At 49.3% G+C, this 263,758-nt stretch overlaps 5 protein-coding genes and 1 long non-coding RNA gene across 17 annotated transcripts; 2 read left to right on the forward strand and 4 right to left on the reverse strand.

Moving 5' to 3' along the window:
- Positions 1-12,828: 12,828 nt before the first annotated feature.
- MTMR4 (myotubularin related protein 4) lies at positions 12,829-146,462 on the reverse strand. 9 transcript variants are annotated; one of them, XM_048823877.2, is made up of 21 exons: positions 146,375-146,449; positions 140,287-140,389; positions 126,597-126,665; positions 97,707-97,784; positions 57,535-57,624; positions 53,002-53,118; positions 52,503-52,585; positions 52,039-52,205; positions 44,246-44,342; positions 31,966-32,079; positions 25,801-25,997; positions 25,342-25,470; positions 24,829-24,940; positions 24,176-24,371; positions 22,528-22,713; positions 19,338-19,508; positions 19,027-19,181; positions 16,786-18,028; positions 16,180-16,290; positions 15,639-15,727; positions 12,829-15,203 (listed from the first exon to the last, which is right to left on the reverse strand). In XM_048823877.2, the coding sequence occupies exons 4-21, from the start codon at positions 97,710-97,712 to the stop codon at positions 15,026-15,028; spliced, it is 3,441 nt and encodes a 1,146-aa protein (XP_048679834.2). In that variant the 5' UTR covers positions 97,713-97,784; positions 126,597-126,665; positions 140,287-140,389; positions 146,375-146,449; the 3' UTR covers positions 12,829-15,025. The 9 variants fall into 9 exon arrangements, with proteins under 9 accessions (XP_048679834.2, XP_048679837.2, XP_048679839.2 ...); XM_048823880.2 differs by lacking the exon at positions 140,287-140,389 and having other exon boundaries at positions 146,375-146,462; XM_048823882.2 differs by lacking the exons at positions 140,287-140,389; positions 146,375-146,449 and adding an exon at positions 132,649-132,777.
- A 103-nt stretch (positions 146,463-146,565) lies between these two features.
- On the forward strand, positions 146,566-155,007 carry LOC125623902 (uncharacterized). Of its 3 annotated transcripts, none has more exons than XR_007353152.2 (4): positions 146,615-146,699; positions 149,824-150,030; positions 151,981-152,035; positions 154,323-155,007. It is a non-coding gene; the product is annotated as an uncharacterized LOC125623902 (long non-coding RNA). The 3 variants fall into 3 exon arrangements; XR_007353151.2 differs by lacking the exon at positions 146,615-146,699 and adding an exon at positions 147,158-149,680; XR_012665327.1 differs by lacking the exon at positions 149,824-150,030 and having other exon boundaries at positions 146,566-146,699.
- Positions 153,183-181,018, reverse strand: LOC125623888 (caspase-1). The gene is made up of 9 exons (XM_048823941.2): positions 180,931-181,018; positions 177,250-177,522; positions 176,180-176,277; positions 174,984-175,157; positions 174,420-174,654; positions 174,141-174,293; positions 166,086-166,195; positions 163,432-163,537; positions 153,183-161,306 (listed from the first exon to the last, which is right to left on the reverse strand). The coding sequence occupies exons 1-8, from the start codon at positions 180,935-180,937 to the stop codon at positions 163,445-163,447; spliced, it is 1,143 nt and encodes a 380-aa protein (XP_048679898.2). The 5' UTR covers positions 180,938-181,018; the 3' UTR covers positions 153,183-161,306; positions 163,432-163,444.
- Positions 181,019-199,151: 18,133 nt separating this feature from the next.
- ABHD11 (abhydrolase domain containing 11) lies at positions 199,152-204,312 on the reverse strand. Of its 2 annotated transcripts, XM_048823948.2 has the most exons (6): positions 204,161-204,308; positions 202,566-202,701; positions 202,297-202,470; positions 201,040-201,210; positions 200,536-200,717; positions 199,152-200,349 (listed from the first exon to the last, which is right to left on the reverse strand). In XM_048823948.2, the coding sequence occupies exons 1-6, from the start codon at positions 204,289-204,291 to the stop codon at positions 200,211-200,213; spliced, it is 933 nt and encodes a 310-aa protein (XP_048679905.2). In that variant the 5' UTR covers positions 204,292-204,308; the 3' UTR covers positions 199,152-200,210. The 2 variants fall into 2 exon arrangements, with proteins under 2 accessions (XP_048679905.2, XP_048679907.2); XM_048823950.2 differs by lacking the exon at positions 201,040-201,210 and having other exon boundaries at positions 204,161-204,312.
- Positions 204,313-221,662: 17,350 nt separating this feature from the next.
- CLDN3 (claudin 3) lies at positions 221,663-231,287 on the reverse strand. Its single transcript, XM_048823955.2, has 2 exons — positions 231,190-231,287; positions 221,663-223,698 (listed from the first exon to the last, which is right to left on the reverse strand). The coding sequence occupies exon 2, from the start codon at positions 223,163-223,165 to the stop codon at positions 222,521-222,523; it is 645 nt and encodes a 214-aa protein (XP_048679912.1). The 5' UTR covers positions 223,166-223,698; positions 231,190-231,287; the 3' UTR covers positions 221,663-222,520.
- Positions 231,288-249,554: 18,267 nt separating this feature from the next.
- LOC125623895 (claudin-3-like) lies at positions 249,555-252,531 on the forward strand. The gene has a single exon (XM_048823954.2). The coding sequence runs from the start codon at positions 249,899-249,901 to the stop codon at positions 250,541-250,543; it is 645 nt and encodes a 214-aa protein (XP_048679911.1). The 5' UTR covers positions 249,555-249,898; the 3' UTR covers positions 250,544-252,531.
- The last annotated feature ends 11,227 nt before the right edge of the window (positions 252,532-263,758 follow it).

The following is a 263,758-nucleotide window of genomic DNA, read 5'->3' on the forward strand; positions in this document are numbered from 1 at the left end:
TGTCTGAATGTGCAGGGGGGTGGGACGTGCAGGGAGAGAAGAACAGAACCCCTCTGCTTCCCCACAGGTAACAGGGGACAGGGAGAGCATGACGGCTCTGGGCTGGGTGCAGGGCCAAGGGGAGTCACTGGGCAGGGAAAACACATGGGGTGGTCACATGTCCTCCCCTTTAAATTGCATTCCTTCCATGTGGACCAAAGCTTTTTACTTAACCAGACTGTCCTTACACTGGGTCCCCTGCACACCCAGCTGTGCAAAGCACTAAGAGCTAGATTTGTCTAGCAGCTGAGGCAAGGGCTGCACGAGGAACAAAGGGGGTAATCTTGGGTTTAAGGTGTTGGGTCCAGAGCAGAGTTCTACTCCCTGCTTAGTAATGTTGAAAAGGTCACTTAACGGAGAACTTCTGGAGGCGCGGTCCAAGGCTGTGAGGGAGGCAAACTGTATGGGGTCTTAGAGAGTACAGAGGAGGAGTGGAGGAGCTGTTTGATCATATTATGGGCCTAGTGGCCTGTATTATGTAAGGTTCTTTAGTTACCCACATGGTCTTTCTGAGCTGGGGTGGTACCAGGTTAATAGCATTCCCATCCCAGCCATCTATAAAAAACTCACAATAAGCACCTCGAGCTGGAGCCAGAATGCCGACATTTACATACTACTGAGAGCCTCAAACCCCTACTCTGCTGTTGCCTAACTCTGTAGCCACCTAAGTCCCCGAAATGCTCAGTGCCCTCACTCCCATCTAAGCCCTGGTGGGATTTTCCAGCTAAGCATTCCCCCACTGATCTTTCTGGATCTGGTAGACATGCTCCGATCATGCCTCTTAGTTTGGGTGTCACAGATGAGATTGGGAGAGTGTGCATCCTAGAATAGCCAATAACCCAGTGATTTGGGGCACTCACCTGGGATGTGAGTGACCCTTTTTCAAATCCTCACTCTGGCTGATATGGAACAGGGACTTGAAACCCAGGTTTCCCACATCCCAGTTGAGCCCTAACCCCTAGATGGTATGGGGATGGGTATGCATCTCTGTCGCCTGTGGAAGCTGTTCCACTTTGTCTAAATAACTAAATATTCAGTGGGCTAGTGAGATATGGACTCTATAGCCCCAGGGCTAGGGCATACACCCGGCAGGTAGCAGACCTAAGTTCAAGTCCCTTTTCCAGAGTAGAGATTTAAAATCAGTTCTTCCAGATGAATGCTCTAACCCAGGGGTAGGCAATAATTTTCGCGGGGGGCCACTCCATGATTTTCGGTAAGTCGTCACGGGCCGCACATTTCTACTATATTAATGGAGGGAGCTCCAGGCTGGTGCAGAGTGTTGGGGTGCAAGAGAGGGTGAGGGGTGTGGGCTCTGGGATGGGGTTCTGACCTGGGGCAGGGGGTTGGGGTGAGAGAGGGGGTGCAAGGTTCAGGCTCGGGCTGGGAGGCCCTTACCATAGGTGGCTCCTGGCCGGCAGTGCAGCAGGGCTCAGGCAGGCTGCCTACATGCCGTGGCCCTATGCTGCTCCCAGAAGTGGCTGGCACGTCTCTGTGCGCCCCTTGGGGGAAGGGAGTCAGCGGGTCTCAGTGCGCTGCCCATGCCCACAAGCACTGCCCCTGCAGCTCCCATTGGCTGGTTTCTGGGCAATGGGAACTGTGAGGATGGTGCTGGGGCAGCACACGGAGCCGTCTCCCACCCGCCAGGGGCGCGCAGAGACGTGCTAGCAGCAGCCAGCTGCTTCTGGGAGCAGCGTGGGGCCACGGCAGGCAGGCAGCCTGCCTGCGCGCTCTGCTGCGGCTCGGAGTCAGAGCTTGCGGTGGGGCAGAGGAGGCCAGACAGAAATGTTATATGGGCCGGATGTGGGTGTGTCTGCCCCGTGAGAAAGGGCTGACCTGGCTTAGGCACCTAAACCCAGGAGAGGGTAGTTCCTGACTGGAGAAAGGGGCTCCTCTCATCAGCATTTCCTACGAGCTAGCTTAGGCTGCTTCCTGCTCATTTTATTGGCTTGTGATAATCCAGTTCTTAGGTACCTAACTCTCCCTGTGCACTGTATAGGGAGCTTGGGTACCTAACTCAGGGTTGTGAATTCCACTGGGCAGCAGGGCCCCTAAGTCACGTTTTGCAAAGTTTAAGGCTCAGATCCACCAGTGAACTTAGGTATTGTGATGTTCAGTGTTAACACCTAACCCCGGGAATCCACAAAGCCTATGTTAGGTACCTAGGCTCCCTGGACAGTGCCTGAGGGTGAGAGAGGCATCTGAGGAAGGGATCCACAAAAGCCAGCCTACTAGTTGGGAAGCCATCTAAGCTCACCCATGGGAGATGCTGCCAAGAGGGGTGTGTCCTAAGCCCCACCCCCTCTCACAGTTCAGCTCTTCACTTCAGGCTGCCAAGAAGCACCGATCTCTGATTGAGCCCCACACCCAGGATCCCCTCTCCTGGAGTCAGGCAGATGGGGTGTCTCTTCTTGAGAGAATAGCTTAAGCATTTGCTTAACTCCACCCACTAGCTGGGGATGGGGAGATGAGCCCTTGAGCCCAGTGGTTAGGTACCCCACTTCCATTGCCCCCTCTGTCTGATGAGAAGGGATTTGAACAGGGGTTCCCCACCTCTCAGACGAGTGCCCTAACCCCCAGCCTATAGAGTCAGTCTCATTCTTTCTCTAGCCCAATTATTATTTAATAAAAAGTAGAACAGCTTCAACAAAAATGATGGAGACACCCCCACATCAGACTGTCCCATAGTCCAGTGGCTCGGAGTCCCCAACTCTGAGAGACATCGAATGCTGTCTGCAATGTTTGGAGAGGCTAGCCTGGAGAGCGTGAAACCACTCTTCTGTTAGAGAGATGCCAGAAGCTCCTGGCGGCCAGGCTCTATTATATGTTAAAAAGAAAGGAAATTGACCCAGAAAATTTTGTTATAATAGTGCTAAATTGCTGCTGCCCTACAGGGCTGCTGCTCCCTGTATGTTCCAGGAATTCGGGATTTCAAAACCCTAAAGGGTTAGAAAGCATGATAAACAATGTTTAATATTGTGCTAGTTAAAACACAGGTTTGTCCTGAGTACAGAGGTCTGTCACATTTGAAAATGTTACAGTTAACCACGTCACGCTAACATGTTCCAAACATGAGTGTCCCTGTCAGCACTTAGGGCACAATCCTCTTTAACATGGTGCTTCTTTATAGATTATAAGGCCACGAGTGCCCATTCAGATCCCCGGAGTCTAGTCTCACCTCCTACATAACGAAGGCCATCGTTTTTCTTTCAGTGAGTACTGTATCCATCCCATAATCCCAGTTTAACTGGAAGTTATTTAAAGACTCCAAGTGATGGAGAATCCACCACATCTCTAGCTCAGTTGTTCCAATGGTTCATTGACAAATTGTACCTTATTTTTAGATTGAATTTGTCTAACTTCAGCTTCTAGCCCTTGGACCTTGTTCTGCCTTTGTCTGCTAGATTACAGAGCTCTCCCACTACCCACATCTTCTTATGTAGTTACTTATCAGCTATGATCAAGTCACTTAACTATCTCTTTCATAAGCTAAATAGATTGTGCTTCTTTAGTCTCTCACATAACACAGATTTTCCAGACTTCAAATCCTTTTCATAGAATCATAGAATATCAGGGTTGGAAGGGACCTCAGGAGGTCAACTAGTCCAACCCCTGCTCAAAGCAGGACCAATCACCAGCTAAATCATCCCAGCCAGGGCTTTGTCAAGCCTGACCTTAAAAACCTCTAGGGAAGGAGATTCCACCACTTCCCTAAGTAACGCATTCCAGTGTTTCACCACCCTCCTAGTGAAATAGTTTTTCCTAATATCCAATCTAAACCTCCCCCACTGCAACTTGAGACCATTACTCCTCGTTCTGTCATCAGCTACCACGGAGAACAGTCTAGATCCATCCTCTTTGGAACCCGCCTTCAGATAGTTGAAGGCTGCTATCAAATCCCCCCTCACTCTTCTCTTCTGCAGGCTAAACAATCCCAGCTCCCTCAGCCTCTCCTCATAACTCATGTGTTCCAGACCCCTAATCATTTTTGTTGCCCTTCGCTGGACTCTCTCCAATTTATCCACATCCTTCTTGAAGTGTGGGGCCCAAAACTGGACACAGTACTCCAGATGAGGCCTCACCAATGTCGAATAGAGGGGAACGATCACGTCCCTCGATCTGCTGGCAATGCCCCTACTTCTACAGCCCAAAATGTCACTGGCCTGCTTGGCAACAAGGGCACACTGTTGACTCATATCCAGCTTCTCGTCCACTGTAACCCCTTTTAACTCAGTTCTTGCCACAGTATCTATAGGATTGGCAGAATTTGATTTTTTTGTTGAAATTTCAATATAGATTTTATTTTTTTAATTTTTAACAATTTTAATTTGTACAGTTGTGGGAAATGAAGGGCAGGTAAGGTCGGGGTTAGGACAGCCCTGAGAGCTGGGCTCCCTGCGTGGCCATGGGGTCCAAGACACCTGGACACAAGGTGCAGAGGAGGCTGTGGTCCTGCTCTCGCAGAGTAGACACCCCCAGTCAACGCTGCAAGGAAGAGGATGAGCCCCTGGCCGTGGGGGAAGCCACCCCACAGCTAAGCAGTTTCTGCTCAGGGATACCCCGCTGCACTGTGGCGGGTGAGTGAGTGAGCTCGGCCTTGGCAGCAGGGCTGCAGAGGGCTCTTCGCATGGACTCAGAGCCAGTGATGCTACATCCTGGCAGACACAAGATGAGGGCAAAGGCTGCAGTCCTGGGAGGGCACAACAGAGATGCCTGGCCAGAATGAGGATAGTGACCTGTTCTTGGCCAAATGCTATGCAATATCTTTATCAATGATAGGGAAGAAAAAAATCATTATTGGTAAAGTTTGCAGCAGACACAAACATTGCTGGAGTGGTAAACACCTTTTAAGGCTAGGGCTGTTACAAAGTCCAGTCTGGATTGTTTGGTATACTGGGCTCCCTTAAAGAATACGCATTTTAATGCAGCTAAATCGAGTCGTGCATCTAGGAATTAAGAATGGAATCATAGAATCATAGAATATAAGGGTTGGAAGGGACCCCAGAAGGTCATCTAGTCCAACCCCCTGCTCGAAGCAGGACCAATTCCCAGTTAAATCATCCCAGCCAGGGCTTTGTCAAGCCTGACCTTAAAAACCTCTAAGGAAGGAGATTCTACCACCTCCCTAGGTAACGCATTCCAGTGTTTCACCACCCTCTTAGTGAAAAAGTTTTTCCTAATATCCAATCTAAACCTCCCCCACTGCAACTTGAGACCATTACTCCTCGTTCTGTCATCTGCTACCATTGAGAACAGTCTAGAGCCATCCTCTTTGGAACCCCCTTTCAGGTAGTTGAAAGCAGCTATCAAATCCCCCCTCATTCTTCTCTTCTGCAGGCTAAACAATCCCAGCTCCCTCAGCCTCTCCTCATAACTCATGTGTTCCAGTCCCCTAATCATTTTTGTTGCCCTTCGCTGGACTCTCTCCAATTTATCCACATCCTTCTTGTAGTGTGGGACCCAAAACTGGACACAGTACTCCAGATGAGGCCTCACCAATGTCGAATAGAGGGGAACGATCACGTCCCTCGATCTGCTCGCTATGCCCCTACTTATACATCCCAAAATGCCATTGGCCTTCTTGGCAACAAGGGCACACTGCTGACTCATATCCAGCTTCTCGTCCACTGTCACCCCTAGGTCCTTTTCCGCAGAACTGCTGCCTAGCCATTCGGTCCCTAGTCTGTAGCTGTGCATTGGGTTCTTCCGTCCTAAGTGCAGGACCCTGCACTTATCCTTATTGAACCTCATCAGATTTCTTTTGGCCCAATCCTCCAATTTGTCTAGGTCTTTCTGTATCCTATCCCTCCCCCCAAGCTTATCTACCACTCCTCCCAGTTTAGTATCATCCGCAAATTTGATGAGAGTGCAATCTACACCATCCTCCAGATCATTTATGAAGATATTGAACAAAACCGGCCCCAGGACCGACCCTTGGGGCACTCCACTTGACACCGGCTGCCAACTAGACATGGAGCCATTGATCACTACCCGTTGAGCCCGACAATCTAGCCAGCTTTCTACCCACCTTATAGTGCATTCATCCAGCCCATACTTCCTTAACTTGCTGACAAGAATACTGTGGGAGACCGTGTCAAAAGCTTTGCTAAAGTCAAGAAACAATACATCCACTGCTTTCCCTTCATCCACAGAACCAGTAATCTCATCATAAAAGGCAATTAGATTAGTCAGGCATGACCTTCCCTTGGTGAATCCATGCTGGCTGTTCCTGATCACTTTCCTCTCATGCAAGTGCTTCAGGATTGATTCTTTGAGGACCTGCTCCATGATTTTTCCAGGGACTGAGGTGAGGCTGACTGGCCTGTAGTTCCCAGGATCCTCCTTCTTCCCTTTTTTAAAGATTGGCACTACATTAGCCTTTTTCCAGTCATCCAGGACTTCCCCCGTTCGCCACGAGTTTTCAAAGATAATGGCCAATGGCTCTGCAATCACAGCCGCCAATTCCTTCAGCACTCTCGGATGCAACTCGTCCGGCCCCATGGACTTGTGCACGTCCAGCTTTTCTAAATAGTCCCTAACCACCTCTATCTCCACAGAGGGCTGGCCATCTCTTCCCCATTTTGCGATGCCCAGCGCAGCAGTCTGGGAGCTGACCTTGTTAGTGAAAACAGAGGCAAAAAAAGCATTGAGTACATTAGCTTTTTCCACATCCTCTGTCACTAGGTTGCCTCCCTCATTCAGTAAGAATCATATGCGAGGAGACTGCATTTTGGAAAGTAGAGACTGTGAAAGGACAAGGACTGTGAGGATAAGCCCCTGGCTGTGGAGGCCACCTGCCTATTAAATGGCTCCAGCCCTCCATGGCCAGGGGCTCATCACTGCAGGTGTGTGTGTGTGTGGGGGGGTGTGCGCGCGTGTCGCATGCCGTCCATCCGTACCACCAGGACTGCACCCTGCCCTGCACCTTCCACCTGCAGGCATTCAGTGTCACCGGCCTTGTGGCCATGCCAGACAGCCCTCTGCAGCTCCACGGTCACTCCCCTGACAGCAGGGCTGTAGCCAGCTCTCCGCAGGGCTGGTGATACCCAAGACCTGCACATGCCAGGTGCGCTGGATTCTTTTTGGGGGGTAGGGGTGGTGGGGGGGTTCAGTGTGTCAGCTGAAATTGACATTTATGATACCTGCAATTTAAATCAAATTCTGTCAAGCCTAAGGTCCAGTAATGCTGTATAAAGAGATAATACCACCTCTCATACATATTCAAGGATTTAATTTTCTCTGCCAGCCATATCACACCATCACTCTTAAAGTCCTTTCAGTGTCTCTACTTTCCAAAATGGAGTCTCCTCGCATATGATTCCATTCTTAATTCCTAGATGCACGACTCGATTTAGCTGCATTAAAATGCGTATTCTTTAAGGGAGCCCAGTATACCAAACAATCCAGACTGGACTTTGTAACAGCCCTAGCCTTAAAAGGTGTTTACCACTCCAGCAATGTTTGTGTCTGCTGCAAACTTTACCAATAATGATTTTTTTCTTCCCTATCATTGATAAAGATATTGCATAGCATTTGGCCAAGAACAGGTCACTAGAAAGACCCCAACTGGGTAACGATTCCCCATGTACAAAGCTTATGCTCAAATAAATTGGTTAGTCTAAGGTGCTACAAGTACTCCTTTTCTTTTTGCATGTACAATTAGTTTTTGAGATCAGCTAGCTAGTTTTTAATCCATTTCATATATCTACACTGATTTTGTGTAATGCTAATTTTTAGTCAGAATATCGTGCAGTACTAAGTCAAATGCCTTAGAGATGATTAAGTGCATCATGTCGACACTGTTACCTTTGTCAATCAAATTTGCAATCTCAAAAAAAATCAAGCTTGTTTGGCAAGATCTGCTTCTCATAAAAGCATGTCGATTGGCATTATTTACGCTGCCATCCTTTAATTCTTTACTGATTGTATCCCATTTCAGCCTTTCCATGATTTTGCCTGGGATCAGTGTCGGGCTTCCTGTTCTATAGTTAGGTTTCAGAGTAACAGCCGTGTTAGTCTGTATTCGCAAAAAGAAAAGGAGGACTTGTGGCACCTTAGAGACTAACCAATTTATTTGAGCATGAGCTTTCGTGAGCTACAGCTCACTTCATCGGATGCATTCAGTTGAAAATACAGAAGATGTTTTTATACACACAGACCATGAAAAAATGGGTGTTTATCACTACAAAAGGTTTTCTCTCCCTCTCCCCCCCCACTCTCCTGCTGGTAATAGCTTATCTAAAGTGATCACTCTCCTTACAATGTGTATGATAATCAAGGTGGGCCATTGAGAAAACCTGGATTTGTGCTGGAAAGGGGTGGGGGTGGGGAGAAAACCTGGATTTGTGCTGGAAAAGGGGGGGTGGGGAGAAAACCTGGATTTGTGCTGGAAATGGCCCACCTTGATTATCATACGCATTGTAAGGAGAGTGATCACTTTAGATAAGCTATTACCAGCGGGGGGGGGGGGAAGAGAAAACCTTTTGTAGTGATAAACACCCATTTTTTCATGGTCTGTGTGTATAAAAACATCTTCTGTATTTTCCACAGTGTGCATCCGATGAAGTGAGCCGTAGCTCACGAAAGCTTATGCTCAAATAAATTGGTTAGTCTCTAAGGTGCCACAAGTCCTCCTTTTCTTTTTGTCCTATAGTTAGTTACCCAGGTCATCCCATCAGTACTAACTGAGCTTTTTTCCAGATCTCTGGAGATGCCCCAATTTCCAAGGTTTGTTAAATATCAACATCATTCGTACAGAGGGCTCATCAGCTAAGTTTTTTAAAACTCTTGGGAGTGCGCTATCTAGCCCTACACTTCTAAAATGTTTAACAGCCTCCCTAGTTATTATTGGAATAGAAAGTATTTCATTATCACTATGAATATATCAACCAGGCTCTTTCCTAATATGTTAGTTAACAGGTTTTCTAACACAATGCATTTTTCTATTGTAGATAAAGCCAAACATGAGAAAAAACAAAAGAACTGTTCAGTTAAGATCTTTCTCTATAATGCCAAAAAGAATATGAGTGTGATAAGAAAAAACAAACCACAAGCTTACGAAAACCAGGAAATGCACAGGCAAGGTGCTGCTTCACAGACCTGAACTCTACCTTTTTAGGGATGGCAAGAAGAATTGGAAACATCACAGTATCTTTCTCCCCTAACATTTCTCTGGCCCTATCTCTAGTCGGACTCCTATTCATGAAGTCCGACAGCCTTTGGACCTCAATGTGACCTGTGTAACAGCACTGACGGATTACACTGGCAATCATGCTGCCTCTCCTTATTTCCAACCTCACTATCACAACACTGCATTAGGGAATTTCCTGCAATTTAGGTAAATATTCCCCACTCGCAAAAGAACGATAAGGGGTACTGCCATCACCGTGGGGGTCGGGTTAAGGATGGGTGGTTATAGTGTGTGAGAAGTAGAACTCTAACTGCACTTCTTAGTTTTCATAAGTTTGTGGTGTATTTTTTTTCTGGTAACTAAGATTCTTTTGGGGATTTGTAAAGAGACCTTAACTGAGTGTTTCCTGGTTTTTTAATGCTGCGCGTTTGACGTCTCACATTCAGGAAGGGCCAAAATGTGCTACAGCATTACTGGCTTAAAACAGACACCACTATTGGACCTGATCCTGCTGAGAGGTTCTTCAACGCCCCCATGCTGCACTTTGCAGGGTTAGACACTGCCTGGGTTTCAGAAGCATTTGATCTCTAAGAAACTTTGCCAGTGTAAATGGAACTGTACCTGCTCAATGATTGCTACTGTAGAGCAAGCATCTGCATGATGCTGAACTAGACTAGGATAACACTACATTAGTGTTGATTTCCTGGGACCCTTCTAAGGAGGAATTGTGTCTTGAGGCTATCCCAGGGTATGTCTACGCTGTAGTTAAAAACCTAAGGGTGGCCTGTGCCAGCTGTTTCACACGCGGTTTAATTACATAGAATCATAGAATATAAGGGTTGGAAGGGACCCCAGAAGGTCATCTAGTCCAACCCCCTGCTCGAAGCAGGACCAATTCCCAGTTAAATCATCCCAGTCAGGGCTTTGTCAAGCCTGACCTTAAAAACCTCTAAGGAAGGAGATTCTATCACCTCCCTAGGTAACGCATTCCAGTGTTTCACCACCCTCTTAGTGAAAAAGTTTTTCCTAATATCCAATCTAAACCTCCCCCACATTTGAGCTCAGGCTACAACCTGGGCTCCAGGATCTGTGGTGGGAAGGGCCTGGGCCTGAAGGTCTATACCACAATTAAAACAACCCCTTGGCCCAAGCCAGAGTTAGCCGTGGGTGTCTAATTACAGTGTAGGCGTAACCTCCCTGGGTACAATGGTAAAAAAAAAAAAACAAAAAACAAACCATCTGTAGGTGGGTTTCTTCAGCACAGACACACTGCAGATCTTTCCCATTACAGAGTCAGTGAGCGAGCATGAGGCTGGCTCTCCTGCTAGTGTTCTCCTCATTCAGAGGGGACAAAACGAAGATACCCACTAGTTAGTAAAATTCCACGGCCCTGTTCATGAGAGGAAGGGACTCCTGTGTTCTGGCTAAATTCCAAGTCCCTAGTTACGTTCTGTATCCCTCAATTCCTCCTGCATTTTCAATAGGATACAGACGTTTTCACTTCCAGTCCTAACTTCTTGTATAACGCTGCCGTGCACATTTAAACGAATTCTGTGGAACTGCAGGAAGAAGTAAGGTAGGCACAATGCGATTTGTGAGTTGGAGTTTAGCTGTGTTTTGCTCAGAGGGGACCACAGCAATTCCAGTGTGTTCTCTTTGTTTGCAGGGGTCAGACAATGATTATAGTGATCCCTCACTTTATAATCTGTTACATTTATATGAAGTGCTCCGAGATACTGCGAACAGAAAAGGAGGACTTGTGGCACCTTAGAGACTAACTAGCTCACGAAAGCTCATGCTCAAATAAATTGGTTAGTCTCTAAGGTGCCACAAGTCCTCCTTTTCTTTTTGCGAATACAGACTAACACGGCTGCTACTCTGAAACCTGAGATACTGTGGGCGCTGTGGGAATACAAAGAGCTCACTACTAGCACTCCTGAGAAGATTTCTGATACTAGAGGGCTCTCTCATCTAGCAAAGTCATAACAAGACCCAGTGGCTGGAATCTGAAGCTAGACAAATTCAAACTGGCAATCAGGTGCAAACTTGTAATAAGAAGGGTCAGGGTACAGTTTACCTGGGACAGGGTGGATCCTCAACGACTCCATGAATCTTGACATTGAGGCTAGGCTGAAGGGCCAAATCCATTTGCTGTGGATGTGGATCTTAACTACAGTTTCTGCTAAGAATTTTTCATACCAGCCTGGAGCCCACAGCTTGGCCTGGGCCATGGGGGCTGGCTAACAGAGAACAATACATGGCTAAGAGAAAGCTGCGGTAAACAGATAACCTTGTGTGTTTCAAGTCAGTAAACAGAGTCAGCATAACTCCGGATGTAATTGGGCATCCTTATTGTGAGTTATAGACACATGAAGCGCTGAGAAGGGCCTCACGGTTACTCCCTAATGCAGGGAGGAGATAGTGGTACAATACCCCTCAGATCCCAGACAGAGTTCGGGGAGAGGCCTAATATGATTGACATGAGTTATGACACCCTCCCCTCACAGATGTATGCAAATCCTAGCCCACAGAAATGCAAGGGTAAACTTATAAACAATTGTTAATGTTAAATACTAATTACTGCTCTTTTGCTTTAAATCTCCAGGAATGTATCTGTTGGTCAACTGGGAAAGCTGCTGCCTCATCCCCCTGGACCCCAAAATTAGGATTTAACCTATACACTTTAATAGACATAGTTTGGGGGTAATTACCTCTGTGTCAGCAATATATTAATTTGGGCCATGGGCAGAACCATTATGTAATCTTTTAGACCACTGGCTTATTGTGCTTATCTTGTCTTGCTGCTAGAACCTATCCAGGGGCTTGGGAAAACCCATCCCCGTCGCTTCTCTCCACCCAGTGAGCACCAAATCTATTGTAATTAATTGTTCTGCAGTGTCTCTGAGCCTAATAAGCAAAGTGACACTCCGCCAGTGCTGTGCGTAATAAACTCCTGTGCTTGACTCTACACGGTGTGAATTACTGTTCTTTCCCAACCAGAAGTAAAGGGTTTGATGCAGGAATTGCTGGGTGACATTCTCTCACTTGTGTTATACAGGAGGTCAGACTAGATCATCAAAACAATCCCTTCTTGCCTTAACAACTGTGACTCTGCCATAGAGGAGCACTGCTGACTCCCAGGTGTTTGAGGGAAGTGCACTGGGTTGCCACCTTGCTCACTCAGCGACTCACGAGTCACAGGCAAGTGGAGCGCTGAATGTAGTTCTTTCTGTTCTGCCCAATACGCTGGGTGTCAGGCTAAGGGAAGATCCAGGCACTGATCTGGTTATGTGGGAGCCAGAGGAACCACCCCTGCCTGGGGGAGGTGGGGAGAGATAAGCTAATGGGACTCGCTTCCAGGCAGAAGTGTAGCAAGCATGCTGGTCAGGAGCAGGTGAACTCTCCATACTAGCACTGGGATGAAGGGAATCTCCTCACCCAGCCACTAAGGGGATACACAGGAGAGGGCGCCTATGCATTCCTGGGGGCAGAAAGACAGGATCTTAGTGGGTCTGACAGGAGAGAGGCAGTGTGGCTTGGTGGAAGTGCAAGAGCATGGCCTTAGTTTGACTTTTTGCCCTACCGCAGCTGTCTCGGGAGATTTTTATCTAAAATGAAAAAAGAGCAGAATCCAGACTAAAGAACGGGGCCAAACACAGCGGCACTAATATAGAGATTTTATTTCAAATGTATTGAGTCTTACAGCACATTGTTCGTCACAACGCTACTGAACTGACTTGGAGGTTTTGGCCAGCATATTGTGACACTGACACCCGCAAGAGCTGAAAGCAGTTTAGATTAACCACGTCTGAATCCAAATGTCCAGGAATATGGGCCCTGACTCTCTGCTGCCTTATTGCTTGCAGTCACTTCCACTTGTGGAAAGTGAGGCCAAATCGGAATTGTGCCCTCACCAGGGGATCAGTGCCTTACACCCACTCTCCTCCACAGGGGGAAATAATGCAAGGTACAAGGCAGGGGAGAATCAGAAGTATGACATCTCTCTCTCTCCCCCTTGTTGTTTGCTCCCAGTATGGAACAGCAAAACAGTCTGAGCAGATACAGTCTCTTAAGATGATGCTAGCTTTGTTTTCACTATTGGAAACCAGAGAGGCTGAAATGTAAAAGTGCAGAAAATGAATTTGTTTTTTTTACTCCTTCCACTGAAATTTGAAAACCACTGGGTTTTGCAAATAGAACTGGGAGGTCAGAATATGGTTTGAATAGCCTAGTGTTTGTCTGGTTATTTACTAGATAGGGAGGACTCATATCCCCCCAGCCTCCCAATGTGGAGTCTTAAGTAGGGTATCTGTGGTCTATTTATTTGGAGAAAAAAAAATTTACCCAGCTATAAAAAATGCCCATGGTTCCACACTCTTTCCTTTGCACCCACCAGCTCTCCAGATTTCTCAGGAACCAAGTATCAAACACGGCTCACAAGGATCCAAGAAAACAGCAGAAGCTTAATCTTGTAACTCACGTCTTCCTAAGCTTGTACCCTAGTGAGCGCTCCTTAAAATGAGCTGGGATGCTTGGTATGTAGCATATGGAAGCAATAGAGAGGCAATAACTACAGATTTCAAAATGGGTGACTCTAGAAGTTATGGCTTCTGTACGGCAGACAGGAAAGGAAGTCAAGTCCAAGAGGAACTTTTAAGTGGTGTTGGAATGAACCAGAGACTGTTTCTGTCGTGTAGTAGGGGCAGATGTTGCACGTCATGCCCATCACTGTATCTTTTGGTTAAGTGCCACATTAGAGTGAAAAAAACAGACTGTAGAGTCTCTGTTGGCCAGCTTTCTCCCCACCCCCAATTTGGTATCTCTGCTTCATTCTCCCTTCTTCGGGTTACATTAAGTGCACAGAAATATATATAGCAGCATTTGGACTGAAACCTTCACGCACAGCAGACAGCATGTTCCAGGAGGTCAAATGACACCCTGCGGCCGACCCTCAAGGTGCCCAGTTCTCAGGATAAAGAGCAACAGGAAAAGGAGGAGATGGAAGCAGCAAGGGGGAGAAGGAGCAGCACAGGAACACGAGTTACGTTTCCATCCCGGGGCAGAATCAGGGCCATTCCTGTGCTAGCACCAGGCTGTGACACTGCGAGAAACTAGAAGTAGACAGGCAGAGCAAGAAGAGAACAAACCATTCTCCCCTCTCCCCACACAGTACTGCAGGCGATAGTCTAGTCTAGTGCATTCACCACTCTCTGCAGGACCTGGACATTGGCAGAGATCTGCTTGGCCTTGCAGAGAAGCCCCATCTTGTCTTCAGAGAGAAGGAATTCCTTTTCCGCATCCAAGAGAAGGTTAACCCAGGGATTGCTAATAAGGTCAGACCCCTCATCCACAAAGCCAGCCTGCATATCAAACTCCATGGAGAGAGAAGCAGCGGCACCTCTAGGCTGAGCCTTTCCGAAGGGACACAGAGGACAGAGGTACCATTCAGAATCCACCCTCTTCATTCTTGTATAATGCAAACTGCCTTTCGAAGGGTGGAAAGAAGAGCTTGATTCTAAACATACCTTTCTATTGCTTTGGGGGTACTTGTACAGGCAGTCTCTGTGAAAGCATCACTTTCCAATCCACAGGAGAAAGAGATTGTAGTCTCCTATTTAGCCCTAGGTTGTCAGACCAGCATATAAGTACACTGGTACCAAGATGGGCCCACTGTATTGTCTTATCTCAATTCCTCTGCTTCAGACGGATATGGGATCAAGGAGGATTGCTGAAGACACTGCATTTGAGTTTGGTGTTCAAATGCTGCACCAAAGACCTTCACGATTCCAGTGGAGGCAGAGCTGTCCTTCAAATCTGTGAGCAAAAAGGCTTGGCATGGACAGCGTCCCTGTCTGGCATTCAACTGGAAGCTGTGGCGATGGGTTTCTTCAGGTGTTGGCTCATGAGCTCCCTAGCACGAGACACCTGGATGTGATCGTAACACGAGTTGCAGACAAGGACTGGGTCGTAGAGCTGCTGATCAGGAATGGGCAGCTTCAGATGGCAGCAGCCAGCACAGAACACATTCCCACAATTCCTGTTAAGGGGTAATAAAAACAGAGAGCAGTGACACAGTGACAACTCCATAAAGAAGGCGGCCTTGTCTAGACTGGGGGAGTCTAGGGCCAAACACAACCAGCGTGTTCTTGAAGACGTTCAGTCCTGTCTGCACTGATGTTCGACTACGTGGGAGTTGAGATGTTAGCTGACATGTTTTTAAACATCATCTGCATTTCTAATGTTGACACGGCCAGAGGGAGGGTCAGAGACCCCAGGACAACAGCAATAACAAAGACAGAGGGTCAGGGACTCCAGAGGGAGCGTGTGCAAGGGTGGCTGGATGGAGAAAGGGAGGCTCAGTGATCCTGCGCTGGGGGCCTACGGAGACGGAGCAGGAAGAGCAGAGACTCGGCTGGTGGGGGAGGAGATGGGAAAGAACAGGGGAGATGTGCAGGAGGCGGCTGAGTTTTACCTGCAGTGGTGCCTCCGCTTGGCTATCCAGAATTCACAGTCACAGTGAAAGCAGTGGGAGGCCATGTGGTCTGGAACCCAGCGTGTGACCTGCGGAAAATAAGAGTCTTCATCAGCACCTCACCCCAGGAGCCTGTAACAGCTTGCGAAGCAATACCATTGAGACTGGACCGTGGGTCCCAGTGCGAAACTGGGCCGTAAAACACTGACCCATGCGGTTGGTCTGCAGAGCAGCTGGCCGCTTTGCTTCCCGGCCACCAGGTCAACCGGCTGCCTGTATGGGGTTGACAAGGCATGGAGCCACAGCCTAGCGAGCCCGCACCTCACCTAGCACCAACGGACACGGAACTGCTCCCAGGAAAGCCTGCAGCCCATCCTGAGACAGCCTCCCTCGCAAAGAAAGCACAGAGCCAATCCTGCCATGTGTCACCACCTTGCACAACCGGAACGGCTGCTCTGAGCCTAGATCCCACCCTGCCTGGTAGCATCTATCAGACAGACAAAGCCCACCTTGCTACATATGTAGCTGTACACGGATGTACCTCAGTCTCCTTCTTATCAACAGGCTCCCAGCTTGCTTCAGACAGGCAGTCCTCACTGTGATCAGAGTAGAAGTCCTCAGTGTCACTGCTGTCCGATTCCTTTAGACAGGTCTGCAGAGAGAAAGCCAAAGTCACAAAAGTCATCAGCTCCTTCCAGCACAGACTCAACGTGGAGTCCCCTCCCACCCCACTCAGAATGGCTCCTGAAGGAGCAAGTGGCACTGGTGCTCCCCAGCTCAGGAAGCAAAGGGCAGGGAAATAAAGGAAGATTGGATGAAGGAATCCTTGGGTACTAGGAGAGTGAAGGCCAGGAGGAGGCGGTGTCTAGATGAGAGAAGGAACTCTGTTGCCTCCTGGGAAGCACAGGCTAGGAGAACCTAGAACCCCTGGGTGGGGGAGAGGAGCAGGGGAGGGGAGGAATGAACCATTATCCTAATGAGCATCAAACTTGCACCAACAGGAAGTGAGGGGTAAGAGAACATGTGAGCCTGGCATCACATGCTCACCCTGGAGTCAGGGGAGAGCAGGGACATGAAGGACAGGATGTCACGGTTCATGGCTGGGTCAGACACTGTGGGAGATGGCACTTTATAGGCCATTACTTACAAAGTCATCTTCATAGTCCACCTGTGGCTCAGCCGGGGGGGTGCAGCAGTGACGTGTATCCAGCCTTAGCTGGAGCTCTCGCACCTGCCTGCGCAGCTGCTCCACTTCCTGCTTGTAGCTGGCTTCGATCTGCCGCAGCCTGTGCTGAATCACATCCGTGGGGAAGGGGAGCCCGTCATCATCCAGGTAAAGAGGAGGCAGAGGGGAAGAGCAGCTTGGTGGCACATGCTTGCAGCCAGACACCTGCCTCAGGTGGCAGGGTAGCCATGGCCGGCTAGGCTTCCCTTCAGGGCCTGCACAATGTGCATTGGGATGGCCAGCGCATACTGGTGGTTTCACACCTTCTCTTGGAGGCCACTGGCTACTGAGGTAGAGCCCTGGCACCCACAACTGTTTGCTGCTCAATCTCTTCTTACAGCACCCATAGGAAAGTAGCCGCCTGGTTATTGCCTCGCCACCGGGAAGCGACGTCACCATCCCCTGGAAACTGTCCCAGTTGGAACCCAGGAGGGAGAACTCGCTGGTCTGGCTCTGGAAAACGGGCCTTTGCCACAGCTCCAGTGGCACCATCCCCACCTGGACCATTTCCTCACAGTGCCCGCTCCTGCTGCTCCCACTTTTGCCAGTGTCTTTATGTTGATGAGGGATGCCTGGGATGGGGCATGGGTTGTTCTGAGGAGAGACACTTGGTGCAGGGGTGTCCTGGCTGGGAATGCCCACTGCAGGATTTAGGCTGTCTTGCTTGGGGGGTTTCACAAGATTCCAGTTTCCATCAGATTCCAGGCCAGTTGCTTTTGGAGGATTATAGGGACATGTTTCAAGCTGCTCCACAGCTCTGACACAAGTCCTGCAGACGTTCTCCTGTCCAGGATGGTTTGGGGCGGGGCCAATGCCATCTACACCCTCCAGATTCACCCTGTGACCCATTTCTGTCTCTGGAAAGATGATGCTTGCTGGTGGAGGCACCCAGCCACTAACCAGCTTGTCGTGCGCTTGGTGATTAGTGTGGCTGCTGACGTTGTGGCTGGTTTGCAGGGGGTGAGTTTTCTCCTGCTCCACTGGCACCACGCTGCCTTCCTCAGGGTGCAGCTCGGTGCCCTCTGTGCTGGCATGTCTGGGCTCCAAGCCCATCCTGACCTCCTGACAGTGGCTGTTCAGATTGGGATCACTAGAAGTACGGGTCAGTGGGCTGCTGGAGTCACCGGCTGAAAGCAAGTCATCCATAGATCTTGTCTTTGGTAACCTGGAACCAAGAAACACAGCCTGAATCTCTGGAGAAGGAACTTTTACTACAAAAATCCCAGTACCTGCTGCTCTGTGCCACAGGGGCCCTTGCAGGAGGGGAAGGGAACTGCCCAGCACACAGGACTAGGTCTCTGAATAGCGGTAGGATGCTTCGAAGTGCGACGAGAGAGCATAGTTAATAGGGTTGCATCATTACATCACCTTGGGATTTAGACTTACAGCCAACAAGTTAAAAGTGGGTACTGATTCTGGGTTCCTCGCCAGCCATTTCTTGGTTTACTCACTTCACAGCTGGGATATCACCTCAGAGGCCTAACCAGCCAACAAGAACCTCCGCTAATCTCTAGATTCCTCATCAGGCTGGGGTGGGGGTGGAAGTAGGGGTGGGGTCTACGTAGCACCAGGCAGCTGGAGGAGCTTCCCTTTGGATCCCCCAAGGTGTTACTCTCCACTGACCAGGAGGAGATGGAAGTGCCCAGGGCACTGTGGTGAACTGCCTGCGTGTGAAGGTGAAGGCAGTATCAGCGTTAGGCTGAGAATGCACAAGGCAGCTAGTTGGGAGAGGCATGGACAAGTGTCACACAAACTTCCTCTTTCACACACTGCTTCCTAGGGCGAGACATAGACACTCCCAGTGCAGCCAGCACCACATCTGGGCACCAGTCTCCCTCCCCCTAGGCCTCACTTCTATTGCTCCCTAGGACACGTTGCTGCTCGCACCACTAGAAGGTGGCCTCAGGGCAGCTCCATGAAATCTCCCCATATGGTGCTCCTAGAATGGCGGGGAGCTGTGTACTCTCTCTTCCAGGTGTCCCGAGGCTACCCTCTAGAGAGGGTGACAGGCATGTTCAGGACACTCCTGTCTTTTCAGGACAATGGTGCTGGTGCATCTCATGGCAGATGTGCATGTGTAATGTCAGCCAGAGGGGAGAGAGCAAGTGAGCAGGAAAGAAACCCAGGGAAAGGGAACCCAAATTGGTACTCCTTTCTCCCTACCTATCCAGAGATCTGCCACTGAACTCCTGGCTTTGGGATCCTGGGGGCAGGTAGCGGTCCATACCCTCCTCCCCTAGAGGACAGGGGGATGATGCTGGAAGGTACACGGCTGTCCAAAGATGTAGCGCTCGTACGTGGCACACTGGGTGCAGCACCTGCAGGAGGAATTATACTGAGGGACTGGACAAAAGGGAAACCCCTCCCCATCCACGGCAAACCAGCCTCCCTTCCCGCCAACCCAATTACCCTTCCCAGAGAGTTTTGGCTGCTAGCCACAAGCCCATACAGCTGGGTTGTGGGCTGCCACTCACCTGCTCGGTGCCAGGCATGTAGAGGAGATTGTGGAAGTTCTTGTTGCCAGCTCTTAGGAGGGACCACACTGAGCAGGTGCGTTTGTAAATGTTGTGCATCTCTCGCTCATATGGATTGTTGCCCAGGAAGGTCCCATACAGGCAGGAGTATGTGTGCTGCACCAGCTTCACCTGCACCGCCAACAGAAAAGAGCAATTGCCAGGGCCCTTGGAAAGCAACTCTCCCTCTCACCCACCCCACCTAAAACAGCTCCCCCCAAAGCACACACTCCAGCTCCCTGCCACAGCTCTCCTTCCATTCTGTAGGAGAGTGTTACCCAAGGATCCCTTGATGTCAACTGGCAGAGGCTACAGGGTTTTACAGGAATCCCCTGGGTTGGATATTTGCATAATAGTTCATCGAAGAGGGGCGTATGAGATCTCTACTGAGAGCCAGCAACCTACTGGTTGTTATAACCATTGCAAAAAGGTATGTGTGGATAATATTTAAAGGAGTTATGTACTATATTAAAAATCATGTTTTTAAGGTCTTGGAGTTAAGGCAGGTCATCAGGAGGTGCCATACCTTGGAAATGTTCCTTCAGGCAGGAGATAACTGACACTTATCTCCCTGTCTGGCCATTTGTGCATTGCATGCCTCGCAACATATGCCTATTTGCATACTGAGCCAAGTGCACGCTGAGAGATTGCAAAATCTACAAGAGAGGAAATCTTCAAGAATAAACAAACAGCCGGAGGTGTCCAGTTTATTAATACAAACACAGAATTGGTGTGGGATATCTTGGAGAGCTAAGAAACACACTGAAGTCTTCACCAAAGAGGCAAACTGACAGCGTACATGTCTCATGAAAGGAGGGTCATAACCAGCCTGGCTGTTAAGCTGCAAGGATTTTGGTTGAGCAACATTCTGCAAGACATGAAGGTATCTTCTTAATTAAGTCTAGGTTCTAGAATGTAAGTTATGATTTTATTTTATATGAAACCATTTGTTTCCAATACTTCTACTTGCTACTACTTGAATCTCTGGGCTTTGTTAAATAAACTTATACTTGATTTCACTATAAACATATCTAAGTGCTGTATGTTAAGCAGAGTGGTGATCAGAGGTGAAACTGGTAAACTGGGGTACACTGTTTCTTTCAAAGCAGCAAATCTGTAAATACTGCGAGTGTCCAGTGGACCAGGGCCTGGACACTCCCAGGAGACATTTGGAGGGCTTGAGAGTTGGAAAGCAGCAATCGCTGACCTGTAGAAGGACAGTGGGGGCTATGTAGGCGTAGAGAGCAGCGCTTGTGTTGTCCGCGGCGGTAGAGTTGGAAACTAACCCACAGCAGCACAGACAAGGCTTCCTCACAGAAAAGGCAGGTAGTAGTGAGGTGCCTCGCAGCTCTGGGTACCCCCGGAAGCGTCAAAGAGAGTGTTGAGATGGGGGTTGGAGATGGCTACTGATCCTGCCATATAACAGGGGGTCAACCTTTTAAAACCCTGACCTATGTCATGTGACTGGCCAGAAAACAACAACATTTAGTTTTTTCCTAGTATTCCCTGTGCCTCAGACCCTTATTATCTGGTGTCCGAAATAAATTAAGTCTTTGGCATACATGGAACAAATGAAGCCACCTGAATCCCTCAGTCTGGAAGGGAATCTGGCAGAGAATTGGAGGAGGCAGCTGCAGTGCTTCCAAGTTCTCTTGGAAACAAGTGGGATTACAGAGAAACTGGGGAGGAGGAGATCCTTCTCTCTGCTCCACGTGGCAGGCACAGAGGCCCTGGAGATCTACAGTACATCCCAGTGGGACCATGAGGAGAACTGCAAACTGCTAGACAAAATCATTCAGCAGTGTTAAGTATACTGTGATTTAGGTCAGAATGTCACTGGGAAAAGGCACATTCTTCACAAAAACTAGCACTTTCAGACCTATGTAATTCAGTCTCGTCAATTTGAGCAATTAACAGATGGACTAACTAGAGACCACTTTATGAAGTAACTGATGAAAAGGTTAAAGTAAGGATATTGCAAGAAGCAGACTTGACTTTGCATGGGACAGCAGACATTTGCAGGGCTAGTTAAAGCTGTGCTGCCCAAAGGAAAGTGTTAACAAGCTGTGAAGAACTGAAACGAATCTACTCAAAAAGAAGCATCAGTACAAGTGTCAATCAAGTACAGAGACCAGATTTGTTTTTAACATGGTGGAAACTGAACACAACCGAAGGGTGTCCAAGCACAAGGGGGACAATGTCGTGCAATCAAATCAACCATTTTTCAAAAGTATGTCACTTTCAGCACAAAATACAAACAAAAAAGCAAATGACATTAATTAATTCATAGCTAGAGGACAAAATGTCAAGAGAGCACTTTGTTGGGTCTTTTATTAAGTTTGCCGCTATTCTTCACCACGATGTGGGACATTGGAAATAAATGAACAAAACATTACTTTTAAAACTGATGTTGGGAATTGTGTGAAACTTATTCACAGAAAATATATACAGAGTAACCATCCATTACAATAAAAAAAATGAAGCTCTTTTCATATAGAAGGCAGAAAATGAGCCCACGCAAAACTGAACTATTCTATTCTATTCTGTCTATAGCACAGATACCAACCAAAGTTTGAAATAGGAAGGTGTGTGTGTATTTGGGTCGAAGAGAAGTCTGCAAACACAGATGATCAAATGTGTAACAGGATGGAAAACATTTAAAAATATGATGAGGTGTTTAACAGTCTGGAATGCATTAGAGGGTTAAAATTCCCAGTGACAGAGATTTAAGTGTGTGAACAAGAGCACAGGCACCATGTAAAGTTCCTTTAGCACTGGGAAATAAGTAAAAACTGAACTAGATTGGACAGTGCATGTAAGCAAATAGCGACATCAACTGACAGCATTAACAGTGCAGTCACCATAATCAAACTAAATAGGAAAGGATTTGTACTGATACAAAAGCTTTGAATGAGGCCAAATATGAGTGCTCCCCACTCCAGCCTCACTGGCTGAATTATATGCATTTTCACTCGCCTTCTCCCTCAGCCACATCATTAGAAAACCCAATCCATAATAAAACATCTTTCACTTTTACCCAAGTCCACTTTGCTTTTCCTCAAATACAACTGCTCTGAAACGCTCAGCTGTCCTTCTGCCCTAGCTCATATTTAGCAAGAAATAAAGACGCATTTGCTTGCACAGCTCTTACCAGGAAAGCTTCGTTAAATTCAAACAGGCAGGGGAACTGCTTGAGCAGCTGGTGAACAGAATCTAGCCACTGAAGAAACACAGGACACTGCTCATTCTGGTCTTCCACATTCTCATGGTGCCCACAGCGATCACCAAATTTGTGACCAAAATCCAGCCAGTCTGATTCAATTAGCACCTGAAACCCCTGTTAAAAAAAGAAGAATGTTACCTGCAGCGCCAGGTACCCAAGCAGGGCAAGGCAGCTCCAGTGAGCTTCTTGGAGGGCTAGAGAGAAGCTTGCACTTGTGCTAGGGTTAGAAGCAAAGCATAATGAAAGCTGGTGTTACTCTGGCTTCATGCAAGGACAAGGCCTTTTCCATAGCACTGAACTGAGACTTTCAGAACCTATAATCCACATATGAAGCAGCGGCTACTAAATCCACATAACAAATCCCTTTGGGTGCCATGCAGAGACTACAGTGGGAAAGCTGTAAGCCCTGAACACAAGTGGTCATTCCTGAAGCAGAGGCTCATGAGAGCCTGATGCATCACAATTCAGTGGCATACAGATCCCTGAAGAATATGCGGGAAAACCCCTCCCCAGCACAGCAGCGCTTGAAAATGTTGTGAGACAGATATGGCAATTTCCTACAATATCACTGGGAGACCTTCCGGAATTAAGTTAAAATATCTTTGGGATCCACTGCCTTAAATGAATGGTCTATGTATTATTATGGACCAGCAACTTTTCAGGAGGAGAAGGAAGGTGGGGAGATGTGACAGATGTGAGACCTGGAGGTTCAAAGGACTTTGTTTAACAATGTGCCAGACAAGAATGGACTTTTGGAACAAAAAGTGGTGAGTGGTTTTCCTGGGAAATATCTAGCGGGGACTGAATGCAAATTCCCCACCTCTGATTATGCAAAAACCCAGCCTTTTGAAGCTATGCCCCGAAGAGTGAGCCATTGTCTGCTGATCAATTGTTATAAGAGGCCAAGATCAAAGGTCCAAGCTATATAAAGGAAAGACTGAACTATTCATGGTGGGTCTGAATCTGAGACAGATAAGAACTGGTAACCACGATGAAAATCCAGTTGTGGGTTTTGAAGGACTGCAACCTACCAGAGCCCAGGTTGGAGTTGGGGTGACCTCTGGTAAGTTTTTTGGCATGCATGTAGTTTCTCTTATTGTTTTTAATATATTTTTTCCTGTAATGCTTTCACCTTAAGAATAAATATGCTTGCTTATAAAGAGCTGCATAGTAACTTATAACTGCAACCCATTACATTGGTCATAGACTCTAGAAAAAAAGCGAAGTGCAGAAGCTGTCCTTTTAGAAGGCATGGCTTTCTAGAGATATCACAGTTTATGCAGGGAACTGAGCAGCCTGGACAATCCCAATCAGGAGGGAGACAGACCAAAGTCTCTGCCCAAGAGAGGTGACTGCTGAGGAGCCGGGTCCCTAGCATGGGTCTCCTTGAAGGATCACAGAGGGGGAATATATGCAGGGTACAGTTACCCTGCATCGTGACATTTTGCAAAGCAGCTTTACTGTGTAATACAATTCCACTCCACGTTCTTTTTTCTACTTCTGTCTGGTGCTCATCCAGGCACAAGCAACTTCTTAACAGAAGCTGAACTAACAGAGCAGCACTACTGTATGGTACCTCCACGGTCCTGTAATAGGGATCCAGAAGAATCTTTGCCAGTGCTACAATCTGCGGGGTTCTGTCCCAGCCATCCGAGCAGTGAACCAGCACTGGGCGCCCCTCTCGGTCAACTGCATTTGAGACCAGAACTGCTGTCTTCAACATGACTGAGAGGTGCTGCAGCCACTTGGTGCTCTCCAGGGCTGAAAGCCAGCTAGAGTGCACGTAAAAGGAAAGAAAATGGCTTGTTAGATCTCTGTTAGAGGACACATCTATCCCAAGACTCTTTGGAGCCCTCAGTAAATGCTGCTGCCTTTCCCCCACCAGCTCCCACAGAGGGGAACCAGCCAACTCAGGAAGAAGAACAGAATCCAGCCCCCAAATCCTACTTTTTCTGGACACAAAAGCCACAAGGTCTCTTCTGAAGCCCACAGGAGAGTGGTGTGTTCACGGTATCCCCAAGTACAGGGAAACAATGTCCCAATAGTAAAAACGGATCACAGGAAACACAATGCTCAAGCTCTGTAAACACGCCCAGGAGAAAACCTCTCCGATTCCTGAGCTGGCAACCTGGCTCAGGGGATTGGATGGGAATGAGGAGATAAGAATTTCCAGAGGGTGAGGAAGACAAAAAGGCAGGGAGAGTGGTATTAGAGCAAGCTGGCACTTACTTGCTGGGATCTGGCATCTGGCTGCAGACAGCACGCAGGTACTGGAAGCTGTTCCTGATGGAGTGGATATTGGCCATGCCCATGAACACTACCTCGCAGTTGGGGTAATACTCTAAACACAACAGACAGAAAAGGTTGGATGGGATCTGCTGCAATCAGAGCATCTCACTGCAGGTGCTCTGATCCAGCCCACAGAACAGAAGCTGCTGCCCCTCACTCCCACACTGCATTCCTGATCCCTGGGAGCTATATGTGCAGCAGGTGGGCAGCCTGTCCTAGCAAAGTGAAGCAGGCAGCCTTGCAGTAATCAAGGAGCTGGCCCTCAACATTAGCAAGAAGAAGAAGGGGCAGTACGAATCTTGCCACTGCTCCCCAGAGAGACCTGTGTACTGGAAACACTACACAAAGACAGCCCCAGTCCAAACTGTGTGTTCAAGGGGTCCAACAAGAAAGAGTCCAAGCAGGGAGATGCCATGAGACCAGCTATTAAGCAGCCTGTGTGCAGTTTTATACCTTCACATTCACAGCCCCCTCCCTTTGCCCTGTTGGCTACAGCCGCAGTGTAGGATCTGGCATCCAAGATCAGCAGCTTCTGAGGAGCTCCTGCATTCTCCACACTCGAACATGCCGTCAGCGAGGAATCTGCAGACACAGGACAGACTGAACTTCCCCACATCCAGACAACTCCTCCCATCTGGGCCTTGGCCTTTCACAGGTGGTGCTAGGCCAGTGCAGCCAGACACTGACAAAACACATGTTTAAAGCCCTGCCCAGCATAGTGCAGTCAGGGCCTGAAAGGGCCTAAACAGTTAATCTGGGTGTCATTTAAATCTCACCCCACAACACCAACTTCCCCAGCCACCAGGAAACAGCTGCCAAGCATTTGAGTGCATCCCTGGGGTGGGACCCAGCTCTGGAGAGCCTTACCCAGACCAATTTGGGAAGCAAGCAAAAGGGAGAGACCCATCTTACCAAAGTCTGTCTCGCAGGCCTCAGTGCCTTCGCTGGTGCTGTTGTGGGGAGTTCCACTGGCTGTCTTTGCTCCAGGGTTCAAGGCACAGGCCTTGGCGATGGAGGTGACAAGATACTCGTCATCAGCGTTGCGCCAGCCCCACCAGCTGATTTCCGGCTGGCTGCAGCGTGCGATTGCAGCTCCGTTGGGCTGGTGCCTGAGGAAGAGGAGAGTTTCACTTGCTATCCCATTGCAGACACACCACACAGCGTGCCAGCAAAAGACGAGGTTCCCCTCCTCAGAGGCAAGCGTCCTGCTTTGAGGACCCAGCGTTGTTCAAAGCAGATTCATTGTGAGGGGCCAATGTCTCAACTCATGCATTATGTGCGCCGAGATCATGCCTACAAAAGAAAGTATGATGGCCCTGACTTCCTCAGCTCCGACCTCTGACAGCAAAGAGGAGCACAGCTTCTATGAAGCACACAGCAAATAGCTAATAGGTATAATGGGGTGCGAACTTGGCAGTCAGATGGCCTAAGGCCCTGGAGTTCACTCAAAGGCCTTGTCTACACTACCAAGTTTTGTTGCCAAAACTGCCATTTTTCAACCCAAACAGTGAGTGCGTACACACTGCGAGGCGACTTCTGTTGGGCAGAATGCCTGGTTTTGGCGACAAAATACACTCACCCGCACGAGAGATTGACGTCTTTTTTCCCCTCTACATTTGTTAACAAAGTGCAAGTGTAGACACCATGCTTAATGTCATCGCTTTAATTGGCCTCCAGTTGTCCCACAATGCCCATCCTGACTGCCCTGGTCAGCGGTTTGAACTCCACTGCCCTGCAGTCAGGTAAACAACCATCTGCCCCTCCCCCTTAGAAGCCCTGGGAATTTTTGAAATTCCATTTCCTGTTTGCTCAGTGTGGAGAGGTCTCATCGCATCTTCCCAGGTGACCATGGTGGGTTATTGCAGCAAACGCTCTCCTGCTTTGACCTCTGCAGAGCTGTTGGATCTGCTCAGTATATGGGGAGAGGAGGCTGTGCAGTCCCAGATGTGCTTGAGCATAGGAACTGGGATACCTACAGGACACATTTCTCGAGGCTTGTGTGAAAAGGGCTGTGATTGGCACATGGTGCAGTGCAGAGCGAAGATAAAGGAGCTGAGGCAGGGTACCATAAGGCGACGGAGGCAAACAGTCGCTCTTGTGCTTCATCTAAGACCTGCTGGTTCTGTAAGGAGCTGGACGCTATCTTTGGTGCGACCCATCGCCAAGAGCTCCATGGATACCTTGGAGGGAATGGAGGCGGCGGAAAGAGGACTTAACTCAGAGGTGGAGTTAGATGAGGATGTGCAGCTCCCAGCAGGGTCGCTCGATGGGGCAGGCAGCCAGGAACTGTTCTCCGCTCCTGAGGTGTCTAGCCAGTCTCAGCAGTCGCTCTCTGGGAGCAAGCAGCAGGAGGTGAGACTCCTGGTAAGTGGCTGTGGCTTGTGTGGCGCGGAGGTGGGTTCAGGGCATAGAAACATGGGAGGCTGGCTGTGTCTCGTCTGTGAGCTGGACATTTCCCTGTGTAGCTAATCATTACAGTGGAACAGGGTGTTGATGCACATCGAGATCTCACGGGAATCCTCCAAATTCAGGAATTTCCCGGAGGTACTCGACAATCCTCTGCCGAGGGTTCCATGGCAGAGCAGCTCTGTTCCTTCCCCCATTGTAGGAAACTTTCCCGCGCCATTAGGCAATCACTTGTGCAGGGACCAAAGTGGCACATCAGCGAGCAGCACAGGGAGCAGGGTGGAAGCCACAAGCATGGGGTAGATGTACCCTCATTTCCCTGCTTACCCCTAGCAGTGAGATGTCTACTAGAATTACCCACGCCTATGGAAAAGTGTGAGAGAATTTTAGAATTTGTTCCCTAGAATGCTGCACCACGACCCTTGCAAAGAGTGTATGCTCTTTTCCCCATGTGGAGCTCCCCCCCTCCACCAGCCAACACTCACCATGCTTTGGGTGTTTGCAGAGATGTGTGCCTGGCTAGGGTCAGTGAGAAAGTGATGGCAATGTTGCAAAAGGTGTGTTTAATAGAAATGTTTCAATGCTGTGCATGAATTTAACAATCCCGCTTCTGTGCATTGTCCTCTGTGCTTCACCAGATGTGGCCTTCATGAACACTCCATGCACCCCGTCCGAGTGTCTCCACCAGATAAGAAAGCGCTCACGATGCAGCAAAGACGCCATGTTTCGGAAGGTCCTGCAGTGCTCCAATGCAGAAAAAAGGGAACGAAAGGAGTGCCCGAACAGCAGGACAGAAAAGAGAACTAGGAGTTTGTTAAGGACACTACTGAATAGATGCTTAAAGTAATGGAGGAGCAAACGCAGACACTGAAGTCCTTAATAATGCTGCAGACTGAGCAGATCAGTGCTCGACCTCCCCTGCATCTCATTCAGAACTCTTTTCCATGGCCCCCCCAACTCCACCCGCACATTCCTTTCCACCTTCTGGGACTTCTCGGTTTCCCCTTTACTCCACCCCCTTGGACAACTTTCACAATGATAGCTGGACCTAACACAGCTGTGAGAGTCTGCCCTTCCCTGCCAAGCATCTGTGTGTTTGCATGTGCTGTTTCTTGTGCAATAAAAGCAAAACTTTTATACTGATAAATCATCTTTTTTTCCTACAAGGTGAGATTGCAGGCACTGCCAATACATGCACAGGCATTTTAATCACTTTATTACAGGAATTTAAGGCCGCAAATGTCACCATTGCCCCTTAGGAAAACTACATGTCATGCAACATTGAAGCAACTCAGACAGAGATATGTTACTGGTGGTCATTGTCAATGTGCTGCCTCAAAGCCTCCCTGATTCGAATAGACCCCCTGTGGGCTCCTCTGACAGCCCTGGTATCTAGGTGCTCAAAATCAGTGGCCAAGCAGTCTGCCTCAGCACTCTGCCCGAGAAAACCTTTCACCCTTAGCTTCACAGAGATTATGCAACATATAGCATGCAGCTATGACCATAGGAATATTATCCTCAGTGAGGTCCAACCTGCCATAAAGGCATCACCAAAGGCATATTCAACTGTCATCCAGCACCTACCTAGCCTGTTGTTGAATCGCTCCTTAATGCTGTCCAGGTGTCCCGTGTAAGGTTTCATGAGCCACGGCTACAAAGAGGTACGCAGGGTCCCCCAGGATCACTATGGGCATTTCAACACCCCCCACTATAATCTTCTGGTTAGGAAAGGAAGTCCCCGCTTGCAGCTTTATGTACAGGCTGGTGTTCCAGAAGATGCCTGCATCATGCACCCTCCTAGAGCACCATGCAATGATGTCAGTGAAATGCCCACGATGATCCACAAGCACCTACAGCACCATGGAGAAGTTCCCCTTCCTATTGATGTACTCCACTGCAAGGTGGTCTGGTGCCAAAATTGGAATGTGTGTGCCATCTATTGCCCCTCCACAGTTAGGGAAACCCATTTCTGCAAAGCCGTCAACTATTTCACGCACATTTCCCAGAGTCACGGTCCTTTGTAGCAGGATCTGATATATTGCCCTGCACACTTGCATTAACGCAGTTGACTTCCCCACTCCAAATTGATTTGCCACCGACCCGTAGCAGTCTGGAGTTGCCAGCTTCCACTCAGCGATTGCCATGCGCTTTTCTACCGAGAGGGCAGCTTTCATTCTGGTGTCTTTGTACTGCAGGTCTGGGGAGAGCTCTGCACACAGTTCCAGGAAGGGGCTTTCTGCATCCGAAAGTTCTGTAGCCACTGCTACATCCCACACCTGCATGACGATATGATCCCACCATTCAGTGTTTGTTTCCTGAACTCAAAAGCGACGGTCTACCCTATGCACCTGTTCTGTGAATGCTAAAAACAATCTGAAGTTGTTCCTATCCATATCATGCAGAATGTTGGGCGACTGCGAGTCTTCTTCCGTTAGGAACTTCATGATTAACTGCACTGCCATCTGTGATGTCCTCATGAGAGTTAACAGAGCATAGGAGAGCAGTGTGGGATCCATCCCTTCTCACAAAGATGCCGGGGTGCACAGCAAACAAGGGCCGTTGAAAAAATGACACGAAAGAAAGCCCATGGATTGCCGGGACAGAAAGCAATGCATCACAGGACATTTAGCACTGTCCCAAGATGAGCCGCGATCCGCTCCATCGTCCCACAAAACCTAGTGACAGAAGGACTGTGGGATAGGTACCCACAGTGCATTGCTCACACTGTCGATGATGGTACCCCCACTGTGGATGTGACCTGGCAACAGAGGGAGCAAGTGTGAACACGAAACTGCGATTTTTATTATGTCGACTTTTGGGTGTTGACATCACTTTTGTTGACACACATTGGTAGTGTAGACATGGCCAAATGCTTGGCCAGTAAGATCACCACAGGAAATGCAACTTTCGTGAATGTCACCACAGACTTCTGTGCAAGAAGCTGTAGGAAAAAGGCATAGGGGCCAAATACTCTGACTTCATGCCTACCAGGGATTCCCCCCCACTGCCTCCAGGGGAATTCCAGCAGGGGACTTGCGGGTTGTTTCACTCCCTTTGGTGTGAAGGGAGCAGAACAGAGCAGAGAAGCTGCCCTGAACTACTGATTGGGATCCTTTGATCTTTCTGAAATAATAGGCTTGGCCTTCAGGAGACAGAAGTCAGACAATAGTGCCCTAGAAAATGAAGCCAGCACCTACAGATATTACATGTTGGCTACTGTCCAAGGCAACAGTGGTAAAGAATGTTCACAAAGAGAACCTGATCACGTGGCAACGAACAGTGAAAAAATCTGTGCGCACACAAATGGGGTAAGTGGAGGGAGAAACACCTGCTCTCAGCACCAACTGAAGATATGCCCAAATCTCAGTAAGCTTCAGCTACACTGGGTACTGCTCAAGACAGGAAAGCTTGGTAGTCACCAGGGCCCTACTAGTGAGGAATAGGACAGATCTCGTCTCAGTGCTGAGAACATGGGATTTGGGGGTACTCTCCAGTATATGTAGGGTCTTGGTGCCAAGTCCAATAGGCTGCTGGAGCTGCAGCTATCAGCACTGATGTGATTGAGGCCAGAGCTGGTTCAATTGGTGCCAAAGCAGACTGCCACAGAATGATTCTGAGACATCTCTGTCCCAAGGGAGATGAGCATGAATAAGATCCATAAGCCTGCATCAAATGGCTCTGTACCAAACACAGGAGGCACAGCGGAGGTTAAGCTATGACGGCCATTTGTATCAACAATGTAAACCCTGGTCAGGAGATCCTCAGTTAGACACATTAAAGAAACGTTAAGGGCTAGGAAAATGCATAACAAGCATCTCATTTTCAAACCTTGATACAAACCTGCAAAGAGTCACAACTATGGGCTGTAAATTACTAGCAACTAAGGGGAGGCATAGAATTCTACACAAAAACTGTTATAACAATGGCAAGGTTGCACAGCTGAACACTCAGTCAAAAAAGGCAAAAGTTCAGGTCATATCCCTGCCTTAGCTCTGTTCTCTGGTGCGGGTGTATGGTTAGAACAGTCTTCGGGTCACATACCATTTTTCAAATAAAACATGCACCAAGGTAGCATAGGTGTGCTCAGCTGCATGGTGCTGCTTTTCTTCAATGCAGGAAGCTCTGCAGGGTGCCGGGGCTCTGGGCTTTGGCTGCTGGGCGAGAGGACCCTCAGGCACAGGCGTAGTTTGACTTCTATTTGGGGGGGAGAGGGGGGAGGATGCAGGGCCCAGGCTAGCTTCACACTTTCAGGCAGGGAGCACCACACTGACCCTCTATATAGTATCCGTATAGTATAGCGTGTAGCTGCACACCCCAGAACGGCACTATTTCTGCATAACAGACTTATAACAGCTATATGAGCCAGTAGCACTGGGGCTTCGCCTATGTAGGCTTCTATAGGGATCTCAAATTGCCTTCAAGCTCTAACAGCACCAATGAGGAGCAAGGTGGTACACACAACCTGATTTATAAGTGCTTCAGTACAGTTAAACCAGGCACGTGCAGAGTTCAGCTTGCTGCCCTCCCCAGGGAGTTGCCATGATTGCTCACTGGAACATGGACATCACACTCATCCTCTCTAATTCCTCAGCTAGCACCACGGGTTGGGTTCATGATATTGTGTACAATGGACTATGAGCAACAGGGCAGCTATTGTAGATTTTTTTTTACCTGTACACAACTACAGGAATCCTTTTCCAAGACCTGAAGGAAGCCACATTCTCCAGCTCCTTGTCAGTGATCCAGACAGGAACTAGCAGCTTCTGAGGGTAACTGGTACAGAGTCTAGAAATAAAGTGACAAGGTGTCAATCAGAGCCCAGCCATGGGAATATGCACCTCACTATATTTATGAGGCAAGAACAGAGGAGACCTTCAGGTTTGTCTGAACTTGACTAACAAGAACACAGGCTATGGGTGGTTCTTCCCATCCAGAATTAGGGGTGCCTGGGAGAAAGAGACAAAGGTGGCCCTTAAAACTGGGCTGTGTACAGGGTCTAAACCGTGGAACATGGAACCCCCATACAAGGGATTGTAAGCTAATTTACTATCCAAAAGAGGTACATCTGAACAGGCAAAAGCATATTTTACTCTACATAACATTATAATATCTGAATGTTGCAAATTCAGGGAGAATGCAGAAGGCTAGTCAATCCAATGACTCATGTAAACATGCTAAGGATATTAACCAAGTCTTGCGATTTTGGTACATCGGAATCAGACATGACTAGAAATCAACTCACGCAGAAGGGTGTATGCGATGGCCATCATCTCGGCCAAACCACCAGGGACTGAAGCTCCAGAGCTAAAAGCATGAGCTGCTACAGTTTGAGCTAGAGCTCCCTCACTGGGGCTGTTACAGGCTCTCACTCTCTGTAGCCAAGACACACAGCAGGACCTGTAATTAACTAGTGGGTTACATGTGCACAAAACAGTGCATGAAAGATTCTTTCAACAAGCGGGTTTAATCCTAAAAAAGGCAGTTCCAATAGCACAACTATTAGCACAGGCAAAACTCAGAACTCTTTGTAATAGCAGCCGTGTTAGTCTGTATTCACAAAAAGAAAAAAAGGCCAATGGCATTTTGGGCTGTATAAGTAGGGGCATTGCCAGCAGATGGAGGGACATGATCGTTCCCCTCTATTAGACATTAGTGAGGCCTCATCTGGAGTACAATGTCCAGTTTTGGGCCCCACACTACAAGAAGGATGTGAAAAAGTTGGAAAGCATCCAGCAGAGGGCAACAAAAATGATTAGGGGACTGGAACACATGTCTTATGAGAAGAGGCTGAGGGAACTGGGATTGTTTAGTCTGTAGAAGAGAAGAATGAGGGGGGATTTGATAGCTGCTTTCAACTACCTGAAAGGGGGTTCCAAAGAGGATGGATCTAGACTGTTCTCAGTGGTGGCAGATGACAGAACAAGGAGTTATGATCTCAAGTTGCAGTGGGGTAGGTTTACGTTGGATATTAGGAAAAACTTTTTCACTAGGAGGGTGGTGAAGCACTGGAATGCGTTACCTACGGAGGTGGTGGAATCTCCTTCCTTTGAGGTTTTTAAGGTCAGGCTTGACAAAGCCCTGGCTGGGATGATTTCGTTGGGGATTGGTTCTGCTTTGAGCAGGGGGTTGGACTAGATGACCTCCTGAGGTCCCTTCCAACCCTGATATTCTATGACACATATTGTAAATGGCCTGAAGATCCAACACTTCGATATGCAGTGAGGACTGCTACTCCAACCACTGACCTTGAACTTTCAGCGATCTCAGTCCATTAGGGATGTGTTGGTGACAACAGACCTGGTTGGTAAGGACCAGACGAAGGGAACACCCTGACAAACATTCTCCAGAAGTTTCCACCACTGCAAGGATTCCAAAACCAGTGGAGGGAGATGGACCAATCTGTCCAAGGAGTAAAGAGTTGGACACTAAAGCTTGCTGAGCCACATTTGAAGGGAGCAAAGATGCAACCTTGCAAACTGGACCACCTGTGTGCAAGCGGATGTGTGGCCGAAAAGCCTAAGGCACATCAGAACTGTCATGGAGGGCTGAGATTGCAGACTGAAACAGAGGTGGTGAATTGCCTGAAAATGGTTTGTTGGCAAAAACGCTCTTAAACTCAGAGTCTGTTAGGGCCCCAATGAACTTGATTTTCTGATTAGGAACAAAAACGTCTAGCGTTTAGGATGAGACCCGGATGGTTGAGCAAGCATAGTATAGTGTCAACGTTGGAAAGGACTTCATCTCTGGACCTGGCCCTCACTAATCAGTCATCTAGGTATGGGAAGATGTGGATCCCTTTCTTCTTGAGGTATGTCATCACCACAAGCATGCATTTGTTAAAAACCCGAGGAGCAGAAGAGAGGCCATACGGAAGCACTGCATACTGGAAATGGCACTCCGCTACGACAATTCTAAGGCATTTTCTGTGGCTCAGCAAAACTGCCACGTGAAAGTAGTAGGCATCCTGATGGTCCAGGGCAGCAAATAAGTTGTTCTGAGAGAATGCAGGGAGGATTGTTGATCAAGTGACCATTCAGAACCTCATGTACCCGATATAGGTGTTGAGGCTGCGAAGGTTGAGAATGGGTTTTAGTCTTCCACCCCCCCCTGATTTGGGCAGCAGAAAGTAGCAGGAATTGAAACCCTGACCCTGGTGTTCTGGTGGATCCACCTCCACCGCCCCCAGCACCATCAGAGAGCACACCTGCTTGAGGAGCAGTATCTTGCGAGAGGGGTCCCTGAAGGAGGATGGGGAGGGATGGAGAAGAACTGGATGGCACTGCTCGATCAGATGGTGCTTAGGACCCAGCTGTTGGTGGTGATTGAGCCCCAAGCCTTGTAAAAGCAAGCCAACCTGTCCCTAAACAGGGACAGGGAAAAGAGAGAGACAAATGGAACACTCCTCCAGGTCAAGGAGTCAAAATGAGTGCTGGGACATGTGGGAGAGGTTTCAAAGTAGCAGACGTGTTAGTCTGTATCCGCAAAAAGAACAGGAGTACTTGTGGCACCGTAGAGACTAACATTTATTACAGCCCACTTCATTGGATGCATAGAATGGAACATATAGTAAGAAGATATATATATACGCATACAGAGAAGGTGAAAGTTGCCATACAAACTGTAAGAGGCTAATTAATTAAGATGAGCTATTATCAGCAGGAGAAAAAAAACTTTTGTAATGATAATCAAGATGGCCCAAACCGGACAGTCTCTACACAAAAGAATAAATGGACACAAATCTGACATCGGGAATCGTAACATTCAAAAACCAGTTGGAGAACTTCAACCAACACTTTGGTCAATGTACATTGACCAAACAGTTTTCCTATCCCTTGAAACTTTGAGATTTCAAGATTTCTCCCTTTCGAAGGAGAAAGAGCCCAGAATAGCCAGTAGCCTAGTAGTCAGGGCACTCACCTGGAATGCGGGAGACTACAACCTAGGGGAGCGTCCTGACCACCAGACTGCTTGTTATTCTGGGCACTTGCTCTCCCTCCCTCCCCATTCCCATAAAAAAAAACCTTTGTTTTGATTAACTGACATTTTCCCTTTTTAACATTGTATTTATTAACAGATCCATTCTTTTATAACAAATCATATTTAATTTGCTTTACATATTAAACAGCGATAAGCTTAGTATAAACACAGATATCAACTGGCCCATGGGAAGTCCCTGAAGCCGTACTGATGAGACCTGCTACTAGTCACTTTCTTCTACTTTATGGTATTGATCACATATTGTGACTGATGCTTTTCTATTCTGTCTTCCTCTTCTGCCATGTCAGTTGACTGTGTTGGTTCAAGTCTTTCATTATCTCATGTTTAGGTCCAAATTTCTGATTTTCTTACATTTAGATGCGTAACCTGTTTGTTAGTTGTCCTATCATAACTTTTACACAATATTTAGCTTTGTTCCTATTTTGTTATCTATTTTCCTTATTTTAATATCTTAATTCTAAGTTTAATTGTGACTGTTGTTGAAGGGGTTTCTCCCTTTCTCAGTATTCAAACAGAAGTTCTCAAACTCCTGGTTTGGTGGCCAGTGATGACCCTCTTCCAGCAAACTCCAAAAACTTCCACCATCCTTCTTAGTCCTTATCTTTTTGTTTTCTCCCCGGAAGAACTTTGACTTAATCAGTTAGCTTTTCTAGTATCAGAATTTCCCCCACCTTTTGATACCAGCCAATAGTTTTAAGAGAATCACTCCTCTTCTATCACCTTGCTATGGTAATTCCAGCAGCAACTACAAAAATAATGATCAATTCTTTATGGCTTTCATAAGACAGAGTTTTCAGGACAAAGCTGACACCCTGTTATTTCCCTTATGGAGCCTCCAAGGGCTTTCCAAAAGGTCTTAATTTTGGAGCACATCCACCATATATGGAGAAATCCTCCTGTTTCATATGTTCTCCCATTCCTCAATTTTTGTGCCTATGCCTACTTCAATTTTCCAATTTCTCATGAAATATAGTTATTTCCTCCAAGTAAGTTAGAAATTACTTTGTAGTGGAAAGTAAGCATTTATGTTTCATGGATGTAGTGAGTAGTTTTTCAAATTCTGTCAATTTTCTGCATAGGTTTTCTTTTTTGTGGGGACTGAAAAATCTCAGTTGTAGTTCATAGAATATAAGGGTTGGAAGGGACCCCAGAAGGTCATCTAGTCCAACCCCCTGCTCGAAGCAGGACCAATTCCCAGTTAAATCATCCCAGCCAGGGCTTTGTCAAGCCTGACCTTAAAAACTATGTTTTTAAAAACTATGCAGTTACTGATGTACTGCAATTTTGGGGTCTTTTGAGAGTTGTTTTATTTCATCAAGTGATCTAAATGTATTGTCTCTGAACAGTTGGCTGAATTCTGATATACCTGTAAGTTCCCAAATGTCAAAACTTTCCAGGATGTTATTGGGGTTAAATTCTATATTATCTACTATGGACACTGGATGTGATGGGTATGGGTTCTGCTTTCTAAATAAATTATCCCAAATTTCTACTGTTGCTGTCATAAAAAAAAAAGAGTGGTTATATATTGATTTTGACCTACAGGTTTTCTTTATCCAGGGGATCACGTGGCGTTTGACTGCACAACAAGAAACTTGTTCTATCTCTACCCAGTGTCTATTAGGGTTTGGTGTTATCCAGTGCATCAGGTTTCTGATCTGACTAGCTTGGTAATAGTGCTTGATGTTTGGTAAAGCCAAGCCTCCATTTTGCGATGGCCTTTGTAAAGTAGGTTGCTTAACGCTGGATTTCTTATCTTCCCAAATGAACTTATTTATCATAAGTTGCCACTGACCTATGAGGCTTCCTGGAACTCAAATGGGAAGTGTTTGGAAGTTAATTCACTGCAAGACATTAATTTACCTGTTACAATTTTGACTAACATGAAATTTCATATTTTGACCAATTTCCAGATGTTTTGATTTTCTTAACGAAAGGACTATAATTAATATTACATAACTTACAATCTTTTAGAAATGTGTATTCCCAGGCATCTAACTGAAGTCATTACCCATTTATATTTAGTTTTTATTTCTTTCTGTAGATCTGAGCTCACACATACATCCAGAAGTGCTGACGTGTGGCCGTTTATTTTAAATTCTGACTCTTCACCAAATTTTAAGATTTCTATTTGCAATTCTAGTAGTGTGTGAGCTGGATTCGTAACAAACGCCATGACGTTGTCCACATATAAGGCTAATTTGTGGTCCTTGTTTCCTACTGTAACTCCATTTATATTAAGATTATTTCTGACCGACTGAAAAAATGACCCCATTACTATGTCCAAAAGGAAGCATTTTTCTAATAGATACCCATTTGCATTTATAGTACCATATAGGTTGGAAGAGAAAACAAAAATCCAACTTTGAAATTTAGGGCCTAAAGAATTGACATTTTCCAACAAAAACATTTTGTAGTAAAATTCCCAATCAGGTTTAGTGTTGGGGTGTCTATAAGAAGCTTAGACTTACCAGGATCTCATGGGGAAGATGGATAGACACCTGGTAAGCTCGACATGCACACAGTCTGCTTATTGTTTTAAGACCTCTTTTCTCTTAAATGCTTTGGATTTAAATAAATGATACTTGGCTTTAAGGAGGCCATCTGGTCAGTGTGCACCCTGTCATCTCCCGGAGGGAACGGAACGGCAGGTACTGAACCCAAGTCAGGCCTGTGAGGTGATCAAAGTTAGTGACAGGGCACTGCAGCCCCACAGCCTGGTCTTAGAGCAGGAGACGTGCGATTCCACCCTAGAGAGGTGATAGCCTCAGACCTGAGGGGTGTGCTCACAGAGACCGGGGTGGGGCCAGAGAGTCTTTTAGAACAGTTATTGTGACAGAAGGGAGCACTAAAGCCCTGCAAAGCAATTCTGATTTACACATGCACCAGTGAGGAGATGGGTGAAACAAACAGTAAATTCCAGAGAATGATGCCATACAAATTGTATTCCTGTACTAATCTAATTCAAAGGTCTTGGGCAAAGTCATGGATATTGTCACAAGGTGACAGCAGACGACAAAGTCACACCAGTAGTCCACAAGCTATGGCACTGTCCATACCCAGGACACAAGTTGTGAACCAGGGACTGGTGAAGATGCTGGCTGACAAAATTACTGAGAAGTAAATAAAGGTGTGAGTAGAGTGCCTCACCCTGTACCTAGTGTGGATTAATAGTCTCAAAAGTTTTTGCCAAACTCGATGCTAAGAAAGACTTCTGGCATTATCCCCTGAATTCACAAAGCTGCACTGTGGTGGTTACACATACTGTAGACAGGTTTCAGAGTAACAGCTGTGTTAGCCTGTATTCGCAAAAAGAAAAGGAGTACTTGTGGCACCTTAGAGACTAACCAATTTATTTGAGCATAAGCTTTCGTGAGCTACAGCTCGCTTCACTGGATGCATACTGTATGCATCTGATGAAGTGAGCTGTAGCTCACGAAAGCTTATGCTCAAATAAAATGGTTAGTCTCTAAGGTGCCAAAAGTACTCCTTTTCTTTTTGCATATACTGTAGAGTTCCTCTGGGACTTCCCAAGGCTCTGGGCTTACCAAAAGGCCATGGATTCAGTATTGGGTCATTTACCTGGAGGTGTTTGGTCCATGGATGAGGAGGATATCTTTACTGACCATGAGAAACAGCTGGAGGGAAGTGTGTGTTTGGTTTCAAGAAAGGGGACTTTGGCTCACTAGAAATACATGTTGGTTTGAGTTTAAGGAAATACAGCTGTTAGTTGCAGCAGATGGCATGAAGCCTGGCACAAAGAAAGCAGAAGTTCTTCTTAAAGCTCCAAGACTATTATTATGGTTATTTATTATTTGTATTATGGGAGCGCTCCAGAGCCCTAGCCATGGACTGGACCCTATTCTGCTAGGCACTGTACAAATACAGAACAAAGACAATCTGTGACACCCTGACCAGGGGGGCTGGAACAATTTGTACAGTGGGGGTGCTGAGAGCCGTTGAACCAAACTGTAAACCCTGCATATAATGGAAACCACTTCAAGCCAGGGGGTGTGGCAGCAACCCCAGCACACCGAGTTGCAGCACCTATGACCCTGATACCCCAATATTCACCACTGTCATATAATTAGGATATGTCTTATACAAAGTAAGCCTTGTGAGGTGTCATTCTGAAAGTCTTGATCTGCTAAACAGTAATATCTTGTTGGATTGTATGTGCTATTGTCATATGTGAAGTTTTGAAGTTTGGCTACGTATGTGTTACTGAAACATGTCCTGAGGTAGAAAACACCCACAAATAGCCTTTCAGGTACAACAGTAAAAAGGCCAAACAATGTTAATGGTTTATTGCTGAAATGCACACAATCACAAGGATTACCTGAGGAACTGTGTACAACAGAAACCTCTCAGAGATAGCACTACACAATGGGAACTGTTTGACCCATGGCTAACTGTTTGATGAATGGCTACGCAGGTGGTGTCGGAGAGAAGGCTTTGGATTCTTCGACCATGGGATGGTGTTCCAAGAAGGAGTGCTAGGCAGGGACGGGCTCCACTTAACGAAGAGAGGGAAGAGCATCTTCGCGAGCAGGCTGGCTAACCTAGTGAGGAGGGCTTTAAACTAGGTTCACCGGGGGAAGGAGACCAAAGCCCTGAGGTAAGTGGGAAAGCAGGATACCGGGAGGAAGCACAGGCAGGAATGTCTGTGAGGGGAGGGCTCCTGCCTCATACTGGGAATGAGGGGCGATCAACAGGTTATCTCAAGTGCTTATATACAAATGCACAAAGCCTTGGAAACAAGCAGGGAGAACTGGAGGTCCTGGTGATGTCAAAGAACTATGACGTGATCGGAATAACAGAGACTTGGTGGGATAACTCACATGACTGGAGTACTGTCATGGATGGATATAAACTGTTCAGGAAGGACAGGCAGGGCAGAAAAGGTGGGGGAGTTGCACTGTATGTAAGGGAGCAGTATGACTGCTCAGAGCTCTGGTATGAAACTGCAGAAAAACCTGAGAGTCTCTGGATTAAGTTTAGAAGTGTGTGCAACAAGAGTGATGTAGTGGTGGGAGTCTGCTATAGACCACCGGACCAGGGGGATGAGGTAGATGAGGCTTTCTTCCGGCAGCTCACGGAAGCTACTGGATCGCATGCCCTGATTCTCATGGGTGACTTTAATTTTCCTGATATCTGCTGGGAGAGCAATACAGCGGTGCATAGACAATCCAGGAAGTTTTTGGAAAGCATAGGGGACAATTTCCTGGCCCAAGTGCTAGAGGAGCCAACTAGGGGGGGCGCTTTTCTTGACCTGCTGCTCACATACCGGGTAGAATTAGTGGGGGAAGCAAAAGTGGATGGGAATCTGGGAGGCAGTGACCATGAGTTGGTTGAGTTCAGGATCCTGACACAGGGAAGAAAGGTAAGCAGCACGATACGGACCCTGGACTTCAGGAAAGCAGACTTCGACACCCTCAGGGAACGGATGGCCAGGATCCCCTGGGGGACTAACTTGAAGGGGAAAGGAGTCCAGGAGAGCTGGCTGTATTTCAAGGAATCCCTGTTGAGGTTACAGGGACAAACCATCCCAATGAGTCGAAAGAATAGTAAATATGGCAGGCGACCAGCTTGGCTTAATGGTGAAATCTTAGCGGATCTTAAACATAAAAAAGAAGCTTACAAGAAGTGGAAGGTTGGACATATGACCAGGGAAGAGTATAAAAATATTGCACGGGCATGTAGGAATGTTATCAGGAGGGCCAAATCGCACCTGGAGCTACAGCTAGCCAGAGATGTCAAGAGTAACAAGAAGGGTTTCTTCAGGTATGTTGGCAACAAGAAGAAAGCCAAGGAATGTGTGGGCCCCTTACTGAATGAGGGAGGCAACCTAGTGACAGAGGATGTGGAAAAAGCTAATGTACTCAATGCTTTTTTTGCCTCTGTTTTCACTAACAAGGTCAGCTCCCAGACTGCTGCGCTGGGCATCGCAAAATGGGGAAGAGATGGCCAGCCCTCTGTGGAGATAGAGGTGGTTAGGGACTATTTAGAAAAGCTGGACGTGCACAAGTCCATGGGGCCGGACGAGTTGCATCCGAGAGTGCTGAAGGAACTGGCGGCTGTGATTGCAGAGCCATTGGCCATTATCTTTGAAAACTCGTGGCGAACGGGGGAAGTCCCGGATGACTGGAAAAAGGCTAATGTAGTGCCAATCTCTAAAAAAGGGAAGAAGGAGGATCCTGGGAACTACAGGCCAGTCAGCCTCACTTCAGTCCCTGGAAAAATCATGGAGCAGGTCCTCAAAGAATCAATCCTGAAGCACTTGCATGAGAGGAAAGTGATCAGGAACAGCCAGCATGGATTCACCAAGGGAAGGTCATGCCTGACTAATCTAATCGCCTTCTATGATGAGATGACTGGTTCTGTGGATGAAGGGAAAGCAGTGGATGTATTGTTTCTTGACTTTAGCAAAGCTTTTGACACGGTCTCCCACAGTATTCTTGTCAGCAAGTTAAGGAAGTATGGGCTGGAAGAATGCACTATAAGGTGGGTAGAAAGCTGGCTAGATTGTCGGGCTCAACGGGTAGTTATCAATGGCTCCATGTCTAGTTGGCAGCCGGTATCAAGTGGAGTGCCCCAAGGGTCGGTCCTGGGGCCGGTTTTGTTCAATATCTTCATAAATGATCTGGAGGATGGTGTGGATTGCACTCTCAGCAAATTTGCGGATGATACTAAACTGGGAGGAGTGGTAGATACGCTGGAGGGGAGGGATAGGATACAGAAGGACCTAGACAAATTGGAGGATTGGGTCAAAAGAAATCTGATGAGGTTCAATAAGGATAAGTGCAGGGTCCTGCACTTAGGACGGAAGAACCCAATGCACAGCTACAGACTAGGGACCGAATGGCTAGGCAGCAGTTCTGTGGAAAAGGACCTAGGGGTGACAGTGGACGAGAAGCTGGATATGAGTCAGCAGTGTGCCCTTGTTGCCAAGAAGGCCAATGGCATTTTGGGATGTATAAGTAGGGGCATAGCGAGCAGATCGAGGGACGTGATCGTTCCCCTCTATTCGACATTGGTGAGGCCTCATCTGGAGTACTGTGTCCAGTTTTGGGCCCCACACTTCAAGAAGGATGTGGATAAATTGGAGAGAGTCCAGCGAAGGGCAACAAAAATGATTAGGGGTCTGGAACACATGAGTTATGAGGAGAGGCTGAGGGAGCTGGGATTGTTTAGCCTGCAGAAGAGAAGAATGAGGGGGGATTTGATAGCTGCTTTCAACTACCTGAAAGGGGGTTCCAAAGAGGATGGCTCTAGACTGTTCTCAATGGTATCAGATGACAGAACGAGGAGTAATGGTCTCAAGCTGCAGTGGGGGAGGTTTAGATTGGATATAGGAAAAACTTTTTCACTAAGAGGGTGGTGAAACACTGGAATGCGTTACCTAGGGAGGTGGTAGAATCTCCTTCCTTAGAGGTTTTTAAGGTCAGGCTTGACAAAGCCCTGGCTGGGATGATTTAACTGGGAATTGGTCCTGCTTCGAGCAGGGGGTTGGACTAGATGACCTTCTGGGGTCCCTTCCAACCCTTATATTCTATGATTCTATGACCCACGTCACAGCAAAAGAGCTTTCCAGAAAGTGGGGAGAAGATATAAAAGGGGGGAAATGACATTATGGGGAACCTCACTCTCCCTACAACATAATGCCTGGAAACACCTGAGGGTTCAAGGACTGAACTATGGGAAGTGACGGTCCTAGGCTAGAAAGATCTTTAGCCTGTGTATGAAAACCTGGGGAAGCCAAGGCAACTTGTGCCTTAAGAGTCTGCCAGCCTGTTTATCACTCAGGGTGAGAATCTGCTAATTTATATCCTATGTATCTAGTGTGTTAAGATCAGTTTGCATTTTTTGTTTACTAAGGTAATCTGCTTTGATCTGTTTGCTATCACTTACAGTCACTTAAAATAATACTTAATAAACTTGTTTTTGTTTTAAACCCAGTTTGTGGAATTCATAACTGGGGAGGGAGGGAGGGAGGGGAAGAGAAAAAAGCTGTGCATATCACTCTCCATATTGAGGGAGAATTTCAATTAGCTTATGCTGGAAGTTCTCTGTGCAGCGCAAGACAATACAATTTTGGGTTTACTCTCCAGAGGGGGAGTGCACTTGAATGCTGGGCAATTCCTTAGCTGAAAGTCTTCCCATGTAGAGCTGATTTCAGTGTCAGTGTCTTTCTGCAGCTGCGTGTGTCCCTACCTGTGTGTGTGCTAGAGGAGGTTTGAGGGCCTGGCTTAGCAGGACAGGGTAAGGGAGCCCAGGCTGGTGGAACAGGCGGGCGCAGTGGTACCCCAGTACAACAGGTGGCACCTCGGAAGGGGGAGCAACCCACCACACAATCTCTGCCCCAAAAGGGGGACAATCTAAGCATAAGACATGAGACACCAGATGGATGATTTAGTTGGGGATTGGTCCTGCTTTGAGGAGGGGGTTGGACTAGATGACCTCCTGAGGTCCCTTCCAACCCTGATATTCTATGATACAGACAGACTGATGGGGGAATACAAAGAAACTGTGAGACATAGAAAATGAGACTAAAGAATGCAGGAGAGTTGTGCATTCTTTTATGGGAATCTGGGACTTTTTTATTCCAAATGATCTGAACACTTCAGAGCCAATGACTGATCAAAAAAGGAGCAGTATGGATGGGGAATTCTCAAACAGAAACAGCTTTGCAAGACTCCAAAATGCTTTAATGGAAGAACCATGCCTACCACCTTTTAAACTGAATACATCAGCATTTGCTGCAACTTACGCTACCCCTGTTAGCTTAGGTGCAGTGCCGCTCCAATTCCATAACCCAGGGTGAAGAGTGACATATGGCTGATACGCTGTGGGTTATTAGCCAGGGTGAGGAAAGGGGTGGGGAGATGTCTGGCTGTTACACTGCCCTGCCAGGGAGTTATATGGGGTGAGGTCTGACTGGTATGTTACTCACTTGTAATTGCTGTTGATGTCAGAAACTCTCCAGACATTCTGCAAGTCAAAGTCCATCCTCACAACTTCCATCTCAAACCGGTACTTCACGTGGTCTCCTGGAACAGCACAGGCAGAGCAGTTACTGGCAGCTGGACACAGCCAAGGGAAACCTAAACCTGGCAGCTGCAACATTACAGGACTGGATGAGCAAGAGGCCAGATGGTGTCTGAACACTGTGGGATGGGTGCTTTTCCAAATGTCATACTCACTTGCTTAGGATATAAATCTCCTCACTGTATTTTCCACTGAATGCATCCGATGAAGTGAGCTGTAGCTCACGAAAGCTTATGCTCAAATAAATTGGTTAGTCTCCAAGATGCCACTAGTACTCCTTTTCTTTTTAGGATAAGGGGTGACTTGATTACAGTCTATAAATACCTACACATGGGGAACAAATATCTGATAATGAGCTCCTCAATCGAGCAGACAGAGCTATAACATGATCAAATGGCTGGAAGTTGAAAGTAGACAAATTCAGACTGGAAATAAGGCGCACATTTTTAGCGATGAGATAATAATTAACCATTGGAACAATTTACCAAGGGTCATGGTGGATTGGATGTTTTTCTAGAAGATGTGCTCAGGGAATTATTATGGGGAAGTTCTCTGTCCTGCATTATACAGGAGGTGAGACTAGATCACAGTGGTCCCTTCCGGTTTGGAATCTATGAATACCTGGTAAACAAAAAAGCAAGGGACTGGATGTTAATGAATCAAACTTGACAAATCGGAAGTTAGGCCTAAATGGCGAACACAGTAATGAGAGGATGGACTATTCCAACCAACAGCCACTTTGGGGGCTAGGACGTGTGGCCTCATGGAGGAATTTCTGGAGGAGGGGGAATGCCAGTCAGGACTCCACTCCACTTGAGGGACTCTGTACTTCGCCCATGGACCCCAAAGGTCTAATCATCATCATCATGCAGTTCAGACCTCAGAACATCAGCAGGGACACCCTGTCAACAGTGCCGCACCAGCAAAGACACCAGCCGGAGACATGTGAGATCCTGCTGTCTCCCCTTCCCTTGTGTGTTCCTTTCTGCACTGCTATTTTTTCTCCTGTTCTACCTCCCTGTCTCTCTTGGTTTTCATCTGATCCTGAGGTCAATTGTACCACACAAGATCAGCACAATGAGACAAGACAGCCCATCCAGCTTTACCCAGCCTGAGAGAGATTGTTAAAGGAGAGGGTCCAGCCAGACGATCTCAGATGGGAAAATAAGCCAGAGCTCAGTGCAACTACTGTAGTGGCTAATCTGCCAACCCATAGCATCTGTCTGAGACTGACCTGACACCCAAAGTCCTGAAAACATTAACCATATTAAAAAGCCATATTTCCCCCACCGGTATTATACTCTCTCTTCTCCCCCTTGGGTCTGCCTGTTAAAAGCAGGAAAGCGACTATCCTTCATATCTTAGAGCTGAGCAACAAAACTCTTTCCCTGCTACCAAGAAAAGTTATCCCACAAAATGAGAGAGCACCTGATCCATCAATTTTAAAGACAGGTTTCAGAGTAGCAGCCGTGTTAGTCTGTATTCGCAAAAAGAACAGGAGGACTTGTGGCACCTTAGAGACTAACAAATTTATTTGAGCATAAGTTTTCGTGAGCTACAGCATCATCAGTTGCATCCGATGAAGTGAGCTGTAGCTCACGAAAGCTTATGCTCAAATAAATTTGTTAGTCTCTAAGGTGCCACAAGTACTCCTTTTCTTTTTATCAATTTTAAAGGGGTTCTGATTACTTTTTTATCATATAATACAACTGCTGTTTTAAAGTGCTATATAAATTGTTTGACTTATTTTTCTCTTGTGTATTCTAATTAATAAATCTCTAAACTACAGCGTGAATTTCCTAGCATGTTTGCCATGGTACGAAGTAGGCTGAAGTCTCTGTATGGCAAACCCCAAATCTTATTTCATAGAATTATAGAATCATAGAATATCAGGGTTGGAAGGGACCTCAGGAGGTCATCTAGTCCAACCCCCTGCTCAAAAGCAGGACCAATCCCCAATTAAATCATCCCAGCCAGGGCTTTGTCAAGCCTGACCTTAAAAACTTCTAAGGAAGGAGATTCTACCACCTCCCTAGGTAACGCATTCCAGAGTTTCACCACCCTCCTAGTGAAAAAGTTTTTCCTAATATTCAACCTAAACCTCCCCCACTGCAACTTGAGACCATTACTCCTTGTCCTGCCCTCTTCTACCACTGAGAATAGTCTAGAACCATCCTCTCTGGAACCACCTCTCAGGTAGTTGAAAGCAGCTATCAAATCCCCCCTCATTCTTCTCTTCTGCAGACTAAACAATCCCAGTTCCCTCAGCCTCTCCTCATAAGTCATGTGTTCCAGACCCCTAATCATTTTTGTTGCCCTTCGCTGGACTCTTTCCAATTTATCCACATCCTTCTTGTAGTGTGGGGCCCAAAACTGGACATAGTACTCCAGATGAGGCCTCACCAATGTCGAATAGAGGGGGACGATCACGTCCCTCGATCTGCTCGCTATGCCCCTACTTATACAGCCCAAAATGCCATTGGCCTTATTGGCAACAAGGGCACACTGCTGACTCATATCCAGCTTCTCGTCCACTGTCACCCCTAGGTCCTTTTCCGCAGAACTGCTGCCTAGCCATTCGGTCCCTAGTCTGTAGCTGTGCATTGGGTTCTTCCGTCCTAAGTGCAGGACCCTGCACTTATCCTTATTGAACCTCATCAGATTTCTTTTGGCCCAATCCTCCAATTTGTCTAGGTCCCTCTGTATCCTATCCCTGCCCTCTAGCGTATCTACCACTCCTCTCAGTTTAGTATCATCCGCAAATTTGCTGAGAGTGCAATCCACACCATCCTCCAGATCATTTATGAAAATATTGAACAAAACCGGCCCCAGGACCGACCCTTGGGGCACTCCACTTGACACCGGCTGCCAACTAGACATGGAGCCATTGATCACTACCTGTTGAGCCCGACCATCTAGCCAACTTTCTACCCACCCTATACTGCATTCATCCAGCCCATACTTCTTTAACTTGCTGACAAGAATATTGTGGGAGACCGTGTCAAAAGCTTTGCTAAAGTCAAGAAACAATACATCTACTGTTTTCCCTTCATCCACAGAACCAGTAATCTCATCATAGAAGGCGATTAGATTGGTCAGGCATGACTTGCCCTTGGTGAATCCATGCTGACTGTTCCTGATCACTTTCCTCTCATGTAAGTGCTTCAGGATTCATTCTTTGAGGACCTGCTCCATGATTTTTCCAGGGACTGAGGTGAGGCTGACTGGCCTGTAGTTCCCAGGATCCTCCTTCTTCCCTTTTTTAAAGATTGGCACTACATTAGCCTTTTTCCAGTCATCCGGGACTTCCCCCATTCGCCACGAGTTTTCAAAGATAATGGCCAATGGCTCTGCAATCACAGCCGCCAATTCCTTTAGCACTCTCGGATACAACTCGTCCGGCCCCATGGATTGTGCACGTCCAGCTTTTCTAAATAGTCCCTAACCACCTCTTTCTCCACAGAGGGCTGGCCATCTATTCCCCATGTTGTGATGCCCAGCGCAGCAGTCTGGGAGCTGACCTTGTTAGTGAAGACAGAGGCAAAAAAAGCATTGAGTACATTAGCTTTTTCCACATCCTCTGTCACTAGGTTGCCTCCCTCATTCAGTAAGGGGCCCACACTTTCCTTGGCTTTCTTCTTGTTCCCAACATACCTGAAGAAACCCTTCTTGTTATTCTTAACATCTCTTGCTAGCTGCAGCTCCAGGTGCGATTTGGCCCTCCTGATTTCATTCCTACATGCCCGAGCAATATTTTTATACTCTTCCCTGGTCATATGTCCAACCTTCCACTTCTTGTAAGCTTCTTTTTTATGTTTAAGATCCGCTAGGATTTCACCGTTAAGCCAAGCTGGTCGCCTGCCATATTTACTATTCTTTCGACACATTGGGATGGTTTGTCCCTGTAACCTCAACAGGGATTCCTTGAAATTTAAAACTGTTTAATGTTGGAAGTAATAAGGTCATGGTAAAACCTTTCACTCTTTGGGCCCATTTATTTCATCTAAATTAATACAGCAATTCCTCCAGGCCCCAAACTCCTCTAATCAGCCCCTGAGGCCGAATCAATTGGGTAGACATATTCTAGAATCGAGGGCCTGGCACTGGGAACATCCTATCCTCAGCCTAGATTTGGGATTGTCAGCTCAAGTGCCTCCAGTCCTGGAATAGAAGGAAGCACAATCCAGAAAGAAAAGGAGTACTTGTGGCACCTTAGAGACTAACCAATTTATTTGAGCATGAGCTTTCGTGAGCTACAGCTCACTTCATCAGATGTATACCGTGGAAACTGCAGCAGACTTTATATATACACAGAGAATATGAAACAATACCTCCTCCCACCCCACTGTCCTGCTGGTAATAGCTTATCTAAAGTGATCATCAGGTGGGCCATTTCCAGCACAAATCCAGGTTTTCTCACCCTCCACCCCCCCCCACAAATTCACTCTCCTGCTGGTGCTAGCTCATCCAAAGTGACAACTCTTTACATAATCAAGTCCGGCTATTTCCTGCACCAATCCAGGTTTTCTCACATCCCCCCCACCCCCATACACACACAAACTCACTCTCCTGCTGGTAATAGCTCATCTAAACTGACCACTCTCCAAGTTTAAATCCAAGTTAAACCAGAACATCTGGGGGGGGGTAGGAAAAAACAAGAGGAAACAGGCTACCTTGCATAATGACTTAGCCACTCCCAGTCTCTATTTAAGTCTAAATTAATAGTATCCAATTTGCAAATGAATTCCAATTCAGCAGTTTCTCGCTGGAGTCTGGATTTGAAGTTTTTTTGTTTTAAGATAGCGACCTTCATGTCTGTGATTGCGTGACCAGAGAGATTGAAGTGTTCTCCGACTGGTTTATGAATGTTATAATTCTTGACATCTGATTTGTGTCCATTTATTCTTTTACGTAGAGACTGTCCAGTTTGACCAATGTACATGGCAGAGGGGCATTGCTGGCACATGATGGCATATATCACATTGGTGGATGTGCAGGTGAACGAGCCTCTGATAGTGTGGCTGATGGGATTAGGCCCTGTGATGGTGTCCCCTGAATAGATATGTGGGCACAATTGGCAACGGGCTTTGTTGCAAGGATAAGTTCCTGGGTTAGTGGTTCTGTTGTGTGGTATGTGGTTGTTGGTGAGTATTTGCTTCAGGTTGCGGGGCTGTCTGTAGGCAAGGACTGGCCTGTCTCCCAAGACTTGTGAGAGTGTTGGGTCATCCTTCAGGATAGGTTGTAGATCCTTAATAATGCGTTGGAGGGGTTTTAGTTGGGGGCTGAAGGTGACCGCTAGTGGCGTTCTGTTATTTTCTTTGTTAGGCCTGTCCTGTAGTAGGTAACTTCTGGGAACTCTTCTGGCTCTATCAATCTGTTTCTTTACTTCTGCAGGTGGGTATTGAAACAGATTGATAGAGCCAGAAGAGTTCCCAGAAGTTACCTACTACAGGACAGGCCTAACAAAGAAAATAACAGAACGCCACTAGCGAAACAGATTGATAGAGCCAGAAGAGTTCCCAGAAGTTACCTACTACAGGACAGGCCTAACAAAGAAAATAACAGAACGCCACTAGCGGTCACCTTCAGCCCCCAACTAAAACCCCTCCAACGCATTATTAAGGATCTACAACCTATCCTGAAGGATGACCCAACACTCTCACAAGTCTTGGGAGACAGGCCAGTCCTTGCCTACAGACAGCCCCGCAACCTGAAGCAAATACTCACCAACAACCACATACCACACAACAGAACCACTAACCCAGGAACTTATCCTTGCAACAAAGCCCGTTGCCAATTGTGCCCACATATCTATTCAGGGGACACCATCACAGGGCCTAATAACATCAGCCACACTATCAGAGGCTTGTTCACCTGCACATCCACCAATGTGATATATGCCATCATGTGCCAGCAATGCCCCTCTGCCATGTACATTGGTCAAACTGGACAGTCTCTACGTAAAAGAATAAATGGACACAAATCAGATGTCAAGAATTATAACATTCATAAACCAGTCGGAGAACACTTCAATCTCTCTGGTCACGCAATCACAGACATGAAGGTCGCTATCTTAAAACAAAAAAACTTCAAATCCAGACTCCAGCGAGAAACTGCTGAATTGGAATTCATTTGCAAATTGGATACTATTAATTTAGGCTTAAATAGAGACTGGGAGTGGCTAAGTCATTATGCAAGGTAGCCTGTTTCCTCTTGTTTTTTCCTACCCCCCCCCAGATGTTCTGGTTTAACTTGGATTTAAACTTGGAGAGTGGTCAGTTTAGATGAGCTATTACCAGCAGGAGAGTGAGTTTGTGTGTGTATGGGGGTGGGGGGGATGTGAGAAAACCTGGATTGGTGCAGGAAATAGCCCGACTTGATTATGTAAAGAGTTGTCACTTTGGATGAGCTAGCACCAGCAGGAGAGTGAATTTGTGGGGGGGGTGGAGGGTGAGAAAACCTGGATTTGTGCTGGAAATGGCCCACCTGATGATCACTTTAGATAAGCTATTACCAGCAGGACAGTGGGGTGGGAGGAGGTATTGTTTCATATTCTCTGTGTATATATAAAGTCTGCTGCAGTTTCCACGGTATACATCTGATGAAGTGAGCTGTAGCTCACGAAAGCTCATGCTCAAATAAATTGGTTAGTCTCTAAGGTGCCACAAGTACTCCTTTTCTTTTTGCGAATACAGACTAACACGGCTGTTCCTCTGAAACAATCCAGAAAGAGGGTTTTATCCCCACTGTTGGGTGCTGCATGTGTCTGTCTGTGAGAGGTTAAGAATTTAGGTTTAATCACCCTGCCATATTTGTTGCTCAGTGGCCTGAACACTTTTGGGAGAGGAGATGCAAACAGAATTATTAATGACATACAACCTTTCAAGAAAGCCATGAACATTTACCAGTCCAGAGACAAGATCTATTCATCCTCTGTCAGAACCCAAGGCTGAAGTTTGGGTGACCTCTGGTGAGCTTTTTAGCATGTATGTAAGTTTTTCTATTGCTTAAATGTTTTCTCTGCAATGCTTTTACCTTAAGAATAAATTTGCTTGCTTAGAAAGAGCTGGGTGGTAACTTATAACTGTGGGCAATATGAAGGTCACAGCCCTAGGAGAGAAAGCAAAGCATAGAGGCTGGCCTGTTAGACAGTCTGGTTCACTGGGGAGGGAGGGAAGGGAACTGTGCAGCCTTAAAAATCCCCCGGTCAGTAAGGAATGAGACAGGAGTCTCAGCCCAAGAGAGGTGATGGCTAGGAGCCGGGAACCTGAAGTGTGTGCCCTTGGTGGACCATGGAGGGGGAATACAAGTGCAGTTGCCCTGAAACTGTGAAGCCAGGTAGGAGATATTTCCTGAGTGACATGCTGCTAGCCAAGCGGTGAGCCCGCTCTGCACCAGCTAAAGCTTCCAGGGGATGGCCAGGTGCAGCACCTGGATCTCCAGGTTAGGTCTGGTTGTGGCCCTGGACACAGCAATCGACCAGGAGACAATGCCACTCTCTAGCCAGAGGAAGATGGACAAAGCACACCTGGCTATAGCTACTCTTTGTGCAGCAAAGGACTTAACAGGACCATCCAGAGGGATTTAGGAGATGGCTGCAGCAGAACACAGAAACACAGCATGATATGGGTGTGTGGTTTCCCTCCTCCTGACATACCATGAGGGCTGCACTAAGAAAGGGGCTGGTTGGGAGCTCACCTGGGTGACACAGATGTGCATGCTGATCTTCCTCATCGGCACAGACCCCCAAGCACCAAGCATGGTAGGCGAATGCAAACAGGTCTTCAGGCTTTGCAGGGCGGGCAATAGCTCGGCTCAGCCTCTTCAGCCACTCCTGGCACTGCTTAAAGGTGGAGAAATGGCACCTGCAGGATACACAGACTCAGTAGGGCCAGTCAGGATTGACTGACAGGGAATTCCACAGCCTTGCAGTTCAACCAGGGGAGGAGAGGGAGATCCAACCTCCCTGGGAGGAACGAGGGGCTCTGAACTTCCCAGGGGAAGGCTGGGCCACACCCACCCACATACGTGAGAGCACCCTCCCGGATAGCAGGGCTTGACTCAGCAGCACAGACTAGGGCAGGGATTCCACAAGGCTGCTGGCCACACCCGTGGCTGGAGAAACCTTAAACTGTGGCAATAGGAGGGAACTATGCAGCTACCTGACCACTTTGGAGTCCTTGCAAATGATGTGAAGCTGGAACATGTCCCGACTCTCCACACTTTCCATCATCCTCAAAGGCACCTGAAACAGAAAGACGCAGAGTATCACTTGACAGCCTGGGATGTCCCACACTAGCAGGGACCCCAGCCTGACACTCTCTCATTGTGCATCCCACCTGAGGCTCTCTGAGCAGCAAAGAGGATCCCACATTTACATAGCTTCATGATCCACAATTTAGAGTTTCCCCTTCAACTCCCACCCTGTCCTCCTCTCTCATTGTCAGGGAGGAACTGACTAGGGAGGGCAGAACAACAGGGGTACCTGGAACCACTGGATACAGCCTAGCGAGCAACAGGGGATCACAGATGCAGAAGAGACAAGGGCACCACGAAAACAGGGGACTGAAGAAACTTGAGAGTAAGGCACTGTGGGAGGAGGCCTCACACTTCAGCGGCATGGGCCATAGGTCCTGGCACCAGTGACAGAGCTGCACTTACATTGACCACGGAGTCTTTCAATTTGATATGAAGTCGGTAGTTGGAAATGGCGATCACGGCATCATTAGCATGGCCCAAATACTCCACACCCTCACCCTGCAGCACAGTGAATGGGACCTGCAAGGGGGGAGAGACAGTCAGAGCAGCTGTCAGACAAACACACCCAGAACTCCTTGTGCAACGGGGAGTGAGAAGAGCCAGCTCTGCTAGTGCCTTCTCCATGCGATTTCCACATGAAATCAGTAGGACACAGCAATCCCAGTGGGACCTGAGTGCAGGCAGCAGGGCCCAGTGCACCCCTCCTACCCCCCATGAATTCACCTCCGAAAGCTCTTCAGTGTGAAACGTGGGGCTGACTCAGCAATGCTTGGGCCCTCAAATTCACCTTTCCAGGAACATTTGGTTGTGTTCATACAACTGCAGGGGGAGCTATTTGTACCACAAGCCCTGGTGCTCCTGCCCTGTGCACACTGTGGGTGGCAAGGAGAGGGATTTAAAGTCACTGGCTTTCTCACAGTGATACAACACTAGCATAAGCAGCAGGTGGAAGGGGAGGGATCTCAAAGAAGGATCACTTGTTTGGAGGCACTTTGCATGTGTCCTAGAACAGAGAGCAAGGTACCTGTGTTTCCCAAATTGAACCACCTGCCCAGACAGCACCGAGCCATGTATATGGTCCTGCAGTGTCGTGTATATGTAACTGCAACAATTAGCTGCAGCGTGAGACCCACTGGCCACAGCCCAAGCAACTAGAAGAGCAAGACAAGGAATCTGGCCACAATCTCTGCAGACGGGACTGTACACGAACCACACAATCACTTCTGTGGCCGACAATAGAAATGAAAGTGCAAAATTGATGGACAGGCCATATACTAGGCTTCTCTCTCTCTCTTCCTCAGTCAGGAAGTGACCTAGCTATTTTAAAACCTGGAGGCCATGTACACAGACAGGAATAATGTTCATCTTGTGCAAAAGAGGGGAGGAAAAGATCCAGAATAACCTAAAATTGGCCAAGGTTGTGCTCTCTCTGCGATTCAAAGCCCATAGGTTTGTTAAGGGAGGCTCTCTCTTTATAAAGCTAGGACATCCAATCATAGAACAGATGCCACAACATGAGATTTAGACGAGCAAATCTCACAAAAATATCAAGTAGCCATAATGGCCAAATCACAGGCTGTAATGTGTCCACACAAGGATTTGATTACATTATTCCTTACAAAAAGAAAAGGAGTATTGTGGCACCTTAGAGACTAACAAGTACTCCTTTTCTTTTTGCAAAGACAGACTAACACGGCTGTTACTCTGAAACCTGTCATTATTCCTTACAAATATTTTAATCAGCTCCAATTCCCATGTTTTAAAACGAACAGTCTATACTGTTTAATTTCATATACTTTTGTGGCCTAAACACTGAATTTCCTGGCTCTCCAAATTTTTTTAAGTTATCAAGGATTTCTCCCCTCAAGTTATTTATAGGGCAGTCAATTAATTGCAGTTAACTCACACAATTAACTCAAAAAAATTAATCACGATTAATCACATTGTTAAACAACAGAATACCAATTGAAATTTATTCAATATTTTGGATGTTTTTCTACATTTTCAAATATATTGATTTCAATTACAACACAAAATACAAAGTGTAGAGTGCTCACTTGATATTTTTTATTACAAATATTTGCACTGTAAAAATTAAAACAAAAGAAACAGTATTTTTCAATTCACCTCATACAAGTACTGTAGTGCAATTTCTTTATGGTAAAAGTGCAACTTACAAATGTAGATTTTTTTTTTGTTACATAACTGCACTCAAAAACAAAACAATGCAAAACTTTAGAGCCTACAAGTGCACTCAGTCCTACTTCTCATTCAGCCAATCGCTAAGACAAACAAGTTTGTTTACATTTACGGGAGATAATGCTGACCACTTCTTATTTATGTTACCAGAAAGTGAGAACAGGCATTCAACATGGGACTTTTGTAGCCAGCATTGCAAGGTATTTACTTGCCAGATATGCTAAACATGCCCCTTCATTCTTTGGACACCATTCCAGAGGACATGCTTCCACACTTATGACACTCGTTAAAAAAATAATCCGTTAATTAAATTTGTGACTGAACTCCTTGGGGGATAATTGTATGTCCCCTGCTCCATTTTACCTGCATTCTGCCATATATTTCATGTTATAGTAGTCTTGGATGATGGTCACTGCAGATTTGACAAAACGCAAAGCAAGTACCAATGTGAGATTTCTAAAGTTAGCTACAGCACTCAACCCATGGTTTAAGAATCTGAAGTGCCTTCCAAAATCTGAGAGGGACGAGCTGTGGAGCATGCTTTCAGACGTCTTAAAAGAGCAACACTCCAATGTGGAAACTACACAACCCGAACAATCAAAAAAGAAAATCAACCTTCTGCTGGTGGCATCTGACTTAGATGATGAAAATGAACATGCATCCATCAGTCCACACTGCTTTGGACAGTTATCAAGCAGAATCCATCATGAGCATGGACGCATGTCCTCTAGAATGGTGGTTGAAGCATGAAGGGACATATGAATCTTTAGTGCATCTAGCATGTAAATATCTTGTAACGCTGGCTACAACATTGCCATGAGAACACCTGTTCTCACTTTCAGGTGACATTGTGAACAAGAAGCGGGCAGCATTATCTCCTGCAAATGTAAACAAACTTGTTTGTCTGAGTGATTGGCTGAACAAGAAGTAGGACTGAGTGGACTTGTAGGCTCTGAAGTTTTACATTGTTTTACTTTTGAATGCAGTTATTTTTTGTACATAATTCAACATTTGTAAGTTCAACTTTCATGATAAAGAGATTGCATGACAGTACTTGTATTGAATTGAAAAATACTATTTCTTTTGTTTTTTACAGTGCAAATATTTGTAATAAAAAATATAAAGTGAGCACTGTACACTTTGTATTCTGTTATAATTGAAATCAATATACTTGAAAATGTAGAAAACATCCAAAAATATTTAAATAAATGGTATTCTATTATTGTATAACAGAGCAATTAATTTTTTTAATCACACAATTAATTTTTTTAAATCACTTGACAGCCCTAGTTATTTATAAATGTTAACAACCTTAAAGGGCACCATCAACTTAAAAACCACTTCTGCCTGAAATTTGTGTTCTTAAGAGTTTTATGCAATACCGAAGCTTTTACCTGACAGAGATTGGGGAAAACTATTCTTTTTTTGCAGTTTATGTCTGCTTTTGGCAGCACTTTCTGTCTAGTCAGTCGCTGCTTCCCAGGTTAGTGTGGCTCTTTCACATGGCAAATAAGCAGCAAGAACCTTTTTAACAATAGGTTTGTAAAGTTATAACAATTGGAAGGGGGTAATCATGGAACAAACTGACAGGTGGAGCAAGTGTCACAATTTCTAACTCATTGTTCAAAGTCAACTTGATCTCAAATTGATGGTGCCCTTTGAATCATACTTTAACTTAAGAGAACAGTATGAATTTGTGCATGTGAATTACTCCTTTGATGCTGAACTGTAAGGTCTGTCAGCAGAAAGCTACTGTTGCAGTGCGCCCGGCTATATACAGTTCTGTTCAGGATTTGGTTTAGAGGATGTCTCTCACAGAATGGTGACATGACAGATCAGTCATCCTACGCCAATTCTTCGGTGAACTTCCTTGTAATCTGACCCCATGCCGTCCCTCTCACAACCTAGGGTCTTCCGCTTCCCATGACCCTCAATTTTCAACCCCTTATTCATTCCTCAGCCTAGGGCCTATGAATGTAGCTCAGCACAGCCCTGCCATCTGGACCAATGACCTTGGGAACAGTAGAGCACCAAGTGCAAGTCTGGAGCCAGAGCCTGGCTCCAGGTACAGGAGGAGATGTAAGGGAGACATGTAAGGGAGTGGTCTGCGCTGAGGCAGCAGGAGAATCAAGCAGCTTTGGTCAAAGCATCAATCTGTGACACTCTCCTTGCTCGCATAGGTGCTTCCATAGCATCTATCTATCTATCTATCTATCTATGTCATCCCAAAGCCCCTTCAGGGATCTCTCTCCTTCCAGCCGCTCTGGTCTGTGCCTCCACAGTACGACAAAGCCACATCACCACACAATGGACCAGATTTGTTGCCGGATGCTTAGTGCCACACTATGAGACAGTCTGGCCCTACAACCAGCCTAAGTGGCCCAGGAAGGTCTTCCATCAGCAGAGAGTCAGCGTAGAGCCTGTTGCAACACTCACCCCCCTCTTGCTGACAGCACAGCAGGAGAAGGGAGCACGCCCAGGACAACTCTGCACTATGTCATTCCTCAGTTACGTTCCCATCCCCTTGTGGCTACGGCAGCACAGTGTAAATCAGAACATCTTGGTGTGGAGGAAGAGGAGGGTCAGGAGGAGCACACAGCAGCTGCAAGTCAGCAGCCTGCAAGCTCAGGGAAGAAGCCTGTTCTCTGAAGGTAACCTCTACCACTCATGAGCATGTGGCCTGCGATTTACACAGTGTTCTTCAGTGGATGGTTTCCTGGGTTCTTACATCCTTACCTGTAGAGACTCTTCCTCCTTAACCAGCTCTTTTGGGGGGAACAAGTCCTTGGCCTGGATGTACTCCAAACTGGGAGGGCCTTCTTCACCCTGCATTCCAAACAAAACACACACTCAGGCAAGAAAAGTCTGGGAGCAGTTTGAGGTTAATTGGACAAGGTACTCCCAGGTTACGGATTTGGAAAAACAGTTTGTTTTTTCACTTTTGAAAAGTAACTTTTTTAACCTAAATTATCTCACAGACATCATGGATTAATTCCCACTTTGCTACAGGCATTACTGCTCAATCAGAATACAGCACTAGATCATTTTTATTAAGTCGAGTGGAAACCTAGGGAATTAGATGATAAAAGATGGACACTTTGAAGCTCCATGAAAGTCTCTGAACATTTAAACTCCATCAGTGGTCTTGTGGCGCTTATAAACATGAAGTCCCATAAAACAAATATCGAGGATAAGACCGTGAGAATTTCCATTATGAGTCTAAAACAAGATTTTCAGAAGTGACTAGAGATTTTGGGGACCTCCATTTTTGGTGCCCACTTGAGACTCTGTAAAGAGATCTAATTCTCAGAGGCCCTGTTAGGATACCTCAAACCGGGAACCCAAAATCACTAGCACGTATGGAAATCTAACCTTAATTTTCACCCACTTCTAAATTGTGCAAAAAGGCAATTTTTTCCTCTCTCATTTAAGGACTTGTTTCCTTTCTTAGAAGAAGATTTTTTAAAAGTGGATATTAACTGGACAGGGTAAGACTTTGGGAGAAAAGCAGTTTAGAAGTCTAACTTTCATTGAAAGATCTCTTAAACTAATTTTCTTCTAGAGTTTCTCAAACTGGTTTTATTCACTGGTCACGAGTGAGGTCTAGGCTTGGAGAAAACACACACACTTTCACAATCATCAAAAAAACAAAAGCTTGTGATTTTAAAATAAAAAAACCTTTGTGCCCGAGCCTTTTGGGGAAGAAACTTGAAATCTGACACAAGGCTAGTCTCCATAACAGACCATGGTGGCCTAGTTATTTGGCTAAGTTATAAGGGTTTAAATATACACATCACACCAGCACAGTAATTTCATACCAGACTTTTAAAATGAAGATGTCAGCATTCTCTAGCATTGAATATAAAACTCAGAGGCAAAGTGCACACGGACTCATCCTCATTACTCCTGGGGGAATTCTGTGCTACTGCGCAATGCAAAATGTTGCAGAAACTGCTGGTTTTTGCACAGAATTTCCTTTCTCCCACAGAAATGGGCTGCAATGCTGCTAGCCACCATTAGGGGCCACAGGACCTGGCAAAGCCCAGCTCACTCATAGAACACACTGCCAGGGGGAGTGGGAGAGAGTTAGAGGGTTCCCAGCAGCTGCCGTTCCCGGCATGCCCTGAGGGAAGCTCCACACACGGGTGCACGGGAAACTCCACACAAGCTTGGGACCGAGCATCAGATGGCTTCTCCCACTGGATCCCTGGGCTCTGAGTGGGAGGTGGAGCATGGTTGGGCTCTGGGAGGTAAGGCAGCAGGTGTCTGGGCCGGGGGGGCCCCGCAGCTGGACTTTGAGGGGAGAGGGTGCGGGTGTCTGGCTGGGGGGTGGGGGAGGACACAGCTGGGCTCTGGGTGTCTGGTCCCCCAGCTGGGCTCAGGGGCGGGGGCAGGGGGAGATGGAGAAACAGGATCAGAGAAACAGGCACTGGACTGACATAGGGGTTTCTTTAACACTCTGCTCCTGGGGGAATTTGTGTATGTGTCTATATTGTTACAGACATACTTGCTGATAGGTATTTTGAAATAAATTATCAAAATAATTGAAACTGGTGTGATTATGTAGTGTTATTTTGACAAATAAAATGTGCAGATTTTTAATTTTTTGGCGCAGAATTCCCCCAAGAGTATCCCATGGAGCACAGAGTGCAGGCCCAGCCCCCTCCACACAAATATCGTGGGTCTAATACTTCTCTCATTCCCCCCCACCACCGTGTGCCTCTCCACAGTACACAGAACATAGGGCTAACACTTCACACACCTCCCTCCGCAGGGCACAATGTATCAGCTAGCACCTCACACATACACATGTGCTAGGGTGACCAGATGTCCTGATTTTATAGGGACAGTCCCAATATTTGGGGCTGTCTCACATATAGGTTCCTATTATCCCCCACCAGATTTTCCACACTTGCTCTCTGGTCACCCTCATATACACACAATGCACACACGCCCATGCCCTATCCCTCTGCCTGGTGCTAGAACAGTGTACAATCAACTCACACACACAGGCCTTGAGGTTCTCCCGAGGGCAGCCTAAAGACACACCCACCTGGCATGGAGTGAATAGTACTTCTATCACTATGCGTTCTAGCTTATGTCTAAATAATCTATGGCCATAGGGTCATCAGACCTCCATCCTGGCTTTCACTAAGTCCCAGAACTGCTAGCCACAAAGGTAGCAAGGAGCTCAACTAGTATCTGGGTAGCACAATAGGGATGTGAAGCAAGCTACAGCCTACCGCACAAGGGGCTCTCCTAAGGAGCCGGCTCAGTATAGGTATGATGCCAGTTCTGAGAACCATCTTCTTTCCATCACTTACAGGAGATGCTTTAATCCAACTTCAAGAAGTTCTGTAGCCTGTGTGCATAGGGGTTGGGCTGAGCAGTTATTGTGGCCCCTGCTGGGCCTTGCAATGTGTGGATCTGCGGGTCCCCCTGCTCATCCCCTTTCTTCCCGGGCCTTGGGGCGAATGGGATTGCCTGCTTTGTCCTCAATATGCTCATAACACTACAGCTCCGCATTAAGATAATGACTAATCCAGTGTCATGCTTCAAGGTTTCAGCCAGCCACTTGCCTGCAGGGATCAGGAAGGCATTGTTTTTCCAATGCATAACTGGCTACATATAATCTGGGATTTTTTTTGCCTTCCTCTGAAGCATCAGTGATTCTCCACAGCTGGAGACGGGACACCGAGCAGGCTAGACCAGTGCTCTGAGGTGATACAGGAAATCCTTTCTAGCTGCCTGGCTAGTGTGTCTTGGTCACGTGCCGAGAGTCCAACTGATCGCCAGACTTGGGGTTGGAAAGTCCCTTACGTCCCACATCAGATTAGCAGGGATCTTGAGGGGTTTTTCACCTTCTTCTGCAGCATGGGGTCAGCTCACCTTCTGGGATCAGCTAGGCACGTCTCACCTAATCAGCTCTCTGTCATTGCAGGGGTTGTGGCCATCAGTGGCAACTCAGTCTCTCCTGTTCTCCACCTGTGTGCACAGTTTAATCTCCTGGGGACTGAAATGCTTTGGTCTATTTTAAGACTTTGGGCTCCATACAGAGGTCACTAGATGAAACTTCATGGCCTACTAGATGATACAATTGCCCCCTCTGGTCTTAAAGTTTATGAAACTTCCCTTTCAGTCACTATAAAAACATGGCACCACTCCCAGCTGGAAGCCAACTCACTGTAATTCCCTAGTGACCAGCCACGTTGCAGGTGCGTGCGTGTAGACATCAGGGAGACATCCACATGCTTCTGCCCCTACTGGTCACCAGTAATGAAGAGGGGCAGGCTCCCTGGAGAGTCTCCAGGGGAACAGCAATGGCTTGGAGCAAGAGCCCTGCAAGCCAGCAGTCAGCTCCCACCCAGCTTCGCTCACTGCTAGCCAAGTAGTGATGAAGCAGGAAAGCACGAAGGCAAGGAAGTAGCAGTGTCTCTCCAGGGGAGACAGTGAGCAAGGCCTGTGGCCAGGTGGCTGCAGCGTACCAACCCCCAGAAGTGTACCTGCCACACCAGACATCACTATGCAGCCACTCAGTAACGCGGCGGGGGGGTGTGTGTGTGTGAGAGAAGCAGCCCCGGGAACAGAACTAAACAGGACTTCAGCCAGCCGTGTCTCCTCATTTCCTTCCTAGCCAGCATCATGCAATGGGGCCAGGGCTCCTCTGGCCCCATGTCCTCTTTGCAGGGCATGTCAATGGGGTGGGAGCTCTGGGATCCCCTCCCTATTTGTCCCCTTCCCAGGCAGCATCAGGCAGGGTGGGTACTCAGGGATTCCCCCTAGGTGCCTGCTGCTGTCATACTGTAATTTTGCAGCTGCAGACAGGGGCTGGGTAGGATTCTGCGCAGCACACCACACTCACTCTGGCCTCTCTGGCCAATTCACAGCCATGGGCTAGTTAGAACTGTGGCCCCGGGAAACTGTAGGCAACCGCTGCAGGACGAGTAGGGTACAGGGCTTCTCCCAGGACCACGTGGAATCAGTGGGATGGAAGTCGGGGGAGGGAAGATTCCTTTCCACAAGAAAAAGCAGCTGGGGCAGAGCAAGAGCAGCATGTCGAGCCCAGGCAGGTCCAGAGCAGGGAGGGGAGCGAGGATCTGCAGGATGCCCAACTCAAGGACAGGCTGAATCTGGGATGGCTGCCCCTTCCCTGCCTCAGGACAGGAGACGGAGAGGGAACCTGGCCTGCAGCCCTGCATGCAGAGACTCAGACAGCAGGGAGGAGAAGAGAAGCACTTACAAAGCAGTTGAGCATGGAGCAGGAACTACGGCCCGGCAGACTCATGTTCATTTCCAGAGGTGGAGGCTGGGCTGGGCACACACAAGCAGCATCGCCCTTCTCTGGTCCTTTGCTGCTGCCGGCAGCGACGCTCTCACAATCACACCCGATTAATGCAGCCTTCCCATCCCTCAAAGGCGGGCAGGAGCATTCCTGCTGCAAGCAACTACAGCAGGTGTGTCTGCTGGTGCCGCCGCTGACAATGGAGGCGAGGGAGGGAGGATGGAGAGACTCCACCTATCTCCTAAGGAAGCCATCTGAGTGCCTCCTTGACAGACTGCATGGAAAATGGAGACACCAGCAAACCGGCCATAAGGATTCACCCCCTCCCCACCCCCACACGCAGAGCCGGGATTCTGCTGACACATCCCCCCTTCAAACTAAGCTGCAAGCTGAGTGAGAGGAGCCTGCTGGGAAATGCAGTCCTGGCCTGCAGCACGCCCCCAGAGGCACCTGCCACACAGCCTTCACTACCCAGACAGCATGTGCAGGAATGTGCAGGAACAATAGCAAGCAGCTCGCTTTGTGCGCTCACCCTGAGCCCCTCCTCCTGCTCCCACAGGGGCTCCCGCTCCAAGCTTGCTGCTTTGGGATACTCAGTTCCACAGAACCACAGCAATGAGGTCCCAAACCTCCCTGGACTGCAACTCACCCGTGCTCACAGCCTTCACCACCCAGCAGATAAACACTGCCTGATCAGGTGGAGGGGACAAGGGGGCTGTCCTCTCCCACCCTACAGCTTCCTCTTGCTAGGGAGCTCACAAGTACACACCTCTATGTCCACTGCCCTGCCCAGGCAGAGCACTGATCACTTAGGGGGCACTGCCCCATGGGCATTATCGAAATATTTCCAAATGTAGCTAACCCAGGGGCAACTGCCCTGGTGTTAGCACAGCTGGAAGCCCTAGTGCAGACAAGGCTCCCGTGGCTGCCAGCACTTTTCATAGAATCATAGAATATCAGGGTTGGAAGGGACCTCAAGAGGTCATCTAGTCCAACCCCCTGCTTAAAGCAGGACCAATCCACAAGTTTTTGCCCCAGATCCCTAAATGGCCCCCTCAAGGATTGAACTCACAACCCTGGGTCACTTTTCACGCTGTATCCATCAGTCTGAACAGTTTTAAACTGACTGTTTAAAATGGCTATAGGAGCCCTGTGTATGCCAGGGCTCCTAGTGCTGCCAACTCCAATGCAGCTGCACTGGGTAAGTAATAGCAACAGTGGGAACTGTTCAGAAAATATCGCCAGTGCAGACATGCCTGCAGAACAGAAGTCTCTTTACCCTCTCAGGCCCGAGCATCACCTCAAGAGCTAAAGAAAGGCAGGAATCTTCCCGAAGTCCAAATTAAAGATCCAGAGTTAGTGCCTGCCAAAAGCCACACTGAGAACATTTACAAGATAAAAGGAAAGGAGGACTTGTGGCACCTTAGAGACTAACCAATTTATTTGAGCATAAACTTTTTTATTTGAGCATAAGCTTTCGTGAGCTACAGCTCACTTCATCGGATGCATACTGTTTTCCACAGTATGCATCCGATAAAGTGAGCTATAGCTCACGAAAGCTTATGCTCAAATAAATTGGTTAGTCTCTAAGGAGCTACAAGTACTCCTTTTCTTTTTGCGAATACAGACTAACACGGCTGTTAACTCTGAAACCATTTACAAGATAAACTCTCAACTGGATTTCCATCACCAGCTGCTCTCCACTGCCCAGACAACAGCCTGACCTTTTCAACACCTTGTTCTGTTCAGGTATCAACAGCTCCCTAACACGCTAGAGAACATCCAGGGCTTTGGACCAGCAGGAATGAAGTAGCAGGCTAAGGCCCTCAGACCTTCTCTGTTCAAGGCAAACATGCTTATGGCTGCACCCTGAGCTAATGGTCAGGGACCATTCCTCCGAGGTAACTGGCATATGGCGAGATGAATGATGGGGTATAGAAACCCAGACACATCTGAAGAAGGAATCCCTCTGTTCAGAGAGAAAAAGTGGAAACCTAGTCAACCAAGAGGTGGTGTTTGAATGACACGCCACGAGCCCAAGCCAATCACACTATACTACCTCAGGCAAACTTCCAGCACAGAAGAGCCCTTTCACTGTCAGGATTAGACACTTGGGTCTATCTGTACTACAAACATGTCCACAGCAGTGCATCTGCTTACACTTCACAGCTGTTCATTCCCAAGGCTATTACAAAACACTTCCAACTGGTAACAGAGAGAGACTCAATGGTTTTCTGTAGCCAGACTAAAGTCTTGGGCGTGTTTCCATGGAGGTTTAAGGGCCACACTACACTAGACTGTAACCGGATCAAGGGGCAGCTGTTTTGGGACCAGATTTGCGAACTCCGTTGTAACTGTGCTACAGGCCTTACCCTAACGTTACTAAATGAGCCACCTGTCAAGAGTTTTTAAAAAAGACTATGTCCAAAAGTGTGCACATCATTCAGGAGGTTTACATGCAGATGTTAGAGGGATGAAACTTTTAGAAAGTAATGACAGGTTTCAGAGTAACAGCCGTGTTAGTCTGTATTCGCAAAAAGAAAAGGAGTACTTGTGGCACCTTAGAGACTAACCAATTGATTTGAGCATAAGCTTTCGTGAGCTACAGCTCACTTCATCGGATGCATACTGTGGAAAGTGTAGAAGATCTTTTTATACACACAAAGCATGAAAAAATACCTTCCCCCACCCCACTCTCCTGCTGGTAATAGCTTATCTAAAGTGATCACTCTCCTTACAATGTGTATGATAATCAAGGTGGGCCATTTCCAGCACAAATCCAGGGTTTAACAAGAACATCTGAGGGGGGGGTGGGTAGGAAAAAATAAGGGGAAATAGGTTACCTTGCATAATGACTTAGCCACTCCCAGTCTCTATTCAAGCCTAAGTTAATTGTATCCAATTTGCAAATTAATTCCAATTCAGCACTCTCTCGCTGGAGTCTGGATTTGAAGTTTTTTTGTTGTAATATCACAACTTTCATGTCTGTAATCGTGTGACCAGAGAGAGTGAAGTGTTCTCCGACTGGTTTATGAATGTTATAATTCTTGACATCTGATTTGTGTCCATTTATTCTTTTACGTAGAGACTGCACAGTTTGACCAATATACATGGCAGAGGGGCATTGTTGGCACATGATGGCATATATCACATTGGTGGATGTGCAGGTGAACAAGCCTCTGATAGTGTGGCTGATGTTATTAGGCCCTGTGATGGTGTCCCCCGAATAGATATGTGGGCACAGTTGGCAACGGGCTTTGTTGCAAGGATAGGTTCCTGGGTTAGTGGTTCTGTTGTGTGGTATGTGGTTGCTGGTGAGTATTTGCTTCAGGTTGGGGGGCTGTCTGTAGGCAAGGACAGGCCTGTCTCCCAAGATTTGTGAGAGTGTTGGGTCATCCTTCAGGATAGGTTGTAGATCCTTAATAATGCGTTGGAGAGGTTTTCGTTGGGGGCTGAAGGTGACGGCTAGTGGTGTTCTGTTATTTTCTTTGTTAGGCCTGTCCTGTAGTAGGTGACTTCTGGGTACTCTTCTGGCTCTATCAATCTGTTTCTTCACTTCCGCAGGTGGGTACTGTAGTTGTAAGAATGCTTGATAGAGATCTTGTAGGTGTTTGTCTGTGTCTGAGGGGTTGGAGCAAATGCGGTTGTATCGCAGAGATTGGCTGTAGACAATGGATCGTGTGGTGTGGTCAGGGTGAAAGCTGGAGGCATGTAGGTAGGAATAGCAGTCAGTAGGTTTCCGGTATAGGGTGGTGTTTGTGTGACCATCGTTTATTAGCACTCTAGTGTCCTTACCCATAACTATTTTACATTTGGGGACAATGTATACCTTCAAATCAGCGGCACTGCTATGGGTACCCGCCTGGCCCCACAGTATGCCAACACTTTTATGGCTGACTTAGAACAACACTTCCTCAGCTCTCGTCCCCTAACGCCCCTACTCTACTTGCGCTATATTGATCACCTACTGACTGCTATTCCTACCTACATGCCTCCAGCTTTCACCCTGAGCACACCACACGATCCATCGTCTACAGCCAAGCTCTGCGATACAACCGCATTTGCTCCAATCCCTCAGACACAGACAAACACCTACAAGATCTCTATCAAGCATTCTTACAACTACAATACCCACCTGCGGAAGTGAAGAAACAGATTGATAGAGCCAGAAGAGTACCCAGAAGTCACCTACTACAGGACAGGCCTAACAAAGAAAATAACAGAACGCCACTAGCCTTTACCTTCAGCCCCCAGCTAAAACCCCTCCAACGCATTATTAAGGATCTACAACCTATACACACTGTAAGGAGAGTGATCACTTAAGATGAGCTATTACCAGTAGGAGAGCGGGGGAGAAAACCTTTTGTAGTGATAATCAAGGTGGGCCATTTCCAGCAGTTAGCAGGACCGTCCGAGGAGCAGTGGGGGGTGGGGGTGGGGAAATAAATATGGGGAAACGTTTATTTCCCCTCCCCACCGCTCCTCGGACATTCCTGTTAACTGCTGGAAATGGCCCACCTTGATTATCACTACAAAAAGGTCCCCCTCACCCCGCTCTCCTGCTGGTAATAGCTCATCTTAAGTGATCACTCTCCTTACAATGTGTATAACACCCATTTTTTCATGTTGTGCGTGTATATAAATCTCCTCACTGTATTTTCCACTTAATGCATCCGATGAAGTGAGCTATAGCTCACGAAAGCTTATGCTCAAATAAATTGGTTAGTCTCTAAGGTGCCACTAGTACTCCTTTTCTTTTTACTCACTTAACTCACTCTCACAGATCTTGGGAGACACACCAGTCCTTGCCTACAGACAGCCCCCGAACCTGAAGCAAATACTGACATCAGAAATCATAACATTCAAAAACCGGTAGGAGAACACTTCAACCTCTCTGGCCACTCAGTAAAAGATTTAAGGGTGGCAATTTTGCAACAGAAAAGCTTCAAAAACAGACTCCAACGAGAAACTGCTGAGCTTAAATTAATATGCAAACTAGATACCATTAACTTGGGTTTGAATGGAGACTGGGAGTGGCTGGGTCATTACACATATTGAATCTATTTCCCAATGTTACCTACCATCCTCACACCTTCTTTGTCAACTGTCTAAATGGACTATCTTGATCATCACTACAAAAGTTTTTTTTCTCCTGCTGATAATAGCTCATCTTAATTAGCCTCTTATCGTTTGCATGGCAACTTCCACCTTCTCTGTATGTATATATATATCTTCTTACTATATGTTCCATTCTATGCATCCGATGAAGTGGGCTGTAGCCCATGAAAGCTTATGCTCTAATAAATTTGTTAGTCTCTAAGGTGCCACAAATACTCCCGTTCTTTTTGTGGATACAGACTGTCACGGAGTCCCCGGGTGATGCTCTGGAACTGCTCCCTATGAAGCCAGGAAGGACTCTGGTGAAGTCACCTCTCTGTGAGCAACCTGTCTGCAGGGCAAAAAGCTCACACGGCTTCCACCTTCCTGGGTCTGACCTCGGAGCATTCAGCATCCTCTGCCCCTCCGTGCGCTTCCCACAGCGAGTCTGCCCAGGCGGGGTCCTGGGGAAGCCAGAGGGCCCTGCACCCCAACTTCACAGTCAGACGTGACTCTTAGCCAGCCAGTAAAACAGAGGTTTATTAGATGACAGGAACATGGTCTAAAACAGAGCTTGTACGTACAGAGAACAGGACCCCTCAGCTGGGTCCATTTTGGGGAGCAGTGAGCCAGACAACCACGTCTGCACTTCACTCCTCGTTCCCAGCCAGCCCCAAAATGACCCCCCCTCAAGCCCCTCCTCCTCTGGGCTTTGTCCCTTTCCCAGGCCAGGAGGACACCTGATTCTTTTGTTCTCCAACCCTTTAGCTCTCACCGTGCAGCGGGGAAGGGCCCAGGCCATCAGACCCCTGAACATGAGTCTCCAGGAGCCTTGCCTACCTAGCTAACTGGAGATGTTTTCTAAATGCTCTCAAGTCAGGACAGTTCTTGGCTGGCAGTGTCAAGGAGCATTCTCCCCACCACCACTGCCTGGAGGGAGTAAAGAGTGGTGGAACATTACAATGCCGTTATCCACATGCCTCCCACAACTTCAGCCAATGCTGCTTATTACTGTCCTTTGTTTAGTGCCCGAGTGTTAACTGTACACTTTGCAAGTCAGATCCAGCTTCCAGCTCCCCCCACTGCAACTTCCCAAGGCACTGTGCCAGCCACAGCTCAGAGGGCCAAGGAGGGAGACGCAGCCAGAGACAGGGAGAAAAGACTCTCCCCTGGGGGTTAGGGGAAGGAAAGTACTGGAGGGGAAAGGATGCAGAAGAGAAAGAGTTATGGGGAAAGGATTCCACTATGGGTGTGGGGGAAGAGAACAGGGGAAATTCACAGAAATGTGGCAATGTAGGTACATGACTGGCCATGGCTGGGGGGCACACAAAGGAGCGTTTCAGGGATGGACGGGGATGGTTGGTCATGGGCAAGAGGCATGAAGTTAGCAGAGGATGGGAGGTTTCACAAAGATATTTACTTTAATTCTGTCAATGGGACATTTAACTTGAGTAGCTGAACAGTCACGACTGCAAAATGAGCCTCATGTCAGTGACCTTTTACACCTGACCCACAGACTGGAACTGACCACTGTACTGCATGTGGTGTAGCTGCTCTGTGCCGACAGAAGAGAGCTCTTCCATCGGCATAATAAAACCGCCTCTGCCAGAGGCAGTAGCTGTGTTGGCTGGAGAAGCTCTCTTGACAACAAAGCGCTGTGCACACCAGAACTTAGGTCGATGTAACTTATGTCGCTCGGGGCGGGGCGCTTATTCACACCCCAAGCGATGTCAGTTATACCAAAGTAAGTGGCAGTGTAGCCCTATTAGTCAAATTTCAGACTCAGCAATTTCTGAAAGTGCCTCCTTTCCTATGCTCAACCCCACCAGTCGAGGTTGGAGTAAATTAACCATATCTTAAAATTTACAAAAAAACAAAAAACAACAACCCACAAAAAATTATTTGGTCACTTCATTTAGGGATCTGAAATGTCCCCAGGGATGACAAATGACCACTGACGTTTTTGGCTGCAGTGTGCACCCGATGTCACTCCTCCCAGCTTCTGGCTCAAGAGTGAGGCAGGTATACGTCTGTATCTGAGGAAGGGTGTTTTCAGTACTTATCTGAATGAGTTTACCACGAAAGACTCAACACGTGTCCCTAACATTTACTCCGAGCAGCACCACCGCTCTGGTAGTGACTGTGCTCATTCACTGCAGATACTGGTCAGCACCATGAACGCTGGGTTCCACTCGACTTTTTCCTGTAATTTACATTGCTCTAATTCTACCACTTTCTGTAGTTAGAAAAAACACAAACATTTTGACTGATGAAAGGAAAGAACAGGCCATGTCAGGTGTCCCACTAAAAGTTCTCAAGGCACCAGGACATCATATGAAACCAAGACTATCCTATTAAAAGTGGGACGTATGGTCTCCAGGCCTAGAGGCACTGCATCTATCTGGATGTTCCCCACAACTGGCCAAAAAGGCCCACACTTGGCAGGCTCTGGGCCACACTACCAGCCTTTAGGTTCAGTCAGGCTTTTCAATGAATATATGACATTTGCTTACTGGATGCTTTGGGTCAGGGAAGCTTTGTGAAAAGCAGGTTCTTTTACAGGAGTTACCGAAGACAAATGAAACACAAGGCGCCCAGACAACGTCCCAAGCCTTTTCATGCTCCCTGCGGCATCTCCAAGCCATGTGGGATGCTATCCAGAGTGATGATAATGCTGTATGAGCATCGGAGAAAGGAACCAAGATTCACTCCAACCCCCTCCCCAATATACTGAGCATTGCCCCAGGACATTGAGAACATTCATTCATGCCATGCACTCCAGCAGGAAAAGCTTCTCTTCATGCAGAATCAATTAGTAACTTTGAGAAAATGGCGCATATTTATTCAAGCTTCAATTATTTTTGCCTCAATCTCATCTCTGCCCTAGTTTACAAAGCATGTTGGGTCTTTAGAGTTTGCAGCCTTGAAATCAGGCTGTTTCCCAGAAACGGGTACAAAAAAGTGTAAAATATTTATGAGTTTCTAACAAAGGTGTATTTTTACTTCTCTAGCTCCAAAATGCCTGGGTTCATTTTCTTCAACCTTGGTAAGAAATTCTCTGGCCTCACAAAGTGCACCGGTTTTCAGACCAGGGGAGGGTGCTTGGTAATGTTACAGCAGAGCACAATATAGGGTTTCTAATAGGACAATGGTTGCATGCATGACTATCAGAGCTACTAGCTAATTCAGCTCCATAATCAGAGTGATTACAGGCAGCAGACTTCTTAGATCCTTCTGTCTCTCAGGGCCAATGAAGGAGCATGCTCTATGTATGCTCTCCAAGCACCTGAGCCTGCAAGGCACTGAAATCATTGCCAATTTTGCGAGAGTACAGGCTACAGGATTGAGCCACTACTATCACTTCAATTTCAGGGTTTAATAGACCAACCAGGGGGGGCTTCCTCCAATTTCCTTGGGAGAGTCTGCCATTTCTTTGATCTCATGGGTAGGAAAAAAGAAAAGGAGTACTTGTGGCACCTTAGAGACTAACCAATTGATTTGAGCATAAGCTTTCGAGAGCTACAGCTCACTTCATCGGATGCATACTGTGGAAAATACAGAAGATATTTTTATACACACAAACCATGAAAAAATGGGTGTTTATCACTAGAAAAGGTTTTCTCTCCCCACACCCCACTCTCCTGCTGGTAATAGCTTATCTAAAGTGATCTCTCTCCTTACAATGTGTATGATAATCAAGGTGGGCCATTTCCAGCACAAATCCAGGTTTTCTTCCCCCCTCTCCCCCCCCCAAACCCACAAACCCTCAGACAGAGACAAACATCTACAAGATCTCTATCGAGCATTCTTACAACTACAATACCCACCTGCAGAAGTGAAGAAACAGACTGATAGAGCCAGAAGAGTACACAGAAGTCACCTACTACAGGAAAGGCCCAGCAAAGAAAATAACAGAATGCCACTAGCCGTCACCTTCAGCCCCCAACGAAAACCCCTCCAACGCATTATCAAGGATCTACAACCTATCCTGAAGGATGACCCAACACTCTCACAAATCTTGGGAGACAGGCCTGTCCTTGCCTACAGACAGCCCCCCAACCTGAAGCAAATACTCACCAGCAACCACATACCACACAACAGAACCACTAACCCAGGAACCTATCCTTGCAACAAAGCCCGTTGCCAACTGTGCCCACATATCTATTCAGGGGACACTATCATAGGGCCTAATAACATCAGCCACACTATCAAAGGCTCGTTCACCTGCACATCTACCAATGTGATATTCCCATCATGTGCCAGCAATGCCCCTCTGCCATGTACATTGGTCAAACTGGACAGTCTCTACGTAAAAGAATAAATGGACACAAATCAGATGTCAAGAATTATAACATTCATAAACCAGTCGGAGAACACTTCAATCTCTCTGGTCACGTGATTTCTGATCTCAAAGTGACTATCCTTCAACAAAAAAACTTCGAAAACAGACTCCAACGAGAGACTGCTGAATTGGAATTAATTTGCAAATTGGATACAATTAACTTAGGCTTGAATAGAGACTGGGAATGGTTCAGTCATTATAAAAAGTAACCTATTTCCCCTTGTTTATTCCTCCCCCCCCCCACTGTTCCTCAGACGTTCTTGTTAAACCCTGGATTTGTGCTAGAAATGGCCCATCTTGATTATCATATACATTGTAAGGAGAGTGATCACTTTAGATAAGCTATTACCAGCAGGAGAGTGGGGTAGGGGGAGAGAAAACCTTTTGTAGTGATAAACACCCATTTTTTCATGGTTTGTGTGTATAAAAACATCTTCTGTATTTTCCACAGTATGCACCCGATGAAGTGAGCTGTAGCTCACAAAAGCTTATGCTCAAATCAATTGGTTAGTCTCTAAGGTGCCACAAGTACTCCTTTTCTTTTTGCGAATACAGACTAACATGGCTGTTACTCTGAAACATGGGTAGGAAAGTTTTCCTGGTGTTCAACCAAAACTGTCCCTTTCTTAATTTCATCCCATTACTCCCATTGGACTAAATAATAATTCTCTCTCCCATTTCACAGACTTTAGATATTTGTAAACTTGTGTCCTACTTCCTAATGGCTGCTTGGTTAAAACAGATAAAGTTAGCACTTTGAATTTGAAAGAGATTAAAACTCTCCAGCCCCTTGATCATTTTTGCTGCTCCTCTCTGAGCTCTCCTCATCATGTTAATACCCTTCTAGTAAAAATGAGCACAAAACTAAATACAATTGAATATAATGCTCCTGGTCCAGTGTCATTAGAACCATGCAAAGAGGGATTTGCCATCTACCTGCTCTGAGACATAATCACTCTGCAGGTACTCATAGAATATCAGGGTTGGAAAGGACCTCAGGAGGACATCTAGTCCAACCCCCTTCTCAAAGCAGGACCAATCCCCAACTAAAATCATCCCAGCAAGGGCTTTGTCAAGCCTGACTTTGAAAACCTCAAAGGAAGGAGATTCTACCACCTCCCTAAGTAACCCATTCCAGTGCTTCACCACCCTCCTAGTGAAAAAAATCCATCCTAAACCTCCCCCACTGCAACTTGAGACCATTACTCCTTGTTCTGTCATCTGCCACCACTGAGAACAGTCTAGAGCCATCCTCTTTGGAACCCCCTTTCAGGTAGCTGAAAGCAGCTATCAAATCCCCCCTCATTCTTCTCTTCTGCAGATTAAACAATCCCAGTTCCCTCAGCCTCTCCTCATAAGTCATGTGTTCCAGTCCCCTAATCATTTTTGTTGCCCTCCACTGGACGCTTTTCAATTTTTCCACATCCTTCTTGTAGTGTGGGGCAACTCCAGGTGTGATTTGGCCTTCCTGATTTCACTCCTGCATGCCCGAGCAATATTTTTAAACTCTTCCCTGGTCATTTGTCCAATCTTCCACTTCTTGTAAGCTTCTTTTTTGTGTTTAAGATCAGCAAGGATTTCACTGTGAAGCCAAGCTGGTCGCCTGCCATATTTACTATTCTTTCTACACATCAGGATGGCTTGTTCCTACAACCTCAGTAAGGATTCTTTAAAATACAGCCAGCTCTCCTGGACTCCTTTCCCCCTCATGTTATTCTCCCAGGGGATCCTGCCCATCAGTTCCCTGAGGGAGTCAAAGTCTGCTTTTCTGAAGTCCCGGGTCCATATTCTGCTGCTTTCCTTTCTTCCTTGTGTCAGGATCCTGAACTCGACCATCTCATGGTCACTGCCTCCCAGATTCCCATCCATTTTTGCTTCCCCTACTAATTCTTCTTGGTTTGTGAGCAGCGGGTCAAGAAGAGCTCCTCCCCTAGTTGGTTCCTCCAGCACTTGCACCAGGAAATTGTCCCCTTCACTTTCCAAAAACTTCCTGGATTCTCTGTGCACTGCTGTATTGCTCTCCCAGCAGATATTAGGGCGATTGAAGTCTCCCATGAGAACCAGGGTGTGCGATCTAGTAACTTCCATGAGTTGCCGGAAGAAAGCTTCGTCCACCTCATCCCCCTGGTCTGGTGGTCTATAGCAGACTCCCACCACGACATCACCCTTTTTGCTCACGCTTCTAAGCTTAATCCAGAGACTCAGGTTTTTCTGCAGTTTCATACCGGAGCTCTGAGCAGTCATACTGCTCCCTTACATACAATGCAACTCCCCCACCTTTTCTGCCCTGCCTGTCCTTCCTGAACAGGTTTATATCCATCCATGACAGTTCTCCAGTCATGTCAGTTATCCCACCAAGTCTCTCTTATTTCAATCACATCATAATTCCTTGACTGTGCCAGGACTTCCAGTTCTCCCTGCTTGTTTCCCAGGCTTCTTGCATTTGTGTATAGGCACCTAAGATAACTCGCTGATCGTCCTGCTTTCTCAGTATGAGGCAGGAGTCCTCCACTCTTCCGCTCTCCTATTCATGCTTCCTCCTGGTATCCCACTTCCACACTGACCCCAGGGCTTTGTTCTCCTTCCCCCAGTTAACCTAGTTTAAAGCTCTCCTCACTAGGTTAGCCAGTCTGCTTACATTCAAACTCCTATCTGATTTACTATCCCTAATACCTCTACAGCTGGTTTCTTTCAGCATTACTGCTTTCTATCTTATTTCCCTCCCATTGATTTTGTATGGTTTGGATTATTTTCCCTTAAAATTTTTTTTCCAATCTCATTTTGTTACTTTGTGGCCACATTCCTACTCCCTCCACATCCATTTGTATTTTTCTGTCCTCACTGCTGTTTGAAATTCCTCCCAATTTAGTCTCATCTGAGGATTCAAGAACATGCTTGAATCCAGGAAGTTTTTGGAAAGCGTAGGGGACAATTTCCTGGCGCAAGTGCTAGAGGAGCCAACTGGGGGGGGCGCTTTTCTTGACCTGCTGCTCACAAACCGGGTAGAATTAGTGGGGGAAGCAAAAGTGGATGGGAATCTGGGAGGCAGTGACCATGAGTTGGCTGAGTTCAGGATCCTGACGCAGGGAAGAAAGGTAAGCAGCACGATACGGACCCTGGACTTCAGGAAAGCAGACTTCGACTTCCTCAGGGAACGGATGGCCAGGATCCCCTGGGGGACTAACTTGAAGGGGAAAGGAGTCCAGGAGAGCTGGCTGTATTTCAAGGAATCCCTGTTGAGGTTACAGGGACAAACCATCCCAATGAGTCGAAAGAATAGTAAATATGGCAGGCGACCAGCTTGGCTTAATGGTGAAATCCTAGCGGATCTTAAACATAAAAAAGAAGCTTACAAGAAGTGGAAGGTTGGACATATGACCAGGGAAGAGTATAAAAATATTGCTCGGGCATGTAGGAATGATATCAGGAGGGCCAAATCGCACCTGGAGCTGCAGCTAGCAAGAGATGTCAAGAGTAACAAGAAGGGTTTCTTCAGGTATGTTGGCAACAAGAAGAAAGCCAAGGAAAGTGTGGGCCCCTTACTGAATGAGGGAGGCAACCTAGTGACAGAGGATGTGGAAAAAGCTAATGTACTCAATGCTTTTTTTGCCTCTGTCTTCACGAACAAGGTCAGCTCCCAGACTGCTGCGCTGGGCATCACAAAATGGGGAAGAGATGGCCAGCCCTCTGTGGAGATAGAGGTGGTTAGGGACTATTTAGAAAAGCTGGACGTGCACAAGTCCATGGGGCTGGACGAGTTGCATCCGAGAGTGCTGAAGGAATTGGCGGCTGTGATTGCAGAGCCATTGGCCATTATCTTTGAAAACTCGTGGCGAACGGGGGAAGTCCCGGATGACTGGAAAAAGGCTAATGTAGTGCCAATCTTTAAAAAAGGGAAGAAGGAGGATCCTGGGAACTACAGGCCAGTCAGCCTCACCTCAGTCCCTGGAAAAATCATGGAGCAGGTCCTCAAAGAATCAATCCTGAAGCACTTGCATGAGAGGAAAGTGATCAGGAACAGTCAGCATGGATTCACCAAGGGAAGGTCATGCCTGACTAATCTAATCGCCTTTTATGATGAGATTACTGGTTCTGTGGATGAAGGGAAAGCAGTGGATGTATTGTTTCTTGACTTTAGCAAAGCTTTTGACACGGTCTCCCACAGTATTCTTGTCAGCAAGTTAAGGAAGTATGGGCTGGATGAATGCACTATAAGGTGGCTAGAAAGCTGGCTAGATTGTCGGGCTCAACGGGTAGTGATCAATGGCTCCATGTCTAGTTGGCAGCTGGTATCAAGTGGAGTGCCCCAAGGGTCGGTCCTGGGGCCGGTTTTGTTCAATATCTTCATAAATGATCTGGAGGATGGTGTGGATTGCACTCTCAGCAAATTTGCGGATGATACTAAACTGGGAGGAGTGGTAGATACACTGGAGGGCAGGGATAGGATACAGAAGGACCTAGACAAATTGGAGGATTGGGCCAAAAGAAATCTGATGAGGTTCAATAAGGATAAGTGCAGGGTCCTGCACTTAGGATGGAAGAATCCAATGCACCGCTACAGACTAGGGACCGAATGGCTAGGCAGCAGTTCTGCGGAAAAGGACCTAGGGGTGACAGTGGACGAGAAGCTGGATATGAGTCAGCAGTGTGCCCTTGTTGCCAAGAAGGCCAATGGCATTTTGGGATGTATAAGTAGGGGCATAGCGAGCAGATCGAGGGACGTGATCGTTCCCCTCTATTCGACATTGGTGAGGCCTCATCTGGAGTACTGTGTCCAGTTTTGGGCCCCACACTTCAAGAAGGATGTGGATAAATTGGAGAGAGTCCAGCGAAGGGCAACAAAAATGATTAGGGGTCTGGAACACATGAGTTATGAGGAGAGGCTGAGGGAGCTGGGATTGTTTAGCCTGCAGAAGAGAAGAATGAGGGGGGATTTGATAGCTGCTTTCAACTACCTGAAAGGGGGTTCCAAAGAGGATGGCTCTAGACTGTTCTCAATGGTAGCAGATGACAGAACGAGGAGTAATGGTCTCAAGTTGCAGTGGGGGAGGTTTAGATTGGATATTAGGAAAAACTTTTTCACTAAGAGGGTGGTGAAACACTGGAATGCGTTACCTAGGGAGGTGGTAGAATCTCCTTCCTTAGAGGTTTTTAAGGTCAGGCTTGACAAAGCCCTGGCTGGGATGATTTAACTGGGAATTGGTCCTGCTTCGAGCAGGGGGTTGGACTAGATGACCTTCTGGGGTCCCTTCCAACCCTGATATTCTATGATTCTATGCTGTTTACACTAGCCTAGATTGTTAAAGGAAGACTCTTTCATTCTTGCTATTCTAATGCTGACTTCAATATCCAATCTGCCATCTCCTCTAATGAGGTTTACCTTTACTATTATAATTTGTAAAAAGAAAAGGAGTACTTGTGGCACCTTAGAGACTAACCAATTTATTTGAGCATGAGCTTTCGTGAGCTACAGCTCACTTCATCGGATGCATACCGTGGAAACTGCAGCAGACTTTATATACACACAGAGAATATGAAACAATACCTCCTCCCACCCCACTGTCCTGCTGGTAATAGCTTATCTAAAGTCATCATCAAGTTGGGCCATTTCCAGCACAAATCCAGGTTTGTGCTGGAAATGGCCCAACTTGATGATGACTTTAGATAAGCTATTACCAGCAGGACAGTGGGGTGGGAGGAGGTATTGTTTCATATTCTCTGTGTGTATATAAAGTCTGCTGCAGTTTCCACGGTATGCATCCGATGAAGTGAGCTGTAGCTCACGAAAGCTCATGCTCAAATAAATTGGTTAGTCTCTAAGGTGCCACAAGTACTCCTTTTCTTTTTGCGAATACAGACTAACACGGCTGTTACTCTGAAACCTGTCATTATAATTTGTGTTGCTGCTAGCACTGTATGGGTCCAGGCATTTTCATTATAACCCACTTTCACCTGCTCATAATCTCCTTTTTTACTGAAACTCACCATGTGCAGGCACAGGACAAATGCCGAGTTTTAAAGTTAGAGATAAACCTATTCAGCTATTTTTCCAGTGATGAGAGTATACACAAAAATTTAGAGCAGGAAAAGCATGAGGGCCAGTGTTTGCACTTTAACAGGTCACAGTTCTTTGTTGGGGCCAGAACCTTCAACAGGAAAAGTCACCAGGCAGATTCAAAAATAGATTTAATCTTCCAAAGTTTTAAGGGATGAAAATTCGATGCCCAGCTCTTGCAGATACGTAGCTGGCTGTCTGAAGTGCATAACCCTCTGGGCCCACACCAATATGTCTGCCACAGCCTTGTGGGGCTGTGACAGTATCATGTTAGGCTGTGTGGGTTGGTCATTGACCTGTGGAGTTCAGCACAGCCTCCTTGTGCAACAGGATTTATTTTCTGTGAAAAAGAAGAAAATTCACTGCAGAAACCTGAACTGATGCTACACTAACGCTGCAAATTAAAAATATGTAGAAATCAAAACATGATAAAGTTATCACAATTAAAATGCTCCTTAAATCTTAAGTGTTTTACTACACTGCAATGTAAAACTCCTAGCCAGGCTTCAGTCTCATGAGACAATGTCAGACCCTTTGGGTCTTGAACCCAGGTCTGTGAGGTTTCTGGGAGCCACCTCACTCCAATTCTCCACCTGGCGGCTCACAATCAGCAGCTGGGACCAGGGTCCATGAAATCCAACTGGGGCACAAGCCCTGGCCCATACACTCTGACTGGGAGAGCTCCATGGCTAATTGGGCCACAGCTCCTATTTAAGCCAGTGGAGGAAACAGGAAGTTGACCATACAACTCACCCTGCCTCGGACTACTGGTGTGGTGTTTACCTATTCTTGACTTTTGATCCTGACCTCCTGTTATCTTGACTCAGCCTGACTCTTGATCCCTGCCCTCCAATTTGTGTCTCTGTTCTGATCTCATGAAGTTCCAAGCCAGCCTGATTCCCAGTCATTTGTTCCTGGCTCCAGCCCACACCAAATGCTAATCCCTTGGCCAGGTTGCCCACACTCTGGACCTGACAGCTAGTTACGGAGGGCCTGTGTGGCAAAGAGGACAGTAGGACTGGCACCAGGATTTTGGCAAAGACTCCATGCCCCCATTCCCATGCTGCTGGTCAAGGTTCCATAGGTCTGGTGGAACAAGCAGCGGAGAGCAAGGGAGAGAGGAACAGGGATTGAGCCTGCTGCACAAATGAGGTGTGGAAATGTAGTCCACAGTTCAGGGAACTGGGCAGAGGTACAGAGCCTCTTTCAGTAGTCAAGTGGAAAGACTAAGCCCTGGGAAGTTCTTCAGCTGTCCCACACTCCCACCCACCAGACCAGCTTCCCCCAGGTGACCAGGCGAACAGGAAGCCCATGTTCCTGCATTTGTGCAAGCCCGGGGGCCAATGGCAAGTCATTTTTTACCTTTCTCTGAAAGCTTTTGGGGGCCCTGCTGGTTGCACTAATGGAGGAGGAAGTTTCTTTATCGGCAAGTTGCATGGGTGTAGGAGACCCTTCTGGTAAGCGGCAATATTCACAAAGATTTACCATTGATGCCTGAGTTGAGACTGGGGAAGAGATTGTAAAAAAAATTTCTAAATTAGCTGAGGTTCAAGGAAAAACTGAATTCTCTTCAGTCCTGCATGAAGGTCAAGGATGACATGAGGATTCAGCAGAAAACTTGGATATGATGAGCCAAAAAAAAAAAAACCAAAAAAACAAAAAAAACACAAAACCCCACAACCGATATAGAAAGTGAAAAACCTTTTAAGAAGCCTCCCCTCTCATATTGTTTAGAGCAGGGGTCGGCAACCTATGGCACGCATGCCAAACACGGCAGGTGAGCCAATTTTTAATGGCATGCTGCTGTCTTTACGGACCAGGGCAGATAGCAGCATGCCACTAAATCACAGAATATCAGGGTTGGAAGGGACCTCAGAAGGTCATCTAGTCCAACCTCCTGCTCAAAGCAGGACCAATCCCCAACTAAATCCTGCCTGGCCCGGCCTGATCTTTTCTACCCCCCCGCTCTCTCCTTGCACGGCAGGCAAGCTTCCCCCTCCCGCCGCCTCTTCCCCCAGCTTGCTGGGTTCCTGCCCCTCCTTCTCTCCCTCCCTGCGGCCGATCAGCTGACGGCTCTTGCTACAAGTGGGAGAGGTAAAAGTGGAGTCGCAGCGCGCTCTCTGCTCCGGGGACCTTGGGGAAGGGGGTGGAATCAGGGCATATCCCCTCCAGCCCCCTGCTGTGAGCCACTCAGGGCAGAGGACTGGGAGCACCCCCACGTCCATAGCCCACACCCCCAACCCTCTGCCCTGACCCCTGCACCCCCCACACATACTCAGCCCCCCCACACCTCATGCCCTCACTCTTGCACCCCCCACATCCCAATTCCCACCCTCAGCACCAAACAGGAGCTCCTGCACACACACCCCACATTAGCACCTGCACCTCTCACACCAAATGGGAGCTGCCCAGGTAACTGCTCCACACTCAAACCTCCTGCCCCAACCCTGAGCCCCCTCCCTCATTCTAGCTCCCGGCCAGACCCTGCACCCCAACCTGCTCCCTCACCCCACCCCCAGCCCTGTGCTCAGCACACTCCCACCCTCATCTCAGTGCAGAGAGAGGAAGAGAATGGGCTAAAACCAGGCATAAGGTAGGTACCCTACTCTATGTGGACAGGGCGGAGACTCCAGACCGGCAGCGGGCTGAGCGGGGCCAGCAGCCGGGACCTTGGCTGGCTGGAGCCGGCAGACAGAACCCCAGACCAGCAGCGGGCTGAGTGGCAGCGGGCTGAGCCGCTCAGCCCACTGCCAGTCTGGGGTCCCGGCCACCAGCCCGGCTCAACCTGCTGCCAGCCTAGGTGAACGGAACCCCAGGCTGGCAACGGGCTGAGCGGACCGGCGGCGTAAGATCAGCATTTTAATTTAAATTTTAAATGAAGCTTCTTAAACATTCTGAAAACCTTGTTTACATACAATAGTTTAGTTATATAATATATAGACTTAGAGAGAGACCTTCTAAAAAACGTTAAAATGTATTATTGGCACGCAAAACCTTAAAGGGAATAAATGAAGACTCCGCACGCCACTTCTAAAAGGTTGCTGACTCCTGGTTTAGAGTCAAATTTTCCAGAAAAAATCCACCCTAACCTAAGATGACTTGTGAAAATTGAAGTGGCTTGGTTTAGTTTTGCTGATATTCGGAACAATATAGATGCAAGTGTAAAAATCATACTTCTAATAGAAAGCTAGTGTCAATCTTATCGATGGAGAAACTAGGTTCCCTGCAAGACCGTGGAATACACTTAACAGCCACATTAGGAACCCAAACTATTGCATAAGTGTAAAGCAGCAGAGTTACCACTGCTCCAAGAGAGCTTTACATTTTTCATTTCCTGACTTTAGTGACTTCAAATTTACAGCTCCTTTGTTGGCATCCTTTCGTCTGCAAGAGATGGTGGGCACTGCAGCCTATGATGTACCTGACTAGTCCAATCAGAGATTTGCATGATCTTTGGCAGTTATTGCAAATGTCTGTATTTTGGTTAGGAGCTGCTTGCTTCCTACGGGCTCCTCTTCAAGCTGTAGGAGCCAGCTTCTGCCATGGACTTTGATACCCTGATGGAGAGGATTGCGCCACTTGCCACGATCACTTGCCAAGTTTTCCCGTCAGTCAGGATCAATTCCAAATTCCTTCATATCTCGCTTGTATCTGTCTTTATAGTGAAGCTTGGGACGACCTGTTGTTCTTGTTCCCTCTGATAGCTCCCCTTATAGCATGCCCTTAGGTATGCATCCGTCTTCCAACCTACTCAGATGGCCTAGCCAGCGCAGTTGTCTTCGCTTGAGCAGGGCTGTCACACTTGGTAAATCTGCCCTTCAAAGAACCTCTGCATTGGTGACTTTATCCTGCCATTTGGTGTTGAGTATGTGGCATAAACAAAGTAGGTGGAAACTGTTTAACCTTTTCTCCTGAAGAGCATAAGTTGTCCATGTTTCCCAACCATACATGAGAGTGCTGGGGACTCAAGCTTGGTATACTAACATTTTGGTCTTGATGGTAAGCTTTGAATTGCTTGAGTTAGTTAATGTGATAAACGTGGTGGCAGCCTTTCCAATGCAAACATTTAGTTCTTCATCCAGTGAGAGGTTGATGGTCACTGTAGAACCTAAATAACAATGTTTGGACTATGTCTAACTGGTTTGCATTTAAGGTAATTGAAAGATCTTGTGGAATCCCCTGTCCTAATACAACCGTTTTCTTGATACTATGGTGACAGCAAATGCCTGACAGGCATTGAAAGGCAGTACATGAGTTCTTGTAGTAGATCTTCATTGTGAGCTACGTGGGCAGCATCATCAGCGAATAGAAGTTCCCTGATTAGCACCTGTTTTACTTTGGTCTTTGACTTAAGTCGGACAGGTTGAAGAATTTCCCCATCGGATATTGTGTGGAGATGGGCTCCATCTTTCATGTCCTTAAATGCACAGCTCAAGAGTACTGAGAAGAAGATTCCAAAAGTGTAGGGGCAAGAACACATCCATGCTTCACTCCACTTTTCATCTCAAATCTGTTCGAAGTGGACCCGTCAAACTGGACAGTTGCTCTCATGTTGTGGAATGAATGTATAAGACTTAACAGGGTTGGTGGGCATCCTATCTTTTCTAGTATTGCAAATAGACCTGCTCTGCTGACTGTGTCGAATGCTTTGGCTAGGTCCACAAAGGTGATGTACAATAGTTGGTTTTGCTCTCTGCACTTTTCTTGGAGTTGACGCAGAGAAATATCATGTTTATAGTTGCTCTTCTAGCCCTGAATCAGCACTGTGATTCAGGGTAGACACAATCTGCCAGCTGTTGTAGGTGCACTAAGATGACTTTTCTGAAACCTTTTCCTGCTACACTGAGTAACAAGATACCCTGTAGTTGTTGCAGTGGCAGTTTTCGCCTTTATTTTTATACAAAGTCATCACTTTGCATCATGTTTGCATCGTGCATCTCTCGTGGTACCTCTCTCTTTCCAGCATTTAAGTAACAGCTGATGAACATATAGTAATAGGCTGTCTTTCCCGCTGTTGCGGGGTTTGTACCTCATTCACCCCTTTGATCTGGGGGGGCAGGGAAGTGCGAGGGGGTAAACCCACCTTTCTGCGCCTACGTCTGTTCTACTACCCCTCCAGTAGTCTGTACGGTGTGTCTCAATGGCCAGAGTCCCCCTAAACTGACTGACTGAGCAGCTCTGCAGCCTTTTATACCTGACTTCCAGTTGGAGCATGCCCAGCAGAGCCTCAGGGGCGTGTCTTCCTTTGCTAGGACAGAAGGGTTAACCCTCTCAGTACCAGTGCGGGGACGGTCCGCCCCCTCAAACACCCTCCCCCTTAGAACGGTGGTCAGGGTTTCCCCCTCCCAGTCTTCCTCTTTGCCCGCCCGGGAGAAAAAGTCTGCATTATCTGCCTTATCTGGCCTATTCAGCACTTGAAAGGAATATGGCTGGAGGCACAAATACCACCGCATGATCCAGTCATTCATCTCTTTCATGCTGTTGATCCAGCGAAGGGGGGGCGTGATCACTCACTAAGGAGGAGTTGGCCAACAAGTAATACCGCAGCGTGTCGACTGCACACTTAACTGCGAGGGCCTCCCATTCTATGGTAGAGTAGTGCGTCTCACGTGGGGTGGTCTTCCCTCTCTACCTCTTGTGACAATACAGCTCCTATACCACTCCTGATGCGTCCGTCTGGAGAATGAAGAGCTTCGTAAAGTTGGGTTGGGTTAACACGGGCTCCTGGGTCAGCTGGTGTCAGAGTGCATGAAAAGCGTTCTCACATTCTTCCGTCCATTGGACCTTCTGGGGCTGTGTTTTCTTCGTTAGGTCTGTCAAGGGGGCGGCCAGTGTCGAGAAATTAGGGACAAACCGCCTATTATATCCTGCCAGCCATAAGAACTGCCATACTTGTTTTTTTGGACTTAGGGGTGGGGTAGTCCCTCAAAGCCTGTACCTTATCTACCATGGGGTGTAATTTTCCTCGCCCTACCATACAGCCTAAATAAGTCACTTCCCGTTGTTCTCCCTGGCCAGGGTGCCCAGTTCCCGAAGCCGCTCCCTCAAATGGAAGATATACTGGACTGAACCTCTGACGCGGGTCTCTTGCTCCTTCCAGGTTTCTTTCAGGAGGTCTAAGATCCCCCAGGGTTGTCTCCCGTAGAGGAGCTCGAATGGGGAGAACCCGGTGGAAGCTTGTGGCACCTCATGTATGGTGAAGACGAGCACTGGCAGGAACTTGTCCCACTGGCGGGGGTCGTCCCCCACGAATTTCTGTAGCATCTCTTCAGGGTCCCATTAAAGTGTTCCAACAACCCGTCCATTTGGGGATGGTAGACGGAGGTCTTAAGGGCACGGATGTTCAATAATCGGTAGAGTTCTGCCATCAACTTGGAGGTTCCATTGGTGCCCTGGTCTGTCAATCTCTCTCATGGCAACCCCAAGTGGGAAAATATCTGCAATAGCTCGTTGATGATGATGGGGACCATGGCTGTTTGTGTAATGGTACTGCCTCAGGATACCGAGTCGCATAGTCTACTACAGCCAAGATGTATCTATGGCCTGAGCTACTTTTCTCCAGGGGCTCCACCAGGTTGAGGCCAATCCGCTCAAAAGGAGTGCCAATCACTGGTAAAGGTACAAGGGGGGCCCTTGGTACCCCTTCGGGCTGGCCTTCTGGCATTCCAGGAAAGAGGGACAGTAATCCCAGACCTCTTGGTGTATGCCTGGCCATAAAAATCATTGGGCTACTATTAGTAAGGTCTTTTCTCGCCCCAAATGTCCTGCCCAGGGGACTGAGTGAGCCAGACGGAGTAGTCCTCTTTGGAACCTCCGTGGGACCAACAATTGGCACACCTTGACTTGTGTTTCTCGCTCCTGGGCCACCCGATAAAGTAAGTCTTTGTGGATTTCAAAATGGGGGCCTTGGGGCTGACACTGCCAAGGACGGGCCTCTCCAGCCCGGCTGGCTGCCTGCTCCCAGGTTTGGCTAAGGCTCGGGTCCCCTCTCTGTTCCTCCAGGAAATCTCCATCAATATCCAGCCAACTCATCCCTTCCCGTCGGACCGTCGGTCGGGGCCTGACTCCCTTCGTCTACTTTGGGACCTCTCGACGTCCCCTCTAAGGGGTCCTATGGCCCGGGTTGGCCTAATAAACCCTGCCTCCCATAGCGGGCTCTCTTCCTCTTCTCAGGCTTTCCGCTCCACCCCCATATAAGGTCAGCAAAACCCAACCAGTCGTGCCCCAACACCACGGGATACGCTAATCTAGGAGCCACCCCCACTAAGCAACGTGCCTCCTGTTGGGCGGCCTCCGGTTGCACCCAAATGGTGGGGTAAGACGTCACGTCCCCATGTATACATTGTAACTGTATCGGTGCCCTGAGGGGATGGGAGTACTCTACCAGTCCCATGCGGATGACGGTCTGACTGTACCCCGATTTCACCAGTGCTAAGGTTGGGGTTCCCTCTACTCGCACCAAGATCACAATCTTTGGTGGCCCATCCTTCCGGGCTCGTTGGTCCGCTGTCAGGACCTGTCCATAATTACAGTCCATGTAGGGGCACTCTCTCCTGAAGTGCCCCATTTGTCCGCACTGGTAGAATCTATTCTGATTCCCCTCCGTGGGTAGGGTGCCTTGCGGGAGACTTGATGCACCTGATGGTTCCTCTTGGCCCTGGGACAGGCGCACCCCCAAGGGACCTTGGGCCTTGAGGGTTGTCGGAGAGCCCATCTGTTGGGAGGACAAAGAGGGACTTCCCTTGCTAGTCTTATGCACCGCCCCTTCTGGGGGTCAGTATCCCCCTCCTGAAGTCCTTGTCTTACGATCTGCTCACTCCTCTGGCTCTGCCGCCATGTAGTCTTCGGCAAGGGATGTAGCCTCCGCGAGGGCCCTCGGCCGGTGTCGCTGCACCCACTCCTTCCTCCCCAATGGGAAGGATCCGGAGGAACTGCTCCAACGCTACAGCCTCAGCCATCTGGCAACTAGTACGGCGCTCAGGCCCTAGCCACCTCCAACAGAGGTCGTGGACCTTCTGGCCTACTGCCCGCAGCCTGGCTCCTGGTGGATATTTCTCCCGACGTAGCCTCTGCCGGTACATCTCTGGATTGATGCCTGCCTGGTCTAGGATGGCGGCCTTAACCGTCTCATATTGCAGCGCCTCTGTGGGTCGAGATTGCGGTAAGCGGCCTGCACTGGTCCTGTTCAATACGGGGCTATAATAGTGGCCCAATGCTCAGGGGGCCATTGAGTGGCAGTAGCTACCCATTCAAAAGTCACTAAGGCAGCCTCGGGGTCGTCCCCTGGCCCCATCTTTGTCAGCCGCACTGACAGTCCCCCAAAGCCATCCCCAGGTGCTCCTCCGTCTGGGCTGTGGGGGGACTAGATGCCGTATTCAACAAGGTCGCCACCTGTTGACAGAGTCGATCTTGACTCACTTGCTGTTGGGCAGCCAACTTCTGCACCAGCTGTTGCTGTGATTCTTGTTGCTTTGTTGCCTACAGTTGTGGTTGGGTACCCAGTTGCTGTAACAACTGCGTCTGCTGTTGCTGTTGTTGTACAGCCTGTTGCTGCAGGTTTTCCAGCAGCCATTTCAGGAGCTTGTCAGTCTCCATTCTGTATATGTGGGTCCTTCTATCAGGCCCTGGTCGATGCCCACATTCTCCACCACATGTGGCGAGTTTTGTACATCATCCACCCCTTTGATCTGGGAGGGGGCGAGGGGTAACCCCACCTTTCTGCGCCTACGTCTGTTCTACTACCCCTCCGGTAGTCCGTACAGTGTCTCTCAATGGCCAGAGTCCCCCTAAACTCTCTCCCCCTAGTGGGATAGCGCGGCCCAGCAGCTGGAGTCCATATAGTACACTCCTAGAGCAGTATGGCCCAATGGCCTGGGTCCCTCTAAATCCTGAGGCAAGCAAGGGGTCAGGAAATTATGTCGTCTCAAGAAAAAAAAAAGAGGGGGGGCAGTGACTCCTGGTAGGGGAGCCCGGGCCCACCTGCCTTCACTGGGCTCCAACCCAGGGCCCTGTTGGGGCAGAGTGATCCACCACAGGGTCAGCGGGGAATCCGACCGAAACACGTTGACCTCATAGTAGTGGGAGGTACCACTCTTCTACCTTTCCTGGGTCTCTTCCTACCAGTCCTCCGGTCGCCGTAGTCCCTGTGGCATCAGGGTCTCCAGGGCTCTCAGCACTAGACGCTTCCTGGGGTTCCGATAGCTGCGAGCCTCCGGTCCAGGTTCTTGGCTCTTCAGCTCTCCCCGGTAAGGGCTGTAACGCTCCTGGGCTGGAGCCTCCGCTGAGCGTCCTTCTTCCTCGGCCGCCAGCCCTGACTGAGCAGCTCTGCAGGCTTTTATACCTGACCTCCAGTCGGAGCACGCCCAGCAGAGCCTCAGGGGGCGTGGCTTCCTCTGCTAGGAGGGAAGGGTTAACCCTCTTAGTCCCAGTGCGGGGACAGTCCATCCCGTCGCACCTGCACTTGAGAATTTCCACTGGGATGCCATCTTTTCCAGGGGCCTTGCCTCTTGATAGCAAATCAATTGTCTTGCTTAGCTCTTTTACAGTGGGCACCACATCTAGCTCTGGTATGACCTGTAGAATTGGTATTTGGTCCATTGATTTGCTGGCGATGTTTCTTGAGAGTATAGCTCTGAATAGTGTTCAGCCCAACAAGACAGCTCACTCTTGCATTAATGTAACATTTTATATTTATTTTTTGCAGTTCATACTTAAGGAGAGAGGATAATAGATTAAGACACATGTATAATAAGAAAAATAGGGAAAAAAACACTACATATGTCAAGTGCAATTTGCTGGAAATGTAATTTTGCATTTCCCGATTTCTTGCAATTGTGGAATCTTAGCACTGCAGTTTTTGCAGATTTTTCTAAAAAGATTTTTAAAGGAGTAGAAATATCTGGTGTTATTCAGAACTCACTGCCACAGGTTTTGCCAACAAAGCTCATAAGCTAGTAGGTCTGCAGTTACTTGGGTTTTATTAACAACAAGGTCTACCTGCAAAGTTCAATCACCTTGATAGAAAGGTGATTCAGCTTTTGATTAACAAACTCTGCCGGATTCATCACCAGGAGTCAAACAATCAGTGGTAGTGCTCTGGAGCCTTACGGCTTGTGGAGTTTACCAGCACAACTTGTCAACTGCATTAAAAAGCAATTCGCTACTGCATTAAATAGCTATAGGTGCACACATATCCACAGCCTCTATAGTTCCATGAACACCTTACATGTTACTGACAACATTCCCTATGGTGTGGGCGTAGAGTCACATGTTCAAATGTTAACCTTGATTTTAAAAAAGTTTTTTGAAATTTCAAAAGTTCAGTCATTTTGTAACTAACTCCTCAAAATAATGGAATCCAATTTTCTTATGCAGGAAAAGTATTTGATACCTTGAAAATGACTGAGGGGATTTGGTGCAAACCTTCTTAAAATAAACCAAAGCAAAATAAATTAGACAATCTGGCTTTTGACAGAGACCAATCATTTTAGCACAAAAGCTACAGGTCTTGGAAAACATAAGGTCCATCTAGCCCAGTATCCTGTCTTCCAACAGTGCCTGATGCCAGTTGCTTCAGAGGGAATGAACAGAACAGGCAATCGAGTGATCCATTCCCTGTCGTCCATTCCCAGCTTCTGGCGAACAGAGACTACATACACTCAGAGCACAGAGATGCATCCCTGATCATCTTAGCTAATAGTCATTGATGGACTTATCCTCCAGGAACTTACCTAATTCTACAGTATTTTGAATCCAATATTACTTTTGGCCTTCACAACATGCCCAGCAATGAGTTCCACAGGTTGACTGTGTGTTGTGTGAAGAAGTGCTTCCTTTTGTTTGTTTTAAACTTGTTGCCTGCTAGTTTCATTGGGTGACCCCTGGTTCTTCTGTGAAGCGGTAAACAACACTTCCTGATTCACTTTCTCCACACCAGTCATGATTGTATAGACTTCTGTCGTATCCCCATTCAGTGATGTTTTTTCCAAGCTTCAATGTCCCAGTCTTTTTAATCTCACCTTGTTTGGAAACTGTTCCATACCCAAAATCATTTTTGTTGCCCTTTTGTGTATCTTTTCCAATATCTTTTTTCAGATAGGGTGACCAGAACTGTACACAGTATTCAAGGTGTGGGCATATTATGGATTTAGATCAGTGTTTCCCAAACTTTTGTATTGGTGACCCCTTTCACACGGCAAACCTATGAGTGTGACACCCCCCCCCCATAAATTATAAACACTTTTTTTTTTATTTAACACTATTATAAATTTTGGAGGCAAAGCAGGGTTTCAGGGTGGAAGTTGATAGCTTGTGACCCCCTTGTAATAACCTTTTGACCCCCAGTTTAAGAACCCCTGATTTATATAGAGGCATTATGATTTTTTCAGTCTTATTTATCTCTTTCCTAACTTTGCTAGCTTTTTTGACTGCCACTCCACATTGAGCGGATGTTTTCAGAGAACTATCCACAGTGACTCCAAGATCTCTTTCTTGAATGGTAACAGCTCATTTAGACCCCATCATTTTGTAAATATAGTTGGGATTATCTTTTCCAATGTGCATTACTTTGCATTTATCAACAATGATTTTCATGTGCCATTTTGTTGCCCAGTCACCCAGTTGAATGAGGTCCCTTTGTAACACTTGGCAGTCTGCTTTGGACTTAATTACCTTGAGTAGTTCTGTATCATCTGCAAATTTTGACATCTCACTGTTTACCCCTTTTTCCAGATCATGTATGAATATGTTGAACATCACTGGTCCCAGGACAGACCCCTGGGGGACACCACTATTTTGTAGAATCATAGAATCTCAGGGTTGGAAGGGACCTCAGGAGGTCATCTAGTCCACCCCCCTGCTCAAAGCAGGACCAATCCCCAATTTTTGCCCCAGATCCCTAAATGGACCCCTCAAGGATTGAACTCACAACCCTGGGTTTAGCAGGCCAATGCTCAAACCACTGAGCTATCCCTCCCCCCTACTTACCACTCTCCATTCTGAAAACTGACTATGATTCTATGATCATTTATTTCTACCCTTTGTTTCCTATCTTTCAACCAGTTAGCAATCCAGGAGAGGACCTTCCCTCTTATGCCATGACAACTTACTTTGCTTAAGAGCCTTTGGTGAGGGACCTTGTCAAAGACTTTCTGAAAGTCTAAAGTACACTATATCCACTGGATCACCCTTGTCCACATGTATGTTGACCCCCCCCCCTCAAAGAATTCTAATAGACTGGTGAGGCACGATTTCCCTTTACAAAAGCCATGTTGACTCTTCCCTAACAAATTGTGTTCATCTATGTGTCTGGTAATTCTATTCTTTACTCTAGTTTCAAACTGTTTGCCTGGTACTGAAGTTAGGCTTACTGGCCTGTAATTGCCGGGATCGCCTCTGGAGCCCGTTTTAAAAATTGGTGACATATTAGCTATCCTCCAATCATCTGGTACAGAAGCTGATTTAAATAATAGGTTGCACACCACACTTCCTTATGATCACGTGAAAACTGGGAGCTCCAAAAGAAATCTTTTTCTGTTTTAACTACAGCAGAAAATTCAGGTTCCACTGTTAGAATCCCTACCTAGAGCAGTGGTTCTCAAACTTTTGTACTGGTGACCCCTTTCACACAGCAAGCCTCTGAGTGCGACCCACCCCCTTATAAATGAACAACACTTAATATATTTAACACCATTATAAATGCTGGAGGCAAAAGCGGGGTTTAGGGTAGAATTCGTAGGGGAAGTAGAAGTGGGTGGCAACCTAGGCAGCAGTGAACATGAAATGGTTGAGTTCAGGATCCTCACAAAAGGAAGAAAGGAGAGTTGGAAAATACAGGCCCTGGACTTCAGAAAAGCAGACTTAGACTCCCTTAGGGAACTGATGGGCAGGATCCCTTGGGAAGTTAATATGAGGGGGCAAGGAGTCCAGGAGAGCTGGCTGTATTTTAAAGAAGCCTTACTGAGGGCACAGGAACAAACCATTCCGAAGTGCAGAAAGATAGCAAATATGGCAGGCGACAGCCTGGCTTAACAGTGAAATCTTCGGTGAGCTTAAACTCAAGAAGGAAGCTTACAAGAAGTAGAAATTTGGACAGGTGCCTAGGGAGGAGTATAAAAATATTGTTAGAGCATGCAGGGGTGTAATCAGGAAGGCCAAGGCACAATTGGAGTTGCAGCTAGAAAGGGATGTGAAGGGTAACAAGAAGGGTTTCTACAAGTATGTTAGCAACAAGGTGGTGGACAGAGAAAGTGTGTGACCCTTACTGAATGGGGGAGGCAACATAGTGACAGATGATGTGGAAAAAGCTGAAGTACTCAATGCTTTTTTTGCCTCGGTCTTCACAGACAAGGTCAGCTCCTAGATTGCTTGACTTGGCAGCACAGTATGGGGAGGAGGTGAGCAGCCCTTAGTGGTGTAAGAACAGGTTAAGGACTGTTTAGAAAAGCTGGGCATGCACAAGACCATGGGTCCAGATCTAACGCATCCAAGCATCCGGAGGGAGTTGGCTGATGTGATTGCAGAGCCACTGGCCATTATCTTTGAAAATTTGTGGCGATCGGGGGAGGTGCCAGACGATTGGAAAAAGGCAAATATAGTTCCCATATTTAAAAAAGGGACGAAAGAGAACCCGGGGAACCACAGACCGGTCAGCCTCACTTCAGTCCCTGGCAAAATCAGGGAGCAGGTCCCCAAGGAATCCATTTTGAAGCACTTGGAGGAGAGGAAGGTGATCAGGAACAGTCAACATAGATTCAACAAGAGCAAATCATGCCTGGCCAACCTGATTGCCATCTATGATGAGATAACTGGCTCTGTGGCTATGGGGAAAGTGGAGGATGTGATATCTCTTGACTTTAGCAAAGCTTTTAATACGGTCTCCCACAGTACTCTTGCCAGCAAGTTATAAAGTATGGATTGCATGAATGGACTATAAGGTGGATAGAAAGCTGGCTAGATTGTCGGGCTCAATGGGCAGTGATCAACAGCTTGATGTCTAGTTGGCAGCTGGTATCAAGTAGCGTGCCCCAGGCATTGATGTTGAAAAAAACCAGCTCCAAGACCTTTATCAATGATCTGGATGATGGGATTAACTGCACCCTCAGCAAGTTCGCAGATGACACTAAGCTGTGGGGAAAAGTAGATACGCTGGAGAGTAGGGATAGGGTCCAGAGTAACCTAGAGAAATTGGAGGATTGGGCCAAAAGAAATCTGATGAGGTTCAACAAGGACAAGTGCAGAGCCCTGCACTTTGGAAGGAAGAATCCCATGCACTGCTACAGGCTGGGGACCAACTGGCTAAGCAGCAGTTCTGCAGGAAAGAACCTGAGGTTTACAGTGAACGAGAAGCTGAATATGAGTCAGCAGTGTTCCCTCGTTGCCAAGAAGGCCAACGGCATATTGGGCTGTATTAATAGAGGCATTGCTAGTAGATCGAGGGAAATGATTATTCCCCTCTATTCGGCACTGGTGAGGCCACATCTGGAGTATTGCGTCCAGTTTTGGGCCCCCCACTACAGCAAGGACGTGTACAAATTGGAGAGCGTCCAGCAGAGGGCAACAAAAATGATCAGGGGGCTGGGGCAGATGACTTACGAGGAGAGGTTGAGGGAACTGGGGTTGAGGAAACCGGGGTTGGGGGAACCAGCTGAGCAGCGAACAGCGGAGAGGCTAACAGGGAGTTTGCCCGGGAGTTTGCCCGGGGAGAGCCCACTGACGCTTACATCTTGCCGGCTTCTCTGAGTAGTTACTACAACTCCTGAGGAAGCTCGTAGAAGGAAAGTAATATGGATGGGGAGTGTTCCACTGTTGTGACCTGCACTGGATGTGCCATGTTTGTCTTTCTTCCACAGGACAGAAGCGACTTTGTCTGTACAAAGTGCAAGCTGGTCTCCATATTGGAAGAGAAGGTTCAAGGTCTGGAGCAACAGGTATTTGCGTTGCGTAAGAGAAACTGAAGATTTCCTGGACAGACGTCAGGATATGCTTCTACAGACAACATTCTGAAGATTCAGAGCAGGCTGCACTGCGGGGATAGGAGGACGGTGAAGAAATCTGGCAGCATGTGACCTCCAGAAGAAGAAAGGGGAGCGTTCATGCACCGGCGCAGATACAGGTAAGCAACCGTTTTCATGTCCTCTCCATAGGTACTAATGAGGAGAGTGGACTAGATGATACATCTGAGGGAAGGGAAGGGAACAGAAGGAGACTCCGCCGATTGGAAGGCATGAGATGCACTGTCCGAGGGTTGGGGGTTCCACGACCACCGCTCCCAAGAGAAGGAGGTGGGTGGTGGTGGTCGGGGACTCTCTCCTCAGGGGGACTGAGTCATCTATCTGCCTCCCTGACTGGGAAAACCGAGAAGTCTGCTGCTTGCCAGGAGCTAGGATTCACGATGTGATGGAGAGACTGCCGAGACTCATCAAGGCCTCGGATCGCTACCCCTTCCTGCTTCTCCACATAGGCACCAATGATACTGCCAAGAATGACCTTGAGCGGATCACTGCAGACTCTGGGAAGAAGGATAAAGGAGTTTGAGGTGCAAGTGGTCTTCTCGTCCATCCTCCCCGTGGAAGGAAAAGGCCTGCGTAGAGACCATCGAATCGTGGAAGTCAACGAATGGCTACGCAGGTGGTGTCGGAGAGAAGGCTTTGGATTCCTTGACCATGGGACGGTGTTCCAAGAAGGAGAAGTGCTAGGCAGAGACGGACTCCACCTAACGAAGAGAAGGAAGAGCATCTTTGCAAGCAGGCTAGCTAACCTAGTGAGGAGGGCTTTAAACTAGGTTCACCGGAGGGAGGAGACCAAAGCCCTGAGGTAAGTGGGTACGTGGGATACCGGGAGGAAGCACGAGCAGGAGTGCGCGAGAGGGCAGGGCTCCTGCCTCATACTGAGAAAGAGGGATGATCAGGGAGTTCTCAAGTTCCTCTATACAAATGGAAGAAGCCTGGGAAACAAGCAGGGAGAACTGGACGTCCTGGCACAGTCAAGGAATTGTGATGTGATTGGAATAACAGAGACTTGGTGGGATAACTCACATGACTGGAGTACTGTCATGGATGGATATAAACTGTTCAGGAAGGACAGGCAGGGCAGAAAAGGTGGGGGAGTTGCACTGTATGTAAGGGAGCAGTATGACTGCTCAGAGCTCTGGTATGAAACTGCAGAAAAACCTGAGAGTCTCTGGATTAAGTTTAGAAGTGTGAGCAACAAGGGTGATGTCGTGATGGGAGTCTGCTACAGACCACCGGACCAGGGGGATGAGGTGGACGAGGCTTTCTTCCGGCAACTCACAGAAGTTACTAGATCGCAGGCCCTGGTTCTCATGGGAGACTTCAATCACCCTGATATCTGCTGGGAGAGCAATACAGCGTTGCACAGACAATCCAGGAAGTTTTTGGAAAGTGAAGGGGACAATTTCCTGGTGCAAGTGCTGGAGGAACCAACTAGGGGAGGAGCTCTTCTTGACCTGCTGCTCACAAACCAAGAAGAATTAGTAGGGGAAGCAAAAATGGATGGGAATCTGGGAGGCAGTGACCATGAGATGGTCGAGTTCACGATCCTGACACAAGGAAGAAAGGAAAGCAGCAGAATATGGACCCGGGACTTCAGAAAAGCAGACTTTGACTCCCTCAGGGAACTGATGGGCAGGATCCCCTGGGAGAAAAACATGAGGGTGAAAGAAGTGGTTCGGGACTATTTAGAAAAGCTGGAGGAGCACAAGTCCATGGGGCCGGATGCGCTGCACCCAAGAGTGCTAAAGGAGTTGGCGGATGTGATTGCAGAGCCATTGGCCATTATCTTTGAAAACTCATGGCAATCGGGGGAAGTCCCGGACAACTGGAAAAAGGCTACTGTAGTGCCCATCTTTAAAAGAGGGAAGAAGGAGGATCCTGGGAACAGGCCAGTCAGCCTCACCTCAGTCCCCGGAAAAATCATGGAGCAGGTCCTCAAGGAATCAATTCTGAAGCACTTAGAGGAGAGGAAAGCGATCAGGAACAGTCAGCATGGATTCACCAAGGGCAAGTCATGCCTGACTAATCCAATTGCCTTCTATGACGAGATAACTGGCTCTGTGGATGAGGGGAAAGCAGTGGACGTGCTGTTCCTTAACTTTCGCAAAGCTTTTGACATGGTCTCCCACAGTATTCTTGCCAGCAAGTTAAAGAAGTATGGGCTGGATGAATGGACTATAAGGTGGATAGAAAGTTGGCTAGATCGTCGGGCTCAACGGGTAGTGATCAATGGCTCCATGTCTAGTTGGCAGCTGGTATCAAGTGGAGTGCCCCAAGGGTCAGTCCTGGGGCCGGTTTTCTTCAATATCTTCATAAATGATCTGGAGGATGGCGTGGATTGCACCCTCAGCAAGTTTGCAGATGACACTAAACTGGGAGGAGTGGTAGATATGCTGGAGGGTAGGGATAGGGTCCAGAGTAACCTAGAGAAATTGAGGATTGGGCCAAAAGAAATCTGATGAGGTTCAACAAGGACAAGTGCAGAGTCTGCACTTAGGATGGAAGAATCCCATGCACCGCTACAGACTAGGGACCGACTCGCTAAGCAGCAGTTCTGCAGAACAGGACCTAGGGGTTACAGTGGGTGAGAAGCTGGATATGAGTCAACAGTGTGCCCTTGTTGCCAAGAAGGCCAATGGCATTTTGGGCTGTATAAGTAGGGGCATTGCCAGCAGGTCGAGGGACGTGATCGTTCCCCTCTATTTGACATTGGTGAGGCCTCATCTGGAGTACTGTGTCCAGTTTTGGGCCCCACACTACAAGAATCGGTTTCAGAGTGGCAGCCATGTTAGTCTGTATTCGCAAAAAGAAAAGGAGTAGTTGTGGCACCTTAGAGACTAACAAATTTATTTGAGCATAAGCTTTCGTGAGCTGCAGCTCACTTCATCGGATGCATTCAGTGGAAAAGGCTACTACACTACAAGAAGGATGTGGAAAAACTGGAAAGAGTCCAGCGTAGGGCAACAAAAATGATTCGGGGACTGGAACACATGACTTATGAGGAGAGGCTGAGGGAACTGGGATTGTTTAATCTGCGGAAGAGAAGAATGAGCAGGGATTTGATAGCTGCTTTCAACTACCTGAAAGGGGGTTCCAAAGAGGATGGCTCTAGACTGTTCTCAGTGGTAGCAGATGACAGAACAAGGAGTAATGGTCTCAAGTTGCATTGAGGGAGGTTTAGATTGGATATTAGGAAAAACTTTTTTACTAGGAGGGTGGTGAAGTACTGGAATGGGTTACCTACGGAGGTGGTGGAATCTCCATCCTTAGAGGTTTTTAAGGCCTGGCTTGACAAAGCCATAGCTGGGATGATTTAGTTGGTGTTGGTCCCGCTTTAAGCAGGGGATTGGACTAGGTGACCTCCTGAGGTCTCTTCCAACCCTAATAGTCTATGATTCTATGATTGGGGTGGAGGCTGACAGCTCACGACCCCCCATGTAATAACCTCGTGATCCTCTGCAGGGTCCCGACCCCCAGTTTGAGGACTCCTGACCTAGAGTAATGTTTTCAAAAGCGACATTGGAGTCTCATTGAAAGTCAATGGGACTTAGGCGCCTTAGTGTCAAAGTTGCTTTTGAAAATGTTACCCCTACTAAAATAGTTCCTTACCTAGATAAGGGCCAGACTGAACAACCTTATTCATATTTTGAGCAGTTACTCAGACAAGCAATCCCGTTGACTTCAGTGGGGCAACTCATGTGAGTAACTGCTCACCAGCTTGAGCAAGAGATCCCTAACCACGCCCTAAACTGCTGGAATTAAAACTACATATTTCTTTTCATGAAAATTTTAACCGGACTAGACTGAAGAACAACTACCATGGTGCCCACAGGGCATTGTTTACTTCCATGAGTCAGTTTTCAACACATGTGATGGTGCAAATTTCTAAGCAAACCAATCAGTGAGGTTTCCAAGAGGTGCTGTGCCATATACTCTCCTAAAATCAATCTTATTATCTGCCCTTGAATAATTATTTTTCTCATTGATCAAAAACTGATCCGGTTCATCTGGAATGATATTTTCCTTTAAAATCAATATGCTGTCTCAAACACGGAGTATGGTTACTCAGCCCATGGCAAGAAACCTCCCAGACCAGGCTGACAGACTTGGGCTAGCAGGGCTCACGTTAGCTCTCTAAAAGTAGCTTTACAGACGGTGCTTTGTGCTGCAGCTTGGGCTCAGAATCCCACCTCTCTCCCTAGGCTATGAAGCCCAAGCCCCAGCCGAACCACAACTTCAAAGCACTGTCTACGCAGCTAGTTTTAGGGCACTAGTGTGAGCCCCGCAATCCCAAGTCTTTCAACCAAGGCTGGGAGGCTCGCTGTTGCAGGCTGTGTAGACATAGTCTGAGAGCTCTCAGACTGCCTCCCTACAGACACTTCTGCTCTGATACATGTCCAGCCTCTCTCACGGATGGGAGTGTACACACATACACACCCCTCTTTTTCCATATAAGCTTCCCTACAGTCTTGGTTTAGAGTTTGGATGCTCATTCATCTTTTTTTTAGTTCAAAAAGAAAAAAAAAAAATCTAATCAACTCCTCCTTTGTTAGGGCTAACATCCTTCTTCGACCTGGAATCATATGGCAGGGAAGTCCTCCCACCATGATACAATCTCAAAATGATAAGGAAACCAACTTTTACCTTTTCTGGAGTAACATCATCACTCCTCAAAGCAACACAGCAACCTAAGCATCCACTCCCAGGTCTGTAATAAAAGCCAAGGGGCCTCTTGCATAATTCTTGGATCCCAGAGCCCTCCAGTGTCGAAGGTGGGAAAATTCTAGTGGCCAGAGGCCAGGGCTAGCACACAACTGCTGCCAGACAACACTATCTTCTCACTTAGATGCCACCAAGCAATGGCACATACTTGTTCTGATCCCTTTCTTCTACTTAATTCATTCTCCATTCCCCAGCAGTTTGGGTTCTACTTCAGATGCTATTGCCACAGCTTGGAACATCTCAGATGCAACCACACTGGCTGTATCTAAGATGCAGAAGGTAGGTGCATGGACTCTGGAGTTTCCACCTACTGCAGGGAGAGAGGGTAAAGCTCTGAAGAGAGCAGAGAGAGATGAACAAAAGGCACAGAGAGAGAGAGAGACTAGAGAAAGTACTCACCATCATCACAAGGCTTGGGTCCAGATCTCTCAATTCAAATCCAAACTGTTTTCTCCCTCTATCTTCCTCCAGACTCACCTATGGCAAAGAGAAAAACCAGTAGAGAGGCTGTAGGCAGACAGTAATGGTACTGCAGGGTGTGCACAACTCATGCCCAGAAAAGAATTAGCACATGTAAGGTTAACAAGAGCACAGCAACCTACACACCTGTGACCATTAACCTCGTTATCTGGCTTCATCTTCATCTCCGCAGGGTCACCACTAACACAAGTGCCCTCTGTCAGGGCAACCAGTCTCTCACTGTGGCACCCATCTCAAGGGCAAACTGCTTCTCCTGGGAACACTGGGAATGAATGGTCTCTCCCCGACACATTGGGCAGAAGAACTCTGTCCGTTCCCCAATGGAGAGATGGGCGGAGCAGGTCCCTACCTACTCCCTTTCTTTTCACTGAGGGCTGCTCCAACTTCTGGGCACCCAGCAGGAAAGAGGAGCAGACTTGGTAGACAGGTTTATGAGCAGAAAATAATCAAAAGAACACTGAAATGTCCCAGCACGAACATCTTAAACACCCAGGCTATGATTTTCAAGAGTGATGTGTGATTTTTGGGTGCCAAACTTAAGATACCATAAAAGGGGCCTGAACTCTGGAAAGTGCCGAGCACCAGCATCTGAACACCAGGCCTCCTGGAGGTGTCTCGTTAGGCAAGCAAAGTCCCCAGTCACTTAAAAGACTTGGCCTCTCTAACTTCAGGAACAGCAATAAACACTGAGGCCAGTGCTCAGTGCCTGAGGCTTTATTACTGAGACACTTTAATGCTGGCTTTCCAAAACCTTGAATGGAGAGAGAGCATTATCCAGATAAATGGAAAGTCACCTTGGATCTGGAAAGGATGTTTTACTCTTCAAAGATTGGTTCAAGATCAGAGACCTAACTGAGCATGCAAGGTGACATGAGCAAGCACAAGCTAGTACTCAAGGGGTATGTCATCTCTGGTTGCCCAAGATGCCCAAAGGGAAGGCTCCAGACTTGGCAGAGCCTTTGCAGTGCAAGAGAAGTCATGAGAACAGTCCCAGCATAAAAACAGAGGGTCAAGCCTGCCTAGTCAGCCTGCAGACTCAGACTTTTTCCACCTGGCAGGGAGAACACGGGAAACAGTCTGCCAGGTATCACATGGAGAAATAAGAGCAAGCCAAATGGAGGGGGCATCCTGGAAGGGAAATAAAATGGTGATGGGCGTGGGGGGAGGGGGGGCAGCAAATCGACAGAACAGGACTACTCCAGTAGTCTTCCTGGTCCTCCCTAGGGAATCTGATTTCTTGGCCAGCCCATGAGAATGAGGACTGGCTGGGCAAGGAGACTGGGAGCTGCAGGGGAGGAGAGACCGATCTGATAAGGAGACAGAGTGTGCAAGGAGAACTGGGAAAAGGGGCAGGGCAGGGCAAGAGACTGGGAGCCAGTGAGAAAAGGGAACAGGGGCAGGGTGAATGAGAGATCGGCTGTACAGAGGAGGGGAGAATCCAGAGGGAAAAAATAGGATGTGATCAAGTAGTTAAAAGGCTGTATCATACAAAGGAGCTCAATTAAAGTCACAAAGGGAACCTTAATTCTAGCATTTCTTAACTTGTGAGCCTTAACTTCACAACTTTAAAATGTTCTATTAACAGAGTTTTCTTGTGTGTAATATAGAATGAAAACAGCATACTGCATCATTTGAAGTCAGAGGACTTTTAGGAAAGGGTAACTGGAACTGGTGAGACAATGGGACTAACACTCATGGGGAAGTGACATGGCAGTGGTCACAATTCTCGGGTAACTGACCGACACCTCCTGCTGTCTGACCACCGCTAAACCAGGCCACACAAATAGGAGTCCCCTCAATACTACATTAAGCTAAACACTCTGAGTTTAGGGGCAGGGGAAGGCCATGGCTCCCAATCTCCAAGTCCTTTTTAGCATAGTCCCGGATGCACCAAGCCTCTCCTGCTGTTGGTATATCATAGCATGCTGTCCCCTTGTAGGCACAGGGAATCAGTGAGTGGCCTTTTGGAGGGCTACTTCTCTGCAGCTCTCCTGGGGTTCCTCTTGGGAGCTGTAGCGCTAGCCTCTGTTTGCCCGAAGCTGGGAATGGGCGATGGGGGATGGATCACTTGATGATGACCTGTTCTGTTCATTCCCTCTGGGGCACCTGGCATTGGCCACTGTCGGAAGACAGGATACTGGGCTAGATGGACCTTTGGTCTGACCCAGTATGGCCGTTCTTATGTCTGCTCTCCCGCAGGGCTGCCCACCAACTACCTGGAATTTCCTGATTTTCAAACCTTATTCCACCCCGAGATGACTAACAGGGATGGGGGGGGGGGGGCAGCCCTCCCCACAGTAGCTCTAGGTCACCAGTGCAGGTTTATATACCTGTCACACACCCTCTCCCTCAGGATTGGGGTAGGGGGTATCAGAGTACCCCATCATGGGGGGAAAAACTGGCACTATGCTAAGCTTTTCCGGCTCAGTGGTTGAGCTGGAACTTATAGGGAGATAGTTACACGTGCCAATGCATTATTCGAGTGCATTCAACTAGAGTGCTAAGTAGTCAGTAATTAACTAAAAGGCATTTCCCAATGGATAGTAGTGTAAAGAATCCACGGCCTGTCCCACAATCAAGATGAGCTGGTACAATTGGACTTTCCACCCAGTCTAGACGCCTTGATTGACCTTGCATAAAGACTGACAAATGCCTGATGGAATGCTGCCAAGAAAGGTGGTCAGTTTCCTGACTCCCCCAGTCCTGTCATCTCTGGCCCACCAACCCTCACTGCCTTCCCCACAGCCTGACCCCCTGCAGCTTGACTTCTCCAATGCAGAGAGAAAGCTGCATTGGGGCTATGTCTATTACTGTGGAAGACCATGACATTCCACATTGCACTGCCCTGCTAAGGTCCAATCTGCACCGTTATCAGAGAATGGCAAACACCAGCCCCTGATAAGGGGGCCCGGGCTGGGGTGGTACTCTCCACCTCTCCCAAGTACCCAGCATCAGCACCTGTCTGCTGGCAACAACCGAGCAGGTCCCGACATCTCCAACTCCCCCTGCAAGTCCAACAGCTCTCCATCTCAGAGGTCCATCTGGAGGTATTGGTGGATTCAGGTACCTCAGACAATTTCATGAATCAGCACTTTGCACAAGTACATCAGATCCCCACCCAATGCAAGAACTCTTTGGTCTTGGTGGAGTCTATTGACAGCTTGTACCTTTCATCAAGCCCGGGTATCCATTAGATCGCACCACTGCTTAATTTGTAATGCAAGAGGTGCTGGGGCTCAAGCAAAGTTGCCCGGCAAATTAAGCACTGGATCGCATCCCTGAAGGTTGTGACTCTCCAGGATCACCAAGACACTCTCCAGCATGGATTTATTTGAGCACCACACCTTTCCAGTTGTTCTCAGCATGCTCTGGACTCACTACCTCTACATTTGTTGGTGGGCAGGCACAATACATTTTAGCTTCCCACATTGCTGACAATTCTGTCTCCTGAAAACCAACTGTAGGGACCTTAGACTGGGAACCCCTTATAGTTCAGCTTACCTCAGACTAGAGATTCTAAATCTGTCATTTAATCCCCAGGGCGTCTCGCTACCCTCTGTGACCCCATCCATTGCCTCTATGTTACTGATTAAATACAAGAATTTGCTGTGTTCAGCAAAAGGAACACAAACATTTTGCCCTTCACAACTACGACTGTCCCATCAAGCTCCAGCCAGAGCAGAAGTCCCTTTTGGTTGCATCTACTCCCTTTCAGGGTCAGAACGTCAGGCTCTCCATGACTACTTCCAGGAAAATCTACAAAAGGAGTTTATCCATCCTTCTATGCCTCCGGCTGGGTACCAATTTTCTTGGTGGAAAAAAAAAAACCCCCACCACAGGTTGTTAGGGCCTTGTGTTGACTATTGGGTGTGAAACAGCATCACAATTCCAATTAACAAATTTATTTGGGCATAAGCTTTTGTTGGCTAAAACCCACTTCATCGGATGCATGCAGTGGAAAATACAGTAGGAAGATATATATGCACAGAGAACATGAAACAATGGGTGTTGCCATACCAACTATAACGAGACTAATCAATTCAGGTGGGCTATTATTAGCAGGAGAAAAAAAACCTTTTGTAGTGATCGCAAAAAGAAAAGGAGTACTTGTGGCACCTTAGAGACTAACCAATTTATTTGAGCATGAGCTTTCGTGAGCTACAGCTCACTTCATCGGATGCATACCGTGGAAACTGCAGCAGACTTTATATACATACAGAGATCATAAAACAATGATCTCTGTATGTATATAAAGTCTGCTGCAGTTTCCACGGTATGCATCCGATGAAGTGGGTTTTAGCCCACGAAAGCTTATGTCCGAATAAATGTGTTAGTCTCTAAGGTGCCACAAGTACTCCTCGTTCTTTTTGCTGATACAGACTAATATGGCTACCACTCTGAAACCATTCAAATCGATACCCTTTCCTCCTCAATAAGCTTTTTGAATGGCTCCACTCCACAAAGGTTTTTACTAAACTGGACCTTTGTGGGGCCTGCAATTTGGTCTGGATTAGAGAAGAAGATTAGTGGCAGACCACCTTCCGTACACAGTATGGACACTGAGTACCTGGCCTGTGCAATGCCCCAGCAACATTCCAGCACTTCATAAACAATATCTTCAGGGATGTATTAGATCACCATGGAGTCATTTATCTGAACGACATCCTCATCTTTTCTGACAATCGAGCGTCTCATGATCCGCATTTACACAGCCCTAAAGACTTTGTCAACTCCATAAGAATGGCCATATTGTGTCAGATCAAAGGTCCATCCAGCCCAATATCCGGTCTACCAACAGTGGCCAATGCCAGTGGGAGTGAACCTAACAGGTAATGATCAAGTGATCTCGCTCCTGCCATCCACCTCCACCCTCTGACAAACAGAGGCTAGGGACACCATTCCTTACGCATCCTGGCTAATAGCCATTACTGGACTTAACCTCCATGAATTTATCCAGTTCTCTTTTAAACCCTGTTATAGTCTTAGCCTTCACAACCTCCTCAGGGAAGGAGTTCCACAGGTTGGCTGTGCACTGAGTGAAGAAGAACTTCCTTTTATTTGTTTTAAACCTGCTGCCCATTAATTTCATTTGGTGGCCCCTAGTTCGTATATTATGGGAACAAGTAAATAACTTTTCCTTATTCACTTTCTCCACACCACTCATGATTTTATAGACCTCGACCATATCCCCCCTTAGTCTCCTCTTTTCCAAGCTGAAAAGTCCTAGCCTCTTTAATCTCTCCTCATATGGGACCGTTCCAAACCCCTAATCATTTTAGTTGCTCTTCTCTGAACCTTTTCTAATGCCAGTATATCTTTTTTGAGATGAGGAGACCACATCTGTACGCAGTATTCAAGATGTGGGCACACCATGGATTTATATAAGGGCAATAAGATATTCTCCATCTTATTCTATATCCCTTTTTTAATGATTCCTAACATCCCGTTTGCTTTTTTGACTGCCACTGCACACTGCCTGGAGAAGTCTATAATGAGAAGTCCAAAAAGTGTGAATTTGACCAGGATACAATAGAAGTTCTTAGTTAAATTATCTTCCCTACGGGACTAACAATGCACCCACATAAGGTGGTGACCATCTCTGACTGGGCCACACCAACGGACAGCCACAGGGGCCAATGGTTCCTAGCTATTAATTTCTAGTCAGTTCACTGAGGGATTTTCCAGCCTTGTTGCTCCTGACTGCACTTCTGTGAAAAGGAGATCAGTTCACCTGGTCGTTGGAAGCCCAAACTTCCTTCCATCAGCTAAAAAAGAAGTTCACCACAGCACCCATCTTGGTTCATCCTGCAAAACCACTCATGGTGGAGGCCACCACATCTCATTTCATCCTGTGTGCAGCACTGTCCCAGCTGGCGGGTCCGTTGGTCAACTTCACCCATGTGTCTGTTATTCTTGCAAGCTAGCCCCACAGAGAAGAAATATGATATATGGGATAAGGAACATTTAGCTATCAAGGCAGCATTTGAGGAATGGTGTCATCTACTGGAGGGGACCAAGTTCCCTGATCAAGTGTTCACAGATCACAAGAACCTGGAATATCTTTGAATGGCCAGACACATCAATGAACAAAAGGTCTGTTGGTCCCCCTTCTTTGCCCAGTTTGACTTCATAGTCATTTATCACCCAGGAACAAGAAATGGGAAAGCTGTCCGATAAGGCCGAGTACCTGGAGCCGGGTAAGAACATTCCCTCTATGATTTTAAAGGCATCCAACTTCATAAATGGCACAGCAGACAACAGCCTAATTGTGTCAATTTGTGCCTTGTTACCCAATGACCCCTTCCCTGCTCAGATCTACCAGACTCTGGAGAACATCAATGTCTCTCCAGCCTCCAGGTTCAGGTTCCAAGGTGGGGTCCTCTACCATAAAGACCATATCTACGTCCTGAATGGGCAACCTATTGATTCGGTCACTAAAAGGTCCAAGAGCTTCCCTATTTTAGGTTGATAGTTGAGCAGCACCAACCACAGGGGTCATCTTTCCAGGGACTTGCAGGTAGCTATTCACCTTTGTTAATGGGAGAAGGCTTGGGGGTCTTACATGGTGCTATGAAGGGGGCTAGCTTCTGGCTCTTCTTGATTTCCAGTTATAGGAAATGTTATGGCTAAGGGCCTCCTGAGATACCTGCTGCAAGGCCCCACACGTTTTACCTGGGAGACTTCCAAATTCAGCATTCCTTCCCTGTTGAGTACAGCTGCTGCAATGGTGTAGAGAGAGAAAGCCTGTTCATTACTATCCCATTAAAGGCCTCAAAGACAAGCACCCAGATTGGGTTCAAGTCCTGAAGTAGATAGGGAGCACTCAGCACTAGGGTATGTACTTATATCAGCCTGTCCCTCTTACATGGGCTGCTGCATTCTGAACTAGCTTCCAGACCCAATTCTCAGTTACAGTGAGGCCCATTACACCGCACTAGCTGTACAAAGGGACTTTATACTCACTCTAAGTCTCCTTTGCACAGCCAGAGTAGCATAAAGGGGTTTAACTGAGAACTGGAAACTCCAGGTGGCCAGTTGACAAGGGAGCAGCAGTCCTGCCTAGAGGTTATAAAGTTGCATGTGTGACTATCCAAGAGGAAAGGGCATAGTTTCCTTCGTGCTTAGCCAGAATCCGAAGGTGGCATTTCTTCCTGCTGCTGCAATGACCTCAAGTAATTTATAACTACTTTGTAGTTACCTCCCTGCCTGAAAGCAGACCACCACCACACAATCTGCACCAGTGGTAACCAAATCAGATATCCTACTGTGATTATAAAGAGGAGATTCAATGGGAGCCTGGAATAACTCCAAAAGAAGCCAGAAACCCCACACAGCAGGTCAGATGGTATGTACCAGGTATGGGTACATGCTGTGTTAGATTTAGGCTTGGAAGGATTAAATATTTATCACTTAATGTTGATAAATATCGATTTCACTGTACACACACAAACCATCAATTTACAGACAGGCAAAAACGCTGATTGAGAAATTGGACTGATTTAAGTCTATTCACTTTGCACATTTTGACATGTGATGTTGACAATTTGTGCTTTAGCTGCTATAAAGCTTCAGCTTTCTGAATCTCAACATCATTAAATTATTGTCTGACCCCCCCATATTGTGAATAACTACTTTCTAATACTCCCTGTAATTTCCCACAATTGTAAAAATTTACATTGCTAAAAAATAAAAAAAAGCTTAAAACCCCTAATTTTGTGCAACTGTGAAAATTTACAATCAATAAACACTGATATTATCCAAAAAATCATCAAAAATAGATATCAAATTATGCCAATCCTAATTACAGTTACAAGGGACTGTATTGCCTACAAGGGAGCATGCCTAACTGATGGGTCTCAAAATGTAATGATCAACAGGGAAATAATTGAGTAGGTGTGTTTCTAGTCAGGTCTCCCAGGGATAAGGTCTTAGCCCCACACTATTTAATATTTTTTATCAATGACCTGAAAAAAAACAGAAGTCATCATCACTGATAAAGCATGCAGATAACACAAAGACTGGGGGAGTTGTAAATAATGAACAGGAAAGGTTGCTGACAAAAAGCAATCTGGATCGCTTACAGGATGGGGGTCTCTATCCTGGGAAGCAGGGACTCAATTTTAGAGGTCTTGGTGAATAATCAGCTGAACATGAGATCCCAGTGTCACGCTGTGGCCAAAAGGGTTAATACGACCCTTGGATGCATAAACAGGAGAATCTTAACTAGGAGCAGAGAGGTTATTTGACAGTGGTGCGTTGCTGCTGGAATAGTGTGTCCAGTTCTGGTGTCCATAGTCAAGGATATTGATAAACTGGAGAGCGTTCAGAGAAGAGCCACGAGAATGATTAAAAGATTGGAAAACCTGCCTTATAGCAATAGACTCAAGGAGCTCCATCTATTTAGCTTAAAAAAAAAAAAAAAAAAAAAAAAAAGAGAAGTTTAAGGGGTGACTTGATCACAGTCTATAAATACCTACATGGGGAACAAATATTTGGTATTGGACTCTTCAGTCTAGCAGAGACAGGTCTAACACGCTCCAATGGCTGGAAGTTATACTGGAGATAAGATGTATATTTTTAACAGTGAGGAGAATTAACCATTGGGACTATAGGTGGATTCTCTATCGCTGGCAATTTTTAAATCAAGATTGGATTTTTTTTTTTTAAAGAAATGTTTTAGCCCAAAAGGAACTGTTGGGGACATTCTCTGCCCTGTGTTATGCAGGGGGTCAGACCAGATGATTACAGTGGTTCTTTTTGGCCTTGGAATTTATAAATCTATTAATCTAATTTACAGGCCAGGCCAGACACGTGACTGTTGCACACCAGGTGGCATCAAGGATGGACTCCTTGTTCAGCTTTGCTTTTTAGAATCATAGAAGATTAGGGTTGGAAGAGACCTCAGGAGGTCTTTTTGACTAACTCCTACTGTTCTAGTCATTAGAAACGGGCTTGGGAATAGAGTCTGCTGCCTACTGCATGCTCTGTAACACTGCCAAGCTTGCTGTCAGTGCAGTACAAATTACAGCATAGTCATGGCTTGGCAGTAACTGTGTCCTCTCAATCACAAGCAAGTCAGAGAGCTAAGACTTGAAGGAGACTCCTGCTCACTTCTACAGAGTAAGAAGGAAGCTCCAGCAACAGGCCACTCATGCAGTCAGACAGTATACACTGCCATATGCTGCTACAGATTCTGAATATGCAATACAACCCCTTGGTGCCATCACTCTCTGCTCTCCCATCACCACCAGGCTCGCAACTAGGGATTTACCCCATTTAACTCACCATCAAATCAGCAGCCATGGAAACGCCAGAGGATAACAGGAGTTCAAAACAGAGAGCAGCTTTAGAGTTACCAGCTTTGCAGGATTCTAGCCCTTCTGGCTGAGATCTGAACTGAGCTGGAACAGTGAAGAGCACGGGTGGGCAAACTTTTTGGCCTGAGGGCCACATCTGGGTGGGGAAATTGCATGCAGGGCCACGAATGTAGGGCTGGGGTGCGGGAGAGAGTGCAGGGTGTGGGAACGGGTGCGGTGTGCGGGAAGGGGCTCAGGGCAAGGGATTGGGGTGCAGGAGGGGTCTCAGGGCAGGGGGTTGGGGTGCAGAAGGGGTGCGGCAGGGGCTTAGGGGGCTCAGGGCAGGGGGTTGGGTGCAGGAGGGGTGCGGCAGGGGCTCAGGGCAGGGGGTTGGGGTGCGGGCTCCAGACCAGCGCCGCTTACCTCAAGCATCTCCAGGGTGGCAGTGGTGCACGGCGGGGCTAAGCTCCCTGCCTGCCCTGGCCCTGCGCCGCTCCCAGAAGTGGCCAGCATGACCGGCAGTGGCTCCTGGCGGTGGGGTGGGGTAGGGTGGGCCAGGTGGTTCCGCCACGCGCTGCCCTCGCCTGTGGGTACCACTTCCGGAGCTCCCATTGGCCACGGTTCCCCATTCCTGGCCAATGGGAGCTGCGAGGGGCAGTGCCTGCAGGTGAGGGCAGCAAACTGAGCCCTCTGCGCCCCCCCCCCCCATCCTTGGGGCCACAGGGACATGATGCCAGTCGCGACAAGGGAGCCTACCTTAGTGCCGCTGCGCCGCAGGGCTGGCAATCCGGCGGGCCAGATTGAAAGCTTTGACAGGCTAGATCTGGCCTGCAGGCCATAGTTTTCGCTCCCCTGGTCCATAAAATCATAGAATATCAGGGCTGGAAAGGACCTCAGGAGGTCATCTAGTCCAACCCCCTGCTCAAAGCAGGACCAATCCCCAACTAAATCATCCCAGCCAAGGCTTTGTCAAGCCTGACCTCGAAAACTTCTAAGAAGATTCCACCACTTCCCAAGGTAACCCATTCCAGTGCTTCACCACCCTCCTAGTGAAAAAGATTTTCCTAACATCCAACCTAAACCTTCCCCACTGCAACTTGAGACCATTATTCCTTGTTCTGTCATCTGCTACCACTGAGAACAGTGTAGAGCCATCCTCTTTGGAACCCCCACTCAGGTAGTTGAAAGCAGCTATCAAATCCCCCCACATTCTTCTCTTCTGCAGACTAAACAATCCCAGTTCCCTCAGCCTCTCCTCATAAGTCATGTGTTCCAGTCCCCTAATCATTTTTGTTGCCCTATGCTGGACTCTTTCCAAATTTTTTCCACATCCATCTTGTAGTGTGGGGCCCAACGCTGGACACAGTACTCCAGGTGAGGCCTGACCAATGCCGAATAGAGGGGAATGATCACGTCCCTCAATCCGCTGGCAATGCCCCTACTTATACAGCCCAAAATGCTGTTTGCCTTCTTGACAACAAGTGCACAACGTTGACTCATATCCAGTTTCTCGTTCACTGTAACCCCTGGTCCTTTTCTGCAGAACTGCAGCCTAGCCACTCGGTCCCTAGTCTGTAGCAGTGCATGGGATTCTTCCGTCCTAAGTGCAGGACTCTGCACTTGTCCTTGTTGAACCTCATCAGATTTGTTTTGGCCCAATCCTTCAATTTGTCTAGGTTACTCTGGACCCTATCCCTACCCTCCAGCATATCTACCTCTCCCCCCAGCTTAGTGTCGTCTGCGAACTTGCTGAGGGTGCAATTAATCCCATCATCCAGATCATTGATAAAGATGTTGAACAAAAACAGCTCCAAGACCGACGCCTGGGGCATTCTACTTGATACCAGCTGCCAACTAGACATCAAGCTGTTGATCACTGCCCGTTGAGCCCGACAATCTAGCCAGCTTTCTATCTACCTTATAGTCCATTCATCCAATCCATACTTTATAACTTGCTGGCAAGAGTACTGTGGGAGACCGTATCAAAAGCTTTGCTAAAGTCAAGAGAGATATCACATCCACCGCTTTCCCCATAGCCATAGAGCCAGTTATCTCATCATAGAAGGCAATCAGGTTGGTGAGGCAAGATTTGCCCTTGTTGAATCCATGTTGACTGTTCCTGATCACCTTCCTCTCCTCCAAGTGCTTCAGAATGGATTCCTTGGGGACTTGCTCCATGATTTTGCCAGGGACTGAGGTGAGGCTGACTGGTCTGTAGTTTCCCAGGTTCTCTTTCTTCCCTTTTTTAAACATGGACACTATATTTGCCTTTTTCCAGTCTGGGACCTCCCCCGATCGCCCTGAGTTTTCAAAGATAATGGCCAGTGACTCTGGAATCACATCCGCCAACTCCTTTAGCACCCTTGGATGCAGTGCATCTGGCCCCATGGACTTGTGCTTGTCCAGCTTTTTTAAATAGTCCTGAACCACTTCTTTCTTCAGAGGGCTGGTGACCTCCTCCCCATGCTGTGCTGCCCAGTGCAGCAGTCTGGGAACTGACCTTGTTCATGAAGACAAAGGCAAAAAAAACCAAAAACCCATTGAGTACATTAGCTTTTTCCACATCCTCTATCACCAGGTTGCCTCTCCCATTCAGTAAGGGGCTCACACTTTCCCTGGCCACCTTCTTGTTAACATACCTGTAGAAACCCTTCTTAACATCCCTTGCTAGTTGCAACTCCAATTGTGATTTGGCCTTCCTGATTTCACTCCTGCATGCCTGAGCAATATTTTTATACTCCTCCCTAGTCAGCTGTCCAAGTTTCCACTTCTTGCAAGCTTCTTTTTTGTGTTTAAGATCTGCAAGGATTTCACTGTTAAGCCAAGCTCATCGCCTGCCATATTTACTATTCTTTCTACACATCAGGATGGTTTGTTCCTGCAACCTCAATAAGGATTCTTTAAAATGCAGCCAGCTCTCCTGGACTCCTTTCCCCCTCATGTTATTCTCCCAGGGGATCCTGGCCATCAGTTCTCTGAGGGAGTCAAAATCTGCTTTTCTGAAGTCCAGGGTCCAGAGCCACAGAAACCAAGGACAGATGCTGGATGTTTGAAAAGCAGGGAAAGGGTCCTCACATCAGGCTCATCCAACAGCCAAAACTTCCATCCTCCAGTAAAAAAAGGCCTAGCCATTCAGACTGCCCGCTCCTTGATGGAGGAACTGCATATATCTGGTATAGCACTAAGCCGCCATCATCATCTGCACCTCAACAGGAAGACATGAAAGTGTCCAGGACAATAAAAAGCAATATCATGGATTTAGGTCTACTTGGTTTCAGAGGAAGAACAATACTCCTTGCAAAGAACTTGTTTTCTCAGCCAGGCACTCCTGATACTTGATTTCTAGACAATCCTAGGTCTCCAGAGAGCTCTACCCATGAAACGTTTCTAACGCTGTACTGACAAGCACTGAAATCCACTTTTCAGACCTACAGAAACTAAGAGGCAGATCCTCTTGGCACTGTAATAATTTACTTACACAGTAGCCTTGGGTGTAAACACTCATGATTTATTATGAGTGTTGCAATATTTGGTGTTTTAATACAAACCCCGGTTCTTGACTTCCCGTGATGATGTGAGAATCGCAAGTTTTATTAAGTAGTACTGGTCCTTGCGGTTGCAGTAAAAAAAGCCTAAAAATGTGACCTGAGTGACCCTAAAGGTCCAGAAACCAGAAGGTAAAGAAAAAAAACCCTAAAAACAAAAAAAATAGTTTTTAAAATGTAATGATTTTTAGGGCCTGACTCATGAATTTTGGCTGGTAATACTGTGTAAAGCAGCGATACTGGATTCTTGGAAAAAATGTCTGTAAAACAAAAACAGTGGTGCAGTATCAGACCAGATTTTATGAGATTCTGTTAAGGTAATGTTGCATGGAAAGTTAATCCAACTTGTCTGAAAGAAAAATTACATCTCTACAATTTGTTCTGTGCTATAGCGTCCCTTAAACATTACTAGGTTTGGCTAACCTCAGAGAATCATAGAATCATAGAATATAAGGGTTGGAAGGGACCCCAGAAGGTCATCTAGTCCAACCCCCTGCTCGAAGCAGGACCAATTCCCAGTTAAATCATCCCAGCCAGGGCTTTGTCAAGCCTGACCTTAAAAACTTCTAAGGAAGGAGATTCTACCACCTCCCTAGGTAACGCATTCCAGTGTTTCACCACCCTCCTAGTGAAATAGTTTTTCCTAATATCCAATCTAAACCTCCCCCACTGCAGCTTGAGACCATTACTCCTCGTTCTGTCATCTGATACCATTGAGAACAGTCTAGAGCCATCCTCTTTGGAACCCCCACTCAGGTAGTTGAAAGCAGCTATCAAATCCCCCCTCATTCTTCTCTTCTGCAGGCTAAACAATCCCAGCTCCCTCAGCCTCTCCTCATAACTCATGTGTTCCAGACCCCTAATCATTTTTGTTGCCCTTCGCTGGACTCTCTCCAATTTATCCACATCCTTCTTGTAGTGTGGGGCCCAAAACTGGACACAGTACTCCAGATGAGGCCTCACCAATGTCGAATAGAGGGGAACGATCACGTCCCTCGATCTGCTCGCTATGCCCCTACTTATACATCCCAAAATGCCATTGGCCTTCTTGGCAACAAGGGCACACTGCTGACTCATATCCAGCTTCTCGTCCACTGTCACCCCTAGGTCCTTTTCCGCAGAACTGCTGCCTAGCCATTCGGTCCCTAGTCTGTAGCTGTGCATTGGGTTCTTCCGTCCTAAGTGCAGGACCCTGCACTTATCCTTATTGAACCTCATCAGATTTCTTTTGGCCCAATCCTCCAATTTGTCTAGGTCCTTCTGTATCCTATCCCTCCCCTCCAGCGTATCTACCACTCCTCCCAGTTTAGTATCATCCGCAAATTTGCTGAGAGTGCAATCCACACCATCCTCCAGATCATTTATGAAGATATTGAACAAAAACCGGCCCCAGGACTGACCCTTGGGGCACTCCACTTGATACCGGCTGCCAACTAGACATGGAGCCATTGATAACTACCCGTTGAGCCCGAAGAGAGGTACAGACTGAAAGCTGTTTGGGGCTGGGACCATCTTTTTGTTGTGTTTGTCGCAGGGGTGCTGGAACAATTTGTATAGTGGGGGTGCTGAGAGCCACTGAACCAAACCCTATGTTTTATGGAAACCACTTCAAGCCAGGGGGTGAGGGAGCACCCCCAGCACCCTTAGTTTCAGCACCTATGGTTTCTGGAGTGCCCAGCACAACAGGGCCCTAGTCGAGGACTGGAGCTCTGGTGCTACCACAAGTACAAAGGAATCTTAAATGAACAAATTCACTCAAAAATTTCTAAGAGCTATTTTTCTTTTGCAGCAACAAAGTGAACACACTGTTAGTTAATGGTGTAAATGTGCACAAAATGTGCAATTAATGCATGGCCGAAAGTACCCAAAGACCCCCAGAAGAGTTTTCACATATGATGGGTGGGTGTGTATGTATTTTACATATACAGATAGTTTTTTAAAAGGAGGTTTTAACTTCTTAACTTTGTGTTACTCTGACATACCAAGTCCTGAAAAATATAATCGCTTTCGTGGCCAAAATTAATATACCCAGATGTACTGATGAGGAAAGAGGTTCTGGAGTCACCTACTCCATTCTCTGAAATGCTGACACTGAAATCAAACAACCACAATTAATCCAGTGAGTAAGTCACAAATTTTTATAAAATCTTTGAACCCTGGCTTCCCTTATTACTATGGAGGTTCTAAGGAAGAGACTACATTACTCCCTGACACTACAGCAGTACAGTCACACCAGCGTTAGCCAAGTTGACACAGCTGACCGTTCCGATGGCTACACCTGGAAACTGGTTTTGGGATCAACCTCTCAGGATAGGAACAGGCACGATGTGATAAATCACAAGCCTTGGTACTGTTCTCTTGCTCTGTGACTTTTCATGGCATCACACTGTTGCCATTGCTGTCCATGCTAGCCACTGACCCAGACTGTAATGGATAACAGCCACATTAGAGTCTGAGAATTTATCCTAGTGTTCTTCTCTAACCCTAACCAATACTTGAAGAAAGCTCTGGGTATAAGGGGAACCTGTTAAGACACTCAGGTCACCCCCATTTCTGTATCTGAACCTCCAAGCCAGTTTTAACTAGCATCCGTTTGGAACGATTTCCATTGCTGTCTCCGCACACAGGTTTAATTTCATTAATAAACTCACTACTAATTTTATCTGAGCAAGGAAGGGGATTCAGATGAGCTTAAATTTGTTGCCTAAATGTTTTGAACGTTGTGGATTTTCTTTGCCAGATCTAAAAGTGTACTATCATGCTGCCCCTTAAAAAACAGGATCCTACTACGGCAATGTTACATCGAAAGTCCATACAAATTGTTTCTGAAAGAACATACACTCAGACAGAAAAAGTAAAAAGAAAAAATAAAGTCTCTACAAGTGGATCATGTGCCCTATAGTGATCCCAAAACATTACTAGGTTTGGCTAACCTAAGAAGGGCATAGATTGTAAGCTAAAGACAGCAGGGACTATCTTTTTGTTCTGTGTTTTTACAGCGCCTTAGAAATCAGCCTGTTGTGGAGTGGAAACAGAATAAGTTTGGTTGATGCAGACCAGCAAGCAAGTTTGTATCAAGTGCCTGCTCCCTATCCACACCAGTGGTGTGACACAGGTTTAACCAGGATGGATGTGTGCCAAATTTAATGCTATAGGTAATCCATCCTCTTCATACTCGTCTGGTCTAATTCACATGTTGTCCTTTTTAACTTGGGTGATGGGAACAGAGGTGGAGTTTAATTTTTTTTTTTTAATATGCTTGGCTGTTTTTGTAATAAAGACAAAAATCCATGTCTCTCCTAGAGCTAACACACCAATGAAACATGCCAGATCTTCTTTTGTTGTCAGATGAGGAGCTTCCTTACTCCACCTGAAGTTAAAGTTACAAGTTTGACAGAGTTCTCTCTCTCTGAGCAAACCCTCTTTAAGAAACAAACCTCAGAACAGTGCAATTTCTCCATCTTCTTTGTCTGATAAAGAAAACTTTATGATTAAATGGGAAAAGGAACTGTCACACCTTCTCCAATCAGAGGCACTGATCTCCAGGGTTGAAATCCCAGGGCTCCTGAAGTTAATGTACTTTTCATCAACTTCAACAGGACAAGGATTTCTCCTTAAGTCTTTTATACAGTTTATTTCATTTTAACACATTCATTAAGGCTTAACATAAGATAATGACACCAGGTACTAGTACTAGTGAAAATAAGTAAGATGCAAGTTACATCTCTGACAGATATTAGAGTCACTTCATTCAATAGGACACCCTGCTTCACAAACTCTGTTATCTCAGCACTGATCACTTCTTCTGTGTTACGCTGGGGCAGAAAAGATAATTGTCTTTTTAGTACCAAGTACTTTGGAGTCTTGTATCTTGGGTATTTGAACTCTGAGGAACATAACAGATAATCAGATGCTCGTTCAGTTTTTGGGCCAGCTGCTCAATCAGTTATTTGAAGGAGAGGGTAAAATCTCCACTCTCCTTTGTTGTCCGAATGGGTTCAACAGGCCTGGAACCTTGCATCTCTGTACAAGACAAGGAAGGCACACTCTGATAAGGGATACAAACTCACAGCATGCACTGTGCTTCTGCAGATTCCTTTAGCAAAAAGGTGAAGATAGTGAAATTTAATCCTCTACTCTCCTTTCTGCTTATTTTATTTCCATTTTTCTCCACTTCCTCCTGTCTCTCTCGTTATGTCTCTTCCTCTTCTCTAAATTCTGTGTTAGATTTAACAAATATGAAGTTCTGATCTAATTAAACAGATAAAAACCTTCTGCTGTATTTCACGTCTGACTTAGCAATGCAGGCCAGAACCCTGTGCAGTGTATTTGTAATGGGACTGACTTTGGGATCTGTGGATTGGATCATTTTATAACATTAAAAATATATTTAAAAATTAACCACCCTCCAGCCAGCTCCTACCATTCACTCTCCTCACCCAGGAAACAGCCACGCCCAGGATCACGCTTCAATGCTTTGCTCTTTCTGTATTCAGGGGCTCCTGAAATTACAGGCTAGAGCAGTGGTTTTAACACTGCGATACACAAGCTCTTGTCAGGGGTACGCAAGAAAAATCCTGTAATGCCAGACAACACATTTTATTTAGTAAGACTTGGAAATCTAACCACAGGTATATTATGACCCCATCTCAGATGGGGGTACATGGTAGACTACATTACTTGGAAAGGGGTACGTAGCTTAAAAAGTTTGAAAACCACTGGGCTAGAGCAAGAAGAGGGTCGTGCTGGGTAGCATTTCGGGGGCAGGCAGGTGGGGAGGAAACTTTCAACCCTTAAGCAGGGAGCAAAGTTGGCATCCCTATAACTTACACCTTCTGTTTTTAAAAGGAAGATGAGGAACTGGAGAAAGAGGATGAAGGGGGGAAAAACAGGGAACTGAGAGGGTGAGAAAACTGCTCATCCTCTCAGTTCCCTGTTTTTTGTTTTACTGGTGCCAACAGTCAACCTAGAGGAGAGGGAAAGAGTGATGGAAGAAGCAGCCTAAGGACACCAGCAAGGTAACCAGACCCCTAACAGCAAAGGGTAGGGAACAGAGGTCATTTGCATGCTGGCACATGTCTGTCTTTGGAAGCTAGTGCCTCTGGGTCCTTGTGTTTGGGTTGTGCTGCATTCTGGATAACATGGTGCTCCCCTCAGCAGCTGCCTGCCGATTTCCCTTCATATTCCTCAAGTCACCCTTGTAACATGCACAGTCCCATGTAAGTTGGGAGCCTCTGTCTCTCTGGGCAGTGAGACTGCCCTCTATTGTCAATGGGACAACAATAATCCTCCCAAGGGGAGACTAGGACAAGTACCAACTCTTCAGACAAAGGAGCAGATTAAATTCAACTCAGCGCACAACCCCTCAGCATTTATTCACTCATCCCCAATGACTGCAGGAAATCTCAGGAGTGCTTGCTCCCAATTCCAAACACCAGGTCCCTGTGCTCCCAAACACACCCTGCACTCTGTCCCCTCAGCCACGCAATCAGCGATCCTCCCTCCCATAACACTCAACCCTACAACTTGCTGACCAGCCCTCCTCTCTCTTCTACAGCAGAGAGTCATCAACATAACTCCTCTGGAGCTCACCCTGACATCCAGCTGGTCACAAGGTTACCTGCATCGTCCATCGAGATTTATGGAATATATCAACCAATCCAGTTCGAATTCCCACCTGCTTCCTCCCAGTGACCCAGTGCACACCATCTGCCTCCATGCATTCTCACCCCAACGCTGGACACTGCGAACATCAGTTCAAATTAGTCACCAATGTCCAGGTGCTGACCAAGACTGAAGATGCCACAAATGGCTGGGCTGACTTCACCTGTAGGACTGGAGCTTGCTGGAGTGAAGCTGTCACAGCGAGCAACTGCTGCTCAGGAACTCTGCTTCCACCTTGCCCTAAGGAACCGCCGGGGCTCACACTCGACAGAGCCTCTGTTGGGACGTGCAATTTGGGCACTGCCAGGGCACAGGGAAACACCGGGCTTTCCACTAGACCCAATCCAGAATTTCTGCCTCCAACTCCTATGATTCTCCTATCAGAGCAAAGCAGTCAGAACTGCTGCATTACCACTTCCCTTGTCAGAGGGAATCCATCCAGAAGAAAAGCATCTCCAATGGCAGAGGGAAAGTTTCTCTCTGGCTAGGCTCTTCAATGACCGCCATTGCAATGATGATGCATAACAAAAGGTGCAAAACCCCCAGAAAACAGGGACTTCACAGCTTAACAGATACTTCTGCTTTCAGGGCCAAGGGACTTTCCCTTCCCATGGGTGGCAACAAGCTGTTTTAGGCCTTGTCTACACTCCATACACTGCAGGTCCACGTGAGTTATTTTGCCTTACAGTGCCTGGCCTCCACACAATGTTTTTGTCGGGAACCATCTGGTATTTTAACCCCACTTTGGAAGTGGGTTCACTGAGCTGTGGGATGAGTTTACCCGCAGCAGAGTAGATGTGGATGCATCCCCATCCTGAACCCACTTGCCAAGTCCTCTTACTGCTATCCCTTGCTGCTTAGCTGGCTACTGGAGGTATCCTGTCTGTTTACCTCTGTGCCCTGTACTGCTCTGGAGCTATCCTGACCAAATGTCACCTCCCCATCCCACTGAAATGCTGGCAGGCAGACTGGTTCTAACTTTTGAGACTCCAGCTTTTGTGGAGTTCACACATCCCTGTCATCCTCTTGACTACTGAGCAGTCCAGTCTCGTTCTTCACCCTGGTACCATACTGAGATCCAGGACTTCACGCCCCTCTTCCCAGAAGGCAGTGATCAGGCATATCTGAATGGCAGTCACTTAGCTCAGGGGTACAAGCTGCTATCGTAACAAATGCAGGCTAGGTGGCATGTCCAGGACAGCCTCTAGTACCATGGTAAGGCAAAGGCACTCTGGCTGGAGTACAGACCTGGTAAATACTACAGAAAGTCTGGGAGAGCCAGAACATCCTGCTCGTACTGTGAAGAGCTGGACTGTGTGTTTGTGGGCTCCCTGATTGATCCTCCAGACTAGGATCTTGTCATCTCTTGATCCCTGGGGCAGAGACAATCGCAGAGATCCAGAACCCTCCAATCACAGCCAGAGAATCAACCCGAACCACGTGCAGAGACCCAAACTGTGGCAGGGACCAAGTCCAGTAAATATGAAATTACATGTTACATCAGAACTGAATGGGGAAAGGGGTAAGCAACTTAGTTCTGGGCACCATGAGAGCACTACCATATTGGTCTACCTTCTCTCTGCCTCCTGGGCTTTTAATCATAGAATATCAGAGTTGGAAGGGACCTCAGGAGGTCATCTAGTCCAACCCCCTGCTCAAAGCAGGACCAATCCCCAATTAAATCATCCCAGCCAGGGCTTTGTCAAGCCACTGCCTCATACCCCTGCTACCCAAACTGACAGCCATGCCAGACACTGTAAATTCTATTCCTTTATTTCTATAAATATGCAAACATAAAAACACCACTTAAGCTTGCTGTATACTGCCGAACTCCCCCTACTGAGGCACTTGCTAGTCTTCACCCACCCGATTGACCCCACCATCCCCATGCAAAATGGCAGTACTGTATGGACTAACCTGAAGAAAGGCACTTTTATTGCTGCAGAATATACAGAAAAGTATAAAAATCATGTTTCTGGCTCCTAGTTTCATGAATGTCCTCAACTTAGCACAACCATGAGTTGTTACGCGTTAAATCACTCAAATCATGCTACAGCCATTTCCCAAAAGAAAACTATTTTAAGGAACTTAAAGGAATTCAACCCTCTGAATTACTGCAGAATTCTATTAATTTGGCAGTGCACTTTCTGCTGATCTGCGAGTTAAAAAGGAGAACTTTCTGCACAAGCGGTGCTCTGATTCAGCAGAGAGCTGGGCAGCGCTGAGCGCTGTGGTTCCCCTTACACTCCTGCACCAGCTCTGCACCAAAAAGCAGCAGAGCACAACTTGCCCATTGGCGCAATGCCTTTTTGAACAGAAGGAACACACCTCAGGGTAATAGCCTCCATAGTAATGGCAGCCTGCAGAGGTGCCCGTAAAATTACTAGCCTGCCTCTACTGCACCCTCTTTAGGTAGCTGCCAGTCATGCTGACAAATGCCAAAAAACACACTCACTCTTACAAGTGACACCTAGATTTGAGGTCTGAGCAAAATGCATCCCCCACTCTATGCCCCTGAGCAGCTATATTGTTTTGTAGTGGCCTCCCAACCTGGCCCCATCCATTAGCAAGGCCCTTCCCCTTGATCTCAAATAGGTTGTGCAAAACGAAGCACAGGGTGGCTAAAAATCAATTGGGGGGGGGGGGGAGAGAGATAGATTTTTTTTTTAATTTAAATTGAATTTTTTTATTTTGCTCTTTAAGTTATAATACATTTTTCTTTCTAAAGATAAGCTATTTTGAGAAAAAAACAAACAAAATAAAGTCTAATTTAAATAAAAAAAATCCTTTGTTTAAAAAAAATCACATAGCTGTAAATGTGAAACATTTTGATAAGACAAGTTTGTGTCCAAAACACTTATAGGTGCTTTAATAAAAATACTTTTACATGCTGTTTTGTGTTTTAATTAAATGCCAGTTACCATCTTAATGCAGCTTGACCCAAGTCATGAGCAAAAAGTTAATTATCTAGTAAATAAGCAATATCATTCACCACTTTCTAACATGCTAAAAATGTATGATTAATAAGGATCTGAAAATATTAAGCTACATAATTGCTTAAACAAACATATATCATTATAGTGTACCCCCAGACACCAAAAAGATGTACCAAATCTAGCATAAAGGCCTTATTTAGTTGTAAATCAACATGTTTTAATGGTTACATGATCAACCAATGAGAACAAACCTCTCTTTAGAAAATAACTGAAGTCCAAATGAAAAAACTGATTAAAATTTGTGATTAACTGATTTCAATCAACCCAGCCTGACACAGCAAGCATCTATCCTAAGACAAAGATGCTCGTCATCAGCCTCAGTCCCAGGATCCTCCATCTACCTTTCAGCCTTCCAAATGCACATTCCACATTCATTCTACACCTACTCAGGGAATGGTTAAACAGTTCCTTTCTCCCTCCAAGCGTCCAGTAAAAGGCTTCATAAGCCAGGGCAGCAGAGGGTAAGCTAAATGACTGATGGATGGTGATACCAACAATGTCCATCAATACCACTGGTGCAGAAGTTCCATTTGTCATTGCAAAACACCAGTCCAGGCTTTATAAAGATCCTAGTATCATGAACCTTTCCAGACCATCCTGCATAAATAAGGCTACGATTTAGTCATGGGTATTTTTAATAAAAGTCATGGACAGGTCATGGGCAATAAACAAAAATTCACGGCCTGTGACCCGACCATGATTTATACCGCTGACTAAATTTTGCAGGGGAGGGAGGGACGCACTGCTGGGGGGCACCTCTGGGACCAGCAGCACCAGGTACCGGGGGCCGCTGAGCAGCAGCTGCTCTGGCCATTCCGGGATCAGCTGCTCAGGCAGTCCCTGGCACCAGCCACAGTGGCCGCTGCTCAGGTGCTCCCCGGGGCCAGTTGCCTCAGCAGCTGACTGCAGAGCCACTCCAGCAGTGGCCAGTGGGGCTGACCCCAGGGCCGCATAAGCAGAAGTCCCGGAAAGTCATGGAATCTGTGACTTCCGCAACCTCTGTGACAGACACGGAGCCCTACCCATAAATATTGGTGAACTTTCCATGGTGATCAACCAGGCCTTGCAGCACCATGGAGAAATATCCTTTCCTATTGAACTCCAAGGCCTGGGGCCAGAGGTAAAAAATAGGCAGGTGGCCCCAATTTGGGAACTGTATCTGTGCAGACCTGTTAATAACCACCTGTGCAGTGCCCAGTCTTGTGACCTTGGGGTCAGAGTTTAGGACAGAAGGGACCACTAGATCATCTAGTCTGACCCTCTAGGCGAACACCCCCACCTGTCACCCGCACAGTGAACCCAACCACCAAAATAAGAGCAGAGTATTACCACTCACAGGAGACTGAACTGTTATTATGTGCCACAGGCAAAGCATAGACAGGACTGAGGCATACCATCACTGGAGCCTCCCCTAATGGCAGGGAAACGATTGAGTGAAATATACCCAGAGAATCCTGCCAAGTGACCCACACCAACAAGCAGCAGACGAAGGTAAAAAATCCCTAAGGTCACTGTCAATCTGACCTGGGAAAATTCCTTTCCAACCCCACATAAGGTGATCAGTTAGATCCTGAGCCTATAATCAAGCCCAGGCAGCAGAGCCTTCTTGATAGTAGCACACATTTCCATGACAAAAGCTCCACCAGTTGATCTACCAACATCAAACTGGTTAGTTACTGATCAGTAACAATCATGGGTGATAAGCTTCCAGATGGCAATAGTCACATGCTTCTCCACGCTGTGGGCAGCTCTCATATAGGTGTTCTGCTGCGGTAGTTCCAGGAAGAGCTCTGCACAGATCACTGGGAAAGTGGCTTTTGACATCTTGATATTCTGCCACCACGGCTGGTCATCCCAGTCTGCAGCACTGTCCTTTCCTACCAGCCAGTGCCAGTGGACTAAGTCCAAAAGTGGCGCTCCATGGAGTCAAACTGCTGCAAGAAAAGACTGAGATAGTTCCACTTGATTTCAGCATCCACCTTCTCAGATGCCCTTATCACTCTGGTTCTAAATTTGTGCAATGATTTCAGACATGCTTGCAGCAGCCTGTTTATATTCATCACCATGAGGATTGCAGCAATCGCAAATATTTCCTCCATGCTGCCTGACAATGCTTTGAAAATGGCACTGGCTTGCAAACCCCAGACGGAGGACGGAATGAAAGAAGAAGAATCATGGAAATTATTTAACCTCAAGTCCCAGAATTCCATTGTCTTCTGGTAGGTGTCCCACAATGCGCAGCACAAAAGTGCACATAACAGAACACACACAGCACAACAGCCGAGCAATGCACCATGGGCTGTCTGACCAGAATGCTGAGCACTTGTTTCAAAACATCACAGTGCTGTCTGGCTGCAACGATACCAGACTAAAGTATCTCAGTTGTGGGATACAGTTGTGCGCTGCTCTCACAACACTTGTTGCAGTTCACTAAATGTGGATACACAACCCCCCCCGCCATGTTTCCAGAGTAGACGTGCCCTTATTCTATAGAGCTAATCCTTGCAGATGAAAAAGCACAGAGCGTCCCAGTAAGGTTAGACAACTCAGCATGCCTTCACCTTCAGCTAAGAAGCTGCTCTTGCCCACCCCTACAGCTAACTGACTGAGCTTGAGAGGGTTAAGTTCTTGTCTACATGGTGTGTTAAGCTGCACCTGAGGGTTGTAAATTCTAGTCCACACCAGCAACTCTCACACAGGAACTGGCCCTTGGGGACCCTGCTGGTGCACACTAGAAGTTCGCTAGTGCACATTAACGTAACCCCAGAACTACACTAAAGCACACTAAGGAATTTATAGTGCATGTCAGCAAGGTCCACATAGGCCACTTAGTGTGTGACAGTCACTGGTGCACAGTAATGCAGTGCAGACAAGCTCTAACACTCAATCTGCTGCCTTTTCTCCATTTGTCAGTAATGCAGTAACTTTTAAATGCTACATCAGATCAATTCCAAAGTTTCAGGAAATGTTCTAGGCACCAATGGACAGAATGCTAGTGATTTTGGTGAAAGTCGGCAAATCGGAAGGGAGGCACGGGAGACCCATGGAGCTTCCAGCATTTCATCAGGAGAGCCAACAGCTTCATCTGGGTTTTTAAGTATCTATAGAACAAAGATCCAGTTGATAGCAGCCGTTTTCCAGCATAACAACACCCCCAGCTCAACTCTGCCCATAGTCCCAATATGGTTTAAAATGGGGGGGGGGGGGGGCGCACAGCTTACAGAGACACTGGCATGTCTGCTCAGCGGGGAAAGGGAGCAGGAGCGGCGGCAATGAGGGACCACAGAGTCCCTGGCACGGGGAGAGGACAATGGGGCAATGGTATAGAGGGAGGAGGGCATGGGAAACATAGAATTCTTTGCATTCACAGAGCCCGTGGCAAGCAGAGGAAAGAAGCACTCTGGTATAGGAGATAGGGAAATGGGGGGGCACAGAGATGCTGATGGAAGGTGGGCTTGCAGGGAGTCCCTGAAATATAGAGGAATGGAGGGCACTTGTGGGGGAGAATGAAAAGATGCAGGGAGCCCCCTGGTGAGCGCAGGGAGCTTGCCAAAGAAGTCTATGACACCCTAGTTTGAATAATGATTGTATCCCAGTTATTTAAGAGCTCTAGATAGCGAATACCTTCTCTGCACAACCCTCCCCTAGAGCACAGGGACTTCAGCGCTAGTGGCAGAGAAGCATACAGCACTTCCACTTCCTTTTTCCCCTGACAAGGGAGTGGGGAACGAGAGAAAGAAAGACCCTCTAGAAGCACAGTGCTGAGACACTGGTGAACGACGCCTCTGGGAAAGGCACCGCTTACTGAGCTTCCACATCTCTGCTTGCAGACAGGTATCCCCAGGCTGAGGGTACATCTACACTGCAAAAAAACGCAGCAGCAAGTCTCAGAGCCCAGGTCAATTGACTCAGGCTCGCGCTATGGGGCTAAAAATAGTAATGTAGACATTTCCGCTGGGGCTGGAGCCTGGGATCCAAGACCCTTGCTGGGTTTCAGAGCCTAGGTGCTAGCCAACGTGGGTATGTCTACACTGCTATTTTTAGCCCCACAGCATACATCAGTTTACCCAGGCTCTGGGAATTGCTGCTGCTGGGTTTTGTTTTGTTTTTTGCAGTGCAGACATACCCTAAGAGAAACCTAGATTTGCAAGGGAGGATCTGCTTGTATAAGCAGAGGATTTGAAAAGCCTCAGCAGGGCAGACTCAACCCTTCCTCCTTCTCTGGTATGGACCACAAATCCTATGTAGTTTCCTTGGTAGTGGTAAGATGAGACTTTAAAAACCACAGTCCCACCCACTCTGCATGAACATAAATCCCCACACCACTGGGTGCAAGAGAAAGATTTGCCCATGAGTCCTTGGTCGAATTGTCTCTTCCTGGCATGAGCGTGCAGAGATGTCGTGCATTGGCAGTTACTCTCCAACTCACAAGTGGCTGACTTTGTCTGGGAGTGGATGTGTCATTACACAAAGTAAAACTATTTCCGCATGATTATTTCCTCCCCCTCCCCCCCCCTCCACGTTTCCTCACACGTTCTTGTCAACTGCTGGAAATGGCCCACCTTGACACCGGGAAAAAGTTATTAAAACAACAATAAGGCTTTTAAAAGCATTTTTAGAAAACCTCTGCCAAACTTTCCATCACTCCCAGTTAGAGAGCAGAGTGGTGCTGAAAAGGTCCAGCACTTTTAAAAGATAATGATAGCAAAAGCATTAAGTCACTGAATCATTTTTGCTTAAACTGTCCAAACACAAAACAAAAGTAAGACTAACAAAGCCCCAAACCCTTGGCCAGAAAATTTTCAGCTCAAAAAGAGAAAGATTAACAACTGAACAAGAGCTTTAAAATGGAATGCTTAGGGTACTTTAACTGCAGCTGTCACTAAGTACTCTGATAACAATGAGTGAGTAACAGGTATACATCAGTTTTGCTAGACTGACCAAGACAATTTCATCTTAGAATGCAGAAATGTACGCACTCAAAAGGGAATAATGATTCTACTTCTGACTGAGCCAATTGCTCTCTACTATCTCCCAACTCACTTAACACCAGAGAACTGTGTGATTTGGAGCTTCTGATCAATTGTTTCACTCAGAGCTTGGATGCTTTTGGGGTAAAAAGGCTTAGAAGAGATTCTCAGACCCATCTTCATACCCAAAAAAAGTCATTAAGATGTAGTTAAGGTTGATGAGTATTCCATCATTTAAAGAAGATGCACAAGGAAACTATCAGAGTTTTAAAAAAAAAATCCAAAGTTTGGAAATTACTTAAGGGTGTATAGATCATAGTAAGAGATAATTACTTACCTTGTAACTCTGGTAGGGTTCTCACCGCATAGCATAGGACTGGCACAATTCCCCTACTTTGGAAGTTTGTTTTGTTTTAACACAGAGGACAGCAGGAGCAGGGTAGAGTGTAAGCCAGGCCTGCAGTAGTGATCCGTGCCACACCTGATGAAAACACACACTGCCCTCCAAACAACCCAAACAGTTCCTCAGTCCCATGGGAGGAGACATTCCCAGCAAGAAGAGTTAATTCTAGAGAATCAGAACCGTGTTTTGGGAGAAAACTGAACAACAAGGTACCCAGGAACAAGCACCTTAGAAAAAGGACATCTCTAAGGGAGTGGCGAGTAACTTGACACCTTCAAAAATATAAATATACAGGTAAATAACTTTCTCACCTCTACAGATATGACCCCCTGCAGAGCAAGAAGCTTAAGGAATGTCCCCGAAGAAAAAGGAGAGAAAAGCTGCAGAAGAAAGCAATAACAAGGCCTATGACAACGATACGAGCAGGGAGGAATTGGTTTGGTTCTGCTTTTTCTGTATCACATTAACACCATTATCTCCCTTAAGAGGAGCCAGGTACCACTTTCAAGTCCAACACCAGACAAAACATTCAAGTCTGTAGAAAAAGATAATGAACAGCAAGAAAATCCCATGTAAAAAACAGTGCCCTGACAGTCAAATCCCAAAATAAAGCATAGCTTTTGCGGGGAATGGGAGAGATTTTCCAACCCTACCTGGAAACAATCTCAGGAGCAGAGTACAAAGCGGGATTCCCTGCTTGAGACTGAATTCAAAGAATAACTATTGGAAAGACATGGGGAGGGGATCATTCATCTGCTTTGCAAATGTCTAAGATGGAAACAGCTCCAAGGCAGGCCGTGGTGCAATCTTGTCTCCAGTCAAGGCACCCTTCATCTGGCTTTTAGTTTCAAGCCAGCCAGGTAACATGGTCCTCTCAATAACAGCATGAGCCAGCAAACTAGTGTCAGATGAAAAAGAGCAGAGTGGACTTTCCTGGGGACTTAGTCCTCTCCAAACAGGGCTCCAAGAACCGTTGGACTCTGGGCGTATAGAGAAGAGCCTCCCTGGAATGGGCATGCAGTTGTGGGAAGAACATAGGCAGGACAATAGGCTCCAACATTGCCTTGGAAAGTAACCTCACATGAACCCACACTAACATCATGTTCTTGTAAAACCTGGTATAAGGCAGGTCAGTGTCTTGGGCCTGAAGCTCATGCTGTGAGGTAAAAATCACTGGCATCAGGACAGTAACCTTCCATATAGGAAATGTAAGCTCTCTGAAACCAAACAGTTCAGATGGAAAGTACACATTTCCCTCCTCGTTTCTGGTATCAAACATCAGTATTATACAGCCCAGCTGGGGCCAAGCAGTAGTACAAGAAAGGCTATAACAAGTAACAAGCAATCTAAGTAGCCCCGGACAGGCATCAAAATGCATTACTATTTATAAATCACTCATCTGATCCTCCTAAGAGAAATCCTATCCCTTTAGACTCTCCTGCAGAGGACTGGGAGGGGTGGGGAATGTTTCTCTAGATACATGTTATTTATTAACTCAGTAGAAGCCAAATCCAATCTTGCAAAAGATAACATACTTCAGCTATCAATGGACAGTCATGATAGCTCTCCCCCATATGGGGGAAAAGTGATTATTAGTTTAGCTCCTGGAGACGTTAAGTTGGAAAGCATAGGAAATAGGAAAGTCTGTCAACATACTGAAGGCTAGATTGTGCATTTGCTCCTAGCCCCTAATATGAAGCAGTGCATAGCAGTGCTGTTCCAGGAATCTCTGAGAAAGAACTGTAAAGGAATAGGTGACGTCAGAGGGGAACAAATGAAAAACCTGCATAGATTTGTTTCTTGTTTGGTAATAGGGTGGGCTTCTTTCTGAAGCAAGTGTCAGGGGTCATAGGTATCTTTATTTATTAGGTTCATCTATTAGTGGAAAAGTAATAATATATAAAACAAATATTACTTTTAACTAATTAACACTACCTTTTGAGACTTTGATTCTTCTGTGGTTGTAGATGTCTCTAAGCTTATTCTACGGAGGCTGACATTTTCCTGCAAAGAGAAATAAAAATCTCATAGTGAAAAACTATGCATTGAAATCCAGAGAAGCACTTTCAAAAAACACAATACCCATCCCTTTGACTTAGTGCATGGCTACACTTGCAAGTTAGAGCACATTAAAGCAGCCCCGGGTGCCCTAACTCATGACACATCCACACTAGCAAGGCACGTAGAGCGCCCGGACTCCGCAGCTGGAGCGCTCCTGGTAATCCACCTCGAGGAGAAGCAGAATGCTTGCTACACCCCCGCTGGAGCACCATGGTGCCAGTGTGGATGCCCTGGTCTATTAATGCACTCTGATTGGTCTCCAGAAGTGTCCCACAATGCCTGTTCTAGCCACTCTGGTCATCACTTTGAACTCTACTGCCCTGCCCTCAGGTGACCAGCCATCAGACCCACCCTTTAAATTCTCTGGGAATTTTGAAAATCTCTTTCCTGTTTGCTCAGCAAGGCATGGAGTGCTCTCAGTGAATCTTTCCAGGTGACCATGGCTCCACGCACCAGGCGATCCCCAGTATGGAGCAACAGCGAGGTGCGGGACCTCATCAGTGTTGGGGGCGGGGGAGGAAGCTGTCCAGTCCCAGCTGCGCTCCAGCCAAAGGAATTATGATACCTTTGGGCAGTTTTCAAGGGACATGATGGAAAGGGGCCATGACAGGGATGCACTGCAGTGCAGGATTAAAGTGAAGGAGCTGTGGAATGCCTACCTCAAAGCCCGAGAGGCAAACAGCCGCTCCAGTGCTGCCCCCGTGACCTGCCGTTTTTACAAAGAGCTGGATGTAATGCTTGGGGGCGACCCAACCTCCACTCCGAGGACCACCATGGACACTTCAGAGCCCAGTTCAACAAGGCAGGAGGAGGAGGAGGAAAATGGGAGCAAGGGTGCTGAGGAGGAGGAAGACAGCCCAGCATCCCTAGATGCACGCAGCCAGGAGCTGTTCTCAAGCCAGGAGGAAGGTAGCCAGCCGCCGCGGCCGATGCTTGGGGAAGAACAAACACCAGAGGAGGTGCCCAGTAAGTGGCTTTTATTTTGGGAAGGAAGTTGTTCGGTGCGGGGTCTTGGGGGTGAGGAGCACAGCATTCCAGACAGGAAGGCTGAGTATGATAACAGGACGTACGCAAATCTGTGATTGAACCATTCTCCACCCCACCCCCTTGCCCTTTCTGTTTCCCAAGGAGTTGTGTTTCTTTTCAATAAATGCATTTTTTGGCTTTGAAAACATTCTTTATTATTGCATTAAGTAAAAGATACCTTAGTCCAGGAAAGCAACAGGCACTGCAAGTCACTGTAGCAAACACAGATTCCTACTAACAGTGGAATCACTGCACTTCACTCCTGTGCAGGGCACCAAACATTACTGGTGGCTTTCAGCCTCAAATTGCTCCCTCAAGGCATCCCTAATCCTTGCAGCCCTGCACTGGGCCCCTCTAACAGCCCTGCTCTCTGATTGATCAAATTCAGCCTCCAGGTGTTGAACCATGAAGTTCCATGCCTGAGTGAATCTTTCACCCTTCCCTTCAAATATGTTATGGAGGGTACAGCACGTGGATATAACCGTGGGGATGTTGTCATCGGCCAGGTCCAGCTTCCCATACAGATGGCGCCAGTGGCCCTTTAAAAGGCCAAAAGCACACTCCAGTCATTCTGCACCGACTCAGCCTGTTGTTGAACCGCTCCTTCCTGCTGTCAAGGCTCCCTGTGTAGGGTTTCATGAGCCAGGGCATTAAAGGGTAAGCGGGGTCTCCAAGGATCACAATGGGCATTTCTATTTCCCCTACAGTGATCATCTGGTCTAGGAAGAAAGACCTGGCTTGCAGCTTCCTGAACAAGCCTGTGTTCCAAAAGATGCGTGCATCATGCACCTTTCCGGACCAGCCTGCGTTCATGTCAATGAAACGGTGATCCACAAGCACCTGGAGAACCAAAGAGAAATACCCCTTCTGATTAACGTACTCGGAGGCTAGATGGGCTGGTGCCAGAATTGGAATATGCGTCCCATCCATCACCCCTCCGCAGTTAGAGAATTTGTGCAAAGCCAGACACAATGTCATGCACGTTACCCAGAGTCATGGTTCTTCTGAGCAGGATGCAATTAATGGCCCTGGAAACTTCCATCAACACGATTCCAACAAGAAAAGGAGTACTTGTGGCACCTTAGAGACTAACCAATTTATTTGAGCATGAGCTTTCGTGAGCCACATTGTGCCCACATATCTATTCAGGGGACACCATCACAGGGCCTAATAACATCAGCCACACTATCAGAGGCTCCTTCACCTGCACATCCACCAATGTGATATATGCCATCATGTGCCAGCAATGCCCCTCTGCCATGTACATTGGTCAAACTGGACAGTCTCTACGTAAAAGAATAAATGGACACAAATCAGATGTCAAGAATTATAACATTCATAAACCAGTCGGAGAACACTTCAATCTCTCTGGTCACGCAATCACAGACATGAAGGTCGCTATCTTAAAACAAAAAAACTTCAAATCCAGACTCCAGCGAGAAACTGCTGAATTGGAATTCATTTGCAAATTGGATACTATTAATTTAGGCTTAAATAGAGACTGGGAGTGGCTAAGTCATTATGCAAGGTAGCCTGTTTCCTCTTGTTTTTTCCTAACCCCCTCCTCCCCCCAGATATTCTGGTTTAACTTGGATTTAAACTTGGAGAGTGGTCAGTTTAGATGAGCTATTACCAGCAGGAGAGTGAATTTGTGTGTGTATGGGGGTGGGGGGGAAGTGAGAAAACCTGGATCTATGCAGGAAATAGCCCGACTTGATTATGTAAAGAGTTGTCACTTTGGATGGGCTAGCACCAGCAGGAGAGTGAATTTGTGTGGGGGGGTGGAGGGTGAGAAAACCTGGATTTGTGCTGGAAATGGCCCACCTGTTGATCACTTTAGATAAGCTATTACCAGCAGGACAGTGGGGTGGGAGGAGGTATTGTTTCATATTCTCTGTGTGTATATAAAGTCTGCTGCAGTTTCCACGGTACACATCTGATGAAGTGAGCTGTGGCTCACGAAAGCTCATGCTCAAATAAATTGGTTAGTCTCTAAGGTGCCACAAGTACTCCTTTTCTTTTTGCGAATACAGACTAACACGGCTGTTCCTCTGAAACGATTCCAACAGTCGACTTTCCCACTCCAAACTGGTTAGCGACCAATCGGTAGCTGTCTGGAGTTGCCAGCTTCAAAACTGCAATAGCCACCCGCTTCTCCACAGGCAGGGAAGCTCTCAATCTTGTATCCTTGCGCCGCAGTGTGGGGGTGAGCTCAGCACACAGTCCCATGAAAGTGGATTTTCTCATCTGAAAGTTCTTCAGCCACTGCTTGTCATCCCAGACTTGCATGACGATGTGATCCCACCACTCAATGCTTGTTTCCCGAGCTCAAAAGTGGCGTTCCACTGCGGTGAGCATGACCATGAATGCCACAAGCAATCTCGTGTCGTATGCATTATGCGAGTCGACATCATCGTCTGGCTCCTCACTGTCAGTTTGTAGCTTAAGGAGTAACTCGACTGCCATTTGTGACATGCTAGCGAGACCCATCAGCATATTCCTCAGCACTTCAGGATCCATTCCCACAGACTGAAAGGGAAGACAGCGCACGCAGTACAAAAAGCACTGAAAGATGGCGCCAAATGTGGACAGAAGAACAGGGATTGCTGGGATGCGAAGTGATGCATCATGGGATGTTAGGACAGGACCCAGAATGCCCTGCACCCCCTTCCCCCCTTCCCACAAGCCACAGCACCAGAATGGGAAGAGGTGCTCTGTGGGATAGCTGCCCATAATGCACCACTCTCAATACCGCTGCAAGTACTGCAAACGTGGCCACTCCAGTGCATTTGCAGCTGACAGTGTAAACACACTGCAGCGCTTTCCCTACTGAGTTCTCCGACGGCAGCTTTAACTCACAGCACTCTACATCTGCAAGTGTAGCCATGCCCTTAGCTTCCCTCAATAACTACAAGCAGGGAAGGGAGAGAAGATTTTTGAAGATTTTTTTGTAATTATTTGTTACTTTTTAATTACCTGAGAGACACTCAGATACTACCAAGGTGAGCATCACATATGATTAGATAGAACAAAAATTTCATTTCCACTTGGTGCTGTAATTTTTTCCAGTTAAAAGTAATTGTGTGTTAACTTTCATTTCTCTACTTTCATGCAAGGAAGTGTCCATGAATTTCTAATGGAGACAAACTGCACACTCCCCTGAGAAATGGTGCCTCTGAGCTCTGGCATCTTTTTTCTGTATCTTCAGCCCAGTACTTGCAAGTGCTTTAGAGGATAGGATTAAAATTCAAAATGATCTGGACAAACTGGAGAAATGGTCTGAAGTAAATAGGATGAAATTCAATAAGGACAAATGCAAAGTACTCCACTTAGGAAGGAACAATCAGTTGCACACTTATAAAATGGGAAATGACTGTCTAGGAACGAGTACTGTGGAAAGAGATATGGGGGTCATAGTGGATCACAAGCTAAATATGAGTCAACAGTGTAACGCTGTTGCAAAAAAAGCAAACATCATTCTGGGATGTATTAGCAGGAGTATTGTAAGCAAGACACGAGAAGTAATTCTTCCACTCTACTCTGCGCTGATGAGGCCTCAACTGGAGTATTTGGTGCCACATTTCTGGAAAGATGTGGACAAACTGGAGAAAGTCCAGAGAAGAGCAACAAAAATGATTAAAGGTCTAGAAAACATGACCTATGAGGGAAGATTGAAAAAATTGGGTTTGTTTAGTCTGGAGAAGAGAAGACAGAGAGGACATGATAATTTTCAAGGACATAAAAGGTTGTTACAAGAAGGAGGGAAAAAAATTATTCTTATTAACCTCTGATCAGGGGGCTGGTGCACATGACTTACGAGGAGAGGCTGAGGGAACTGGGCTTGTTTAGTCTGCAGAAGAGAAAAGTCAGAGGTATTTGATAGCAGCCTTCAATAACTTGAAGGGGGTTCCAAAGAGGGTGGAGCTCGGCTGTTCTCAGCAGTGGCAGATGACAGAACAAGGAGCAATGGTCTCAAGTTGCAGTGGGGGAGGTCTAGGTTGGATATTAGGAAACATTATTTCACTAGGAGGGTAGGGAAGCAGTGGAATGGGTTACCTGGGGAGGTGGTGGAATCTCCATCCTTAGAGGTTTTTAAGGCCCGGCTTGACAAAGCCCTGGCTGGGATGATTTAGTTGGTGCTGGTCCTGCTTTGAGCAGGGGGTTGGACTAGATGATCTCCCGAGGTGTCTTCCAACCCTGATATTCTATGGTTCTAAGAAGCAATGGGCTTAAACTGCAGCAAGAGCGGTTTAGGTTGGAAATTAGAAAAAACCTCCTAATTGTCAGAGCGGTTAAGCACTGGAATAAATTGCCTAGGGAGGCTGTGGGATCGCCATCATTGGGGCTTTTTAAGAGCAGGTTGGACAAACACCTGTCAGGGATGGTCTAGATCAGTGCTACTCACAGTGGTGGTCTGTGGAACGTTATCGGCTGCCAGTCTGCGCGCACATTGGAAAAAAAAAATTGCCGGTCCCCCACATCAGATAGCTTGAGAAGCACTGGTCTAGAAAATACTTAGTCCTGCCTTGAGTGCAGGGGACTGGACTAGATGACCTCTTGAGTTCCCTTCCAGTTCTATGATTCTACTCCACTCCCCTGTAGGGCATGGGAATATAAAGTTGAGGTCAGGATGGTCTTGCCTTAAGGGGGAGAGACCAGAGACACACTCAGGAAGAAGCTGTCCCAAGAAGAGAGACTCATTGTGCTCATAATAATGGAGACAGTGTTATAACCTACATGATCACTCCGTGCATGGGATACACACACAATGGGTCTGGATGCTAGCCCAGTGAATCACAAACCATTTTGTTGGAAGTCCCTGAACGCAGCCATACCAATCCACCCTCCACAAAAGCCGGGGATAAGGAGACATTCTCTGAAGAGCCCCACAGGTACTAACCTTCACCCGGGCACTACCACCTGCTGCAGCTGTGATGCAACAGCACAGAATGCTGTCCTGGGGAGAGAGACAGCCAACGAGAGGGCAGCTTGAGCTGGGGAGGGGCCTCGGGATCCACCCGAAGGGGCAGTTGGGGAAAAACAGCTGTTAGAAAAGGAGAAGAATCTCAATGCTGAGCTAGCAGATGAACGGGAGCCTGGGCAGGAGGTGAGGTGATGAGAGAACAGGACAATAAAAGCAGGAGATTGGGAAGGGAGAAAGAGGAAAATAGGAATGGTTTCAGGTCAGGAGAAGCAGGTACTACTGGCGAAAGGCAGCAGAGGGAAATAAAATCTACAGACTTACCAGAGACAGAGAGTCAGGGGGAAAAACTGAAAGGAAATATCATTGGTGAAAAAGGGAATTGAACAAAAAGCTGTGTTAGATGAAAACAGATCCTGAAAACAGTAAATGAACAGCCCACCCACAAAGGACCTAAAGTGAGTGAGCAGAGAAAATGACTGTTCAAACACCTGCTGAAGGAATACAGTTCAAAGGTGCCTAATGGACAAGTGAGGGCCCACAAGGCAAAGAAACCCCACTTGTGGATAAACTCGGTAGAAAGAGGTACAGCCACAGGAACATAGAATCCAAGGAGCACTTCAAGCCAAAGAGAGGAAAAAAACAGGACAGCAAGCGTGGAGCTGGACTGAGAGTCAAGGAGAGGAAGAGTTTCTTCTCTGAAGTGACAGTCTATTGTAATCTCTTGTTCTTGTTAACAACAATGCATTTGGTACTAACTGCACAGCATGTCCAATCACACAAAAGGTTAACGAGTTGGTAACCTATAGTTTAATATCATAAATAGTAAGCCTTTGGTAATGTTCTATATTATCTATCTCCTGATACAAGTTTGGGGTCTTGCCTTAGAAAGTTATAAAAATTTCAAGTTATCCCTTTTGTTGTGGTTTGCCTCTCCTCACAGTTAACATAGCCTAGCCAAGCTGGGTCACCACACACACATTTATTAGTTCTACAAAATGCACCTGGGGGGAAACAAAACGAGGGGAGTGTTTTGGGGGACAGAGGCAACAATGTAAGTTGGAGTCCCTTTGACCTCAGAAGCAACATTCTGAGGTCTGAACACCATCCCGACAGACTCCTGTCTGGTACCGGCTGGAGTTGCTGCTCCTAACATATTGCTCAAATTCCGCCCTGAGAGATGGGCCAGAGACTTCAGCTTGATGGAGGGTTTCACTACACATGCTAACAAAAAGACCTCCTCCCAGCTAGGGTACAAAGCTGCAGGAAAACATGAGATTTGGAAGATGTGGCTAAACACCACCAGCAACGGGGTGACACAGCTCTGGAAACTTACTTGCCCACCCTGCCCTCCTCAGAACATTAAATAAATTTTCATTTTTATCAGTGAAAGTTACAGTGCCCATTACTGCAAACTAACACTGATTTACAAACCCCTTTAATTAGATGTATCGAACTAGTGCCTGAACAAGTTAGTTTTCAGATAGCTCCCTAACTTTATACAAACCTCCTTACTCTCTCCCATGAATGCCCTGAAAGCTATCTGAACAATGAGAAGACTAGTAATTAAGCAGACTTCAAATCAGAATGACCAAAAAGCACCCTTACCACTTAGGGCTTCACATGCCTCGATATAAACCAAGCAAATACATTATAAGGTAATAAACTAGGAAGCCACACCAACTCAAAACACCCAACAGCCATTCATGAACACCTGAAGTATCAGATAAACTGGCAAAAAAGGTGTCTTCAAAACAAATCCCCAGCCTCGGATGTTAGCCACATGCTACTCCAAACCATCCCCCCATGTAGGGGAGTTTGTGGCCAGGCATCCCCAGCAGCCATATACTTCTAGTCAAGAGGGAGAATGACCTCAGATACTTAGTCAATTAAACAGATGGACTCAGGCCAATGATGGCATAGGGAATCCACTAACACCTTGACAAACCCATGAGGTCAACAGATGTCACTGCCAGAATCATCTACTGCAGCAGGTTGGTACAGCAAGTGCACATCATGGACCTCCCCAGAGAGGCAGAAGCAAGTGGCTTCCAAGAGGGGCTTGCACACAAGAGATGGTAACCAGCCAGTACACTTAAAGAAACTTCCCAATAGAGGTAGGAAGAGGAGGGACGTTTTACCCATTGTATTACTTTGGGAAGGAAGGAGGTAAGGGAAGAGACAAATATGTCCCTGCTATAAGATTCTTCAAACACCACAGGAGTATGTAAAGAGAGAGCAACAGTGCCAAAGTCAACCAGGCCTTTACAGCAACTGTGCAATGGCCAACATGCTGCTTTCCTTAAACTGGGCTGACTACATTAGATTGATCAAACCTGTCATTGTCAAAGAACAGCATCCCAAGGGGTCTGAAAGGCTGCCAATCAATATAAATGACAGTCACCTGCACCGGTTCAGATCATCATTTCAATTTAGAAATCCTACACAACTGAAATGAAAGAGAAGTTACCTTATTAGCATGACAAACTCTACAGATGGTTTCAGAGTGGTTGCCATGTTAGTCTGTATCAGCAAAAACAATGAGGAGTACTTGTGGCACCTTAGAGACTAACAAATTTATTTGGCCATAAGCTTTCATGGGCTAAAACCCACTTCATCAGATGCATGGAGTGGAAAATACAGTAGGCAGGTATAAATACACAGCATATGAAAAGATGGGAGTTGCCTTATCAAGTGGGGGGTCAGTTCTAATGAGACAATTCAATTAAAGTGGAAGAGGGCAATTATCAACAGGAGGAAAAATCACTTCTGTAGTGGTAATCAGGGTGGCCCATTTCAAACAGTTGACAAGAAGGTGTGAGTAATAGTAGAGGGTTCCTACTGACCCCACACTTGGTAAGGAAACTCCCATCTTTTCATATGCTGTTTATTTAGACCTGCCTACTGTGTTTTCCACTCCATGCATCTGATGAAGTAGGTTTTAGCTCACGAAAGCTTATGCCCAAATACATCTGTTAGTCTCTAAGGTCCCACAAGTACTCCTCGTTGTTTCTACAGATGGTGGTGCCCAGACACTATATAAAACAGGAGTGGCCAAAATTACTGAATCTCCTACCCGCATACAATAATCTTCAGAAGGTCGAAAGCCGCAAGACACACACAACCTGCCCTGCGGAGCAGTACCTGCTGGAGTGCGGGGCTTCTGCCTTGATGCTCCCCCCCAGGGCAAAAGTCCTTAAACCCCCCCTTCCTGCAGAGTAGAAGCCTCTAGTCTCCCACCACGCCGCCGCAGGGCAGAAGCCCTGAGCTCCCCCCTGCCCAGTCTTGTAGACAGAGAATGGGTGGGGTGCTTTGGAGGCTCCAGGAGCTGCACTTTTAACTATAAAAGAGCTGCATGTGGCTCACAAGCCACAGTTGGCCACACCTGACATATAAGAACGACGCCCATATTGGGTCAGATCAAAGGTCCATCTAGCCCAGTAACTGGTCTTCTGATAGGGGCCAATGCCAGGTGCTTCAGAGGGAATGGAAGGATGTGGAAAAACTGGAGAGAGTCCAGCGAAGGGCAACAAAAATGATTAGGGGTTTGGAACACATGACTTATGAGGAGAGGCTGAAGGAACTGGGATTGTTTAGTCTGCAGAAGAGAAGAATGAGGGGGGATTTGATAGCTGCTTTCAACTACCTGAGAGGTGGTTCCAAAGAGGATGGTTCTAGACTATTCTCAGTGGTAGAAGATGACAGGACAAGGAGTAATGGTCTCAAGTTGCAGTGGGGGAGGTTTAGATTGGATATTAGGAAAAACTTTTTCACTAGGAGGGTGGTGAAACACTGGAATGTGTTACCTAGGGAGGTGGTAGAATCTCCTTCCTTAGAAGTTTTTAAGGTCAGGCTTGACAAAGCCCTGGCTGGGATGATTTAATTGGGGATCGGTCCTGCTTTGAGCAGGGGGTTGGACTAGATGACCTCCTGAGGTCCCTTCCAACCCTGATATTCTATGATTCTATGAATGAACAGAACAGGTAATCATCCAGTGATCCATCCCCTGTCGCCCATTCCCAGCTTCTGGCAAACAGAGGCTAGGGACACCACCTTTGCCCATTGTGGCAAATAGCCACTGATGGACCTATCCTCCGTGAACTTATCTAGTTCTTTTTGGAATTGTGTTATAGTCTTGGCATTCACAAAATCCTCTGGAAAAGAGTTCCACAGGTTGACTGTGCATTATGTGAAGAAATACTTCCTTTTGTTTGTTTTAAATCTGCTGCCTATTAATTTCATTTCGTGACTCCTAGTTCGTGTGTTATGAGTAAATAACACTTCCCTATTCACTTTCTCCACACCAGTCATGATTTTAAAGACCTCTATCATATCCCCTCTTCGTCATCTCTTTTCCAAGCTGAAAAGTCCCAGTCTTATTAATCTCTCCTCATATGGAAGATGTCCCATACCTCCAATCTTTTTTGTTGCCCTTTTATGTACCTTTTCCAATTGTAATATATCTTTTCTGAGCTGGGGCGACCAGATCTGCATGCAGCATTCAAGATGTGAGCATACCATGGATTTCTATAGAGGCAATATGATATTTTCTGTCTTTTTACCTATCCCTTTCTTAATGATGTCCAACATTCCGTTAGCTTTTTTTAACTGTCGCTGCACACTGAGTGGATGTTTTTGGAGAACTATCCACAGTGACTCTAAGATCACTTTCTTGAGTGGTAACAGATAAGTTAGACCCCATCATTTTACATGTATAGTTGGGATTATGTTTTCCAATGTGCTTTACTTTGCATTTATCAAAATTGAATTTCATCTGCCATTTTGTAGCCCAGACACCCAGTTTTGTGAGATCCTTTTGTAGCTCTTCGCAGTCTGCTTTGGACTTAATTATCTTAATTATCTCAATTATCTTAGTTTTGTATCATCTACAAATTTTGCCACCTCACCGTTTACCCCTTTTTCCAGATCATTTATGAACATGTTGAACAGCATCAGTCCCACTACAGACCCCTGGGGGAAAACACTATTTCCCTCTCTCCGTTCTGAAAATTGACCACCTACCCTTTGTTTCCTATCTTTTAACCCATTACTGATCCATGAGAGGACCTTCTCTCACATTCCATGACTGCTTACTTTGCTTAAGAGCCTTTGGTGTGGGTCCCTGTCAAAGGCTTTCTGAAAGTCTAAAGTATACTATATCCACTGGATCCCCCTTCTCCACATGCTTATTGACCCTCTCAAAGAATTCTAGCAGATTGGTGAGGTATGATTTCTCTTTACAAAAATGGGACTCTTCCCCAACAAATTGCATTCATCTAGGTGTCTGATAATTCTGTTCTTTACTATAGTTTCAACCAATTTGCCTGAAGTTAGGTTTACTGGCCTGTAATGGCTGGGATTGTCCCCGGAGCCTTTCAAAAATTGGCATCACATTAGCTATCCTCCAGTTATCTGGTACTGAAGCTGATTTAAATGATAGGTTACATACCACAGTTAGTAGTTCTGCAATTTCACATTTGAGTTCCTTCAGAACTCTTGGGTGAATACCATCTGGTCCTGGTGATTTATTACTATTTAGTTTATCAATTTGTTTCAAAACCTCCTCAAATGACCTCAATCTGGGATAGTTCCTCAGATCTGTCACCTAAAAAGAATGGCTCATATTGGGGAATCTCCTTCACATCCTCAGCCGTGAAGACCGATGCAAAGAATTCTTTTAGTTTCTCACAATGGCCTTATTGTCCCTGAGTGCTCCGTTAGCATCTCGATCATACAGTGGCCCGACTGGCTGTTTAGCAGGCTTACTGCTTCTGATGTACTTTTAAAAAAAAGAAAATTGCTATTACTTTTTGAGTCTTTGGCTAGCTGTTCTTCAAATTCTTTTTTGGCCTTCCTAATTATATGTTTACACTTCATTTGCCAGAGTTTATGCTCCTTTCTACTTTCCTCACTAAGATTTAACTTCCACTTTTTGCAGGATGCCTTTTTGCCTCTAGCTGCTTCTTTTATTTAGTTGTTTAGCCACAGTGGCACTTTTTTGGTCCTCTTACTATGTTTTTTAATTTGGGGTATACATTTAAGTTGAGCCTCTATTATGGTGTCTTTAAAAAGTTTCCATGCAGTTTGCAGGGATTTCACTTTTGGCACTGTACCTTTTAATTTCTCTTTAACTAACTTCCTCATTCTGTGTAGTTCCCCTTTCTAAACTTAAATGCTACCATGCTGGGCTGTTTTGGTGTTTTCCCCACCACAGGGATGTTAAATGTTATGGTCACTATTACCAAGCAGTTCAGCTATTTTCACCTCTTGGACCAGATCCTGTGCTCCACTTAGGACTATATCAAGAACTGCCTCTCCTCTTGTGGGTTCCAGGACTAGCTTCTCCAAGAAGCAGCCATTTAAGGTGTCAAACTTTGTCTCTGCATCCTGTCCTGAGGTGACATGTACCCAGTCAATATAGGGATAGCTGAAATCCCCCATTATTATGGAGTTCGTTTTATTTTTGTAGCCTCTCTAATCTCTCTGAGCATTTCACAGTCATCATAACCATCCTGGTCAGTAGTATATCCCTATTGCTATATTCTTATTATTCAAGCATGGAATTACTATCCATAGAGATTCTATGGTACAGTTTGGTTCATTAAGATTTTTACTTCATTTGACTCTACGCTTTCTTTCACATATAATGCCACTCCCCCACCAGCACAACTTATTCTGTCCTTTCGATATATTTTGTACCCTGGTATTACTGTGTCCCATTGATTATCTTCATTCCACCAAGTTTCTGTGATACCTATTTTATCAATGTTCTCATTTAATACAAGGTACTCTAGTTCACCTATCTTATTATTTAGACTTCTAGCATTTGTATATAAGCACTTAAAAATGATCACTTTTTAGCTGCCTGCCATGATGTGACATAAGAGAGTGCAAGGAAGGGATACAGCCCCTCAATGCACCTTCCAATCTCCCACTCTTTGGTCCTGGGCTACTGAAATCAATGGAAGCATTGCCATTGAACTCAGTGAATGCAGGATATGACCATCAGGAAACAAGCTTCTGCTTTTCAAACATGACACACTTTCTGAGCTAACAGCACAAAAATATCAGGGCAGGGCAGTGAATAGACACTGGGACACAGAAAATTATACACGCACTAAAGTAGACATACCTGGGCCTCCTGACTAATGTGTCAGGGAGTTCTGGACTGGCAGGAAAACCACTAGAAGTCCTGCAGACCCATTCCACTGAAATAGACCACTGAATAGTTCAAATCCAACAGTCCACAGACAGAAATGTCAGTTTCAGGGGAAACTGCACCTTTGAACGTCCCTCCCCACAACATTCCTTGAGGGCATCCACTTAAAGTTTTAAGGTTCAGCCATCACCTCTCTTGGGGTGGAGACCTGCATCTCTCCCTCTCCAAATCAGGGGGTTAGACTGAAAGCCCTGTGCAACTCACTGCAATTTCTCAGCAGGTCTGACTTGGGTAAAGCATCTGTGGTTAACTCTTTCTCCAGGGGCTACAGCAGTGTACGCTAATTACCAACCAGCCTTCACAAAGCAAATTGCATTTATTCTTAGGTGGAAAGCATTACAGAGAAAAAAACACCATAAAACACAATAAAAGTTCCTACATACATGATAATAGCTTACCAGAGGTCACCCATCAGCCTTACTGGGCCCGAGCAGGCCAAAGTCTTTCCAGCCCTTCCACAAGAGTTGGGGGCCCCCTTTAGACAGAGGGTCTGTCTGTTTGCTGGATCAGAAAGAAGCCTTTGAGTCAGTTTAAAAGCAGCCTTTTTCATAGAATCACAGACTATCAGAGTTGGAAGGGACCTCAGGAGATCATCTAGTCCAACCCCCTGCTCAAAGCAGGCACAATTCCCTTTTTTTTTTTTTTTTTGCCCCAGATCCCTAAATGGCCCCCTCAAGGATTGAACTCACAACCCTGGGTTTAGCAGACCATTGCTCAAACCACTGAGCCCTTTCTTTGGCTGTTAGTCTTTGGAAAACCCAGCTTACACCAGTGTATGCAACTGTCCCCTGATGAGGTAGGGGGATAACAACCTAAGTAATTCTTCTTAATCACCCCCCACTGTTCTCCGTTCCTGGCAGAGTGGTGGCAACTCTCCCCCACTACAGTTCCATATAAGCCCTGGCCCACAGTGCTACATAAACCATTCATACACTTAATAGAATAATATGGTCCCCAGAGATATTGCATGTGGTTGCAGTATCTGTCACAAATAATGCTACTGACATTGATAGAATTATTCAACCCATATCACTGTCTGGATTGGAAGTGCATGACTTTAACTGTTGTGACAATGGGGCCTACAAATTAACCCTGACTGTGAGCTCAACTGTGAAAAGGCATGAAAGTCATAAAATGTCACTATAACTTACAATAACAAATGTTGATGGGAAAAGTTGCAAAGGGGAGACAGACTGAACTCGTCCAAACAAAAAGACCTTCTAATATAATTCAAGGACTGTGTTAAGATCACACTGGGTAAACAAGAGAAGCTATTCCATCCACCGTTCCCTTTTGGGGTCCTTACAGAAGGGAACTTTGGGAGAAAAACTGGCTCTTGGAGCAAGCTTTACCATTATGGCTGCCACACTCAGCATTTCCTGGGGCCCCAGGCCTTTGTCATCCTGATCCTGAGAGGTTTCAGAGTAGCAGCCGTGTTAGTCTGTATCCACAAAAAGAAAAGGAGGACTTGTGGCACCTTAGAGACTAACCAATTTATTTGAGCATAAGCTTTTGTGAGCTACAGCTCACTTCATCGGATGCATCCTGAGAGATGTTCTGACCAAACTGGGCCAGAAAGAGGGATCCAGATGATATTGTCACTTCTACCAACTCCAGAGAAATCCCACCTGGAATGTGAAACTCTGTCACAAAACCTCTCCTTGCCCCGGTGTCTTCTTTACCTTCCCCACCTGATTTCTTCGCTTTCTTACTCTCTTTTTCCTTCTGTCTAATAGGAGTCTGGCTTAGCCAGCCAAGGCTGCTGTAAATCCTTGACCAGAAAGAGGCAGCTAAAAGCAATGCCCTAAAAAGCCCAACACTGGTGTGAGTCTGTCAGGTCTTGGGGTGGCTGATAAGACCATGCACTGTGCCTGTGTTTTTCCAGCAGCGAGGGTACAAGTGAAAGTCAGAGAAAGGAAGCTGCATTTTTTGTCTGCGCTTTTCTTTTCTCTCCCCATTTTGTGCATCTTTGTCGTGTTCTTTCTTCTTAGGAAATGGGATTGAACAATAACAGCAATGACAACTGCTCCAGCCATCTTTGAATCCATCTAAGGGTATGTCTACATAGCAATGTAAGCCATGGGATAGTGGGACTCAAGTCAGCTGACCCATGTCAGGGAACCCTGGGTTTGAGTGTTTACACTGCATTTTGACCCCAGGTTAAGGATTTTCTGACCCACGCTCAAACCTAGGGCTCTGGCATCCACACTGCAGTGCACAGACATGAGTGAAAGTAACCCTATCCCATAGTGGCTGGCACCCCCCCTGTCATAAATATAAAGGGAAGGGTAAACCCCTTTAAAATCCCTCCTGGCCAGAGGAAAAATCCTCTCACCTGTAAAGGGTTAAGAAGCTAAAGGTAACCTCACTGGCACCTGACCAAAATGACCAATGAGGAGACAAGATACTTTCAAAAGCTGGGAGGAGGGAGAGAAACAAAGGGTCTGTGTCTGTCTGTATGCTGCTTTTGCCGGGGATAGAACAGGAATGGAGTCTTAGAACTTTTAGTAAGTAATCTAGTATGTGTTAGATTATGATTTCTTTAGATGGCTGAGAAAAGAGCTGAATAGAATGACTATTCTTGTCTGTGTGTCTTTTTTGTAACATAAGGTTTTGCCTAGAGGGATTCTCTGTTTTGAATCTAATTACCCTGTAAGGTATCTACCATCCTGATTTTACAGAGGGGATTCCTTTACTTCTATTAAAAGTCTTCTTGTAAGAAAACGGAATGCTTTTTCATTGTTCTAAGATCCAAGGGTTTGGGTCTGTGGTCACCTATGCAAATTGGTGAGGATTTTTACCAAACTTTCCCCAGGAAGTGGGGAGCAAGGGTTGGGAGGATTCTGGGGGGAAAGACGTGTCCAAACTACGTTTCCCAGTAAACCCAGTTCAAGTTTGGTGGTGGCAGTGGAAATCTAGGGGCAAAGGATAAAATTAATTTGTGCCTTGGGGAAGTTTTAACCTAAGCTGGTGAAAATAAGCTTAGGAGGTTTTCATGCAGGTCCCCACATCTCTACCCTAGAGTTCAGAGTGGGGGAGGAACCTTGACAGCCCCACACATGCACACTGCATGTTGACACTCTAACCCTATGAATGGGTTACACTGTGGGAAAACTCTACTGCCCACCCTGCGTCCTAACTCTGAGGGCGCTACTGATGGGACTCAGGAGTAGATAACTGCGTAATTAGCTCCTTTGGTGGCTGTCTCAGTAGAATGACTGCAGTTTTAGAAGGCTTTATGCTGAACTACCATCGAACCTGAGAACAGGGCTCTCCACCTTTAGGCTGAGTCAGATTGGCAGGAAAATGCCCATGTGCACCTGTGAAGATAATTAGGGCATCAGTCTCCAGGGCTGTCAAACTATTAAAATGAAACTTTGCAATTCTTAATTTTTAAAATGGGACATTCAGTGACAGTGTTGTTGTTTGGTTGTTTTTTTTTTTAATATATTTTTGTCTGTTTGTTTTGAAGTTTGACATAAAAATGTAGGTTTCAGAGGAAAAACACACACAGAGCCTGCAGAGCGGTGAAGGGCATCCCCAGCACTTGGGATGCAGTGTGCTCCAGCACCTCACCACCCCGGGATCCCTTATTCCTGCCCTTATCCCACACCCCAAGAGGCAGGGATAAGGGATCCCTGGGAGGCTGTGGGTAAGTTTTGGGGCTAGCTCCCACTCACTGCCCTCAAACTGCACACTGCCTGGGCACCCCTACACATGCAGTCAGAGGGAGCTAGGGGGAAGCACCTGGGAGCAAGAAACAGAGAGCAGAGACCAAGCAGCTGACCTCCACCAAAATCTGGCTGTGCTCTTGTGACCAGGAAATAGCTCTTTTTGCAAAAAGCATCTTCTGATTGGTCTCCACTGAAAACCCTGCAGGCTCTCTGATAGCATGCATGCAGACTGGTGTCCAACAGACAACGGGTTAATGCTGATCATCTGAGCTGCCATGGTTTGCAAAGGGAGGTGTGGCTTACGTTTGCAAGAGTGTAATAGACTGCACCACAGATTTTTGGCATAGAGAGGACTAAGTAAATTGCCCCAAGGAACAGTGGGATACATTCAGAGGACTTCCAGGATCGAGACAAGAGGGGGCCAAGACACATGTAGAGGAAAGCAATAAGACTTGGATTCTAGGTCCCAGCTTAACATGGGCTTGTACCCTTCAGCCCTGCAGGGTCCTCTGGGACCCTAGGGTCAAGCCCTAGATTAACACCGTTGTTATGTGGACGCAAGGGAGGTTAGGCTTGTCACTTAAACCGTACTCACGTTGCTGTGTAGACATACCCTAAGCAATTAAAAGAGCTAGGTTACAAAAAATGGGGGAAACACAGACACTCCACTCCCTACTGGCTGAGCCTGGGGACAGGAAAGCAGGACATGGGCTCCAGGGAGTGGATGACTAAGTTGAAATCTCTTTATGAAAGCTAGAGCTGTAAAGATATTCTTTGTCACCTTCTGGTTGAGGTAATTTCCTACCATTTTTTAATGCATGGGCCACTCTTATTTCAAGTGGCCCAAGTGATGGAGTTGTAATCCACACACCTCCTAGGTGTGGTGTTCTGTCCCAATCTAGTGGCACCGAGACCACTTAGAGATTAATGAGTCTGCTCTACAGCCTTCGCTAAGAGCTATATAGCTTTTAGCTCCAGAGGTCCCAGGTTTGATCCTGCCCTGACCACCAGGGTCTATTGGCATTACACAGTCACCACCATTTTCTGAGGGAGACTAGTACCACACAGTGGCAGATTTTCCCTGGCTTAGTTTTGTCCTGCTACTCCTACTTATAAACCCATCTATCATCCTAAATCCCTCTCCAGCCTTGCTTGTCACCCACTTGACACAGTTGTAGGTTTATGGCCCCTCTTCTCAAGCTATTTATAAAAAACAGCTTGCGTTAATGACTGTTCCTCTACTCTTCCCACCCCTTGCAAGCTTAAATGAACTGAAAGTTACCATAGTTGCTCATGCACATATGTTCGACCTAAATAAATTTCACACCTGCAGTTCTGCAAACAGGTGCTACATAATCAGAGGAACTCCAGCAATTATGGCTGCTCAGCAATCAATATATAGAAAAGGGTACTCAGCTTTTGATAGGTTTCAGAGTAGCAGCCGTGTTAGTCTGTATTCACAAAAGGAAGAGGAGTACTAGTGGCACCTTAGAGACTAACCAATTGATTTGAGCATAAGCTACAGCTCACTTCATCGGATGCATAAAGTGGACTGTATGAAGTGAGCTGTAGCTCACGAAAGCTTATGCTCAAATAAATTGGTTAGTCTCGAAGGTGCCACTAGTATTCCTTTTCTTTCAGCTTTTGATGACACTTCAACCAAAGCAGGAAACTAAAACCAAATAAACACATCATCCACTGCTATGTGATATCATTCCCAAGTCTCAGCAACATAAACCTCTTAGCCAACAGAGCAAACAATCTCACCTAAAAATGTAAACAATGCTGCAGACACTAGATAGAGATCTAGAAGAACAGATCCAAAACAGGTTAGACTTGCAAGATCGACACAGAATGGCAGATATTTTATCACAGTGGTAGGTGGACAGACTTCTTTGCAAAGACAGAAGTAGCAAGTATATTAAACTGGAATTGGAAACTGGGAGATAAATCGCACAGTACAATCCTAGAAAGATCAAGCATACAGCCAACATGATTAAGAAGAAATTGAACCAGGGAGAGGGGAGCACTTTCCACTTCAATGTCTAAAATATGAGAAACAGCAAGACAGACAGAACCTCAAATTATCAGAAGTGATAGAAGACTTCACTTGTCAAGTGAATTCAAACCCCATCTGTGAGTGAACCTTGGAAACACAAAGAGAAAGCACTGCCCATCAGCCATAAATTCATAGCCGCCAAGGCCAGAAGGGACCACGAACCATCTCCTCTGACCTCCTGTGTCACAGGCCGGAGACCTGACCCAAGCCATTCCTTTAAAAAGGAACAGAAGAGCTAACCGCATTTCAACGGGCCAGCGCTGGACCGGGAGAGCCCGTCGCGGGGACAGGGGCTGCCCAGGGGCAAACAGAGCATCGTGGGGAAAGGGGGCAGCCGGGCAGGTCTGGGGGGAGAAGAGGACGCTCGGGGAGGGGAGAAAGGGACAGGCCTGGGGGCGGCCGGGCCTGCCTCAAGCCAGGGGCGGAGGGAAAGGGGCGGGCTGGGCTGGGCTCGGCTCGGCAGAGGTGTGGGGGCGGCCAGGGGACCGCAGGCTGGGCTCGACGGCGGGGCGGGCGGCCCGTGGGGCGAAGGGTGAAGCCGAGGGGCGGGCACAAGGGATGGGGGGGGGCGTAACGGGGACGCGCACCGGGGCACGCGCACGGCTCCGCCCGGCGGGAGTGCGGGCCTGCACGCAGGGCTCGCCCCCGGAGAGATTGGGGGCGGGAGACCCCGCGCGCAAGGAGCGGAGGCGCGCTAGGCCCGGACGTCGGGGCCGGGCCGCGGGGGGCCTGTACCCAGCACGGGGGTCTCACCTCGGTCCGTCTCCGCCACTCCCGCCCTGCCGCGTACACCTCCACGCACAGACCCTGCCACTGCAACCAATCAGCGCCCGCCCCGCCGCGGGCCAATCCGAGAACGGAATCTCCTCCCGCCCCGCGGCACTGCCCCGCCTGGGCCCGCGCAGAGCGAACAGCCCCGCACTGCCAGCCTATCGGGGGCGGGCGAGGGGCGGGACCACACAGCGAACTGTCCAGTGACAAATCACAGCGCGTCCCGGCGAGCCCTATTGGGATCCAGGAATACCGCCTCCCCCCGGCACCCCGGGGGCGAACCCGCAAGTATTGGTGGCTCAGAAAGGTGGGTCCCTGCGCCACAGGAATTGGAAAGGGGCACTTCCGGGGCTCTGGGGCCTGGCGAATTGAGATAGCGGGGAGGGTCCCCCTGTCACTCAGAGCGCTAGCCCCGCCCCCTAGCTCGGCCGGCTGCGGCTGTGCCGGCTGGCGCGGTGGGGGCGGGGCGGGGGATTGTCCAATGGCAGCGGGCAGCGGAGTGCGGGCGCTGATGACTAACCCCGGGCTCGCCCAGCCGGGGGCGCTGCGGGGCAGGAGTGTCGGTTGGGGCCGGGGGCGCTTGGAGCGTGGCTTCGCCACGTCATGCCTGACCCGCCCGTGCCGGGACAACGGGCTCTGTGCGCGCGGGATGAGCCGCGCCCGCCCCGCCCCCGCCCCGCCCCCGAGCCGCCGGGCGCCGAGCTGGAGCGGCCCAGCCCCCCCCCGCTCCACTGCGCCGGCTCGTGCTGGGGGCGGTTCCCCTGCCCCCCCCCGACCGAGGGTGCAGCCCCCGCGGGGGCCTGGGCCGGACCCGCGGGGGGGCTGCGTCGGGCACCCCAGTGTCCAGGGGCGGCCCTGAGCCCAGGAGCCCTTGGCCGCCTCGCAGCTGGTGAAGTAGGCGGCGAAGGGCGCCGCTGAGGAGGCCGCCCCGGGTGCGGTAATAGCCGCTGTTGGGCTCGCCGCTGCTGGCGAGCCAGGCGAGCCTGTGAGCCACACAGAGCTCTTCCCCGGGCCCGGGACGGCGGCTCCCGGCCGCGCAGCTTGGTGCAAAGGGGAGCAGCTCCTTCAGCCTAGGTGGTTGCACACGCGGTACGGGAGCATTCAAGGCGAAGTGGTCCCTTCGCATCTCTCCAGGCACAGGGCACAAAGAGGGAGTCTCATAAACCATAAATCCAGTGTCTCTGCTCCGGCCATGATTTTAAATGTCTGGCAGAGTGATGGGTTTAAGCTCCCAGACTCATCTTTTGAAAGTGTTGGGCAGGTTTCCTTTGAGAATGAGGCCTGATTGGCCAGACGTAGAGTGATGGCTTTGGAAAAGTGTTCACCCACAGGTGACAGGGTGTTTGTGTCTTTTATCGTTTTCCTGTGAGAGTTCATGTGAGGGTGTAGCGATTGTCTGCTTTCGCTCACAGAGCTCTTATTGGGGCATTTAGTGCACTGGACGAAGCGCGCCACTTGCGATAGGTGTGTGTAGGAGCATGGATCTTGGAAGGTGTGATGTGAGGGGTACTGATCATTGTGGAAGTGGAGCTATGTCTGCAGTTTTCGCATCTGTTCTGGCAGGGTCTGGGGCATCTTTGAGTTGGTGTGTCCTGGTCTCTGGGGAACTTGCTTCTGATGATGAGGTTGAGGGATTGTGGAAGGCCAGAAGTGGGGATTCAGGAAAGATTTCTTTCAAGATGGGGTCCTCATTGAGTATGGGTTGTAGTTGTTTGATACCACCCAATACTGGAGCCCACGCAGGGTAAGTGACAACTAGGGGTGTGCAGTCAGAAGTTGGGTTTTTCTCCCCCTGTATTGAAGCAGGTTCTCTCAGGGTATTTCGGTGGCCTGTTCGATGACGTGGCCTACTTCCCTGGTAGAGTGTCCTTGTTTGGTGAAGGCACTTTCAAGCGTGTTAAGGTGTATATCCTAGACTTGATCCTCAGAGCATATTCATAGAATCATAGAATATCAGAGTTGGAAGGGACCTCTGGAGTCCAACCCCCTGCCCAGAGCAGGACCAATTCCCAACTAAATCATCCCAGCCAGGGCTTTCTCAAGCCTGACCTTAAAAACGTCTAAGGAAGGGGATTCCACCACCTCCCTAGGTAACGCATTCCAGTATTTCACCACCTTCCTAGTGAAAAAGTTTTTCCTAATATCCAACCTAAATCTCCCCAACTGCAACTTGAGACCATTACTCCTTGTCCTGTCATCTGTTATCACCGAGAATAATCTAGATCCATCCTCTTTGGATCCACCTTTCAGGTAGTTAAAAGCAGCTATCAAATCCCCGCTCATTCTTCTCTTCCGTAGACTAAACAATCCCAGTTTCCTCAGCCTCTCCTCATAAGTCATGTGTTCCAGTCCCCTAATCATTTTTGTTGCCCTTTGCTGGACTCTCTCCAATTTTTCCACATCCTTCTTGTAGTGTGGGGCCCAAAACTGGATACAGTACTCCAGATGAGGCCTCACCAATGTCGAATAGAGGGGAATGATCACGTCCCTCGATCTGCTGGCAGTGCCCCTACTTATACACCCCAAAATGCCATTGGCCTTCTTGGCAACAAGGGCACACTGTTGACTCATATCCAGCCCCTCCCACAGGAGCAATGGCTGGGGCGGGAGCAGCTGCAAGCCCGGGCAGCGCTCTGTTCCCCCCCTCCCCCCAGCCCCTAGAGTATTTTTAGTACAAGCCAGGGACAGGTCATGGGCTTCCTTGAATTTTTGTTTATTGCCCATGACCTGTCCCCTGGTTTTTACTAAAAATACCCGTGACAGAATTTTAACCTTAACTATTATGTATGCGCCTCACTTAATTAATCCTAGATCAAAGGTAGTATTGAGAGGAGAATTTACTTGATGTGTAAACTTCATGAAAACCAATGAATGTTACCTGTATTGTTTTCACTTATCCATCCCTATTATAATGAACAGCCAGCAATTGCGTTGTGTGTATCACTGTAACTGGATTACTTGTGTATACATAGGAAGTAGAATGTTAATTTCAAAGCAAGCGGTCCTTGATGTGGTGACCTGAGGTCAAAGACTCAAAATGCATGTTGTGCAGGTGAGTGCTGTGTTGTGAGTGTAAGCGTTTGCCTGGCTGCTTTTCAGGGAAGACAGACACAGGCTCCGGTTTCCTCCGGGCCCCAAAGGTGCTCAACCCCCGGCCCCACCCTGCCTCTTCCCATCCCTGCTCCACCCTGCCTCTTCTGAATGGGAATGATACTTCATCTCTGGACTGATGAATTCTGATGGGGGGAATTCAGAGCAACTGTACAGAGATCCCTAGAGCCATTCTAGGTAACACTGAGAGACTTACTAGCAAATTACTACATCTCTGCTATCATATTGGACTTAAAAACTTTGCAAGTAAATCAATGTATTTTATCTGCTTTAACCTCTTAATAACTGTCATTTCTTTTTCTTCATTAATAAATCTTTAGTTAGTTTACTAGAGAAATTGGGTTCAGCATTGTCTTTGGTGAGATCTGGAGTATACCTGTGTGACAGGTTGGATCACAGAAACCGCCTTGGGACTGCCACCTGATCTGCTGAGACTACCTCTAAGCCCGTTTTCCCTGGCAGCTTGGGACTTCAGAACCCAGCCTGGTTGTGCCAGACACGCTGGCCTGCTACAAACACAGACCCAGGTCTGAACCACATCCCGCAAAAATTGCAGGCTTAACTGAAAACAGCTTAAGAAGTGTTCCTGTCTCCAACACTCAGATACCCAACTTCCAATGGGGTCCAAACCCCAAATAAATCCGTTTTGCCCTGTATAAAGCTTATACAGGGTAAACTCATCAATTGTTCGCCCTCTATAACCCTGATAGAGAGATATACACAGCTGTTTGCCCCCTCCCCCGGTATTAATACTTACTCTGGGTTAATTGATAAGTAAAAAGTGATTTTTTACTAAATACAAAAAGTAGGATTTAAGTGGTTCCAAGTAATAACAGACAGAACAAAGTGAATTACCAAGCAAAATAAAATAGAACATGCAATTCTAAGCCTAATACAGTAAGAAAACTGACTACAGATAAAATGTCGCCCTCAGAGATGTTTCAATAAGCTTCTTTCACAGACTGGGCCCAATCCTTTCCCCTGGTAAAGCCCTTGTTCCAGCTCAGGTGGTAGTTAGGGGATTTCTCATGACTGAGAGCCCCCTTTGTTCTGTTCCACCCCCTTATATATCTTTTGCACAAAGCGGGAATCCTCTGTCCCTCTATGGGTTCCCACCCCTCCTTCTAAATGAAAAAGCACCAGGTTAAAGATGGATTCCAGTTCAGGTGACATGATCACATGTCAGTGCAAGACTTCATTACCCACTTGCCAGCCCACAGATATACAGGAAGACTTACAAGTAAACAGAGCCATCTACAGTCAATTGTCCTGGTTAATGGGAGCCATCAAGATTCCAAACCACCATTAATGGCCCAACTTTGCATAATTACAATAGGCTAGGGGTGGCCAATCTGAGCCTGAGAAGGAGCCAGAATTTACCAATGAACATTGCCAAAGAGCCACAGTAATATGTCAGTAGCCCCCCATCCGCTACCCCCTTCCAGCCCCCAGTGCCTCCTGCCCACCGGCAGCCCCACCAATCAGCACCTCACCCTTCCTCCCCACGCCTCCCATCCTCCGCAATCAGCTGTTTTGCAGTGTGCAGGAAGCTCTGGTGGGGATGAGGAAGGAGCAAGGGCATGGCAGGCTCGGGGGCAGGGGTCTTGGGGCAGAGCAGGGGGTTGAGCAGTGAGCACCCCACAGCACAATGGAAAGTTAACATCTGTAGCTCCAGCCTCGGAGTCAGCACCTATGCAAGGAGTCGCATATTAACCTCCAAAGAGCTGCATGCAGCTCCGGAGCTGCAGGTTGGCCACCCCTGCAATAGCCCCTCAGAGTTATATTTCGTATTTCTAGTTTCAGATACAAGAATGATACATACGTACAAATAGGATGACCACACTCAGTAGATTATAAGCTTTGTAATGATACCTTACAAAAGACCTTTTACATGAAGCATATTCCAGTTACATTATATTCACACTCACTAGCATATTTTCATAAAATCATATAGAGTGCAACGTCACAACCTGGACTTGGGGTAAATGACTGGCCCTTTGGGACTGGAAGAACCTAATACATTGTGCTTTTTGGTTTATGTGACCAATATCAGTAAGTCCAGTTTGTCCAGGTGGTAAGTTTGGCTGGACACCTAAGGGGACTGACTGCCTGTGGCTCCATGGTGAGACTAATACAGTAATCCAGGAGCACACATTTGTTACTGGCTTGGTGAAATCTAGTTATAGAACATACCACCAGTCTGGGCTGTCTCCCCTGTTTTCACTGACCGGACACTGGCACTCTCAGGTGTGAGCCATTCCAGACACCATGACATATGGTTGTCTGTACAGTTCCATTGTTGAAGCTGATTGTGGTGTCAAGGAAGTTGATGCTAGTGTGGAAGTATTCCAGGGAGAGTTTAATGGACAGGTGGTGGTTGTTGAAGTTGTGGTGGAAATCTACAACTACACTGCAATACAAATTCAGAGCAGTCACCCCTGGAGCACACTGATCCTCTGCCTTTTTGCAAACAACAGATGCGCACGCTGGATTTCAGAGGAGGGCAACAACAATGAGAAAAAGGGCTAGGAGGTAAGGCCTATGGAGAAAGGTAAAGAAAACTGGGCATTTGGGATCTTGAGCATTGGTTACTCCTGGGGGAATACTGTGCCACTGCACATGTGCAGAATATATATTCCCCCCCCTCCCCCAGTTTTCTTTGCTTCCCCGCAGAAAAATGACTTTCTCACAGGGAAGCAAAGGGAAGCCACAAAAGCGGTCAGCCAGCAGAGAGGTAAATCAGTGTGGGGCAGAGGCAGACCCAGCAGTTGGCTCCTACCCTGTGCCAGGTTCAGCTGCTAGTCCTGGCTGGACTGGGGAGGGCTGGACTTCCTCTTCCCCTGCACGGCATCCGGGGTGGGTCAGACCCACCCCCAGATTTCTCCCCCAGCTGCAGGAAGCTCTGCAGACTCCCTCACTTCCTGCACCTATCATTCTTTAACTGCAGGGAGAGGGATCCTGTACAGGAAGCTGCTCCCCTTCCACCCAACCCCCGTGAATCCAGACCCCCTCATACCCAGACACTCCTGCTGAGCCTCACCCGTGCACTCAGAACCCCCCCGCTGAGCCCTACTCCCCCTGCACCACCCCCAACAAGCCACCCACACCTGGATCCCACCCCACCAAGTCCCACTCCCTCAGCATCTGGACCTCCCCATTGAGCCCCACACACCCACACCCCCCTCCCAAGCTCTATCCCCCACATACCCAGACACCCCCTGCTGAGCCCCAACTACCTTCACCTGGACCCCCCTGCAGAGTCCCATTACCATTGCACCCAGAACCACCCAACAAGCCCCTGTGCCTCTTGATTTCCCCCCTTCCCCCCCACATCTGGATCCCCCATTGAGCTGGCTGCACCCAAATTGTCCCACACAGAACCTTCTCAACCCACACATGGATCCCCCCACACTAAGCTCCTCTACACTTGGAACCTGCCTTGCTGAGCCACCCTGCCCACACCTGGTGCACCTGGCATGGAGAGGCAAGACCCTGGGGTGTTTCTGGGGCAGGCCTGGTCCTTGCGCTGTGTCAGGGTTGAGTGCAGCCTCACTGCTGAGTCCATGTCGGGGGGAGGAGGGGGAGCAGCACAGTGATCTCCCACCCCTGTGCAGCCAGTGGCCTTTGGTCCCCAATGCCATGTTGGAGCCTCCACATTTATTTGACAAATGAAATGTGCTGAATTTTGCAGAATTTTTAATTTTTTGGAGCAGAATTTTTATTTATTTATTTATTGGTGCAAAATGCCCTCAGGAGTAATTGGTGTCTGTCCTTTGTAGCTCTAGTGCCAAACGTTATGTCAGAAAGATCAGGCAGCCACAATCAATACTTTAGGGTAGATTCTCTGCTTTGTTCCCCTCCCTTCCCTCTTCTGATGTGGAGCAAAGGAAAGGAAACCACCCCCAACCCCTGCTGGGAATGCTACTGGTGTGGGAGAAGCCCCCAGCACTGGTGTATAGCTTTATAGCCAACTCTTACACCGCTGATGGAAAGGGGTGCCCTCGGGTGAGATGGAAGTGGCTGGAGTGTTCTACACTCTGGCTGTCCCCAGTTGGTGTATGGTCCCTTGTGGACTGTTGCCAGCTGGCATAAGTTAGAGCAGCATCTCCCAAACTGTTCTGTGTTAGGGCTGGGGCGGAGACTGGGAGAGGTGTAACTGGTTTTTGGTTCTTGGCTTCCCCTGCACTTTCCCTCACCTGGGCTGTCCCTGTAGAAGAGGGGAGCCATCTTTTAACAGGCACTGCTCTAGCCTCAGGCAGAGTCAGCTGAGTTCCGCCCCTGCCGCTAGCAGTGGTTTATTGTTAGATATCACAATGTCACTCCCACCACTGCTTATTTATTGCAGCCCAGCAGGGATGCCGGTGATGGAGCACCCAGCACTCCCTTCTCCCCTTCCCCTGTGATGCAGACAAGAGACAGCAGCTTCTAAAAGCTCTGCCAGCTCATACCCGCTGCAACCCCCAGTGCAGCTCTGAAGTGGTGGGAGGCTGCTGGGGGGACACAGCAATGCAGTTGATTCAGGCTACGTCTTCACTACTGCCTATGTCGGCAAAACTTATGTCACTCAGGGGTGTGAATATTCCATCCCCGTGAGTGACATAAGTGCTAGTGTGCACGGTGCTAGGTCGGAGGGAGAGCTTCTCCCACTGACATCACTTACGTTGCTCAGGGAGGTCTTTCTCCTGTCGGCACAGAGCGTCTTCACCAGACGCACTGCAGTGCTGCATGTGTAGACCTGCGCTTAGACACTTCCATTTAAAAATGGAGGGTCTGGCTCAGCTCGTAATCAAATACGTATTATCTACTTTGCACCCTCCAGGGCCACAGGTTGGACGTTCCTGGCCAAAGATGCAAGAGGCCAAAGGGGGAAGGAGAAAGAGAGCAGAGCTCAGTCCAACGATAAGATGCTGGCCCCAGCCCAAGGACGCTGCTCACAGCTGAGACTTGGCTGACAGCTGAGGAAGATGGGGGCATGAATGTGCCCGAGCAGCTGTGAGAAAGAAAAACCCAACTGCACAGACCTGCAAGGCCGTGAGGCCAGCAAAGAAGAAAACAAGATCTAAGACTGCAGAGATTGAAAACACCGGCGAGACGGCAAGAGGGGGAGCCGAGCCTTGTGTCCCTGGAGCCGGGGTGTTTTGAGAAAGCTGAAGACACAATGGAAAGCTGGTTTGGACTGGCACAGAGGGCACCAGGAGCAGATGTCCCTGAACGAAGCACCCCCCCACCCCAAAGGAGCCCGGGACTTAAAACCCTCCTGAGAGCTGGAGCAATCTGGAGATCACAGTGGACCATGGACGACCCGTGCATGGGACAAGAACTCCCGTCCACCCCTCCCCCTCTTCTTCTCACCCAGGCTTGGCCAGCCTCAGGTAGTGCGGGTGTGAGTATGAAAGTGGGTTAGGGCTTGGGGCACTAACGCTTCCTTCCTCTGAGTGATGCGGGGAGCACCCATCACTCTCCACTGTTATTTTATTATTTTATCAATAAAGCTTTAAAATGTAGACACGTGGTGTGTTACCTCATCTCCTCCCTTAACAATCCTGTGGCCTCAGACTGATCACCTGATGCTTCAGGCAGATTGGTAACAAAAATCTGTCACACTTTCTCCTCATGTTCGGTATCAATCACCTTTTGTTTAATTTTTCTAATTTGAAATGCAAAGTATCATCATAAGGAACAAATCACGTGATTGGGGAAATCATTTATCATAATGGTGTCCAGGTTTTGCCAGAATGGTGAAACGTCTTGGGAGGAAAGAAGGATGAAAATGAAAAAAACTGTAGGTCACCTTAAATAAATACAGGCATAGCATAAAAGCATTGATTTCATGGCTTTAGAACCAAGGATAAATAGGTTAATTGCTGGCTGTGAGCTCACTTTAAAAAACTGGTATGAGGAAAACAGAACCCTATTTCAGAACCACCTTCCTTTTCTCTAGCCAGGGAAGATGAAAATGCTTTCCCAGTGTTTAACACCACAATATTTAGTGACTGTCAACAACTTCTGCTCAGGGAGGGGGGGCAAACTGAGGCAGAGAATCCTATAGTAATAAAATCAGAGCCGAGCACTAATAGCTTTTTCGTCCTGTCTGTGTGGCTTCTGGAATGTCTGGAGAAATATGAACTCCAGCATGATTAAAGAAAGCATGTTCCTTTTCTTCGAGACAAGTTACAAGGAGATGCAAATAGAGTCAAGGTGACAAGCACCCAGCTGTGGGATGCAACCAGCCTGCTTGGTGGCTTTAAAGCAGGCGAGGAGGCATTCACATTCTGGAATTGACTGTCACTGAAACACAAAAGTGAGTCTCTAGCCTTCCTGTGCCTGCTAAAATCTTCCAAATGTGAACCAAGTGTAAGTGAAGCAGCAGGAGCTTCTCACGTCTGGGACTCAGATTCTGAGAGATGTGATCTTCCCTGTCCCCGTTCCCTGCCAACTGTATGGACACTCTTTAAAAGCACCATTATAGAGGCTCAAACTAAATGTACCCCCACTCCCAAAAAATACCACCATGGCTTAACAACAGAATAAAAGAAGTGGTTAGAGGCAAAAAGGCATCCTTCAAAAACTGGAAGTCAAATCTTACTGAAAAATAAATAGAAAGGAACATAAGTTCTGGCAAGTCAGTGGGAAAGTATGCTAAGGCAGGCCAAGAAAGAATTCGAAGAACAACTAGCTAACGACACTAACAGCAACATTTTGTGTAAGTATACCCACCAAACAGGCAGTGGGGCCACTGGACAATTGAGGTACTAAACGAGCACTGAAGAAAGACAAGGCTGTTGCAGAGAAGCTAAATACATTCTTTGGATTGGTTTTCACTGTAGAGGATACAGGGGAGATCCCCACCCCCGAGCCATCTGTCCCAGCTTGAGGTGTCAATAGAGGAGGCTTTGTCACAAGTTAATAAATTAAACAGTAATAAGTCACCAAAACCAGACGGTATCACGCAAGGGTTCTGAAGGAACTCAGATGTGAAATTGCAGAACTACTAACGGTGGTATTTAACCTATTGCTTAAATCAGCCTCTCTGTCAGATGACTGGAAGGTAGCTAATGCAACCCTGATTTTTTAAAAATGCTCCAGAGGCAGTCCTGGCAATCACAGCCTAACTTCCATACCAGGCAAATTGGTTGAAAGTACCGTAAAGAAGAGAATTCTCAGACACCTAGATAAATGCGATATGTTGAGGAAGAGTCAGTCAACCTGGCTTTTGTAAAGGGCAATCATGCCTCACCAATCTCTTAGAATTCCTTGAGATCTACAAACATGGATAAGGATGATCCAGTGGATAGAGTGTACTTGGACTTTCAGAAAGCCTTTGACAAGGTCGCTCATCAAAAGCTCTTCAGCAAACTAATCCCATAATCAGTCATGGGATAAGATGGATCAGTAACTGGTTAAAAGACAAGAAACAAAAAACAAAAAAAGTAGGAATAAATGGTTAGTTTTCACAACGGAAAGAGGTAAATAGCAGATGCACCCAATGATTTGTACTGGGACATGCTACTCAACATATTCATAAATGATCCAGAAAAGGGAGTGAGATGGCAAAATGTGCAGACAATACTAAATTACTCAAGATAAGTAAGTCCAAAGCAAACTGTGAAGAGTTACAAAGGGACCTCACTAAACTGGGTGATTGGGCAACAAAATGGCAGATGAAATTCAGTGTTGATAAATGCAAAGTAATGCACACTGGGAAAAATAATCCCAACTATATGTACAAAATGATGGGGTCTAAATGAGCTGTTACCACTCAAGAAATAGATCTTGGAGTCACTGTGGATAGTTCTCTGAAAACATCCCCTCAATATGCAGTTTTCAGAGTAACAGCCGTGTTAGTCTGTCTTTGCAAAAAGAAAAGGAGTACTTGTGGCACCTTAGAGACTAACCAATTTATTTGAGCATGAGCTTTTGTGAGCTACAGCTCACTTCAATATGCAGTGGCAGTCAAAAAAGCTAACTAAGTTAGGAATCATTAGGAGAGGGATAGATAAAGAGAAAATATTACAATGCTACTATATAAATCCATGGTACGCCCACACCTGGAATACTGTGTGCAGTTTTGGTTACCCTATCTCAAAAAAGATATAATTGGAACAGGTGCAGCGAAGAGCAACAAAAATGACGAGGGGGACGGAACAGCTTCCATAGAAGGAGAGATTGAAAAGACTGGGACTGTTCATTTTAGAAAAGAGACAACTGAGGGGGTGAAAATAGAAGTCTATAAAATCAGGAACGTATGAAGAAAGAGAATAGGGAAGTGTTATTTTCCCCTTGACATAACACACAAACTAGGGGTCACCCAATAAAATTAATAGGCAGCAGATTTAAGACAAACAAAAGGAAGTATTTCTTCACACAACGCATAGTCAACCTGCCATCAGATGTTGTGAAGACCAAAAGCATACCTGGATTCAAAAAATAATTAGGTAAGTTCATAGAGGATGAACAGTCAATGGCTATTAACCAAGATGTTCAGGAACGCAACCCCATGTACCAGGGTATCCTTAAACCAACAACTTCCAGAAGCTGGGACTATTAGGGTGGGGGGAGCAGGTGGGGTGGAGCAGGAATTGCTCTAGGGAAGGAAATGTAGAGCGGAGAAAGGTTAAAGATAATGGTGGTCCTGAGAGAGAGCCTGTTTCCTAGTGAGTGATGCTGAATGTGACAGGCTTCTGAACCAACCCTTAATAATGAGTGGGATTCTGCTGTGGATCGAGCAGTATGGAGTCCTAAACTTAGACCATGGGCCATCATGAAATTGGAATTGTTCCTTTCCACAGAATGAGCCTGACCCACTGAAATACAGTAATCAAGGTGGAGAGGTTTGTGGGAACCCTAAAATCATTCCTGGTATTGTCCAACGCCAAGCATTCAAAAGTCCTGCATCAGGCACCCCAAATTCCTGAGACTGGCTGCAATATACTGGGGTTCTGTTCACTGGTCTCCTAGGATTTGAGCTTTTGGGGGCAGTCACACTGAGATTTCCTCTGTACCCAAGAGAGCTAGAAACTTCCATCTCGTTTTCAAATGGAAGCTGAGATCCTCACATAATCACCTAACCCTAGGAGCTGGGGATTTGAGAAACAGCCCAGCGATTGTGAGATTAACAATATCTGAAGGGAGGGTCAGAGGATGCAGACACAAAGCATAAAGGAATAAAAGGCACTTCCCCCTTCCGCTCTCAAAGGCAAAGCCAGAACATGAATGTTGGACCCTTTGGCAGAACGTTGTGAAAGGCCCACTTTCAATGTACAAAGGAATTCTGTGGGCGAGACACCTGCAGACGCTATTATACCTCGGTCCTCAGGTTCAGACACAGTTGCTCCCTTCCCCATCTCTTCCCTTTTTTTCTGCCACCTTAGTCCTACACTGTAGCCGTTGGCTTAGCAGGCACTGAATTGAGTTTGATTAGTAATCAAGTGTTCCTTGCAGCCCCTCGATGGCAGAAAGAGGGATCGTGATGATTCTTTAGGTGTTGCAGCAGAAGTGGGTTAAGACAGCTGGGGATTTATCTGCCAGTTTAGGGCTTCTGATGCCATAGCACCAATCGGGGCTGCGATGGAGCCTGCATTGCAGAGGATGATGTCCTTGCACCACTTCATGACCTCTTAGGGCTGGTGTTTCAGATAGAAATACTCCTTATAGAGCCCTATGGTTCTCCTAGCTCTGCTTTGGGAATACAGTCAGACAAGTCTGGGAGGCATCAAGAGCTTGATTTCTAGGAGGGCTGAGCACCCACAGCTGAACGTGGAACAATTTACCAAGAGTCCTGGTGGATTCTTTATCACTGACAATTTTTCAGCCAAGATGGGATGTTTCTTTCAAAGCTCTGCTCTAGGAATTAAGTTCGGGCAGGTCTCTTACCTGTGCTCTACAGGAGGTCACACTAGAAGGTCACAATGGTCCTTTTTTCCCTTGGAATGTATGAAATTGATGAACTAGAGCTAAAGGGAATTGCTGGTTCTTGGCATCTCTGGAAATGAGGATACAAATGGCCAGAAACAATCCATCGGAAGAGGTGCTCACAAGCACAGAAAAGTATTTTTTAAAATGGCCCCGAGATGAGTTCTGATGTCTCTAAAACCACCCAAACTGCCGTTCCCGTCCCTACACTCATCGCTTTTCAAGAACATGGTAAAACCACCTATAAAAGTAACCACAGGCAATGAGACAGGGAAACCAGAGAGAGTGTGCCCATAAAGCAGCACAACGGCGGAGAGGGGCAAGGACACCTCTGGTCCCAGGAGTTGCTTACTCCCTTGCCCCAGCCATAGGAATAGCCCAGAAAGCAACAAAGCTAAATTCTCCTTTCATCACTTCACCCCATTAGTCCTAGTTCTACTCCCCATGTATCATGCCAAAGAACCCTGCTCCCTTCCTGATGTTCTTGCCTTGTAGTGGTGTAGACGGGTGTCTCTCGCTCATCATTAAGGACAAAAAGGGCTGTTCTAGAGGGAGAGGGATCTGTTCTTAGCACTGGTGCCAAGGACAGAAGTGATGGGCTTAGGTTTTAATAGAGAAATGTGGGTTAAGCACTAAGCCAAATGTCATGGACCACTTGCAGCCTCAGCTCTCTGAAGTCTGGAGTTGACACTGGGCAGAATGTGGCCCTATAATTACGGAGAATGAGAACAAGGTAGCGAACAGCTCAGTGAGGTTGGGAAATCACCACTGCAACTATTCAAGGCTCAGCCTGGCTGCCATCTAGTGGGGATGACTTGGAGTGAGCTCAGTTAACCCAGCCTCGCTGTAAGGGGAACGGACACAGGCCCCTTCCATTCCAGCGGGTCTGTGAATCGCTGGTAGCAAGAGAAGACAGCTGCTGCTGGCTAACCTCCATGTTCCCCTCAGAGTTCAGCAGAATTAGCCTGGGTGATCAGCACCGGGTGTGAGCACTGGGTTAGTCTAACCTGGCTGTGAGCAGCCACACTGCAAAGCCCTGCCCAAGTTACTGCGTCCCCACTGGTGCTGCGCTCCCCTGTGGGTCGCTAGCACCTTTGGGGCATAGCCCATGGTTCTTTGTGCTGCTGTAAGGTGAGCCGCTGTATGACTGTTTCCCAGTGCATTTGTGGAACACGCCTGTCCTGGGCACCTGGGGGGGACTGTGGGAAGGCAGAGGTGGACAGTCAGCACTCGAGTGATTTAGCTTGCATCCTCGCGGCAAAGTGAGCAGGCTCCCAGCCGCAGTGAAAGCAGCACCATGCTCGAACCCACCCTCAGCTGGGGCAGCTAGCCCGGGTGGAAAGCCCAGGAGAGAGGGTTTTATATGCAGAGGGGAGGGGACAAGAGCCTGGGCTAACTACAGTGAAGACGCCCCTGGTGTTGATATCCCTAATGGGAGACTCCAGCTATTTACCAAGAAGGATGTGGCTGAAACTCACTTATCTGACTGTCCTGGGGACTCAAAGTCTGGCTACCAGAGGGAATGATCAGAGTGTGTACTGGATCTCAGGGATGGGGCCCTCTAGGATGTCAGTGCTGTAGGATCTAGATAGCTGGAGGGGCTGCTGTCTTGCTAGGAAAAGCCATTTTATAGAGATGTGGCAGCAGGAGCTTCAAGGCTGATGCTATGGTTGTCCTGTCACAAAGAGAAGGCACTTCCCCAGGGGAAGGGGCTGGTGAGAAGCTGAAGGCACTTCTGGCAGTTCAGAGGAAAGCTACAGGTGGAAAGTGTGCAGGCAGCCGGAGGAGAGACCTTGAGCTTTGTGCCAGTGTTGAATGTGCAGACGCTGTCCTTCAGGAAGGTGCCGACGCTGACTGTGGCAGGGCCCCCATGGGACATGCCCTGTCTTATCTGGAGAGGAGAGAGAAGAGCAACAGTTCACCAGTGCAGCCTGGCAGCACAGGCCACACAGTGGCTCTTTCGCCCCAGGAGGGACTTTGCATTCGCTAAGGATGCCATGTGTGTGGGAGTCTCATTTCTAGGCCGGAGCTCCTTCAGGCAAGCCTGGGGAACTCCCTTAGCTCTTAGGGATATCATACCCTTGAAGGCAGCAGGAGCAGGGTAGAGCACAAGGCTGGTCCCTGCTGAATATAAATGCAGCTCTCTGAACGTCCTGTCACTTCCTTCCTCAGCAAAGACGGTCACTGCAAGACAGACACTGGCTCTTCCACCAGTGATTCTGCATCCCAGTGGTGCTCATCAATATCCCTTCCTCTGCCTCCTAGTCTGATCCAGTAAATGGGCCATTGCCTCTGATCTCCAGGGTCAGGGGTTTTGGGGAAGGGGATGGGGAGAGACTGAATTTGGGGAGCTTGAGAGAGGTTTTTACTTGTGCACATCTGTCCACTCTGCAGGGGTTTTACAACTGGTTTACACATGTGCCCGGAACTCTGGGTGCCCTCCATCATAACGAACAGTCTTTTGCTCTTCTGTGACTCCCCCCAATCGGTCAGTGCCTTGCTGGTGATGCTGTGCCCAGAACAGTCAGCTCGCCCTTGCTCCATCATTTGCTGTCTCTGTGTTTAACGCAAATCACTGGCTTATTGCACTACAACTTGTGGCTACCAAAGCCCCAAGCTCCCGCTCAGCAGCGCTGCTTCCTGGCTGGGGGTTTGTTTTGGGTGTTTTTTTCACAAAAGGAATTTTCTGCATTTCTCCACCATGAATCTCATTTTGTTATTTCCTGCCCACGTTTCTACACTCTGGGATTGGCCATGTCCCTGTTAATGGTCCCAACCCCGCCAACTTACTCCCCTCTCTTCCTTCACAATGACAGATATTTGATAAAAGCAGGTCTAACACTGTTCTTCCCACAGGATACATTGCTGCAGATCATTTCCTTTCTTTCCTGAGCCTCCTGCCGGTTTTCCATCCCAAGAGTATCACATCCAGCCCAGTGGGAGATCATTTCAGCTAAGAGTGTAATAAACTCAGGGGTGAAAGTAAGGCAGTACAGGCCGGTATGGTGTGCCGGTAAAAAGTAGCCACCAGTACCGGCCCTACCGTTTTAATGTCGCTGCCCCTTTTGCGCCCCCCCCCATCGGCAGCCCTGCCGGGTCCCTGCCAGCAGGGCCACTGATGAGGGGGCACAAAAGGGGCAGCAATGTTAAAGCCCCGGGCCCTTTAAATCACCGCTGGAGCCCCGGGCAGCACGGGCCAGGGAGCGCAGATGGACTGGCTGGGGGATGCTGACTCCCAGCCCCACCTCTTCCGCCCGAGGCCCTGCCCCTTCTGGGGGGGCCAGAGCGGCTCCGTGCTGGTAAGAGCTCCATTTTACACTCACCCCTGAATAAACTTCTGCTTTACTAATATCCAGCTATTGTAGCTGCTGCATTCCCATTCTCCACTACCTTTATGGTTCAGTCTCAGAGAAGCTATTGTTTGGCTGAGATGATTTGCCCCTTCTCCCCATGCTGCTTCCTGCTCAGAGTTCCAGGGCCCTGGAGAGGATTACAGAGTTTTCTGTTTATTACATTGCTTCACTAGGGCTTGAAATTGCACTCCCCGGATGCCGAGTTTCCCTCCCCTCTTGCTTCTTTCCTCTTCCTTCCTGGAGAGCTGTAACTCTTGTGGCTTCCCCTGTGTTTCCCTAGAATTAAAAGTCCTTTTCTGTGATACGTGTCACTCATTTCTTCAAGCACAAAGCTGCTCTAAGAAGAGAGGATTAGCCACAGAAAGTTTTGACTACTAGAACTTGTCTGTCCAGGCCTTTTCCTTCAAACAGCCAGTGTCTACGGAGAGATTTTAGTTCAGTTCAGAGGATGGGGAGATCTAAGTCGCCTGAACCCTAACGTAAGGGGAGAAGCTGCCGTCGAAGTAGAATCTAGATCTGCCAGACCCTGGTCAATCTGGAATCAGGAATGGAAGGTGAATTTACATGCTACATCTGGAACGAGAGCCCTGTCCCTTCAAAACATGTGCAGTTACTGGTCATAGTAGAAATGTTTGTTGAGAGACTCCAGAAGAAGATACTTACTGTGGGGCTGGTTCTAATGGCCTGGGAACAGATAGAACTTTTTTATCATGGTAGTTCTTTCCTTCGTGGGCATCTGATGAGGAAAATTTTGAAAAGAGAGCTGGACCTGAGATTGGGGAGGAGAGGTCAGATCAGTCACAATTCCAGGGGACCGGCAGCACTTTAAACACAAAACAATCTGCTGCTAGAAAGCATGGACCTTGAATAACGTTGGGGAGAACAGGGAGAATCAGGAGCAGAAATTCCCCTGGGAATCTGCATGATGATCATGACAGCCAGGCTGCACCTCTACCTCCACTAGAGCACCTGCGTGCTCGAGCCACTTCTGGTACAAACACCTCACATGCTATGCATGTCACAGTGCATGCCTGCCATGGCAGCCATGCCCAGGCTGCTCCTGTCGGGCCCAAGAACACAAGGAACGCTGCTGTGGTCACCAAAACCCTTTCTGAACGAACTCTCCAGGGCAGTGGCTCTTTGAGAACTGGATGGCAGGGTGGAGCTGGAAGGTTCCATGGCAGCTGGTGAGAGAGACAAAGAAAAAGGGGCTGGATGGGGAAAGGCAAGCTCAGGATGGGGCAGGTAACAGTGTGGAGGAACCAGGGTCCCAGGCGGGAGAAGAAATGGACAAAAACCTGCCCCCACCAGAAGGCTTGGAGAGAAGATGGGGAGAGGGTCTGGGCTTGATGCAGAAATTATTGGGTGAGGTTCCCTGACCTGCGTTATGCAGGAGGTCAGATTAGATCATTGCAATGGTTCCTTCTGGCCTTAAACAATGTGATTTGTGTGAGTCAGATTGACACAGAGAATGTCCCCACGGTCACTTCCCAGCAGAGCTGCAGGGTCTGCACTTACCAGCTGTGTAGTGGAGGAAAGTAAGTAAATTGTTTGTTTCTGAAATGTACGTTACTGGACCATCTTTGGAACAACAGCTTGGGTGGGTATGGATGGAGGGAAGTTTCAAAGCAGAACCCCACCCCAGGGCTGGACCCAGGCCCACAAAGGGATTTAGGCACCTGCAGCCCAATTTTAGGCACCATTGTGGCCCACAAAACTGCCACATAAACTCTATACTTCTACTGGAAACGCCTCCTAGATGCCTATATTCCTGCCGCTGGCCATGCACTCAAAGGCCCATCTCCCACCTAACTCTCAGCACAGTCCTCAAGCTAGGTGGAGACAGACATTCCCCCTAGGGTGACCAGACAGCAAGTGTGAAAAATCAGGACAGGGGTTGGGGGGTAATAGGCGCCTATATAAGACAAAGCCCCGAATATCAGGACTGTCTCTATAAAATTGGGACATCTGGTCACCCTAGTTCCCCCACCTATCTTGCCTGTGGGGGACAGTCCAGCAGGTGTGCTCTGAGCATGCCTAACTCCATACAAAACAACTGGGGGATGGGGAGAGGACAGGAAGATGTGTCCTCTATCCCCCTGCTTAGGGCAGTCACCTGGGATGTGGGAGACCCCCGTTCAATTCCCTGCTCTGCCTGATGAGGAGGTGGGATTAGAACAGGATGAGCACTCTGACCACTGGACCATAGGGTCACTCACACTCTGTCTCCAGCCCAGTTAATTATTTATCCACAGAGGAATGGCTGCAACAGGAGCGACCAGGGAGCCCCACAACAGACTATCCTAGAGCCCAGTGGTTAGTGTCCTCTCCTGAGACTCCTACTCAAGCAGATGAGGAACTTGAAGCTGGGTCTCTCTCATCCCAGGGGAGCCCTGACCACTAGACTAAGGTTTTGAGGGAGGATACGATTTTGTCACGGATTCTGTGACTTTAACAAACCTCTGTGAGTTCTTTGGCTTCAGCTCCAGCCTCTGCCATAGGCGCTGGAATCCCCCCCACCCACCACCCCACTTGGGTTGTCAGTGTCCCCACACAGGGCTCGAGCTTCACTCCCCCAAGTGGTCAGACCCCCCTGTTATTTTTAGGAAAAGTCAGGGACGGGTCACGAGCTTCTGTGAATTTTTGTTCGTTGCCCGCGCCCTGTCTATGATTTTTACTAAAAATACCCATGACAGAATGTTAGCCTTAGTTATGACAGAGGACGCCCCCACCCCTGGTCATATGGGGTGGAGCTGGGGTGCACCACCGCTGTTCCTGCAAGAAACAGCTCACACAGAGGGGTTCCTGGCTGTGGAGCACAAGGGGAGACAGGCACCTCCCTGCAGCCTGGGTTTAGGTGCCTAACGCTCTGCGAGGGATGGGGCTTAGCACACACCCCTCTCATTGGCATCTCCCATTGGCCAGCTTAGGTGGCTCCCCACCTACCACGCTGGCTTTTGTGGATGCCATCCTTTGGGCCTGTCTCTCCCCATGCACCTCACAGGGAGGTGGAATCCACTAGGTGGCAGGTTGCTTCCAATTCGGCACTGCAAGGCCTATGTCCCTTTGTGGATCCGGCCAGGCCATTGCCCCTCCACTCAGATTCCCCTGAAGACGTGCGCTGTGAACTCTGCTAAGATTCCCCTGGTCAAACAGACACGGAGCACGTTTTTAATATACTGTGGATGCCTGTAGGGGATGATCTGCATGAGCAGCCAGAGCTCCTCATGGGGCTGGGGACAGGTCCCTGCTGTGGTACTGCTGATGGTTAGCAGGGGAGCGTGTTCCCAGTCACCCAGCAGGAAGGACAGAGTCACCTTTCGGAAGATCTCCTCCAAGGGGAAGCACCAGGCATTGGTTCGGAGCTGCTCTATCAGGTAGGTGATGAAGACGGAGCCAGTTTTTGGAGATCTCCAGGACAAAGTGTCTGTGGAGAAAAAGGGCTGTTACACAACTTGGAGCAGGGCTGCTTCTCCCTCTAGACTATAACAGACACGGGAGATGTGGGGGCTGGGGCTGGCGAAGGGATTTCACCCTTCACAGAGCAGCTGGGAGTGCTCAATGAGGCTGAAGATAAGGGAAGAGAAGAGGAATTACTAGGAGGGCAAAGCTGAGCGGTTCTGGCCAGTCGCTGCGGGGTGGGGGGGAGGAACAGGCGGGTCAGGCTGGTAAGGCTGTTCATTGGCGATCGAGGGCTGCGAGGGATTGCCACAGACACAGCACTATGGCAAGCAGACCCATTCATAGCTGAGGCCAGAAGGGGCCTGTACCAGGGTGGCTTCCCCATGGGCTGGAGAGCTGAAGGCCAAGCCAGCCCTGTTGACAAGGATGAGCCACGCCTCAGGAGAACCAAGTGGTCCCATGGTAAAAGGCAGCCAGAATCTGCAGGCTGAGGGTGGCTGAGCCTGCCAGAAGCAGGAGAAAGCTCTCCAGGCAGGGAGAGACGGACAGACCCTCAGGGTGGAGGGGCTGGGCCCAGCTGTAGCTGTAGCTTACGAAAGCTTACGCTCAAATCAATGGGTCAGTCTCTAAGGTGCCACAAGTCCCCGTGTTCTTTTTGCGACTACAGACTAACAGGGCTGCTGCTCTGAAACCTGCCTCAGGCTGTGGTTTGTTTTGAAAGCCTTTGTGTTAGATGCTGGGAGAGGGAGCCTAAAATACAGTCAGGGGACCAGTGTGCACCGGAGGCTCAATACACAGGATCCTTTGTGTCTGAATTACTCTGTGAACTGTGACGTCTCCACGGGCTGCAGAAGAGACGAGACAGCCACAGAGAGGCTGGAGAGCAACCTCCAACCACGAGAAGGTGCTTGGGAGGCAATAGGTGGCCACACAGCTCCAGGGCCATTACAATGATCTAAGCCAGGGGTTTCCAAACTTTGCTCCCCCAAGGACTCCTTTGGCATTTTACTAAGTGTCCTGGACCCCTTTCATTCCCAGTCCTAGCAGAACGCCCTGCCAGTGCGATCCCCACACAGTGCAGTCACACTGCACGGGGGATGCCGTTTTGGTCTAAAAAGGGCTCCTCCATGCAGCAAAAGTGCCAGAACATTGTTCCGGCATATTTTGGCCCTGGCTCAAGGGACGGACCCTCATGTGACCCATGGTGGACCCCACTTTGGGAACTATTGATCTCCTGTACAGCACAGGCCAGAGAACAAATGGAAAGGGCAAAAGCAGAACAGATCTGAGTCTCTGGTTATCCCAGAGAGGGACTGTCACCTGCAAGGCTTTCTGGAAAGCTCGCTAGCTAGAGGGCTTCCCATTCCAAGTCTCTGGGTCACAGATCTCCTGCAGGAAATCCAGGGCTGTTGGGCCCTGACTGTACTACAGTACCATACCCTGTTACCCCCACTCTTTGTCTTCACCCATAACTATTTTACATCTGGGGACAATGTAGACCTTCAGATCAGCGGCACTGCTATGGGTACCCGCATGGCCCCACAGGATGCCAACATTTTTATGGCTGACTTAGAACAACGCTTCCTCAGCTCTCGTCCCCTAACGCCCCTACTCTACTTGCGCTACATTGATGACATCTTCATCATCTGGACCCATGGAAAAGAAGCCCTTGAGGAATTCCACCATGATTTCAACAATTTCCATCCCACCATCAACCTCAGCCTGGTCCAGTCCACACAAGAGATCCACTTCCTGGACACTACAGTGCTAATAAACGATGTTCACATAAACACCACCCTATACCGGAAACCTACTGACCGCTATTCCTACCTACATGCCTCCAGCTTTCACCCTGACCACACCACTCGATCCATCGTCTACAGCCAAGCTCTGTGATACAACCGCATTTGCTCCAACCCCTCAGACACAGACAAACACCTACAAGATCTCTATCGAGCATTCTTACAACTACAATACCCACCTGCTGAAGTGAAGAAACAGATTGACAGAGCCAGAAGAGTTCCCAGAAGTCACCTACTACAGGACAGGCCTAACAAAGAAAATAACAGAACGCCACTAGCCGTCACCTTCAGCCCCCAACTAAAACCCCTCCTACACATTATTAAGGATTTACAAACTATCCTGAAGGATGACCCAACGCTCTCACAAATCTTGGGAGACAGGCCAGTCCTTGCCTACAGACAGCCCCCCAACCTGAAGCAAATACTCACCAGCAACCACACACCACACAACAGAACCACTAACCCAGGAACCTATCCTTGCAACAAAGCCCGTTGCCAACTATGCCCACATATCTATTCAGAGGTCACCATCACAAGGCCTAATAACATCAGCCACACCATCAGAGGCTCGTTTACCTGCACATCCACTAATGTGATATATGCCATCATGGATTCACCAAGGGAAGGTCATGCCTGACCAATCTAATCGCCTTCTATGATGAGATTACTGGTTCTGTGGATGAAGGGAAAGCAGTGGATGTATTGTTTCTTGACTTTAGCAAAGCTTTTGACACAGTCTCCCACAGTATTCTTGTCAGCAAGTTAAGGAAGTATGGGCTGGATGAATGCACTATAAGGTGGGTAGAAAGTTGGCTAGATTGTCGGGCTCAACGGGTAGTGATCAATGGCTCCATGTCTAGTTGGCAGCCGGTGTCAAGTGGAGTGCCCCAGGGGTCGGTCCTGGGGCCGGTTTTGTTCAATATCTTCATAAAGGATCTGGAGGATGGTGTGGATTGCACTCTCAGCAAATTTGCAGATGATACTAAACTGGGAGGAGTGGTAGATACGCTGGAGGGGAGGGATAGGATACAGAGGGACCTAGACAAATTGGAGGATTGGGCCAAAAGAATGAGGTTCAATAAGGATAAGTGCAGGGTCCTGCACTTAGGACGGAAGAACCCAATGCACAGCTACAGACTAGGGACCGAATGGCTAGGCAGCAGTTCTGCGGAAAAGGACCTAGGGGTGACAGTGGACGAGAAGCTGGATATGAGTCAGCAGTGTGCCCTTGTTGCCAAGAAGGCCAATGGCATTTTGGGATGTATAAGTAGGGGCATAGCGAGCAGATCAAGGGACGTGATCGTCCCCCTCTATTCGACATTGGTGAGGCCTCATCTGGAGTACTGTGTCCAGTTTTGGGCCCCACACTACAAGAAGGATGTGGATAAATTGGAAAGAGTCCAGCAAAGGGCAACAAAAATGATTAGGGGTCTGGAACACATGAGTTATGAGGAGAGGCTGAGGGAACTGGGATTGTTTAGTCTGCAGAAGAGAAGAATGAGGGGGGATTTGATAGCTACTTTCAACTACCTGAGAGGTGGTTCCAGAGAGGATGGTTCTAGACTATTCTCAGTGGTAGAAGAGGACAGGACAAGGAGTAATGGTCTCAAGTTGCAGTGGGGGAGGTTTAGGTTGAATATTAGGAAAAACTTTTTCACTAGGAGGGTGGTGAAACACTGGAATGCGTTGCCTAGGGAGGTGGTGGAATCTCCTTCCTTAGAAGTTTTTAAGGTCAGGCTTGACAAAGCCCTGGCTGGGATGATTTAATTGGGTATGGGTCCTGCTTTTGAGCAGGGGGTTGGACTAGATGACCTCCTGAGGTCCCTTCCAACCCTGATATTCTATGATTCTATGTGCCAGCAATGCCCCTCTGCCATGTACATTGGTCAAACTGGACAGTCTCTACGTAAAAGAATAAATGGACACAAATCAGATGTCAAGAATTATAACATTCATAAACCAGTCGGAGAACATTTCAATCTCTCTGGTCACGCGATTACAGACATGAAAGTTGCTATATTACAACAAAAAAACTTCAAATCCAGACTCCAGCGAGAAACTGTTGAATTGGAATTCATTTGCAAATTGGATACAATTAACTTAGGCTTGAATAGAATCATAGAATATCAGAGTTGGAAGGGACCCCTGAAGGTCATCTAGTCCAACCCCCTGATCGAAGCAGGACCAATTCCCAGTTAAATCATCCCAGCCAGGGATTTGTCAAGCCTGACCTTAAAAACCTCTAAGGAAGGAGATTCTACCACCTCCCTAGGTAACGCATTCCAGTGTTTCACCACCCTCTTAGTGAAAAAGTTTTTCCTAATATCCAACCTAAACCTCCCCCACTGCAACTTGAGACCATTACTCCTCGTTCTGTCATCTGATACCATTGAGAACAGTCTAGAGCCATCCTCTTTGGAACCCCCTTTCAGGTAGTTGAAAGCAGCTATCAAATCCCCCCTCATTCTTCTCTTCTGCAGGCTAAACAATCCCAGCTCCCTCAGCCTCTCCTCATAACTCATGTGTTCTAGACCCCTAATCATTTTTGTTGCCCTTTGCTGGACTCTTTCCAATTTATCCACATCCTTCTTGTAGTGTGGGGCCCAAAACTGGACACAGTACTCCAGATGAGGCCTCACCAATGTCGAATAGAGGGGGACGATCACGTCCCTTGATCTGCTCGCTATGCCCCTACTTATACATCCCAAAATGCCATTGGCCTTCTTGGCAACAAGGGCACACTGCTGACTCATATCCAGCTTCTCGTCCACTGTCACCCCTAGGTCCTTTTCCGCAGAACTGCTGCCTAGCCATTCGGTCCCTAGTCTGTAGCGGTGCATTGGATTCTTCCGTCCTAAGTGCAGGACCCTGCACTTATCCTTACTGAACCTCATCAGATTTCTTTTGGCCCAATCCTCCAATTTGTCTAGGTCCCTCTGTATCCTATCCCTCCCCTCCAGCGTATCTACCACTCCTCCCAGTTTAGTATCATTCGCAATTTGCTGAGAGTGCAATCCACATCATCCTCCAGATCATTTATGAAGATATTGAACAAAACCGGCCCCAGAACCGACCCTTGGGGCACTCCACTTGATAGCGGCTGCCAACTAGACATGGAGCCATTGATCACTACCCGTTGAGCCCGACAATCTAGCCAGCTTTCTAGCCACCTTATAGTGCATTCATCCAGCCCATACTTCCTTAACTTGCTGACAAGAATACTGTGGGAGACTGTGTCAAAAGCTTTGCTAAAGTCAAGAAACAATACATCCACTGCTTTCCCTTCATCCACAGAACCAGTAATCTCATCATAAAAGGCAATTAGATTAGTCAGGCATGACCTTCCCTTGGTGAATCCATGCTGGCTGTTCCTGATCACTTTCCTCTCATGCAAGTGCATCAGGATTGATTCTTTGAGGACCTGCTCCATGATTTTTCCAGGGACTGAGGTGAGGCTGACTGGCCTGTAGTTCCCAGGATCCTCCTTCTTCCCTTTTTTAAAGATTGGCACTGCATTAGCCTTTTTCCAGTCATCCGGGACTTCCCCGGTTCGCCTCGAGTTTTCAAAGATAATGGCCAATGCCTCTGCAATCACAGCTGCCAATTCCTTCAGCACTCTCGGATGCAACTCGTCCGGCCCCATGGACTTGTGCACGTCCAGCTTTTCTAAATAGTCCCTAACCACCTCTATCTCCACAGAGGGCTGGCCATCTCTTCCCCATTTTGTGATGCCCAGCGCAGCAGTCTGGGAGCTGACCTTGTTAGTGAAGACAGAGGCAAAAAAAGCATTGAGTACATTAGCTTTTTCCACATCCTCTGTCACTAGGTTGCCTCCCTCATTCAGTAAGGGGCCCACACTTTCCTTGGCTTTCTTCTTGTTGCCAACATACCTGAAGAAACCCTTCTTGTTACTCTTGACATCTCTTGCTAGCTGCAGCTCCAGGTGCGATTTGGCCCTCCTGATATCATTCCTACATGCCCGAGCAATATTTTTATACTCTTCCCTGGTCATATGTCCAACCTTCCACTTCTTGTAAGCTTCTTTTTTATGTTTAAGATCCGCTAGGATTTCACCATTAAGCCAAGCTGGTCGCCTGCCATATTTACTATTCTTTCGACACATCGGGATGGTTTGTCCCTGTAACCTCAACAGGGACTCCTTGAAATACAGCCAGCTCTCCTGGACTCCTTTCCCCTTCAAGTTAGTCCCCCAGGGGATCCTGGCCATCCGTTCCCTGAGGGAGTCGAAGTCTGCTTTCCTGAAGTCCAGGGTCCGTATCCTGCTGCTTACCTTTCTTCCCTGCGTCAGGATCCTGAACTCAACCAACTCATGGTCACTGCCTCCCAGATTCCCATCCACTTTTGCTTCCCCCACTAATTCTACCCGGTTTGTGAGCGGCAGGTCAAGAAAAGCGCCCCCCCTAGTTGGCTCCTCTAGCACTTGCGCCAGGAAATTGTCCCCTACGCTTTCCAAAAACTTCCTGGATTGTCTATGCACCGCTGTATTGCTCTCCCAGCAGATATCAGGAAAATTAAAGTCACCCATGAGAATCAGGGCATGTGATCTAGTAGCTTCTGTAGCTTTCTAGTAGCTTAGAGACTGGGAGTGGCTAAGTCATTATGCAAGGTAACCTATTTCCCCTTGTTTTTTCCTACCCCGCCCCCCGCCCCCCAGACGTTCTTGTTAAACCCTGGATTTGTGCTGGAAATGGCCCACCTTGATTATCATACACATTGTAAGGAGAGTGATCACTTTAGATAAGCTATTACCAGCAGGAGAGTGGGGTGGGGGGAGGTATTTTTTCATGCTTTGTGTGTATATAAAAAGATCTTCTACACTTTTCACAGCATGCATCCGATGAAGTGAGCTGTAGCTCACAAAAGCTTATGCTCAAATAAATTGGTTAGTCTCTAAGGTACCACAAGTCCTCCTTTTCTTTTTGAGAATACAGACTAACACGGCTGTTACTCTGAAATTTGTCAAGCCAGGCTCTGCTCAATTCAGTTTAGTGAGTCCCCTCTGCAGAGCTAGATACACAGCACTGGCCGGGGGCCAAGAGGCTACTAGAAACTGTGAGTGCAGCCTCCCGGCTCTAGGCACAGTCAGGAATGAGCCTCTGGACTTCCTGGCACACGGGCTGGCCTGGGAGGACTCCAGGCAGTTGGGTGGGTGGCTTGTGCTCCAGCATCTAAACTTTGCTTTCAAAAGAGGCCTCCGGCCAGTGTTCTCTCTAGTTTTTTACGTCCATGTGTGGAATGAATTTTGTTATGTGCATCAATATGGAGGTGATGTGTGGTGGGGATGGGGCCAAGGGGTTTGGAGTGTGGGAGGGGGCTCAGGGCTGGGGCAGAGGGTTGGGGTGTGCCGGGAAGAGGGCTCTGGCTGGGGGTGCGGGCTCTAGGGTGGTCCCGGGGATGAGGGGTTTGGGGTGCAGGCTGTCCCGGGACTGCGGCAGGGAGAGAGGACTCTCCCCAACCCTCTCTCCCGCAGCAGCATCTGGGCTGCGGGGGAGAGGCCCCTCTCCCCACCGCAGCAACTCCAGGGCTGGGGGAGAGCGTCTCTCCCCACCGCGGCAGGTCCGGGGCTGGGGCCAGGGGAGAGGCACCTCTCCCCGCTGCAGCCCTAAGCACCTGTGTGGCCCTTGATAGGCTGCTGTGCAACGCGCAGCTTAGAGGGAACTTAGACACCCGAAGGGAGATGTCAGAGAGCCAGGTCGAGAGACAGGATTGAACGGCAGGAGACAGGCGAGGCATGGAGAGAGCTGTGTGAGCCATCAGCATAGAGATGAGAGCTGAGTCCTGTGAAACTGTCCAGAGGGTGAAGGGAGATGAACCAAGGGCAGAGCCCCTGGGAATTCCCTGAGAGTGGCAGGGGGCAGCCCCACTAAAAGGGCTCATGTTCAGAGGGGTAGGAGAGGACAGTGTCTCAGTGCCCAGCGAGTGGCTGGGAGGTCGAGACTGGAGTAGAGGCCCTAAGGGCTGGCCAGGAGGAGGCTACTGGATGCCGTGGTGGGAGCAGATCAGCAGAGCAGAGAGAGCAGATCGGGGCTGGGAGGGACCCCAGGCAGAGCTGGATGCATGGGCTCAGCCAATTTAGAGCCAATGCTCTCGGTGCATGTCACAGCCCCATCCCCCACAGTCCCAGGCCAGCTCCCGGCAGCCAGTTACCTGGCGTTGTAGCTTGGAAACAGATGAAATCGCTCTCCACGTGGATTTGGTGACTTGCATCATCTTCTAACCCTTCAGGGGGCAGCGGAGCAAGGCTGGAGCCATCTCCCGGGAGCTCTGCAGAGTCACTCACCCACACCTGTCCGTGGTTCTCTGGGAAACATGGGCACCAGTTACAGCCAAGATCAGGCCATGTTTTCCCGTTCCCACATCCCCGTTCCAGTGGGTGCCCTTCCCCTGGTGGCAGGCCACCAGCCCCATCCCAGAGTGCAGGCTCACCCCCACGGCAGGCCTGAATGATGATCACTTTGGGTTTTTCCATCAGTGCCTGGCAGTTCCTGTTGTTGAAGGTGCTGTAGATGGTGTCAATGGGAAGGATGTCTGTGGACTCGTCTTGGCAATTTGTCCCGCACAGGCCAGCCCTGACGCCATGAGACATGAGCACAAGGAAGGTGCTATCCGAGGTCTGGTGCTCGTTCCGAGCAGCAAACTGCTTCAGGGTCTCCACCATGGCCTGAAAGCAACGCAGGGACAGCAGTGTCAGTGAACAGCAGCCAGAAGAATGACTGCTACTCCTGCGAGCACCATTGAGGGGTGGCGGGGCAAGACCTCCCGCAGCAGCAGCCAGTGCTCTCTTGGATGGAGCATTCCATGGAGAGAGTGTTCCCATCCCAGAGAGGGCTTTGGGAGAGATCTGACATCCCCCTACTGGCAGCTCCTAGGAGGAACCAGCCCCAGGACCCTTGCCAAGGGGGGACTGAGCCAGGAATGAACCAAGCAAAGGTCACAGCATCTTCCCCAGGGGCCTGAGATAGTCACTGGTGTCTTGGGGAGATCCTGTACCTGGGCATTTAAGTTGCAGTGGATTTCCACCTTGTATCCCAGCCCTTCTAGAAGCCTCTTCATCCCTTTCATGTCCACGTCAGCCCCGTCCCTCCTGCGGAGATGGTCAAACTCAACATTACAGATGATGAGGGCCAGGCGGGTTCGCGTCGCCTTGTCCCGGATGGAATAGATCTGTAAGAAAGGAAAACTCACGCTGGGCCGGTCACGACGCAACCCTCACTTTAGCGGCCCAGTGCACGTGGCAGGATGGAGCCACGACCCATAGGGAGGTTGTTACCCACATCTCTAGATACCACTCCTCAAATTACCAAGGAGCCCCTTCTGCTCCATGCCCCTTAGCATCCCTACAAGGAGACTGTCACATGGCTTCTGGGCAGTAGGGTCTCTGTGGAGGAAGAGTGCCCCCCCCAAGTACCCTCTCATGGGGGCTGTTGTTGAAGGGGAAAGGGTCTATGTCATCCTGGTGGATGCAGCCAAACTTAGCCCAGTACGATACACACAGCCAGAAACATAGCTGGGGCCACTACAGCCAAACACCCCGGCACAGCTGGGCCAGAGGCTGAGTGGGGAGAGCTAGCAAACCTGCCTGTGATTAGTACCTCCTGCCCGCATCGCATGGGGCTGGCTGGGCATGGCCTCCACAGAGGAGCCTGCAGCACCTTCACAAGCATCATGGAGAAGCTTCGCTTCCTCTTGGTGACTGGTCCCCAACTGCTCGGGTGACCTAGGGAGGGCTCGGAAAGGTCTTGCTGCTTCCAAGGCTTCCCCCTCCCTGACACCACACAGCTGGTCTGGCGCTGGGCGCAGCGACCAAGGGATCGGATCAGCTGCCCCAGGCCATCACGCTGCTGTCAGTGCTTCAACGGGATCTAGCAGGAAGGGGCAACTTGCAGTCTCCGTGCAGCTAAAATCAAACACTGTCAAACCGCCGAGACCAACCACTTCTCTGGCTCCACATGGCACAGACAGAGGTGTAGGGCTTGGGGGGCAAAATTGTCAAGGGTGCTTTCCACACCCCCTGCAGCCCAGTCCCTGAGGCCCCATCGGGGAGTGCAATGGCACTCATGCTGTACACGTTCACAGTGATGCTGGAGGAAAAATCTGGCTGTAGCCAGCAGGCTGTGCCTGAGCTCTGGGGTCTCTGCCACACACACACGACAGGGGAGGAGCCCAAAGGGAGCAGCACAGAGCACCTCCTTTGCTTCCTCCTTCTGGATCCGCTGGACGAATTCCTGGGGGCAGGGACAGATCCATTCCTGAGATGGCGCTGGCTGGGTTTCTGCAGCAGACCCTGGGATCATAAACCCCACATTAGCTGAGAGGAGGCAGTTAGTAGCTGGGAGCCACACGTGCTGTCCTGAAATCCCCACTGGGAAAGGCAGAGGGAGAAATGCAGAACAGCCCACGTCTCCTCCTGAGACAGGGAGCAGCAAGGCGAGGTGGCTCACCCTCCACACTGGCTAGTGCGATGGGTTGGGTCTGCGAGGGCACAAGCCACTGCCTGCTGGGGGGCTGGGACAGGCAGGGCCATGACTGTCCAACTTGGGGGAGTATCCCCCATTCAGCAGAGACAGCCTGAGTTGTCCCTCTCCATCACCATGTCTGCATAGCCCCTCGACTGCCACTATGCACCTGGGAGTGACAGGATCATGGAACGTGGTGGGTGGACTCAGGGCATCCCTGCCCCATTGTGCCACGGGTTCCCTGCTCTGGAAAGAGGGCAGCATCTCCACACTCTGAGCAGCATCTGGGGCCTGGCTCAGCTGCTGCCAAGCCCTTGCACCAAGGGGAGATCACAGTGTGAGGAACCCCACCCCCAGCAGGACACTCATGGGGCTGGGCGAGCACCTCTGCCGCTCAGGGCAGGAAGCTGCTCTGTCCTTTGCTGATGCCCAGCAGGGAGGTGTGGGTCAGCCTGGCCTCTCTTGCTGCCCTGTTGTTGGGAATCAGGGGCCTGGGGAATCCCAGTGCAGACAAAGCCTGTGTTTGGAAAGAGCAGGGCACGTCTGTGACATTGGCGCTGCCATTGCTGTGGCTAGTGGGAAACATGGGCCCAGGCAGCAGCACCCAGGCCTTTGCAGCTCATTTAATAACCAGCATGCACATGTCACACACCCTGGAGGGGGAGAGAACCCTGCACGGAGAGGGGCTCCCAAAGGCCAGCGCCCATGGGAGAACCCCTGCCCAGCCCAGCCTCCTGCCCAGCTGCCCGTGCATGCAGCCCCACAGAGACTGGAGAATCGGCCGTTGTGGCACCACTCACCCGAGGGGGGTCTGAGCCCCAGCTCCGAGGCCAGGTGGACATCTCTGAAGCAGAGGCGCTCGATGAATATTTCACTGGCTCTGGCACCCTTTTTCCTCACCCCATCAATCAGACACCTGGCTTGGTCGCTCTTCTTACTGCAGCTCTCCCTCACCTCCTCCACTTCCTCCTCGTTCAGCACCCGTCTCTCCAGCAGGTCGTCCAGGAGGGTGCTGATCACAGCCTTGCTCACACTCTCCACAAACCTGATCCGCACGTTGCTTAACTTCCGGTCTGTAAGAGCAGCCACGTGAGCCCCTGGGGCCTCCCCTGGGGCCCCGCCAGCCCTCAGGGTGTTTGCACCTGCCCATGGCGGCGCCAGGCCCTGTGTGCAGGTACCGTGCTATACCAGGCAGCTCCTTCACATGGGGGTTGCACTAGTGGAGCTCCCGTAGGGACCAGCTGATACAGCCATGGCCCACCCCACAGCCTTCCACGTACACCCCACACATTCCTTCACACACAACCCCCCGATCTCCCACTCACTCCACCAGCCTCCAGCGCCTGACAAGCACTCACACACACTGGGCTGGCTCGCTAGCCCGGGACTTTTTTATGAGGATTCCATTTCGTTTTCCAGACTCGCAGCCTTCATTACAGTGAGTCCCTCGCTGTTCCTGGCATGACAAGACCCTGCAGTTAGCCCTGCCTGTGGCTGCACTGCTCGGCACGGGGAGGCCTGTCCCAGCCCTCAGTGAGGAGTTAGCTCAGACCTCCAATGGCAATGTCGGTAACTGTTTCACGTGCGAGTAAATGGTCAGGTTAAACGCTGTTGGTGGCCGTGACAGCTGCTTGCAGTCAGGGTAAAGAAGCAATTAAGCTCCCTTGTGGAACCAGAGAGCTGACACAAGAGGAGCGCCCGCCCATGCCAGCCCATAAGGAAGCCAGCTACGGCTGTGGAGGGATTTCACTGAGTGAGGGTTGGGGCGGGGTGTGTCTGAGAGACACGGCAGACGCACCAGAGGAGCAGCAAGGAAGCACCAGACACAGCCATGTTTCCATGGGTTGTGCAACCCTGAGAAAAGCGCAGAGCTGCAGGAGCTGCGAGGCCAGAGCCTGGTGACCCAGAATGCCCAGCTGCTCGGCTCTGCGCTGAACGGGCAGGAAGTGGCAGAGCTAGAAGGGCTAATGAGTAGTCTTAACTCTGCCCCTCCGCAGAGTGACACTGTCTGGCTTCTCTTTTGCAATGGGGACATGGCTCCCTTTGTGTTACAGCCTGCAATGGGGGAGCGGGAGGGGAATATCATAGGGAACTTAGGGCTGGGCTACACTGAAAATTCACATCGGGCCTAGCTACGTCTCCCAGGTGCAAAACAATCCACGCCCTCGAGAGAGAGACGCAGGGCAAGTCTACGCTTAAAAGGCTGCATCAGCACAGCTGCACCCGTCTTCACAGCGCTTAAGTGAAGACGCCCCTACACGGGCGGGAGAGTTTCTCCCATTGGCGTGATTAATCCACCTCCGCCCGAAGCAGTAGCTGTGTCCACGGGACAAGCTCTCACTGACACAGTGCTGTCTGCCCAGGCTAGGTGGGTGTAACTACGGCGCTCAGGGGCATGGATTTTTCACACACCCAAGCATCTAAGTCTGTAGTGTAGCTCTGGCTGTATGCCTGTATCTATCCAACCCATCCCCTGGTGGAGGAAGTGCTAGGTCAGTGGAAGAATTCTGCCATCGATTTAGCTGCCTCCTCTTGGGGAGGTGGATAAACGACAGTGATGGGAAACCCCTCTCCTCGCTGCAGGGAATGGCCCCACTGCCACGTTTGAAGTGCAGACATCCCCTAAGGCCTGGACTACACTAGGAAATTTGGTCAGTAGAACTCCACTCCCCAGAGCAACGCAGTTAAACCGGCCTAAGCCCTGGTGTACACAGGGCTAGCGCTCTTGGGAGGTGGCGTGCATATTAGGAAAAACTTTTTCACTAAGAGGGTAGTGAAACACTGGAATGCGTTACCTAGGGAGGTGGTAGAATCTCCTTCCTTAGAGGTTTTTAAGGTCAGGCTTGACAAAGCCCTGGCTGGGATGATTTAACTGGGAATTGGTCCTGCTTCGAGCAGGGGGTTGGACTAGATGACCTTCTGGGGTCCCTTCCAACCCTTATATTCTATGATTCTATGATTCTATGATTCTATGTGCCGATGGGAGAACCCCTCCTAGCAGGGTAGGAGGGATTCACTGACCGCTCCAGCCGCACCCCTGTGGCGTTAAGCCCTGAGTGTGTAAACGTAACGCCGCCACTAGTGCTGAAAGCTTGGAACTGTTTTTCCTAAAGCTCCCAGGTTGTCTATAGTCCAGGGCTTGCCCTTGGGGAAGCAGGGAGGGCACCAGATCACTTCTTGACTGGGGGCAGTGTTGCCAAGGCCAACGGTGATGGACTAGGCCCAGAGCAAGCTCCTGCCCAGCCCAGGAGGAGAGTCAGCTCCAGCTAGATACCTAAACCCAGATCGAGGCACCCAAGTGCAAACAGCCTGCAATAGTCAGGCCACGTATTTCGGGACCTAAATACCCAGGCGAACATGTTGGCCTTAACCTTCGCCCTCGTTCCCCCTTCTGTAAATGGGGCCAGGGAATAGCCTGTCACGGGCAGGGTGGGGTATGGATGAAGCGCTAACAATCCCCAGACGGCATGTTCAGCCCCGAGCAGCCAGGGAGCTAGTGGCCCCGACACCCAGCTTCTTTGCAAAAATCTTTCTATTGCAGGCAGCCGGGCCTGGCCCCAGCTCACACTGACGGGCTCTGCACCTGTGGCAGGAGGCTCCCTGCTTGTGCAGGTTCGGCCACATCGCAAAGGATCCTTGGACTGGCTCTCCCTGAGCTCCTGCCATTGACTGGCCAGGTGGGGGAGCAGGGGAACGGGCCAGCTCTGGGTGGGGCACAGGTGGGGGACGCTGTGGCACTGGTCTGGGGCTGCTGGCCAGCTCTTCCTAGCCCATGCTGGATTCAATACCTTGGGGCCCTCCCTCAGGGTATGCTTTATTCCTTCAAAAAAACCCCACCCAAAGTAACACAAAACAGGCTGCAGGAGCCCCGCCTGCCCCCTCTAGGGCCAGTCCACCCCCCCCCCGCCCCTCCCCCTCCTGGAGCTCTGCTCCAGCTGAGCTCCCTCAGCCCTCCACAAACCCCTGGCCCCTTCCCAGCTGGGGCTGAAAACTGAACAGGGCTGGCTGGCCTCATGCCCTTAAAGGGGCCAAACATCCTCTGTGACACGTCCCTTGTGGGGGGAGTGAGGAACGAGAGGGCGCTGGCCCCGTCTGAGCAGAAGGTGGCAAGGAAGGCGGGATACCATGGAACAGTCCTCATCGGGGCGGGGAGCAGAGTGGGTAGAGGGTGGGAGGGGGGCTGGCGCCATCCAGAGGGAGTGGGCAGGGATTGGGAAGTTGGAGGGGGAGCTTGCCCCATCCGGGGGGGGGGGAAGGAAGGAGGGGAAGAGCACAGCACCAGCCCCCCCCCGGAGGAGCAGGCAGGAGCATTTACTCAAGCCCAGAGGCCTGGCCTCGTGTCTGGCAGGAGCAGAGGCTGCCCACGCCTGCAGCTGCCAGGCCCCAGGCAGGGTGTGCACCAGGGCCTGAGGAGGGGGGACAAAACAGAGCCCAGCCTCCCTCCTGTCTCTACCTGAGGCTGCCCAGGCCCCTTCACTCACCAGCCATCGCCCCCAGGCTGAGGCCCCGCTCAACCTGCACCGGTCACCAAGAAGTCTCCGTAACAGAAAGTGAAAGTGATGCCTGGTCCCCTCCTCTTCCTGCCGCTCCCAAAGCCTGCGTTGGTGTAAGGGGAGCGGGGCTCCGCACACAGGCAGGGTGGGGATGGCCAGGAGTCAGGGCTCCAGACAGGGCCCGGGGCCCAGCCCCACTCTGAACTCAGCGTGTTCAGCCAGAAGCGGCTGGTTGAGGGAGCATTGCTCCTCCAAGGGCACAGGGCTCTCCCCAGCCCTGGCCAAAGTGGTGGTGCACCCTGGGGTAGGCCCCCCAGCCTGGCTCCCTGCCGGTGGGCTCAGAGGGTACAAGGGGGGCCACATGCCATGCAGCACCACGGCCGGCCCACTCTGTGGAGCAAAGCTGCCTTTAGAGAGACATTTAAGGTCAGGCTTGACAAAGCCCTGGCTGGGATGATTTAACTGGGATTTGGTCCTGCTTCGAGCAGGGGGTTGGACTAGATGACCTTCTGGGGTCCCTTCCAACCCTTATATTCTATGATTCTATGAGAGGGAAGGGTCCCAAGCTCGTCCCTTCCCCACGCCTAACCCCCATGCACCCTCTGGCTCCCACCTCCTGTTCTCAGCTGTCTGCTTTCATGGGGTGCAGCCCTAGGGTGACCAGATGGCAAGTGTGAAAAATCGGGATGGGTGGGGAGAATAGGTGTCTACATAAGAAAAAAGCCCAAATCTCGGGACTGTCCCTATAAAATCAGGACATCTGGTCACGCTATGCAGCCCTCGCCCTAGGGAGGCTGGTGAGCTGGAGAACAGTGCGGCAGCTGAGGCCTGGCACAATGGGGGATTTCTGAGCCAGGCCCCAGATCAGCATCCAGGCCCAGGGCAGGGTGTGCAGCAAAGGCACAATTCTCTGTGATAATCAGCCCTTCCTTTCACAGCAATGAGCACTGGGAATAGAGGACCCAGGGAATAAATGACACCTGGCAACCCCTGTGATTTTATTGCAAGTCTCAGATGCAAGACCCTAGCTCCCATAGGCAGGAAACCCAGCATCATTACTAGGCGGCTACTGCCACCTGCTGGTTGGCCAGGGAAAGTCAGTCTTGGAGCTTTGCGAAAGAACAAAACAAAGCTTCAGAGTATTGGCAAAAAGAAAAGGAGTACTTGTTGGGGCTCCTTTAGGGGGAGTATTGCCACACGGCCTGTCGCAGGCTTGCTGTCCTTCTCGTAGCCTCACTGATTGGGCCCTGGTTATTTGTCTGCTTCGCCATCTCCTTCCTGCCCAAGGCTGGAGCACAGCACACACAGCCTGAGCTCCAGGGTGCACTGGAGAACAAACAAGTCAGCTGAATCCAAGGGAAATTCCTGTCTAACTCCCTCTTGGGGTACTGAAAGGAAGGAGGTCCTACCTTGATGGAAAACCCACCCCCACTTCAGTCACTGTGTTAGGATATAAATGTTCAGGCCTGTCTGTAAAGGCCTAGACTCTAAGAATTTAGGTGTATTCTTATCACTTGGCTAGTTCTAGAGGTATAAAAGAAAGAATCAAAATCACTGTCTGCCAGTGTAAGGTCCTTCTCTTACTGTGACAGTCTGAGGCCCTGTGCTTAGGCTAAGGCCTTTGGCCAAGCAACAGAGGCAGCCATAAGCTGGGAAGCAACCGGTCACCCCCTCACATTCCAACCTAGTCCCATTGAAAGAAGGTGCTATTGGGCTGTTAGGAATACACTCCTGTCCTGATAACGCCTGTCACCTCCAGAGAAAGGGAAGTGCCTAGAAGATGTAAAAGGAAACTTAGTTTGATAGCATCCTGTCTGGCAAGAACTCACTTATCAATACTGGGATGAGAAATCCTCACTTCTGTATTGTTTTGTCATTATAGTTCCTACTTTGCTATTGTTTATTGGCATGGTCTCTGTCTGGTTCTGTGATTGTTCCTGTCTGCTGTATAATTAATTTTGCTGGGTGTAAACTAATTAAGGTGGTGGGATATAATTGGTTACCTAATCATGTTACAATATGTTAGGATTGGTTAGTTAAATTTCAGTAGAATGATTGGTTAAGGTATAGCTAAGAATATTACTATATAAATTAGGGGCAAACAGGAAGTAAGTTGGGATTTGAAAATAAGGAAAAAGGAACTTGTATTTAAGCTTGCTGGAAGTTCACCCCAATAAACATCGAATTGTTTGCACCTTCGGACTTCGGGTATTGTTGCTCTCTGTTCATGCGAGAAGGACCAGGGAAGGAAGCGGGTGAAAGAATAAGCCCCCTAACACCTTGGTGCTGGGACTTGGATACATCGCATTGGATAGGTGAGTGGCAGCCTGTAAGTCCCCCTCCCCAACAGTCCGCGCAGCTGCTTGGAGGGGGTATGGCGAACTCTCGTGATGGTAGTTGCGGGTTCTGGCAAGCTGGGGTAACGGATTTTTTGAACAAATGGATAAGGAAGAATCAGGGCCCATACCAGGTGCAGGGGCTCACCTGGGATGAGATTGAGAAGGAGATGGGAGAGGTTTTGGGAGACCCCAAGGGAAAGGAGTGTAGGAAAAAGGGAATGGTATTACAAGGTTTGTGTGCTGGGATGGCATACTGGGTAAAAAGGGAAGCTGATCTCCTCCAACACAGTAAGGATTTGGAGGGGATTGTGGATCAGCAACGGATTTTAACAGAAAAATCCGTGTTAGCAGTAGAGGTAGCGGATTTGAAGGCACGGGATGCTGCACAGACAGAGGAGTCTTGTGAGGCAATCCGGAGAGAGAGGGATGAACTGCTGGGGAGAGTAGGAGACTTAGAGGAGGAATTGTATCATTGTGAACATGGGGGCAATGGACTTGGGGCCCCCAAACCATCCGCCCCACTAATGGAACTGAAGGAGACACCTCCACCACCCTACCCTGAAAAAACACTGTACCCACCACTGCCAGGGGACGTTGTAAGCCGGCGATCCACAGTTACAGCCCCTGCGAGAGAGGCTACCCGGGAGGAACTGCAGGAGGCAGGAATAGTGGCCCCGGTTGCGGGGTGGGGGGACCATGCCCCACAAGTAGTAGAACAGGCAGAAATCCGCCCCTTGTCCCTGAAGGACCGGGAGGCAGTACTGGGCTGTTTGGGAAAGATACCCCGGGATGATTGGGATCAGTTTGTGCTGTGGCTAGTGGAGGTGGCCAGGGAGATGGAGGGTCTAACTCGGGAGGACCAGGTGATCATATGGCGTAGTCTTTTGGGACGAGGTACCTTGGGAATCGATGTGGCAGGAGTGACACACCCATTTCTAATCCCCGGACAGGTGGCAAAACAGTTGTTTGGGGTGTACTCTCGTACTGCGGGGATGAATAAGATGAAGCGAATCCCTGGGGAAACAGGGTGGGATACACTTAATCGCATACAGGCATGGGCACGGTGCTGGGTGGATCCCCTGGACGGTCCATGGCTGATGCCCCAGGCAGGGCCACCGAGACCTGGTGGGGGTGTGGAGCAGGGTTGGGGTGTGGAATTGCTGGAGAAATGGTTGGAGCTGAGCAATCCGCAGTTCGTGGGGCATTTAAGGTTGCAGCACCCTGAACTTGCTCCCAATCAGCTACCCCAGTTTCTGGAACAGGCAGATGTGTGGAGGCAGATGCATCGGGGGAAGAGCCAGTGCATGCTATTACTGCGGGGGATCAATACAAGGTGAAAAGGGGTGGGTCAGCCTGGAGAGGAGGAGGTAGAGGGAGAGTTCGTGGCTTTGGGAGGGTAGTCAGGGACGAGCGGGCAGTTATAGAGCAACAGATCCAGAGACTGCAGGCTAAACTGACTACCCACGATCTTACCAGATCAGGGGGAAAGTGGTCCCGGAGGCCAAGGGACTGGGACTGCCTGAAATGCCAGACACACAATTTTGCATGGAGACAGGAATGTGTTTGGTGCCAGGACCCCTGGTCCCCCCATGAACCAGTGGGAGGGACAGAGGTGGGTGCTGCAACTTAGGGGTGCCCTGGGAGGCGTCCTGTCCATGTTCTCAGTTTAGGACGGATGCATCTGGTCGTCCCACGCTCCAGGGGGCAATCGAAGGGATTCCCATGAGGGATTTTTTGATAGACACTGGAGCAGCCATCAGTTTAACCACATGGGGGCAGGGGAGACCCTCAGAAGGGACTGTGACAATTGTAGGGGCAACGGGAGGGGAAACACAGTTAACCCTGAGGCGGGGACAAATCAAAGGAATCTGGGGGGAAGGGGAGATTATGTGGGGTTGTAATGATATACTTAATCTGTTGGGGGCAGGAGATTTACACAAACTGGGACTCGTACTGGATTTAGCCAATTGGGTGTGTTTACTGGGGCAAACGCAGGACAGTCAGGGCTATACCATTCCCATGGGGATAGCCACTATGACCATTAAGGCGGCACATGCCCTCCCACCACCCCGGCTGGGTGGGAACACATCCCTGTGTGGGCTAAGGATAACCTGGATTGTGGTAGGGGCAGCATGGAGGTACTGATGGAGGGAGGGGACCCTCCCCCACAGAAACAGTACCCCATTCCTCGGGAGGCGTTGGCAGAGGTGGGGGCAACTATTGGGGAGTTGGAACAGAGGGGACTGATTCGGGCAGTTGCATCCCCTTGTAATGCTGCTGTGTGGCCCGTGAGGAAGCCAAACGGTACCTGGCGCCTCACTGTGGATTACAGGGCACTAAATGCTCTGGCCAATTCGCCAGCCTCAGTGGTGGCAGCATACCCTGAAATGTTGGCCCGTATTGGACCCCAATTCCAAGTTTTCACTGTTTTGGACGTAGCTAATGGGTTTTGGTCTCTGCCACTAGCTACCTCGTGTCAGTATAAAACAGCATTCACATGGGAGAGCAGACAATTCTGCTGGATAGTCCTACCCCAGGGATATAGGGACTCCCCTGCAATTCTTCACAAGTACATGAGACAGGCTCTGGAGGGGGTGGATTCAGCAAGGTGCACACAATATGTAGACGACCTGTTGCTAATGTCAGGGACAGAGGAAGAAGACAGGGAACTAACTGAGCTGGTCCTGCAAGCAAGAGCAGGATAGAAGGTCAATGGGGAAAAAGGCTCAGATGGGACAGACAAGAGTGACCTACTTAGGAGTGGAAGTGTCTCAGGTGGGAAGGGAAATCGATAAGGGACGGGTGCAACTGATCCAGTCCCTGCCACTGCCTACGGATGTTAAAAGCTTGCAAAGTTTTCTGGGTCTAACTGGATTTTGCAGGGATTTTGTGGCTAATTATGCAGAAATAGCCCAGCCTCTATTTGACCTAACCCGAGTCTCAGCTTGGGAATGGTCAGAAAAGTGTACTGAGGCAGTGAGAGTGCTAAAGGAAAACCTGGCCAGTGCTCCAGTGCTGGCCTCCCCGGATGGGGAGAAACTCTCTTATCTGTACCCTTTGGTATCGGACACTACCGTTGGTTAACACAAGAATGGATTTTAACTTTAATCGAACATGTAAAACAAGTACAGCAGGCGGTGGCCTGGTGAGACGAGCAAGGAGCAGCAAGAGTCAAAGCATGGTACGACCTGCCTGGGGAGCGTGATCTATCCACGGTGGGAGATCTAGTGATGTACAAGATTCCAGGTCAGCACCATCCATTCCCAGCTCCTAAATTGAAGGGCCCCTGTCTTGTCCTTGACTAATTAGGGCCAAGTCTGCTATTACTGGGTACAGAGAATGGAGGATGGGAGTGGGTTCACTGCACGCAAATAAAAAGGTACAAACAGGGGATTGGGAAAGGGGACATGTAAATTTTGTTATGTGTGTATTACAGGTTAATTCAAAAAGGATGAAAATTCCCTGGCCCTGGATGGAACAATTACTAGTGCTAATCACAATTGTCACATTTACAAATTCTATTCAGATCCCATGATGTGAAGTGTCAAAAAGAGGAAACACATGGACAGCTACACATGCAACCTGTGGTAATAAAGCAAATGAAGACTATGAGAATCTCCCCATAGAAAGATGTACCACTAATACTCCAACAGGAATTTGGCAGTGTCGGTATATGGTTTATGGATTAGATGGGGGAATCCCAACCAGGTGGAGAATATCAAATTTATCAGGAAATATCGCATGGTACTCCCTGGGTGCTGCCATGATTAACGATAGTGGAAAACACAGTTACCCAGCTATGTGGTTTGTTACAGAGGGTCCAAAGAATATAACCCTCTGGTCTCCTGAAGCAAATGAACCCTCTTGGGAAAATAGGGCCCACATTTAGGGTGTGATGTTACCATATGTAACCACAGTGATACTTCCATGGAAGATAATCCCCGAAGGTGTGATTGTTATGTACATATTACATTAGGCGTAAAATCCCCTTTGGGACACTGGGTGTACGATGAGTTAACCATTTTACAGAATGTAACCCTACAGGTGATATGGATCCCAAGTTGGAAGAATCCAAATTTAAAGTGGCCACAGCCTGGAGCCAAGAATATTCCCCGACGAGCAAATGTATGGGAGCCATTGTGGGAGCAGGTGCAGCCAGCACTTTTTGATGTGTCCTTTCACTCTATTCCAGGGGTGGGACGCCCCAAGGAATGGGGGGTGGACCAAATTCATCCTAATTGTAGTATGTACATAAAAGGATTGAAACAACAATTCAATGCATGGGTGAGGGGACACACCTGGAATCGTCGTCAGAAAAGGGGACTGTGGGCAGCTGGGAACACTATGCTGGGTATATGGAATCTGGGGGATGAGTGGGTAACCAAACAATTTGTGAGCCAAAATGTGAAATTTCAACAACAAATTAATGAATTAATGGCACAGCAACTATCAGCAGTTGCCATAGGGTGGAGGACAGCAGTAGAGGTAAACTTGCAGTTAACTCATTGGGCGGGGACCTGGTGACATGGGTAGAGGATGCCTTCAGAAGATTAACATGGGGAGAAGTGTGTGTAGGTATTCAAAATGCTCAGTTAATAATGTTAATGGATATTATGAGAGATGCTTGGTCAGAACAATGGCCTTCAGTATTAAATCGGGAGGCTAGCCCATATTTATCCACAATTGTAAAAACATACCCATCTACCAGGAAAATAACATCCCCGACCTGTGGGGACAGTTCTTGTGTAATTGTTACTATGATACCATGGGAAGGAAATGCAAATAAGGTGGTTCCCTTGAACCCTATGGGAGTAAGTAGGGAAGGGGGAGCACGTTGGGAGCCACTAGGGAATAGGTGCGGGGGATGGAATGGGGTAAATTGGACTGTCATCACATTAAGCAGTTGTATATCCAAAGGAGGAATATGGATGTGCCCCTCTCCTATGACTATGGAGGAGCAGGATCAATGGCCTATTGCAAGGGGGGGGCATTTAAGGGTAATGTATATGGGGTATGGTGTATTCTGTTGGGAATGTATGCAATCCTGCAATATAACACAAGGAGGCAAAATCCTTCCAATGTATGACCAAATTATGAACTTCTATACACCGCCACCTGGACTATGGTGCACCAATGGATCAGGGGACTTAATCGTTGTAAACAATCGAACCGGCACCTACTACCCCATGCCGTACCAAGTAGTTGAACTGGTTTGGACAATACCAAATTTCACCGTGGATATTCAATGGACACACAATATGGACAAAAGTACACAAAGATTACAAGAGCAACTTGCTGCAAACGCCAACAGTTGGACACGCTTACAATACACACTACAGGATGGCACTGACAAAATTTTAACCCTATCGAAGGAGGAGAAGCAGTGTTTTTGGTGGTGGCCAGGATGGGGACCATACTGCAGTGGTCAGGACTCTCAGTGTTGTTGTGGATTATCATAGCAGCTGGTGTATTGTTAACGATATGTGTGTTACATTGCATATGGAAACGATCAAGGGGGGCACAACCCCCTAGAGAACAGCCACTAATTATAACCTATAAGTAATGTAGTAAGCCGCCCCCCAAGTGTACTAGACAACCCAGACCCAACCTTCTCGGGCCCACTATACTGGGAAGTCTGGAACACTAACTGGGACAGGTGTGGTATGCCCGTACGAGAGAAGGTGCAGGGCACCACACTACACAAGGGGCAGTGGGACAGATGGAGCAATGACACCTTCCACCTTGATGCCTGGCCCAAACAGGAAGTGTGTCGCCATATGTCCTCTGCTTTTCCAGGGATACCTGGGCAGGAGGATCCCAAAAGAAAAAGAAAAAAAAGGGGTGGAGTGTTATAGATATAGATATAGATATTCAGGCCTGTCTGTAAAGGCCTGTACTTTTAGAATTTAGGTGTATTCTTATCACTTGGCTAGTTAGAGGTATAAAAGAAAGAATCAAAATCACTGTCTGCCAGTGTAAGGTCCTTCTCTTACTGTGACAGTCTGAGGCCCTGTTCTTAGGCTAAGGCCTTTGGCCAAGCAACAGAGGCAGCCATAAGCTGGGAAGCGAACGGTCACCCCCTCACATTCCAACCTAGTCCCATTGAAAGAAGGTGCTATTGGGCTGTTAGGAATACACTCCTGTCCTGATAATGCCTATCACCTCCAGAGAAAGGGAAGTGCCTAGGCCCTGGTCTACACTCAGACTTTAGGTCGAATTTAGCAGCATTAAATCGATGTAAACCTGCACCCGTCCACATGATGAAGCCCTTTATTTCGACTTAAAGGGCTCTTAAAATCGATTTCTGTACTCCACCCCTGACAAGTGGATTAGTGCTTAAATCGGCCTTGCCGGGTCGAATTTGGGGTACTGTAGACACAATTCGACGGTATTGGCCTCCAGGAGCTATCCCAGAGTGCTCCATTGTGACCGCTCTGGACAGCACTCTCAATTCAGATGCACTGGCCAGGTAGATAGGAAAAGAACCGCGAACTTTTGAATCTCATTTCCTGTTTGGCCAGCGTGGCAAGCTGCAGGTGACCATGCAGAGCTCATCAGCAGAGGTGACCATGATGGAGTCCCAGAATCGCAAAAGATCTCCAGCATGGACTGAATGGGAGGTACAGGATCTGATCGCTGTATGGGGAGAGGAATCCGTGCTATCAGAACTCCGTTCCAGTTTTCGAAATGCCAAAACCTTTGTCAAAATCTCCCAGGGCATGAAGGACAGAGGCCATAACAGGGATCTGAAGCAGTGCCGCGTGAAACTTAAGGAGCTGAGGCAAGCCTACCAGAAAACCAGAGGGGCGAACGGCCGCTCCGGGTCAGAGCCCCAAACATGCTGCTTCTCTGATGAGCTGCATGCCATTTTAGGGGGTTCAGCCACCACTACCCCAGCCGTGTTGTTTGACTCCTTCAATGGAGATGGAGGCAACACGGAAGCAGGTTTTGAGGACGAAGAAGATGATGATGATGAGGTTGTAGATAGCTCACAGCAAGCAAGCGGAGAAAGCAGTTTTCCCGACAGCCAGGAACTGTTTCTCACCCTGGACCTGGAGCCAGTACCCCCCGAACCCACCCAAGGCTGCCTCCTGGACCCGGCAGGTGGAGAAGGGACCTCTGGTGAGTGTACCTTTTAAAATACTATACGTGGTTTAAAAGCAAGCATGTGAAAGGATTCATTTGCCCTGGCATTCGCAGCTCTCCTGGATGTACTCCCAAAGCCTTTGCAAAAGGTTTCTGGGGAGGGCAGCCTTATTGCATCCTTCCTGGTAGGACACTTTACCACTCCAGGCCAGTAACGCGTATTCGGGAATCATTGTACAACAAAGCATTGCAGTGTATGTTTGCTGGCGTTCAGACAACATCCGTTCTTTATCTCTCTGTGTTATCCTCAGGAGAGTGAGATATTATTCATGGTCACCTGGTTGAAATAGGGTGCTTTTCTTCAGGGGACACTCAGAGGAGCCTGTTCCTGCTGGGCTGTTTGCCTGCGGCTGAACAGAAATGTTCCTCGCTGTTAGCCACGGAGAGGGGGGAGGGTTGAGGGGCTAGCCACGCGGTGGGGGGAGGCAAAATGCAACCTTGTAACGAAAGCACATGTGCTATGTATGTAATGTTAACAGCAAGGTTTACCCTGAAAGACTGTAGCCACTGTTTTATAAAATATGTCTTTTTAAATACCGCTATCCCTTTTTTTTTCTCCACCAGCTGCATGTGTTTCAATGATCACAGGATCTTCTCCTTCCCAGAGGCTAGTGAAGATTAGAAAGAAAAAAAAACACACTCGTGATGAAATGTTCTCTGAGCTCATGCTGTCCTCCCACACTGACAGAGCACAGACGAATGTGTGGAGGCAAATAATGTCAGAGTGCAGGAAAGCACAAAATGACTGGGAGGAGAGGTGGCGGGCTGAAGAGAGTAAGTGGCGGGCTGAAGACAGGGCTGAAGCTCAAATGTGCCGGCAGCATGATGAGAGGAGGCAGGATTCAGTGCTGAGGCTGCTGGAGAATCAAACCAGTATGCTCCAGTGTATGGTTGAGCTGCAGTAAAGGCAGCTGGAGCACAGACTGCCACTACAGCCCCTGTGTAACCAACCGCCCTCCTCCCCAAGTTCCATAGCCTCCACACCCAGACGCCCAAGAACGCGGTCCGGGGGCCACCAGCCAACCAGCCACTCCACCACAGAGGATTTCCCAAAAAAAGAAGGCTGGCATTCAATAAATTTTAAAGTTGTAAACTTTTAAAGTGCTGTGCTTAAAGTGCTGTGTGGCATTTTCCCTCCTCCTCCACCACCCCTCCTGGGCTACCTTGGTAGTCATCCCCCTATTTGTGTGATGAATGAATAAAGAATGCATGAATGTGAAGCAACAATGACTTTATTGCCTCTGTAAGCGGTGATCGAAGGGAGGAAGGGAGGGTGGTTAGCTTACAGGGAAGTACAGTGAAACAAGGAGCGGGGGGTTTCATCAAGGAGAAACAAAGAGAACTTTCACACCGTAGCCTGGCCAGTCATGAAACTGGTTTTCAAAGCTTCTCTGATGCGTACTGCACCCTCCTTTGCTCTTCTAACCACCCTGGCGTCTGGCTGCACGTAACCAGCAGCCAGGCGATTTGCCTCAACCTCCCACCCCGCCATAAACGTCTCCCCCTTACTCTCACAGATATTGTGGAGCACACAGCAAGCAGTAATAACAGTGGGAATATTGGTTTCGCTGAGGTCTAAGCGAGTCAGTAAACTGCGCCAGCGCGCCTTTAAACGTCCAAATGCACATTCTACCACCATTCTGCACTTGCTCAGCCTGTAGTTGAACAGCTCCTGACTACTGTCCAGGCTGCCTGTGTACGGCTTCATGAGCCATGACATTAAGGGGTAGGCTGGGTCCCCAAGGATACATATAGGCATTTCAACATCCCAACAGTTATTTTCTGGTCTGGGAATAAAGTCCCTTCCTGCAGCTTTTGAAACAGACCAGAGTTCCTGAAGATGCGAGCGTCATGTACCTTTCCCGGCCATCCCACGTTGATGTTGGTGAAACGTCCCTTGTGATCCACCAGAGCTTGCAGCACTATTGAAAAGTACCCCTTGCGGTCTATGTAGTCGGCGGCTTGGTGCTCTGGTGCTAAGATAGGGATATGGGTTCCGTCTATGGCCCCACCACAGTTAGGGAATCCCATTGCAGCAAAGCCATCCACTATGACCTGCACATTTCCCAGGGTCACTACCCTTGATATCAGCAGATCTTTGATTGCGTGGGCTACTTGCATCACAGCAGCCCCCACAGTAGATTTGCCCACTCCATATTGATTCCCAACTGACCGGTAGCTGTCTGGCTTTGCAAGCTTCCACAGGGCTATCGCCACTCGCTTCTCAACTGTGAGGGCTGCTCTCATCTTGGTATTCATGCGCCTCAGGGCAGGGGAAAGCAAGTCACAAAGTTCCATGAAAGTGCCCTTACGCATGCGAAAGTTTCGCAGCCACTGGGAATCATCCCAGACCTGCAACACTATGCAGTCCCACCAGTCTGTGCTTGTTTCCCGAGCCCAGAATCGGCGTTCCACAGCATGCACCTGCCCCATCAGCACCATGATGCATGCATTGGCAGGGCCCATGCTTTCAGAGAAATCTGCGTCCATGTCCTGATCACTCACGTGACTGCGCTGACGTCGCCTACTCACCCGGTATCGCTCTGCCAGGTTCTGGTGCCGCATATACTGAGGATAATGCGTGTGGTGTTTAATGTGCTCCTAATTGCCAAAGTGAGCTGAGCGGCCTCCATGCTTGCCTTGGTATGGCGTCCGCTCAGAAAAAAGGCGCGGAACGATTGTCTGCCGTTGCTCTGACGGAGGGAGGGGCGACTGATGACATGGCTTACAGGGTTGGCTTCAGGGAGCTAAAATCAACAAAGGGGGTGGCTTTACATCAAGGAGTATTTCAGGCAGGACTTCACGGAGGGTTCCAATAAGAAATGGTGCACCTAAGTTATTGTTCTTATTGGAACAAGGAGGTTAGTCTGGCCTCTGATTGATACATGGCTAGATTTACCTCGCTGCACCTTCTCTGTGAGTGACTGCAGTGTGACCTAGAGGAATGAGTCCCCTAGACAGGGGAGGGGGGGAAGCAAATGAGTACAAAACAAATCTGGTCTATTTCTTGTTTTGATACACTCCATCTATCTTTTACATCTTTGGCTGGCAGCAGATGGTGCAGAAGGACTGCATGCCATCCACATCTTATGGCTGCTCGGCAGAAGATGATGCAATAGGACTGCTAGCAATCTGTATCACCTGCCTGCTCACCATAAGATGGTTCAATAGGACTGACTGCAGGACTAAAGAAAATGACTTGGTCAAGTCACTCCAAATTTAGTCCCTGCGCCCATGTCTGCCCAGGCGTTCCTGGCCGATGTGGCCAGGAGCACCTTGGACATGACAATGACGGCTACCAGTCCTATTGCACCGTCTGCTGCCACAAGGCAATGGGTTGCTGCTACTGTGTAGCAATGCAGTACCACGTCTGCCAGCACCCAGGAGACATACGGTGACGGTTACCTGAGCGGGCTCCATGTCTGCCGTGGTATGGCATCTGCACAGGTAACTCAGGAAAAAAGGCGTGAAACGATTGTCTGCCCTTGCTTTCACGGAGGGAGGGAGGGAACGGGGGCCTGAGGATATGTACCCAGAACCACCCGCGACAATGTTTTACCCCCATCAGAGTGTTCCATTGTGACTGCTCTGGACAGCACTCTCAACTCAGATGCATGATAGTTTGCCGTTGCTCTGACACAGGGTGGGGCGACTGACGACACGGCTTACAGGGTTGGCTTCAGGGAGCTAAAATCAACAAAGGGGGTGGCTTTACATCAAGGAGTATTTCAGGCAGGACTTCACGGAGGGTTCCAATAAGAAATGGTGCACCTAAGTTATTGTTCTTATTGGAACAAGGAGGTTAGTCTGGCCTCTGATTGATACATGGCTAGATTTACCTCGCTGCACCTTCTCTGTGAGTGACTGCAGTGTGACCTAGAGAAATGAGTCCCCTAGACAGGGGAGGGGGGGAAGCAAATGAGTACAAAACAAATCTGGTCTATTTCTTGTTTTGATACACTCCATCTATCTTTTACATCTTTGGCTGGCAGCAGACGGTGCAGAAGGACTGCATGCCATCCACATCTCAGGGCTGCTCGGCAGAATATGGTACAACACGACTGCTAGCCATCCTCATCTCTTGCCTGCCTGGCAGAAGATGGTACAATACGACTGCTAGCAATCCATATCGCCTGCCTGTTCACCATAAGATGGGTCAATAGGACTGACTGCAGGACTAAAGAGAATGACCTGGTCAAGTCACTCCAAATTTAGTCCCTAAGCCCATGTCTGCCCAGGCGTTCCTGGCCGATGTGGCCAGGAGCACCTCAGCCATGACGATGATGGCTACCAGTCCTATTGCACCATCTGCTGCGACAAGGCAATGGGTTGCTGCTACTGTGTAGCAATGCAGTACCATGTCTGCCAGCACCCAGGAGACATACGGTGACGGTGAGCTGAGCGGGCTCCATGTCTGCCGTGGTATGGCATCTGCACAGGTAACTCAGGAAAAAAGGCGTGAAACGATTGTCTGTCCTTGCTTTCACGGAGGGAGGGAGGGAACGGGGGCCTGACGATATGTACCCAGAACCACTCACGGCAATGTTTTAGCCCCATCAGGCACTGGGATCTCAACCCAGAATTCCAATGGGCAGCGGAGACTGTGGGAACTGTGGGATAGCTACCCACAGTGCAACGCTCCGGAAGTTGACGCGAGCCTCGGTAGTGTGGAAGTGCTCCGTTGAGTTAATTCACTTAATGCACTTAGAGCATTTTCTGTGGGGACGCACACACTTGAATATATAAAACCAATTTCTAAAAAACCGACTTCTATAAATTCGACCTAATTTCGTAGTGTAGACATACCCTAGAAGATGTAAAAGGAAACTTAGTTTGATAGCATCCTGTCTGGCAAGAACTCACTTATCAATACTGGGATGTGAAATCCTCACTTCTGTATTGTTTTGTCATTATAGTTCCCACTTTGCTATTGTTTATTGGCATGGCCTCTGTCTGGTTCTGTGATTGTTTCTGTCTGCTGTATAATTAATTTTGCTGGGTGTAAACTAATTAAGGTGGTGGGATATAATTGGTTAGCTAATCATGTTACAGTATGTTAGGATTGGTTAGTTAAATTTCAGTAGAATGATTGGTTAAGGTATAGTTAAGAATATTACTATATAAATTAGGGGCAAACAGGAAGTAAGTTGGGATTTGAAAATAAGGAAAATGGAACTTGTATTTAAGCTTGCTGGAAGTTCACCGCAATAAACATTGAATTGTTTGCACCTTCGGACTTCGGGTATTGTTGCTCTCTGTTCATGCGAGAAGGACCAGGGAAGGAAGCGGGTGAAGGAATAAGCCCCCTAACACACTGTAGGCCCTGTCTCCACTGAGGGACTTTGCTAGCCCAGCTGTAGTGCCATTAGGGTGACCAGCCAACAAATGTGAAAAATCGGGACGGGGGTGGGAGGTAATAAGAGCCTATATAAGAAAAATTTCAGAGTAACAGCCATGTTAGTCTGTATTCGCAAAAAGAAAAGGAGGACTTGTGGCACCTTAGAGACCAACAAATTTATTTGAGCATGAGCTTTCGTGAGCTACAGCTCACTTCATCGGATGCAAAAAAGAAAGAAAGAAATGCATAAGAAAAAGACCCCAAAATTGGGACTGTCCCTAAAAACTTGGGACATCTGGTCACCCTAAGTGCCATTGCCATGCCGCTCTAGTCCCCATGGCCTTAGTCTCACCCTTTCAGACAGGTTTCAGAGTAGCAGCCGTGTTAGTCTGTATCCGCAAAAAGAAAAGGAGGACTTGTGGCACCTTAGAGACCAACAAATTTATTTGAGCATAAGCTTTCGTGAGCTACAGCTCTCTAAGGTGCCACAAGTACTCCTTTCCTTTCAGGCAGGTTTTCCAGACTTCAAATCATTCCTATGGCTCTTCTATGAACCATCCTAATTTGTCAGCACCTTTTTTGAAGTGTGGACACCACAAGTGGTCTCACCAATGCCCCACACAGAGCTAATACCACCTCGCTGCTCCAACTCAAGATTCCCCTTGTACCTCCAAGGACCGCATTAGCCCTCTTAGCCACAGCATCACACTGGGAGCTCACGTTCCTTCAGGGACACTTCTCCTTTCCTGCTGCTTGGAGACCTCCTTGCAGTCCCCTTCCCACTTAGCTCAGGGGGTTGCATAAAGTCCCTATGACTGGACAGCCTGACACTGCTGCTCCTTGGAAATTAAAGCTTTCACTCCCATAATAAGCACAGGGCAATGAATAGCAGCAGAGAAGGAAAAGGCAACTAGGTCACCAGGAGACCAGCAAGCACTGCTGCACTGGCCCTACGCACTCACTGACACCAAGGGCTGCTTCTATCTTCCACTGCTGAGGGAGAAACCTTCCCCTCCCACTGTGCCTGCCTACAGCCTGGGACTGGGACAGACAGGGACCCAGGCACTCCTTAGTGGAGTCTCCAAGCCCGGCAGAAAAGGAATGGTCAGGCTGTGCTTCTGCCTTGGAGGATGCACACTGGACTGTTAACATGGATCATCAATAACCCCGGGAAAGTTCCAGAAGATGGGAAGAAAGCTAATGTTGGGCTAATATTCAAAAAGGGTAAACGGGATGATCCGGGTAATTACAGAGCCATCAGCCTGACATCAATCCCAGGCAAGAAAATGGAATGGCTGCTGTGGGACTCGATTAATAAAGAATTAAAGGAGGATAATGTAATCAATGCTAATCAACAGGGGCTTATGGAAAACAGATCCTGCCAAGTTAACTGGATATCTATTTTGATGAGATTACAAATTTAGTTGATCAAGGTGACAAGTGTTGATGCAATAGACTTCTATAAGGCATTTGACTTGGTACCACCTGACATTTTGATTAATAAACTAGAACAATATAAAATGAACATGGCACATATTAAATGGATTAAAAGCTGGCTAACTGATAGATTTCAAAATGTAACTACATGAACAATCATCATCAAGCAAGTGTTTCTAGTGGGGTCCTGCAGGAATCGGTTTTTGGCCCCATGCAATTTAACATTTTTATCAGTGATCTGGAAGAAAACATAAAAACCTCACGATAAACTTTACAGATGACAAAAAGACAGGGGAGTGGTAAATAACTAGAGCCCTGCGTGGATACAAAACTTGTATCTGCATCTGATCTTCAATCCGTAAAAATCATTCACAGATGCAGATATCTGGATATAAAGCAGATATCTGCAGATTTACAGGGTTCTATAAATAACAAAGACAACAACTCACTGACACAGAGCAATCTGGATTGCTTAGTAAACTGTGCACAAGCAAGCAACATAGAACAATGGAGGTTGGGATCCTTTGTGGATCTGGGCCGAAGTACCTCCCTGGGGTTCAATAACCTTGCAGACAAAGCTATAATAAGATCCAATGGCTGAAAGCTGAAGGTAGAGAAATTCAGACTGGAGATAAGCTGCACATTTCTAACTGTGAGGGTAATTAACCATTGGAACAATTTACCAAAGGAATTAAAAAATCAATATTGGATGTTTTTCTAAAAGATCTGCAGTATTCAACCAGGAATTATTTCAGGGAAGTTCTCCGGCCAGTGGTATGCAGGTCAGACTAAATGTTTAAATGGTCCCTTCTGGTTTAGAATCTATAATCTATCCTAATGAGGCACTTGCCACTCCTGCGGTGAGCATGTTCTACTCCAGCAATTTGGAACCAAAGAATCTATAGCTCTGGAGCCTGGGAAATAGCAAGGTCAGTGCACCCCTTGTTCCAGGCTGTGCTCATCCCAGTCCAATCCCAGAAGGAGACTGCGTCCAGGAGCACAAGGAATAGGAACACAGGAATTGCCAGACTGGTCCATTTAGCCCGTACCGTGTCGGGCAGTGGCCATCATCAGATGCTTCAGGGCAGATGCAGGAACCCCGCAGTAGCATCCCTGGGATAATCTGTCCCGGTAAAGATCTCCTCCTAATCCAAAGATGGGCAAACTATGGCCCGCGGGCCACATCCAGCCTGCAGGACCATCCTACCCAGTCCTTGAGCTCCCAGCCGGGGAGGCTAGCCCCCGCCCCTCCCCCGCTGTCCCTCCTCCCCCGCAGTTATGCTGCTGCGCGGGCAGCACAGCTTCCACCCACCCACCTCCCAGGCTTTCCAATAAGCCTGTCCTGCCACTCTGAGTGGCATGGTAAGGGGGCGGGGGGTAGATAAGGGGCAGGAGGTCCCGGGGGGCAGTCAGGGGGCAGAAAGTGGTTGGATGGGGAAGAGGTTCAGGAGCAGGGGGGCGGTCAGGAGCCAGGGAGCAGTGGGGTTGGATAGGGGGTGGGGTCCCAGGAGTGGGTGGGTTGGATAGGGGATGGGGTCCTGGTGTGGCAGTTAGGGATGGGGGTCCCGGGAGGGGGCAGTCAGGGGACAAGGGTGGGGGAGTTGGGGGTTCCGGGGGCCTGTCAGGGGCCAGGGGTGTGGATAGGGGTTGGGACAGTCAGGGGACAGGGAGGTTGGATATGGGGTGGGGGCGGATGGTTGGGGAGGGGGGTCCCGGGAGGGGGCAGTCAGGGGACAAGGAGCAGGGGGTGGTTGGATGGGTCAGGGGTTCTGAGGGGGGCTGTCAGGGGGTGGGAAGTGGGAGGGGGCGTATAAGGGGCAGGGGCCAGGCTGTTTGCAGAGGCACAGCCTTCCCTACCCGGCCCTCCATACCGTTCCGCAACCCCGATATGGCCCTCGGGCCAAAAAGTTTGCCCACCCCTGTCCTAATCCCTAATGATCAGAGACCAGTTAAGCCTCAAAGCAGGAGGGTTTAATTTCCCTTCCCAAACTCTTCTTTTAACAATAATTGTTGAGTCTGGAAGTTTTTGTCATCCAGCTAAATGCCCAGTCCTTATTTGAGTCTTGATAAGTACGTGGCCTCAATGATGTCCCGTGGAAGTGAGTTCCACAGTCTTATGTGTTGGGTGAAAAGGTATTTCCTTTGATCTGATCTGAGTTTCCTGACTTTTAATTTCATTGATGTCCCCTGATTCTTGTGTTGTGAGGCAAGGAGACACTCTGGACTCTCATTCTGCTAAGGCTGAGAGAACATGATGCCCAATTCACTGCTGCCCCACTCCCCTTGTCTTCCCTCTGGGAGAAGGCCTGTAGGTTTAGATGCCTCTGTGCTGATTTGGCTTTATTTTAAATACTGTACAGAGTCCCAGGAAGTTATACACAAAGGCAGTGCAAAAGTAGGCAGGGCTCTGGTTACAGCCTCTGGTGGAGGATGGGAACCTCCAGCAAGGTTGGGGTTGCACGCTGGAATCTGGACAGATTGGACTCTGATCCCCCACCCTAGAGCTCAGAGTCCCTGAGAAACGGACCAGTGAAGGGTCTGTGTGTGCCTGGAGGCAGCTGGGGAAGGGGGTTGGGAATGGGAATAACCTCAAGACCCCAAAGAAAGGATTCAAATAAGAGGGAAGAACAGGGCCAGGGAGCCCCTGGGCCACTGCCCCAACACATTGCGGATGCAAACAGACGGGCATGATAGCCTGTGGGGAGCCTCAACTCCAGATCTGCCCTGGCCCGCTGAAACAAGCACTGAGGCCAAATCATCTCCAGCTGCATGGGGTGAAGAGAGATCCTAGCCCTGGCAGCGCAGCCCTGCCTCACTCTCCGCTCTAGCCTGCCACACAGATGGATGGGTCAGGTGCCGAGCCTTCCATCCCAGTGGCCCTGCTTGTGGACAGGGGCCACACCTCAGAACTGATCTGTCCCCAAAAGGATCCCCATGTCCTTCGTGTGGTGATCCAGGAGTAGGCAGCCCTGTGAATCACGCTGTCTCGGCCTGCACAGGAAGGAGCTCTATGGCAGCAGCAGAAAGTTGCAGATGGCAGTGACGAACTCTTGGGATTTATCTGCATGGACCCAGTGGCCAGCACCTGGGATATACTGGATCTCTGCCTCGGGAAAGAGCCGCTCGATCTCTGGGTAGTCCTCAGAGCTGCAGGGGAAAGAACGTATTGGAGAGCTGGGGCATGGGGCTCACGCTAGGATCCCCCCGCAACACGGTCAGTCCAGGGCTCACGCTGGAATCCGGCCATACACACGCCTATCCATTTCAGGGAGCCCAGGGCTCACTCCACCCCTCAGTACCTGTGGCAACTGCCACAAGAGTCCCAGGACTCACCTGACATAGGGGGAGTCAGATCCTGCTAGAAAGAGTGTGGGTCCTGGGTAAGGCGCGTGGAACACAGGGAAGCCCATGATATTGGCCATATGGTGGGAAATGGCCTCCAGGTTCACCCGCCACACGTAACGGCCCTCGGCCTCCACCAGGTTGGTCAGCAGGAACTGCCTTACCGCCGACACCTGCAGCAAGGATAAAGCATGTCCATTTGTCACAGCGCATACACACATGCCAGCCAGGGACGCCCCAGGACGCTCCATCACACACCCGCACTAGCAGACTGTCACGCCAGATGTCATGTGTCTGCTCCAGCACCCCCTTCCTACCACAACAGATGTGCTGGCCACGGTGCCAACTCCTAGTGCGGGCCCTGTTGAGGTTCAGACAGGCATTAGGGCCAGGACTAAGGGCATGGGGATGGAAAAGCACCGGCTGGGGCTGGAGACTCTGGGGCAGCATGCTCCCACTCTGGGAGAGGGGAGGGCTCCTTGTGGGCTACCCTACCTGGACGGCTGGACGTAGCTGATCCTCCGCCAGCCGGCGTGCTGTGGAGCGGGGGATTCCACTTGGGATGCTCACTTTCCTCATGGCAGAGATGTAGGCCAGGAAATCTGTCACAGCCACACTCTCTGTGGGACTGATGTCTACAGACACCAGGCGCTCCACAAGATCTGGCTGGGGACAAAAGCGAGTGTAGGGATCTCACTCCAGCAGAAACCCTGCTCAGGGCCACAAGCATCCCAAGGAATGGTCAGAGGGCCCCACATACAGATGCATCCCCAAGAAAGGCTAGCTCTGGGGAGGAGCTCCTACCCAAGGGCCTTCCAGTCTGACCTGCCTGTCATTCCCCAGCGAAGATTCCAGAACACACAATAGAGCGGACAGCAAAGGCAAAACAGGGCGTTCATATCCAGTTTATGTTTCCCTGGCACCCTGCCAAGTGAATGCTCCCAAGCCCTTTATAGACTGTACAGCAGGGAGCTGTCAGCTTGCCCTGAAATGCAGCCACCTCTGGGGTGGAACATGACACAATAACTCTGACTGTGAGAACGTAGATTAACTCCCCGGATGAAATGGCAGGGAGTCACAGGAGACAGAACCCAGCAACCTGACTTATGACAGTGGGTGTTGGAAAATGTGAGGGAATCTTTAAGTGCACAGGCAATGAATTCCTCATTGGAGAGAGAGCATCTGTAGGTGCACAGCAGCCCTAGGACTATGCTGGGAAGTTGCTTCTATGAACAGAAAGAGAGAAGAGCCCCTGGTACCGAACTGCCATTCCATTTCCTGCAGCACTGTGTGCTACCTGGGGTCTACCATGAGAAGTGGTCAGACGGATCCCACTCAGGTTAGGTGTGAGAAGATCCTAGCTCCCCCTGAATGGATCCCTCCTTAAGGCAAGATCCATTAGCTTCATGTGAGCAGCACTCTGGAGCAGTCATACAGAGGGAGGCTGTCTCAGTGAGCTGTGCTGTGAGCTGAGTGCACAGGCCAGGCCACTGTGCAGGGGCCCAGAGAAAGGAACAAACCCCTCCACCTTGCCTTCATTCAGCCTTGCCAAGACAGAACAGGCTGGGCTCTTATTCTTCACAGAAGAACAACTATGACACCACCCAGAGTGCCCTCCTGCACCCCCAGGGAAGGGGGTTTGTGCTCCGCGACAGGCCCTGTGGGGGAGAAACCCATGTGGTGGGGGAAGCAGCAATTGCCCCAAACCCTGCATCCCGCTGGTTGTTCCCTGGCGGCCACACATGCAGGTACCTGCTGCAGCGCCAGTGTCATGGCGGTTTTGCCGCCCATGCTGTGGCCAACCAAGATGCACTTGGGGAGGCGCAGCTGGCACAGGAGGCGCTGCACATCCAGGCTCATGGCCTCGTAGCTCATGGTGGGGCTGTGCGGGCTCTCGCCGTGGTTCCGCGCATCCACTGTCAGCACCTGGCAGGGAAGAGAAGCCACTGCAAGCTGGGCAGGGCAGGCCCAGCGCTCGGGCCCTTGGCTGCCCCCGGCCCTGCCCTGCCCCTCACGCTCACCTTGCGGCCACTCCGCTGCACTAGGGCCCGAGCGATGGCACGGAAGTTGCCCTTGCTACCCAGCAGGCCATGCAGGAAGACGAGTGGGGGCTGCGGTGCAGGCCCATCAAACACCATGTAGGAGAGGGGTAGTGGCCTGCAAAACATGGGCACAAAGCTGGGCTGGGAGCAGGACACTGCTGGGCTAAACACAGGACAGAGGCCAGGAGCAGGACACGGGCTGGGCAGGCTGGACCAGGGACATAGGATTACCATATGTCCGGGTTTTCCCAGACATGACCTCTTTTTTGGTAGTCTGCCCTCAGCCTGGGTGGATTTTTCAAAGAAGAAGAAATATCTGGGATTTTTCCTTATGGAGCAATTGTTGCAGCTCAGAAAGAGTCATCTCCATGTCCCAACTGGTCCCTCCCCTGCACCGCAGCTGACAGGTCCTGCCTGCCCCGGTCCGGCCAGCCAGGTAACCAGAGCTGCCAAGTGCCTCTCCACAGGGATGCCTGCCTGCCCCTCCACGACCTCAGACCCTGGCTGGGAGGGTGACAGAGACAGGCCCTGGCTCCCCACCCAGCAGAGAAGAAAAAGACTCACAGGGAGGTGCTCACTGACAGGCTGGTGCCGTGACAGGGAGCGCCACACTGTCCCGCACCTCGAGTGTGAGGCCACAGGTCCCCCCTCCAGCGCCCCGTGAAATACCCCCTCAGCACATACCCCAGGTCCCCCCTCCAGCACCCCGTGAAATACCCCCTCGGCACCCCCCCGGTCACCCATCCAGCACCCCGTGAAATACCCCCTCGGCACCCCCCCAGGTCCCCCCTCCAGCACCCCCTGAAATACCCCCTCGGCACCCCCCCAAGGCCCCCCCTCCAGCACCCCCTGAAATACCCCCTCGGCACCCCCCCAGGTCCCCCCTCCAGCACCCCCTGAAATACCCCCTCGGCACCCCCCCAGGTCCCCCCTCCAGCACCCCCTGAAATACCCCCTCGGCACCCCCCCAAGGCCCCCCCTCCAGCACCCCCTGAAATACCCCCTCGGCACCCCCCCAGGTCCCCCCTCCAGCACCCCCTGAAATACCCCCTCGGCACCCCCCCAGGTCCCCCCTCCAGCACCCCCTGAAATACCCCCTCGGCACCCCCCCAGTCACCCATCCAGCACCCCCTGAAATACCCCCTCGGCACCCCCCCGGTCACCCATCCAGCACCCCCTGAAATACCCCCTCAGCACCCCCCCCGGTCACCCCTCCAGCACCCCCTGAAATACCCCCTCGGCACCCCCTGAAATACCCCCTCGGCACCCCCCCGGTCACCCATCCAGCACCCCATGAAATATCCCCTCGGCACCCCCCCCGGTCACCCCTCCAGCACCCCCTGAAATACCCCCTCGGCACCCCCTGAAATACCCCCTCGGCACCCCCCCGGTCACCCATCCAGCACCCCCTGAAATACCCCCTCGGCACCCGCCCCGGCAGTTACTCCCCGGCCCCAGTGCCCTCTATTTGGGCACTTGACGTGTCGGAGCCCCGGGCAGGCGGCCGGGCGCTGGGCGGGGGGGCGGTCCGGGGGGGGCGGGGGGATGCATTGTGGGCGGGGCGGACCGCTTACGTCACCGAAGTGCGCCCGGGCGCGCTGGCGCTGGGGGAGGCGGCCGCGGCGCGGTCGGGCACCCAGGGCCCTGCCGGCAGCTGCGGGGCCCGGACGGAGCTGAGCCGGGGCCGGCCGAGCCGGCGGAGCATCCTGGGGCGAGGATGACCGGCCGCGCGACGCGTAGGGGCGAGCCGGCGGGACTCACGGGGGGCGGGCCTTCCCTGGGCCCCGCCTTCCCCGGGCCCCGCCCCTCACGCTGAGGCGCCAGCCGCTGGCCGCCAGAGAGTCGCCCCGCCCCGCCCGGCCCCGCCCACCGCGGGAGGGGTCATGACCTCGGCTGCCACGCGCCGGCCCCAGCGGGGTGGGGTCGAGACGGGCCCTCAGGGAGCGTTGCGAGTGCGCGCTCCCGGCCGGTATCGGTCACGTGAGGCGGTTTGCCCGGGGCGCGGCCGCACTGGGCTCCCTTTGTTCTCCTGTGAGCGGCGCCCGCGGGTTCGGGCAGCCCCGCCCCGCTTCCCCGCGGGGGCCGGGCCCGGGGTGCGGGCGGCAGCCCCCCTCCCCCCCCGCCCCGCTTCCCCGCGGGGGCCGGGCCCGGGGTGCGGGCGGCAGCCCCCCCCCCCGCCCCGCTTCCCCGCGGGGGCCGGGCCCGGGGTGCGGGCGGCAGCCCCCCCCCCCCGCTTCCCCGCGGGGGCCGGGCCCGGGGTGCGGGCGGCAGCCCCCCCCCGCCGCCCCGCTTCCCCGCGGGGGCCGGGCCCGGGGTGCGGGCGGCAGCCCCCCCCCGCCGCCCCGCTTCCCCGCGGGGGCCGGGCCCGGGGTGCGGGCGGCAGCCCCCCCCCCGCCGCCCCGCTTCCCCGCGGGGGCCGGGCCCGGGGTGCGGGCGGCGGCAGCCCCCCCCGCCGCCCCGCTTCCCCGCGGGGGCCGGGCCCGGGGTGCGGGCGGCGGCAGCCCCCCCCGCCGCCCCGCTTCCCCGCGGGGGCCGGGCCCGGGGTGCGGGCGGCGGCAGCCCCCCTCCCCCCCCCGCCCCGCTTCCCCGCGGGGGCCGGGCCCGGGGTGCGGGCGGCAGCCCCCCTCCCCCCCCGCCCCGCTTCCCCGCGGGGGCCGGGCCCGGGGTGCGGGCGGCAGCCCCCCGCCCCCCCCCCGCCCCGCTTCCCCGCGGGGGCCGGGCCCGGGGTGCGGGCGGCAGCCCCCCGCCCCGCTTCCCCGCGGGGGCCGGGCCCGGGGTGCGGGCGGCAGCCCCCCGCCCCGCTTCCCCGCGGGGGCCGGGCCCGGGGTGCGGGCGGCAGCCCCCCCCCGCCGCCCCGCTTCCCCGCGGGGGCCGGGCCCGGGGTGCGGGCGGCAGCCCCCCCCCGCTTCCCCGCGGGGGCCGGGCCCGGGGTGCGGGCCGGGTGTCCCTGCCCCATCCCTGCAGGGGCCAACACTGGTTCATGTTTCTTGTGAATTATTGGGCAGCACTCCCCAAGCTGTCCTGCCTCTGCCCTGTTACCCTTCATGTGTAGGGGAAACAGCCACCCCACACCAGCCCGTCTCCTATGGCTGCCTTGGCCAGGTGTCCTCCTCTCCCTCCCTGCCTTGGGGAAGGGGATGCCCTGCCCTGATCAGGAGCCCCCTTCTCCAGCCCTGCTGTGACAGGTGGTTGCCCCAGCCAGGGGCTCTCCTCCCCATCTCCTGCATCGCCCTGGGGAGTTGGCAGCTTGTGAATGGCATGGAGCTTTGGATTTGTGTGAAATGGTTCCTGCTGGTGCTCACTGAGCGTGCCTGGGGTGCTGTGCCACCTCTTCTGCCCACCGTCCTAGCTGGTGTGGGCCTGGCCCTCTGAGGGGGCTGGGACCTGTGTTAATCATCTTCTAGGGTTTGATGATGAGAGCAGAGAGTGAGAAACCAGCTAAACAGGTGGAGTCTGGCAGGGTTTATGGGCTATCAAGCCATAAAACCACCTGGGACAAGGCCTCAGACCCTTCTGATAAGCCAGGCCATGTGAGGGAACTGGGCTGGGCTGGCTGTGCGTGTGTGACCAGTGCCATTCCAGACTAGCTCTGTGACCTTTGCCCAGGTACCCAGCGCATAGCTGTGGCTCTTGGCCCAGGGAATTTCCAGGGTGGGCAGTGCAGGAAGAAGTTGTCTAATTCTGAGGAGGGATTTGATCTGTGGATTTCTCGTGTTGCATGGTATTGGACTTAGGCAGGCCTCTCCTCCGGTATTAAACTGGGCTGTCCTGTCCAACTTTTGTAGGGTTTGTTTCCCATCCAATACTGATACAGAACTGGATGTGGTTTTGTCCTGTATTGGACAAATGCCCTTTTGAAGAGCATGCTGTTCCACCCCTGCTAGGTACATGCAAGGTCATGGTGGGGAGGGGGTGAGGTCATGCCGGCAGGGGCATGCCCACACCATTCCCGGAAGTACTGTCATATCCGGTATCCAGGAATGCATGAGTGGCCACCCTAACTGGAGTGGAAGCAGGCTGTGAGTAATACAGTAGACGCTGCTACTGGGCTCACCAGTATGTGAGGCCTCTCTATGGCAGCTGCCCATGGGAAGGCCAGAAGAGCCATTTCAGTCTAAATGTCTCTTCATCTCCCCAAATTAAAATGTCATAGAATCATAGAATATAAGGGGTTGGAAGAGCCCTCAGGAGGTCATCTAGTCCAATCCCCTGCTCAAAGCAGGACCAACACCAACTAAATCATCCCAGTCAAGGCTTTGTCAAGCCGGGCCTTAAAAACCTCTAAGGAAGGAGATTCTACCACCTCCCTAGAAAACCCATCCCAGGGCTTCATCACCCTCCTAGTGAAATTGTGTTTCCTAATATCCAACGTAGACCTCCTCCACTGCAACTTGAGACCATTGCTCCTTGTTCTGTCATCTGCCACCCTGAGAACAGCCTAGCTCCATTCTCTTTGTAACCCCCCTTCAGGTAGTTGAAGGCTATCAAATCCCCCCCTCACTCTTCTCTTCTGCAGACTAAATAACCCCAGTTCCCTCAGCCTCTCCTCATAAATCATGTGCCCCAGCCCTCTAATAATGTTCGTTGCCCTCAGCTGGACTCTCTCCAATTTGTCCACATCCCTTCTGTAGGGGGGGGGACCAAAACTGGATGCAGTACTCCAGGTGTGGCCTCACCGGTGCCAAATAGAATGGAATAATCACTTCCCTCGATCTGCTGGCAATGATCCTACTAATACAGCCCAATATGCCATTGGCCTTCTTGGCAACAAGGGCAGAGGCAGCCTGATTGGATACAATGTTTGAAGACTAATCTTTAGTAGTCTTACTTTTCACTTTTTTGTCTCCTAAGTCTGTAACAGTATTTGACAAAATAAAACCAGGAAATGAAAAAGAAAAAAAACAAGGCACACTGCTGACTCATATCTAGCTTCTTGTCCACTGTAATCCCTAGGTCCTTTTCTGCAAAACGGCTGCTTAGCCAGTCAGTACCCACCCTGTAGCAGTGCATGGGATTCTTCCTTCCTAAGTGCAGGACTCTGCACTTGTCCTTGCAGAACCTCATCAGATTTCTTTTGGCCCAATCCTCCAATTTGTCTAGGTCACTCTGGACCCTATCCCTACTCTCCAGTGTATCTACCTCTCCCCCCAGTTTAGTGTCATCTGTGAACTTGCTGAGGGTGCAATTAATCCCATCATCCAGATCATTGATAAAGATGTTGAACAAAACCGGCTGCAGGACCGACCCTGGGGCACTCTGCTTGATACTGGCTGCCAAGTAGACATTGAGTCATTGATCACTACCTGTTGAGCCCGACAATCTAGCCAGCTTTCTATCTACCTTATAGTCCATTCACCCAATCCATACTTTTTAACTTGAATACTGTGGGAGATGGTATCAAAAGCTTTGCTAAAGTCAAGGAATAACATGTCCACTGCTTTCCCCTCATCTACAGAGCCAGTTTTCTAGTCATAGAAGGCAATGAGGTTAGTCAGGCATGACTTGCCCTTGGTGAATCCATGGTGACTATTCCTGATCACCTTCCTCTCCTCCAAGTGCTTCATGGATTCCTTGCGGACCTGCTCTGTGATTTTGCCAGGGACTGAAGTGAGGCTGAGCGGTCTGTAGTTCCCTGGGTTCTTTTTCTTCCCTTTTTTAAATATGGGGACTATATTTGCCTTTTTCCAATTATCTGGGACCTCCCCCGATCACCATGAATTTTCAAAGATAATGTCCTTCTGGCCTAAGTTGTCTCCTGCCCAGACTGGCTCCATGAGGTTGTTCTGGGAAGTTACAGTAGCAATAGCTGAGCGGTGGGGGTGGAGGGTTGCTGTTGGCTGGAGGAGATTCTTCCCTTTTTTTGTTGTCAGAAGCCTCTGTTTGTGCTCATCTGGCCTGACATGGGATTGTGTGAGAGAGCAGGGAGGAAGGAAGGATCTGGATCTGCAAAGAAAATGATGAATGGATGGAGGTGACCAGGGTGCAGCCCAGTGGTGGGGTCACGGCTCTCAGCATCCAGGGCCGAGACCAGACGTACCAACTGCATTAAAAGCGTGCCTGTATGTCTGGGTGTGTGGGGTGAGCTGCTGTACACGGGGTGGAAAGGGTGTCGGGTGAGTGTGCACATGCACACTTCTGTGGAAGGACATAGACTAAGGGCTTGTCTACACATTTTTGTATAGACAAATCCGCGCAACGCAGCCCCCTTGTGTGCCACACTTCTCCTGGTATTAAATTGCTTAGACTGGGAGAACTTATCCAACCCAAGCAACGCTGCTCCTGCTCTCAACACCTTTCTGCTGCTGTAACTGCAGACGCACAGGGGATTATATCAATTTATCTACACTGATTTTTCTACTATTGTAGTTGTCTGTGCAAAGCTGTGCTTGGACCAGCCCTGAAAGGAATCTCTGTCCCTCCGTAGCACCAGGGCTTTGCCTGTAATACACACTGAGGCTGCTTTCTGTCCAGCCCCTTCTCATTTCCTCCACCTCCTGCTTCTCATCACACTGCTGATCACGGATGCCTCCTCTTGTGAGGGAGCTGTGCTGGTCCCTCAGGGCTTGGCTCTGCTTCAGCAAAACAAGTGCAAGCACAATGTGCTCAGCACTACACAGCAGTGTACATAAGTTCCGGACGGCTTTCTGTCCAGATGGGGGCCAGGGTTTGATTCCTTATTCCCTCCTGTGAAATGTTGTGGGATTACCTGAGGTGTCTGGGGTGAATCACTGCCACTTGATCACAGGATGCGGGGGAGTGGGGCGTCCGTCTGTGCTCACCATGGGAAACCCTCCCTATCCACTGGCTGCTGGCACCACAGGCAGTTACATGAGCCCTACGCTTTTCTATGGGAACATAAAAATGGCCATACTGGGTGAGGCTAATGGTCCATCTAGCCCAGGAGCCTCTATTCCAATAGTGGCCAATGCCAGCTGCTACAGAGGATCTGAATAGAATAGGGCAATTATCCAGTGATTCATCCCCTGTTGTCCAGTCCAAGTTTCTGGCAGCCAGAGGCTTAGTGCCACCCAGAGCATGGGGTTGTATCCCTGACCATCTTGGCTAATAGCCATTGATTCACCTGTCCCCCATGAACTTACCTAAATATTCTTTGAACCTAGTTTTACTTTTGGCTTTCACAACATCCCCTGGCAGTGAGTTCCACAGGTTGACTGTGTCTTGTGTAAAGAACTCCCTTTTGTTTGTTTCAAACCTGCTGCCTATTAATTTCATTGGGTAACCCCTGATTCATGTGTTATGTGATGGGGTAAATAACACTTCCTTATTCACTTTCTCCACACTGTTTATGATTTTATAGACCTCTATAGCAGGGGTTCTCAAACTGGGGCTCGGGACCCCTCAGGGGGTTGTGAGGTTACTACATGGGGGGGGGTCATAAGCTGTCAGCCTCCACCCCAAACCCCGCTTTGCCTCCAGCATTTATAATGGTGTTAAATATATAAACAAGTGTTTTTAATTTATAAGGGCGGTTGCACTCAGAGGCTTGCTATGTGAAAGGGGTCACCAGTACAATAGTTTGAGAACCACTGCTCTATAGTGTCACTCCTCAGTCATCTCTTTTCCAAGCTGAACAGTCCCAGTCTCACTAATCTCTTCTCGCATGGAAACTGTTCCATACCCCTAATAATTTTTGTTGCCTTCTCTGTACCTTTTTCCAGTTCTAACATATCTTTTTTGAGATGGGTGACCAGAACAGTATACAATATTCACAATATATGCATGCTGTGGATTTATATCGTGCCATTATGATATTTTCTGTCATATTATCTAAGCCTTTCCTAATGGTTTCTAACATTGTTAGCTTTTTTGACAGCTGCTGCATACTGAGCAGATGTTTTCAGGGAACTATCCACAGTGACTCCAAGATTTTTTTTCTTGAGCAGTAACAGCTAATTTAGATCCCATCATTTTGTATATATAGTTTTGATTATGTTTTCCAATGTGCATTATTTTGCATTTATCAACACTGAATTTCATCTGCCATTTTCTTGGCCATTCACCCAGTTTAGTGATCCCCCTTTGTAAACCATTGCAGTCTGCTGTAGATTTAACAATCTTGAGTAATTTAGTATCCTCTGCAAATTTTCCACCTCACTGTTCACTCCCTTTTCCAGAATCATCTACGGATATGTTGAACAGCACTGCTCCCAGTGCAGATACTTGGGTGACCCCCACTATTTACCTCTCTCCACTGTGAAAACTGACCGTTTATTCCCACCCTTTGTTTCCTATCTTTTAACCAGTTACTGATCCGTTGCAGGACCCTCTTATCCCAAGTCTGCTTACTTTGCTTGAGAGCCTTTGGTCAAGGACCTTGTCAAAAGCTTTCTGAAAGTCCAAGCACACTATAATCACTGGATCATCCCTGTCCACATGATTGTTGACCCCCTCAAAGAATTCTAATAGGTTGGCAATGCATGATTTCCCTTTACAAAAGCTACGTTGAATCTCCGTCAACATAATGTGTTATTCTATGTTTCTGGTAATTCCAACAGTACCAATTTGCCTGGTACTGAAGTTAGGTTTACTGTCCTGTAATTGCCAGGATCACCTCTGGAGCCTTTTTAAAAAATTAGCATTACATTAGCTATCCTCCCATCATCTGGTACTGAGGCTGATTTAAGTGATAGGTTACATACCACAGTTAGTAGCTCTGCAATTTCACATTTGAGTTCCTTCAGAACTCTTGGGTGATACCATCGGGTCCTGGCAACTTATTACTGCTTAATTTTTCAATTTGTTCCAAAACCACCTCTAATGACACCTCAAGCTGGCACAGTTTCTCAGATTTCTCACGTAAGAAGAATGGCCCTCATGTGGGAGTCTCCCTCACATCCTCTGCAGTGAAGACCAATGCAAGGAATTAATTTAGCTTCTCTCCAACAGCCTCGTCTTCTTTGAGTTCTCCTTTAGCATTTTGATCATCCAGTGGCCTCACTGACTGTTTGGCAGGCTTCTGATATACTTAAAAATGTTTTTGCTGTTAGTTTTTAAGTCTTTTGCTAGTTGCTCCTCAAATTCTTTTTGGCCTGCATAATTATACTTTTACACTTGACTTCCCAGAGTTTATGCTCCTTTCTACTTTCCTCACTAGGATTTGACTTCCAGTTTTTATAGGCTGCCTTTTTGTCCCTAATCCCCTCAATTGCTTTGTTGTTTAGCGATGGCGACGAGGTTTTTTTCTCATCCTCTTACTGTTTTTTTTTTTTAAATTTGGGGGTACACATATAGTTTGAGCCTCTTTTATGGTGTTTTTAAAAGTTTCCATGCAACTTGCAGTCATTTCACCCTTGTGACTGTTCCTTTTAATTTCCATTTAACTAGCCACCTCAGTTTTGCGTATTCTCTTACAGGCAAGCAGTTTACAGACCCCACTTTGTGATAGTCAAGTGTTCAGTTCCTTGTATTTGGGGCACCCTTAATATGCACCCATCCGCTACCTCTGTGGAAGCAGTGCATCCAGTTTACTGGTTTCACCTCAGTTCAACACTGTCCTTTGCACATGGCACTTATACAGATCTATAATAAAGCCAAATTCAAGTTTAATTAACAGAGCTTGAAATAGAGGTTCAAATAAAAGAAGTGGCCAAAATAAAGGGTTTGGAAATGTTAGGTTCCAATTAAAATAAAACACACTCTACAGCCTATGCTTATTAACAAGTGACTTTCCTGTCTAACGAAGTATTTCTCACCTAATGGTCAGTCCTTGCAGCGCTTGCCCAGTTCAGAGAGCTGGAATCTAACTTTCATGAGGCATCCCTGCTGACTTTCTCCTTGGCATAACAACTTGTGCCATTTCCTTTGCTCGTCTACAATTACAGGCTACTTGTGCTGTCTCCACAGATGTTCACCATTCCCAGTGGTGATCGAGCTAGCCCTGAGGCCCCACCTTGCCCCAGGTGCCAACAGTTCACTTCAACAGTTGTGCAGCCTAATCTACATTTGACATATCTGCTAAACTATTTTCCATACTACTATTGTGCAATAACCATGGCAAACACGTAGTTCTTAGCTTTTGGCAGAGACTCCATGTCAAGGGTCCTTCCCCACTCTGAACTCTAGGGTACAGATGTGGGGACCTGCATGAAAGACCCCCTAAACTTATTTCTATCATCTTAGGTTAAAACTTTCCCAAGGCACAAAGTCTTTGCCCTTGGATTAGGTAAAACGCTGCCACCACCAAGTGATTTAACAAACAATCAGGGAAAGGACCACTTGGAGTTCCTATTTCCCCAAAATATCCCCCCAAGCCCTTACACCCCCTTTCCTGGGGAGGCTTGAGAATAAACAAGATGAGCACAAACCAGCCTTGGATTTTTAAGACCCAAAAAACCCAGTCAGATTTTTAAAAAAACAGAACTTTATTAGAAGAACAAAAAAAAAGATAAAAGAAAAGGAGTACTTGTGGCACCTTAGAGACTAACCAATTTATTTGAGCATGAGCTTTCGTGAGCTACAGCTCACTTCATCGGATGCATACCGTGGAAACTGCAGCAGACTTTATATATACACAGAGAATATGAAACAATACCTCCTCCCACCCCACTGTCCTGCTGGTAATAGCTTATCTAAAGTGATCATCAGGTTGGGCCATTTCCAGCACAAATCCAGGTTTTCTCACCCTCCACCCCCCCACACAAATTCACTCTCCTGCTGGTGATAGAGAACAACTCTGTAAAATCAGAATAAAAGATAATCTTACAGGCAGTCAGATTCAAAACATAGAGAATCCCTCTAGGCAAAACCTTAAGTTACAAAAACAGGAATACACATTTCCTCCAGCACAGCAAATTTACAAGCCAAAACAAAGAAAACCTAATACATTTTCTAGCTAGATTACTTACTAACTTTACAGGAGTTGGAGGGCTTGCATCCTTGATCTGTTCCCAGGCAAGGTATCACACAGACAGACAAAAGCCTTTTTCCCCCCCCTCCAGATTTGAAAGTATCTTGTCCCCTCATTGGTCATTTTGGGTCAGGTGCCAGCAAGGTTACCTTAGCTTCTTAACCCTTTACAGGTGAAAGGATTTTGCCTCTGGCCAGGAGGGATTTTATAGCACTGTATACAGAAAGGTGGTTACCTTTCTCTTTATTTTTATGACACCCCATTTTTATGACTTTGATGACCGGTTGAGAAGTTGGTCGGACACAGGGGTAATAGATCTGCCTGGCATGTCTGAGTAACACCTCCATTTTGGGGACTGTGAGGTTTACTCAGGGTTTGTGTCGTTCATGGAGGAGCATGCACACATTGTAGTATGTTGAACAGGAGATGCTCGTGGGCTCTCCCCATGTACAACAGACACCAAGTGGAGTCCACCTTCTTCCTCAACTCCACCCCAGGTGGAGAGGGATTCTGGTGCCCAGTGCTGCACCTTGGGTCTCTGCACCTCCCCTCATTGGGCCTCGGTCTCTTGCCCTGGAGAGGTGCACTCATGTCTGTGTCCCTAGCCCTATGTGTGGGTCACTGGGGTCACGCACCCCAGAATCCCTGCCCGCAAATGGGGCATTAGGTGCCTATGTTCTTTTGTGGATCTGGGCCTGGGCCCCTCGCTTGGGGCTGAGGGTTCCACTGGCCAACAGGCTGCATAGGGCTAGGTGTTGCAGTGCTGAGTGGAGCAGCACCTGTGCGCCTTTGAGGATCTGGGCCTCAGAAATTTAGGTGCCACTGAATACCTCAAACCCTGGTCCTGGAGGCACCTGAAATCCCTCAATGGCTACATTTCACTGTAAAAGTCCCCTGGTTTTGTTTCTGCTGTTGAGCACATGCATGCCTCACACTAGGCCTCCGGACACCTGGCTCATGCTTAAGCCCCAGCAGGATCCTCAAACCAGGTGAAGATAGGTGTTCGTTCCCCTGTCTATCTCGCCTACCTGCTCGGGGCCCACACAAAACCAGCCTGAGGAGTCATCGTCACCCTTATCATAATCTTTAGCTCAGTGGCTAGGGCACTCCCGTGGGCTGTAGGAGACCCAGGTATAATTCTCCCGTGGGCTGTGGGAGACTCAGGTGTAATTCTCCCCTGACCTGATGCGGGGAGAGAATTTTAACAAGGGTCTCCTTTCTCCCCATCAGGCAAGGGGAGAATTACACCTGGGGCTCCCACCTCCCGGGAGAGGGCACCAACCACTGGACTTTGAGCTAGTCCAATGTAGGGTTCTCAGAATCTCTCCTATTGAAGCTGTTCTGCCAGGGATTTTCCTATACCCCTGCTGAATTTCCCCAATACCCACCCACCCCCAGTTTTGTAAACTAGTTACATGCAGTGTTGCCAATGTAGTGATTGTTTGGACATTTGAATTTAAAAGCATATAAAGTGTATGATAAAATACATGTATCTGAAAAAGTGTAATAGATTTGAAAAGTATGAACACAGACTAGCTTCCTTATACAGCTGTTGTTTTTTATGACAATGTCAGTGCATTCATTTCTGTGATGTTGGTGAAACTAATAATTTCAAATTATGATTTGTAAGTAAAGTCTAAATGGACTCTCCCGGACAGCTAATGATGAGCTGGGGGGAAAGGCTTCAGGACCAGGTTGTATTTACATTCACACCTAATCTACCTAGGTATCCAGGAAACAGAGCTGTGTTGCCCAAGTGGTGGATTTTGGCTGGGGCTGGGTTACAAATCACTTGTAGGGGTCGGGGGAGAGTAATGAAATGTTGTTGTTCTTATTGTATGAGTAAAGGACAGTAGAATTGTACTTAGCCTGTGCTGATTGAAGGCATCAAGAGAGAGGGTGGGGACGGGTGTTTTGTTTGATGGTCTCCCTGAGTCACAAGTACTATTTGACCTGCCCCTCTCCACTGTTTAAAGATGGAGCGGATTAGGCTCCATAGATAGTCTTTTGTTTTGTTAAGTGACCGCTACAGCTGAAATCACTGATCATCAGGTCTAAGTGCTTAGACGTGCTGTGGGACAGTGTTCCTGTGGAAGAGACGGCCCAGTCCGCACGAGCAGCGCGGTTCCCCCACTGAGAGCTGAAATCACTGGGAGTTGGTGGAACCTTGAGAGACCAACTCGCAGAGGTCACAGTGGCAGGTGACAGCAGAAGGTGACGGTGCAGGGCCACTGGCAACAGAGTGATGGAGTGAACAGTGGCACAATGAAAAACAGTGGCCAGAGCAAACAGTGAGCAGCTGGAGGAATGAGCAAGGTGCCTTCTTGCCCCGACCTGGTAGGTGAACTTGTTAGAAAGAAGCTCTGAACTCTGAGTCTCCACTGACCAAGGACAACACCAGTGAGCGTTAATGAGGCTGTTAAGAATGCTGGAGACACAACGCAGTTCATGTGAACAAACGTGGCCGTGGCATCATCCTGTCTATTTAAGCAAGAGATACCGCACACTGCAGACTGGAGGCCAGTGTTAAGGGCATGGTCACTTGTTCATCCTGAAGTTGAACACTGGCTCTGAACAAGACCAGCAAATGCTCACTGTCTTTCTGCAAGAAACTCAGCTGACGGGCTAGACGCATGTGGTGCAACAGCGAAAGACTCAACCGTTGAAAAAGTGAAGAACTCTCTCCCCACATTCAAAACATGTGCATACATGGCTGATGAATGCACCATTGCAAATGGGCATCAAGTATTAAGTCATTGTGTATGTTATCTTGATGTCAGCGGTAGGCCAGTAGACGCATTTCTAGATGTTCAAGTTATAGAAGACACATCTTAGAAGAGTTAAATGCCTGTCAGTTGGACCCCAAACAGATGGCTGCTTGTGCATTTGATGGAGCTGCAAACTTCTCTGGAAGACATGGTGGAGTACAAGCTTGCTCAGAGAAAAGTGTAACCCTTATCTCTCTTATACACACTACAGAGGCCATCTACTCCAACTACCGCTGCAGACTCTTCAAAAGACATTTTAAAAGCTATACATTTAATGTCTTCATTATATTCTTTTTTCAGCAAGAGTCCAAAAAGACTGAATATCTTGGAAAATATAGAAGATACACTGGGACTGAAGGTCAAATTAGTCCAACCTGGGAAAACCTTCTGACTTTCTCATGAGCGATCCTTGGCTGTTGTCTTAAAATTACTCCAGTCGTTCTTACTGGCGTTGGAAAGTATCTACCAAGATAGGATGGATCTAAGTAGTGAAGCTGATGGATTACTTTTGCTACTATGTTCAGAGAAGACTATTGCCATTCTCTCTCTTGTAAGTCTGCTGTTGAAACCACTTGGATCATTAAACAATGCCATCCAGGCATCTGTTACAACAGTAGTAGATCTTTGTCCAGCAATAGAAGCTACATTTGGATCAATCAGAGAGCTATCTATTGCAAAAGTCCTGGAAGAAGCAAAACTTCAGTCCAGAAGTTGACTAATGAAGGCATTTATATTGAATCTTTAAGTGAAGAGGACCAGAAATGTTTGTGAAGACAACTGAAAAAGTACACAGACTTGGTTCTTAAAAATCTACAACAGCGACTTCTAGATTCTACTCAACCTCTACGTAGCTTTTACAGATCCCTGTCCTATAAAACACCAACAGTTGAGTGGAGTGAGGCACTACCAGCAATGGGGCTGCCATGTGCCCGGGACAGAATAGAGAATTTGAACACAGAGTGGAACATCATACGACGAATGAATGAAGATTTGACTTCAACTTCTTTTTCATCATCACTAGTGGCTCAACCCGATCTTTATGCTATGATTCCTGGGATGAAAGAAGTAGGAATTCATCTCTTGCTACTCCCAGTCACAACAGCTACAGCTGAGCGTTCTTTTTCACTATTGAATAGAATTTTGTGTTCTGAAAGAAGTCGCCTTCTGTCTGATTATGTGAATGAACTAATGAGCATATCAATTGAAGGAATAGAAGTACTGGACACACGAGAAGCCACCAAAGATGAATGCATTGCATTCAAGAAGTTCATTAACAGAGTCGTGCAAAATTATAACCAGAAACCAAGAAGGATGTAGATGTAGTGCCTTATAAAAAGCTTGAGTAGCCAACTTTAATTTGTGTGATGATTTTAAAACATGAGTTAAATCTAATAAAATGGTCATGAAACATTTTTCAGTTTTTACTGTGGTGCCATACAGCCCACCTTCACCCTCACAGTCTCACCCCTCATCGGCCCTGACACCCCCCCCGCCCCCCGTATATTCAAACACCACCACCCCGAAATTTCAATTCCTGGGGAAAACACTGTATTCTACTTTAGATAAACACTAACTAGCCATTGGGCCAGAGAGCAGTAGTGTGTCTACTTCCCTGCATTCAGAGATACGATTGCAACATGTGTAGATATACCCCAGCGGGCCTTGAGCAAAGCTAGCTCAAGTAAGCCACAGTGCCTAGAAAATCACAGTGATCCACAAAGCCTGGGTTAGGCCCAGACAGTGCATGGGGAGAGAGAGGCACCTGAGAATGGGATCCACAGAAGCCAGCACGTTAGGTAGGGAGCCGCCTAAGCTGTCCAATAGCAGATGCTGATGAGAGGGGTGTATCCTAAGCCCTGCTCCACTTAGGGAGTTGGGAGACCCCCTATCTCTACTAGCAATGCACAGCCATGAACCCCTTTCCTGGAGCTGGTGCCTCAGCTGATTTTCACAAGAGGGGGAGGAGGTGCTGCCGCCTCTTCCCTTATAGCTTGTGACCCAGTGGCTAGAGCGCTGCCCCGGGATATGGGAGACTCAAGTTCAAGTTCCCCCAGTGCCTGAAGAGGAGAAACAATGAACAGAGATTTCCCACCTCTCAGCAGCATGCTCTAACCACAGGGCTATGGGGCAGTCTGACATGGGCCTGCCTCAGTCTCTGCTGGTGAAGCTGTTCCACCGTAGATAAAATTATTGACTAGTCATTGGGCCAGTGAGTGAGAGAAGGACTCTGTAGCCTGGTGGTTTGGGCACCTTCCTGGGAGGCAGGAGACCCAGGCTCCCCTCCCCCTGCTTCAGTGATTATTCACCAAAGTGGAAAAGCTCCAATAGGAGAGACTGCTGGAACCCCCCCATCCCAGTATGCCAGCCTGGTGGTTAGCGCACTCCCCTGAGGGGTAGGAGACCCAGGTTTCCCATTGGGTAGGGAGAGAATTGACACACTAGAGTGCTCTAAGCACTGGGCTAAACGTATTGGGGAAGGCAGCTCCTGTTCCTCCAACTGGATTTTGAATGGGCCCTGACCCCTAGGCGTGTTCAGAGCTGTGATTGCTAGATTAAAGCTAGTTAATTTCTACCTATGGGAGCTGAACCTCTGATTGCAGTGTAGCGTACCTACCTGATCAGGCCTTGCGGGCAAGATGGGCATCCATGCTCCTGCCTGTCTTCTCTGGTGAGGGTCCTGCTGCCTAGAGGGAGGCAGCAGTGTGCATACCCAGAGGCAGAAATGTAGGCATGAGGCAGCTTTCCCCTGAAAATGGAGGTGCCTCATGAGTTTAGGTGCTTGAGGACGGTTGGGGCAGCCAAGTGTAGGTTTGTGGATCACAGTGGTGCCTAAAAATAGGCACCTAAACCCCAGATATAGATCCTAAGTTTCTTTATGGATCTGGACCTTAGCACTTTTCATGGCTTGTGCAGTGGGAACCAGTGCTGCTGCTTTTAATGCAGCTATGGAGTCCCGACAATCAATGTTGAAAGCAAACTATGGGTGTAACTCAGGGTTCATTTACAGTGCAGTCTGAGGTGTGATTGCAACTCATATAGGGGTACCTAAGCTAGCTTTCTTATAGCTAGCATGACTCAAAACAGCAGTGAAGATGCAGTGGTGCAGACCTGGAGCTGTACAAACCCACCTGGAACTCTCGTTACGCACACCAGGGGCTGTGCTGCCATGTCTACATTGCTGCCTGTCACCATGCTAGCTAGATTAAAGCTAGCATGGACATGCCTACCTGGGTGTACTCACACAGCTGATTGCAATGTAGACATACCCTAGGGGTATAAACAGACTTAATTTGCAACAGTTTCACCAGGAAGTCTGGGAATACCCAGGTAAGTTTCCATCTCTTAACCCTGCCTGTCTTTCACCTTTGCTGACGTGCCTCTTAATGGTGCAAGGCTGCTTCACTCTCTGTTGCACATGCAGCATGGATCACAATAGTCTGCACTTTTGCTGTACCCCTGTACTCTCCCTTCTAGCCTGTGTCAAGCCCCAGGGGCTCAGTCTCCTCTTGCAAGGATGTCTGCGATGCTGGGGCTCCGTGGTGTGTGTGGATGGATGGGTCTCTGGTGTCTGTCTGGATAGGGTCATCTCTGACATACCCCAAGGGTCTGTGTGGTCAGGAGGGGCACCAGCCCCCAGTGAGGTGGGGTCTGAGGGCAAGGTCTTGTATGCCCCATATGGGGGGTTAATATTTTTGGTGTCCAGGGCCCAGGTAGAGCCATGAGGTCAGGAGATGAGCAGGTGGGGTCCATGCTTTAGACGCAGGTGTCCTGAGCTTTCTCTGGGAGAGGACGTGTCCTGTGGCCCTCAGTGGAAAGTTAAAAGGGGCAGTGGTAGAGTTGTGGCTGGAGAGCTAGAGGGGCTGAGTCTGCCCTGCTGCCTGAATAGCCTCCTTTGTGTTCACTGCAAGGGCAAAGGCGGTGCTGGGCCCATGATTGCAGCAGTGTGGGTATGGAATGGCCCTGAGGGGTCAGGTGAAGAACACCGCCTCTCCTGGGCCCAGGACCCCGCTGGTTACTGACCCCACCCAGTCAGTGCTCAGCTCAAGCCAGCAAGTCACGTACCAGGTTAGTTTGGCCTAAACAACGAGCATTTTTGTTGCTGATTATCTAGGCGAATGAGCCGGTCAGGTGGGCAGACCTACCAGGTACTGTGGAGAGCAGAGCCAGGCGGGTGCCAGATCCGTTAGAATATGGCAGTTCTCCAGGGTGGGCACCAGGGCTAGTCTCTGCCCAATCCCCAGAGAATGCTTCAGCGCCCCGTGAAGGGCTCTCTCATGACCATGCAAAGGAGGGTCAGTTCCTGGGTGGGACATCTGCTTGGTAACGTGGTGAAGGACATAGCCAGTCAGGGTCTGATCTCCGCACCTGCCAAATAGTCTCTGCGGCTCCTAAGGTGTGGGGAGGTGGCAGGTGTAGGATTGGGGGCGAGTCTCAATCCCATTCAGAAAGCTGCACTCACCCCCTGCAGCAGGGCCACTTCCCCAGCGACTAGTTCTCAGGTAGATTACAGAGCAGGACACCCTGGATGTCCTCATGGAGGAAAGGGGATGGGGAGCAGGAACCCCTCAATCCTAGCCACTGTACTTGGCACCGTCACCCCTTGCGACATAGGAGCCCAGGCTGGGCCTTTGCAGAGCGCCATGCTCCCCGCACAGGCTGGGGAGCTCACCCTGGGTGTGTGCGTTTGCCTGTCTAGTGAAGTGTGGAGGGCAGGAGGGTGTGGCCTGTCCATCTCACACACATTGTGCTGGTGGCAACAGGCTAATGCAAATAACAGCTTGCTCAATCCTGCCCTTCCCCCAATACAGGGAAGAGACCTGTCCCCACTTAGGCAAGGCAAGAAATACACTTTGAACTATGCTTGGCAGGGAAAGTAAACAGAGCAGAACCTGAGCTGCTTCTCCAGTGTCTGTTAACCCATCAGTTCATGGTGGCAAGCTTGTCTGAGCATCTCCCTAGGGGAGACCTCCCCCTGCCTCTGGACATGGGGAAAGAACCCCCTCACTGGAATGGGACCCCACTCTGTCACTCACTGGGATGGTGGGACCTGGGGAAGGGTAAGCCCCTGGGCCCGCTGTCCAGCCCCAGCCTGGGGAGGTAGTGGAGAGGGAGTTTGCAGCATGAACCAATGGGAGAGGAGAGGGCTTACTGAAAAGTGACCTGACAAGTCACTTTCACCTGAGCTGTCTGGTTCACCCTTGCCCTTCCAGACCGAAGCCCGAGCCAGGGCTGCAGCCAGAGGAGGGAAAGCTGATTTCTAGCACATTGCTTCATGCGCCGGAGAAGGACACGTCACTCAGCTGTTACTGGAACTGGACAATTTTATTGAAAAATGTAACTCAGTTCAAAGCAGTAGAAGCAGGACTGTCTAAGTGCGTGTAACAGGGGGCACAGCCTGTCCAGCGCAGGCAGGCAGGTGATCAGAGAGACGATAGCCCTGCCCCAGTGTCTGCTGGCCTCCTTTCCCACTATGGCAAGGGAGGGCTCTTCATTCCTCTCTTTCCCACAGAAGCCACCTCAGGGCCCCCAGAAGGATCAGCTACTGTTCTATGGCCCAGAATAAGTCCCATCAGCGCAGGTGGGTGCTAGGAGGCAACAGCTTCCTTCACAAATCAAATCATGGTGAAAAATCTCTCCTAGCTACAAGAAATCATCCATATTTACACAGCCATCAAACCCGCAGGCAGGCACATCCAGGGCTGGGAGGAGGGTAAATGGGGGGCGGGGTGCTCCCAGCAGTGCCTCAGAGAAAACTCCTGGGAGGTAGGGAAAAGGAGGGGTCCCAACACCCAGGGCACAGCCAGTGCCAGCTGGGAGAGGCTGCTGGCACGTTCAGTACAAATACCTCTTCACTCTTAGTTACCCATCCGCCCCCCACCCGCAGCCAGAGAATTTGCCAGGGTGCCAGCTGAACCAGCTGGAGGAATCCGTTGGGTTTGAAGGAGGAACGGAGCCCAGTGGGGTTTCTCCAGCCGGTGGGAATGAGGGTGCCTCAGAGCCGGGGTGCAATAGATCAAAGACAAAGTATCTACAAACAGAAACGAGAGTCTTAGCCAGGGTCTTGCTTCCCCTCGCCAGCAGCCCTGAGGGAGACGGAGCAGTTCCTCCTCCACCCAGCCATTGGAATGACAGTCAAAGTCTGGTGAGCAGCCAGCCAACCATCGTCCTTGGGGCAGCAAGGGGTGGCCGTGTTGCCCTGGGGTCCTAAGGGCTACAGAGAGCAGCGGGGGGGCAGTGACTGTCAGAAGCAGCCTGATGAATGGATCAGGGCAGGCGGGAGGGGTGCTGGGCTGCCTCCCTCACACGTAGTTCCTCTTGTCGTAGCTGGGCCCGGTGGATCTGGGAGCGGAGTAAGCCACCTTGGCTGGAGCGTACTTCTCATCCTTGGGGGGGCAGGAGCAGCAGAGCAGAGCCCCCCCAAACAGCTGCAGTGCTGCAGCTGCCCAGCCCACGTAGAGGGAGGCTCCCAGCTCCCGCTTCAGTGACTCTGTCACCATAGGATTGTAGAAGTCGCGGATGATGGTGTTGGCCGACCAGCACACGGGGATGAGGGTCATGATCCCAGCCAGCAAGAAGATCACCCCAGACATGATGGTGATCTTGGCCTTGGTTGTCTCATCTTCCACGCACCTGGTGCACTGCGCTCCGATGAGGGCAACCATGAGGCCCAGCACGGCCAGCACGATGGCGATCACCACCAGGGCACGAGCCGCCTGCAGGTCCTGGGGCAACGCCAGCATGGAGTCGTAGATCTTGCACTGCATCTGGCCCGTGCTCTGCACCACGCAGTTCATCCACAGCCCCTCCCAGATGATCTGAGCTGTCACGATGTTGTACCCGATGAAGGCCGTCACCCTCCACATGGGCAGTGCACAGCACACGATGGTGCCCACCCAGCCCAACACCGACAGGGCCACCCCACCGATTTCCAGCCCCATCGACATGTTGCCACGCCCTAGATACTTTCAAGCCAACGGCAGAAAGGGAGCGGGACTCCTTAGCTGGCAGCACCTGCAGGCCCCTGTCGCTGTCTGTGTAGGCTCCAGAGGATCCGCTCACTCCTGAGTGTACCTGTGTCGGTGGCTGCCTTATATCAGTGAGTGGAGCCAGGGCTGGGCTGCATTACCTCAGTGCTACTCACTCACGCAGGGGTGGGGTTTCACCAACGGACTCTTTTCCTTTCGCTGACTCCTCTGCCACCACCCCAGCCCCACTCCCCCTTTGTTTATGGAGATGGCATTGGTGAGAGAGGAGAATGGGGGAGGAGGCAAGGAGTGGAGCTGGAACCCTTCCCCGCTGGGCCCTGAGTTCCAGCCTGCTGCTTTCATGGCCATCCCTGGTGACAGATGCTCGCTGGGCTGGTGCCAGGCAGACACAGTGCTAGGGATTAGGAGAAAGACTGGAGTGGATTCCTGTGCTTCCTGGAAAGGGCTGCCTGGGGGTGTCATCTCAGACTCCAGGGAGGATGCAGCAGACCCTGTAAAGGGCAGGAATGGAACACGCTGCTTTTAGTAGCTGCTCTTGTTCCAGGGTCAGAGTGGAGGCCGTAAACCCAACTCTCTGTCCAGACTGGTGAGGCCCATGGACACATGCCCGAGAGTCCACTCCTCAGGCATCAGCTGGTGACAGGCAGCAGGAAAGCCACCAGCCTCACCAAGGCATCCCCCCAGCACCAAGCCATCAGCCTGCATACCTGCCAGAATCGACTGTCACAGACACACGCAATAAGTATAGACGCAGCAAAGTCCTGCCGTTAGGAGCCAGCCCTGGTGCAGTGACCTCCTGCTGCTCTGTCGGTGTGGGCAGTGGTCTCAAAGGTGTGGGAGAACACACCAGCCCCATCCCACCAGGCTGAGTGAAGTCACAGCTCTCCTTGCCTCTGGACGAGGGAGGAGTTCTCTATTCTCCACCCCATTCACTTTGTTTGGTTTGGGAGTTTGGGTGTTGGAGGGGGTGCAGAGGGAGGGGCTGCAGACTCTGGGAGGGAGTTTGGGGGCAGGAGAGGGTGTGTGGGAAGGGGGTGGGTGTGCAGGAGGGGGTAAGGGGTGCAGGCTGGGGGTGCAGGCTGAGGGATGGAGTTTGGGAGCAGGCTCTGGGCTGGGATGTAGGAGCAGGTGAGGGGTGCAGGCTCTGGGACTAACACGGCTGTTACTCTGAAACCTTTTATTTGTTTTAAACCTGCTGCCCATTAATTTCATTTGGTGGCCCCTAGTTCGTATATTATGGGAACAAGTAAATAACTTTTCCTTATTCACTTTCTCCACACCACTCATGATTTTATAGACCTCAATCATATCCCCCCTTAGTCTCCTCTTTTCCCAGCTGAAAAGTCCTGGCCTCTTTAATCTCTCCTCATATGGGACCCCCAAACCCTTAATCATTTTAGTTGCCCTTTTCTGAACCTTTTCTCATGCCAGTATATCTTTTTTAAGATGAGGAGACCACATCTGTACGCAGTATTCAAGTTGTGGGCACACCATGGATTTATATAAGGGCAATACGGTATTCTCCATCTTATTCTCTATCCCTTTTTTAAGGATTCCTAACATCCCACTTGCTTTTTTGACTGCCACAGCACACTGCATGGACGTCTTCAGAGAACTCTCCACGATGACTCCAAGATCTTTCTCCCGGTTAGTTGTAGCTAAATTAGCCCCCATCGTATTGTATGGATAGTTGGGGTTATTTTTTCCAATGTGCATTACTTTACATTTATCCACATTAAATTTCATTTGCCATTTTCTTGCCCAATCACTTAGTTTTGTGAGATCTTTTTGAAGTTCTTCACAGTCTGCTTTGGTCTTAACTATCTTGAGCAGTTTAGTATCCCCAGCCAGCTCCAAACTGACACTCCCTCCAGCCCCTCCTCTGGCCTTTGTCTCTTTTCTGGACAAGGAGGCCACCAGATCTCTTTGTCCTCCAACACCTTCAGTTGGCACCTTGCAGGGGTGGGGCCCAGGCCATCCGTTGCCAGGAGACAAGGTGTCGGCTATACTCTATGCAGACAGCATCACACTGGCCCTCTAGGGCTCTACAACAATCACACACCCTTATCCCACCACCTAGATCCTTAAGAAATGCAGAGGGGGAACTGAGGCACCCACACAGTATTCAGAGAAAACATTAAGAACATTCCCACTTCATAACACCTGTATACAACCAATTATATACTTTGAAGGGTGTAAAATAGACAAGTATTGTGCGAAACACGATCATACCCCAAACTGACTGCCAAATTTAAGCTGTGTGTTTTTCCCCTCAGGTGAGGGCTCTGGGGTGGGGCTGGGGATGAGCAGTTCACAGTGCAGGAGGGGGCTAGGGCTGGGGCTCAGGGTTGGGGTGCTGGGGGCGCAGGCTCTGGGGTCAGGGATGAGGAGCTTGGGGTGCAGACAGGCTTCCCCAGGGCTAGGGTCAGAGAGGACTCCCCTGTAGAACTGATCGATGAAATTGTTTTTAATTATTCACTTTATTAATATAACTTCATAAGAAAAGTTTTATGAATGAAACTACAGTCATTCATAAAACCAGGTACCCCAATAACTGGCTAATTGAATTTCACTTTCAATCCAATTGCTGCTTAAATCCCTGAAACTTGCACTGTTTCAACATTGTAACTTCTGCTCACTGTTTGTCATTCATTGTACTTGTCTATATTGTAACTTCTGTTCTCGGTTTGCCATTCCTTACACTTGTCCATATTGTAACTCAAACTCCATTTTAACTTGTCCCAAACTCCATTTTGAAATGCTCACTCCATTTTGTAACAGCTTGCTGCAACCTTCATTTTTGCAAAACCCTGCTGTAACCCTATTAGTTTAGTTTAAATGTGGGAATGAGGCATGTACGGATAATGGAATCAACCTCCAGCGCCAGCCTGTCCTGATGAAATAAAGTTCAAACACCAAGGGCTGAAGATGCAGACAACAGCCCTAACCAAGTAAGAAGGGTTCACCCTAAAAGGAAAAGAACAACAAAAGTACAATGGAAGGAAGATCAAAGTCAGGTCCCAGGCTGAAAGTCATGTCTGCAATTGACGGGGGATCAATCACACCCAACCCAGAGGCAGCGTGACACAGCAAGGCCTATAGACTTTGGATTCAAACTAAAAACCTATAAAAAAGATGGGTAAGAATGAAGCCTTCGGGTAACGTTCTGCTTCCAGCATCAAGGGGCATTGGTGGGCGCCCGACAGAGACCCAGCCCTTCCTCATGCCTGGCTTTCCTGGCCACTTAGCCACCACCAGCTACGATCCCAAGCTGCGAACCCAAGCCACGAACTCAAGCTACATTCAGGACTGGTAACTATCTAGCAGCTGCAGAACATTTGCTCTCTCTCTCTCTCTGTGTACATAGGTCTTAGATATTAGTTATTGGTCTTAAATCAGACTGTGTTATTATAATAAACATGACATCTTGTCGTGTCCCCTGAAGGGGCCTGTGCAGTTTTGTCCGTGTAACATCAATGGTGGAGAATGCAGTGGGGGGAGCAAGTGCAGGAGCTGCAATTATTATAAAATCTGGCACGCACCCCGCCCCGCTTTGGGAAGCCTGGCACTGTAGGGAAAAGATTGGAAACTTTCACTTAATTAACCAGAAACTCTGAAGGAAATAGGAGTTTGGGTCTGAATCTTATTAGCTGAATAGTGTAAATTGCTCTCTCAGGAGTTGTAAGTTGCTCTTCCAGGAGTTAAAAGGGGAAATTGCCTTTTCTGGAGTTGAATAGTAAAACCGCTGTGTTGAGAGTCAGGGGGTTATAGTACTTGATATTTACCAATTTAGTTTTGTGCTGTGGGTGGTTGGTGCACAATTGTTGGGGACCATGTTTAAGAAGACAAGGTCTAAAGATCCCAAAAGAGAAAAACAGGGACCATTGTCTTTTGTACAAGAACCCACACCCTTTAAGCAAGTACTACCGAGGTTTGGACACAGCCCCTGGACTGAAGCAGGGAGGGGAGATGTATGTACCATTTCTGATTTGGAGGACAGGCTTGCACGGTCTCTAATCCTGCACAAGCCTACTCCGACTAAAAGCGATTCAGCAGCAGTCTGCCTTCTGTGGGAGGCATGCAGGGACTTACACTCCCGCGTGGCATCTTGCCAGGAGGAGAATACCTCCCTGCGTGAGAGACTCGCTCATATGGAAAGAGAGGCGGAAAGATGGAAAGTGATAGCAAGGGGGGTGCAAAGCCAGCTAGACCCTCGCAGGGAGGCAATCAGGGAGGGCAAACAGAAAGAAAAAAGGGTAGAGGAAGCGTTTGGGGAAAAGGAAAGAATAGGAAAAGAAAATCAAGTGTTGCCGGGCATGGTAAAGAGGTTAACCACAGAAGGAAGTTTCGGAGGAGCAGCCGTGTTAGTCTGTATTCGCAAAAAGAAAAGGAGGACTTGTGGCACCTTAGAGACTAACCAATTCATCTGAGCATGAGCTTTCCTGAGCTACAGCTCACTTCATGGGATGCATGCAGTGGAAAATACAGGGAGGAGATTTATACACACACAAAGTAAGAACAAAGTAAAGCTCTCCCCGCTGATCACAGCCGATGCGAATCTCTCATCCAGCACCTTAAACAAAGGCTTGGCTTCGCGAACCGCCAGGAGGCAGCGGTGACGGCAGGAGGGTGGGACTTCCATCCCCAAGGTGATGTCCCTGGGTGGGAGGCTGCCCGGTGGGAATCTAGCGAGGTCTGGGAAAGAGAGATCGGGAGCAGCAATCCTGAGCCCCGGGGGCCGGTTGCAGCCATCACCAGCATTACCGGGACAGACACAGACCCCGCGGCAGGGACGAGCACAGCCGCTCCACCCCCCGGGGTCAGCAGCGGATCTCCAGGCCAGGGCCAAACTGCTCGGCCCCTCGCCGGGAACGTTTCTCCGCCTGGACTCTGCGTGCGCGGCAGGCGGCAAGCGGGGAAAAGGGAACAGCCCCGGAGCTTGCGGGCCGCCCCCGAACTGCAGGGCGCCGTGGCCGGAGGGGGCAGGGGAAACGACAGACACTTCCCTACGACCCTGCTGGCGAGCCGTGGGGAACAAAGGGGTCGCCGCCACCCAGGGATACAGGCGGCCAGCACGAGGCGGGAACCCAGGGAAGACCCCGAGGGGTGCCTATCCCGCTGGGGACTAGTGCAGGCCCTGGCAGGCATCACCCGCCCTGAAAACGCCCGCGGAGCACCCGCAAATGACCCCGATGCAGTAGCATAGGGCACGAATGCCTTGAGGGACTGTGCCGGGCCTCTTCTCCCCCACTCCGCCCAGAAGCTCAGCGCCTGGGCGCCTCGCGTGGCGGGGCGCCGAGATCCGAGCCCGCAGAGCCCCGCAGCCCGGCCCCGCAGGCCCGGCCACAAAGGGGAGAGCTCCCTTCGGGGCTGCGCGCCAGCCAGTGAGAGCCGCGGAGCGGGAATGGGGGCTCCCGAGGTCGCTACCACGGGCGGGGGAATCACAAGCAACAGGGACATTATCCGTGTCCAGACCCCCGTCCGTCTCCAAATAATGATTCCCAGGGACATGAAGGTGAGGGGCAAAATTCCTACGACTCCCGGATCCGCCGACTGGCTTGAGGGGCGGTCATGCCACAAGGAGGTGACTGGGGACACTGGGATGGAGCCCCGACCCGAGATTTAGCCCAGGGAGCCCTGATAAGACGGGAGCCTCAGGGGCGTGTGGGGAGCAGAGCCGCAAGTGCCCCTCGGAGCAGTCGGAACTAGGGGTGCCTGCTGGACAGGGCACAATGCGGCCTCCTAGGTGAACTTCCTGCGGTTCTGGAGGGAGCCAGCGGGAGAAACCCGCTCATCCGCTAGCTCTCACTGACACGAGAGCCGCTCTCTCGTTGATTAAAACCGCTCCCCAGGCAGGGGAGAGAGTGAAGCAAGTCCCTTTGAAATCTTGCCAAGGAAAGCCAAGGAGAGGCTGGGAATGGGCCCAGGTCCCATTTTCAACACAAGGATTTGAAAGAAAAGGGAACTGAATTCAGACCCCCGACATGGTCGAGGAAATTATTTTCGGAGCCGATTGGCTGTACCATCATAACATCATCATCGATTCACCTGGGGGCATCTTATGGCAACTAGAAATCCCCGCTGACTGTCCTGACCGGGGAAGCGGGATATCGCTGCAAGCAGAGGGGGAGGGAGACTTGGTGCGGCTCGCTACGGAGCAAGCCGAGGGGTGGCGCCGTCTGGACGCAAAGCAAAACAGACGGGGGAAAGATCAGGGCCTGTGTTAAAATGGTAGGTGAATCGGTGCCCCCTCAGAAACAAGAGCCCTACTCAGAGGAAGCAGAAGCGCAACGGATGCAGACTGTACAGGACCTAGAACAAGAGGGAGTTATTAGAAAAAGGAGCTCCCCTTTTAACTCTCCCGCCTGGCCGGTTTTAAAGGCAGAGGGCAGGTCCTGGCGGCTGACTAGAGGCTACAGAAGGATTAATGAAGGATCTGTACCCCTGATTCCACTTGTATCAGACATGACACAGGTTAGACAGAAAGTACAAGCCACCTCCAAATACTTCGCAGTGATCGATTTGGCTAGCCCACATTTTGCACACCGACATGTAGTAGATATGTTAGCTAATCTAAGTCAGCAGGAAAGACGGGTTGTCTTCTCCTAGGTAGAGGATATTCCGATTTGGGGGGAAACCAAGGAACAAGTACAGAAACTTACTGAAAATGTTTTGGCATTAACCCAAGAAGCAGGGTTTAAGGTAAACGGGGAGAAAGCACAAGGGGGGCAGCCACCGGTGACCTGCTTAGGTATAGTGGCCAGGAAGGAGGGGAGGCCAGTGGATCAGCGCAAGGTGAAAGGGGTCCGCCCCTAGCCCTGTGCGCTCTTCACGAGTTCGCCTGGGTGGGTTCAATTTCCTACCGCCACATATTTATACATATGCAGAGATCACACTTCCCTTATGGAAGTTATTACAGAAAAAGACCCAGTGGGAATGGGGACCAGAACAAGAGTCCGCCTTAAATACCTTAAAGCGAAAGGCTGTCACAGCCCCGGCTCCACGAGGAGTCAAAGCCCTTCCTTATCAGACTAGCTGCAAATAAGATTGTCTTAGCAGCTACTCTCCTGCAAAACAATGAGGAAGGCAAACTCGAGTGCCAGGAGCATCTGATTCTAAAAAACTGCAAGGTGCTGAGTTCAATTTTGATCCTTGTGAGCGTGAATGTTTAGCAGCCCTTTGGGCAAGCCAGTCCTTTGAACCTCTCACGAGCACAGCGCCCGTCACCATTCAAAGTGCTCACAGCCCCCTCAAATATATCTTATCTAGATAAGCTATCACCAGCAGGAGAGTGGGCTGGGGGGAGGTATCTTTTTCATGCTTTGTGCGTGTATAAAAAGATCTTCTACACTTTCCACAGCCTGCATGGGATGAAGGGAGCTGTAGCTCAGGAGAGCTCATGCCCAGACCAGTTGGTTAGTCTCTAAGGTGCCACAAGTCCCCCTTTTCTTCTCGGTAGGGAGTACGGTCTCCAATAGGCGCCTGGCTCAGTGGCCATAGGGGCTCGTTACCGAAACAGTATCGAAGCCTGATGTAGGGGCTCACGCTGCAATTGACAAGGCGCCGAGCCGGCCTGTCCCGAGCCGCGGGCGGGACAAAGGCCGGCGCCGGCGGGGCTCCCTCCCGCAGGGCTCAGGCCCAGCAGCGCAGGAGAAGCAGGTCTGGCTCAGGGACCGCAGCTCGGAGTCAGTACAAGGGGGAGCGGGCATCAAATATGCGGCCCCAGCCCGAGCGGCGGACGTGACTCCGGGGGCTTCAGACCCGGCTCGGCGCCGCCCGCGGAGCTCCAGGCCACGGGCGGGCCGCGAAGGCCCCAGGCCGGCAGCGCTCCCGGCAGACGGGGATGTGGGCGCGAAGGGCGGACGCCGCTGGGAGTCTGACCGGCAGCGCAGCCACCGGCAGGCGGCAGATGGGAAGGAGCCCGCGCCCCGGGAAGCGTGGGAACGATCCGCCCGCGGGCGGCCCGGACCCCAGCCCCTTACCCCCGGCCCGGGACAGCCCGGCGCGAGAGCGAAGCCTGGAGCCCGCGGAGCAGCCGAGCCCGGTTCGCCCGGCCGCCCAGCGCCGCCGCCCTGACCGGAGCCCATCTCCGAGACTCTGCTGCCCCCAGCGACGGGAGCGGTAATTGCAGCCCCAGCAGCCGCTCCGGTGGGAGAGGGCTACTCCGGATGCTCGTGTCTGCCGGCAGCCCCCGCCGCGTCTCCTCCTGGGGGGTGCCCGGGCCGGGGAGGGGAGGGAAGGGGAGAGATGGCAAGCGCGTGTGCGCCTCCCCCCTCCCGAGGGGCCGCAGCAGCCCCCGGGCGGACAAGGGAGGGCCCTGCGCCGGGCCGCTCCAGGCAGGGCGGGGGGAGAGCCCCAGCTCCAAATATTGGTGGAGCAGGGCCCCCAGCCCTGACTATTCCTGGAGCCCGGGCACCCTCCCCGCCCACGCCTCCTCCAGGTCATTAATGAAGCTACTGAACAAAACCGCCCCAGGACCGACCCTTGGGGCACTCTGCTTGGTACCGGCTGCCAACTGGACAGGGAGCCCTTGATCACTACCCGTTGAGCCCTATGATCTAGCCAGCTTTGTATCCACCTTATCGTCCATTCATCCAGCCCAGACTTCTTTAACTCGCTGGCAAGGATACTGTGGGAGACCGTGTCAAAAGCTTTGCTAAAGTCAAGGAACAGCAGGTCCACCGCTTTCCCCTCATCCACAGAGCCAGTTATGGGCAATTAGATTAGTCAGGCATGACCTGCCCTTGGTGAATCCAGGTGTGCAGGAAGGGGCTCAGGGCAAGGGGTTGGGTTGGAGGAGGGGTGCGGGATGTATGAGGGGGCTCAAGGCAGGGGGTTGATCTGCCCACTCCTGATCTAATGGTTTCTTCTGGCCTTAAACTCTGTGGCTGTATGACTCCTTTTTGAACAGAAGCTCTTAGGTGCCCAAGAGTCTTAGAGACACCGTTGATTAGATAAGACTCGATTGGACTGCGTCTGTGTTGGTACAGCGCCCAGCATCATGGGGGTTTGATCCTGACAGGTCCAAGGCAATAATGCCGTAAGGCAAACAGTGTGTGTGAGAGAGAGCAAGAGTGAGAGGTGTGTGGTGAGAGATGGACAAGCTGAGAGACCTGAAGAAGAGCTCTGGGTAAAAAAGACAGATTGTCTCTCACCATCAGAGTTGGCCCAATAAAGGTTAAGTCCCTCCCCCACCTTGTCAGACACAGAGAGTCACTCGACCTCTGGGATGAGGATGAAGCACACACTCTAGGTTTTTGCAGGCCCTCAACATGTTGGGTGCCTGGTGGATGCTGACTCTGAGCAAATGAAAATCTGGCCCCTTCTGATATGGTTTCCTTGCCCATAAAGTACCTTTTGTCAAGGTGGTTTTCAGGATCCAGGGAGCAGCTGCCTGCGCAGGAGCCAGACAAAGCATGCAGACCCCCAGCTCAGTGTGCCCTCCCGTTTCCAGATGTGGGAACGGTTACTGTGCCTAGATACGGTGGCGACTGGGACACTGGAAGTGCCTAGATAGACAGAACTGTGGGGGTCACCTACACAATGCAGGAGACATCTCCAAAGAGTCTCAGCAGGTGGCCTTGCTCCTGAGCAGATGAGGAGCCGGAGTCAGTGGATGTGCAGAAGCCTGGCTGATAAACTCCTGCAAACTGTGGGTACAATGGGCACACTGTCCAGTGCTCACTGCCTGAGCCAGGGCATAAAGCTCAGTATGAACCTGGCAGTTCATCCAGCAGAGCAGATCTGCAGAGTTCTGGCTTTAGGGAAGCCTGATTCCATCGCCTTCATGTTGGCAGGAGAGGGGGCCTGCAGTTCCTGCGTATGCAGGTGAGGAACCAGACACACACATACCCGTGTTTGAGATTGGCAAACTCTGTGAATGAGGCAGTGAGTGGGGGTGGGGGCAGTGAGTGGGGGTTGCAGGGTTAGCTTCTCCTACCTGCCCAGAATTTGGGCTGAGCCCACAAGTATCCTGGGTTTAACAGGTCACTTTTCTGTGGTCCTGCCATCTCTGGAGGGAGCAAAGCAGCGTGCCTGGGACTGCAGGGCGAGCTAAGGGGGTTGGGGGCCTTTGCCTGTAGACCCTCTGGTGATGTTGCCATGTGATTTCTGACATAAGAACGGCCAGACTGGGTCAAACCAAAGCTCCATCTAGCCCAGTATCCTGTCTTCCGACAGTGGCCAATGCCGGGTGCCCCAGAGGGAATGAACAGAACAGGTCATCACAAAATGATCCATCTCCTGTTGCCCATTCCCAGCTTCTGGCAACCAGGCTAGGGACACCATCCCTGCCCAGCCTGGCTAATAGCCATTGATGGACCTGTCCTCCGTGAACATATCTAGTCCACACTGGCAGTTGAACGATAAAACTTTTGTCTTTCAGAGGTGTTTCCCCCGCCCTCCCCCAAGACAAGTACCAATGTGAACAGCGCATTGTCGGAAGGAGCGCTCTCCTGACGACAACGCAAATGCCGCTGGTTGGGGGAGAAGCTTTTTGTCAGCAGGAGAGCCAGCAAACAGTGGCTACACTGCGCTACTTGTAGCAGCACGGCTGTGTCGACACAGCCATGTTGGTAAAAGCTGTGTCGTGTAGCCATAGCCTCAGCTCTGGCCTTTCAGACATTTGTATTCCTGCCACAGAGTTAGAGTTCTGGGGCTCACCAGGCAGTGCCTCTGGCTGTGATGACACAGATTATCTGCATCTATTAAAGTCAAGGACAAAATAAAAACAAGGGGACCAGAATGGAAACCTATTTATCTCCTGGATAAATCCCATTGCCCTGCAGTCTGTACAGCCAGCATGCACTGACTCACTGCAGGGCTGCCAGGAAGGAGCCTGCAGGCACAGAGGGAGTTGTGGGGCTAGTTGTCATTCAGGACAGGTTGTTGATCTCATTCATGGCAGGCTCTTTGCCCCTCTTCTGTGTCCCAGTGCTTTCTGGGGGGAGCGTGCCCCCGTGAAGCATGCCTGCACTTTGCACAGCCATGCAAAGGGAGTCAACTGCTCCCTGAGCACACTGGGCTGGTGGCAGATAAGAAACAATCTGCATGTATATAAGGTGATAGGGCTGTAATCTTAAATAAATGGCCTTAGTTTTGGACAGCATGTTAAATGTAGGATGTGATAAAGAACTCCAGAAATTAAATAAACTCCACTTCTGTGCAAAAAACAGTGCTTCTGCACCATTCAGTACAGCGCCTCCTGCTGGGGGAGGCTAGATGACCTTCTGGGGTCCCTTCCAACCCTGATATTCTATGATTCTATGATTCTATGATTCTATGATTTAGGAATTTCATGCAGAACAGGAATTCCAGCCCAAACTCCAGACCCCACTTCTCCCAGCTGGAAGCTCTGTAGGACACGCAGCCTGGGGAGCCCACAGCTATTTTAGTTCCAGTCTGTACTCACAGGAAGTGCCGTGGGGAGGGGACAGGAGCATTGTACTGAATGGTGCAGAAGCACTGGTTTTTTTTTTTCTGTGCAAAAAACAGTGCTTCTGCACCATTCAGTACAGCGCCTCCTGCTGGGGGAGGCTGGGACTGGAGTGGCTGGGAGCTCCCCCCACAGCCAATGCTCCTGCCCCCTCCCCACGGCACCTCTGGGCCAACTCTGATGGTGAGAGACAATCTGTCTTTTTTACCCAGAGCTCTTCTTCAGGTCTCTCAGCTTGTCCATCTCTCACCACACACCTCTCACTCTTGCTCTCTCTCACACACACTGTTTGCCTTACGGCATTATTGCCTTGGACCTGTCAGGATCAAACCCCCATGATGCTGGGCGCTGTACCAACACAGACGCAGTCCAATCGAGTCTTATCTAATCAACGGTGTCTCTAAGACTCTTGGGCACCTAAGAGCTTCTGTTCAAAAAGGAGTCATACAGCCACAGAGTTTAAGGCCAGAAGAAACCATTAGATCAGGAGTGGGCAGATCAACCCCCTGCCTTGAGCCCCCTCATACATCCCGCACCCCTCCTCCAACCCAACCCCTTGCCCTGAGCCCCTTCCTGCACACCTGGATTCACCAAGGGCAAGTCATGCCTGACTAATCTAATTGCCCATAACTGGCTCTGTGGATGAGGGGAAAGCGGTGGACCTGCTGTTCCTTGACTTTAGCAAAGCTTTTGACACGGTCTCCCACAGTATCCTTGCCAGCGAGTTAAAGAAGTCTGGGCTGGATGAATGGACGATAAGGTGGATACAAAGCTGGCTAGATCATAGGGCTCAACGGGTAGTGATCAAGGGCTCCCTGTCCAGTTGGCAGCCGGTACCAAGCAGAGTGCCCCAAGGGTCGGTCCTGGGGCGGTTTTGTTCAGTAGCTTCATTAATGACCTGGAGGAGGCGTGGGCGGGGAGGGTGCCCGGGCTCCAGGAATAGTCAGGGCTGGGGGCCCTGATCCACCAATATTTGGAGCTGGGGCTCTCCCCCCGCCCTGCCTGGAGCGGCCCGGCGCAGGGCCCTCCCTTGTCCGCCCGGGGGCTGCTGCGGCCCCTCGGGAGGGGAGGGGGGAGGCGCACACGCGCTTGCCAGCCCTCCCCTCCCCTCCCCTCCCCGGCCCGGGCACCCCCCAGGAGGAGACGCGGCGGGGGCTGCCGGCAGACACGAGCATCCGGAGTAGCCCTCTCCCACCGGAGCGGCTGCTGGGGCTGCAATTACCGCTCCCGTCGCTGGGGGCAGCAGAGTCTCGGAGATGGGCTCCGGTCAGGGCGGCGGCGCTGGGCGGCCGGGCGAACCGGGCTCGGCTGCTCCGCGGGCTCCAGGCTTCGCTCTCGCGCCGGGCTGTCCCGGGCCGGGGGTAAGGGGCTGGGGTCCGGGCCGCCCGCGGGCGGATCGTTCCCACGCTTCCCGGGGCGCGGGCTCCTTCCCATCTGCCGCCTGCCGGTGGCTGCGCTGCCGGTCAGACTCCCAGCGGCGTCCGCCCTTCGCGCCCACATCCCCGTCTGCCGGGAGCGCTGCCGGCCTGGGGCCTTCGCGGCCCGCCCGTGGCCTGGAGCTCCGCGGGCGGCGCCGAGCCGGGTCTGAAGCCCCCGGAGTCACGTCCGCCGCTCGGGCTGGGGCCGCATATTTGATGCCCGCTCCCCCTTGTACTGACTCCGAGCTGCGGTCCCTGAGCCAGACCTGCTTCTCCTGCGCTGCTGGGCCTGAGCCCTGCGGGAGGGAGCCCCGCCGGCGCCGGCCTTTGTCCCGCCCGCGGCTCGGGACAGGCCGGCTCGGCGCCTTGTCAATTGCAGCGTGAGCCCCTACATCAGGCTTCGATACTGTTTCGGTAACGAGCCCCTATGGCCACTGAGCCAGGCGCCTATTGGAGACCGTACTCCCTACCGAGAAGAAAAGGGGGACTTGTGGCACCTTAGAGACTAACCAACTGGTCTGGGCATGAGCTCTCCTGAGCTACAGCTCCCTTCATCCCATGCAGGCTGTGGAAAGTGTAGAAGATCTTTTTATACACGCACAAAGCATGAAAAAGATACCTCCCCCCAGCCCACTCTCCTGCTGGTGATAGCTTATCTAGATAAGATATATTTGAGGGGGCTGTGAGCACTTTGAATGGTGACGGGCGCTGTGCTCGTGAGAGGTTCAAAGGACTGGCTTGCCCAAAGGGCTGCTAAACATTCACGCTCACAAGGATCAAAATTGAACTCAGCACCTTGCAGTTTTTTAGAATCAGATGCTCCTGGCACTCGAGTTTGCCTTCCTCATTGTTTTGCAGGAGAGTAGCTGCTAAGACAATCTTATTTGCAGCTAGTCTGATAAGGAAGGGCTTTGACTCCTCGTGGAGCCGGGGCTGTGACAGCCTTTCGCTTTAAGGTATTTAAGGCGGACTCTTGTTCTGGTCCCCATTCCCACTGGGTCTTTTTCTGTAATAACTTCCATAAGGGAAGTGTGATCTCTGCATATGTATAAATATGTGGCGGTAGGAAATTGAACCCACCCAGGCGAACTCGTGAAGAGCGCACAGGGCTAGGGGCGGACCCCTTTCACCTTGCGCTGATCCACTGGCCTCCCCTCCTTCCTGGCCACTATACCTAAGCAGGTCACCGGTGGCTGCCCCCCTTGTGCTTTCTCCCCGTTTACCTTAAACCCTGCTTCTTGGGTTAATGCCAAAACATTTTCAGTAAGTTTCTGTACTTGTTCCTTGGTTTCCCCCCAAATCGGAATATCCTCTACCTAGGAGAAGACAACCCGTCTTTCCTGCTGACTTAGATTAGCTAACATATCTACTACATGTCGGTGTGCAAAATGTGGGCTAGCCAAATCGATCACTGCGAAGTATTTGGAGGTGGCTTGTACTTTCTGTCTAACCTGTGTCATGTCTGATACAAGTGGAATCAGGGGTACAGATCCTTCATTAATCCTTCTGTAGCCTCTAGTCAGCCGCCAGGACCTGCCCTCTGCCTTTAAAACCGGCCAGGCGGGAGAGTTAAAAGGGGAGCTCCTTTTTCTAATAACTCCCTCTTGTTCTAGGTCCTGTACAGTCTGCATCCGTTGCGCTTCTGCTTCCTCTGAGTAGGGCTCTTGTTTCTGAGGGGGCACCGATTCACCTACCATTTTAACACAGGCCCTGATCTTTCCCCCGTCTGTTTTGCTTTGCGTCCAGACGGCGCCACCCCTCGGCTTGCTCCGTAGCGAGCCGCACCAAGTCTCCCTCCCCCTCTGCTTGCAGCGATATCCCGCTTCCCCGGTCAGGACAGTCAGCGGGGATTTCTAGTTGCCATAAGATGCCCCCAGGTGAATCGATGATGATGTTATGATGGTACAGCCAATCGGCTCCGAAAATAATTTCCTCGACCATGTCGGGGGTCTGAATTCAGTTCCCTTTTCTTTCAAATCCTTGTGTTGAAAATGGGACCTGGGCCCATTCCCAGCCTCTCCTTGGCTTTCCTTGGCAAGATTTCAAAGGGACTTGCTTCACTCTCTCCCCTGCCTGGGGAGCGGTTTTAATCAACGAGAGAGCGGCTCTCGTGTCAGTGAGAGCTAGCGGATGAGCGGGTTTCTCCCGCTGGCTCCCTCCAGAACCGCAGGAAGTTCACCTAGGAGGCCGCATTGTGCCCTGTCCAGCAGGCACCCCTAGTTCCGACTGCTCCGAGGGGCACTTGCGGCTCTGCTCCCCACACGCCCCTGAGGCTCCCGTCTTATCAGGGCTCCCTGGGCTAAATCTCGGGTCGGGGCTCCATCCCAGTGTCCCCAGTCACCTCCTTGTGGCATGACCGCCCCTCAAGCCAGTCGGCGGATCCGGGAGTCGTAGGAATTTTGCCCCTCACCTTCATGTCCCTGGGAATCATTATTTGGAGACGGACGGGGGTCTGGACACGGATAATGTCCCTGTTGCTTGTGATTCCCCCGCCCGTGGTAGCGACCTCGGGAGCCCCCATTCCCGCTCCGCGGCTCTCACTGGCTGGCGCGCAGCCCCGAAGGGAGCTCTCCCCTTTGTGGCCGGGCCTGCGGGGCCGGGCTGCGGGGCTCTGCGGGCTCGGATCTCGGCGCCCCGCCACGCGAGGCGCCCAGGCGCTGAGCTTCTGGGCGGAGTGGGGGAGAAGAGGCCCGGCACAGTCCCTCAAGGCATTCGTGCCCTATGCTACTGCATCGGGGTCATTTGCGGGTGCTCCGCGGGCGTTTTCAGGGCGGGTGATGCCTGCCAGGGCCTGCACTAGTCCCCAGCGGGATAGGCACCCCTCGGGGTCTTCCCTGGGTTCCCGCCTCGTGCTGGCCGCCTGTATCCCTGGGTGGCGGCGACCCCTTTGTTCCCCACGGCTCGCCAGCAGGGTCGTAGGGAAGTGTCTGTCGTTTCCCCTGCCCCCTCCGGCCACGGCGCCCTGCAGTTCGGGGGCGGCCCGCAAGCTCCGGGGCTGTTCCCTTTTCCCCGCTTGCCGCCTGCCGCGCACGCAGAGTCCAGGCGGAGAAACGTTCCCGGCGAGGGGCCGAGCAGTTTGGCCCTGGCCTGGAGATCCGCTGCTGACCCCGGGGGGTGGAGCGGCTGTGCTCGTCCCTGCCGCGGGGTCTGTGTCTGTCCCGGTAATGCTGGTGATGGCTGCAACCGGCCCCCGGGGCTCAGGATTGCTGCTCCCGATCTCTCTTTCCCAGACCTCGCTAGATTCCCACCGGGCAGCCTCCCACCCAGGGACATCACCTTGGGGATGGAAGTCCCACCCTCCTGCCGTCACCGCTGCCTCCTGGCGGTTCGCGAAGCCAAGCCTTTGTTTAAGGTGCTGGATGAGAGATTCGCATCGGCTGTGATCAGCGGGGAGAGCTTTACTTTGTTCTTACTTTGTGTGTGTATAAATCTCCTCCCTGTATTTTCCACTGCATGCATCCCATGAAGTGAGCTGTAGCTCAGGAAAGCTCATGCTCAGATGAATTGGTTAGTCTCTAAGGTGCCACAAGTCCTCCTTTTCTTTTTGCGAATACAGACTAACACGGCTGCTCCTCCGAAACTTCCTTCTGTGGTTAACCTCTTTACCATGCCCGGCAACACTTGATTTTCTTTTCCTATTCTTTCCTTTTCCCCAAACGCTTCCTCTACCCTTTTTTCTTTCTGTTTGCCCTCCCTGATTGCCTCCCTGCGAGGGTCTAGCTGGCTTTGCACCCCCCTTGCTATCACTTTCCATCTTTCCGCCTCTCTTTCCATATGAGCGAGTCTCTCATGCAGGGAGGTATTCTCCTCCTGGCAAGATGCCACGCGGGAGTGTAAGTCCCTGCATGCCTCCCACAGAAGGCAGACTGCTGCTGAATCGCTTTTAGTCGGAGTAGGCTTGTGCAGGATTAGAGACCGTGCAAGCCTGTCCTCCAAATCAGAAATGGTACATACATCTCCCCTCCCTGCTTCAGTCCAGGGGCTGTGTCCAAACCTCGGTAGTACTTGCTTAAAGGGTGTGGGTTCTTGTACAAAAGACAATGGTCCCTGTTTTTCTCTTTTGGGATCTTTAGACCTTGTCTTCTTAAACATGGTCCCCAACAATTGTGCACCAACCACCCACAGCACAAAACCAAATTGGTAAATATCAAGTACTATAACCCCCTGACTCTCAACACAGCGGTTTTACTATTCAACTCCAGAAAAGGCAATTTCCCCTTTTAACTCCTGGAAGAGCAACTTACAACTCCTGAGAGAGCAATTTACACTATTCAGCTAATAAGATTCAGACCCAAACTCCTATTTCCTTCAGAGTTTCTGGTTAATTAAGTGAAAGTTTCCAATCTTTTCCCTACAGTGCCAGGCTTCCCAAAGCGGGGCGGGGTGCGTGCCAGATTTTATAATAATTGCAGCTCCTGCACTTGCTCCCCCCACTGCATTCTCCACCATTGATGTTACACGGACAAAACTGCACAGGCCCCTTCAGGGGACACGACAAGATGTCATGTTTATTATAATAACACAGTCTGATTTAAGACCAATAACTAATATCTAAGACCTATGTACACAGACAGAGAGAGAGAGAGAGCAAATGTTCTGCAGCTGCTAGATAGTTACCAGTCCTGAATGTAGCTTGAGTTCCTGGCTTGGGTTCGCAGCTTGGGATCGTAGCTGGTGGTGGCTAAGTGGCCAGGAAAGCCAGGCATGAGGAAGGGCTGGGTCTCTGTCGGGCGCCCACCAATGCCCCTTGATGCTGGAAGCAGAACGTTACCCGAAGGCTTCATTCTTACCCATCTTTTTTTATAGGTTTTTAGTTTGAATCCAAAGTCTATAGGCCTTGCTGTGTCACGCTGCCTCTGGGTTGGGTGTGATTGATCCCCCGTCAATTGCAGACATGACTTTCAGCCTGGGACCTGACTTTGATCTTCCTTCCATTGTACTTTTGTTGTTCTTTTCCTTTTAGGGTGAACCCTTCTTATTTGGTTAGGGCTGTTGTCTGCATCTTCAGCCCTTGGTGTTTGAACTTTATTTCATCAGGACAGGCTGGCGCTGGAGGTTGATTCCATTATCCGTACATGCCTCATTCCCACATTTAAACTAAACTAATAGGGTTACAGCAGGGTTTTGCAAAAATGAAGGTTGCAGCAAGCTGTTACAAAATGGAGTGAGCATTTCAAAATGGAGTTTGGGACAAGTTAAAATGGAGTTTGAGTTACAATATGGACAAGTGTAAGGAATGGCAAACCGAGAACAGAAGTTACAATATAGACAAGTACAATGAATGACAAACAGTGAGCAGAAGTTACAATGTTGAAACAGTGCAAGTTTCAGCGATTTAAGCAGCAATTGGATTGAAAGTGAAACTCAATTAGCCAGTTATTGGGGTACCTGGTTTTATGACTGACTGTAGTTTCATTCATAAAACTTTTCTTATGAAGTTATATTAATAAAGTGAACAATTAAAAACAATTTCATCGATCAGTTCTACAGGGGAGTCCTCTCTGACCCTAGCCCTGGGGAAGCCTGTCTGCACCCCAAGCTCCTCATCCCCGGCCTGACCTGACCCCAGAACCTGCGCCCCCAGCACCCCAACCCTGAGCCCCAGCCCTAGCCCCCTCCTGCACTGTGAACTGCTCATCCCCAGCCCCACCCCAGAGCCCTCACCTGAGGGGAAAAACATGCAGCTTAAATTTGGCAGTCAGTTTGGGGTATGATCGTGTTTCGCACAATACTTGTCTATTTTACACCCTTCAAAGTATATAATTGGTTGTATACAGGTGTTATGAAGTGGGAATGTTCTTAATGTTTTCTCTGAATACTGTGTGGGTGCCTCAGTTCCCCCTCTGCATTTCTTAAGGATCTAGGTGGTGGGATAAGGGTGTGTGATTGTTGTAGAGCCCTAGAGGGCCAGTGTGATGCTGTCTGCATAGAGTATAGCCGACACATTGTCTCCTGGCAACGGATGGCCTGGGCCCCTCCCCTGCAAGGTGCCAACTGAAGGTGTTGGAGGACAAAGAGATCTGGTGGCCTCCTTGTCCAGAAAAGAGACAAAGGCCAGAGGAGGGGCTGGAGGGAGTGTCAGTTTGGAGCTGGCTGGGGATACTAAACTGCTCAAGATAGTTAAGACCAAAGCAGACTGTGAAGAACTTCAAAAAGATCTCACAAAACTAAGTGATTGGGCAACAAAATGGCAAATGAAATTTAATGTGGATAAATGTAAAGTAATGTAAAGGAATATCTTATTGCCCTTATATAAATCCATGGTGTGCCCACAACTTGAATACTGCGTACAGATGTGGTCTCCTCATCTTAAAAAAGATATACTGGCATGAGAAAAGGTTCAGAAAAGGGCAACTAAAATGATTAAGGGTTTGGGGGTTCCATATGAGGAGAGATTAAAGAGGCCAGGACTTTTCAGCTGGGAAAAGAGGAGACTAAGGGGGGATATGATTGAGGTCTATAAAATCATGAGTGGTGTGGAGAAAGTGAATAAGGAAAAGTTATTTACTTGTTCCCATAATATACGAACTAGGGGCCACCAAATGAAATTAATGGGCAGCAGGTTTAAAACAAATAAAAGGTTTCAGAGTAAAAGCCGTGTTAGTCTGTATTTGCAAAAAGAAAAGGAGTACTTGTGGCACCTTAGAGACTAACCAATTTATTTGAGCATAAGCTTTCGTGTAGCTCACGAAAGCTTATGCTCAAATAAATTGGTTAGTCTCTAAGGTGCCACAGGTACTCCTTTTCTTTTCACAAATAAAAGGAAGTCCTTCTTCACTCAGCGCACAGTCAACCTGTGGAACTCCTTGCCTGAGGAGGTTGTGAAGGCTAGGACTATAACAGGGTTTAAAAGAGAACTAGATAAATTCATGGAGGTTAAGTCCATTAAGGGCTATTAGCCAGGATGGGTAAGGAATGGTGTCCCTAGCCTCTGTTTGTCAGAGGGTGGAGCTGGATGGCAGGAGAGAGATCACTTGATCATTACCTGTTAAGTTCACTCCCTCTGGGGCACCTGGCATTGGCCACTGTCAGCAGGCAGGATACTGGGGTGGATGGACCTTTGGTCTGGCCCAGTCTGGCCGTTCTTATGTTCTTATGTAACAGGGAGAGGCCCAGAACTTGGGTCTGGGCTCCCCACCTCGCAAGATGGACTTAACTGAGGGGTCCTGTTTTCTGTACCTACAAGCTCTGTTTTAGACTGTGTTCCTTCTGTTTTGCTGGCCGGCCCCCGGTCTGACTGCGGAGTTGGGGTGCAGGGCCCTCTAGCTTCCACAGGCGCCCCTCACCGGGAAGCGCACGGTGTGGCAGACAGCATCACACTGACCCTCTGGGGCTCCACAACAACCACACACCCTTATCCTACCACCTAGATCCTTAAGAAATGCATAGGAGAAACTGAGGCACCCACACAATACTCAGAGAAAACATTAAGAACATTCCCACTTCGTCACAACGGGTACAACACAATAAAATATATTGAAGCAGGCAAGTGCTGCTTCGGACTTTCCACTTTTAATTGACCCTTGTAATCTTGTGGGGCTGGCACATTGTAGCTTCATTTTATCCCAGCACCCCCACCTCTTACCACCCCCCCACCCAAACTCCCTCCCAGAGCCTGCAGCCAGCCCTCCACACTCCCTCCCAGAGCTAGCACCCAAACTCTGTCCCAGGGCCTGCACCCCTCACCCCCTCCTGCACCCCAACTCTCTGCCCTAATCCTGAGCCTCTCCAACACCCCAAACCCCTCATCCCCAGCCCCAGTCAGAACCTTCACCCCCGGGCAACCTAACCCTCTGCCCTAGCCCTGTGCCCCATCCCAAACCCCTCATCCCCAGCCCCACCCCACAGCCCTCACCCTGCACCCCCTTCCTCCGCACCCTTCATCCCCAAACTCCCTCCCAGAGCCTGCACCCCTCACCTGCTCCTACATCCCAGCCCAGAGCCTGCTCCCAAACTCCATCCCTCAGCCTGCACCCCTTACCCCCTCCTGCACACCCACCCCCTCCCCACACACCCTCTCCTGCCCCCAAACTACCTCCCAGAGCTTGCACCCTTCACCTCTTCCTGCCCCTCTATCCCCTGCCCCAGCCCGGAGCCTACACCCAGCACCCAAACTCTGTCCCAGAGCCTGTACCCCTCACCCCCTCCTGCACCTCACCCCCTGCCCCAGCCCGGAGCCTGTACCCAGCACACAAACTCCCTCCCAGAGCCTGCACCCCTCCTGCATCCCAATCCCCTGCCCCAGCCCAGGGCCTGCATACCAGACCTCATCCCCCAACCCAAACTCCCTCCCAGAGCCTTAGGCAGGTGGGGGGCAGAGTTTGGGGGTGTGGAGTTGGGGGGGGCGGGTTCTGGGCACCATCAAAATTTCTACAAACCTGCCACCCCTGGGAGGATGGCGTGGATTGCACCCTCAGCAAGTTTGCAGGTGACACTAAACTGGGAGGAGTGGTAGATACGCTGGAGGGGAGGGATAGGATACAGAGGGACCTAAACAAATTGGAGGATTGGGCCAAAAGAAATCTGATGAGGTTCAACAAGGACAAGTGCAGAGTCCTGCACTTAGGACGGAAGAATCCCAGGCACCGCTACAGACTAGGGACCGAATGGCTCGGAAGCAGTGCTATAGAAAAGGACCTAGGGGTTACAGTGGATGAAAAGCTGGATATGAGTCAACAGTGTGCCCTTGTTGCCAAGAAGGCTAACGGCATTTTGGGCTGTACGAGTAGGGGCATTGCCAGCAGATGGAGGGACGTGATCGTTCCCCTCTATTCGACATTGGTGAGGCCTCATCTGGAGTACTGTGTCCAGTTTTGGGCCACACTAAAAGAAGGATGTGGAAAAATTGGAAAGTGTCCCGCAACAAAAATGATTAGGGGACTGGAACACATGACTTATGAGGAGAGGCTGGGGGAACTGGGATTGTTTAGTCTATGGAAAAGAAGAATGAGGGGGGATTTGATAGCTGCTTTCAACTACCTGAAAGGGGGTTCCAAAGAGGATGGATCTAGATTGTTCTCAATGGTAGCAGATGACAGAACGAGGAGTAATGGTCTCAAGTTGCAGTGGGGGAGGTTTAGATTGGATATTAGGAAAAACTTTTTCACTAGGATGGTGGTGAAACACTGGAATGCGTTACCTAGGGAGGTGGTGGAATCTCCTTCCTTAGAAGTTTTTAAGGTCAGGCTTGACAAAGCCCTGGCTGGGATGATTTAGTTGGGGATTGGTCCTGCTTTGAGCAGGGGGTTGGACTAGATGCCCTGATAAGGTCCCTTCCAACCCTGATAGTCTATGATTCTATGGTGCTTCCTTCCACATCTAGAACATTTTTTCATATGTTCATTTTTTTACCTTTAATACTTTCACTCAGTTTTTCTCCATAGTCTTGTTGTTTCCTTTTCCTTATTAAGTCTATATTCACATCACTCTGTTTTCTTTTTAAAAAGTGTAATCATTGTTGATTAAGTTTAGCAGTTTGGCAAATTCTCACTGCTCTTTCCAGATTTAGATCAGGCTCTTCTAACAGTCTTTTTCTTACACTGATATTTCGATGGCCATCACAATCTGATTTCCTGTCATTGACTCAGATTGACTCTGGAAATTACATGTCTGACGTCTTATCTTTACATCTGTTAAAATTATTCAAAAGTCTCTTCCTCCATTTGATTTCTCGAGTGAAACTGAAATCTTTCAAATGTTTCATTTCTTTTTGGTAAACAGTATTTTTTTAAAGAAAAACTCATAGCCAGCTTGTTCTCTAACATTAAGCTCAAATGAATTATGTAATGAAATTGCTTCAGTACCCACAATACTCAACAAGATGGCAATGTTTTGTTCATCTTCCTGGTGAGCAGATCCCAATGTCCTCAAAAATAAATCAAATTCTCATTTAAACCTTTTCCAGTTTTCTGCAGCATTTCTGAACTTTTTTTTAAAAATGTGGGTACGCTTAATTGATCCATCTTATTTCATTCAAACCTAAGGTGTTTGTGTGTTTTTTCATTCTTCCAGTTCCTTGTATCACTTACCCCACTCCTGGGACCATGAAACGTTTTATGTTCAAGCAATCCACTAGTCTTTATGATCATTCATTGCTAGTAACTTAACAGGAGTCATAGTCAACATATAGACAGAGCATCTCAACTCAGGCCAGCCTGACCGGCTAACCTCGAGCCAGCTGTTAGCTCCTGCTGCCTGGAGATTCTGTTCATTCTCATGTCTCTTCTCACAGGATCTTGGGCCAATACTGCCTCCCAGTCTGTAAACACTAAGGCCCACAGATCCACAAAGGTACGTAGGGGCCTCATCTAGGGTTTCAGTGCCCAAGTCCATTTTAGGCTCCACTGTGATCCACAATGCTCCCGTGCACTGATGCCTGGAGGTGACTAAACTCATGTGGTGGATTTCAGGGTATACATTCCCTTAGTGCCTAAGTTTCTGCCTCTGAGCATGTGCCTGCTGCCTCCTCTAGGTGCCCAGACACCCACCTCCTGCCTAAGCCCCAGTGGGGGGAAGAAAGGCTTTCACTCACCTAGCTCAAGTGCAAGGTGCAATCCAGTAGGTGTGCCTGTAGGTCGCCTTCCAGATCAGCTCCCATTCAAAACCTGGCAGGAGGCAGTTCCTTTCAGCCCAGTGGTTAGAGCACTCACCTGGGATGTGGGAGACAGAGGTTCAAGTCCCACCTCTGCCAAAGTAGGGCACGGATTTGAACAGGGGTCTCCCACCTCCCAGGAGTGTGCGCTAGCCACTGAGCAATGGGATACTCTGAAATGGGGCTCTCACCATCTCTCCTATTGAAGCTGGTGGATTCAATAATTAACAAGTCTGTGGAGCGGGGGGACTGGTCCCTGCATCTCCCAGGTGGATGCCCTCTCCACCAGGCCAAGAGCCATCCTCATGCACTCACTCTCTCTCTGGCCAAGTGACCATTTATCCTGAGTAAGAGATAAGTCCCATGTCAGAGTATCCCAGAGCTTAGTGGTTACAGCTCATGTGCCCCTCCCCCCAAGACCTCTGTTCAAATCCCTTCTCCCCTCTGGCAGAAGGGGGACTGAACCTGAGTCATCCACGTCACAGGCCAGTGCTCTGAGCCCTGGGCTAAAAGTTGCAAGGTGGGCGGCAGCATCACCTCCTCCTCCGGCCGTTTTGCAGTGAGGCAGGTACCGGTCTCATTCTCACAAGGAACCTCTTGGGCACACCAGCCGTCTGACTCCCTGTTCAGGGACTGCTAACCTCCCTGCAGCCCGGACTTAGGCACCCACCTCTGAGAAAGGGGCGTGGTTTAAGATACACATCTCCCATTGGCTATCCCCACCTAACATGCTGGCTTTTGTGGCTCGTGTCCCTCTCTTCCTTTGTGTTATATGGGGAGCCTGGGTGCGGGATGCAGGCTGAGTGGATGGCAATGTGTTCCAGGGATTTTCAAGGCACATACAGTTCAGCATGGCAATGCTTAGCAGCACTGCGCCTACATCTCTTTGTGGATCCAGGCCTGACAGCTATGTCCCTTAGGCTTGAATAGAGACTGGGAGTGGATGGGTCATTGCACAAAGTAAAACTATTTCCCCTTGTTTATCCCCCACCCCCACCCCGCTCCGCAGACATTCTTGTCAACTGCTGGAAATGGCCCACCTTGATTATCACTACAAAAGGTTTCTCTCCTCCCCCCCCACTTCTCCTGCTGGTAATAGCTCACCTTAAGTGATCACTCTCGTTACAGTGTGTATGGTAACACCCATCGTTTCATGTTCTCTGTGTATATAAATCTCCCCACTGTATTTTCCACTGAATGCATCCGATGAAGTGAGCTGTAGCTCACGAAAGCTTATGCTCAAATCAATTGGTTAGTCTCTAAGGTGCCACAAGTCCTTCTTTTCTCATGATGAAAAGGGCTTTGAAACATGAGTGGCTTCGACAGAAGCAGTCATAAGGGCCTGTCCCAGTGGTGTAAGTGCTACGGACTGGCCTCCCCTTGACATTTGTTGCAGGTCAGCTTGAGTTACTCCATATTCAAGTGTCTGCCCTCCAGCTTTGCTGAGAATCCAACAGCGTGTTAACTCTTTGGAAGTGGGATCACTGTGGTGGGATGAGTTTACCCACAGCAAGAGAGCTATGGTTGCAGCCAATGAACCAATTGACATGTATCTGCCACATCCTTGTACTGCTAACCCATGAGCCTGGCTGGCTCTGTGAGTCATCCTATGCTTTTACCAGCTGTGGGGGCATCCTGCCCACATCACCTTCCTGATTACATGCTGGTGTGAAGTCGGTTGTCTTTTGTGTTTCCAGCTCTTGTGTAGTTTGCACCCCTCTCTCGTGCTCCTGATTAATGAGCAGTCCTGCCTTGTGCTCCAGAGTGGTCCTGGTCTGAGATCCACTGCCCTGTGGAGAGAGCAGCTGTGATCAGGCCCATCTGAATGCTAGCCTCTGAGCCAGTGAAGGACAGGGCTCATGGCCAGGATCCTCGCCAGTACCCGCCACCCCCCGGGACAGGAGCTTGGGTCGGTTATACAAATCGGTTGGGGGGGCAGGGAGGCAGAAGGAATTGGGGGTGGGACAGGCGTGTTAATTGGCTGGTGTGTTTGGAGCAGCGGGAACATTAAAGACTCAGCCTGGGGTGTGACAGTCACATGTGGGCTTGTGGGATAGGTCCCCTTTGTGGAGAGCAGCTCTGCTAGCTTTGCCTGGGGGAGGATGGAGAGATTTCCCAGGGGGAAGAATAGGGAAATAATCTCCATCTGTCTCCAGCCCAGCAGGTCTTTTCCCCCTAAAATCCGCTCAGCCCAGCCCCTCTCCTCCTCCTCCCAATCTTGCTACTGTCTCTTTTTTCCTTTCGCATTTTCCAGTCGGGAGGAGAAGGGGAAAGTGGATGGGGTGGAGAATAGAGAACTCCTCCCTCGTCCAGAGGCAAGGAGAGCTGTGACTTCACTCAGCCTGGTGGGATGGGGCTGGTGTGTTCTCCCACACCTTTGAGACCACTGCCCACACCGACAGAGCAGCAGGAGGTCACTGCACCAGGGCTGGCTCCTAACGGCAGGACTTTGCTGCGTCTATACTGATTGCGTGTGTCTGTGACAGTCGATTCTGGCAGGTATGCAGGCTGATGGCTTGGTGCTGGGGGGATGCCTTGGTGAGGCTGGTGGCTTTCCTGCTGCCTGTCACCAGCTGATGCCTGAGGAGTGGATTCTCGGGCATGTGTCCATGGGCCTCACCAGTCTGGACAGAGAGTTGGGTTTACGGCCTCCACTCTGACCCTGGAACACGAGCAGCTACTAAAAGCAGCGTGTTCCATTCCTGCCCTTTACAGGGTCTGCTGCATTCTCCCTGGAGTCTGAGATGACACCCCCAGGCAGCCCTTTCCAGGAAGCACAGGAATCCACTCCAGTCTTTCTCCTAATCCCCAGCACTGTGTCTGCCTGGCACTAGCCCAGCGAGCATCTGTCACCAGGGATGGCCATGAAAGCAGCAGGCTGGAACTCAGGGCCCAGCAGGGAAGGGTTCCAGCTCCACTCCTTGCCTCCTCCCCCATTCTCCTCTCTCACCAATGCCATCTCCATAAACAAAGGGGGAGTGGGGCTGGGGTGGTGGCAGAGGAGTCAGCGAAAGGAAAAGAGTCCGTTGGTGAAACCCCACCCCTGCGTGAGTGAGTAGCACTGAGGTAATGCAGCCCAGCCCTGGCTCCACTCACTGATATAAGGCAGCCACCGACACAGGTACACTCAGGAGTGAGCGGATCCTCTGGAGCCTACACAGACAGCGACAGGGGCCTGCAGGTGCTGCCAGCTAAGGAGTCCCGCTCCCTTTCTGCCATTGGCTTGAAAGTATCTAGGGCGTGGCAACATGTCGATGGGGCTGGAGATCAGTGGGGTGGCCCTGTCGGTGTTGGGCTGGGTGGGCACCATCGTGTGCTGTGCAATGCCCATGTGGAGGGTGACGGCCTTCGTCGGGGACAACATCGTGACAGCCCAGCTCATCTGGGAGGGGCTGTGGATGAACTGCGTGGTGCAGAGCACGGGCCAGATGCAGTTCAAGGTCTACGACTCCGTGCTGGCGTTGCCCCAGGATCTGCAGGCGGCTCGTGCCCTGGTGGTGATCGCCATCGTGCTGGCCATGCTGGGCTTCATGGTTGCCCTCATCGGAGCGCAGTGCACCAGGTGCGTGGAAGATGAGACAACCAAGGCCAAGATCACCATCATGTCTGGGGTGATCTTCTTGCTGGCTGGGATCATGACCCTCATCCCCGTGTGCTGGTCGGCCAACATCATCATCCGCGACTTCTACAATCCTGTGGTGATAGAGTCACTGAAGCGGGACCTGGGAGCCTCCCTCTACGTGGGCTGGGCAGCTGCAGTACTGCAGCTGTTTGGGGGGGCTCTGCTCTGCTGCTCCTGCCCCCCCAAGGATGAGAAGTACGCTCCAGCCAAGGTGGCTTACTCCGTTTCCAGATCCACCGGGCCCAGCTACGACAAGAGGAACTACGTGTGAGGGAGGCAGCCCAGCACCCCTCCCGGCTGCCCTGATCCATTCATCAGGCTGCTTCTGACAGTCACTGCCCCGCCGCTGCTCTCTGTAGCCCTTAGGACCCCAGGGCAACATGGCCACCCCTTGCTGCCCCAAGGACGATGGTTGGCTGGCTGCTCACCAGACTTTGACTGTCATTCCAATGGCTGGGTGGAGGAGGAACTGCTCCGTCTCCCTCAGGGCTGCTGGCGAGGGGAAGCAAGACCCTGGCTAAGACTCTCGTTTCTGTTTGTAGATACTTTGTCTTTGATCTATTGCACCCTGGCTCTGAGGCACCCTCATTCCCGCCGGCTGGAGAAACCCCACTGGGCTCCGTTCCTCCTTCAAACCCAACGGATTCCTCCAGCTGGTTCAGCTGGCACCCTGGCGAATTCTCTGGCTGTGGGTGGGGGGCGGATGGGTAACTAAGAGTGAAGAGGTATTTGTACTGAACGTGCCAGCAGCCTCTCCCAGCTGGCACTGGCTGTGCCCTGGGTGTTGGGACCCCTCCTTTTCCCTACCTCCCAGGAGTTTTCTCTGAGGCACTGCTGGGAGCACCCCCGCCCCCCACCGCCATTTACCCTTCCCTCCGGCCCTGAAAGGGAGACACTGGAGCTGATCGCTGTACGGGGAGAAGAATCTGTGCAAGCCGAACTCCAATCAAAAAGAAGAAATGCTGATATATATGCCAAAATCTCACAGGGCATGGTGGAGAGAGGCTACACCAGGGACACACAGCAGTGCTGCTTGAAAGTTAAGGAGCTCAGGCAAGCCTAACAAAAGACAAAGGAGGCAAACAGTCACTCCATCTCAGAGCCCCATACAAGCTGCTTCTATGATCAGCTTGCATGGCATTCTAGGGGGGACCCTACCATTATCCCACCACTGTCCGTGGACACCTGCAAGGGGGGAGTCTTACGCAACAGGGAGGAGGAGTTTATGGATGAAGAAGAGGAAGAGGAGGAGGAGAATGCGCAGCAGGCAAGCGGTGAATCCGTTCTCCCTGGCAGCCAGGACCTTTTCATCACCCTGGAGCCAATACCCACCCAAGGCAGGATCCCCAACGCTGAAGCCGGAGAAGGCACCTCTGATGAGTGCACATTTGTAACTACAGGACAGGGTTTAAAAGCAATAGTTTAATGTTTGATTTGCCCTGAAGAATTGGGATGCATTCGCAGCCAGTTCAGCTACTGGAAAAGTCTGTTAACATGTCTGGGGTTGGAGCGGGAATCCTCTAGGGACATCTCCATGAAACTTTCCTGGAAAGCCTTTGCAGAAGGTTTCTGGGGAGTGCTGCCTTATTTCATCCTCCACGGAAGGACACTTTACCACGCCAAGCCAGTAGCAAGTAGTCTGGAATCACTGCAGCACAAAGCATGGCAGTGAATGGTCCTGGGTTTTGGTTGCATTCAAGCAACATTCAGTCTATATCTTTCTGTGTTCACCTCAGGAGAATGATACTATTCATGGTTACCTGGTTGAAATAGGGGAATTTTTGTAAGGGAACAGTAAAACGACCCCGTTCATGCTGGGCTGTTTGCGCTTGGCTAAAAGGGATCATCCCAGAGAATAGCCATGTGGTGGGGTGGGAGGAGGTGTGTGCTGCACATCCACCCGAAAACTGCAGCTCCTCCTTTTAAATGTGAAACCCAACCGGCATTGCTTGCTATGGGAAAGGAGGGCGCTGCAGTTTGAAACCATTCCCACATATTATGAAGGTGGAAGAAGCCAACCCCATGTACCAAAAGGCTTACCATGGCTGCCTGGAAACTGAATTCTGTTGCCCAGCCGTGTGTGTGTGATGTGTCACCATAACAGCGGGCGCGCAATATAAAAGAAAAAATGCGACCTTGTACCTAAAACACGTGCTGTCTGCTGTGAATTGCTTGATTCACTGTGAAAGAGATTCCCTTTTGTTCTCAGAAATGTATCATCTTAAATTTTACTCTCTCTTTTTATCTCCCCCCAGGTGCAAATGTTTCTATGCTCCCCTATCATCTCTGTCCCTGAGGTTATCGCAGATTAGAAGGCAAAAAAAAATGCACTCGCGATGACATGTTTTCTGAGCTCATGCAGTCCTCCCACACTGATAGGGCACAGCTTAATGCATGGAGGTATTCAGTGGCAGAGGCCAGGAAAGCATTAAGTCAGCACGAAGAGCAGAGGCAGGAGGCGATGCTGAGGCTAATGGGGGAGCAAATGGACATGATGAAGCATCTGTTGGAGCTGCAGAAAAGCCAATAAGAGCACAGACCCCCGCTGCATCCATTGTATAACCGTCTGCCCTCCTCCCCAAGTTCCATATCCTCCTCACCCAGATGCCCAAGAACGCTGGCACGGGGAGGGGGGGAGGCTCCGGGCACCCAGCCACTCCACTCCAGAGGATGGCCCAAGCAACAGAAGGCTGTCATTCAAACAGTTTTGATTTGTAGTGTGGCTACAATAAGCAATGTGGCCTTTTCCTTCCCTCCTCCTGCAACCCACCCCACCTGGGCGACCTTGTCAGTTATCTCACTTTTTTTTAATTAATAAAGAAAGAATGCATGGTTTCAAAACAATAGTTACTTTATTTCCTTTGCCAGCTGTGATTGAAGGGGGGGAGGGTGGTTGGCTAACAGGAAATTAAAATCAACAAAGGAGATGGGTTTGCAGCAAGAAGAAACACACACAGCTGTCACACCGTAGCCTGGCCAGTCATGAAACTGGTTTTCAAAGCCTCTCTGATGTGCAGCACACCTAGCTGTGCTCTTCTAATTACCCTCGTGTCTGGCTGCTCAAAATCAGCTGCCAGGTGATTTGCCTCAATCTCCCAACCCACCATAAATGTCTCCCCTTTACTCTCACAGATATTATGGAGCACACAGCAAGCAGCAATAACAATGGGAATGTTGGTTGCGCTGGGGTCTAACCTAGTCAGCAAACAGCACCAGCGAGCTTTTAAATGTCCAAAGGCACATTCTACCACCATTCTGCACTTGCTCAGCCTATAGTTGAACTGCTCCTTACTACTGTCCAGGCTGCTTGTGTACGGCTTCATGAGCCATGGGACCAAGGGGTAGGCTGGGTCCCGAAGGATAACTATTGGCATTTCAACATCCCCAATGGTAATTTTCTGGTCTGGGAAGTAAGTCCCTTCTTGCAACTGCTCGAACAGCCCTGAGTTCCGAAAGATGCGCGCATCATGCACCTTTCCCGGCCATCCCACGTTGATGTCGGTGAAACATCCCTTGTGATCCACCAGTGCTTGCAGCACCATTGAGAAGTACCCCTTGCGGTTTACATACTGGTTGGCAAGGTGGTCCAGTGCCAAGATAGGGATATGCGTTCCGTCTATAGACCCACCACAGTTATGGAGCCTGATTGCAGCAAAGCCATCCAGTATGACCTGCACATTTCCCAGAGTCACTACACTTGATAGCAGAACGTCAGTGATTGCATTAGCTACTTGGATCACAGCAGTCCCCACAGTGGACTTGCCCACTGCAAATTGATTCCTGACTGACTGGTAGCAGTCAGGCATTGCAAGCTTCCACAGGGCTATCACCACTCACTTCTCAACTGTCAAGGCAGCTCTTATCTTGGTATTCCTGCACTTCAGGGTGGGGGAAAGCAACTCACAAAGTTCAAGGAAAGTGGCCTTACACATGCGAAAGTTTCGCAGCCACTGGGAATAATCCCATACCTGCAATACTCTGCGGTCCCACCAGTCTGTGCTTGTTTGCCGGGCCCAGAATCGGCATTCCACTGTATCAACCAGCCCCACTGCTGCCATGATGTCCCTATTGGAACAGCCCATGCTTTCAGGCATGTCTGTGTCCATGTCCTCATCACAATCATCCTCGTGCTGGCGTCTCTTAGCCTGGTTCTGCACATACTCCAGGATAATGTGCGAGGTGTTTACAGTGCTCACAATAGCAGCGGTGAGCTAAGCGGGCTCCATGCTTGCCATGGTACGGCGTCTGCACGGGTAACCCAGGCAGGAAAAAAGGCGCAAAATGATTGTCTGCCGTTGCTTTCACGGAGGGAGGGAGGAAGGGGTGACTGACGACATGTACCCAGAACCACCCTCGACAATGTTTTTGCCCCATCAGGCATTGGGAGCGCAACCCAGAATTTCAATGGGCAGCGGAGACTGCGGGAACTGTGGGATAGCTACCCACAGTGCACCTCTCTGTAAGTTGATGCTAGCCACGGTATTGAGGACACACTCTGCCGACTTAATGCGCTTAGTGGAGACATACACAATTTACTGTATAAAATCAATTTCTAAAAATTGACTTCTATAAAATTGACCTAATTTCGTAGTGTAGACATACCCTTAGATAGTCCTGCTTCCGCTGCTTTGTACTGAGTTACATTTTTCAATAAAATTGTCCAGTTCCAGTAACAGCTGAGTGACGTGTCCTTCTCCGGCGTATGAAGCAAAGTGCTAGAAATCAGTTTTCCCTCCTCTGGCTGCAGGCTGCAGCCCTGGCTCGGGCTTCGGTCTGGAAGGGCAAGGGTGAACCAGACAGCTCAGGTGAAAGTGACTTGTCAGGTCACTTTTCAGTAAGCCCTCTCCTCTCCCATGGGTTCATGCTGCAAACTCCCTCTTCACTATCTCCCCAGGCTGGGGCTGGACAGCGGGCCCAGGAGCTTACCCTTCCCAGGTCCCACCATCCCAGTGAGTGACAGAGTGGAGTCCCATTCCAGTGAGGGGCAACCATGGAGACAAATATTTTACTGCTTTTTTGAACAGTCTCAAGGTAAAGACAGCACAGGTTAAGGCAGCTGTGTGGCAATAATTGTACTTGGTGGCTGAGTTGTTACAAACAAATTGCACTACCTTAAAGAACTAAATGTAGGAGTAAGTGATTTAAAGAAGTTCGTGAAAAGTTACAAATAGCTTTTGTAGAAATTGATAATACAGGGTTTGGAGGAAAGAAAACATTTGGGAGTTGTGGAAATAGTAAAAGGTAACTGTTGTGAAGATGTTAAAGAGTAACAGTTATGGTGTTACAAAAAGGAAGTTTTTGGTTTAATGATAAAACCCAGTTATATAAATGTAACTGTATGTGCAACTCTGTGCAGTCACATTGGACGGAAGCTTGGTCATTAAATTTTCCAAGGGGGTCAGGTAGAGTGGCTACTCCCACCACTATGCTTCTGTACCCAGAAGTCTTTACAGCTATTCTGAGGGAAAATGGGCCCTTTTCCCACAGAAATGGTCTATAAGGGACTGCTGCAGGCAGCAGGCGGAGAGATAATCTGATCAAAATTATTTGACTATTGGGTAATGTAACCAAAATCACTAAAGGAATGTAAGGGGTTTCTATTGGAACTTAACTTGGCTGCCCATGGTTGTGTCTAGTTGTACAAGATGGGAGTGTAATCAGGGTACAGTTGTGTAAAAAAGCGTAATCACAGTGCAAGGGATGTTAGACAAAAGAGAATTTTGGGTGCGTGCACAGGTAAAAGAAAAGGAAAAGGGGAGGAATGATGGGAACACTGAGCCTTGGGGTGGCTCTGGGGGATCAGACTGTCGCTTTGGTGGAGGTGCCTGAAAACTCTGTGGGCATGGGGGAGGCAGTTACACCTTGTGTAAAATTAATATGGCTAATGTAATGTTATGGAGGTTAAACTATGGAAGGAATGTGCATTTTCCCAGGACATGTGCAGTGTATATTGGAGAAGGGGTAAAAGAAATACAAACAAAACATGGTACTTAGTTAAAATTAAATGTGCTTTCTTTTTCAGATCTCTGTTTTGGAGCAGGAGATGAAAGTGGAAAGTAATCAGAGCTCTGGTGGAAGTGGATTGTGTCCCTTTTAAGATAGTCTCTGAGCTGCTAATAGCTTTGGATCCAAAAGCAAGCCAACAAGCCTCTGTGTGGATGCAAATTACCTAGCTGATGGGGGAAGGAGAAAACTGCCCATAAGTAGCAGCACAAAGGAGCTGCAAATAATAAATACATCTGGTCAGCAAACAAACTACTAGAAGACTCAAATTATGACCCTCCAGGAAAGGGAGGTGAAAAAACAAGTCAAACCTGAAAATAAGGGGGACAGGTTAACCCAAAGGGGTGTGTGTGTGTATGTGTGTACAGTGCAGAAATCTAAAGCTGTCTCTCAGCTATTACCTGAGAATAAACTTTAAGCTTGGTACAGCAGAGAAACTATTGCAAACCCGGTCTGTTGTACAAGAGGGGAAACTGAGGTACACCACCACATCAATTTCATAAATGACCAGTGAGTGGGGTAATTCACTAGCCTGACTATAGAACAAAATAAGGACAGCCTGGAGGTAATTCTTCTGTTTTTCCTGCATTTAGCAAGGAGATTTGTAAAAAGAAAGTGGTATTATTATTAAGCAATAATCTGTCCCCACAAGGGGGATGGAAATTGTTTCTTTCGTTTTTCAGACACTCTACAAGCAAGCTGGCGCCAGCAGAAGAATAATCCAGAATACCATGGATTTTTTTTGTGTTGTTTGTCTGTGGCGTTTGTCTTGTTGTGTTTCAATGAACAAAAAACCTCATGACATGGGTGAGGGATGGCTTCAAAAGGCTGACCTAGTGGGGAGATGTGTATGGGAATGCAAAATGCTCAACTAGGAGACCAGCACCTGTGTAATAGCTACCATGGCACCTGGAAATGGAAATGGAACTGCAACTAAGGTGGTCCCCACAAGTCCTATGGGAATAAAGAGAAGGGGAGGAGCTCACTGGGAATCAATGGAGGGGTGTGGGAAATGGTGCAAATGAAGAGATGTTTGGATGTGCCCCTCTGCTATGACTATGGAGGAGCACCCCCATTGGCCTATGGCAAGGGGTGGACAATTGGGTGTACTGTGTATGAGGTGTTTTGCTGGGAATGTACATATTACTGGGGGCACAATTACACTAGCCCATAACCAAACTACGCACATCTACATGCTGCTATCTGGACTTTGGTGCACAAATGGATCTGTGAATCTTATTGCTGTAAATAATCAAACCAGTTCATACTGCCTGATTCCGTACCAAGTGGTTAAGTTGGTTTGGACAATAACCCATTTCTCTGTGGACATTCAATGAACTTATAATATGGACAAAAACACGCAAAACATGCAGAGGCAGCTTGTTGCAACTGCCAGCAACTGGACACATGAAAATTTTGACCCTGTCGAAGGAGGAGAGGCAGTGTTTTGGGGGTGGCTCGGATGTTGGGGCATACTCCAGTTGTCAGAACTCTCAGTGTTGCTGTAAATTATCACAGCAGATGGTGTATTGTTAACTGTATTTGTGTTAAAAGAAAAGGAGTACTTGTAGCACCTTAGAGACTAACCAATTTATTTGAGCATGAGCTTTCGTGAGCTACAGCTGAGCTGTAGCTCACGAAAGCTCATGCTCAAATAAATTGGTTAGTCTCTAAGGTGCTACAAGTACTCCTTTTCTTTTTGCAAATACAGACTAACACGGCTGTTACTCTGAAACCTGTATTTGTGTTACATTGCATATGAAAGTGAACAAGGGGGGCACAACCCCCTAGAGAACAGCCACTAATCATAACCAACAAGTAATGTAGTAAGCCCTTCCCACCCCGCAGTGTGCTAGACAACCTGGACCCAACCTTCTCAGGCCCACTCTAATGGGAAGTCTGGGACACTAACTGGGACAGGTAAGGGGCAGGGCACCGTACTACACAAGGGGCAGTGGGACAAATAGAATAGCGACACCTTCCACCTTGAGGCCTGGCCCTGTCAGGAAATGTGTCGCCATATGTCCTGTGCTTTTCCAGGGACACCTGGGCAGGAGGATCCCAAAAGAAAAAGAAAAAAACAAAAAGGGGTGGAGTGTTAGGATCTAGATATTCAGGCCTGTCTGCAAAGGCCTAGACTCTAAGAATTTAGGTGTATGTTTATCATTTATCTAGTTATGGAGGTATAAAAGAAAGAATCAAAATTACTGTCTGCCTATTGATAGGGCCTTTTCTCACTGTGACAGTCTGAGGCCCTGTGCTTAGGCTAAGGCCTTTGGCTAAGCAGCAGAGGCAGCCATAAGCTGGGAAGCGAACGGTCACATCCTCACATTCCAACCTAGTCCCATTGAAAGAAGGTGCTATTGGGCTGTTAGGAATACACTCCTGTCCTGATAATGCCTATCACCTCCAGAGAAAGGGAAGAGCCTAGAAGATGTAAATGGAAACTTAGTTTGATAGCATCCTGTCTGGCAAGAACTCACTTATCAATAGCTGGGAAGTGAAATCCTCATTTCTGTGTTTGTTCTATCACTGTAGTCCCCATTTCCCCATTGTTTGTCTGTATAATCTCTGTCTGGTTCTGTGATTGTTCCTGTCTGCTGTGTAATTAATTTTGTTGGGTGTAAACCAATTAAGGTGGTGGGATAGAATTGCTTAGATAATCATGTTACACTATGTCAGGATTGGTTAGTTAAATTTCAGAAAAATGATTGGTTAAGGTATAGCTAAGCAGAACTCAAGTTTTACTATATAGTCTGTAGTCAATCAGGAAGTGTTCACTACCCTACTAAGAGGGTAGTGAAACACTGGAATGCGTTACCTAGGGAGGTGGTAGAATCTCCTTCCTTAGAGGTTTTTAAGGTCAGGCTTGACAAAGCCCTGGCTGGGATGATTTAACTGGGAATTGGTCCTGCTTTGAGCAGGGGGTTGGACTAGATGACCTTCTGGGGTCCCTTCCAACCCTTATATTCTATGATTCTATGATTCTATGATTCTATGATAAGTAAGGGTGGGAATGGGAACAGGGAATGGGGATGGGGGATTGGAATCATGTTTTGCTAAGGGTGGGGAATGGGAAAAGGGACACAGGTAAGGCTCTGTGGTGTCAGAGCTGGGAAGGGGGACACTAAGGAAGGAAACTGGAATCTTTGCTTGCTGGAAGTTCACCCCAATAAACATTGAATTGTTTGCACCTTTGGACTTCAGGTATTGTTGCTCTCTGTTTGTGCGAGAAGGACCAGGGAAGTGGGAGGGTGAAGGAATAAGCCCCTCACAGATAACAGAGCACAATCGGGTTTAATGGGACATTCCCAATCGACTAATTTTCTATTTCACTACCAAATGTTAAATGTGACCTGAATATCGGGACGAACGGTGTCCCGATTGTACGTCGCGCAGATGTCCGCCACCAGGTGCAATCCCTGCTTGCCAGCTTAGCAGAGTGCGCAGCCCCGGCCTGCCCTGGGGGGAATCGGCATGTGCAGAGGCAGGTGTCTCCATTTCTTCGCTCTGCCAGGAGCTAGGTGGACCAGTCTGCACACCCTGCTGGGCGGAGGATGCAGCTATTACCTCTGTGGGGCACCTACCCCCCATGCAAAAACAGGTGGTGAAAGAAAAGCTTTGAAATATCAACTCACTGATTCTAGCAGCCTCCCCTATTGAGCACAGAGCCACATCCCATTTCAGAGCCGGTAGTTTTAGCCCTTCCCCTGCATCCACGGAGCTGGCTGCAGGGGAACCCCTGCCCGGCTCTGCAAGTCAGGGCTCCCTGCGAGCTGACCTGCCCAGCCCTTCTTAGGGGCACCTCCAGTGCAGAGTGATTCCGCTCCAGGGCTGTCACTCAGCCCTGGGTGCCGAGAGCCATTGGAACACTCCAGCCTGGGGCTGGGCCGGAGAGGAGGTTAGCAACCACCTGGGCTCAATTGGTTGGGGTGGGTTTTCCTCTGTTGTTGCTGCAGAGGGAGTTTCCCAGATGGCAGAGCTTTCTGGGGGTGCTGCCCTGCCCCTTAAAATAAATGGGCAACTTCAGTTCACTTTGGATCGGTCGGATCCCAAGGCTTGTTCGCCAAGAGGAGGTTTGGAGCTGATGCAGCGCTAAGCCTGGTCACAAAGAGCTGGCAGGTGACAGCTGAATTGAAGTCTGACTTTTATTCCTAGCCTCAAGGAAAGGGCAGCCGGGTTTACACTGGTAACTCAGAAGGGGCCCTGGCATGGCCTGCTCCATTTGTGCTGCACCCCCAGATCCCACCAAGCCTGCTGGCTCCTCTCCACCCTGTGCCCTGGCCAGACCCCAGTGCAGCTCCAGTTCTGGACAGTCTCGTGCCCACCACCTCTAGGGCCCTGCCTGTCTTCTCAGCGCTGAGCCACCATGAACGGGTGCAGAAGTGGGGCCAGACTCAGCCAGTGGGGGGAGGTGAGTGTGGCAGGTGGCTTGGCTGGGCCCCTCCAGGCAAGTGGGTCCTGAAGAAGCCTGGCAGGGGCAGGCCCTGGCCTGGCTGATCACACTGCTCCCAAGAGTGATTCCCTGCTCCGGGACTGGCCCATGCCATGTTGCTGGCTCAGCCCAGTTGACACTCACCTCAGGGACCTGCCGGCTGCTTCCCAGGAGCCGCCCCAGGTAAGCACTGCTGGGACCCATCCCTGCACCCGCTACCCCCGCCTTCAGATGAGGAGGTGAGCAGCGGGAAGGGTGGAGCCGGCCAGGGGCAATGGGACATGGATGGCATGGTCAGAGGCACACTAGTCCACCTGGCCCTGTGCTACCAGCGTGCCCCTTCCTGTTGGGGGTGGGCCCATGCTGCACTACACAGCTCCCCTGCCCAGCGCCCCCTGGATCCACTATGCCCAGAGCCCCCCCCACAACCCTTCCACCACAAATGCACATTGCTGTGCACACCACCACCCCTGCCCAGCACCCCCGCCACCCACAGCCCCACCACAGCTGCCCAGCACCCCACACAGAACCCCCCACTTGCTAGTTTCCCAATACACACAGATTTCCCCTCCCTCCCAGTGCCCTTCCCCAGAGCCCCACCACCACAACTACACAATGCCCCTGTCATAAATGTAAAGGGAAGGGTAAACACCTTTCAAATCCCTCCTGGCCAGAGGAAAAACCCTTTCACCTGTAAAGGGTTAAGAAGCTAAAGGTAACCTCACTGGCACCTGACCAAAATGATCAATGAGGAGACAAGATACTTTCAAAGCCAGAGGGGGGGGACACAAAGGCTCTCTCTGTCTGTGTGATGCTTTTGCCGGAGACAGAACAGGAATGGAGTCTTAGAACTTAGTAAGTAATCTAGCTAGATACGCGTTAGATTCTGTTTTCTTTAAATGGCTGAGAAAATAAGCTGTGCTGAATGGAACGTATATTCCTGTTTTTGTGTCTTTTTGTAACTTAAGGTTTTGCCTAGAGGGATTCTCTATGTTTTGAATCTAATTACCCTGTAAGGTATTTACCATCCTGATTTTACAGAGGTGATTCTTTTATTTTTTCTTCTATTAAAATTCTTCTTCTAAGAATCTGAATGCTTTTTTATTGTTCTTAAGATCCAAGGGTTTGGGTCTGTGTTCACCTATGCAAATTGGTGAGGATTTTTATCAAGCCTTTCCTAGGAAAGGGGGTGTAGGGTATGGGGAGGATTTTGGGGGGAATGACATTTCCAAGTGGGCTCTTTCCCGGTTATTTATCTGTTAGACGTTTGGTGGTGGCAGTAATAAGTCCAAGGGAAAAGGTAAAATAGTTTGTACCTTGGGGAAGTTTTAACCTAAGCTGGTAAAAATAAGCTTAGGAGGTTTTCTTGCAGGTCCCCACATCTGTACCCTAGAGTTCAGAGTGGGGAAGGAACCTTGACACCCACACAGACCCCCAGTGCCCTGGCACACACAGATCTCCCCCACTGCCCAGCGCCCTCCACACCCTCACAGCCCAGCATCCCCCACAGACCTCCCAGACACTCACTCCATCACGCCCTGCCCCCTTCCCTGGCCGCAGTCATCAGCCCTGCTGGGAATTCTCTGGCTCCTAGGGTCAGAGCGGCAAGGGGGGGGGGGGGGTGTCTCCAGACTCTCCACATGCTGCGCCTACCACAAGTGCAAGCTCCGTGGCTTCCATTGTAGGGAAAAGCACCAATGGGAGCTGCCGGAGCCATGGACCAGGCCACAGACTCCCCTGCCCCCCCCAACCCTAAGAGCCAGAGGGATCTGCCGGGGGTGGGGGATCCCAGCGGTGCCTACCTGGGGCGGCTCCCAGGAACTATCTGGCAGGTCCCTCTGGCTCCTAGGATCAGGGGCGGCTGAGGGGTCTCCACATGCTGCACCCGCCACAAGCACAAGCTCCGTGGCTCCCATTGACCGTGAAAAGCACCAACGGGAGCTGCTGAGCCACAGAGCAGGGCTTTTGCAGGCGCCAGCAGAGCGCAGAGAGCCCCCTGTCCTCCCGCCCCTGACCCCACCTAACCGGATTGGACCCGACCCGACCTTAAGAGCCAGAGGGACCTGCTGCGGGGCAAGGTGGGGAGTCCTGGGGAGTGCTGGGGCTGCTTACCTGGGGAGGCTCCCAGGAAGCATCTGGCAGATCCCTCTGTCTCCTAGGGTTGGGGTGGGCGCTAGGGTGGGGGAGCAGGGGGCTCTCTGTACGCTGCTGGCACCTGCTAGCCCCACCCCCGCAGCTCTGATTGGGCAGGATGGAGCCGGTGCAGCACACGGCAGCGAAGACCCTCTCGCAGCCTCTGCCTAGCTAGGGGCCGCACTGCAGACTCCTGCTGAAGGCCGCTTCCCTGTTTGGAGGCAGGAGCTGCCCCACAGCTCCCACCCCCAGGTATGTGCGGTCCCATACTGCAAACCAAAATATCAGGACAAAGGGCGTCCTGACCAATGTACGGTCGGGATGTGGGAAAATAACTTAAAATCGGGACTGTCCCGATATTATCAGGACGTCTGGTCACCCTAGAAATGACTGCCTAGGAAGGAGTACTGCAAAAAGGGATCTGGGGGTCATAGGGAATCACAAGCTAAATCTGAGTCAAAAGTGTAACACTGTTGCAAAAACAGCAAACATCCTTCTGGGATGTATTAGCAGGAGTATTGTAAGCAAGACACAAAAAGTAATTCGTCCGCTCTACTCTGCGCTGATTTGGCCTCAACTGGAGTACTGTCTCCAGTTCTGGGCGCCACATTTCAGGAAAGATGTGGACAAATTGGAGAAAGTCCAGAGAAGAGCAACAAAAATGATTAAAGGTCTGGAAAACATGATTTATGAGGGAAGATTGAAAAAATTGGGTTTGTTAGTCTGGAGAAGAGAAGACTGAGAGGGGGCATGATAACAGTTTTCAAGTACATAAAAGGTTGTTACAAGAAGGAGGGAGAAAAATTGTTCTCTTTAACCTCTGAAGACAGGACAAGAAGCAATGGGCTTAAATTGCAGCAAGGGCAGTTTAAATTGAACATTAGGAAAAACTTCCTAACTGTCAGGGTGGTTAAG

The sequence above is a fragment of the Caretta caretta genome, chromosome 17 (assembly GCF_965140235.1).
Source record: "Caretta caretta isolate rCarCar2 chromosome 17, rCarCar1.hap1, whole genome shotgun sequence".
NCBI classification, from domain to species: Eukaryota; Metazoa; Chordata; order Testudines; family Cheloniidae; genus Caretta; species Caretta caretta.

Coding starts and splice junctions, on each gene's coding strand:
- LOC125623895 (XM_048823954.2), top strand. CDS start 249,899: ATGTCGATGGGGCTGGAGATCAGTGGGGTGGCCCTGTCGGTGTTGGGC.
- LOC125623888 (XM_048823941.2), bottom strand. Junction 175,158..176,179: donor AGAAGGAGGAAGCAAAGGAG/GTGCTCTGTGCT, acceptor CCTTTCTTACAG/ATCTATTCCATCCGGGACAA. Junction 174,655..174,983: donor ACTGCAACTTAAATGCCCAG/GTACAGGATCTC, acceptor CGTTGCTTTCAG/GCCATGGTGGAGACCCTGAA.
- ABHD11 (XM_048823948.2), bottom strand. CDS start 204,291: ATGCTCCGCCGGCTCGGCCGGCCCCGGCTCAGCTCCGTCCGGGCCCCG. Junction 202,471..202,565: donor TGCAGCGGAGTGGCCGCAAG/GTGAGCGTGAGG, acceptor CTTCCCTGCCAG/GTGCTGACAGTGGATGCGCG. Junction 200,350..200,535: donor TCTGACTCCCCCTATGTCAG/GTGAGTCCTGGG, acceptor TTTCCCCTGCAG/CTCTGAGGACTACCCAGAGA.
- MTMR4 (XM_048823875.2), bottom strand. CDS start 62,089: ATGAACATGAGTCTGCCGGGCCGTAGTTCCTGCTCCATGCTCAACTGC. Junction 24,941..25,341: donor AGGGGGCTGTGAATGTGAAG/GTATAAAACTGC, acceptor TGTTGTGTTTAG/AGTATTACCCCAACTGCGAG. Junction 15,204..15,638: donor AAGCGGAGGCACCACTGCAG/GTAAAACTCAGC, acceptor ACCCCTTAACAG/GAATTGTGGGAATGTGTTCT.
- CLDN3 (XM_048823955.2), bottom strand. CDS start 223,165: ATGTCGATGGGGCTGGAAATCGGTGGGGTGGCCCTGTCGGTGTTGGGC.